The sequence below is a fragment of the Schistocerca nitens genome, chromosome 2 (assembly GCF_023898315.1).
Source record: "Schistocerca nitens isolate TAMUIC-IGC-003100 chromosome 2, iqSchNite1.1, whole genome shotgun sequence".
NCBI lineage: Eukaryota > Metazoa > Arthropoda > Insecta > Orthoptera > Acrididae > Schistocerca > Schistocerca nitens.
The window spans coordinates 937,060,138-937,348,495 of record NC_064615.1 but is presented as its reverse complement, the minus strand read 5'-3'; the positions used below and the strand labels follow the sequence as shown (position 1 = coordinate 937,348,495).

General features: G+C 44.6%; 2 non-coding genes across 2 annotated transcripts; one reads left to right on the top strand and one right to left on the bottom strand.

The window, feature by feature from the left end:
- The first annotated feature begins 33,005 nt into the window (after positions 1-33,005).
- Trnas-cga (transfer RNA serine (anticodon CGA)) lies at positions 33,006-33,080 on the top strand. Its single transcript has one exon. It is a non-coding gene; the product is annotated as a tRNA-Ser (tRNA).
- Positions 33,081-273,134: 240,054 nt separating this feature from the next.
- Trnas-cga (transfer RNA serine (anticodon CGA)) lies at positions 273,135-273,209 on the bottom strand. Its single transcript has one exon. It is a non-coding gene; the product is annotated as a tRNA-Ser (tRNA).
- Between the last annotated feature and the right edge of the window lie 15,149 nt (positions 273,210-288,358).

Sequence of the window (288,358 nt, the reverse complement as noted above, 5' to 3'; positions counted from 1 at the left end):
ACTATAGCTTGAATCATCAGATTTACAAGTTTGCAGTCAGGGTGTGTGGGATAGCCACGAGAGTGCTCCTGCTTTCATACGAAATCGCACCCAGTTCCAGGTGTAGATCCAGTGTCTATAGCACGCAGACAGGCTGGCTGCAGGTCCTCGACTGTCCTTCCTCTAACCAAAAAACGTCGTCACTCGCACCAAGGCAGAACCAGCTTTATCACAAAACACAGCAGACCTCCACCCTGCCCTCTTATGTGCTCTCGCATGACACAACTAAAGTCGCAGAAGGTGGTCGTTTGGGATCAGTGGAATGCACGCTACAGGGCGTCTGGTTCGGATCTGTCGTTGAAGTAACCGAATTGTAACGGTTTATTGTGTCACTGCAGTGCCAACCCCTGCTCAAACTGAGGCTGCAAATGCACTACGATGCAACAGAACCACACGCTATTACTATCTCGGTAATTCCACGTGGCCGTCCAGAGCCCGGCCTTTTTCTCATCGTACATTCTAGTGCAGCAGTCATATACAGTGGCCACACTCCTGTCAACGCTTCCTCGACTATCGCAGAATATTCAGCTTTGTCCGCAGCTCGTGGTCTGGTCGCTAGCATTGCTGCCTCTGGATCTCGGGATCCCGGGTTCGATTCCCGGCCGGGTTGGGGATTTTCTCTGCTCTGGGACTGGGTGTTTGTGTTGACCTCGTCATTTCATCATCATCATTCGTGACAGTGGCTAGATTGGATTGTGAAAAAATTGGCTGTGTAAAAATTGGGACTTTGTACCGCACAGTTGAGCGCCCTACAAACCAAACGTCATCATCATCATCATCATCATCATCATCATCATCATCATCACCACATCCAGCTTTTCGTAGCGCTGTTACAAGAACTCGTTCAAGCTTAGTGAAGTGTTGATGATGGGGTCTTTGTCGCATTAAAGGCATTCTTTATTATAATGAACTCACCATGTCCCTCCTCGAAAGTAACTAACGCTCAAGACCATTACAGCATATATTTAAGACAAACCTGATTTGCATCTTCATAGCGGCGCTACTAGGACCACTCTCAAGCGATTCGCGCGAAATTTGACTAGACTTCATCTTTCAGATATAGAAACACGCCTTCCAACTTTAGTGTATGTTGCACAATTCTTTTTTGGTGCTGCCATTGTTTTTTGGTCAGTATATTTTTAGGGTCAATAGTTATTTAGGGAGAAAAGTTTAAGCGCCCCACCCTACATATTAAAGCTTAAATACTGTGCTTGATAAGTCACATTAGTTACTATAATCATGATCTGACAAACTAATATATTCGTAAACGGGTTACATAAAAATACAATATTTCAGCTGAATTCAACTTTCAATTGTGTCGTATCTCATTTCTTGCTTCTCTTGCACGAAAGATATTGTGTGTGCCGGAAGGTTTGGTGTAATTTCGTATCTTACAGAAATTAGAAATGCTTTCTTGAACAATTCTGACATTCCACTTCAAGATTTGGCTTTAAATAATGCTTGTGACTCAAGAAGGCACTCAATTCCTGTGCAAAACGTTTAACCTAAACACGCACAATGTGTGGGTGCGGTTTGTGTTTTAGTGTCATATTATTACGATATGTCATAGAGCCACTAGTTAAACATTGCTTTGTTTACAACTGAAAGCATATTGACATCTTGTTACTGACCAGAGATACTGTATATTAAACTTTGGAAATTTTCGAGATGCCTAGTCGGGAGCATCTGCATCGATGAAAGTCTTAATCGCGCATTGTTTATTACGTTTTGACATTAAAAAATGTATTTTAGAATGAGGCGTAATTAAAAATCAGCTCGCCAAAAAATTTCAAATAAATTCTTAGGTACAATTGCTGTAACTTCCATACGGAGAACTGCGCGTGTTGGGGCTACGTTCCCTGACGTATGCTCATTTCAGCCGATGTCTGAGGTTTGGATTCGGAGCAGATTACGGAATAGGTCTGCCATATTACCATTAGATTTGGACACTGTTGTACAGTAGATAGATTTTTTTGTCATGTTGATTAATCGGGTTTCTGCCGATTTATTCACGTCTTTCCTGAGAAATATTTCAACTGCGTGACTAACAGTCGTCTTCAGGTGCTGTCCGATACTGATTCGAGTGTGGAACGAGTCCGGTATTTATGGCTACGTTGTGCTAGGCGTTCCCTCTGCGGTCTGCGTCGCGTCTGGCGCTCTGTCCGTGGTGTGCGCCGACCAATAGCAACGGCTTTTCCGAACGCTGTGCGCGTGCTCTGAGGCTTTTGTACGTTGTCAATACAGCTGAATTAAGTTCTGAATGGCGTCCAAGCTGTGCTGGACGTTTTATCTTCCGATTGTCATCATTTGAGTCCTTCTGTGAACTGAGACACTCTTCCGAGTCTCGAGCGACAATTTGAACCGAATCGGCCTGAAAATAAGACTACAGCCGCTCCTGGGGTGCAAGAACTTCGGACGGAATGCCTAATAAGGCACACCACGGTAACAGAACGTCTCAATTTACAGAAGGACTCAAATGATGACAATCGGCAGATAAAACGTCTAGCACAGTATGGACGGCACTCAGAACTTAATTCAGCTGTATTGACAACGTACAACAGCCACAAAGTACGCGCATAGAGTTCGGAACAGCCGTGGCTAGAAGAAAACGCTACAGCCGTTGCTATTGGTCGGCGCAAACCACGGACAGAGCGCCAGACGCGGCGCGGACCGCAGAGGGAACGCCTAGCACAACGTAGGCATGAATACCGGACTCCTTCCATACCGGAATCACCATGACGATCTTTGACGGCTAAGTCGAAGAGAAAATCCCAATATCCACTCCCAAATCCTGCTCCTACCCAAATTACCACAATTACCTCGCCAAACCTCAGGCAAGTACCAGACACACACAGAACAATCATCACATTTCACAGACACCAAAAAGTACAGAAATAATCACACACACAAGTACACAGGGGAGTAAAAGCCGAAAGCCTACAGACTCCCCCTCACACTTCCCCAAAGAGGGGAAAGTATTAGATGAGAGTGAGAGACACTGGAATCAGTATCGGACAGCATCTGAAGCAGACTGCGAGTCACGCAGTTGAAATATCGTGCAGGAAAGACGCGAATAACCGGCAGAAATCCGATTAATCAACATGGCAAAGCGTCACGGGGAAAACCTGAAGAATTACACTAGATTTTATTTTATTTTTGGAGCCTACTAATGAGGAAATTCTAGCTTTATTAGTTGAACACGAAGTGGAAGACCAATGGGTTTCCGATAGGTGATTGGAGAAGGGCTAACACTTTCATCTTATAATGTAGAACAAGTAAGTGGATCTTATGAAGAGTAACGAAACAAAATATATAACCCAAGAAATACACCATGTGATGGAAAGTAGCTGTACGGGTATCAGTTTTCGCCTATTTTTGATCATTTGCATACCTCCCACTGTTGCAGACAAAATAGCAGCTAGAAAAGATCTAGAACAACAGAGTGAAGTCCTTAAGAAATGATTTGAATACTGGATGGTTATAATTAATCTTTCGCTACTCGAGTCAGTGTTGACGGAAAACTGTTTACCGTATTGGTACCCAACTTTACAGGAATGATTTTCAGACTATGCGCTGCACGATGTCTGATGTTAGTAGTGATAATGTCATGACTTGGCGTCAGGGGCCGGTACTGGTACAGCGGCGAAGGACTGAAACACAAGCATCAGCGTGCATTGCAGTTGTCGGCAGTCAACATAGGTGTGGGCAAGGTGAGCAGGGCTATTCTCATAAAACTGTTTTATGAAAACAATTGCAGTAGTGCAGCTGCTCTTCGCGAATATCGACCCGTTAAAGGAATTCGGAGACGTCCTCTTTCCGCGCCGGGGTTGAAGAACATGATTCGGACGTTAGAGTTGACTGGCGATTTAGGACGTGCTCTTGAGAGGGGCTGACGGCTAATCACGCCACAAATTGTTGAAGAAGTTACGGCTGCCATTACTGAGAATGCTGTAAGCAATGTGCGATCTGCGAGGAGTGCACGAGTTGTGTCACGACAGCTGAACATTCCATGGGCCACCGTTGTTTCTGGCAGCAGGGGGGCAACATCCAGTGCGGATCCAGGCTGTCGCGTACGTACATGGTCACCACACTGAGCAATGTTTGTAACTTGCAATCCAAACAAGGTATGCAATCAACAAATATTACCCTCCCACGCGGAAATTAAAACGTGTTCTTTTTTTACTTTTTAATAGTTTATCGTTACTTCTCTTCTGCATGTCTTTCCAAATGTTTCCACACAGTTTCACTGTCCTAAGAACACTCATTTTTCAATGGGACCGTCTCAAGTATGGGGAGTTTAATTACAATCTCCCTGTATGTAAGATAATCTTCGTCAACACAGTCGCCTGGGTTCTAAATGTTTGTGAAAAATAAAACGTCTCACCCATTATTATACCATCCTGTGAATTTTTTTGTTATAAAAATACACTTATTTTGAAATTTCCGCTCTAGGTCTGAAAGGGATAAAGAAATAATGTGGTTACTGTTTGTCCCAACCAAGAAAAATAAATTTGCCCAACATCTGCGTCATTAACCACAATTCCAAGTATAAAACCTTGTCTATAGCATTCCCGCATGACTAACCTATCCGATAATGTAGATCCTTGCATTCTAATTTGTTTTAGGCACGTTTGATTCCACAAACGAATCACCAATACTCGTGTTTCCTGAAACATTAAGTTATGAAATGTCCTAAGCAATAACATCGTAAAATAGATGAACAACTGTTTCAAGTCGGACATTTATAACACTGACTACTGGAAAAGCGGGTCAGGTATTTAAAACATGGTTTAGTGAATAAGCATCTAGACAGAACAAAACTGCACTTAGTGCCTATTTGAACTCTGAGCACAAGTTAAGATCCATAGAATCTGGGATGTTTGCTACAGGTCGTTCGCTGAATATTTTTAGGGAAATGAAATTTTACACTAAACTAAAAAAGTCGACATAAAGTCCTCAACGAGCAGTATGATTTGTTTCGTGGTGCGTATTACTACTGTTACGGCATTTTATAGCAAATTTGTGTAATCATTTTTCTTAGGCTCCACTATCTTCGCGTACATGGCGCATACTGTCAGTAGGAAGATGTGACACGCTACACGAAAAAGTAGGTCTGTTTACAAACGCCCTTGTTACAAGGCATGCTCCAGTTTTTGCTAGTGTAGACCTTCACTACCACTTTTACAGTTTCTGTAAAGTCAAGCGATAATCTAGACACAATATTACAGGCGTCCATCTGGACGTCTTCTGTAAGCGAGAAAGCTGTTTTCCAATCCCGCCCGTGAGACTGGAGTCTTTACCTGACGAGAGCGACGAGATTGTGTCTAGCTGATTATATGATATGGCTGCAGACCCGGCAAGAACATTAAAAAAATGGCTCTGAGCACTATGGGACTTAACTTCTGAGGTCATCAGTCCCCTAGCACTTAGAACTAGTTAACCTAACTAACCTAAGGACATCACACACATCCATGCCCGGGGCAGGATACGAACCAGCGACCGTAGCAGCAGCGCGGTTCCAGACTGTAGGGCCTAGAACCGCTCGGCCACTACGGCCGCCGGCAAGAATATCGTCGTAAAACAGTAATACACTCTTATGTACAATTAACACATAAAAGTTATTTTTATTTTACTTGGTCCAGTCACTTTGCTGTCACCACCATCTGTGTTCGACGTCAACGTGCCATAATCACTCACAGACGGCAGGTGGCAGCACTACCTTGGCTGGGGGAGGGGGGGGGGGAGGGAAGGGGGGACGTGGGAAACAGTGCTGTCTTTGACATAGTGCAGAAACAGAGCGAAATATCTGACGTCCAGTAGGGCGTGATCATTGGCTTTCAGGCCAAGGGTAGAATCATTTCCGAAACGCCTATGTCTGTAAACTGTTCATGTGCCACCGTTGTTAAAGCATACCGTGAATGGAAAAATGGCGCTGTCAAAAACCGGCGCAGAAGCAAGTGTGGTGCACCAGAAGTCGTAGATGACGAGGGTGTACAACAGCTGTGGAGATATGTATGGGCGAATATACTTGCAACTATTGAAAAACAGACCGCTCAGAAGAACCGCTGGCCGCTGTGGCCGAGCGGTTATAGGTGCTTCACTCCGGACCCACGCTGCTGCTACGGTCGCAGGTTCGAATCCTGCCTCGGGCATTGATGAGTGTGAAGTCCGTAGGTTAGTTAGGTTTAAGTAGTTCTAAGTGCAGGGGACTAAGGACCTCATGTTAAGTCCCATAGTGCTCAGAGCCATTTTTTCAGAAGAACCTACGGAGTACTAACAGCTTCTCCTCAACAGCTATTCAGCGAGCGTTGCTGCGTGTAGTCCTCCAGGCACTTGATTCGTGCACCCATGCTGTCTGCCGTAATATCAGCGACGAAGGCTGGAATTTTCACACCAGTACCGCAACCGAACGTCCATTGAGTGACGAAAGGTGGTCTTTACAAGTTCATTACGTTTTTCGCTCCAGCCGACAGGAGGCCACTACCGTGGACGAAGTGAAGCACCTGAAAGCAAACACAGCGTTACCATCTACAGATTTCTTTCGTGACTTTCCCTCAGTGATCTCGCCACTCTGGAATACACAGTGGATTAACACAAGTATGCATCTATCTTTGGGGACTATGTCCAACCCTAAAAGCAGCTTGTTTTTGCTCGGCTCGATGGCATCGACCAGCAGGACAATGTAACATGTCACACAGTTCTCAGTTTGCGTGCGTGGTCCGAAGAGCGCCAGGATGCGCTTACTCTACTCCCTTGGCCACCGTACTCCCCTCATACAAACCAAATTGAGAATTTGTGGGAACACTTCGATTAAGCTGTTCGCGCAATGGATCCTTGCCGAGAAACATAGCGCAGCTGTGCACGGCACTGAAATCAGCGTACCTCCACATTCTTGTAGGTACTTGCTAGAACCTTCTTGACTATCTTCCTCCACGCCTCGCTGTGATCCGCGCTGCAGGAGGTGTTATTCAGGCTTCTGACAAATGATCGCATTAATGTGACTGGACTGTGTACAGAAGTATATATGTAGAGCACTTGACTGTGTGAACAGAACCGTTTTGGCTACTGCTGTTATCACATATCAAAAACTTAGAACTGGCAAAACAAGGTTCTATGTAATTATTAAAACCCCAGGTCTACTTGGGGCTGCAACTTACCGGTTACTATGTGTTCGTCCTACAGGAACAATGTTCACTCATCTTCCGGTGATTTCCTCTTCTGCAGTCCAGTCCACACACCTTCCTGTTAATGACGAATACTAGGTGCTATCCAAAATTTTTGGGACTGGTGCTGCTATCTGTTGAAAACCTTACCTTTGGATTAATGGTCACCATCACCCTCGAAGTAGTTTCCATCCGCACGCACTCCTGGTCCCAGCGCTTCTGCCACTGGTCAACTGTTTTCTGGAAGTCCTGTTCTTTGAGGGGTTTTATTACCGCCAGCGATGCTTGTTCAATCCTCTCTAGAGTGTCGAACCGACGGCCTTTCAACTTGAGTGACAGTTTTGGGAATAGCGCGAAGTCGCAAGGTGCCAGATCTGGCGAGTACGGTGGGTGGGGTACAACCGACATGTTGTTTTTTGCCAAAAAGGTCCTGGTGAGCAACGACGTGTGACAGGGTGCGTTGTCGTGATGCAGCAGGGATTGAAGTCAAACTTCCGGCCGTCGTCGCCTCACGTTTTCACGGAGCCGTCGCAAAACGTCACAGTAGTACGCGGAATTCACTGTTTGGTTGATTGGGACGAATTCTTTGTGCACGATTCCCTTGGTATCAAAGAAAACGATGATCATGCTCTTCACTTTGCTCTTCACCTGTCTCGCTTTTTTGGGCCATGGAGAGCCCGGGCTCTTCCACTAGAACGATTGTTGCTTTTTCTCTGGGTCATAACCGTAAATCCAGCTCTCGTCGTCCTTGATAAGCCGTAACAAGGAAGTTGGATCATCACATGTGGTCTCACGAACGTCCGTGCACACTTCTGATCGGCAGTCAAGATCCTTGGCACAAATTTTGCGGCGACACGATGCATGCCCAATTCATCAGTCAACATTCGTTGACATGTCCGTTAACCAATACTCACTTCATCCACAAGGTCTTGAATGGTTCTATGTCCATCCGCACTAACCAGTTGTTGAAGTTTGGCAACAATGTCTGGCGCTGTGCGGCTAAAGGGTCTTCCAGCGTGAGCATCATCTGTAAGGCCGGCCCTGAACCAAGCATGCCACTCAGACACGCCTGTACAGTTCATGCTCTGTCCCCTAAACACTTGTTGAATCATTGCAAGGGTTTCCGTAGCACTTTTCCCGAGATTCGTACAGAATTTGATACACAAGCGCTGTTCTGTTCGCGGATCTATCGTAAAATCGCCACACACCAAACACAGAGTATTAAGGAAATCACTGTGGACACGCAACACGTCCTCCCAGCTGAGTGCCACTCCGCACACTGACTCATCAGAGATGCAGCTCTCGCCACCTAGCGGTGCGAAGATGTACTACTCCTACTTTCCAGGTGACAGCACCAGTCCCAAAAATTTTGGATTCCACATCGTATTCCACTACTGAAAAAGATATAGCGAACCTGTAGCATTATATAAATCCAAGGGATGCAACAAATGATTTTCAGTATGTGGTTAACTGAGCGATTAATTGAAAGGTAGTCTGTGAGTGAAAACTTGGATATACTGGCACTTGTTTAATACAATTACAGTGCCAAGCCCATATTAATGTTAAATTATAGTCTCAACACTCACATACAATCATAGTCAGCCAGTTTTTGGTGATCAGCCAAATCCCTTACGAAGGAGATCACCAAACGGATTATCTGTGACTTACTGCTTGCTCAAATTGACAATTTGACCTCTACGAATGTTCAGTTTGCGATCACGCCTCGTACAACATGCCACACGAATTTTGGTTATTCAAAAGTCATAGTTTACATATTGGAAACAGAAATTCACTTGTTCGTTTTTCTCACGCGTCCGCATTCATTTTGCGGCACTCCACAGTAAAGTTTTAAATCGATTCTCTGCAAAATTATTCAATATAGTCAGAGCTCTTTATATGCGCATCGGAACATAATGATTACTGACTTCCGAACTGAACCTTTTTAGGCTTCACAAAGCAATTCTTTAACCCACAAAAGCCGACGGTTCTAGGCGCTTCAGTCTGGAACCGCGCTGCTGCTACGGTCGCAGGTTCGAATCCTGCCTCGGGCATTGATGTGTGTGATGTCCTTAGGTTAGTTAGGTTTAATTAGTTCTAAGTCAAGGGGACTGATGACCTCAGCTGTTAAGTCCCATATTGCTGAGAGCCGTAACCCACCAAATGTTATCCTCTGATTGACTGATACAAATCATAGACAATCCGTTATTAGGATTAAACAGCGCCATCCCGCGTCTTTCACATTCGACCAACTGTAACTGAATACCTTATATGAACAACTTACTAAATGAAAAAAATTTAGAAACTCCATGAAGATCAAAATAAATTCCTCTGTAAACAACAGAATTATCGTGAAATGTTACATGTTTTCCCAGTCATATAAACAGGCTAACTTTACATTACAAAATGACTCTGAGAGTATAATTCACTTTCTCTGTACAATCACAGTTCTCACACTGACGTGTACTCAGTCAATACACTTAACAATATCCATCTAATATGTTACATTCCACCATAATTCACCTTAATAAACAAACCAGCAATAATTAATGACAGTCATAATAATTACAATGACTAAAGTTTTGTTACCATAATATGTTTGAACTACTCTATAATTTCACCGTCCAGAAGAATCTGACACCATGCGGCCACAGTCGTATCTATTTGCAGCTAGCTTCCGGACCGTGCGATAGCGATGACTCTGTCTGAGCTGTCTGCCAGCTACAGTCTCTTACTTATCATAGACGCGATATGAAGCGCTGCGCCTCAGGGCGTTTTGGAAATTGGAAATTTGTGGTAAGTTTCTATGGGACCAAACTGCTGAGGTCATCCGTCCCTAGGCTTACAGACTACGTAACCTAACTTAAACTAACTTACGCTAAGAACAACACACACACACACACACACACACACACACCCATGCCCGAGGGAGGACTCAAACCTCCGACGGGGAGAGCCACGCGAACCGTGCCAAGCTGCCTGGGACCCTGCGGTTACCCCGCACTGCCCATTGTGTCTTGGTTAGTTGATGCCCCGGGTAGATACAGGTTTTTAGCATTAACACTGAATCTTGTTTTGTGAGTCCTAAGTGTTTGATATCTGATGACGGAAGCAATAAAATAATCGACTAAGCTATGTGGATGATAACGGCAGCAATAAAATAATAGATTAAGCTATGTGGGTGGTTATATTTCATTCACAGTGATCGCGGACTCATGCAGGAAATTTATTTCCTTCATTAATAAGGTGTTTTGTTGTTGTAAGACTGGTCTCGGAGGCCCTAATATAACTTGGGTATATAACAAAATACGAGGGTGAGTCAAATGAAAACTTTAAATATTTTTTTAAATGTTATTTATTGTGCAGAAGTGGTACAAAACTGTATTACATTTCAACATAATCTCCCCCACGCTCAATTAAAGTCCTCCAGCGCTTACAAAGTGCAAAAGGACACCTGCTGACAGTAATCCACGTGGCTTTGATTTGATTGCAGGTCGCAGATGATTTTTTAGGAGATCAGTGTATGATGCAGTCATGCAGTGGTCCCTCTAGGCATGCAATGCTCCAAAATGAAGCCTTTTTCGTCCCAAAACACAGTCAACATAGCCTTCTGTTCAAAACTTCTTTGGTTTTAGTGATGAGGAATGGTGCCATTCCTTGCTCGCTCTCTTCGTTTCCGCTGGCCGGTGTGGCCAAGCGGTTAAAGGCGCTACAGTCTGGAATTGCATGGCCGCTACGGTCGCAGGTTCGAATCCTGCCTCGGGCATGGATGTTTATGATGTCCTTAGGTTAGTTAGGTTTAAGTAGTTCTAAGTTCTAGGGGACTGATGACCTTAGAAGTTAAGTCCCATAGTGCTCAGAGCCATTTGAACCATTTTTTTTTTCTCTTCGTTTCCGGTTGGTGGACGTGAACCCAGGTTTCGTCCACAGTAACGATTCTTGCAAGGAAGCCATCACCTTCTCGTTCAAAGCACCGAAGAAGTTCTTCACAAGCATCAATACGTCGTTCTCTCATTTCAGGAGTCAGCTGCCGTGGCACCCATCTTGCGGACACTTTGTGAAACTGGATTCATCATGCACAATGTGGTGTGCTGACCCATGAATAATCTGTAAACATGTTGCAGTGTCATTCAGTGTCACTCGGCGGTTTTCCTTCACTTGCTGCAATGTTCTGTGGAGTCACAACTCGTTATGCCTGACCTGGACGAGGAGCATCTTCCACTGAAGTCACACCATTTGCGAAATTCCTACTGCTGTAGCAAACATGCATCACCGTACTGAACCTTCATTCGTCGATGAATTTCGATAGGTTTCACACCTTCACTGCGCAAAAACCGAATAACAGAGCGCTGTTCTTCCCTGGTGCAAGTCGCAAGTGGGGCAGCCACATTTATACTCTTATTCCGACGGTATGTGTGCATCTCCACTATGCTGCCACCAACAAGCCATTCGGCACGCTGTTTGTAGCACGCTTATCAACTTACAGGACAACGGCGCGAAATTTCGATTTGTTATTACAAATTTAAGGTTTTCATTTGACTCACCCTCGTAAATAAAATTTTCAGGTTGACAGGTATCGTACGTCAATACATTCTGCTACTTCTATTACAATTTCTCCTTTCCTCGGAACTCAGAAGAGTAGCACGCACACATCCGGAACTCCTGATACGGCCATCCAGGGCACTGTCGGCGCCAGTCGTTAGTTCCGGCCCCGGCGTCTCTCTCCTCCTGGCAGCGATTAAGCTGCGGCGAGCTGTCCTCAATCGCAGCCATCTGGCAAGTCATGCTTTTATTGGAAAATAATCGATTGTTGTTGGTGAGGATCTTGTTTGCCTATTCATTTTCGTCCCCCTCCCGGCCGCCGGCAGTTAGCGGCAGAACAAACGAGGGAAGACGCCCTCTCGCCTGCTCTGCCGGCTGATGGGGTCAGCGATCAGGCGGCAAGGTCACGCCGCGGCCTTCTGCGGCCTAACACCTCTGCCGGTCCCCACGGCCTTCCCACTGCTCTCACCCTCAATTTCGCAGTGGCGCTCTCGGTAGATATGGGCTTTCTGCTGCCGGCGTCTTAGCCGCCCCGCCGTGAAATCAGGCCTCTCGTTAGAAATTGCGCACAGTCACGGCCCGTAACGCGCCGAGGCGAAGACTTGCCGCAGATGGAGCGTACGTCTGAGCTGGTGCGTACCCGACCGTGACAGCGCCCATCGCTGGCGAGAATTTGGCGCCCGAGTTCGTGACATTCGTTACCGTACTCGCGTCCCTTCAACAATCGCTGTAAAATATAAGTGTGATTCAGTTGCCCCAACCGATGTCGCTTTATGCAGCCCGTCAGTCTATATCTGGTCTTCAAAACCCACTCGCAAAATGTTCACACTCTCTGGCTCGTTATGCTCAAACTATTAACCCTACAGAAAGAATGAACAGGACAATTTCTGCAAGGAATTTGTACACTATTGGCCATTAAAATTGCTACACCAAGAAGAAATGCACATGATAAACGGGTTTTCATTGGACAAATATATTATGCTAGAACTGACATGTGATAACATTTTCACGAAATTTGGATGCGTAGATCCTGAGAAATCAGTACCCAGAACAACCACCTCTGGCCGTAATAACGGCCTTGATACGCCTGGGCATTGAGTCAAACAGAGCTTGGATAGCATGTACAGGTAGAGCTGCCCATGCAGCTTCAACACGTTACCACAGTTCATCAAGAGTAGTGACTGGCGTATTGTGACGAGCCAGTTGCTCGGCCACCATTGACCAGACGTTTTCAGTTGGTGAGAGATCTGGAGAATGTGCTGGAAAGGGCAGCATTCAAACATTTTCTGTATCCAGAAAGGCCCGTACAGGACCTGCAACATGCGGTCGTCGCGATTATTCTGCTGAAATGTAGGGTTTCGCAGGGATCGAATGAAGGGTAGAGCCACGGGTCGTAACACATCTTAAATGTAACGTCCACTGTTCAAAGTGCCGTCAATGCGAACAGGAGGTGACCGAGACGTGTAACCAATGGCACCCCATACCATCACGCCGGGTGATACGCCAGTATGGCGATGACGAATACACGCTTCCAATGCGCGTTCGCCGCGATGTCGCTAAACACGGATACGACCATCATGATGCTATAAACAGAACCTGGATTCATCCGAAAAAATGACGTTTTGCCATTCGTGCATCCAGATTCGTCGTTGAGTACACCATCTCAGGCGCTCCTGTCTGTGATGCAGCGTCAAGGGTAACCGCAGCCATGGTCTCCGAGCTGATAGTCCATGCTGCTGCAAACGTCGTCGAACAGTTCTTGCAGATGGTTGTTGTCTTGCAAACGTCCCCATCTGTTGACTCAGAGATCGAGACGTGGCTGCACGATCAGTTACAGCCATGAGGATAAGATGCCTGTCATCTCGACTGCTAGTGATACGAGGCCGTTGGGATCCAGCACGGCGTTTCGTATTACCCTCCAGAACCCACTGACTCCATATTCTGTTAACAGTCATTGGATCTCGACCAACGCGTGCAGCAATGTCGCGATAGGCTACAATGTGACCTTTATCAAAGTCGGAAACGTGATGGTACGCATTTCTCCTCCTTACACGAGGCATCATAACAACTTTTCACCAGGCAACGCCGGTCAACTGCTGTTTGTGTATGAGAAATCGGTTGGAACCTTTCCTCATGTCAGCACGTTGTAGGTGTCGCCACTGGCGCCAACGTTGTGTGAATGCTCTGAAAAGCTAATCATTTGCATATCACAGCATCTTCTTCCTGTCGGTTAAATTTCGCGTCTGTAGCACGTTATCTTCGTGGTGTAGCAATTTTAATGACAAGTATTGTTGTTAAATTTTGTACGTTTTCACTAGAGGTCCTACTTTTGGAGTTATTCAAGAAAAACGAACAAACGTGACATTCAAACGCACCCCGACTCCCGCACTCAGCTCGTTAGCATGTTGTTCATCGCACTCCCTCGTACCACTACACCACTCCAAAGTTGTTTCCCACATTCTGCCTTCTTTGGTCTTCATTGACAGGCCTTTCTACGCCGCTGGCTGATATGAGCAGTTAGGTGTTGTAAAATTCTAGTTTGTGTATATTTTACCTAACAAGTTTGTGAATTTTAACAATATAAAATAACAATTACATCACGGTATTCGTCATACCTTCTTATTACAAAACTACTGTGCTTTTGAGGATTAAGTTTGGATAGAACAGTTAGCGTAGGTACTTTTAACGGAACTTTTACAACAACCATTTTCCTTTCATTACCCTCACGACCACGTTTAAATTAATAATGCTAACAAAACAGCCAATTATTAGGATCGCTTAGTAGTCCATATCGGGAGTAGTTCGTGTAGTCGGAAATTTTTGTACAGTAGTAAGAGGGAACGCCACGAACAACGTACTAGACATCCTGAACGGTGCGGCATGAGTGTGAGAGTGGAGGTGCGTTTGAAGGTAGCTTTTGTACGTGTTACTTGAATAACTCAAAAACCATGGTCCTTAGCTAAAACTTACCCCAGTACAATACTTGACTACTTAAATTTCGTACAAAAAGGACCTGTTCGTTTTTTCTGTAGGGCTTATAGTTTTCGCGTAGCGAGCGAGAGAATATGATAATCTCGGGCGTGGTTCTGAAGGCAAGGTATAGAACTGCGAGTTGCATAGAACGACATCGGTAGGGACGGCTGAACCGCCGTGTATTGTTGTCGTATCCTCTTCCGTTGCTGGACAGCAACATTGTCCATCCAAATAACCCACCAATGGTTTGTCACTACTGCTGTTACAAATGCTGACAGGTCAGATATAAAATACAGAAAATTTAGCTACCCTCATGAGTATGTCTCGGTGACAATATGTAAACCCACGTATCTGTCTACAGATATTCTAACATCCACAATCTGTACATAGATCCTTTCATAACTCGAGCTGCAAACGAGTGCCCCAAAACAGGTGTTACCTGCTTCCAACTAAATAACAAACACTATTATACCATTTAGTAAACTATTAACGAATGTCTCCGCTGTCTGTAGAAAACCGCTAGCTAGAACACTAGGCACAGCTGCAGAACAAAATTTCCAGTTAACCAGTGTGTTAGATATCATTTCTGTGGCGCAGGTGAGCTCATCTGAAAGGGTGTCCTGAGGCTTACCGACTGAAAGGGTTGAATATTAAATTTCTTGCTTCATGGAACCGATAGCCGTCTCGGGATTAGGAGGCAATTCGTGTGCCCTCTGGGCCGGAGTTAGTGTTTGAAAACTATAAACTCCCACCCATCTCACGTCTTATCTGAACACATGCAAATATGTCTACAGAAATAGTCTCTGGATGAAACCACTTTCCCGCTTAAAGTTTAAACTCATGAAGTGCTTTTAAACGCTACCTGCCTATGATTTGTAAAGGAAGGGAACATAGTGAACGTTTTCTACTTAGTAATCGTAAATCCACACATGAACACTGTGGTGTCACCGCCAGCCACCACACTTGCTAGGTGGTAGCATTTAAATCAGCCGCGGTCGGTTAGTATACGTCGGACCCGCGTGTCGCCACTATCAGTGATTGCAGACTGAGTGCCACCACACGGCAGGTCTAGTCTAGAGAGACTCCCTAGCACTCGCCTCAGTTGTACAGCCGACTTTGCTAGCGATGGTTCACTGTCTACATACGCTCTCATTTGCAGAGACGACAGTTTAGCATAGCCTTCAGCTACGTCATTTGCTACGACCTAGCAAGGCGCCATATTCAGTTACTATAAGTATTCTGAACAGATAATATTCTGATCATGTACCGTCAAGAGCAACGTTCATCATTAATGGATTAAAGTTAAGTATCAAACTAATTATGTCCGCTTTTTGAATTCTCATTCCTTGTCATGTTCCAGACCACACGTCAGTATAGTTCTTCTCTCTTCACGCCAGCCTGCGTGAGCTAAGACGCGTGCATTTCGGCCTACACTCGTAAAACGGTATTGGCTCTTCTGCTAACGCAAAATTGGCGACAAGCAGTAAAAACGATGTTGTTAACTATACTGACATATGTCGTTGCGACTGCCCTGATTTCATTGTGTAATGGCTTCGCCACATTCTCCAGATGTACTGACCGAATTTTATCGCTTACAGAATCAGCAGACGCAGGCATTAGTGGATGCCCTTGGACAGCTCGTCCAGGGTCCACGTGCAATGCAAAACGATGCGGCAGCCGCCGCTCCACCTCTAACGCAGCCACAACACGCAGTTGCACCGACCTTCAGACCATTTAATGTTGCACTGGAAAGCTGGACGGAGTGGTCACGCCAATTTGGATTCCATCTCGCCGCCTACAGAATTCAACATAACGAGCGCCAGCCTTTTCTTTTGTCGTCCATCGGTGTGTAAACCTACCGTGTGATAGTCAAATTATTTCCCTGATGCGACATAGCAACTGTGTCCTACGAAGAAATTTTGTCTGCATTAGATGCGTATTTCAAACAATCAGTCAATGTAGTTGCGTAACGGTATACCTTCTTTCGTACAAAACATACGGCAGGTCAGACTAATCGGGAGGGGGCTGCAACCTTGCAAGGCCTTACTAGGGATTGTGCTTTTCAGTGTCAATGTGGACTCCCATATTCAGATACTATGGTACGTGATGCAATAGCACAAAACGTTTCTGATGTTCGTATAAGGGAACATATTTTGAAACTAGGCAATCCCTCCCTTCAAAAAGTGATGGACATATTGGATCGGCAGGACACACTTGACTTTGCTCAGGAATCATTTGAAACTTCGCCAGCCGTGTGTCAGGTTAACCGGTCTGCCGGGCGAGCTGCATGGAGCAGTAAACAACCCTTGCGCCTGGCCGCGCTGCTGCCGCCAGGCTCTCAGCCACGTGTGCCGCGCAGGCAAGCAAATGCAGTGCTAAAATCATGCCCGCGGTGTGCTACTAGACATTCGCGTGAGAACTGCCCGTCATGCCAAGCTATTTGCTTTTACTGTAATAAAAAAGGACATGTTCAGAGTGTTTGCCAGAGAAATCTCAGATCGGAAACTCCAAACCATTCCAGGCCCTTTGCTTCGCGCTGGAATCAGAATCGAACCAAGAATACTCAGGCTCGCGAAACTTAGCCCATGGAAATTCATGTCGTTCATTCCACTCTGCCCAGAGCCACTCTCTCTAACAGTGACTGTGTTCGTCCCACAAATAGTGTGCGTCGACATCGCCGGAGCTCCCGTCAAGTTGCAAGTGACTTTGTACCAGTGTCAGTTCACATTGCATGAGACAGTCGCTCTTGTCGTCAACAGGACAATAAACTTTTTGTCGACTTGGACATTAACGGCAAAGTGATACCATTCCAGCTCGATACCGGAGCTGCAGTTCACTGATCAATCAAGACACTTACAAACTGCTGGGCACACCTGAGTTGCATGCCACAACTGTTAAGTTAACTAGCTATTCAGGTCACGAGATCCCTGTGTTAGGACGGTGCAGCCTTCTTTGCAACATACAAAGGACAAACAAAACTTGTGTCATTTTACATCCTTCGTTCTTCTTCTGCAGTGAACTTGTTAGATTTCGATTCATTTCAGTTGTTTAACTTGTCTATAGTAAATCAGGTCCTGTCAGTGAACCAGACTGTGCCTCCAGACAGTGTTTCTCGTCTGTGTGAAGAATTTGCAGACATTTTTGCACCGGGCCTCGGTTGCGCTAAGAACTATAAAGCACATTTGTAACTGAAAGTAAATGCGCAACCAAAATTTTTCAGAGCGCGCAATGTTCCCCAAGCATTGCGTGATGATGTCGCAAAAACATTACACGATTTGGAATCACAAGATGTAATTGAACGTTTGCAGGCTTCTCTCTGGGCATCACCCTTAGTAATTTTGCCAAAACCTTCTGGAAAATTGAGACTTTGTGTGGACTTCAAGGCAACAGTGAATCCACAACAAGTGATTGCAACTTTTCCTTTACCCCTCCCGGAAGATCTTTTTAACAAACTGTGCCCAGTCACATACTTTTCGAAGTTGGACCTAGCAGATGCGTACTTGCAAATACCGGTGGACGAAGAATCCCAGCGCATTTTGGTGTTTAACACGCATCTTGGTTTGTATCAATTCAAACGACTGGCATTCGGGTGTGCATATGCCCCTGCATTGTTTCAGCAATATCTACAAACTGTTTGTAAATCGGTCACTGCTGCAGCAAACTATCTGGACGATATTGTGATCTACGGAAAGACGGAAGAAGAACATTTAACCAATCTCAGAACATTATTTCAGGTCTTGCGACAAAATGGTCTTCGTTTACGAAAGGACAAATGTGTGTTTCTTGCTAGTGACTTGCCATACCTGGGACATGTACTCATTGACCAAGGCATACATCCCAGTCCCACACACCTCCGTGTCCTACAGGACTTGCCTTCGCCGCAGAATTTGAAGCAGCTACAGAGTGTGCTGGGAAAAATCAACTATTATCACAGATATGTGCCGCATGCCTCTACCATTTCAGCTCCGCTTCATCGCTTACGCCGTAAAGGTGTTTCGTTCGTCTGGACAACGGAATGCGAACGCGCCTTTCGCCGGTTGAAATCGGCGTTGCTTTCCAATACTTGCCTTACGCCATTCGATCCCCAGAAGCCCCTTTTGTTGATGGTGGATGCATCGGATTTCGGGATCCATGCTGTGCTTGCGCACAAAGATGGCTCGCACGATCGCTCTATTGCCTTTGCGTCCAAATTGCTCTCGTCTGCGCAAAGAAATTATTCACAGATCGAGAAAGAAGCATTGGCTCTCGTATTTGGTGTTACAAAGTTTCATGACTTGTATGGTCGTCACATTACCATAATCACAGACCACAAACCTTTGACATCGCTTTTTGATCCGAACAAGCCTGTACCTCCGCGTACAGTGAAGAAATTCATTCGATGGTCTATTTTCCTCTCGCGGTACCACTACGATATCTTGTATCGGTCCACTGCCAAGCACGGAAACGCCGATGCGTTGTCCCGTTTGCCTGCTGCTGAGGATAGGGAATTCGATTCCTCTGAACTTGCTTACATGTTCATTGATTTGGAAACCGATGACGTGGTCGAATAGTTTCCAATTGATTTTCGTTGTGTAGCTATAGCCACAACTGCCAACCCTGTACTTGCTACTGTTCTGCGTTTTGTTGCTACGCAATGGCCTTGTTAAAGTCACGGATCGGGGACCCGTTGGTTCGCCGATTTTTTCCTCACAAGAAGAGACTTTTTGTTCAACGTGGTGTTTTGTTGTTGCGTTCTGATAATGATCAGTCCAGAGTCGTGGTCCCACGTTCGTTAGAGTACTCTGTCTTAAGGCTTCTCCACCAAGGACATTGGGGTATAGTGAGAACGAAACAACTTGGTCGTCAGCACTGTACTTGGCTCGGAAACGATGCCGCGATTACGACTACGTGCTCTTCTTGCATGGTGTGTGCCAAACAACAATCAGCACCACCGTAGAAATTCTTTCAATGGCCAAAAGCCACTTTCCCTTGGCAACGCTTACACATCGATTTTGCTGGTCCATTCTGGAATGATCGATGGTTGGTTGTGATAGATTCATTCAGTAATTTTCCTTTTGTTGTCTGGATGTCTTCCACGACATCATCTGCCACCATCCAAGCGTTATCTGCTATCTTTTGCACTGATGGTCTTCCACAGACAATTGTTTCCGACAATGGCCCACAATTCATGTCCGCAGAATTTCAGTCATTCTGCAAGGCCAATGGTATTCAACATCTGACGTCCGCGCCGTTTTCGCCACAGTCAAACGGTGCCTCTGAACGATTGGTCAGGACTTTCAATTCACAGATGTTGAAGTTGAAAGAGTCGCATTCTCAGAAGGACGCATTATTTCTCTTTTTGTCCTCGTATCGCTCTCAGCCCCGAGATGGTCGCTCGCCGGCTGAGTTGCTCCACGGTCGCCATCATCGAACCTTGATGTCTCTGCTACATCCGCCGCATCAGGTTCCTCTCCAGCGGCAGACACCTGCTTTTGCCTCAGGCGACGTTGTCTACTACCGCCACTATCGAGGTTCACAGCGTTGGCTCGAAGGGCGCATTCTTCGCTGCCTCGGACGCGCTATGTATCTGGTTTTGGGGGGCTCTGGTGAGGTGCGCCGGCATCTCAATCAGCTGCGCCTCTGTCGTCGCACGGTATCTGCCGCTCCCCGTCTGCTTTAAGCGACGGTGCCGTCCGGTCAGCGCCCTGGGGACCCATCTACTGGCTCGCCTCAGCCCCAGGTGTTAGCGGCGCTGCCTTCCATTTTGCCCCATGGCGACGCGCCGCCGCCGCCGCCTGTTCTCCCGCCGGCGACGCCCGCAGTGGATGCGTCGCTGCAACCGCCGGGCGCCTCCCTGGGTCACGCGCCGCCGATCGCTCCCCGTGACCAGTTGTCCGACATGGAACTCTTGCCCGCTCCTGACCATATGTCGTCTTCGCCCGTCGGGTGCCCCGACCCGATGGAGGTCGACCCTTCGGCCCCTCCTGTCTCTCTACGAGCGCATACATCGCATATTAGCGTGCACCCTGGAGTAGGTTTTCCGGCGTTGTCTAGCTCCCCGCGGTCCGAATGGAAGGGTGCGGGTGGCACAGCCTCGCCTGTTGTTAGGCTCCCCACCTCGTCGCATACGTGAACATGGGGTCCTCCCCACGGCGGGCGAAGGCCTTATACCACAACCGTAAGCCGATTTGCGGGGGAGGAATGTGGTGTTACCGCCAGACACCACACTTGCTAGGTGGTAGCATTTAAATCGACCGCGGTCCGTTAGTATACGTCGGACCCACGTGTCGCCACTATCAGTGATTGCAGACCGAGCGCCGCCACACGGCAGGTCTAGTCTAGAGATACTCCCTAGCACTCGCCCCAGCTGAACAGCCGACTTTGCTAGCGATGGTTCACTGTCCAAATACGCACACATTTGCAGAGACGACAGTTTAGCATAGCCTTCAGCTACGTCATTTGCTACGACCTAGCAAGACTCCATATTCAGTTTACTATAAGTATTCTGAACAGATAATATTGTGACCCATGTACCGTCAAGAGCGACGTTCATCATTAATGGATTAAATTTAAGTATCAAACTAATTATGTCCGCTTTTTGAATTCTCATTCCTTGTCATGTTCCAGACCACACGTCAGTATAGTTCTTCTCTCTTCACGCCAGCCTGCGTGAGCTAAAACGAGTGCATTTCGGCCTCCAGCTGTAACACGGTGTTGGCTCTTCAGTCAACACAACAGTTCGTAGCACGCTTACTAACTTACAGGATAACGGCGCGAAATTTAGATTTGTTATTATAAGTTTAAGGTTTTCATTTGACTCAACCTCGAAACAACTGCGCTAGACACTTGTCTTATACAGGCGATGCCGAACGCAGCGCCGTCTACGGACTATTTATGTCTCGGTATTTGAATACGCATGCTAAGATCAGTTTCTTTGGCTCTTCAGTGTGTGTATAAAAGAATTCCACACGATTTTATTTTACCAGTTCATTGTTTGGCAAACTCCGTGCAGGCGTGTTGAAGGCGTTGTGGAGCGGTGCGGCCGACGTGACGGGCAGCGGGATGTTGGTGTTGGCTCTTCTGCTAACACAAAAAACACCAATATGCATTATATGACGTACATCTACAATTTTGAGAAATGTGCGTGCTGATTGTAATAGTGCCTTACGTTGAGTAGTATTCCTGCTGAAGGCAGAGAACATGTAAACATACGAGCCACACTCGACGCAGAATACAACATGCATATAATACCACGAACGTAATAGAATTCTGTAACGCGAATTTGTCAGTAGTCTGAATTAGCCATAAACCTCACAAGTTTTGATTCAACTGATATTTATTTCTTCTGAAAAAGTATCATTGCTCAATGGTGCATACGAACGATCGTACATGAAATTTATGGTATAGAAAATCACAGTAAAAAGAATAACTGAACAAAAACAATTTCATATGCGTTGGAAAATGCTGGAAATATTTTACTGAAGGAGAGAATCGTGAATTCTACAACGCTAATATTCATATGGATTAATGAAAATCCGCTTTTGTACTATGTCCCTTGAGAAGTAGCCACACCACAGAACATCCGCATTAAAGAGCGGGAAATGCTGCAGACGGTATTACACTCATCTGCGCTATGCGACCTCCTATTTGACTATTCATTTATAACACGTAATGTGAGAAAGATTAACAGAAGGCAACGTCGAAAGAAACTTAATACATTACTCGTCCATAATACAAACGTAGCATCTGCAACGTCGACAGGAAGACCCAGACCAGATAAACTCGACTAAAATGCCCCCGTGCCGTACAAACGGCCTGCACACAATGAAGTACGTACTCCCGCTCGCTTATCATTGCTTAGTCCTACAACTCGCCAAAGTATTGCATTTCAGATAGTCCAATGAAATAACCAAAACTCATGATACCGTCCATGATCGATGGCTTGGTGCAGAAGTATCTTTGCGATATGCTGCAGTTCATAATAAGTGGAAGAAAGATCTAACAGTTTGTAAGTAGGCTGTTTAGGTTTTTATGTTGGTAACACCATGTGGCGCTCTATATGAAAATCACTGACTGTACTGTGTGCAGTCTGTGGCTGGTATGCGTTGTTGGAATTTCCTATTGTAGTGTTGGGCAGTTGGCTGTTAACAGCGCGTAGCGTTGCGCAGTTGGAGCTGACCCGCCAGCAGTGGTGGATGTGGAGAGAGAGGGCGGAGTTTTGAGAGCGGATGATCTGGTCGTGTGTCCATCAGAGACAGTAAATTTGTAAGACTGCATGTCATGAACTGATATATATATATATATTATGACTTTTGAACACTATTAAGGTAAATACATTGTTTGTTCTCTATCAAAATCTTTCATTTGCTAACTATGCCTATCAGTAGTTAGTGCCTTCAGTAGTTAGAATCTTTTATTCAGCTGGCAGTATTGGCGCACGCTGTATTGCAGTAGTTTGAGTAAGGAAGATTTTTGTGAGGAAAGGTATAGGTTATTGTTAGTCAGGCCCATTCTTTTGTAGGGATTTTTGAAAGTCAGATTGCGTTGCGCTAAAAAATATTGTGTGTCAGTTTAAGCACAGTAATTTATAAATTTGCTAAGGGGACGTTTCAAGTTGTTGTTACAGCAAGCATCTTTCAAAGTGTTTAAAGTTTATAAATTTGGTAGTTGGTGATCATTACAGGTCAGCCATATTATGGAGCAGATAAGAAAAGCCAACAGATGGCTCTGAGCACTATCGGGCTTAACATCTATGGTCATCAGTTCCCTAGAACTTAGAACTACTTAAACCTAACTAACCTAAGGACATCACACAACACCCAGTCTTCACGAGGCAGAGAAAATACCTGACCCCCCCCCCCCCCCCCCGGGAATCGAACCCGGGAACGCGGGCGCGGGAAGCGAGAACGCTACCGCACGACCACGAGCTGCGGACAAGAAAAGCCAACAAGAATTTGTGAGTGCATTACCATGTTCAGTATTGAAGTTCTAATTAAGAATGTAACATATAATTATGCGATTTTGTTTTATTTCCTGCTACTAAATTATGGATAACATTTTGTGAGTATTGGATCTGCGAGCCCGGGAGAAAGGCTTGGTGTTCTTCGCAGTGGTTCAAATGGCTCTGAGCGCTATGGGACTCAACTGCTGTGGTCATCAGTCCCCTAGAACTTAGAACTACTTAAACCTAACTAACCTAAGGACATCACACACATCCATGCCCGAGGCAGGATTCGAACCTGCGACCGTAGCAGTCGCACGGTTCCTGACTGCGCGCCTAGAACCGCGAGACCACCGCGGCCGGCTCTTCGCAGTGGCACAGTACACTACCGGTGTGGCCTCAGTGTGCTGCTATCGGCAGAGGGTAGTCAGTGAGCCTCATTATGAGAGGCACACCTCCCCAGAAGGGTAGGAAATTTATTTGAAGGTGAAGTTGCTGCCCTCTTCATGCTATTATGGACAGAGCTGGCGCCCTGGAAAGGGGGATCTGTGCTGCCACAGCTGTCCATAGGGAATAATTTACTGAGCTCGGCATTTTTGCTTTTTCTGCACAAACATCAAATACCGAGTTGTCAAGGCACCATCAAGGCAGCGTGAGGACGATGGTTGCTTTCACTCCAACATTTTGGCTAGCCACTCAAACTGAGTTGCCCTGCCACCACACTTGATACAAAGCTCCGAGCAATCGAGGACACACTGTTCCAGGCCAGTACCAACCTCTTGTTTGTTAAGATCCATTTTCTATGCCAAGAGTTATAAATATTTTCTGAGCTTCTCTGTTTTTTTTTCATGAAATAAGCGATATTCGCGTCTTTCGCATTGACAGCATCATTGAGTCCTCTCCTCAATGTAGAGTTTCTAGAAAGTGGAGGGTGGGGGAGAGTGAACTTAGATTCTGGGTGTTTGTCTCTGGTCTACCATTGAGAATCAGTTTTCCTCGGCCACTGTCTTTTACTGATTGGTGCACGCTAGCTGATTTGGAGAAATGTAAGTGTCGCAAATTGTAGTAGAACAACCTACATCCTGAGCAACTCGTTACTCGCTTTCTTGGCCACGCTACTTCTGTTGCTTAACTTGGTTATAAGCTGTTGCACGTTGCTGTATTGTTAACTTTAATTTTGCAACCTGCCCAGGTAATCAGATCTTGTTGTGCTTTCTGCACACGATATTCTACAGTTTTTGGTACGTCCCCACAATGTTAGAGTCATTTTGTAATTTGATTCGAGTTGTAGAGATATTTGCTCTCTGTTAATTATACTACAATTAGTGTCAATCTTAGAGCACATAAATGACTATTAACACTTTGCCGTCCGCACGTCTCGTACAAATTTATTTGCTCGGCGCCGGCAGCGCTAATTCGGATTACTTGGCTTGTCGCCGGCGGTTCTTGACGTTATCAAAAAAATGGTTCAAATGGCTCTGAGCACTATGGGACTCAACTGCTGAGGTCATTAGTCCCCTAGAACTTAGAACTAGTTAAACCTAACTAACCTAAGGACACCACACACATCCATGCCCGAGGCAGGATTCGAACCTGCGACCGTAGCGGTCTCGCGGTTCCAGTCTGCAGCGCCAGAACCGCGCGGCCACTTCGGCCGGCTTTGACGTTATCGGGAGATTATAAATTGTTACGTTTTACTAATCACATACTTAGTTCTCATAAGTTCTCAACCCTGTTCCCCTACTTACATGAAATTTCGAAGCTACACGTACGTAAATAAATACAAAATTTGTTTGTTTCATGTCGGCCGCTGTGGAAGAGCGGTTCTAGGCGCTTCAGTCGGAACCACGCGGATGCTACGGTTGCGGGTTCTAATGCTACCTCGGGCATGGATGTGTGTGATGTTCTTAGGTTAGTTAGGTTTAAGTAGTTCTAAGTTCTAGGGGACTGATGGCCTCAGAAGTTAAGTTCCATAGTGCTCAGAGCCATTTGAACCATTTTTGTCTACATACTGCCAGAAGCAAGATGGTTTGATTGTTTGTTTCATATATTTGTTTATTTGCATTGTCTTTGGTACTTAGTATTTCTCTTTCATATGATATGCAGAAAAACAGTCTCCAAGATGTAAGGCAACTCCACAAGACTTGCACATTAAGTTCGTTGTCCTTTTCATTTGTTTTTGGAACATACATGGCAGTTTCTCCGTTTCCGTTTATTCGTTTCAGAAATATGTAGGCCTAGTAGTTGGTGTTGCTTTATGTGACCGGAAAGTCTGTCAACCGGACATGATAAAACCTACACAATGTGGTGGCAACCTCCAAGTTTTGCTCCTCGCATTCATCGTAAATAATCGTATCGTCTCTTACGTCTGCCACGATGAAACGCCACAAGTACTTATAAAAGCCAGCCGTGGTTGTTGAACGGTTCTAGGCGCTTCAGTCTGGAACTGTGCGACTACTACGCCATGCCTCGGGCATGGATGTGTATGATGTCCTTATGTTAGTTAGGTTTAAGTAGTTCTAAGTTCTAGGGGACTGATGACCTCAGAAGTTCCATAGTGCTCAGAGCCATTTGAACCATTTTTGAACTTATAAAAAGAAAAAAAAATCTTGTTGACGTGTGTAACTTATTGTTACCTAAACAAAACACCAAGAGAATGCAAAAGATACTAAAGTGCTGTCGCTGGCCACTGCGTGGTACTGTGCACACGACACCACTTTGGTGTCACCGGCCGTTGACCGCTATTTCGCGCACGACACCTGTGATGTCGCCGGACGGCAGAGTATTAATCTCACTCTTCACTTAGATTTCAATATCAATCACTATCGTACGACTTTTCCACGTTTAGGTGAGCCTCAAATAACAAATATAATCTGTTATATACCCAGGTTGTTCTTGTCTCTGTGGCAGCGTGCAGTGTCCAAACTCAGCGATCAGCTATTTTAAGAGCCCAAAGAAAAGAACGAGCATTGCACTCGCTTCTCTTCTATATCTAGGGTTGGTTTTATGACGAACATTGCACTCGCACTATAGTCAAATTTACGACACATCAGACACAACGTTCATGTCGACCGATATCTAAAATCTTACCTTTGGTTTCTTTCGATATCTTATACGGCACCGTGGAACACATCTTGGGAGCGTAAAATGTTTAGCAACTATTTTTGTCTCATTTTGTAGCTTGTACGGTGAGCTTTGTGGCGGATTCGATTTCTCGTATCCCGTGAATTTGAGCACCGTCGGTGGAGGAACGATATAGGTGACAGTCGGGCGGTGGCTGGTGTTGAGTCACGGAGAGAACGGGGCGCGAGGGAGAGTCAACTTGACATCTTGGGTTGTCGGGTGTTCTGCCGGATATCAGCGTCGTACTTGCACGATATTTCGGTCACGTAGCTCGTAACCTTCATCAGGTGCGACCTGAGACTGCTCCTCGAGTGGACCTGGAGCAACGGGGCCAGCTGCAACACTGCACAAACAGAAGAACCAGAGACGTGGAGATGGAAAACGAGCCCCTGACGGACTGCCAGGAGCACCAGACCGAAGATGGAACACCCAGAAGTGGGACTGGTGGGCGCGGACCGCAGAGGGAACATCCAGAGCCGCAGTGGACGAAAAACGGAGCGGCAACGCTCCAACAGGTCGTGGTGAGCGGGCGCGGACCGCAGGGGGGAACGCTTGGTATCCCAGACCGGAGTTGAAACCCCCAGGAGCGGGGTTGGTGGGCGCGGACCGCAGAGGGAACACCTAGAACCGCAGCGGACGGAAAACGGAGCAGCAACGCTCCAGCAGGTCGCAGGGAATGGGCGCAGACCACAGAGGAAGCGCCTGCAGCCGTTGGTGGAGGGGGAAGGCCATAGGCATAAGTAATGGACCAGGTCCACTCGAGGAGCAGTCTCAGGTCGCACCTGATGAAGGTTACGAGCTACGTGACCGAAATATCGTGCAAGTACGACGCTGATATCCGGCAGAACACCCGACAACCCAAGATGTCATTAGATCGCCGGGAAAGCCTGAAGAGTTACATCGAGAGTCAACTTGTTTTTGTGTGAGCGTAGACTAGCTTTCCCGGTGTGCCCATGTTCCAGCAGCGGGCACCGTGGGCCGGCGCTGTTGGTGTAGAGCTCTGCGGCAGTCACTGCGGCGAGCCAGCCGTTTGATGGTAGTCTGTGCGGACATTTGCCCGGCTTTGTTGCCATGCTTGGTCGAAGATAGAGCTTCGGATCTGCCGCTACGTGTTTTAATCGTGAGTGTTCGTTGACAAGTCTATGACATTCCTTTCGGCCTGCTTGTGTATGCTGCATCGGTTTAGTCGTTATTGGCTGCTTGGTGCTCAACTCCTCGCCGTACGTTTTCTGAACTTCGGACTTGTGAGCCCAATCTTCTCCCTCGTACGCCAACTATTCGACCTGTTATGGCTAAGTCTTCTTAAACTAAAAAGGCAAATATTACAAGGGGATCAGTTTAGGTTGTCTTTTACTGTTAGCGGCACGGAGTGGCCGCACGGTTTGAGGCACCATGTCACGGATTGCACGGAGAATCGAGTCCTCCCTTGGGCATGGGTGTATGTGTGTGTGTTTGCGTGTGTGTGTGTTGTCCTTAGTCACTTAGCTTAAGTTAATTTAAGCAGTGTGCCTCCCTTGGGTGTGTGTGTGTGTGTGTGTGTCTGTGTGTTGTCCTTAGTCACTTAGCTTAATTTAAGCAGTGTGTAACTCTAGGGACCAATGATCTAAGGCCGGCCGCGGTGGTCTAGCGGTTCTAGGCGCTGAGTCCGGAACCGCGCGACTGCTACGGTCGCAGGTTCGAATCCTGCCTCGGGCATGGATGTGTGTGATGTCCTTATGTTAGTTAGGTTTAAGTAGTTCTAAGTTCTAGGCGACTGATGACCTCAGAAGTTAAGTCGCATAGTGCTCAGAGCCATTTGAACCATCAATGGTCTAAGCAGTCTGGTCCCTTAGGAATTCACACACATCTGAAAATTTTTCCTTTAGTATTGTTCGTTTTTAATTTTTTTAAATGCTCTTGCGACCTGTATGGGTTGTTTTAATTTAGCTGTTCAGCTTTGTTTGTTAAGGAGGGAGTAACAACAATCGTTGTGAGGAAGCATCACTGATTTGTAATTCTTGTCAAGTTTTAGATAACAGTTGCCTGAGTAATTTTTCGGGCGTACTGACATGCTTGTTACTTGTTGGCGTGGCCAGCTCTAATTCTCTAGCCGAACATTTGTTTACGGTTGAAATAAGCGGTTACAGGTGTGACGCACCCTGAATAGAGACCTTGCGTTCTTTGGCACGCTTTATTAAATCTAATACGACATATTTGGAGATTAAAGTTCTTGTTCGGATGCTGCGAAATTTCTTGTGCCGGCTTCTGCTCTAGCCTTGATAACAGTGACTTTTTATTTTTTTTACTTGGGTCAATTGTAACATCACAGTAGGTGTCGTTACATGATTAAAAATGAGTTATGCAACTAATTAATCTCAGCCCCAACAACCACATGCCTGTTGATGCAATATGTGCCTACAAGTTTCTATTTTTCATTCTTATGTGCACGTTCTGTGTCGTGATTTCCATTTTTCACCCTTCCTGAAAGTGTGTGGTCAAGAGTGAACGATTTGAATACAGTAGCAGACGATCCAGAGAAGTTTTGTGTTTCTTAAGGTTCTACCAACCTAAACGGTGTCGGTGGAAGGCAGAGAGCAGGAACAGCTTGGACAAAGATGAGTAAAGCAAAACGTTTTCCTAGCAGAGGTTGGTCATGGGCCTCCCCCACCACCTTGGGCGGTTTGGAGACAGCTCTGTGCGACGGTTACAGGTGGAGTTCTTCCGAAGACAGGTAAGCGACCAGACGTTCCCTCAGAACGTCTGTGTCGAACAAGGGACAAAAATCAAATTTGTGTGAAATCTTAAGGGACTTAACTGCTAAAGTCATCAGTCCCTAAGCTTACACACTACTTAACCTAAATTATTCTAAGGGCAAACACACGCCCCCATGCCCGAGGGAGGACTTGAACCTCCGCCGGGACCAGCCGCACAGTCCATGACTGCAGCGCCTCAGACCGCTCGGCTAATCCCACTTGGCGAACAAGGACAAAAGACATTTGAATCTGTTAATAATAATTTGTTAATCTCAACAATTTCTTCTCCTGGCAATTTTTTGAATTACCATTTACGTTCTGGTTACAATTTTTGGTTCAGTTAATCAGTCTCATAACAGTGTGACTTTCGTTAGGCGCGACCACGCGGTCTACAGATTCAAAGCGCAGCCCAAGCGTTAAAAGTTACTGCTTGCCATATTATTTTATTTTTGCGGGACATTTTAAACTATCAATAAAACTGTACCGAGCGTATATTCGGCAAGATGAATCGATTTGATACCAAGCGCTTCACGCAGAAATATTCAGCCACCAAAATCCTGCTCGATTCCAGCCACGAGGTGAACACAATTCTTCTCGCTAATAAATGCTGTCGACATTTTGTTTGCTGTGTGAATTAGTGCATGTGAATGTATGTGTTATAAACTTGAGCAGTGACCACGTGCTCCCAAGATTTTCCTGCCCAACAGGGCTCTGCATATTAAGGCCAACGTGGCTTGTTATTCCCGTCTGGCTCTGGCCCTGAAACGCTATGGGACTTAACATCTGAGATCATCAGTCCCGTAGAACTTAGAACTACTTAAACCTAACTAACCTAAGGATATCACACATATCCATGCCCGCGGCAGGATTCGAACCTGCGACCGTTGCAGCAGCGCGATTCCGGACTAAAGCGCCTAGAACCGCTCGTCCACACCGGCCGGCATTCTCGTCTGAGAAAGCCATAGGATCGTATATAAATGTACCAGGAATGTTTTGTCCATCTATTAATCACAAAAAGATTACTGTCAACATGCGAAATAATAGTCAAGAAATAAATACTTTATTATTTGAAGCTATTCCCGTGATCGTTAATTTATTTTCATTACATCTGAAAACAGTGCCACATTTGTAGTATTGATGATTACGCTCCTAAAATCCAAAGCGCTTGGCTCAAGTTTAGCTAATGGTACGTAGCTTTCTCTGACTGCCCCATAGAATACCATAACGTTATCCGTTGCGACCTTAATAAATTCAATCAGTGAATTTAGATGGGCCTAAATCTATTTCAAATAACGGGCGAAAGTATTCAGAGAAGGTTACGTCGCCAAAGAAAAATAAGAGCGAACGTGGACAGGATATGCCATCATAGCAGGCTGGAACAAAGGAAATAATAATAATCAAAAGAAGATCCTTCTAGCGAAAGTAAGTAACCCTCCTTAGGCTGCCACTCAATGAACAGTAAGATGCCAGTGGTGAGTTACACAACGAACTATTGATTTATCCCAGCTTTATTTATTAGAGCTTCTATGTGTGTTGTAGATGATCCGGCGTTAACTTCACGCCTTGTCGCCACGGATCGGGTGCCAGAGGCCTACTTCGGAATGTAACGTGCCGTCCGCTGGCCTGCACCCTGATCTCACACCGGGCGGGTTCCTCATAATTTACTGCGGTCTAAGGACCGTCTTTGAGGATATTGTTCTGCATGAAAATTTGAAAGAAATTCAATTATTATACTGCTTTATAAGAAAAGATTTAAACTGCTTCTGCAATGCTTTGGAGCATAATGAAAATTTGGTTTCTTAATATAAATGAGCCTTGTGGTGAAAACGCGCAGTTTCAGTAACAAAAGATGTAACGCCTGAAATTGCTAAACTGCTTCTTATAATACTTATGGAACATAATGCAAAATCTGCATTCTCCCTGTGGGTGAACCTTCTCTAATGTTTCACTGTTTTAAAAGGGAAAAAAAATTATTTCTTGCAGCTAGTAAAAGTTTATTATCAAAAGAAAGGAACTTAAGAAAATTTAGTATATAGTAGTAATAAATTTATGAAGTCGTAATTTTAAAGAAACAAACGATGTTCAAGCTGTTACCCAGACTTTCCGTTAGTACGCCTTGACTGTGTCCTCTTATTAATCAGCATCCTTGTTAAGGCTAGCTAGAGCATGGGTGTGTTCTAGTCCATCTTGTTTTTACTGAACATCGTTTGTTGTTTGGTGAGATACTTTTCGTGTATGCTTTTCTTGCTACAAATTTTTTGTTGTGTTCGGGAACTGTTTGAGGCTGACTTTCGTTTCAGGTACCCATTGTAACATGGAAGCTCATAAAGTGACTGGAGTGGGGACTCTGAAGAAAAAGGAGCTATGATATGAGTTGTGAGTTCTAGCGACCGTAGCAGTCGCACGGTTCCTGACTGCGCGGCTAGAACCGCGAGACCACCGCGGCCGGCGGTTCAGTTCTTTGATTGTAATTGCATTTCTCTGTCATTAGTTATAATCTGAACAACCTGTTGTACTAAGCTGTTCGTTTCAGTTTCAGTTTTTGAAAGACCGAGTTTTATTGATGGATTTTAGCTGCGGCTTGTGGTTCCGTCGAGTGAGTTTTCTTCTAATAAGTGTTCACAAGTGATGTTTTAAAACGTTCCTTCAGAGCGGTGTTAATAACTGTCAATCAGTTTAACCTTGAAAATATTAACAGCGAACTGTCATCAGGGCTTTAGTCAGTTGTCAGAAAGGACGCGTTGGGATCCACTCGCACCTTGGTTGCCGACTGAAATTAAGAGGTTGGTTGCTTTGAAGTAGCCTTATCATTGTCATATTGTCTGCTAATCTGTTTAACTTTTAAGCACAGGAGCGCATCTTAACCCCGATTCTTTCGACAGACAGCTTTCACATTAAAAGTTAAGTCATTCGTTTGAGTAACTGAATCACTCTAGTCATCAATAGTTCTTATATAGTTTTCATGTGTTGCAGAAGAGCGTTTAATAAGACAGACTGGCCGGCCGGAGTGGCCGAGCGGTTCTAGGCGCTACAGTCTGGAACCGAGCGACCGCTACGGTCGCAGGTTCGAATCCTGCCTCGGGCATGGATGTGTGTGATGTCCTTAGGTTAGTTAGGTTTAATTAGTTCTAAGTTCTAGGCGACTGATGACCTCAGAAGTTAAGTCGCATAGTGCTCAGAGCCATTTGAACCAATAAGACAGACCGTGTCTAGTGCGGTAGTAAACACCGCTGTTCCATCCGATAACGGGCGGGCTGTCAGGTCCAGCCGTCTTGTAATCACTGTCATATTTTTTGCTGTTTTGCAATACAGCACTTCATATGAAACTTCCTGGCAGATTAAAACTGTGTGCCCGACCGAGACTCGAACTCGGGACCTTTGCCTTTCGCGGGCAAGTGCTCTACCAACTGAGCTACCGAAGCACGACTCACGCCCGGCAGGAGAGCTTCTGTAAGGTTTGGGAGGTAGGAGACGAGATACTGGCAGAAGTAAAGCTGTGAGACCGGGCGTGAGTCGTGCTTCGGTAGCTCAGTTGGTAGAGCACTTGCCCCCGAAAGGCAAAGGTCCCGAGTTCGAGTCTCGGTCGGGCACACAGTTTTAATCAGCCAGGAAGTTTCATATCAGCGCACACTCCGCTGCAGAGTGAAAATCTCATTCTGGAAACATCCCCCAGGCTGTGGCTAAGCCATGTCTCCGCAATATCCTTTCTTTCAGGAGTGCTAGTTCTGCAAGGTTCGCAGGAGAGCTTCTGTAAAGTTTGGAAGGTAGGAGACAAGATACTGGCAGAAGTAAAGCTGTGAGACCGGGCGTGAGTCGTGCTTCGGTAGCTCAGATGGTAGAGCACTTGCCCGCGAAAGGCAAAGGTCCCGCGTTCGAGTCTCGGTCGGGCACACAGTTCTAATCTGCCAGGAAGTTTCATATCAGCGCACACTCCGCTGCAGAGTGAAAATCTCATTCTGGCAGCACTTCATATTTCTTTTGCAAAGATTAAAAGCTTATTGAACTTAAGGTTTAAGGTCAAAAAAATTTTGTAAATTTGTTCATTTTTTAAAGAATATTTTATGGTTAAATGCTTCGATTATCTGTAAAATAAGTTGATTATTGTTAAATAAACAGGTTGTAAGGAAAGAAAGTTACTCTGGTGGGTCCTCCCTTCCACGTTTTCCTTAATTCCAGTAAGTTCCACGTATCATTTACATAGCTCTGTATCTGAATACGCATGCGTGTACCTGTTTCTTTGGCGCTTCAATGTAATTAAACTGAAGGTGTTCCGAGTACTGTAGTGTAACGTTGTTGCTTCAATTTGTTATGAAAGCGGTGCTGATAGACAATAAAAGCGGTTTACAAGCTGTGAGCTGTCTGGGGAAGTTAACCTTGCATTACTGCGCAACTGTTTCACCAGGTATCCAGTCTAGCTTACCAAATTCCCAACCAGACTAACATATATATATATATCACCGGTTGTCGTATGACTATTAAAAGATAATAATTAATGTTAGTCTGGTTGGGAATTTGGTAAGCTAGACTGGATACCTGGTGAAACAGTTGCGCAGTAATGCAAGGTTAACTTCCCCATATATATATATATATATATATATATATATATATATATATATATATATATATATATATATATATATATAAAAGAGAATCTAAATAAAAAGAAATAAATCAGTTTATATTTGGAAATTTATTTTAACATTGATCCTTGGAATTTCAGCATATTAAACTTGATTCATAACTAAACTGGTGCCTTATTTAGGATTGTGAAAATGTTTGTTTGTAATCTTACGGAACACATCAAATATGGAGCCAAGATTGGGAGACTGCATACAACACTGCATTCATAAAATAACACACAAAGAACGTTGAAACATATGCAAGAGGAAATTAACCACAACCAGCCGATTCAATTTCCACCCAAAGAAGTTACGTTCGTAGCGCAATCCTGTCCGTCATGAAATTACCACACACTGGTATACTAAATTCATACTAAGTCTCTGTGAAATCTTCCCGAAAAGAATAGCTGAGGGCTACTTTGATGCTTACACCACATGCTTCACGTGGTCAACTTGGTTTACACAAAGAGTGTAACTCCACAATAATTTTGATAACTAAAATAAATTACATCGAAACGCAATTTACTAAAGAAAAACCTCGAACTGGTTACTATCGTCTTATTATTAACCTGATGGGTCAAACAATTGTATAAGCACGTGGTGCTGGTCTCACAAAGTACACCCCACGTGGGTTGAACTAAAGAAAAGTTGCTATATTGAAAAATATTGTCAAGACGAGACGTTATAATCTCACGCACATTCGCATTTAAGATTGATGATCTTAGTTAGAGTTACTGATCAACACGTGGTTCCACTTTACTCACAAAGTAGTAACAAAGCAACTACCAGAAGATATTCTGAACTTCACACTCGAATTACACTGCGTTGCAATTTAAGATAACATTAGATATTTTAGAGCTAAACCTGGAATAAAGATGATTAAATTTTCAGTTAGGCTAAACTTAAGAAATCCATTGTCCTACGGACTTAGCAGACACGCGCTTAGCCGGAGATCTTAACACTTCAGACGCTCGCCGCGGACAGACTGCCGTGGGTGCCTCCTGAAGGGTGCCTCACAAATACAAACGGAAGTGACCAGAAAGGCAGCTTCCTATACCAACATGACAAGGGACGGACAGGACCATACTAAGAATAGAAACCTCTTTGCTTCTAGAAAGCGTAGCTGCCTGTTCCGACATTGGTCCTACTGTTCTCTAGCAGACAGGCTTGTCTGCTACCATCAAGCATGCAACTGAAAATACATTGACTCATTCATTCTTTCACACAGAAGGGAAGGGGGATGACAGTATCTTATCATATACAGTATATAAAAGAAAGCGGATATAGGTTCCGTATGAGACTGTGTGACATGAATTACATATAAACTGTGTTTTAAGTGTAGTAGTGTGACAGATCGTTCTAGTTTATGTGTAAAAGTAAGACGTTTCACTGCTCAGTCTCCTCCCAGATAGTCAGAAACACCACAGTAAATTTAGAAGAGGAATTTATGCCGTAAATGACAACAGATTTAAGAAATTAACATGAAAGGAATGCAACAGAGACCTTTCAGTAGTGCGGGCTGTATACATTGCAGGACGCTGAAACATCCCATTCACTAATCGGTGCACTCGTGGAGCGAACTGAAAAAATAATAGTTCCACTTCCTGCCGCCAGGTGAAAATATGACTCTTTAGGCACTGATAACGTGAAATGTTTTCTGTTTTTGAATATTGTATGCTATTTGTCGCTTGATGCTTGATTTCGTTTTTGATTTGGCTGTTGGTGTAAAGGCTTAAGACTATTGAAACTTTCCATACGAAATGGAATGATTAAGGGAAGGAATGCCGTGCATTGTTGGTACGGTTGTTTCATCAGAACGGCAGCAACAGCAGTGCTGCACTGTGGGAATATCGCTGACAGAAACATCTGAAAATGGGCCCCATGCCAATAACTGGTCTTAAGAATTTTGAAGAAACAGGTGAATTAGTTAGTGCATCAGAGAGAGGGAAGCGGCCCATTCCAATGGCAGTTGTTTAAGTTGCTGTAGCTATAGGCGACTGTACAGCACATGCCTCAAATTGTGTAGCCAGTGCTTGATCTCTGTTTCGGGAATTGTCTCTCCCTGGTCAACAGATCAAAAGATGATGTGTTACGGATGCAGCTTGTTGGTTAGTTGAGACTATATTGGACACTTGGTGTAACCTGCGACTATGTCCTAATAAACGTGCGAGAACCACCGTTATCATGTGTTTGATCGTTCCTCCCTTTCTGGTACACCCACAACACATTCTTGCTACTTACAGTGCGCTATTTTCAACTGGTATTAAGAAGGAACTACTACTTTTTTCAACATGATCCGTGAGCGCAGCGATTAATGAACATACTTATGATGTATACAGCGCACTGTGATGTATACAGTTCGCAATGGAGCACTCGGAACACCATTATTTTAACTATAACCACATGGTATTTGAAAGATGTGATTGTGAGTATGTGAAGGGCTTCCCACCATAAAAAATTCTTATTGTAAAAACTCGTTTCCGTTTGTGCACTTCTAATTATGATGTACGTAATTGAAAGTGTGAAGTTATTTACTGTTACACATGTTCATCTAACGCACTCTAAGATTTTCCAGGCATTCAGTGTTCCAGCTACTATTGGTAATGTGTTACTCTTAATGCTTTCCCGAGGCTACTGTTGCAGATACACTTCTCGTGTTTGTCACCGGATCTTATTGTGTGAATTGTACAATATTTTATCGATGTAACTGCTCTACATCTCCAGCTGACGGTAGTTGCTGCTATCACTGCCGCAAAGCGAGACATGATAATTGATACTGCTACTGATTAAAACGAGCCTACCCTGGCTCGTTTTGGTGAAGGTTAAAAGGTTAGCGCCATTTCTGCAGGTCCTGTGTGTCACGCGGCGACATCGAAATTTATCACGCCAGGAGCAGCCCATACACGTGCAGTCAGTTGGGGGAAAGCGGATCTCCTAGTGACACCTGCAGGGAGCCGCAGAAAGGCCTTCCTATCGTGCGCTGTGGCCAATGATTGTGCTGCCGGACGCTCTTGTGGTTAAAGGCTGAATTAAATCTCAGCAGTGCGTTGCATGGCGTGAAGAATCGAAAGTTCTTGTTTTCCCTGTTTTGAGTTAATGGAGCCAGTGCTGCATTCCTGGCGGCGCATACTTGAAAACCTGCATCCCCGTTGACAAGATCGTCCGCCATATGGATATGTATGGCCTTCTTAACAACACAGTCCCAGAAAGATGAAGGTGGGATAAAATTTCAGGCTTCTCGTCTCCGCCACACACCGTCAGGTGGCTTGCGAAGTATGGATGGCCCCTGTTTAAGCAATGTTCCGCTGCTGCTGATTTATCAGGTTGGCCCAGGCGTGTATTACGATGATATTCGACGCAACGTTCTTCCACGGTTCAGCATGTCCGCTCAGTTCAGATTTTTCACATTGGCATGGGGTCTTATATATGCCACATTTCCTAAGGCCAAGGTCGTCTTTGACCGAGCACAGTAAATTTCTGAAATTTGCTGACGGCCGAAAAATGCACTTGATGTCGTGCCTCCTGAGGGTTCTTCCTGTTCTTGAAGACATGCCGCCAAAACAGGGCAAGAAAGCCGTTGCAGTGGGTGCCTCCCCATCTCAGTTTACATCCCTGCTTCGAATTTTCGTAGAACGGAATTCATGGCATATCTATCTGTAGGAATAGCCCTTCTGTTGGACTACCGTTCTTAGGTGTTGCAGCTCACCATGTAGACAGTCGCCATCTGAGAGCTATGCATCAAAGAGCGTGAGACACTACCGCATTGCGCAGGGTGATGACAACTTGTGGCTTGCAAATATAGGTCCGTATGAGCTGATTGGGGACAAAAGCCATGTCCCAGCCGGCCGCTGTGGCCGAGCGGTTCTAGGCGCTTCAGTCCGAAACTGCGCTGCTGCTATGGTCGCAGGTTCGAATCCTGTCTTGGGACATGGTTGTGTGTGAAGTTCTTAGGTTAGTTAGGTTTAAGTAGTTCTAAGTCTAGGGGACCGATGACCTCAGATGTTAAGCCCCATAGTGCTTAGAACCATTTGAACCATTTTTTGCTATGTCCCAGTGTACCACCGCCTTTTCTTCTGACTATGACATCCGAGAATAATAAATGCCACCCTTTTCCGCTTTGATTGTCGACTGTATTCTGGGATGGAGCGAGTTTTCATACCAGAGAAACACAGGTAACGTCTCTGTTCCTTGGGGCCACACCACAAAAGTACTGTCTACATACCGCCAGCAGCAGGAAGGTTTGAGACTTATCGACGGCAGTGCATTTTTCCTCAAGGTCTTCCGTAAAATAGTTGACCAGTATGGGAGACAGAGGAATTCCCACGGCAACACCGCCCACTTGTTCAAAATAATGGTCACTGAATAAGAAATAAGTTAATGTAAACACATGTTTAAACAATACCACAAAGTCTTTCTCATACTGGCTGTTGATAAACTCTGAGTCCCGCAGAGGTGCTTTCGTAAATAAAGATACAACGCCAAAACTAATCAAAAGATCCAACGGTTGTAGCTTAAGTGTCTTCAGGTGTCCCATGAAGTCCTCTAAGTTCCGGATTGGGGTTGGGCTGTTTGTGGGAATAGACCATCGGTCTCGTCGGATCAGGGACGGACGGGGAAGGAAGTCAGCCGTGCCCTTTCAGAGGAACCATCCCGGCATTTGCCTGGAGTCTGAGTTCCGGTTATGATCAGATTTGCCCCCCCCCCCCCCCTGCGGGATCGGGGGTAAGAATAGGCCCGCGGTATTCCTGCCTGTCGTAAGAGGCGACTAAAAGGAGTCTCAAGCGTTTCGGACTTAATGTGATGGTCCCCTAAGGGGTTTGACCACTAGATTTCAAAATTTTCTGTTAGTGCGTACCATTTGGGGAAGGACGCCTTACGTGGTGCATTCTAGATCCATCTTGTCCTAAGATCTGGCACAACCGATAGTGTCATGGAGTTGGCCTTCCACCGAGCTTCCGGCCACATCAGCTGTTGTGTGTTCCAGGTAGCATACATGCCCTCCATTAAGAACTTCCATCTTTGCCCTCCTGACACATATGGATATTCGACACCCGACATCCAGCACGGTAGCCAGTCCGTTGTGATGGGGTCGTCATGTACCCTCTTGGTGGTAGCCCCCTGACCACACAGGGATCGCACTGCTGATGCCTGCGCTGCTACCTCCCCACGTATGCCGAGGAGTAGATGCCTATCCCTCTGGGGTATCGGGACTCCCGGCAAAGGCCATCCTGCCAGGTGGTCTTTGCTGCGGCTGGGTGGCGCCCATGGGGAGAGCCCCTGGTCGGAATGGGTGGCATCAGGGCGGATGACCCGCAATGAAGTGTGGTACATCATCTCTCGCTGGTGGGCCTCCACCAGCAGTCTCTAAGCGATCGAGGTCTAACCTCAACGGCAAGCAATACAATCAAAGATCATTTCCCTCCCTGGTCACTCAATGGGAGGAACACATGGCTAAAGACAGCGGTGGAAATTATTAACCCCGGTACCTTGTCTGTACGCAGGTCGATGGTGAATATTTTATGCCAAACAAGCCTCAGTTTATTGTGGAGCATTTAGAGGACAAGTTCGGGTAGGTGGAGGGCTTGTCCAGATTGCGCTCTGTGTCAGTTCTTATCAAAACAGCATCCTCTGCCCAGTCCCAGAGGTTGCTCACTTGTGACAAGTTGGGGGATGTTTCCGTCACCATCACTCCCCATAAGAGTTCAAACATGGTCCAGGCTATTATATTCCACAGGGATCTTCTTCTGCAATCCGATGATGAACTACGCGCCAATCTAGAACGACGAGGTGTTCACTTCGTCCGGCGCGTCCATCAGGGTCCGAGGGATAATCAGGTAGCCACCGGTGCCTTCATCTTGGCCTTCGAAGGTGATGTTTTACCCGAAAATGTCAAGGTGATGGTTTACCGCTGCGATGTGAAGCCATACATCCCTCTTCCGATGCGGTGTTTTAAATGCTGGAAGTTCGGGCACATGTCATCCCGCTGTACTTCCAGCACCACATGTTGAGATTGTGGACGTCCTTCGCATCCCAATAATCCATGTGCTCCGCCTCCCATCTGTGTTAACTGCGGAGAACACCATTCCCCCTGCTCGCCAGATTGTAGGATATTCCATAAAGAACGAAAGATAATGGAATATAAGACCCTGGACCGCTTGACCTACACTGAGGCTAAACGAAAGTATGAGAGGCTCCATCCTGTGGCAATGACGTCGACCTACGCAGCTGCTGCAACAACGGTTCTCCCATCGTCACATATCAGCTCTAAAATCGGTCAGAATCCACCGGCCCCCTTGGTTGTGGGGGGCACTTCACTCCCTGTTGCTCCTGTTCCATCTCCTTCAGGAGCAACACACCCCCAACCATCGGGGACATCAGTTCCCCCTTCCCAGCCGGAGAAGAGTAAGACTTCTTCGGCTACTCTCGCCAGGAAGGGGTCCCTTGGGGACCTCCCTTCGCAAGTTCCGACCAGCGGAAAAGCAGACACCCACAAGTGGCTGAGACAACCGCCAGTCCCTGGTCATAGGGCCTCACGGTCGTCGTCCTTCCCGGAGACTGACCTAGTGAAGTCCTCCAAGTCTGAACTACCGAAGGCACAGCAAGAAAAGCAGAAGAAGAAGAAAGTCCACAAGAGTAACGCCATTGCGGTGGCACCTGTCCCACCACTTCCTACAAGCTCTGCATCTGAGGACGAGGTGGAGATTCCGGCGTCCGCTGAGGACCTCGATCTCGCCGGTCCCTCAGACACCATGGATAGCACTAGCACAGGTGCTCAATCGGAGGCAGCAGGTGACCCAGCGGCGTAATCTGCTTTCCCAGTCCCGTCACGCCTTTCTCAGACATGGACAATACCATCCTCCAGTGGAACTGCAGCGGTTTCTTCCACCATCTAGCTGAGCTCCGCCAACTTATCGGCCTTCACCCTTTCTTCTGCATTGCTCTTCAGGAAACTTGAGTTTCCAGCAATGCGAACCCCCGCCCTCCGTGGCTATCGGGGTTATTATAAGAACTGGGCAGCTTATGAAAGGGTGTCTGGTGGCGTCTGCATCTATGTCCTTAACTCTCTTCACAGCGAGTCTGTCCCTCTACAAACAGCTTTAGAGGCTGTCGCTGTTCGGGTGTGGACGCCACAGGCTGTTACCGTCTGCAGCCTTTACCTGCCACCGGATGGTGATGTCGCGCAGCATGTCCTGGCTGCTCTGATAGCCCAATTGCCGCCACCTTTCTTGTTACTGGGCGACTTCAATGCCCATAACCCTCTGTGGGGTGGGTCAGTGGCAACAGGTCGAGGCGCCACCGTTGAGCATTTATTGGCGCAGCTCGACCTCTCGATTTTAAATGATGGTGGCTTCATACACTTCAGTGCGGCGCATGGCACATGATTGTGCTGCCGGACGCTCTTGTGGTTAAAGGCTGAATTAAATCTCAGCAGTGCGTTGCATGGCGTGAAGCCCTAGCCTCTTACCGTCTGTCCAATGGAGTGTGCATGACGACCTGTGTGGTAGTGACCACTTTCCGATCTTTCTGTCACTGCCACGGCGTCACTCTTCTGGGCGCCCCAGCAGATGGGCTATCAATAAGGCTGACTGGGACTTGTTCTCCTCCATTGCCGCTATTGAGCCTCTCTCTAATGACGACATTGATGCGGTGGTTCAGTCAGTCACCACCAGCATCGATACTGCCGCAGAATCTGCCATTCCCCGTTCTTCTGGGTCCCCTCGGCGGAGGACTGTGCCTTGGTGGTTGCCTGAGATCGCTGAAGCGATTAAAGATCGCCGGCGGGCGCTCCAGCGTCACAAGCGACTTCCCTCCATAGAACACCTCATCGCCTTCAAACGGCTGCGTGCGCGGGCCCGCCGCCGTATCCGCCAACGCAAGCATGAGTGCTGGGAGCGGTATGTGTCCACTATTGGCCTTCATGTCTCTCCATTGCAGGTCTGGACCTAGAATCGCCACCTCTACGGCTATCGAACGCCTGTCAGCGTCCCAGCGCTCTCACTGAATGGAGCAGATTGTGCTGACTCCGACGTCATTGCCAACAGCCTGGCAGAGCATTTTGCTCTGAGTTCCGCTTCTGCGAATTACCCCCTGGCCTTCCGCTCCATTAAAGAGCTGATGGAACGTCGGAGCCTTTCGTTTCGCACCCACCATCCAGAACCGTACAATGTTCCATTCAGTGAGTGGGAATTTTGCAGTGCCTTAGCCACTTGCCCTGATACCACTCCCGGGCCAGATCGCATCCACTGTCAGATGCTGAAACGCCTTTCAGTGGACTGCCAGCGACGGCTCCTCGACCTTTACAACCGTATTTGGGTCGAGGGTGAGTTTCCGTCGCAATGGCGGGAAAGTATTGTTATCCCCATTCTGGAACTGGGTAAGAACCCTTTGAAGGAGGACAGCTACCGTCCCATTAGCCTCACCAACTTTCTTTGCAAGTTGCTTGAATGGATGGTGAGCCGGCGGTTGAATTGGGTACTGGAGTCTTGGGGCCTTCTGGCTCCGTCTCAGGGTGGGTTCCGTAAAGGCCGCTCCGCCGCCGACAATCTGGTGAGCCTGGAGTCGGCCATTCGTACTGCCTTTGCCCGCCGTCAGCACCTGGTCGCTGTCTTTTTCGACATGCGGAAGGCGTACGATACGACATGGCGTCATCACATCCTTTCTACGCATCATGGATTGGGTTTTTGGGGCCCTCTGCCGATCTATATCCGAAATTTTCTGTCGTATCGTACCTTCCGCGTGCAAGTCGCGGTCTCCCATAGTTCCTCCCGAGTTCAGGAGAACGGTGTGCCACAGGGATCTGTTTTAAGTGTCTGGCTGTTTTTAATAGCCATTAACGGGCTCGCTGCGGCGGTGGAAACGTCTGTCTCAGCGTCCTTGTATGCTGACGACTTCTGCCTTTACTACAACTCTATTGGCATTGCAGCTGCTGAACGTCAGCTACAGGGCGCTATCCGTAAGGCGCAGTCTTGGGCTGTAGCTCGTGGGTTCCAGCTTTCGGCAGCCAAGACCTGCGTTATGCATTTCTGCCGGCGACACACAGCCCACCCGGAGCCGCGGCTTTATCTTGATGGCGAGCTCCTTGCAGCGGTAGAGTCACATAGGTTTTTGGGGGTGGTCTTCGATGCTCGGTTGACTTGGTTGCCTCATATTCGGCAGCTTAAACAGATGTGTTGGCGGCATCTAAATGCTCTGCGATGCTTGAGCCACACCCGCTGGGGCGCCGACCGATCTACCCTGTTGCGGCTCTACCAGGCGTTAATCCAGTCCCGTCTGGATTATGGGAGCCTGACTTATGGCTCAGCATCCCCATCAGCGTTGCGGGTGCTGAACCCAATCCTCCACAGCGGGATACACCTTGCCACTGGTGCTTTCTGTACCAGCCCTGTGGACAGTATACTAGTGGAGGCAGGTGTCCCTCCATTGCGGTTACAGCGGCAACGTTTGCTGGCCGCTTATGCTGCCCATGTTTTCAGCTTGCCTGGGCATCCTAACTATCGGCAACTATTCCCGCAGTCGCACGTCCGTCTTCCAGAACGTCGGCCCAGGGCTGGATGTACGATCGCGGTCCGCGTCCGAGAGCTTCTCTCCGGGCTTGGGGCTTTACCTCTTCCGCCTCCTTTCCGGGCACCTCTGCGTACACCTCCGTGGTGTGTGCCTCGCCCTCGCCTTCAGCTGGAATTGGCACAGGGCCCGAAGGACTCAGTCCCTCCGGAGGCCTTCCGCTGCCGCTTTCTTTCCATCCTCGCAACGTATCAGGGCTCTGGCATTGTTTACACTGACGGCTCGATGGTTGCTGGTCGTGTCGGTTATGCGCTCACTCTAGGGGACCATTTCGAACAACCTTCCTTGCCGGCTGGCTGCAGCGTTTTCACTGCTGAGTTGGTCGCCATCTTTCGTGCCCTAGAGTATATCCGCTCGTGCTCAGGTGAGTCCTTCGTGATCTGTAGCGATTCCCTGAGCAGTTTACGAGTTCTCGACCAGTGTTTTCCTGGTTCTCGTCTGGTTATGGCTATCCAGGAGTTCCTGCATACTCTTGCCCGTTGCGGCCGCTCTGTGGTCTTTGTGTGGACCCCAGGCCATGTTGGGATACCCGGCAATGAAAATGTTGACCGCCTGGCGAAAGAGGCCACTAGTGCACCATCTCTGGAGATTGGCCTCCCGGCGACTGATTTGCGGGCAATCTTACGCCGCAAAACTTTCGACCTATGGGACACTGAATGGCGCAACCTGCCCATGCCAAACAAGCTTCGCCCTATCAAGGCGACGACGACTGTGTGGCGGTCGTCCATGCGGGTCTCCCGCCAGGAGTCTGTTGTCCTCTGCCGGCTGCGCATTGGGCACACTCGGCTGACGCACGGCCGCTTACTGCGCCGTGAGGACCCACCTCTATGTCGCTGCGGCTCCGTTTTATCTGTGGTCCACATTTTGTTGGAGTGTCGCCTTTTAGCTGTGCTCAGGCAGACGTTAGCGCTGCCTGATACGCTCCCTGCCCTTTTAACAGTTGACTCTGCCATGGTGGACTTAGTTTTGCGTTTTATTCGGGCAGGGGGTTTTTATCATTTAATCTGTTTATTTTTTATTTTATTGTTTTGTGTTGATTCTGGCCTTTGGCCTACGGTTTTTAAACTGAGTTTTTAATGTGTTCTCGGTGGTTGGCTTTTCCTTTTTTATCTCTATGGTCGGCCAACAACCTTCACACTCTGTGTGATTTCAATTTGTTTCGTCTGATCTCTGTGTGAGTCTTTCTTGTCCCGTGTCGTCTGCCGTCTTTCCTGTTGTTCGTTTTTATTCTCTTTGGGTGGTTTTAGTTTTTTGGAAAAAGGGACCGATGACCGTCGCAGTCTGGTCCCTTTGATCTCCCAAACCAATCAACCAAATCAGATTTGCCAATGTGAGGTCCCAACAGTGCAGTAAAATGTTTGGCCAGGTAATATGTATTGGGAGGAAAGGAGTCCCATCCTTACGTATCTTGGGTAAGCCGCGCAGTCTTGGGGGACCGGCAGCCTTTTGGTTAGGGCCTTAACCACTTTAGACGAAATAGAAGTGTTCTTGAGAAGATCTAATGTCTTTCTGTGGATCTTGCCAGTCGGATCCTCTCTTAGTTTGCGACAGGCAGGGTAGTTGGGCAGCGCCTCCATCTTGCTGTCGTACTCAACTCGCGAGAGGAGGACGGTGGCGTTCTACTTGCCGGCAGGTAAAATGACGAGGTCTTTGCCCGCTCTCAAATCTGGCAGAGACTTCCTTTCTGCTGAGCTAATATTGAACTTTCTTGGTGGGGCTCGTGTTAAAATTCGGCAGGTGTACCCTTCTGCGACGACGCTGGGAAGCTTCAAAACTACCTGTTCTATGCCAGGTACCCGTGGTGCCTCCTCGAGCACTGCAACAGCGGCGCCGTCTAGGGTCTGTCCGTGAGATTAAACGGTGCATTCCCTTCTAGTGTTTGAGCCGCGAGACGAGTTTAGTTTGAGATATGGCGAGCCATGGCTTGTTGTTTTGACCCGTCGGCTAGCATCGAGGTGGCGCTATTTATCCAACCCCAGGATACAGCCTAGAGTTTCGAAAAGATCTTCAGATGCAGTGATACAATATGCAGTTCCCCTCTTGTATAACGTGCCTTCTCTCTCACTAAGGCTGGATTTACCCATCACTTAATTCTAACAGCGACCGCAGAGTCCATATTATGTTTAAAAATGATTCAAATGGCTCTGAGCACTATGGAACTTAACATCTATGGTCATAAGTCCCCTAGAACTTAGAACTACTTAAACCTAACTAACCTAAGGACATCACACAACACCCAGTCATTACGAGGCAGAGAAAATCCCTGACCCCGCTGGGAATCGAACCCGGGAACCCGGGCGCGGGAAGCGAGAACGCTACCGCACCTCCACGAGCTGCGGACTATTATGTTTAAATTTGGCAAACGTTTGGACAGTTATCTAGTCACGGCATCTCAATAAAAACGACATAGTGCGCAACAGTCTACCTCTGCTATTACGTAAATTGTTAGTCTCACGTAAGTAGTTGGCCACCTCATGCCCGTAGAGGTACCACATGTGACTTTTCACGCTTTCCCGACGTGTCCGTTGCAAATACACTTCTCTGGTTTGCTACCGCATCGTATTGTGTAAATCTCACTATATTTCATCGATGCAACTGCTGGACATCTTCAGGTGGTGATATGTGCTGCTGTCACTGCTGCAAAGCGTGCCTCATGATGCGCGAAATGCGCTCGCAGTCGAAGGAAAGCGAAAGTCCTTATGTCCCGTGCAGGGAGCACTAAAAGCCTTCCGTCGTCCGCTGTGGGCAATTTCTGTGCTCCAGGACGCTCCTGTGGTTGAAAACTGAATTACATATAAGCAGTGCGTTACGTCGCGTGATGAACTGGAAGATCTTGTTTTCCCTGTTTTGATTTAATGGAGCCTGTTGATAAGATCGTCGGCCGTACAGATATGTATGGCCTCCATATCAGAAAGATGACGCTAGGGATACAATTTCAGTCCTCTCGTAAAACATACGGTGCCCCCTGTTTAAGCATGGCTCCGCTACTGCTGATTTATCAGGCTGCCTCAGGCGCTTATGACTATGGATGGTGTTCGACGCAGCGTTCTTGAACGGTTCGGCATGTCTGCCCAATACAAAATTTTCCACATTGGCATGGGATCTTATACACGCCACGTTTGCTGGGGCCACTGTTGTCTTTGACTGAGAACAATAAATTCCTGAATTTTTCTGGTAGCCGTAAAACGCACTTGATGTCGTTCCTTCTGATGATTCTTGCTATTCTTGAAGACATGCCGCCAAAATATGGCAAGAACGCCGTTGCAGAGGGTGCCTCCGCATCTTCATTTACATCGCTGTTTCGAAATTTCGTTGAAGGGAATGCATGGCATATTTATCTACCGGAATAGACATTCCGTTGGAATACCGTTCTTAGGAGTTGCAGCTCACCAGGAAGACTGTTAGCATCTGAGATCACAGGTGCTCTATGTACCAAGGAGCGTTGCGCAGGGTGATGACAACTTGTGGCCTGCAAATATTGCTCTGTATGAGTTGATTGGGGACAAACGCTACGTCCCAGTGTACCATCGGCTTTTCTTCTGACTATGACATCCAGGAATGCTAAAATGCCATTGTGAATTGTATATTGGGATGGAGCGAGTTCAGATGCAAAAGGAAAACAGGTAATGTCTCTGTTCCGTGGGGCTACACCACAAAAGTATCGTCTACATACCGCCAGAAGCAAGAAGGTTTGAGACTTCTCGACGGCAGTGCATGTTTCCTCAAGGTCTTCCGTAAAATAGTTGGCCACCATGGGAGACAGAGGACTTCCCACAGCGACACAGTCCACTTGTTCAAAATACTGGTCACTGAATAAGAAATAAATTGAGGTAACCACATGTTTAAACAGTAACTATGTCTTTCTCAAATTGGATGCTGATAAGCTCTAACGAGTCCTCGTGAATAGGGGTACAACGTTAAAATAAGGAAAAGATTCAACGGTTGTAGCTGATGTGTTTTCAGGCGTCCTATGAAGTCCTCTGAATTGCAGATATGGTGATCACACTTGCCTATGAGAGGTCCCAACAGTGTAGTAAGACGTTTGACCAGAAAATAGGGAGGAGCTCCAACAGGGATGCAGGTTTTCAACTAAGCACCGCCCGGAATCCAGCACTGGCTGCCATTAAATCAAAACAGGGAAAATAAGAACTTCCGTTTGATTACGCGACGCAACGCACTGCTGAGATTTAATTCAGCTTGTAACCACAGGGGCGTCGGGCAGCACATTCATTGCGCGGAAGGCCTTTCTACGGCGCCCTGCAGGAGGCGCCAGGAGCAGCGCGTTCCTCTAAGTGCGAGTGTTTGCTGCGCACGCGTTTTGCTTGCTCCCAGCCCGATATATTTCGACGGCGACGCGCGATTATCAGTCACGCCTTGCAGCAGGACAGCAGCCTGCTACCACCTGAAGATGTCGAGCAGTTGCATCGATAAAATATTGTGTGATTTACACGATACGATCTGGCGGCAAACGCGAGAAGTGTATTAGCAATGGGAATGCGGCCAGGTAGAATATTCCAAATCAATAACTGAACAGTACAGGTAGACTCCCTATTATTCTCAGTACACAAAATACATCAAGACTTTTCCTTTGTTGTTGTTTTCCGAAGCGCCTCGACATAAACGGATTGACAGCGGAAAGCAACAGCTCTTCAGCCAAAAATATTTGCAATTTCACAGTCGTAAAGTACAAGCACTGTCCATAGACCACATTTTTTATTTAACATGAGACGATCTCAGGTATTTTTACAGCCTTCAGTAGATGAACTATTTGTACAAGCAGAGGTATGGAACCACACGGTTGCACACAGGTGTTTTTTTGGTGCAGATCTGGCACGCGATAGCATTTTAGACGTGTTGCCTGAGGTATAGACCCGGCGAATTTGGCAGCCAGGATACCGTTTCATTATAATGCTCCTCAACGACTCTAACCTTGTGAAACGGACATTTGTCCTGCTGGAAGATGCCATCGCTGATGGGGAAGGTATGAAGTACGAAGGGATATAGGTGGTTTGTAGCTATCTTGCTGCTTTTTATCTCTGTTACAAAGTACGGTGTTATTTTTGTATACCGTCCGGAGAAAATAGTTGCATTTTTTTTCTTTTTTTAAATATCTGACAGCGTTACAATTATGTTTACATACGACCGGTTTCTGCTGTCTGAAATTACCGCCTTCAGATTTTGCAGTGACAACGGATTGTTCCGCTGTGCAGCACCTGCTTCTGAAGTTGGTTATTGGAGATGGTCATTAAAGATAACTGTCACTGTGTCGGAAAATTAAAATTAACGTTTAGTACTACCCCTGGGGACCGCTTATACGACGCCAGTGTCACCTGTCCTTGTGTAGTGCTCGAGTGTTTGGGATCCGGATCCGCACCAGTGGGACTAAAGGAAGACTTCGAAGCAGTTCTGAGGTGGGCGGCTAGATCTGTTGCCGGTAGTTTCGAGCAACGATGCCGCGGCCTTGCCGCAGTGCTAACACCGGTTCCCGTCAGACCACCGAAGTTAAGCACTGTCGGGCTCAGCTAGCACTTGGACGGGTGACCATCCGGTCTGCCGAGCGCTGTTGGCAAGCGGGGTGCACTTAGCCCTTGTGAGGAAAACTGAGGAGCTACTTGATTGAGAAGTAGCGGCTCCGGTCTCGGAAACTTGCATACGGCCGGGAGAGCGGTGTGCTGACCACATGCCCCTCCATATCCGTATCCAGTGATGCCTGTGGGCTGAGGATGACACGGCGGCCGGTCGGTACCTTTGGGCCTATGAGAATCAATGGACAGAAGGCGACGTTCTTTTCGAGGAATACAATTGAGAAAATTTATAGAACCGGCATTTGAAGCTGACGGCATAACGATTCTAATGCCGTCAACCTACATTTCGTGTGGGAGCCACGAAGACAAGATACGATAAATAATGGCTCACTCAGAGACAAGTAGACTGTCGTTTCTTCCTTGCTCCGTTTGAGAGGAAAGAAAATGACTAGCGGTGTTAAAGGGAACTCTCCTTTGTACCATACGATGGACGATGGCTTGCGGAGTATGTATGTAGAGGTGGATGTAGATGCAGACAGAGTCAATGGAAGCATAATACAGCCCTCACCGACTTGCGACGATGGTGCGGTGTATGTTTCGAGCAGCCGTTCACCAGTATGATGGCTTGCCGGGACACAACCATTGACCAAGAGCAACAAGACATGCATAAAGAGTTCTCGGTTTACTTGCCGCGTCAAATTTGGATAAAATCCCAAGCTATCGATTACTACCTCCGCCATCTTCGTCAGGGGTAAAACTGAGTGTCGTGGACCGGTGAGGCTTCCGCTTTTATAAGCAGTGGACGGCTCCTCATTGGCTGGATGACGTCACGGTGAAAACGGCGCGTACTGAGGTGGCGGCCTCTATATCCGTAGATTTTGTTTGCGCGCTTTATCCAGCGTTGCTTGCAGCGCCATCCATGGCAACAGGCGGAGAACTGCGAGGAATGTAAGAAGTCTCCCTCTGCGCTCATTCTTTATCAGTTGCGCGCTTCCATGCATTGCTGAGTGCATCACCGGAGTCTCTGTTGAAATTATTTTCACAGAGTCTAATTTCAACTGCTTCCCTGATGACAGAGTCCCAATAGTTTGAAGCGTGAGCAAGTAGTCTTGTTTCATCGAATAAAATCTTATGTTTATTTAACAAACTGTGCTCAGCCACCGCTATTTTTTCTAGATATCAGTATTTCAGGTGACGCTGATGTTCCACACAGCGATCGGCGACAGTTCTTATAGACTGGCCCACATAACTTTTGCCACACTCTCAAGGAATACTGTAAATTCCCGGTACTCTCAGGCCAAGATTATCTTTCACGGGTCACAGCATTTCCTTAATCTTCCTGGGTGGCCGGAAGACTGGTCTGATTCCCTGCCGGCTCAGGAATCTGCCGATCTTGCTGGTCGTTGCACCGCGCGATGTGTTGGTCCTCTTGACATGATTCATCCTACCAGGGGACGCGTTCCCATGTGCCCGAGGTATGGTCACGATGATCCTGTTCCAACTCCAACCGCAGCTGATTATGTCAACTTGGGAATAAGCAGGGATCGTCCGCAGCGGTGTCCCATGCTAACAATGCACGTTGAACGATATGCACCAATATTGTTCCATATTGTCACATGTGCCACAGGTCAGTCATTTACAGAGCGGACAAGACACTGACCTCCAAGTCCTGTGATTAGGTGTTGACATTGAGCACTTTACCTTCTACTCGTCGTGTCACCCAACTTTCCCTCGATGCTCGGGACAGTAGCACGCGATCAGCCGGCCAGCTTCGCCGTTTCCGGGACGCTCGGAAGCAGTTGATGGAGCCGGGGTTCGGCGCTGACGGCTGCTGCTGGCATCGGCTGAGCGCAGGGCGGGCCGCGTCCGCCCACGACGCCACGCTAATCGACTTTTAATAGCAACTTGTCCAGACCCGGTGATTAATACCGGCGGCGCAGTCTGGGCGGTGGCAGCCCGGCCTGTGCGAAAGGAGAGAGCCTGGCGGCCAGAGCAAACAGTGCGGCGGCGCGCCTCATTACGGCCTTCATTAGGCTGCCTGCCGCCAGGCGCTCTGAAGGCTTAATTCACGGCCAAGCCTGGGCAGGGCCGGTCCCGTGGGTCGGCCCAACAGTGACGACAGCTGCCGGCGGGCCGTCATCCCGCCCTCACCACACTGCAGAGAACTCGCTTCCTGCGGCTCAGAAAAAATGGTCAAAACCAGACTAAGTCCTCCCTACTCAGCTAAACTTAAGATAAATTGGATGGCCTTGGTCCACTTGTAATGCCACTTCCTCGGACGAGAAATAAAAATCAAAAATTACCTCCCAATACCCCAAAGATTTCCCGCCAAGTCCCAAATTCCCAGAAAAGTGAATAAGCGAACGAAGTTCCATTTATCACTATTATTAGGGCAATAACAAGTAATCAAATCAGGAGTCTAAGACTTTACAATTTAGCAATCTACGAAAGAAAGATTAAATTTCAGTAAAATTAAAGTCATAATCATAATAAATCGCAAAATTAGCATAAATTAACATTCGCAAAGTAGAACCAACGATCCCAAAGTATACTCCGTGTGAGTACCATTTGGGAATCGTGAGTAATGACTAAGTATAATTTAGTGCATTGTCACTACGTCACGAGAGTTAGCCGAAGCAGGTCATATATTTGAATGCTCGTACATATAGGCGCGCTTAGATTGTTTTCGAGCTTGAATAATTGCGATCTGTTATGACGCACTAATACGATCTTCTAACTTCAAATATCACGGCATTAGAATTCGAATGGAGGACTTTTACCTACTAGAATAAAGTGAATTTTTAACTAGATAATTGAACTGAACATTACTTAGACAGTGATTTAGGCAACGAACACTGATAGACAATTTTCATTAATAATAGCCAGTGGTTTATGGAAGTTCAGTGATAGGTCCGAAGCATATAATTTAAATCCCCCCAACACCTGTGAAAGTTTTCTTCTCAAGGCTCGGTTAGGAAGTGACTGATATTGTGCAATAAAACACCCTCTCGTGCCACGTCGTGCATTTGTGATTTAAAATTCTATCAAATTATTGACATGAAACTCCCGAGTAATAATTACGCACAGCGATAATATTTGACTGTAGCGTTCAAATGGCTCTGAGCACTATGGGACTTAACAGCTATGGTCATCAGTCCCCTAGAACTTAGAACTACTTAAACCTAACTAACCTAAGGACAGCACACAACACCCAGCCATCACGAGGCAGAGAAAATCCCTGACCCCGCCGGGAATCGAACCCGGGAAGCGTGAACGCTACCGCACGACCACGAGATGCGGGCTGACTGTAGCGCTCGACGCGTCTGTAGAATCTTTGACTCAAATAACAAGTCCACTATTACGATTTCTTAGACACTTGAAATTACGACCAGCTTGTAGGGAATTTGTTGTGTATGTGACTGTATTGGTTTTATCATTAATCAGTTAAACATCGATTACGAACGATTAATTACGATTCTTGGTGAAGTAAATATCTCACGTACGTCGACATTTCGGTTCAGCACTGTTATTTTGTGTAACGCCGTCTTCGTAACTTTATAACGATCCCAACACTCTACCGACTGTCGCCGAGTTTTAGCCGAGGCCAAGTACAAATCAAACCAAATCATCAAGAAGAAGAGGCGTTATACACTGAAAGGAGCCATCCAATCATACGCTTAAAGCGATTAAGGGAAACAACGCAGATGGAGACTGGAACCCAGATCCCAGGAAAATAGGAACGCCAATCACTATGCCATCACTGTCATATGGGGATTTAATGGTGACAGCTATATTGAGGTACAAATGGGTAGGCTTCTGGATCCGGTGTTAGTGTCAGTCAATGCATTTTAGTTATACTGCCACGTTATCTTCTAAATTGCTTGAGTCGCTTGGCAGTGTACTATGAGGCTCATATTGACTGAGAGCATGTCACACCTCTCCTGTCTTTCCCCTCCAGGAAATCACAGTGTAGGTATTCAACGAAATAACAAATCAGAATCCAAGATGATAGATCTAGTCCAATTATGCTACGGTGAAAATGAAAACGGCACATCCCCTTACCCCCATTCCCCTCTTCCCAGTGTCACAGTGTAGTACTGAAATTATGCGTAAGAATGACAAGTTGATGTAAAATGGCGAAGATACTACATGTAATCTCTCTCCCTCTCTCATACACTGACCTTAAATGATTTACCACTTTCAAATCCAGATTTGCCAAAATATCGGGCCATTTCGACACTTACCGGCTGAATAACTGAGAATATTTCAAAATCGTCACACCCCGGGGATGGTTACAAATATATAATCCAGTGGAATTCTCTGTAACTCCCGGCTGTTCTTGATACTTCCTGTACGCTGGTCGAAATATATTCTTAATTTGCTTCTCGCAGTAGCTATTCTCGATAAACAGAACAGGATGGCTAAAGCCTGTTAACAAGTGGTTCAAATGGCTCTGAGCACTATGCGACTTAACTTCTGAGGTCATCAGTCGCCTAGAACTTAGAACTAATTAAACCTAACTAACATAAGGACATGACACACATCCATGCCCGAGGCAGGATTCGAACCTGCGACCGTAGTGGTCGCTCGGCTCCAGACTGTAGCGCCTAGAACCGCACGGCCACTACGGCCGGCAAAGCCTGTTAACAAGCTCTCAGGATCTGAGATACCTTCATCTATATGAACGAGTGTCAGTAATACGCCGCTGCATAGGTTTGAGTGATGACAGCTAGTAAGCTGTAAATACATGTTAGTATGTGCTGGTTCATTAATCACACTGTTACCCAAGGAGCCATCTCATTTAGGAGAAAACAGTAACACCCAGTAAAGTTTACTATTTTTCTCCTCTTTAAACACGAAAAAAATACTAGGATGAAGACAGTTTAAATGTACAAACTTGTTAAGAGCGACGGACAGAATCGACTGTATATTGCGCGAATACGACGTAAAGATTAAGGAGATAAATGAGTGTCTCAGATCGGCAAAGGAGAAAAGGAACCACTTGCAATGTCTAGAATATACCTCACAACATGCACATGAGGAAAAGTTTATGTCGGAATGACTGGACGATCGATCAATACCAGGATCACGGAACATAAGCGGCAGTGCAGATTGGGGCACATGGAGAAATCAGCCGTGGCAGAGTACCCAGTGTATGAGGCCGACCACACAGCAAAATTCGCCGACACGTAAGTTCTGAGTGCAAAGAAGAGCTATCACGTCAACTTGTTCAGAGAAGCTATAGAAATACACAGACATGAGAATAGCTTCAACAAGAGAGAAGAAAGTCTTAAGATGAACGGATTCTGGATTACCGTGTTGCAGCGACAGACCGTTGCAGTTAGCAAGAGGAGAACAGCACCAGAATTGACCAGAGAAAACCCCGGGACGTTGGCGCATCAGGTACATACAATCTGCAATCGACTGCAATCCACCACCAGCAATTGAGGGTGAAGATTTGACAATGCCAGTCACTCGTGCTAGCGATTCGTTAGAAAAATCATCAAACATACGTTGGCCGAAGAACCCGAGAAAGAAGCCAACAGGTAGTATGTGGCCATACGACAAAGGAATAGTCAACGTATCTCCTAAAACACTTGTATTTCAAAACTGCTGATAGAAGTGCTTTATCCTAGGAATTTTCCATAAAATGTTTAGTTGCTATGAGGAAAAGAGCGTCGCAACTCTTCCAGTTAGTGCAAAATATTACATGTTCAATAAAAACTAAATCGAGGCCGACAGTGATTGAGGAGGCGTGTAGTATACCATAACCTTTTCTAGTTTAGTTGCTATCAGTTGCAATGCTTCTCCCAGTCGAACACATACATAAACATACACACACACACACACACACACACACACACACACACACACACACACACACACACACACACGAAGTCACCACTAAAAGATGTATTGCCTTTCTTCATCCATTATAGTGACATCGGTAGACTTCACTTTTGCCGGTCGGTGTGGCCGAGCGGTTCTTGGCGCCTCAGTCTGGAACCGCGCGGCATGGTTGTGTGTGATGTCCTTAGGTTAGTTAGGTTTAAGTAGTTCTAAGTTCTAGGGGACTGATGACCTCAGAAGTTAAGTCCCATAGTGCTCAGAGCCATTTGAACCACTCTTTGTACTGTAAGCAACAGAATGGTTGGGTACTCAAGTCGGAAACAAACAGATGAAAACTGTCGTTAGGTAGCAGGTCTGTACCAAAACAAGTATCCTCACGGACACCAATCGCGTCACACAACGTTTCAAGCCTTTTTGAGTGATCATTGGTCCTTTCAGACATGCAAGGAGGCGACGGATTTTGCGTACACCAGATTTTGAGACCCGGGCTAGACAGGATATTGAGACGAACCCTAGTATAAGCGCCAGACAAGTGGTCCGCCGACACGGTGTAAGCCAAAGAACGACTATGTGTGTCCTGCATGACAACAGCTACTATACCTACCAGCCGTAACAAATGCAAGGATTATCAGCAGCGGATTTCCCTCTATGGAAAGGATTTTGTCGGCGGTTTTTGCACCAGACCATCAGAATTATGGGATTTCTGTCATCAGTCCTCTTTACCGACGAAGCAACCTTTACCAGAACTGGCATCATCAGTCTGCATGATAGCCATCTGTGGGATGCAGACAATCCTCAGGGAGTGGTTGAGGCGTCTCATCAGCATCGGTTCGGCGTCAATGTGTTGGTAGGGATTCTTGGCAACCACATATTTGGACCGATTATTTCCAGAACGCCTCGACGGAAGAACATGGCTGGACTTCCGGCGGGCCGGCCGCGGTGGTCTCGCGGTTCTAGGCGCGCAGTCCGGAACCGTGCGACTGCTACGGTCGCAGGTTCGAATCCTGCCTCGGGCATGGATGTGTGTGATGTCCTTAGGTTAGTTAGGTTTAAGTAGTTCTAAGTTCTAGGGGACTAATGACCACAGCAGTTGAGTCCCATAGTGCTCAGAGCCATTTGAACCATTTTGAACTTCGGGCGGAAGACTGCCTGGGCTGCTAGAGAGTGTGTATTTGGAAAGTTATGTGGTTCCTGCATGACGGAGCACCAACCCACTCCCGCATTACAGTCTGCCAACGCCTCAACATCTTCCACGGCATTGTATAGGATGTGGGAGCCCTGTAGCATGGCCTACTCGATCACCGGACACAAAACTTCTGGATTTTTACGCCTGGGGGAATCTGAAAAGCGTCGCGAATGCAGAACCAGTTCCTGATGTACGGACTCTTCAATAGCGTGTTCACGACGCCTTGGACGGTTTTCGGAGAGAGTCCGGAACGTACGAAAGTGCGGAAATCCATGATGAGACGTGTGAGCGATTGAATTCCATCCCATGGGGACCACTTTGAACATCTGCTGTGACGTGGATGCGATGCAGCTCTGTAATGTGTTGTGGAATGATTTGTTGTCGTTGGACGAACACCGTCCATTTCCGGACCCATTTTCGTGGGACTTTTTTCCTCCATTTCCAGTCAGGAATCCGTTCCTGCGGTTTCTCCGTTTCCTTAATGTTCAACCTGTATACATAATAGTGTTTAGAGTAATACAAGAATTGCTGTTATCCACATTTATAAGAAACGTACATACTAAAGTTTATGAAATTCGAAGTAATTATGTGAGTTTAACGCAATAAAGAGCATGTAAACAAATCGTCAAAAGATACTTTTGTGTAAAATATGAAATTACTGTAAATGTTAAATGAAATTCTGTTGAAACTTGAGTCGAGAACATGGTATGAGCATCATACTTAATTTTGTTACTGTATAATTAATGAAATTGTCAAAGTCATTGTTTGTTCTGGATCTCTGATGTAAATACAGATTTTATCATTGTTTTCGGGGTAATTTTTGTGTGTGAAACAAATAATATTGCTTATATTTTTCTGTATGGTGGTCGACTAGGCTACCTGAAATGCTGTAAAACCAGCAAGGTGTAAATGTTTGAAATTACATGTAAGATTGTGAGTTGGGGAGTTCGAAGTTCACTGTTGAACTCTTATACTTGACTGAATAACTATGTCGTACTGAAAAAATGTCTTAAAAACGTGTTAAGGTGTAGCTGTTATTTCAAGTCGCACTTATGGTAATTCTGCCAATCCTGTTCTAGACAAGAGCTCAAATGGTTCAAACGGCTCTGAGCACTGTGGGACTTAACATCTGAGGTCACAGTCCCCTTTAACTTAGAACTACTTAAACCTAACTAGCCTAAGGACATCGCACACATCCATGCCCTATGCAGGAGTCAACCCTGCGACCGTAGCAGTCGCGCGGTTCCGGACTGAGGCGCCTAGAACCGCTCGGCCACCGTGGCCGGCTTGACAAGAGCATCAGGACAGCGAATGACGAGTAGTTAAGTATAGTAGTTAAGTACTATGTTACACTGTACTGTTCACACAGTCCATCTCAAACGAATAATTTCGACGAGACTAATTTGCAGTAAATTCGTATTACCTCACACGTAATAATTTTTAAGAAGTTACGTCTCGCACCTGAGGATGGTTCAACAGTTAACTACTGCAACATTTCAGCTTTTGCTGCTCTCAGAGCCTTGAAAGTATTGTCCATCTAAAAATGAAATGGATGTATAAAAGAGAGAAATGACTCTGAAAGACTGTTAAATAGTGATTCACATCATTATTTTAATGTCGACAAAATAATGTAGAAATAAGCACTTCCTTTAAATTCCATTTATATCATTAAGTGTTAGTAATGTCAACAGTCGTCTGTAATACACGTGTCAAATCAATGGTGCAAGGAACTGTGGACACATTGCTGCAGCAGTACGATGTTGTAAATCCTTGTCGGTCTCCGAAACATGTGCACAGACTTCACCATTCAGTTAAACCCCAGAAAAAAACCATTCGTCCAATGGCATCAAATCACTCAAACGTGCAAGCCTGCTGGTACAAATGCCGTCACGTCCTCTCCAGTGACCAGGGAAAAAGAGTAATGGGTCGGACACCTGTCGTACTGCCACCGCATACATCGACGTTTTTCAAGTGGTGATTTCCCGAATAGAGCCGGTACCACTTTAGTAAGAAAATTGTACGTATCTTCTAGCATTTAAAATCTCTTCAGTGAAGTAAGGAGCAATCACGTAGCCTCCAATAATGTAGCACCAAACCTACACTGATGTTTAACCTGACACAGGCAGTGCGGATTGCGGATTTTCTCTCTCCCTGTGGTTTTATTTTATTTCAAAAAATGGTTCAAATGGCTCTGAGCACTATGGGACTCAACTGCTGAGGTCATGAGTCCCCTAGAACTTAGAACTAGTTAAACCTAACTAACCTAAGGACATCACAAACATCCATGCCCGAGGCAGGATTCGAACCTGCGACCGTAGCGGTCTTGCGGTTCCAGACTGCAGCGCCTTTAACCGCACGGCCACTTCGGCCGGCTTTTATTTTATTTATTTATTTTTTTTATTTTTTATTTTTATTTATTTATTTATTTATTTTTTTTTTGCAGTCTTGTGACTGGATTGATGCGGCCCGCCAGAAATTCCCCTCCTGCGCCAACCTCTTCATCTCAGATAGCGCCTGCAACCCACGTCCTCAATTATTTGCTGGATGTATTCCAATCTCTGTCTTCCTCTACAGTTTTCGCCCTTTACAGCTCCCTCTAGTACCATGGAAGTTATTCCCTGATATCTTAACAGATGTGCTGTCATCCTGTCCCTTCTCCTTGTCAGCGTTTTCCACATATTCCTTTCCTCTCCGATTCTGGGCAGTACCTCTTCATTCATTACCTTATCCGTCCAGCTGATTTTCAACATTCGTCTGTAGCACCACATCTCAAATGCTCCGGTTCTCTTCTGTTCTGGTTTTCCCGCAGTCCATGTTTCACTACCGTACAGTGCTGTGCTCCAAAGGTATATTCTCAGAAATTTCTTCCTCAGATTAAGGCCTATGTTTGATACTAGTGGACTTCACTTGGCCAGAAATGCTCTTTTTGCCAGTGCTAGTCTGTTTTTTATGTCCTCCCTGCTCCGTCCGTTATTGGTTATTTTGCTGCCTAGCAACCGGAATTCTTTAACTTCACCTACTTCGTGACTATCAATCCTGATGTTAAGTTTCTCACTGTTCTCATTTCTGCCACTTCTCATTACTTTCGCCTTTCTTCCATTTGCTCTGAATCCATATCATGTACTCATTATATTATTGATTCCATTTAGCAGATCATGTAATTCTCCTTCACTTTCACTCAGAATAGTAATGTCATCAGCGAATCGTATCGCTGATATTCTTTCACCTTGAATTTTATTTCCACTCCCGAAGATTCCTTTTATTTCCATCATTGCTTCTTTGATGTACAGATTAAGCAGTAGTGGGAAAAGACTTCTTCCATGACTTAGACCCATTTTAATCAGAGCACTTCGTTCTTTGTCGTCCATTTTTATTATTCCCTCTTGTCTATTGTACATATAGTATATTACTCGTCTGTCCCGATAGCTTACTCCTCCTTGTCTCAGAACTCGAACATCTTGCACCATTTTACATCGTCGAAAGCTTTTTCCAGGTTGATGAATCTTAAAAACGTGTCTTTATTTTTCTTTAGTCTTGCTTCAATTATCAACCGCAACATTAGAATTGCCTCTCTGGTGCCCTTACCTTTTCTGCAACCAAACTGATTGTCCTCTAACACACCCTCAATTTTCTTTTCCATTCTTCTCTACATTATTCTTGTCAGCAACTTGGGTGCATGAGCTGTTAAGCTGATTCTACGATAATTCTCGCACTTGTCAGCTCTTGTAATCTTCGGAATTGTGTGGATATTTTTCCGAAAGTCAGATGGTATGTCGCCAAACTCATACATTCTACACACCAACGTGAATGGTCGTTTTGTTACCACTTCCCTCCATGATTTTAGAATTTCTGATGGAATACTTATCCCTTCTGCCTTATTTGATCTTAAGTCCTCCAAAGCTCTGATAAATACTGTTTGTAATACTGGACCCCCTATCTCTTCTTTTTCTATCAGATCAGGCAACTCTTCCTTCTCATAGAGGCCTAAAATGTACTCTTTCGACCTATCCGCTCTCTCGTTTGCATTTAACAGTGGAATTCCCGTTGCCTTTTTAATGTTACCATCCTTGGTTTTAATTTCACCGAAGGCTTACTTTCCTGTATGCTGAGTCAGTTCTTCCGACAATCATTTCTTTTTCGATGTCTTCCTACTTCTCATGCAGCTACTTCTTCTTAGCCTCTCTGCACTTCCTATTCTATTTATTTCATTCCTCAGCTACTTGTATTTCGGTAAACCTGAATTCTCAGCGGCTCAAAAATGCACGATTCTTACATTCAGCTTTCCGGGATTTGTAATAGTAGCTTCATCAGTAAAGAGAATTCTTGAGAATGAATCTATTGTCCAGATCTCATATCAGAAATGAGCGTCAGAATTCCGCGCGTCCCCTGCAATCCAAGTGCTTAATATGCTGGTAAAGTGGAAAATGATAGGGATGGAAGTTGTTTACACGCAAAATGCGAACAACGCTGCGCTGACTTATTCCAGAGGCAATCGCAGTTTCTCTGCAGTTGACATGCGGATTACGAGCAATAGTTGTCAGAACCTGTATTTCTTTCAATCCACTCATTGCAGGCGTGTTCCATACCCTTTGCGCGGTACTCCAAAAATGTTCAAATCTGTGTGAAGTCTTATGGGACTTAACTGCTAAGGTCATCAGTCCCTAAGCTTACACACTACTTAACCTAAATTATCCTAAGGAAAAACACACACACCCATGCCCGAGGGAGGACTCGAACCTCTGCCGGAATCAGCCGCACAGTCCATGAGTGAACGCCTAAGACCGCTCGGCTAATCTTGCGCGGCTCCGCGGTACTCTAAAGCGCTTCCAATAACAACTTTTTACACGTGTGAGGATTTGTCATTCTTGGTGTACACCCTCTGTTGATATACCTCTATGCGTACTTGGTATACTTCGCATCCCTTCTACATTCTACGTAAAAATGCAGCTAAGTTTTTCAATCTAAACAGCGTTTGACACAAGTGAACGACAAGGACATAATGAAAGCTGGATTTCATTTGTGCCCCTTTTAAAATGTTATCACGAGGGTGCAACAGTCCGTTTCCTCCTTACGCGACGTGGCGTATATTGTTTCTTGCGTATGTAGTGAACTTGAGCGTAAGAGGGCAATCGGTTTGGATTTCAAAACAGATAAATTCTAAGTCCTAAATATTCTAATTGCTCTGAAAATAGTAATCGGATTTTGAAGAGCGCAACTGTAGTATTTATAACTGCAACACTTGCAGCAGAAATTATTACAGGTCCATGTAAATCAGCAAAATTGTTTACCATACCTCTGTAATTACTGTAACTATAAAAGGATTATATATTTCGTATAGTGAAGACTTATTTATAATTTATCTAGGTGAAAACAGAATTGTGATATCTTAAATGGTTCCGGAATTGTGAGGTGAACAGCTTAGGTGCATTACCACATATAATAATGTTTCCGATCGTTAGATTTTTTACTAAACTGTGGGTACCGAAATCACATTACTGAAAGATTAAATCGTATCCTTTGTTGGTGATATACCATCATTGGTCAACAATATGCCTAGGCTCTAGGTGGTAAATTATTGTTGCGCATCGAACACCGCCCCTTACTAGTAACGCAGGATGGCGTACTTCTGTTGAGACAGTCAGTTGCGGCTCGTGACCAAGACTAGTCGTACAGTGTTCTCGTATCGGCCGCGATATTAAAAATTCCGATTACCATCGCTAATTTTGCTGTAAAATATAGTGCGGTAGATGCGATACGTTTTTGTGATATCCTATAGTTGCACTACATTATCGCGAGTATGCAGTTACGTAATTAATGGATATTTATACGAGGCTTGGGACTTAAATAGTGGCAACTATTTATTTACAACCGATACAAAAGAGTTACATGTTTACACCTGTTACTGTCCTTCAAAGTAGACACCAGCGTTGTGTAAAATCCGTTACCAGCGATGTGGAAGGCATAGTATACCGTTAGCAGAGCCTGTTCTGTTGATAGTGCGAATGGAGCGGTCTACTGACTGTCGAGTCTCTGTAACAGTTCTGAAGCGAATGTCACAAAGTGATTCCTTCATCGTCGGAATCAAATCAAAGTCACAAGGACTTAAGTCCGGGGAGTATGGCGGATGGTAAGTGCTTCCCAGTCCCATCGAACGAACAGAGCAGCCACACCTTGCGCTGTATGCGCCTGCGTACTGTCGTGCAAAATGAAGGGTGGGTTGTGCAGGAAGTGCCGCCGCTTCTTTCACGAAGCTGGTCGCAGATGATGCTCCAAAAACGAACAGTAATACTGTGCATTGACGGTTTGCCGTGGAGGAATGTAATGCGTTAGGATAACACAATCACGGTAGTGCACGAGAATCACCATAACTTTCACCATACTAGGGCTCTGGCGCACTTTCGACTTTCGCGGCGATTCATAATGCTTTGCGAAAGAAGTGGCGACACTTTCTGCGCAACTCACCCATCACTTTGCACGACAATGCGCGGGCGCATACAGCGCAAGCTGTGGTTGCTTTCTTTGGTCGATGGGACTTGGAAGTACTATACCATCCACCATAGTCCCCGGATTTATGTCCTTGTGACTTTGATTTGATTCTGAAGATGAAGGAACTACTTCGTGGCATTCGCTTCGGAACTGTTACAGAGATTCGACAGGCAGTAGACCGCTCCATTCGCACCATCAACAGAACAGGCTCTGCTAACTGTATACTACGCCTTCCACATCGCTGGCAACGCGTTTTACACTATGCTGGTGACTACTTAGAAGGACAGTAACAGGTGCAAACATGTAACTCTTTTGTATCGGTTGTGAATAAATAGTTGCCACTACTTAAGTTCCAACCCTCGTATCAACTGAATGGTAGGCGACAGATGTAGACCATGCCAAGGCCTTTTGTTAAGTAAAGAAACGCGATTCGTAAAGTTATTATTGAAAGCTTTCAATAACATATAATTATGCAGTGGTGAATGCATTAAAAGTGTTCTGTATACAACGAACCTTAATGTCATTGCTAGTCAGGAAATTAAGCTTTCAGTAACAATATACAATGTAGAATAGACCGAGCTTAACACCGCCAAATCGAAGAGGCAGTTATTCACGGTGTTAGTGGTATAGCTACAGATATTTCTATTGTTGACTGAGGACAGTGTACTGAACATTTCATTAGTGTTTACTTCACTTCCAGACTAATAATTATAGCTATTAGAAGTTGTGTATTTCTGGGTTGGTTAGTGGTTCCTAGTACAAGCGGCTCAAGCGTACCATTAACGTTTGTTTCCCCTGAGCAACAGGCCAGGTATTGAAGTGTAGATGTGTGGCTGCAAAACATATAGTCTACACTGAAAGATGCAAAACATATAGTCAACACCGAAAGACGTAGTCCAATTCGCGGTGCAGTCACGACCGAGCAGATATCATCAGGAAGTAATTTATGTGATATGTTTGTGGGAAGACTGGTAGACGCAGAGAAAAAACAACTAATACTTTGAAGTGGGAACATATTAATGTACGACTACGACTCATCACAAAATCTGTACCTGAGCTGGTGCGCTGCTAGCGTCAGTCTGCATCTATTGTTGTGAGTCGATTTTCGATACCTGCTTGTCTTCTCCGCATCTTTGGCGGATGGCGGTTTGTTGCACGCTCGCTCTTCTGGGGCTTGAGTTCAGGTATCAGCAGTGTGAGCGACAGCGACGTGTGGCGCTGTGGATGTATGTACTGTGGCGAGTGACCGAGTCGGTCACGAGGAGCGTAGGCAGCTACTGCGGCGTGTTTAGCCGTTGCAATGCAGTTTCGCTGCCGACGGTGAATGGGATATCCTTGAGATTCGAAGGATATATTTCCTTCGCGCTTGTTACATGTTACTCAAAGTGAATTAACTGGGGTCGTCGACTGTTCCTTGGTGGCTTCTGTTCATGTTAATTGAATAGCCGAGTGCACTGAAAACTATTTTGATTGTTTCAGTTACTTGCCACTGTATTTGGTCTGGCCGCCTGATATGTTGACGGCATTTAAGGGAGTGCTCAAAAATTGGCTCTGAGCACAATGGGACTTAACTTCTGAAGTCATCAGTCCCCTAGAACTTAGAACTGCTTAAACCTAACTAACCTAAGGACATCACATACATCCATGCCCGAGGCAGGCTACGAAGGTGCGACCATAGTGGTCGCGAGGTTCCAGACTGTAGCGCCTAGAACCGCTCGGCCACCCCGACCGGCTAAGGGAGTGCTAACTATGCACAACAAGTAGACTCGAAGACGTGCTTATTGCGTAGCTAACGATCATATCAAGTAGTGTGTAAGTCTGTGCCTGGCCTTCGAGAGCGGTCCGAAATAATTTTCCCTATTTCCTTTTTCTATGTTATTATTTTATTTGTTTGTTCTAGAGAATTGCCTAATCAAATTTTAAGAGCCGTTACTGAGCAAGTGGTCACGTAGGTTAGTTCTGTTTGGGTTCGTTTTGTGCCGTGTATAATTAAAGGTTTATTTATAACCAGTTGGGCAGATATGTTTCGTGTATCTGATGCGCCAGAATGTCGTCTGACACTGATGTGTTTATGTTTCAGATAATTGGCAGTGTTCGACGCGAGCAAACTCCGATCAGGGTATCGCGGCGGAAGGGGGAAACTTAAGGCCCTGGATCGGTGTCTATGGTTACGTTGTTAGTGTCCTGTAATTCCATCTTTCCGGTGGAGCGTTGTGGTTTCCCGGACGCTTAATTGTAGCTCAAAGTTGAGTATAGTTCTGCTTCACGTTTTGGTCCATAAATCGCCTGTATATGTTAGAACCTTTCGGTCTGCTCGCGTCCATTACTAACTTTCAACGTAAAACTGAAACGCCCCCATCTTAAGACTATTTAATAAGCTATTACTATATTCTGGGTGTTAAATGTATGTGAAGGCTAGATGAGTGTATTAATCTGATAATACTTTTTAATTTGTTAGAATTGATTAAGATCAGTCCACGGAAGATGTCGTAGTTGTTGGATGTAGTTTTAGAATTTGATATGAGTTATGTAAAAGCCAATTTCTATGTAAGTCATGAAGCATGTTTAAATGGTCAGTTATGTCAGTTAAATCTGATTAACGGTGGTTTTATGAACATTGTTATAATTAGTGAAAACTTGTTGAGTAAATTTTGAAAGATCTGTGTCTATCGGACTTAAATGCGTCAGTGCTTTAATCTGAGTCCTGCTCGTGGTGCGGTAGGACAGGTGCCTTTAATTATAGCCCTTGTTACTGTTAATTTCATTAACAGCATGTGTTTGTAATAAAGAAGTGTATGGCAACTACAAACTGGTTATGTGTTTAATTTCGATGTGTCGAAAGGAATAACACATCAGTACCTATAGCCCTAACACCCTATATCTCAGACATACGAAGTCACTAATTACCACTGAAAAAACCTGATCCATTAGACGTAAGAACTTAGCAGAATTAGATACGTGATGTGCGTTGGCTTAAACCACACAGTCAGGTTTATTACTCACATGTTGCTAGTTACACATTCACCACCGATACAAAGGTTGCGATGGGAAGATAATGTGGAAATACCTACAACGAACTTCTGCCCCAGAATATCGTGTGGTACAGAACCACCCTTCAGCTATATCACTGTGAAACTAGATGCAACGGAAGAGTTGTACGTATATAATTGATTTGGGGCTCTAGCTGTCAAACTAACATTAACGAAATGTGTTAAACTCCAGAATTACTCCTATTATCTCTCACATAAATGAATAGAATTAATAAATGACCATGAAATGGTACGTTCTGGATGACATTCAAAATAATGACGCCTGTATTACACAAGGATCAAGAGTGAGAACATACACAAACAGAAAAAAAAAAACGTTACTTCAGTTCATGCGCCCATTTAACGTAATAAAGTATTTCCTGCTGCTGAATCGTTGACAAAATTGCGGAATGGATGTTCAAAATGGTTCAAATGCCTCTGAGCACTATGGGACTTAGCTTCTGAGGTCATCAGCCCCCTAGAACTTAGAATTACTTAAACTTAACTGACCTAAGGACATCACGCACATCCATGCGCGAGGCAGGTTTCGAACCTGCGGCCGTAGCGGTCACGCGGTTCCAGACTGAAGCACCTAGAACCACTCGGCCACTCCAGCCGGCGCTGAATGGATGGAATAATTTACTACACCTCACACTTTAAATATGGACAACACGATCTCAATGAATCTATTTAGTTTGACAGTGATTCTGAACGACAAAGCTTCACAGCGACTTCTGCCGTTGGAAAGAGCACGCCGTGGACAGTGAGAATTCGCCCTAAAGGTGGAAGATGCTGCATAGTGCTCACCATACACCTGCAGGAATCTGGAATGATGCGACCACATCTCTCCACGTCGACACTGAAGACATACATACGTACCTGAATAACTGAAACAGTAATTTTATTTGTAGTTATAGCAACTGCATTTGTAGGATATGTTCTGTTGAGGTCAAATGTCATTCTGAGGTGCAACCGTAATTGCAAACCTATCATCAGAAATTCCATATTTAGGAACAGACATCAGTGATCGCGTCTCCAGATCAAACCCGAAGCCACGATCTAACTCGAATCCAAGCTCTCAACGAAATGTACGATCAGACTCGCCTCGCGACCGAAGCCGGAATCCAGACAACTGAAAAGCGCTAGTACTTTTTTACACCAGTCGCATAATTCTCCAGAAGAAAGACAAGTTCCTCTCCTCCAATCCTATCGCTTACCACGACAGATAACAGATGCCCTCCAATACGTCTTCTGACGTCACATTCTGATTCCCACCCATGGCGTTGTTTCTCAGTTCGCAAGGGAAACCACTTTACGTGGGTGGCTATGTGACGTCAGCAAACGCAACTGCTATCCCGGCGACAGTATTTCATGCATTCTGCCACGCCGGGCGATTGCAGCCATTGGGGTGAAATGTGTTGTAGCGTAACAAGCTAGCTACGCCACACTGAGAAGTAGCCGGAAGGGCACGCGTCAACTCTCGCCGTCTTGCGTTAAGTATTGCTCTTGATAATACAAGTGAGACTCTCTCCAGATGTGGTTAATAGCGCCTTGCTAGGTCGTAGCCATGGACTTAGCTGAAGGCTTTTCTAACTGTCTCTCGGCAATTGAGAGAAAGGCTTCGTACGTGTAGTCGCTAGCAATGTCGTCCGTACAGCTGGGGCGAGTGCTCGTACGTCTCTCTAGACCTGCCGTGTGGTGGCGCTCGGTCTACGATCACACAGTGGCGACACGCGGGTCCGACATGTACTAATGGACCGCGGCCGATTTAAGGCTACCACCTAGCAAGTGTGGTGTCTAGCGGTGACACCACATAATGTTTGCATGATCCTTACAGAGAGGGTCTGTGGAAACATAAGGCGGATAATGAAGAATCTAAAAAATGGACTGTCCTCGGCAGGGATCATTTGCCAGCCCGGCGATCTGTCGCGACTCGACTAAAGATGTAAACTGTGTCCCGCTGAGAGCACTTCTCTGCACGTGGCTGGGGGAGTCACTGCTATTCAGGCCATGTCCGCCAGTTTGCGCAAAAACAGCGACCGAGTCTCCCTGGCCTGCATCACTTCTTTGTTCTCCGAACTTACAACAAGAAAGTGGCCTTTTCAGCATCTCTAGCGAGCGAGCTTCCCTTCACCCAGCTGCAGCCATTACTGTCTAACAACAAAACAATCTGACAAACGCAGACCCAGTCCCATAAATTCAGATTACTCCATGTAATCTCATAACAATGGACTCCGTACCCAACCAATGTCAGCTCTTTTTCATAAGTATCATTTCGGTCACAGTGCCTTCGTAACTAGATATAAGTGTCCTCAATGCATACGTTCACATGATATGAATAATTGAAGTAAAAGAAAGGTTAGCCCAGACTTGCCACCTTCTATCTACTCAATGACCGATTTCCAACTTACGACCTATTAAGAACTTTCAGAAGAGCAGCAGAGGAGTTTATAGTGAGGTTGGACCATTTAAGTGGACATTTCATGAGTTCATTAAATAAAACTCATTCTAACATTTAGTGTTACTTTTTATAAGCACAGTTTGGGAAGTATACAGGGTGATTCAAAAAGAATACCACAACTTTAAAAATGTGTATTTAATGAAAGAAACATAATATAACCTTCTGTTATACATCATTACAAAGAGTATTTAAAAAGGTTTTTTTTTCACTCAAAAACAAGTTCAGAGATGTTCAATATGGCCCCCTCCAGACACACGAGCAATATCAACCCGATACTCCAACTCGTTCCACACTCTCTGTAGCATATCAGGCGCAACATTTTGGATAGCTGCTGTTATTTCTCGTTTCAAATCATCAGTGGTGGCTGGGAGAGGTGGCCGAAACACCATATCCTTAACATACCCCCATAAGAAAAAATCGCAGGGGGTAAGATCAGGGCTTCTTGGAGGCCAGTGATTAAGTGCTCTGTCACGGGCTGCCTGGCGGCCGATCCATCGCCTCGGGTAGTTGACGTTCAGGTAGTTACGGACAGATAAGTGCCAACGTGGTGGCGCTCCATCCTGCTGAAATATGAATTGTTGTGCTTCTTGTTCGAGCTGAGGGAACAGCCAATTCTCTAACATCTCCAGATACTGTAGTCCAGTTACAGTAGCACCTTCGAAGAAAAAGGGACCAAAAACGTTATTGGCTGAAATGGCACAGAAAACGTTCACCTTAGGCGAGTCACGTTCATACTGAGTTGTTTCCCGCGGATTCTCAGTGCCCCATATACAGACATTGTGACGGTTGACTTTCCCGTTAGTGTGGAAAGTTGCTTCATCACTAAACACAATCTTTGAAACGAAAGATTCATCTGTTTCCATTTGAGCAAGGATAAAATCACATAAATCGATTCTTTTAATCTTATCAGCTGCATACAGTGCTTGAACCAATTTCAGACGATAAGGTTTCATAACTAACCTTTTTCGTAGGACTCTCCATACAGTTGATTGTGGAATTTGCAGCTCTCTGCTAGCTCTGCGAGTCGATTTTCCTGGGCTGCGAACAAATGCTTGCTGGATGCGTGCTGCATTTTCATCACTCGTTCTCGGCCGTCCACAACTTTTCCCTTTGCACAAACACCCATTCTCTGTAAACTGTTTATACCATCGTTTAATACACCACCAATCAGGAGGTTTAACACCATACTTCGTTCGAAATGCACGCTGAACAACTGTCGTCGATTCACTTCTGCCGTACTCAATAACACAAAAAGCTTTCTGTTGAGCGGTCGCCATCTTAGCATCAACTGACGCTGACGCCTAGTCAACAGCGCCTCAAGCGAACAAATGTACAACTAAATGAAACTTTATAGCTCCCTTAATTCGCCGACAGATAGTGCTTAGCTCTGCCTTTTGTCGTTGCAGAGTTTTAAATTCCTAAAGTTGTGGTATTCTTTTTGAATCACCCTGTATTTACGGAATTTGTTTTGCACTATTCACCTTGATAGCTAATGAATGTTAATTGAAATTAATAATTATATGGTTTAAATGGCTCTGAGCACTATAGGACTTAACTGCTGAGGTCATCAGACTCCTAGAACTTAGAACTACTTAAACCAAACTAAGGACACCACACACATCCATGCCCGAGGCAGGATTCGAACCTGCGACCGTAGCGGTCGCGCGGTTCCAGACTGTAGCGCCTATAACCGATCGCCCACTCCGGCCGGCCTAATAATTATAAACAGTGCACGTAAGTGTGTTATTTACAATCAATAACAATGAATGGAGTAGGTGCTCCAACTTCAGAAACGTAAGCAAAGTGCATTAAACTGTTGTTATTTATACAAAACTTACTTTCTTAAGGATCACTGCTAACTATGTGTTGTTATCGCTGCAGAGTTAATTGTTAACCCATATCGAAATATATAAACTTTTTCCATCACATACTAAAATTAAAACAAAAGTAATAACATATCGCACCCTGGCGAGATCAGTGACACAACTAAAAAATGAAATACTTGAGAAAACTCAAATTAAAGAATTAATTCCATAAAACCTATTCCGAAATAGTATAAACGTCCTTCCAGTTTCAAGTAAGTATTGTTGACAGTAGATTCCAGTAGATTGTTTATGCACGTTGGGGCACTTCACACGTATTTTTAGTGACAAATTAAAGATGTCATTCTTCGTCGTATGCCACTCTTCTTGGTGGGGTGCGATGTCTCTGGTGCTAATAAAACTAGCAGTCACTTTCCTGGGTGCTAGTTGTTACTCTGAAACAAACAGAACATTGACAGACAAAAATTTACTTTCAAGTTTCATTACCAATCGGTGAATGGCATCAAGTGATAATCGAGATGGCATCTCCGAGTGGTAGCTGTGTATGTGTTGGCATCCAGGTTTGAACTAGGCCGGACGTTTATCAGCAATGACTGACAGCCGTTGTTTACACTCGCAAGCAAACTGTAGACCGTGCTTCCAGCGGGAGTTGAAGAGCCCCACATCAAGTGCAGTAATAAAAATGATTGCCAATAGGAGTCATCACCTCTTAATGAGTTACAAAATGTCGCAGGTTCGAATCCTGCCTCGGTCATGGGTGTGTGTGATGTCCTTAGGTTAGTTAGGTTTAAGTAATTCTAAGTCTAGGGGACTGATGACCTCAGATGTTAAGTCCCATACTGCTCACAGCCATTTGAACCATTTGAGTTACAAAATTCGCCATCGACATGTCATCATGTTTATTCAGTGAGTTCACATACTTCGTCTCACCTATAGCATTATTTGTTAGCAACTTTCGTTCATCTTGTGTTACACACTCTTTTACCACAGTTAAGGCACACTTGTCAAAAATATTTGTGAGTAACGGTTAGTTAACGTACATGTTGATGATTTGTGGCGTAATAATTAATCACAAAAATTTCGGCATTGCAGCTGCATAAACTTTATTTAATCTTATACTTCAGCCGTATACCTAACGACCAACTTCGGAGTGAGCCAACAGTATTTTGGAGGTCTCTATTTAAGAGGTATCTACTCAAGAGATGGTCTACACTACGCTTGTCCATCTTTTGGACTGCTGCTGCGCAATGTGGAATCCTTATGAGACAGGATTAACAGAATACATTGAGGAAGTTCAAAGAACAGCGGCACATTTTTTACTATCGAGAAATAGGCGAGAAAGTGTCGTGGACATGATACAGGATTTGGGACGGACACCATTAAAACAAAGGCGTTTTTCATTGCAGCGGAAACTTCTCAGTCAGCATAAAGCGAAAATATTTTGTTCACGGTGACCTACATAGAGATAAGCGATCATAATAATAAAATAAGGGAAGTCAGAGCTCGCACGGAAAGATATTTGTGTTCTTTTTTTCCGCACGCTGTTAGAGACTGGAATAATAGAGAATTATTGGGAGGTTGTCCGCCCCGGTAGTTGAGTGGTCAGTGCGACAGAAAGTCAATCTTAAGGGCCCGGGTTCGATTCCTGGCAGGGTCGGAGATTTGCTCCCCTCAGGTACTCTTGTGTTGTCCTAATCATCATCATTTCATCCCCATCGACGAGCAAGTCGCCGGAATGGCGTCAAATCGAAAGACTTGCACCCGGCGAATGGTCTACCCGACGGGAGGCCCTAGTCACGCGACATTCACGTTGGGAAGATGGTTCGATGAACCCTTTGCAAGGGACTGAAGTGAGATATGCAGAGTATCCATGTAAATGTAGGCGTTGGCAGCGTTTTTGTGATGTAGTCCCACGCTTAGGACGGATTCTTAAATCTTTTAAATTCCATCAGCAACAGACTTCACTTTAAAACGTTAATGTAAAGGAAGTGACGCTTAGGTCTGTCTCAATGTATGAGGCACGGAGAGATGCGTACAACACGATAGATACACTCAGCACAGTAAATCGAGTGTGGGAGAGCACTGATTCGATAGCAGCCACTCTATGCGGCGTGAAAATGTCGAACCTTTAGTGTCGACTTCATCTTTTAGGCACTCGGTGGCGCCACAAGCGACTGAAACTCGTTTGGCGAAGAATTTGACTAACAAAGATACTCTACAATAATGAAACATCGACAACCCAACATGGATGGAACGCATAGCCACGGTTTGTTTATGAACACTCTTAGCTGCCATTCAGTGTTCAAGGCACTGTGTTTTTCGTCATTAGAAACGACGGAATAAATACTGTAGCATACTGTAACTTCGGTCTGCTTTCTGTACAGATAGTAGAAAGACATAGCCTATTGCCGAAATATTAGAAACTTCCGAAATTTTTGGGATGAAAACTTGGTTTGCCGATAACTCTACCAGAATGTGCCAACTTTTTGTCTTTTTGAATCGTACATTTTATTGATGTCAGGCTCTCGCATTATCCAGTATCGCCGACCCTCTAGGCCAACACAATCAGTACATTCTATGTGTAGAATGGGGATGCAGGTAACTGAAACATCACTGTTTATCGACTTTTATTGTCTCCAGGCACCACTTCGCATTGGTGGAGTTAGAGGGGCGCGCAGGGAGCGGCCCGCCACCGGCCTCTGACCTGAGAGCCTCCAAATCTTCAGTTTCTCTATATTTGGAGGCCCCCAGGACCAGAATATTTCTCATTAAATCCCAAAAAAGGCCAAGATATGTTCAGTAAGAAAGAGGAACTTTGGAGTAAGCAATTTTTTTATGATATGCAAGCATCAATATGAACACTAATTCTAGACATTAGAATCCAGGACTACCGATAGAAAAACGTATTGTAACTTTTCTTTTATGTTGTGGAAGACTGCAGAGCATATGTCCAAAGATATTCCACAGCTGCTGGAAAAAAAATAGGTTGCATACTGCGTTGTGCAGGGCTCTCGTTGACGTCAGTGCCACGTCAGTGTCAGTCGTACATGGAGGAGTACGACGTAACATTCGTTAAGACAGTCCGAAAGCTCCGTTTAGTCAATGTGCTAATCATTCCTTAAATCTCTGTGGAGTTCACGCCTTCTTATTAGTTCCCACTAGCGTCACCTGTTTTGGAAGTGTAGGGAAGTTATATTGTTATATTCACTCCTTTCGTTTTCTACGTACAGGCAGGAATTAATTTAAAAAAAAAGGTTGTCTGATACTCGCTATCGTGCCTATTACAATTCAGTTAAGGTCATGAAAGAAACCGGGGAAACAGTTGTGAGCACTGTGGAACATACGTAAAATTCATCTACGGCGAACCTCTAGCAAGCTTGTTCCTCCCAGCATTATGAGATTTTCCCCTTTTTGATCTACATCTGCTTTTGGTACAGGATACTGGAGGAAGTAAATTTGTTCCAATAATCTCTTCAGTCTGCAAACACCACTTTCGATGGGACGAATTTTTTACTTTTGGCACTAAAAAATGAATCGGTATGGACATTAACATAGACCGATACGGAAGGAGAAGGACAAATGAGGCAATGCCGGGTGAAGTAGCTCATGACGCTAGATCATCATTTCAAGGAAAATTGTTTCAATCAGTGTCTGAATACATGGACCGATTAATACAAGAAATGTCAATGATATATGACTATTAAAAAGACCAAACTTTTCCAAGTTGTTGAATCATAATTTATGCTAGATGGACAGGCCAACAAACACTTCAATTTGTAATTAAATAGAAATTCAGTGAATCATTACCCTGTACCTCATTTACAATGCAAACTACTTCAGCGTTTGTGTCTCAGTCGCATCGTACGATAGTACTCCTGAACTGAAACTAAATTATCTTCACTCTACAAGGAATCAAGGACGACTAGGCAATTGTCTATTTTATCAACTATAACAAATTAACAAGTGAAATAGACTTAAATGACGTTACTGAGAATGGCACTGAAAAAGGGTACGAAAGCATGTATTATAATAATATCGATATCTATCTCGTACAAAGACTACGAAAATAACTGATATTACAGATGTACAAGATTTGTTTCCAGGCAAACAAAATAAAACGTAATATTTTTATTCTATTCCTTATTATTTTCTTGTGCTGTACCAGATCGTGGCTGCGTTAAATGCTGATTTGTATTCTAAGAAGGAAACCCTTGAGCGCAAGGTCGCAAAAGCTCAGTGATGTTTATGGTATTCTACACCCCAAATACAGGGTGAGTTACCTAACGTTACCGCTGGATATATTTCGTAAACCACATCAAATACTGACGAACCGATTCCACAGACCGAACGTGAGGAGAGGGGCTAGTGTAATTGTTTAATACAAACCATACAAAAATGCACGGAAGTATGTTTTTTAACACAAACCTACGTTTTTTTAAATGGAACCACGTTAGTTTTGTTAGCACATCTGAACATATAAACAAATACGTAATCAGTGCCGTTTGTTGCATTGTAAAATGTTAATTACACCCGAAAATATTGTAACCTAAAGTTGACACTTGAAACCTCCGACGTTCAGTTGCGTGTTGTAACAAACACGGGCCACGGTCGGCGAGCAGCATCTGCAGGGACATGTTTACGATGACGACCGTGTTTACGAGTGTGGCTGTAGTGCACTGTTGTGGTTTGATCTAGCTGTCGCAGTGTCCGCATGTAGCTCTGAGCACTAGGGGACTTAACATCTGAGGTCATCAGTCCCTTAGAACTTAGAACTACTTAAACCTAAGTAACCTAAGGACATGGCACTTATCCATGCCCGAGGCAGGATTCGAACCTGCGACCGTAGTGGCCGCGTGGTTCGAGACTGTAGCGCCTAGAACCGCTCGGCCACTCCGGCTGGCTCCGCATGTAGCGCTTGCTGCTATTGTTATTCTGTATTCGTCTCCGCACGCAGACCAACTGTAGTACACCTATGTTACCAGACGTCTGTGATAGTGTAGTGTTGTAGGAACTGTGACCATGGTGTATTCGAAATCTGAAAAGGCGGAGATGATATTCATCTATGGCGAGTGTCGACGAAATGCAGCTGAAGCCTGCAGGGTGTAAGCAGAAAGGTACTCGGACAGAGAGCATCCAACGTGCTGCACATTGCAAAACATCTACCGCCAACTGTATGTAACAGGTATTGTCGTAGCACGCAAACAGGCCCGTCACAGGAGAAGCGGGTGAAGTTGGTGTGTTAGCTGCTGTTGCCATGAACCCACACATGAGTACACGGGACATTGAGTCAAAGTAGTGTCATGCGCATACTGCATCGTCACCGCTTTCACCCGTTTCATGTGTCGCTACGTCAGCAATTACATGGTGATGACTTTAATCATCGAGTGCAATTCTGTCAATGGGCATTAGCAGAGAATGCGTTGCAGTTCTACCTGTTTACCGATGAAGCGGGTTTCACAAACCACGGGGCAGTGAATCTACGGAACATGCGTTACTGGTCCGTGAACAATCCTCGCTGGCTCAGACAGGTAGAGCGACAGCGACCGTGGACTGTAAATGTATGGTGCGGAATCATTGGCGACCACCTCATTGGTCCTCACTTAATTGCAGGGGCCCAAACAGCTGCAACATACATCGTGTTTCTACAGAATGATCTGCCAACGTTGCTCGAAAAATTCCCACTGGAAACGCGTCGACGTATGTGGTATCAGCATGATGGTGCACCTGCACATTCCGCAATTAACACTAGGCTGACCCTTGACAGGATGTTCGACGGGCGTTTCATAAGACGTGGAGGACGCATAAATTGGCCAGCTCGTTCTCCTGATCTTACACTTCTGGACTTCTTTCTGAGGGGTACGTTAAAGGAGTATGTGTACCGTGATGGGCCTACAACCCCAGAGGATATGAAACAACGTATTGTGGCAGCCTGCGGCGACATTACACCAGATGTACTGCGGCATGTACGACATTTATTACGCCAGAGATTGCAATTGTGTGCAGCAAATGATGGCCACCACATTGAACAGCTATTGGCCTGACATGTCGGGACACACTCTATTGCACTCCGTAATTGAAAAGGGAAACCACGTGTGTACGTGTACCTCACCCCTCATGGTAATGTACATGTGCGTTAGTGAAAAAGACCAATAAAAAGGTGTTAGCATGTGGACATAATGTGCTGTTCCTGTCTCTTCTGTACCTAAGGTCCATCACCGTTCCCTTTGGATCCCTACGTAATTTGGTGCTCTCCGATACACACGATCGAACAGCGGAGGAGTGGTACTCAAGCGTCAACTTTAGGTTACAATATCTCCGGATGTAATTAACATTTTACAATGCAACAAACGGCACTGATTACGTATTTGTTTATATGTTCAGATGTGCTAACAAAACTAACGGGGTTCCATTTTAAAAAACGTAGGTTTGTGTTAAAAAACATACTTCCGTGCATTTTTTATGGTTTGTATTAACCAATTACACTAGCCCCTCTCCTCACGTTCGGTCTGTGGAATCGATTCGTCAGTATTTGATGTGGTTTACGAAATATATCCAGCGGTAATGCTAGGTGACTCACCCTGTATTGTCTGCCATATAACCACAATATTGACTGCTAATGAAAATAGGAGGTGGGTATCCAATTGTGAGCACAGCATGAGGTTACAGAACTTAGTTGAACTGCTTAGCCGACGAGTGCTACAGTGCTAGTATTGTTCATACAAAGCAGAGTAATGGCAACGATAAACAAAGGTATAAATGCATTACATCTACAACAACATTTGCCGAAGTTGACATTTCGTCATAAAGGGACCCAAGGAATTTTGCAGAGTGAGAAAGAAGGGGCAGATGAAACATTAGCTTTTCTGCAAGATGAGTCAGTAGAGTGTGTGGTGTCGTACATGCTCGAATGTGCGGACACTGTGCATGAGGAGAACAGTGATGATAGCGCTTAACAAATCAGTGTGATACTGAAACAGGTTTTGCGCCATGCAGTTCGTCATCCTTGTCGGTCAGGGAGCCACTAATTCCGTCTTCAGTGCCACGAAGTAAAGGACAACCGTTGTCCAAGGAGCGGGTACTAAACATGATTATATACATGGAAGATCATCCACAGGATACTGAAAAAACATTTATGAACAGGTTTCGAATAAGTCCGCAGCAGTATGTAGTGGATAAGAAAAACTACGGATGTTCAAGGGAGGACAAGGCGTTCCTGTTACAAAACTGGTGTTCGCACGTTTCAAGGATGCTCGATACAATTTACAAGATGTGCATGATAGAGACCTATGTAATGCACATCAAACTGCGCGCGACATAGATTACAGTGGTTTCGAGGGAAGCAGTGGATGGTCGCAGAGCTTCAAACAGAGCTACAGAATTGGAAGATGTAAGATAACGAAATTTCAAACAGAGCGTCAACTTCACGAGGCACAGAAAACTATGGAATCGTTCCGAAAATTGTAGATGAGGCATAAAAAATTATCGCGTGGTTTAGTTAGGAATTTTTTTTAAATCTGACGAATTGGGATTTGAAGAGAAAATGCATATGCAAGAACCCTGGAAATTAGAGGTACCAAGAGGATTGTATCAATAACAACTAAGATCAATGCCTTAAGGCATTCGTATACATTTATGACGACCGTTAATATGGATGGTAAATTGGCTGGAAAGTTATTTATTGTGCTGCGAGAAGTTGGAGGTGCTCTGCCCCCTGCGATTCTTTCTCGTGTGAGTGATCTTGCAAGGGTAGTAGAAAATGTTTACTTCCCAGGAAGTAAGAGAGGGAAAATAGGAGTAAGAGAACTGAAACTATGGTTTTAACACTGCTTTTTGGCAATAGCTGGTCAAAACAGCTTACTCTTTCTTAATTCCTGGTCTGCCTATAAAAACCACACGCCTTTAGAAGAAACTGTCCCAGCCTGAAAAGTGTGTGACATTGCAATTCTACCTTCTGGTACCAATGAATAAATTCAGTCTCTGGATGTTTGTTTTTTCTGCTCCTACAAAACTTATTATCCCATTCTCTACAGCTACGCCTTAAAGGACAGCCAGTGGCATGACAAGCTCCATGACTGTTTCGGATTCATTTGCATGTCATCACATTCCATAATTTCTTATTACCCTGTTGCCCCAATATGATTTTATATACACTCTTTAAGAGTGGATACCTAGCTGAATGTCCTGCACGGTTTGTAGCTCCGAAGCAGTTCGCCTTGGATCTTAGTGTGGGCAGCGGACCATTTTGAATACTGTGGGGCGCCATTTTTCAGTCAGTGTTTATGACGCAAGTGAATGGTTTGTTTTAAACATTTCTTGACCGTCGACGATATCCATTTTGAGAAGTGTTATACGTACATCCTGTGGAAGGTTGATTTCTACAACTCCCGGACAGTCAATTTTCTGTCACCCTCCTGATGCACATGGTGATTCATTAGCAGCTAAAAACAATTTCGAGCCTTACTGGCCTTGCGACCCTGCGCTCAAGGGGATCCTTGTAAGTTTCTCACCTTTATCTTTAAGTATGTATAATATGATTACTTAAGTGAAGAGCACACACGTTATTAATACTTGATTCTTTTATCAGCCATTAAAGTTGTATTATTCATTGTTTAATAAAATGTGCACTGCGAACACACAAATTTCTAAGCAGACTCTCTTTCTCTCTCTCTCTCACATCTCTCTTCTCAGCCATCAGAGGCCCTCTAGACCAGGTGCTGCATCAACGATCTGCTTCTACTGCCTTCTATCTCTCGCTGCTTCTCTCGACGCTGTGGAAATTCCCAATGCTGCGTTGTCCTTCTCTATGTCATCTGTCCACCTTGTACGGGGTCGGCTCAATTGTTGCTTGGAGAGTTCCTTCAAATGCTTTCTTGGTGATTCTGTTGTTTCCCATTCTAGACACATGTCCAGCCCACCGCAGTCTCCACCTTTTTAATTTCTGGATGATAGTGGGTTGCTTCATTAAGTGATAAATTTCATTGTTCTTTCGAATTCTCCACACTCCATTCTCCAACACAGGTGCCCAGATTTTTCTCATTACTTTTCTTCCGAAAACATTCAGCTTTTCTCTTTCATTCTTAGTAAGCGTCCAGCTTTCTGAACCTTACAGTACTATGGGGCACATGATAGTGTTGTATATCTTCATCTTTGTGGTGAATGACAAAGATTTACTTTTGAGTGGGTTGCTTAGTGAGTACAGACATCTTGACCCTGAGGCTGTTCTTTCATTTATATCCATTATTATGATATTTTTAATGTTGAAACGTGATCCAAGGCATTTAAACGGCAGAACTTTTCTGAATTCAGAATGCTGGTCAATTTCAAAGTAAGGATTTGGGTTTATGACTCGAACTATTTCCATATATTCGGTTTTCTCTTGGTTAATCAAAAGCCCCATTTTGCTGGAACTGTGCCTAAGAGATCTGTACATGTCTTTCAGTTCTTCTTCATTTTCACTCAGCAACACTATATCATCTGCATAAACCAGGAGTTGTACTTCACTGTATTCGAATCGGAGACCACTGCATAGATGTAAATTACACTCGCGAACCACTTTTCTATTATTATCATTACCTTAGTAATGACAATAATAAACGAACTGTACAGGATGATCCATTGATCGTGACCGGGCCAAATATCTCACGAAATAAGCGTCAAACAAAAAAACTGCAAAGTACGAAACTTGTCTAGATTGAAGGGAGACACCAGATGGTGCTATGGTTGGCCCGCTAGATGGCGCTGCCATAGGTCAAACGGATGTCAAATGCTTTTTTAAAAATAAGAACCCCCATTTTTTATTACATATTCTTGTAGTAAGTAAAGAAATATGAATGTTTTAGTTGGACCACTTTTTTCGCTTTGTGATAGATGGCGCTGTAATAGTAACAAACATATGGCTCACAATTTTAGACAAACAGTGGCTAACAGGTAGGTTTTTTAAATTAAAATACAGAACGTAGGTACTTTTGAACATTTTATTTCGGTTGCTCCCAATGTGATACATGTACCTTTGTGAACTTATCATTTCTGAGAACGCATGCTGTTACAGCGTGATTACCTGTAAATACCACATTAATGCAATAAATGCTCGAAATGATGTCCGTCAACCTCAATGCATAGGGCAATACGTGTAACGACAAAAAAATGGTTCAAGTGGCTCTGAGCACTATGGGACTCAACTGCTGTGGTCATTAGTCCCCTAGAACTTAGAACTACTTAAACCTAACTAACCTAAGGACATCACACACATCCATGCCCGAGGCAGGATTCGAACCTGCGACCGTAGCAGTCGCACGGTTCCGGACTGCGCGCCTAGAACCGCGAGACCACCGCGGCCGGCGTGTAACGACATTCCTCTCAACAGCGAGTAGTTCGCCTTCCGTAATGTTCGCACATGCATTGACAATGCGCTGATTCATGTTGTCAAGCGTTGTCGGTGGATCACGATATCAAATATCCTTCAACTTTCCCGACAGAAAGAAATCCGGGTACGTCAGATCCGGTGAACATGCGGGCCACGGTATGGTGCTTCGACGACCAATCCACCTGTCATGAAATAAGCTATTCAATACAGCTTCAACCGCAAGCGAGCTATGTGGCGGACATCCACCATGTTGGAAGTACATCACCATTCTGTCATGCAGTGAAACATCATTGTGCATACAATGCACCATTTAGATTGCCATCCATAAAATGGGGGCCAATTATCCTTCCTCCCATAATGCCGCACCATACATTAACCCGCCAAGGTCGCTGATGTTCCACTTGTCGCAGCCATCGTGTATTTTCCGTTGCCCAATAGTGCATATTATGCCGGTTTACGTTACCGCTTCGTCGCTAAATAGAACGCGTGCAAAAAATCTGTCATGCTCCCGAAATTTATCTTGTGCCCAGTGGCAGAACTTTACACGACTTTCAGAGCCGTCGCCATGAAATTCCTGGTGCCTAGAAATATGGTACAGGTGCAATCGATGTTGATGTAACATTGTCAACACCGACGTTTTTGAGATTCCCTATTCTCGCGCAATTTGTCTGCTACTGATGTGTGGATTAGCCGCGACAGCAGCTAAAACACCTACTTGGGCATCATCATTTGTTGCAGGTCGTGGTTGACGTTTCACATGTGGCTGAACACTTCCTGTTTCCTTAAATAACGTAACTATCTGGCGAACGGTCCGGACACTTGGATGATTTCAAAAATGGTTCAACTGGCTCTGAGCACTATGGGACTTAACATCTATGGTCATCAGTCCCCTAGAACTTAGAACTACTTCAACCTAACTAACCTAAGGACAGCACACAACACCCAGTCATCACGAGGCAGAGAAAATCCCTGACCCCGCCGGGAATCGAACCCGGGAACCCGGGGTTGATGTCGTCCAGGATACCGAGCAGCATACATAGCACACGTCCGTTGGGGATTTTGATCACAATAGCCATACATCAACACGATATCGACCTTTTCCGCAATTGGTAAACGGTCCATTTTAATACGGGTAGCGTATCACGAAGCAAATACCGTCCGCACTAGCGGAATGTTACGTGATACCACGTACTTCTGTGACTATTACAGCGCCATCTATCACAAAGTGAAAAAAGTAGTCCAACTAAAACATTCATATTTCTTTGCGTAATACAGGAATATGTAATAAAAAATGGGGGTTCTTATTTTTAAAAAAGCATTTGACATCAGTTTGACCTATGGCAGCGCCATCTAGCGGGCCAACCATAGCGCCATCTGATTCCCCCCTTCAAGTTAGACGAGTTTCGTTCTTTGTAGTTCTGCTCGTTTGATGCTTATTTCGTGAGATATTTGGCTAGCCACTGTCAATGAAGCACCCTGTATAACTAAGGCTAGCAAGTGCCACAGAAAGCGATACACTGTACCAGAATCAACCTCAAACGATTCGGAGGCATGATTTAGTTTTGAGTCCCCGAGCCTCTGACATACCGAGTTTTACGTACAGCGCCATCCAAGCAGGTACAACAGTCACGGTGACGTTGTGCGTTACGTAGTGCAGGAGAACTGAGTGTGACGTTTGTGTCGATCGCTAGACACGTGGTGGTGAGACGGGGCGGCACCTCCGCCAGCGGACGAGGGCCAGCTCTGCGGCGAAGGCAGCGGCGGCGGCCAGGTGCCCCGCGGCGAGCAGAGCCAGAGCGGGCCGCAGCAGCGGGGCGGTGACCAGCTTGGCTGGCTTGGCGGCGCGGCGGCGCGACCGCTGCACCAGCTTGCGGCGGTACGTCGTCCGCTGCTTCCAGCTGTGCACCACACCAGCAGCCACCAGTCGCGAAACCGCCAGCCCCAGACGCGGTCCCAGCCGCCAGCCGGGCCTCCACGCCAGAGACAGGTGGTACGACCTGCCCGGGTGTGGTGAACAGCTGTTACAGTTAGTGAGGTGCAGGGGCCGTCGAAAAAAAAAAATTACAAAAATAGGAATCACACAGCCAACACGTTGCAAATAACTGTCTGGTACCCCGACCTCGGTTTCGACTTCTCTAAGGAAGTCTTGATCATATTGAAATTTTGAGAAACCCTACGAAAATACATAGAAAATTAAGTATGACAAAAATATTAACCAAGATAACAATTGTCATGGCATACACTCACTCCGTCTTCAGGCCTACCGGAACCATCCGACCGCCGTAACATCCTCTGTGGAGGATGCGGATAGAAGGGGCGTGGGGTCAGCACACCTCTCTCCTGGTCGTTAAGATGTTATTCTTGACCGAAGCCGCTACTAATCGGTAGAGTAGCTCCTAAATTGGCATCACGAGGCTGAGTGCACCCCAAAAAATGACCCATCCAAGTGCCGACCACGCCCGACAGCGCTTAACGTCGGTGATCTCACGGGAAACGTTGTCTCCACTGCGGCAAGGCCGTTGCCCGTCATGGCATACAAAGGTTACTTAAATAACGTTGCATTCAGAGAAACCAACGACCGAAATTTCGAGCAGCTGTGCTCAAGTCAAAAATAAAAATGAAACACTTTCCAGTCTTGCCAACGGCCTTGCCGCAGTGGTAACACCGGTGTCCGTCAGATCACCGAAGTTAAGCGGGCTGCGGTGACCATCCGGTATGTCAAGCGCTGTTGGCAAACGGGGTGTACTGAACCCTTGTGAGGCAAACCGAGGAGCTACTCGATTGAGAAGTAGCGGCTCCGCTCTAGGAAATTGACATACGGCCGGGAGAGCGATGTGCTGACCACATGCCCCTCCATACCCGCATCCAGTGATGCCTTTGATCTCAGGGTGACTTGGCGGCCGGTCAGTACCGTTGAGCGGAGTTTACGTCGCAGTCTTTGGCAAAGATTCTTTTCTAGGAACATCAGACTGATCGGCCTAGTGGCTTACATTGCTCTCACGAAAACAATACAAGTATAGGCTGCCTATCGGGCGCGGGCAGTGAAATGTGCCCACTTGAGACATAATAGAAAGAAGTGAATTACACACACGTTAATTATACATAAAAATATAAAGGAAAGTAGCTTAATCTATTTTTGAACATACAAAAAAGTCAATAACAGAACCGTCTGTTAGGCTACACAGAAATTAGGGTCGTAAAGCACAGGGTATTATAGAATTTTTATGTAATCAGTTGCACAATAAAAAAAATATATTTGCTTGAAGGTAACATCAGTAGTACACATCTACAGCGTAGCGCACGAAATGTGTTACCAATTGTTTCTTTCACAGTTTACGACGCACATTAGATATTCCGCTGGGATCTCTAGAGCAGTACCGGCAGAGCTTGGAAAAGCAAATGAGTTACGAAATGACGTGTAATTCACGATACTGCCACTAGGAGATTAGTAAGCAGCAATGGCTGACAATGGAAGACTGACGACACACCAACGATCGGCAATTGTGTTACATTTTCATGAAACGAAAAGCCTTGTTGTGACTCAGAGGCGTTTTCGACAACAGTGTAACACACAATGGGTCCCTTGCAAGAAGACCATCCACAGGTTGTACGATAAATTTGTACAGGAAGGAACAGTATTGGAAGCGAAGCGACCTCGGCCTAAGCCTGTTTGTTCTCTGGAGAATACTGAAGCGGTACGAGTTTCTGTACAGAGAAGTCCCGGGAAATCGTGTAGAAAGGCAGCAGTGCGACTGGGAATATCCAAGATGGAGCAAGGCCACATACTGAAAACACTGTGTTGGAGGTTTTACACGAGCATTTCGACATGCGGATCATTTCACTCAGGTTTCCAGGTCGCTTCAATGACAGACAAAATTGGCACCCCAATAGCCCAGACCTCAATCCATGTGACTTTTTTCTTTGGGGGTACCTAAAAAAAATATTCCCGAAACGTCCACGTGATTTAATGGAGCTCCGATGGCTTATTCTTCAATCTTGCAGTGAAATTACGGAAGACAAGTGCCGTAGGGTAATCGCTAACTTCAGTATTCGTTTGAAGGAAGTTAGGAAAAGAAATAGTGGACATATTGAGCATGTGCTAAGTTAGGACAAATCTCCATGGACGACTCTTCATTGTAGCATATTTTCCCTTCAGATTGTATAGACAATAAAGTTTATATTAAAAAACAAAATGGTAACACATTTCGTTCGCCACCTTGTATAAGATTGGAAGGGAAAGATGTTTTAGAACTAGAGACAGAAAAAACTGGTAAAAATAAAGGAATCAAAATTCCGCAAGTAGTGGATTCAAGACAGTGGAAAAAGTTATTATGTAATTGTAACTGTTGAGGATGGGGTCATCGTTCCTAGAAATATCCTTGAAAATCTCCACCTCTTCGAATACGTCGATCCTATGACCTCCAATTTCCCTATGCAAATTGGAAATTTCTTCCACACTTTCCATTTGTAACCGAAATTAACATATGATCAGCAAAAGTGGAACTATGTACATTACTGCCTCTTCTTCCCAATAAAGGTTCCTTATACCTGACACTGAAAGATCTTCCAGTTTGTCCTGTATAATAAACGTATCACAAGAAATTTTATAAACTCGTGAACTGTGTATAGGAGCAACTAAGGACTTGAGATTGTGAATAAGATTTTTTGCAAGTTATTATTAGAGGAACAGGTAACTTTGCATCCATATTTTTTACTTTGAGACGATGAATTTTACAGGAAATAGGACCTAAAAATGAATTTGAAAAAAATTTTGTGACTCATTGCCAGAAACGTCACTAATGCGTAAAGAGATCACTTTATCGTCAGTTTTTCAACCAACGAGGCATCATACGCGTTATTAACAGCAATAGTTTTATCGAATGCATCTCTTCCCTACAGGTGTCAGGTGACAAAGATAAAGAAACTGCACGATGAATGGCTGAATGAAAAAATGCCTTTTTATGGGAATGAGAATGCACTGAACTGGAGGGCACAATCTGATCTATTTTAGTGGCTTTTCGAAAAATACCGAAGGAAAGTCTGTCGTTGTCAATAGAAGCCATAATTTCAGGCATATATTCCCCACATGCAGGCGACGTATTCCCCACATACAGACGATAAACAAATTTCATTACAATTACAGCTGAAAAATTGGGTGGAGTGGGGTTTCGGCTGAGGACTGTATGAGTAAGGCTTTATTTTAAATAACGTTTTAACACCGCATTTTATAACATGAAAACATATAACAACTTCAAGAGAAATCTCTTCCACAGTTGAGAAATAACCAATATTCTGCCCAGTACTACCTCTTACTAAACACGGCACAGCAAAGTAATGATAGTAATAAACGAACTGTGTAACTAAGGCTAGCAACTGCAACAGAAAGCGGTACACTATACCAGAATCAACCTCAAACGACTACTCAACTAACGCTAAAGGTAAACAACCACAAAGAACTATCTATCATACAAAGAAATGCAGTACTACACAAATGTCTCAGCGTTATTCAACTCATAGCATGAAAAGATTCCATAATCATCAAGTCTTCAACTCCTGACTTCCACGTCAGCCAGGCGCATAAACTCTCCTTTCTAACGATAAGCGAAGTTCACCATAAAGTTTTTTTTTGAGTCATCAGTTTTATGACTGCTGTGGTGCAGCCCACCACGAATTCCATTTCTGTGCCAACCTCTTCATTTCCGAGCAGCAGTTGCAACCTACTTCCTCAGTTATTTGCTGGCTGCATTCCAATCCCTCTTTCTCTCTGCAGTTTTTGCCCTCTACAGCTCTCTGTAGTACAATGGAAGTTATTCCGTGATGTCTTAACAGATGTCCCTTCTTCTCGTCAGTATTTCCCATATATTCATTTTCTCGAACACATCGGACAACCTCTTCATTCCCAGTGCTAGCCTGCTTTCGATGTCCGCCTTCCTCCGTCTGTGATTATTTTGCTGCATAGGTAGTAGAATTCCCTAACCTCATCCACTTGGTGATCCTCTACCCTTATGTTAACTTTCACGTTATTGTCATTTCTGCTACTTCTCATTACTTTCGTCTTCCTTCGATCTACTTTGTCCTATTTTGTAGTCATTAAACTACTCATTCCCTTCAGCAGATCTTGTAATTCTTCTTCAATTTCACTCAGGATAGCGATGTCGCCAGCGAATCCTATAATTGATATCCTTTCACCTTCAATTTTAATCCACTCCTGAACCTTTCTTTTATTTCTATTATTGCTTCTTCAGTATACAGATTATACAGTGGGCGTGAAAGACTGCATCCTTGTCTTACACCGTTTTTAATGTGAGCACTTCGTTTTTGGTCGCTCACTCTTATTATTCCCTCTTGGCTCTTGCACATGTTGTCTGTTATCCGTCTCTTCCTATAGTTTATCCCTATTTTTCTCAGAATTTCGAACATCATGCACCATTTTACGTTGTCGAATGCTTTTTCTACGTCGATAAATCCTATGGACGTGTCTTGATTTTTCTTTAGTCGTGCTTCCATTATCAACCGCAACATCACAATTGCTTCTCTGGTGCCTTTACCTTTCCTACAGCCAAACTGATCTTCATCTAACACATTGTCAATTTTCTTTTCCATTCTTCCTTGCGGATGATATTTTCCGCAAGTCAGATTGTATGCCGCCAAATTCATACATTCTACACACCAACGTGAACAGGCGTTTTTCTGCCACCTCCCCCAATGATTTTAGAGATTCTGACGGAATGTTATCTATTCCTTCTGCCTTATCTGATCTGAAGTCTTAAAAAGCACTTTTAAATTCTGATTCTAATATTGGATCCCTCGTAGAAGCCTTCAATATACACTTTTCAATTATCTACCTTCTCCTCTGAATTTAACAGTGGAATTCCCGTTGCACTCTTAATGATACCACCGTTGCTTTTTATTTCACCGGAGGGTGTTTTAACTTCCCTATATGCTGAGTCATCCTTCCGACAATCGTTTCTTTTTCGATTTCTTCTCTTGTTTCATGCAGCTATTTCGTCTTAGTTTCCCTGCACTTCTGCACTTCCTAATTGTTTCCTTCCTCAGCGACTTCTGTTTCTGTCTTTCTGAATTTCCCTGAACATTTTTGTACTTCATTCTCTCATCGATCAACTGCAGTATTTTATCTGTTACCCAGGGTTTCTTCGCAGTTACCTTCTTTGTACTTATGTTTTTCTTTCCAACTTCCGCGATTGCCGTTTTAGAGAAGTCCATTCCTGTTCAACTGTACTGCCTACTGAGCTGTTCCTTATTGCTATATCTATAGCCTTAGAGAACTTCAAGTGTACCTCGTCATCCCTTAGTACTTCTGTATCCCACTTCTTTGCGTATTGATTCTTCCTGACTAATCAATTAAACTTCAACATACTATTCATCTCTACTAGATTGTGATCTGAGTCTATATCTGCCTCTGGGTACTCCTTACAATCCAGTATTTGGTATTGGAATCTCTGTCGGACCATAATGTAATCTAACTGAAATCTTCCCGTATCACCCGCTCTTTTTCCAAGTATTACTCCTCTTGTGGTTCTTGAGCAGAGTATTCGCTATTAGAAGCTGAAATTTTTTTACAGAACTCAGTCTTTCACCGCTCTCATTCATTGTCCCATCTTCTCCTATATTCTTCTGCTTCTTTCCCTACTACTGCATTCCAGTCCTCCATGACTACTAGATTTCATCTCTTTTTACGTACTGTATTACCCTTTCAGTATCATCATATCTTCCTCTGTCTCTTTATCTTCAGAGTGCGACGTTGAAATGTATACCTGAACTATCGTTGTTGGCGTTGGTTTGCTGTCGATTCTGACAAGAACAGCGCTATCACTGAACTGTTCACTACAACACACTCTTTGCCCTACCTTTCTGTTCATAACGAATCCTACAAACGTTACACCATATTCTCCTGCTACTGATATTACCCTATATTCATCTGACCAGAAATCGTTGTCTTCTTTCCATTTCACTTCACTGACTCCTGTTGTGTCTAGACTGAACCTTTGCATTTCCGTTTTCAGCTCTTCTAGCTTCCGTACCACGTTCAAGCTTCTGACATTCCGCGCACAGACTCGCAGAACCTCGGCGATTCGTTGGTTATTCAGACTTTTTCTCATGGTCACCTCCCCCTTGACAGTCCCGCAGATCCGAACTGGGGACTAATCTGGAGTCTTTTGCCAATAACGTGATCGTCAAGACAATTTTTCAATTACCGACCGCATGTGCTGTGGATAGACATTACGTTCCTTAATGCAGTGTTTTCCATTGAAATTATAGCAGAGAAACTGGATGGGGTGTGATTGAATGCATATCTTCTCTCCCTCTTAGTCTTCCACATTCTAAAAGTAAACCTCAATTCACCTGCGGATCTTTTCAGCTGTTATCAAGTATGTAGGTGCGAAGATCACTGCCAATTATGTATCTCAGTATCTTAGTTTCAAACTTGAATTCATGAACAGAACAGCTCGTCACGTCAACAAAAGTAGTGGCCCCTGCATTACTTGTCCTTATATTTTCGGGATTCACATCAACTATTGATTAACACCCACCACCTGTAGCATTCTGATTTACCAACCATAGACAACACGTGGACGTTCAAGTATGCTATTGCCAAAAATGCTATGTTTAGAATGGCCTAGTCAAAGAACATAAAAACCCGCCCCATCTCCCTATTGCTTATGAAGTCGCCTCCTAAGACAATGTCCCAACCATTAATGCCCATCGCAATGTCACATTTATAATCTATTCTACCTAATATGCTCCTACATATATATGTGAGTACCTGTGGTCTAGGGGTAGCGTCTTTGATTCATAATCAAAAACGTCTTCGATCCCGCGTACGATCCTCGCCACTGCCTAAATTTTGATAAATAATCAGCAATGGCGGCTGAAGACTTCCGGCATAAAAGTCAGCCTCATTCTGCCAACGGCCTTGTCAAAGAGGGCGGAGGAGCGGATAGAGGTTCAGGGCACTCTCTTGTCCTAGGGGTGGGAAATTGCCCCTAAAGGCGGAAGAATCAGCAATTATCAACGACATGAGGATGTAGAAGGCAATGGAAACCACTGCATTAAAGACACGTAACGTGTATCCACAGGACATGTGGCCTGTAATTGAAGAAGTGTCATGATGATCTCTCCATTGGCAAAAGATTCCGGAATAATCCCCCATTCGGATCTACGGGAGGGGACTGCCAAGGAGGAGGTTACCATGAGAAAAAGATAGAATAATCAACGAAAGGATAACGTTCTACGAGTCGGGGCGCGGAATGTCAGAAGCTTGAACGTGGTAGGGAAACTAGAAAATCTGAAAAGGGAAATGCAAAGGCTCAATCTAGATATAGTAGGGGTCAGTGAAGTGAAGTGGAAGGAAGACAAGGATTTCTGGTCAGATGAGTATCGGGTAACAGCAACAGCAGCAGAAAATGGTATAACAGGTGTAGGATTCGTTCTGAATAGGAAGGTAGGGCAGAGGGTGTGTTACTGTGAACAGTTCAGTGACCGGGTTGTTCTAATCAGAATCGACAGCAGACCAACACCAACAACGATAGTTCAGGTATACATGCCGACGTCGCAAGCTGAAGATGAACAGATAGAGAAAGTGTATGAGGATATTGAAAGGGTAATGCAGTATGTAAAGGGGGACGAAAATCTAATAGTCATGGGCGACTGGAATGCAGTTGTAGGGGAAGGAGTAGAAGAAAAGGTTAGAGGAGAATATGGGCTTGGGACAAGGAATGAAAGAGGAGAAAGACTAAATGAGTTCTGTAACAAGTTTCAGCTAGTAATAGCGAATACCCTGTTCAAGAATCACAAGAGGAGAAGGTATACTTGGAAAAGGCCGGGAGATACGGGAAGATTTCAATTAGATTACATCATGGTCAGACAGAGATTCCGAAATCAGATACTGGATTGTAAGGCGTACCCAGGAGCAGATATAGACCCAGATCACAATATAGTAGTGATGAAGAGTAGGCTGAAGTTCAAGACATTAGTCAGGAAGAATCAATACGCAAAGAAGTGGGATACGGAAGTACTAAGGAATGACGAGATACGTTTGAAGTTCTCTAACGCTATAGATACAGCAATAAGGAATAGCGAAGTAGGCAGTACAGTTGAAGAGGAATGGACATCTCTAAAAAGGGCCATCACAGAAGTTGGGAAGGAAAACATAGGTACAAAGAAGGTAGCTGCGAAGAAACCATGGGTAACAGAAGAAATACTTCAGTTGATTGATGAAAGGAGGAAGTACAAACATGTTCCGGGAAAATCAGGAATACAGAAATACAAGTCGCTGAGGAATGAAATAAATAGGAAGTGCAGGGAAGCTAAGACGAAATGGCTGCAGGAAAAATTTGAAGACATCGAATAAGATATGATTGTCGGAAGGACAGACTCAGCAGACAGGAAAGTCAAAACAACCTTTGGTGACATTAAAAGCAACGGTGGTAACATTAAGAGTGCAACGGGAATTCCACTGTTAAATGCAGAGGAGAGAGCAGTTAGGTGGAAAGAATGCATTGAAAGCCTCTATGAGGGTGAAGATTTGTCTGATGTGATAGAAGAAGAAACAGGAGTCGATTTAGAAGAGATAGGGGACCCAGTATTAGAATCGGAATTTAAAAGAGCTTTGGAGGACTTACGGTCAAATAAGGCAGAAGGGATAGATAACATTCCACCAGAATTTCTAAAATCATTGGGGGAAGTGGCAACAAAACGACTATTCACGTCGGTGTGTAGAATATATGAGTCTGGCGACATACCATCTGACTTTCGGAAAAGCATCATCCACACAATTCCGAAGACGGCAAGAGCTGACAAGTGCGAGAATTATCGCACAATCAGCTTAACAGCTCATGCATCAAAGCTGCTTACAAGAATAATATACAGAAGAAAATTGAGAATGCGCTAGGTGACGATCAGTTTGGCTTTAGGAAAGTAAAGGGACGAGAGAGGCAATTCTGACGTTACGGCTAGTAATGGAAGCAAGGCTAAAGAAAAATCAAGACACTTTCATAGGATTTGTCGACCTGGAAAAAGCGTTCGACAATATAAAATGGTGCAAGCTGTTCGAGATTCTGAAAAAAGTAGGGGTAAGCTATAGGGAGAGACGGGTCATATACAATATGTACAACAACCAAAAGGGAATAATAAGAGTGGACGATCAGGAACGAAGTGCTCGTATTAAGAAAGGTGTAAGACATGGCTGTAGCCTTTCGCCCCTACTCTTCAATCTGTACATTGAGGAAGCAATGATGGAAATAAAAGAAAGGTTCAGGAGTGGAATTAAAATACAAGGCGAAAGGATATCAATGATACGACTCGCTGATGACATTGCTATCCTGAGTGATAGTGGAGAAGAATTAAATGATCTGCTGAACGGAATGAACAGTCTAATGAGTACACAGTATGGTTTGAGAGTAAATCGGAGAAAGACGAAGGTAATGACAAGTAGTAAAAATGAGAACAGCGAGAAACTTAACATCAGGATTGATGGTCACGAAGTCAATGAAGTTAAGGAATTCTGCTACCTAGGCAGTAAAATAACCAATGACGACGGGGCAAGGAGGACATCAAAAGCAGACTCGCTATGGCAAAAAAGGCATTTCTGGCCAAGAGAAGTCTACTAATATCAAATACCGGCCTTAATTTGAGGAAGAAATTTCTGAGGATGTACGTCTGGAGTACAGCATTGTATGGTAGTGAAACATGGACTGTGGGAAAACCGGAACAGAAGAGAATCGAAGCATTTGAGATGTGGTGGTATAGACGAATGTTGCAAATTAGGTGGACTGATAAAGTAAGGAATGAGGAGGTTCTACGCAGAATCGGAGAGGAAAGGAATATGTGGAAAACACTGATAAGGAGAAGGGACAGGATGATAGGACATCTGCTAAGACATGAAGGAATGACTTCCATGGTACTAGAGGGAGTTGTAGAGGGCAAAACCTGTAGAGGAAGACAGAGATTGGAATACGTCAAGCAAATAATTGAGGACGTAGGTTGCAAGTGCTACTCTGAGATGAAGAGGTTAGCACAGGAGAGGAATTCGTGGCGGGCCGCATCAAACCAGTCAGTAGACTGATGACAAAAAAAAAAAAAAAATGCTCCTACAAGTGTAAGACCCCTCTCACAAAGCAATGAAAATGTCTGGCCCCGTCTACAACGCCGACACACCGTTTTGTCCAAGCATCTCTATCACTGAACATAAAATCGGATTTGACCTGCTGTTCTGTGAGATATATGTCCGTACGAGCGGGCTCATATAGCCTACTTAAAAAAACACGCTCGCTGCTAGTTCTATATTTCGCCTGAATGCCAATGCGACTTACTTCCGGATCCTCATCCACTCCACATTTTTCCACCAAAATAGTTTCTTAGCTCCACTCTCTCTTCACCCTGTGCATCATATCCGTGCCTATCGCGTCCTATCCCTAAGGTAAGCACAGGCAGATCATTTTCTCATCTGCCAATCTTCCCATCTGCCAACCCTCACAATTCTAATCCTACAAATAACCTTCTCCGATTAGCAAGTTCTTATTGTCATCTCTCCACCTATGTCGGACGTCCACTTTTCTCCATATGATACCTGATCTAATGATAGCATTTATTCCTACCATTTCAATGGGGCTCTGAACATCTCTCCCTAATTAATCTAAGAAAGCGTAGTATGAACGCTATAATGGCCATCTTGTAAATGATCATTTCCTCATGAAAATAATCTGTAATAATAATATCATCGATAATTCGTGACCTTTCAGTTCTACAGCCAGATGAAACCTCTTCCATTTCGTCAGATAAAATGCTGAGCCAATCTGGGAAACGTCAACTTCAAGATACACACATTGTTTGTATGTTTTTCATCTTTTAAAATTATATCTTGGAAAAGATTTAATTTAAATTGACGCTGACTGTGAAAACCTACGAAACGCTAAGTACATAGTCTTTTGAAGCAACTGTGCAACAAAACAATCACACTCTTATGTCAGATGCACCTCCCTCTCCCTCCTTTGAGTATCACAGGAAAGTATGTAACGAAGAAAGAAGAAGACCCAGAGCAACAAGTGCATGAAAATTCCCACTAGCTGGAAAGTTATTTCTGCGATATGATGGTAACGTATCTGATCACTCTTTGAACATTGCGTTATTGTAGCTACGACGTAACAATATTGTGCCCTATCAGACTTACGTACAAGGCAAAACTTTTGCTGAAATACACTGAAGTGCCAAAGAAACTGGTATAGCCATGCGTATTCAAATGCAGAGATATCCAAACAGGCAGAATACGGCGCTGCGGTCTGAAACGCCTGTCTATACGACAAGTGTCTGGCGCAGTTGTTAGATTGGTTACTGCTACTACAACGGCAGGTTATCAAGATTCAAATGAGTTTGAACGTGGTGTTACACTCGGCACACGAGCGATGGGACAAAGCATCTCCGATGTAGCGATGAATTGGGGACTTTTCCGTACGACCATTTCACGAGTTAGCGCGAATAGCGGGAATGCGGTAAAACATCAAATCTCCGACGTCGCTGCGGCCGGAAAAACATTCTGCAAGTACGGGACCAACGACGACTGAAGAGAATCGTTCAGCGTGACGGAAGTGTAAACCTTGCACAAATTGCTGCAGATTTCAATGCTGGGCCATCAACAAGTGCGAAGAATTCAACGAAACATCATCGATTTCGGCTTACGGACCCGAAGGCCCACTCGTGTATCCTCGCCTAGGCTCGTCAACACGACATTGGACTTTTGCTGACTGGAAACATGTTGCCTGGTCGGACGAGTCTCGTTTCAAATTGTATGAACATGTGGAGTCACCCTCGTGAATCCATGGACCCTGCATGTCAGCAGAGGACTGCGCAAGCTGGTGGAGGGTCTGTAATAATGTGGCGCATATGCAGTTGGAGTGATGTGGGCCCCCTGATACGTGTGGATACGACTCTGGCAGGTTACACGTATGTAATAATCCTGTCTGATTACGTGCATTCACTCATGTCCATTGTTCATTCCGACGGACTTGGGCAATTCCAGCAGAACAATGCGACAATGCGACGCCCCACACGTCCAGAATTGCTACAGAGTGGCTACAGGGACACTCTTCTGAGTTTAAATACTTCCGCTGCCCAGTCGACTCCCCGGACTTGAACATTATCGAGCATATCTGGGATGCCTTGCAACGTGCTGTTTAGAAGAGATCTCCAAGCCCTAGCATTCTTACGGATTTATGGACAGTCCTGCAGGATTCATTGTGTCATTTCCCTTCAGCACTACTGCAGACATTAGTCGATCCCATGCCACGTCGTGTCGGCGTACTTCTGCGTGCTCGCGGGGGCCCTACACTATATTAGGCAGGTGTACCAGTTTATTTGGCTTTTCAGTGTATATTCCGCAATGCTTCTGGGGCGCTGATGACCACGCAGTTGAGCGCCCAACAAACCAAAAATCATCATCATCCACAATGCTTCTTAATTATTGCAACGCTAGTGTCATTGTGCAATAGACTTTTAGTCGTTGTACTTAGAAAAACTTCTCTGGTAGCAAATGTAAAAATGTTTGATACATTTCATCACTATTTTACTTCTGTTTATCTTTAACCAACTTCCCATTCTATTTAAAAGGACATGCAAAGTTACTATTACAGTGATACGAGGGGCGTTCGTAAGTAATCCAACACGTTTTTTTTTCTTTTTTTTTCTTTCTTTTTTTTTTCCTGAGAGCAAGTTGGTTTCACTTAGGATTCAAATACATAATAGTATTTCATACTCCTTTGGCTACAAAGCTCTTACGCTACTACGCTACTTACTGGGAGGGCCTATATGCCCGCACCGTACCACTCTATAGGTCGAAATCGCATCCAATCATCCCTTACTGCTTCTCGCGGAGTGCATCCATCATTGGGCCAGATGGAAGTCAGGCGGTGCGAGAGCCGTGCTGTAGGGTGGATGAGGAAGAACAGTGCAAAGAAGTTTATCGAGTTCGTCTTCGGTGAGCAGACTTGTGTGAGGCCGCGCGTTGTCATGGAGAAGTTCGTTTGCATTTTTGTGACGACGAATATTGCAGCTGCGTGCGGCCGGTGGGCACGCGGGAGATCGGAAAGGTTTGCGCCACCTTGTTGCGCTGATGACAGACACGGCAAGCGATAATATGTTAAACTACATTCATATGTTATCAGTGGCAAGGAACAATAGTACGAAAACTACATACTGAAGCGTCCATATTAGAACTGCTTGTTCACATGTAATTTTCTTGGTGACAATATTACTCTAATTCACACGGCTAGATCTGTTCAGACGTGGAATTGCGGTTGCTTGCTCTTGTAAAACCTGTAATGCACATTGGAGTAGTCATTTTTCTAGGAGCGTATCTGGTGGCTATTCACTACCCCAGCAGTTCTGGTCGATTTCTTTGTGGTACAAAGCTCTTCTGGAAATATTTCGAGAGGGCCATGCATTCGTTCAGGTACAATGATTCACATCAGTACGCTAGACTGCTGAAAAAATAATCACTTTGTTTGACGCCTTTCCGGCAGCAACCATCGTTAGTGTACGTTCTGTCGTTGTGACAACCCTTACTTATTATTTCGTTGATGGTGAAGATAAAATAAAGGGAGACATTTGAATCAAACGGTAGACCAGGGCTTAACAACTGGCCGGTTTTGAGCGCGAGTACTCGCGTCTGCTCAGGCACGTGCTCGCGAGCAGGTGCAAGGTCGCGGAGTAGGGAGGGAGGGGAGGGAGGGGAGGGAGGGGAAATGCGCGCGCACGTTTGAATGTGATCTCGCGTTCTTAGCAGATATAACTAGCCATCTGAATGCTTTGAACATTTTACTACAAGGTAAAGATCTGCTAATTACTCATTTCATAGATTGAATACGAGCTTTTAAAATGAAATTGACACTTTGGGTGAGTCAGCTGGAAACAGGAAACCTAGCTCATTTTCGTAAATTATCATCCATGCAAGATGTTCACAAAGACTGTGAACGTTATTCACATAGTTTAGTTGATAAGCGCTTTCACGATCTGACAGCGCTAGACAGTGATTTTGATCTGTTCTCTCCATATTCAGCGAATATTTAAGAGATTTGTCCTGAGCTGCAGCAAGAAATTATTGACCTGCAGTGTGACAGAGAATACAGAGACAAATTTCAGAACAAGAAAAACATTTTGGAATTCTACAGACACTTCCCTCAGGATAGATTTCCTCGTTTGCACAAACTGGCGGCAACAATAATATCAATGTTCGGTTCCACGTATGTTTGTGAACAACTGTTCTCTGCAGTGAAATGTAACAAGACGCGCCTGAGAAACGCATTATCTGATCGAAATTTAAACTGCACGCTGCGCCTAAAATGCACAAGAACAATTACTCCGAACATAGACGCAATTGTAAAAGGCAAAAAGTACAAGATAACCAAGAATCCCACACTTCAGTGACACCTTTTATTGTGTAACAGTTCTCAAATTAATGCGAATGTAGAGGCATACACTAAGCTAGTAAAATTATGTGGCATGTGTACATTCTCCTTTATTTGTTTCATCTGTCGCAGTAATAATTCGTGAGTGATATCCCTGCAGGTGGCCGCGGATTTACATTGACTGGCGGCAGCTGTTGTGTGCCCCACGTGACTCCCCACTCTCCGCTCTGGTCCGGTAGTGGGGTTAGCGTGCTCGCGCTGCTCCGTGCTCGCGCCTTGCTGCTCACAGCTTGCTACGCGAGCACGTATGTTGTGAAGCCCTGCGGTAGACAGTTGAATATTGGACGAGTGAGAAATGTTCATCACCAGTGATGCTTCAGAAAATAAGTTAAGTTCTTATATCAGACCCATGGGGTAACTCCCTTTTGGCTGACCGCTCTGTCAAAATAATGACATCGGTATGTCCTTATGGAAAGCCTTGGTAATTGGCATCATTTAGTACCAGTAAGATGGATGTAGACGAATTATGGGCAGAATTTAAGCAGACTGTTAATCGTGCCCTGGAGAGTTACGTGCCTAGTAAGTGGATAAAAGATGGAAAAGACCCACCTTGGTTTAATAAGGAAATTGATAAGATGCTGAGGAAGCAGAGGCTGCTGCACTCTTAAGTTCTAAAGGGAACGCACAAATGGCAAGAGAAGGTTAATAGAGACTCGTGCGTCTGTGAAAAGATCTATGCGCGAAGCATACAACTGCCACTGTCACTACTTAGCAAAAGATGTGGCAGAGAACCCGAGAAAATTCTGGTCGTACGTAAAATGGCTAAGCGGGTCTAAGGATTCCATTTAGTCCCGTGTTGTCCACCCTCGTGTGGCAGTTGAAGGTAGCAAAACGAAAGCCGAAGTTTTAAATTTCACGTTCAAGAAATCGTTCACGCAGAAGAGCCGAACAAACATACCGTCATTTGACCATCGGACAGACTCGCGTATGAACGACATAGAAATAAACGTCTCTGGCGAAGATAAGCAACTTAAAGATTTGAAAAAAAAAGTAAATCACCAGATCCCGGATGGAATCCCAGTTCGATTTTGCAAAGAGTACTTTACGGCACTAGCAGCTTACCTAGCTTACATTTATCGCGAATCTCTCGACCAGCATGAAGTCCAAAGCGACTGGATAAAAGCGCAGGTAGCTCCAATGTATTAGAAAGGTCTGCTGCACAATCCTTGAAAACATTCTCATTTAGAATCTAATAAACTATCTTGAGGCTAAGAATCTTATGTTCACGCATCAGCATGGTTTTAGAAAACTCAGCTTGCCCTTTTCTCACATGATGTACTAAGAGCCGTGGATGAAGGGCAGCAGACAGAATTCATATTTCTAGATTTCCGGAAAGAATTTGCCACCGTTTTCCAACGCAGGCTGTTAACGAATATACGAGCGTGTGGAATAAGTTCAAAGATGTGTGAGTGGCTGGAAAACTTCTTAAATAATAGTATGTTGTCCTGAACGGTGAGTGTTCATCAGAGACCAGGGTATCGTCAGGAGCGTCGCAGGGAAGTGTGACTGGATCACTGTTGTTCTCTATATACATAAACGATTTGGTGGACAGGGTGGGCAGCAGTGTGCGGTTGTTTTCTGATGATGCCGTGATGTACGATAAAGTGTCGAAGTTGAGTGACTAAGTAGATACAAGACGACTTAGACAAAATTTCCAATTGGTATGATGAATGGCAGCTAGTCCTAAATGTGGAGAAACGTAAGATAATGTGGATGAGTTGGAAGAACAAATCTGTAATTTTAGGAATAATATTACTAGTGTCCAGCCTGACACAGTGGAGTCGTTTAAATATATGGGCGTAACGTAGCAAAACGATACCAGGTGGAGCGAGCCTGTGAAAACTGTGGTAGCTGAGACAAATGGTCGATTTCGGTTTACTGGGAGAATTTTAGGAAAGATTGTTGCACCTATAAAGGAGACCGCTTATAGGACGCTGGTGCAAACTATCCTTGAGTGCTGCTAGTGTGTTTGGAATGCGTACTAGGTCGGATTGAAAGAAGACATCGAAGCGGTTCAGAGAAGGGCTGCTAGATTTGTTACCGGTAGGTTCGAAAAAAAACTTGTCACGGAGATGCTTCGCGGATTCAAGTGGGAGTCCCTGCTGGAGGGAAGGCGGCGTTCTTTTCCGGTAACACTATTCAGAAAATTTGGAGAACCGTCATCTGAAGATGACTGCCGAACGATTCTGCTCTTGCCAACGTTCTCCCTCTGAAAGTCAACTTTGCAACCAAAATCGGAGCTCAACTCCTCATTTCCTCTTACACTTCGTGTTCCCGTAATTCGTTTCTTCTCAACCAGAAAAAAATTCTTGGTAGCACTGGGAATCGAACCTGAAGTGTCCTCAAGGCTGACCTCTCGGTGATGGAAGTGGAAGCGAGGTAATGTGCAACTACCCCCTTTGTGCACCGATCGTCTATTAGAGTAATCACGTGATGTACTGACGGTGCAAAGCATAGATGGTCTGTCGGCAACAGGTACTACATTCTTCTTCATTTCATTTCCTGGAATCATCTGTATAACAACAGTACCGTTGCCTGCAGGAAGAGGGACTGCGGAAGATCGATGATTTGCCTTGGGATTGGCAGCAAACCCTAACACTAATTGATGTAACGTATTGTGCATAAATAGTGGACGACATCAGTTACTTTTCGATGACATTATTAATGATAAATCACTTGTAACAATTACAACCTTAAAATACTGAGGAGTAAGCATCAGGATAAAACGGAACGATTACGTGACACTAACTGTAGGGAGACCAATACCTCTTATCGGTCTCCAGTCTTATGACTGGTTTGATGGGCCCCCCGCGAAATCCTCTCCTGTAACAACCTCCTCATCTTGGATGTATCACTTGCACCGTACGTCCTCATTCATTTGTTGGATGTATTCCAATCTCCTCTATAAACTTCGTCTATAGTCCAGTATCATGGAAGTTATTCCCTGATGTTTAAACACATGCCATATTATCCTATCCCTTATTTTGTTATTGACTTCCACATGTTCCTCTCTTCAGCGATTCTGTTGAGAACCTCCTCATTCCTACTTCATCAGTCCACATAATTTTCAGCATTCTTCTGTAGCACTACAACTCAAATGATTCGATTCTCGTCTTCACGGACTTCCCACAGTCCACGACTCACACAACGCTGTGCTCCCTACATACATGCTCAATTCCTCCCTCAAATTAAGACCTGTGTTTGATATTACCAGACCTCTTGGCCGGGAACGCCCTCTTTGCTACTATAGTCTGCTATTTTACACCACCTTTGCCTCGTCCGTGGTGGATCATTTTGCTTCCAAGGTAGCAGAATTCCTCATATTCGTCTAATTCGTCGTCAGCCAGTTTTGATGTTGAGTTCCTCTCTATTCTCGTTTCTGCTACTTCTCATTAATTCTATCTTTTTTCGGTTACTGTCAGCCCAGGTTCTGTATTCACTGGACTGTTTTTCTCATTCAGAATATTCTGAAATTTTTCTTAATCTTCACAAATAATAGCAATATCATCAGCGAATACTATCATTTACGTCCTTTGATCATGAATAATAATCCCATTCTTGAACGTTTCGTTTATTTCTGCTATTACTTCTTAGATGGACAGAAGGGGCGGAGAACTGCATTCCTGGCTTCCACCCATTTTAATTCAAACACTTCGTCCTGCGACTTACTTCTGTTTCCCTGATGTAATTCCGTTTTCCTGGAGACACATTGACTCTCAACTTTATCTTTGATAAGGATAGAAACTGACTCACTGATCCAAAATTTTCAGCCAAGATCTGGATTTTAACACAGGTCTCCTGTTTACTTGGCAGGCGTGCTAGCCACTACAACACTGTGGCATTATGGCTGAACCGATTTTGATGAAATTTGGCATGGAGATGTGTTGAACGATGAGGAAGAATATAAGATGCTTTAGAAAGGAATAAAATATCGATTCCTAAGAGCGTGGAAGAAGGAATCGAACTTTATTTTATCAGTGAACATAAACAATGTTAAACACTTATTTAATTTGTTGCCTAATGTACACATTGAATAATGTACAACTACTTCAATAGCACGGTGCGTAAATGCGCGTGCAACATTGTCTTGCTGTCTTGCGTTGGAACAGTTTGGAGAGGGGGGGAGGGGGGGATAGATCGGCGCACACTATGAGCAGTGCTTACTGGACAGGCAGGTAGACACACGTGTGCAGCTGACGTTTCGTTTACAATAGCCTACATCCTCATCACCACTCATCGTACACAGAGGTGACAATAGTAATGGGATTTTTAATATCGTGTCAGACCTCCTCCTTCCCGGTATAGTGCATAAATTCGACATAGCAAGGACTAAACAAGCCGTTAGAAGTCCTTTGCAGAAATACTGAGCCATACTGCCTCTATAGCCGTCCATAATTGCGAAATTGTTTCTGGTGCAGGATTTTGTTTACGAAGTGACCTCCCGATTATGTCTCATAACTATACGAAGGGATTCATGTCGGGCGATTTGGGTGGCCAAATCATTGGCTTTAATGGTCCAGAATGTTCTTCAAACCAGTCGCCAGCGATTGTGGCAGTGACATGGCTCTATGTCATCCTTGAAAATTCCACTTTGAATGGCTGCAAGTGGTCTTCGAGAAGTCGACCATAACAGATTGCAGTCAGTGATCGGTTCGGTTGAATCAGAGAGCTCAGTCCATTCCATGTAGACAGAGCCGACGCCATTATGGAGCCACCACCAGCTTGTGTAGTGTCTTCTTGACAAATTGGGTCCATGGCTTCGTGAGGTCTGGGCCACACTCGAACCCCTACCACAAGCTCTTAACCAACTGATATCAGGACTCATCTGACCAGGCAACGATTTTCCCGTCCTCTTTGGCCCAAAAGGGCATCGCCATGAGCCAGGAGAGACGGTCAAGGCTATGACGTGCTGCTATCAAAGACACTAACGTCGGTCCTCTGCTGCCACATGCCGTTAATGCCAAACGTTCATCTACGTTGTCGCACATTTATTTCTACGGTTATATCACGGAGTGTTACTTGTCTGTTAACATTGACAACTCCACGCAACGCCACTGCTCTCGGTCGTTAAGTGAAGGGCGTTGGGCACTGCGTTGTCCTGGGTGAGAGGTAATGCCTCTCGGCACACTCTCTGACTACTGAATTCACTCACGATCTCCGAAATGGGATATCCCATGCGTCTAGTTCAAACTACCATTCTGCGTTCAGCGTCTGGAATTTCCGTCTTGCGACCATAATCACGTCTGAAACATTTCCACGTGAATCACCTGAATACAAATGATAGCTCCGCCACTATACTGTGTCAGATGTAATTCTAAAGACTTGCTTGGAAGAGCTAGTCCTGACAAAACTCTACCATTAGGTGAGCAAGATGTATGAGTCAGGCGAAATACCCTCAGACTTAAAGAAGAATATAATAATTCTAATTCCAAACAAAGCAGGTGTTGACAGATGTGAATATTACCGAACTATCATTTTAATAAGTCACGGCTGCAAAATACTAACGCGAATTCTTTGCAGACGAATGGAAAAACTGGTAGAAGCCGACCTCGGGGAAGATGAGTTTGGATTCCGTAGAAATGTTGGAACACGTGAGGCAATACTGACCCTACGACTAATCTTAGAAAATAGATTAAGGAAAGGCAAAGCTACATTTCTAGCATTTGTAGACTTAGAAAAAGCTCTTGAAAATATTAACTGGAATACTCTGTTTCAAATTCTGAAGGTGGCAGGGGTAAAATAAAGAGAGTGAAAAGCTATTTACAATTTGTACAGAAACCAGATGGCAGTTATAAGAGTCGAGGGACATGACAGGGAAGCAGTGGTGGGGAAGGGAGTGAGACAGGGTTGTAGCCTCTCCCCGATGTTGTTCAATCTGTATATTGAGCAAGCAGTGAAGGAAACAAAAGAAAAATTCGGAATAGGTATTAAAATCCATGGAGAAGAAATAAAAACTTTGAGGTTCGCCGATGACACTGTAATTCTGTCAGAGACAGCAAAGGACCTGGAAGAGCAGCTGAACGGAATGTACAGTGTCTTGAAAGGAGGATATAAGATGAACATCAACAGAAGCAAAACGAGGATAATGGAATGTAGTCGAATTAAATCGGGTGATGTTGGGGGTATTAGATTAGGAAATGAGACGCTGAAAGTAGCAAATGAGTTTTGCTATTTGGGGAGCAAAATAACTAATGATGGCCGAAGTAGAGAGGATATAAAATGTAGACTGGCAATGGCAAGGAAAGCGTTTTTGAAGAAGAGAAATCTGTTAACTTCGAGTATAGATTTAAGTGCCAGGAAATCGTTTCTGAAAGTATTTGTATGGAGTGTAGCCATGTATGGAAGTGAGACGTGGACGATAAATATGGATGGTTCGAATGGCTCTGAGCACTATGGGACTTGACTTCTGAGGTCATCAGTCCCCTAGAACTTAGAACTACTTAAACCTAACGAACCTAAGCACATCACACACATCCATGCCCGAGGCAGGATTCGAATCCGCGACCGTAGCGGTCGCGCGGTTCCAGACTGTAGCGCCTAGAACCGCTCGGCCATCACGGCCGCCGGACGATAAATAGTTTAGAAAAAAAGAGAATAGAAGATTTCGAAATGTGGTGCTACAGAAGGCCGGCCAAAGTGGTCGAGCGGTTCTGGGCGCTTCAGTCTGGAACCGCGCGACCGCTACGGTTGCAGGTTCGAATCCTGCCTCGGGCATGGATGTGTGTGATGTCCTTAGGTTAGTTAGGTGTAAGTAGTTCTAAGTTCTAGAGGACTGATGACCTCAAATGTTAAGTCCCGTAGTGCTCAGATCCATTTGAACCATTTTTTGCTACAGCAGGATGCTGAAGATGGGTAGATCGCATAACTAATCGGGAGGTACTGAATAGAATTGGGGAGAAGAGAAATTTGTGGCACAACTTGACAAGAAGAAGGGATCTATTAGTAGGAGATATTCTGAGGCATCAAGGGATCACCAATTTAGTATTGGAGGGCAGCGCGGAGGGTAAAAATCGTAGAGGGAGATCAAGACACGAATACACTAAACAGATTCAGAAGGATGTAGGTTGTAGTAGGTACTGGGAGATGAAGAAGCTTGCACAGGACAGAGTAGCATGGAGAGCTGCATCAAAGCAGTATCTGGACCGAAGACCACAATGACAACAACAACACTTCTGAAATTAACTTAACATCTATTTTGTTCCCTTAGAAATAAATGTTACTGTGGCGGATGATAAGTCAGTTTCCTAGTTAGGTATTTCGCTGTCTCAGATACCCTTAAGCAGTGAGTACAGTGTCAGGTGTAATTCTAAAGACTTGACCTATGAGGGTATTTATAGTAAGTGCATCATAGAAAGTTTCTGTAGCAGTGTTTCGAAGGTGGTGGAGAGAGAGAGAGAGAGAGAGAGAGAGAGAGAAACCTGGGACAGTCGACGACCAGATGCAGGCGGTCGCCGCCCAGCCGTGTGACGAGCTCCTTGGCCACCTTCTTGAAGGCGAGCAGCGCGGTGTCTCTGCGCTCGGCGGCCCTCGCGGCTGCCCGTCGGGTACCCTCTGGGGCCAGCGAGAGTCGCGACCGCAGCGGCCCCGGCGGAAGTGCCTCCCTCATGATGGCCGCGTGCTCCGCGGGCAGCGCCACGGGCAGCCCCAGCCGCTCCACCTGCTCCAGCGTCGACACCGCTGCCGCCTTCTGTGGCGCCGTCAGTGACGTCTCCAGCGACGCCTGCTAACACGGGCGAGTGCTCACCTTAAGAGGGGTAGGACGTCAAACAGTATGACCAGGAAGGTTTCAGGATTCACACTCATTTCAGTGAAAGTGCAAAAACATAAAAAAATATTTTTTTTACATATGAAATTTCATCATTTTTTCACTTACTGTTGGCTGCATTTGTTGCTATAGGTACATTTTTCTTCACAAGCAAGAGAGAATATTTGATGAATTTTGCACTGCATACAAACCTTACTTAAAGGTGTATGAAACTAGAATTTTCCAAATCTACTAAAAACTGCGGTAAAAATTGAAATAATTAACTACAAACTTTGATTTTTTTCTAAACATAAAGTTTAAAACGTAACAGCTCATTCATTTTTTCATAAATTAAATAGATTCTAGAGTTTCAGACACCTGTAAGTATGGTTTGTATGCTGTGCAAAATTCATCGAACAGTCTCTCTTACTTATGAAGAAAAGTGCACCTATAGCAACAAATGCAGCCAACAGTAAGTGAAGAAATGATGAAATTTCACATGTAAAAAAAAATTGTTATGTTTTTGAACTTCCGCTGCTACGAGTGTGAATCCTGAATCCGTCCTGGTCATTCTGACGAAGTTTTATGAATTTACTTGTAAAAGTACAGACCGTGGAAATTAAAATGTCCTGTAGTGCCCCTCCTGCTAAAAGTCGGCCCTTTTGACGTCCTACCCCCCTTAACGTGGGTTTACTTCTGTGCTCAAGGTGGGCTTATGCCCGTGCACCTTGTGGCTAGTTGCCGTGCAGTGTGCTAGTCGAACACGCAAGTAGACGAACGTTCTCCCCGTTTGGCACGGGGTGATTCCTGCACCCCCTTAGGCACAGTTCAGAATCACGGGCTACTTTGCACCGGGGCATGCACCACCTTGCCTCTTCGTGAAATGGCTGCGTGCGCATAGCGCGCACGGGAAGTCGCACAGGTGTGAAGGCAACTGTACGCTGTGATCGTTGCTCTAATCAGCCCTAGCCTGTACGAACTCATATTAAAGATGATGAATTCCGCCTCTAAACTGAAGACAAGCAGCAGTTGTGCTGGCGCAAGTGGCCTTTTCCGGAAGAACGCTGCAGTACGAGGTGTTTGAGAAAAGCAATCAGACTGACAAATTGCGAGCGAGTTGCCAAAGCTGTGTTGTTCTACTTGTGTAGACCGGTGGGGGTCATCCCTTCCAGATGTTCAGTCCGAGTATCAGCCCCATTTTGCCATCACGTAATTTTTGAGAGCGCCATCAGTGAAGTTGAGTTTTTGTTGCTTGTTATGAAACTTGTTCAAATGGCTCTAAGCACTATGGGACTTAACATCTGAGGTCATCAGTCCCCTAGACCTAGAACTACTTAAACCTAACTAACCTAAGGACATCACACACATCCGTGCCCGAGGCTGGATTCGAATCTGCGACCGTAGCAGCCGCGTGGTTCCTGACTGAAACGCCTAGAACCGCTCGACTACAGCGGCCAGCCTATGAAACTGGGACAGTGGAATTTAGAACAACGTTATGCAACTAAGTATTGCGTTTAACTAAGGGAACCCGCGAGTGTGACCTTTGAAAAGTTGAAACAGGTCTATGGGGAGCATTCCCTATTAAGAGCACAAGTTTTTCGCCGGCACAATTCACGTTTGGGAGACCGAGAACACGTTGAAGATCAACCTCAATCAAGGAGACGTTAAGCTTCAAAAATCGACGAAAACGTCGAAGGTGTGCGTGCTCTTACGACGTTTAACAACAAGCATGATGGGTTACCTGTTAAATACTTTTCACTGTACATAAAATTTTGACTGAAAATTTGCAAATGATAAAGCTTTATGTCAAAATGGAGCCGAAAAATCTCACCTATTAGTCTGGCCAGGTCGGACGTAAAATTAAAAAAACAATCATGCATTACATTTCAAAGCATATGTGCTGATTTGCTTTTTTACAGTAGGTGTATCATGCATAAAGAATTTGTTCCTCCAAGAGAAACTCTCAACCAAGAGTTCGACAAAGATTTTCCTGAAATAATCAGGAAAAGGGCCATCGAGTGAGAACGGACGTTACAAATAAATGTATGCTGCATCATGACAACGCCCTATGTCAGACGACCACTTCCATCACGGAATTTTGTACCTCAAAAGGCATCCTGTTACTACACAGCACCTCTATTCACCTGACAAGAGACCTTGTGACGTTTTTCCTTTCCGCAATTGAAAAATGTCTTAAAAGGACACTATACTGTGACTCTGGAGAACATTCACAAGAATATGACCGGAACAACGACTCCGCAGATATGTAGCTGCCGAAAGGGGAAATATTGTTGTTTGACAAAAATAAACAATCAATCTCATTACTTTTGTCACACACCCAGGAGTCCTACAGACGCACAAAGAATCGCGTCTAACAACGTAGTATGACGTGCCGTGATTTACGTAGTTTCTGTTCCTGTGTGTTTTAGGCGTTTCATTAGTTACTAGAATTTGGAGTGTTGATTCTGGGTTGAGAAGCAGACACAAATTTCAAAAAACATCGAGAAGGAGTGTGCTCGCAGTTACCATTTACAAGTACAGCCATCAGTTAAAACATTACAAGCATAAAAACCAAGGTAAAATATCAACAGTACCTCACCAATCCAGTCTCCAATAGCAACAGCTCAAGAACAGTAAGTTAATTCCTTAAATAAAATTATTTTCAAGGAAATAAAATGCTCACTCGGAGCTTGGATACTTAGCTTAGGAATAGGGGATTAGCTCCTTGAATGAATTTTATTAGATCTTAGTTTCGTCAAAATGAATCCAACGATGCCTTGCCTTGGGTACAGATAACAAAAGTGTCATTCTCACATCGCCAAAAGTACGTAGGTTACAACTCCGCTGACTGGAGTGCTGTCTCCTCCAATTCTTCGATAGAAAACGTAAACCCGTTGCAACACCTAAACTCCCTTCATTCAGACAGGGATTATACCAGGGAGATGGAGAAAAGCGGTGAACTACCATTCCTGGGCTTACTGGTGCGAGGAAAAACAAGGGCGGCACCGTGGGTCACTTTGTGCACCATAAACCTACACACATGGACTTACATTTGCAGACCACCACCTGTCACCATCCTGCAGAACGAAAAGGCATGCTTAGGACATTGGTCCCCAGAGCGAGCACAAGCCATATTAGTTTGGACAGGTTATCTGAAGAGCTACGCCGCCTTCGTTCAGTTTTTTTATTTATTTTTTTATTTTTTTTTTGGGGGGGGAGGGGGCTTCAGTCTTGTAACTTGTTTTATGGGACCCACCAATAATTCCTCTCCTGCGGCAGCCTCTTCATCTCAAAATAGCACTTGCAACTTACATCCTCAATTATTTTCTGTGTTTATTCCAATCTCCGTCTTCCTCCACTTCCTCCACAGTTTTTGCCCTATACAGCTCTCTCTAATACCATTCAAGTCATAACCTCATGTCTTAACAGATGTCCTATTATCCTGTCCTTCTCCTTAGCAGTGTTTTCCACATATTCGTTTCCTCTCCGATTCTGTTCAGAACCTCCTCATTCCTCACCTTATCAGACCACCTAATTTTCAATATTCGTCTGTAGCACATTTCAAGTGCTTCGATTCTCTTCCGTTCCGGTTTTCCCACAGTCCATGTTTCACTACCACACAATGCTGTACCCCAGACGTACATTCTCAGAAATTTCAGGTGGCCGAGAGGTTCTAGGCGCTTCAGTCCGGAACCGCGCGACTGCTACGGTCGCAGGTTCGAATCCTGCCTCGGGTATGGATGTGTGTGATGTCCTTAGGTTAGTTATGTTTAAGTAGTTCTAAGTTCTAGGGGACTGATGACCTCCGATGTTAAGTCCCATAGTGCTCAGAGCCATTTGAACCATTTTTAGAAATTTCTTCCTCAAATCAAGGCCGATATTTGATAGCAGTGGACTTCTCTCAGGGAAGCCGTTTTTGCCATTGCTAGTCTGCTTTTGATGCCCTCCTTGCTCCTCCCGTCATTGGTTATTTCACTGCCTAGGTAGCAGAATCCCTTAACTTCAACTACTTCGTGACCATGAATCATGATGTTAAGTTTCTCGGTGTTGTCATTTCTGCTACTTCTCATTACCGTCGTCTTTCTTCGATTTCCTCTCAATCCATATTCTGTACTCATCAGATTATTCAGGCCATTCAGCATATAATGTATTTCTTTTCACTTTCACTCAGGATGCCTATGCCATCAGCAAATGGTATCACTGATATCTTTCACCTTGAATTTCAGTTCAACTCCTGAACCTTTCTTTTACTTCCATCACTGCTTCTTCGATGAACAAATTGAACAGTAGGGGGAAAGACTACATCCTCAACTTACACCGTTTTTAATCCGAGCGCTTCGTTCTTGGTCGTCCATTCTTATTATTCCTTCCTGGCTATTGTACACATTCTATATTACCCGTCTCTCCCTACATCTTATCCCTACTTTACTCAGAATTTAGAACATCTTACACAATTTTCCAGGTCTAGAAATCCTATGAAAGTGCCTGATTTTTCTGTAGTTTACCTCCGTTGTCAACCGCAACTTCAGAATTGCCTCTCTTGTGCCTTTACCTTTTCTAAAGCCAAACTGATCGTCATCCAGCACACCGTCAGTTTTCTTTACCATGCTTCTGTTTAGTATTCTTGTCAGTAACTTAGATTAATAAGCTGTTAATCTGATTGTGTGATAATTCTCGCACTTGTCAACTCTTGCAGGCTAAGGAATAGTGTGGATGATACTTTTCCGAAGAAGTCGTATGGTACGTGGCCAGACATACATTATGTGGTGTCACTGCCACACACCACACTTGCTAGGTGGTAGCTTAAATCGGCCGCGGTCCATTAGTACATGTCGGACCCGCGTGTCGCCACTGTGTGATCGCAGACCGAGCGCCACCACACGGCAGGTCTCGAGAGACGTACGAGAACTCGCCCCAGTTGTACGACGACGTTGCTAGCGACTATACGGACGAAGCCATTTCTCTCATTTGCCGAGAGCCAGTTAGAATAGCCTTCAGCTAAGTAATGGCTACGACTTAGCAAGGCGCCATTAGCCTTAAATAGCTTGTATATAAAGAGTCACTTGTATCGCCACTATCTCCAGATGTCTCATCAAGAACGATGTATACAAGGATGTATTAAAAGTTAAGTATATTCCAAAGATACGTATTTTCTTTATCACATGCATTAAGTCTCCTGTTTCAGACCTCACTCCATCCTTCGTGAGTTAGCGCGTGCATCTTGGCCGCCTCTTTCAATTAGTGTGCGTAGTGTTGGCAAGTCTGCCGACACAACACATTATACACACCAACGAGAATAGTCGTATTGTTGCTACTTCTCCCAGAGATTTTAGAAATTCTGATGGAATATTATCGATCCCTTCTGCCTTACTTGATCTTGAGTCCTCCAAAGCTCTCTTAAATTATGATTCTAATACTGAATCCCCTATTTCATTTATATCCCGTTTCTTCTTGCATAACATCACACCTATCTTCTCCTTCATAGAGGTCTTCCATGTACTCTTTCCACCTATCCGCTCTCTCGTCTGCATTTAACAGTGGAATTCCGGTTGCAGTCTTAATGTTAGCACCTTTGCTTTTTATGCCACCGAAGGTTGCTTTGACGTTCCTGTATGCCGAGTCAGACCTTCAGACAATAATTTTTTTTTCGAGTTCTTCACATTTTTCACGCAGCCATTTCGTCTTAGCTTCCCTACACTGCCTATTTATTTCATTCCTCAGCGACATGTATTTCTGTATTCCTGAATTTCCCTGAACATTTTTGTACTTCCTTCTTTCATACATTAACTGAAGTATTTCTTCTGTTACCCATAGTTTCTTTGTAGTTATCTTCCTTGTACTTTGTTTTTCGTCCCACCTTCTGTGATTCCCCTTTTTAGAGATGTTCATTCCTCTTCAAATGCACTGCCTTCTGAGCTATTCCGTATTGCTGTATCTATAGCCTTAGAGAACCTCAAGCGTGTCTCGTGATCCCTTAGTACTTCTGTATCCCACTTCTTTGCATACTGAATCTTCCTGACTGATCTCATAAACTTCTGCCTACTCTTCATCACTACTATGTTGTGATCTGAGTCTATATCTGCTCCTGCGTACAATACAATATCTGATTATGAATCTCTGTCTGACCATCATGTAATCTAGTTGAAATATTCCCGTATCACCCGATCTTTTCCAAGTCTATATCCTCCTCTTGTGTTTCTTGAACAGAGCATTCGCTGTTACTAGCTGAAATGTATTACATAATTCAATTAGTCTTTCTCCTCTATCATTCCTTGTCCCAAGCCCACATTCTCCAGTAAGCTTTTCTTCTACTCCTTCCCCTACAACTGCATTCCAGTCCCCCATGAATATTAGATTTTCATCTCCGTTTATGTACTATATTACTCTTTCAATATCCTCATACACTTTCTCTATCTCTTAATCTTTAGCCTACGACGTCGACATATATACCTGAACTATCGTTGTTGGCGTTGGTTTGCTGTCGATTCTGACAAGAACAGCGCTATCACTGAACTATTCACTACAACACACTCTTTGCCCTACCTTTCTATTCATAAGAAATCCAACACGTGTTACACCATATTCTCCTGCTGTTTATATTACCCTAAACTCATCTGACCAGGAATTATTGTCCTCTTTCCATTTCACTTCAATTCCTCCTACTAGATTGAGCATTTGCTTTTCCCTTTTCAGATTTTTCAGCTTCCCTGGCACATTCAAGCTTCTAATATTCCACACCCCGACACGTAAAACGTTATCCTTTCGTTGCTTATTCCGTATTTTTCTCATGATCACCTCTCCATTGGCAGTCCTCTCCCGGAGATCCGATCCTGGGACTATTCCGGAATCTTTTGTCAATGGAGAGATCGCCATGACGCTTTTTCAGTTACTTGAGAATACACGTTATGTGTCTTTGATACAATGGTTTCCATTGCGTTCTGCATTCTCATGCCGTTGATAATTGCTGATTCTGCTACCTTTAGGGTCAGTGTACCACTCAATGGGCAAGGAAGTACCCTGAACCTCTGTCCGGTCCTCCACCCTCTTCGACAAGGTGAGGGTGACTTCTTATGCCGTGTGTCTTTGGCCACCAATGCTGCTTATTAATCGAAATTTAAGCGGTGGCGTGACCGAGGACGTTTTTATTACTAATCAAAGAGTACATATCACAGTGGATTGTCTGAGAGGGAGATTCTCCCGTGTTAGTCAGCCCTGCCTCAAAATCACTTTGAATGGCCCAAACCTCAAGCATCCTGCCAACGTTTCCTCATGGATTTGGCTCGTCGTCATTGATGCTTTCAGCAAATTTCCCTTCGTGGTTCCTACGCACTCTACTGCGACTCATTCTACAATCCAGACTTTGTGGTCGATCTTTCGCCTCGAGGGATTGTCTGAAATGATTGTTACGGACAACGGATCACAATTTGTTGCTGCTGAGTCTGAACAGTTTGCACAGCCTCAAGCGTGACCCACATCACATTCCACCGGCAATCCAACGACGAAGCTGAACGGTGTGTACGAACATTTTAGCAACATGGACAAACCTCATGCTTCTCTCACATGGTACCAAGCTTTGTTGTTGTTATTGTCTTCTTACTGCTCCCAGCCACACGACGGACCATCGTCTGAGCCGGCCGCGGTGGTCTAGCGGTTCTGGCGCTGCAGTCCGGAACCGCGAGACTGCTACGGTCGCAGGTTCGAATCCTACCTCGGGAATGGGTGTGTGTGATGTCCTTAGGTTAGTTCTAAGTTCTAGGGGACTTATGACCTAAGATGTTGAGTCCCATAGTGCTCAGAGCCATTTGAACCATTTGAACCATCGTCTGCCAGAGATGTTCCATGGACGGCGCCACCAAAAAGTGCTTCAGTTGCTGCACACGCCGTTGTGGGCGGAGACTACTCCGCACAGACAGGCAGAGTATCACACTACTGATTCGGTTTTTTACTTGCTTGGCGGTCGAAGGCGCTTGGACGAGACACCATTGTATGACGTACTGGACAGTCTTGGTTTCTCCTGCAGGGATCGAGTGGCTTGCTGAGACGTCACCTGTATAAAATTCCTCCCAGTGAATTGCGCGATCCTGCTGCAGGTCTTGTGCTTTCAGTTTCCGTGCCTACCTGGACGCAACAGGCCCAGCTGCATCTGGATCCCGCGCGCGCAGCGAAGTCAGAGTCGGTCCCAGAGCTAATAGAAGTCCATCCTTTCCACGGTCGTCGCTGGCTCGACAGCTATCGTCGTCCGTGGATGGCTTCGTCTTCCCGGCGGCTGTCCCAGGAGCCGCCTTGGGTCCTTCTGCAGCCGTTGAGATGCCTCCGTCTTTGTTTGCTGCTCCGCCTCTGGATATAGGTGCGCACCCTCTGTCCAGTTTTTCGGCTGGTGTTCCTAGACAGGCTCAAGGTGTATGCCAGGATGCGGGTGACAGATCGGCACCAGCCTCAGCTTCGGATCCAGTCTCCTCATTTCCACCTGCGTCCAGCCCTCCCCCTATTGTCGTTCTCTCATCTACACTACACGATGACTGTGAGGAAATTTTTCTTTTTTTTGGCGGGGGGGGGGAGGGGGGGAAGAAGGATGGATGTGGTATCACGTATCGATACCACCCCCCAAAAAAATGGCTCTGAGCACTATGGGACTTAACATCTGTGGTCATCAGTCACTTAGAACTACTTAAACCTAACTAACCTAAGGACAGCACACACATCCATGCCCGAGGCAGGATTCGAACCTGCGACCGTAGCAGTCGCGCGGTTCCGGACTGCGCGCCTAGAACCGCTAGACCACCGCGGCCGATACCACCCCACTGGCGTATCATAGCTGGCAACAGAATTGCAAGATTCCGTCCAACGGCGATAGCGGTCGTGCGCCATCCGGCGGGCCCAATTGAGCACGCCCATTGAGCACGCTCCAGCGGCTCTGTACTGCGAAGGTCCTCTGCCATTTTAGTACAGGACGGCCAGCGGCAGGTGCTCAGCCTACACACGATCGGAGCTGCATCTTCACGTGATGCTATAAAGATGCCGTCTAGGTGCGGCTCCAACACCATTGTTCGTGCTTTAGTGCAGGAAGACTCTTGCTTTTTGACTTTGTGAGGTGGACTCTATTTCTTTGTAAGGAACCCTCGTTCGTTTGGAGACATACAAGTTAAGGAAATATTCTGCTCCTTTGCAGCGTTACTACGACGATAGCTGCTACATCACTCTGTAGCCTACCTCTCCTTACCGCAGTTTATGAAGACATACACAAAAATCTTCAGTTGAAAATTTGGTTAAATAGAATAAAGACCGTGCTGCTCATCCATGGAGGACGTAAGGACGCATTTCCTTGTGTGTTCGTTTTTTTCGGTCAAATCAACCATGTGGAGGAGTTACATTAACCCAAGTACCTGCACTGTTTGCTGGTACAGAAAGGTAGCATTAGGTTTTAATCACGTGTAGTTTGCATGTGTAGTACATTTTGATACATATTTGAAGAGGCCCTGAGCAGAGGTGATGCATTACCGAATAAAAAATATTAAGATGCTACTTAAAAAAAGATGTACTGCTATTCATATCTTCGTAAGAACAAAGTATCAAAGAAGACAGTTATGCTGGGTAATGCCACTCTCGTAGCTAAACAACAAACACGACATGGCCTGTTTATTAAGAAATGCAATGCAATGTACCTTCCAACATGCACGCACGTCCAAAGCAACAGGCACTGTGAAGACTACAAACATACATGAAATTTATTAACAGTGACGAACACGAAAAACTATCAGCTGTAGAATGGAATAACGACAGTGAACATTTGTGTCGAACCGGTACTCGAACCCAGAATTCCCGCTTTACTCGAGTACTCCTTAACAGTTCTGGCTATCCGTGCATGGCCGGCCAGAGTGGCCGAGCGGTTCTAGGCGCTACAGTCTGGAACCGCGCGACCGCTACGGTCGCAGGTTCGAATCCTGCCCCGGGCATGGATGTGTGTGATGTGCTTAGGTTAGTTAGGTTTAAGTAGTTCCACGTTCTAGGGGACTGATGACCTCGGCAGTTAAGTCCCATAGTGCTCAGAGCCATTTGAACCATTTTTATCCATGCATGACCCACGACCAGACCTAAACCTCCATATATCATCGATCATGCTTCGTTGCATCGTATTTCCTAGCAACACGGGCACTGCAATATCGAATATGTCGTCCGACACCAAGCAGTACTTTCAATTACAATTCCACCACCTTTACGGGAATTACGTAATGTATACAAGTTCAGGTTGGGACGTATGAACGAAGTCATGGGAATGTTTGAGTCTGGTCGTGGATCGTGCACAGATAACCAAGCCAGGACGGTAGCTCAGCGTGTTTGGTCGCAGGCGCACTTGCCCTGCGTAATAAAAAGGACATGAGTGATGTGTTCAACGGTCAACTTGAAAAGGTGTTATGTGACGTTCGACCAGGCAAAAAGCCGAGATCATTAACGACCAAAATGAAAGAAAAAGGTGGTTAAAGCGAGAGTTCGCGTAAGGCGAGAAATCTGAGTTCGAGACCATGTCCGGCACGTACTTCAATTATCGTCATTCCATTATACAGCTGATGGTTGCCCGTATTCGCAACTGCGAATGCATTTCGTGCTCAAACAAGAAATAACTGTATGAATGCAGAGTCTCGCGGCGATAACATTGAATAAAATGTTCTCGGGTTTCCAACCGCGTCAATTGCTTAAAACTACCCGAGCTTTCGGCCAAGCACTGCTTGGCGATTGTCAAGTGATATGACTGCCAGTGGGCTGTTGGTGCGCCATTATATACGCTAGCTGCCGGCTGTGACGTCACTGGTGCCCGTGACATTGCCATATATGGGCCTGTATTGAGTCGGCGTTCGATGTGCCCTCTTCATCCGCGAGATCGCTAGATACCAAGCATCGCTGAGCTGCAAGCCACCGTCTCTATTCAGGGTGTTTGCGATAATTTTTTATTTCAATAGCTTCCTTTATTAAACTGTCCCAGAAGCCGTTAGTGGGAGCCAGGACAGAGGTATCGTCAAATTTTATGTGTTGACCGTGAGGTCTCCAACGAAAATCCGTCAATTACTGAGACCAGTTAAAGACGCAGTAAGTTCAAATGGTTCAAATGGCTCTTAGCACAATGGGACTTAACGTCTGAGGTCATCAGTCCCCTAGAACTTAGAACTAGTTAAACCTACCTAACCTAAGGACATCACACACATCCATGCCCGAGGCAGGATTCGAACCTGCGACAGTAGCGGTCGCGCGGTTCCAGACTGTAGCGCCTAGAACCGCTCGGCCACCCCGGCCGGCGACGCAGAAAGTCTCAGAACATCTGGAGTCTACGAAATACCTTGTGAGTGTGGCCAGAAGCACATCGTACAAACAGTACGCACTGTCGAACTACGCAGGAAAGAACATAAGAGGTATTATTGCTTACGCTATCCAGAGAAATCTGCGTTAGTTGAGCTTGCGTTAGAAAACGGTCAACACATAAAATTTGACGATTCTTCTGTGGTGGCTCGCACTAACGGCTTCTGGGACAGTTTAATAAAGGAAGCTATTGAAATGAAAATTACAGCAAACACCCTGAATAGAGACGGTGGCTTGCAGCTCAGCGATGCGTGGGATCCAGCGATCGCGCGGTTGAAGAGGGCACATCGAACGCCGACTCAAAACATGCCCATATATGGCAATGTCACGGGCACCAGTGACGTCACAGCCGGCAGATAGCCTATATAAGGGCGCACCACTGGCAGTCATCACTTGACAAAGGCCAAGGAGTGCTTGGCCGAAAGCTCGTGTAGTTTTAAGCAATTGACGCGGTTGGAAACCTGAGAACATTTTATTCAACAAATAGCTGGTTGGTACTTTTCTTGTTTACGGATAAAACTACGAGGGGCGTTCAGAAAGTAAGCTCCGATCGGTCGCGAAATGGAAACGACTATGAAAATCCGATAAAGCTTTGCACAGATGTGTTGGGTAGTGTCTCTAGTATAACCCCAGTTAGCATCACGTCGCTCTTCTCATTTCTGAGCTCGCAGTGAGTGCGTAAAGATGTCTAGAAAATAGTGTCTGCCGCCAAGTACGAGGGCCTGGTGAGAAATTTCGCCTGAAGCTATTCTCAGCCGCATTCTGCAGGGGCAATGAAGATGCTCCTGCATCGTTTTCAAATGGAAATGTTAGATTACCCACAATACAGTCCGCAATTGTCTCCCCTTAGTTTCATCTCTGGTCACATGAACCGCTGTCTTTGAAGACAACATTTTGACACAGACAACGAGGTGTAGGCCAGCGTGGAGAATTGGCGGAAAGCACTGGCGGCTGCCTTCTATGATGAGGCTATTGAAAAGTTGGTACAATGCTATGACAAACGTCTAAGTCAGAACGGCGACTACGTGGAGAAGTAGCTGAAAGGTGTAGCTAATTGTTACAAGTAAAACATTTCTGATGTTCACTGTGGTTTCAATTTGGCAATCAATCGGAGCTTACTTTCTGAACAGGCCTCGTATTTGCGGTGGTCAGTGTAAGTGGGACACCTTATGTAAAACGGGGTGAGAGATGAGACTGTGTCGAGTGGTGACCTGTATGGCGGTAGCGAGTGCAACACCCGCTACGGCGAGCACGGCGACGGCGGCGGCGGCTCTCCGGCTCGGCACATTCTGCAGGGAGAGGTGGGCAGAGGGCGCGCCCAGGAGCAGCGACGTCGCCGCGTCGCACCACCAGCCCACCCACGCCGCGGGGGACGCTCCGCCTGCCGGCACACAGCGATCTCTGTCTAAGCCCCGTGTCCAAGTGCTGCGTCGAGCGAGGCGGCCAAACATGGGAGGCCTTACCCTTCTCTATACAGCGGCTCGAATAAACTATTCTTGCTGCCTGACATTATCAGTCACACAATAATATCAGCTGAGAAACCCGGCGATGCCCTCGTATTTATTTTAGTTTTCTATTAGTCAATTTCCTCCTCTCTCTCCACTTCGTCCTTCCCCTCTCCCTGTCCATCTCCTTTTTCCCCCTCCCTCTCTGCATCTCCTCTTTCTCCCCCCTCCCTATCCTCCTACTCCTACCCTCTCCCACTACCCATTATGCCTCTCTTTATCCATCTCTCCTCTCTGAGGGTCAGGTCAGAGGTGTGTTCTGAACACAATTTCGACACTAGCAGCTCAATAGGCTGTGGAGTGGAAGGGGTAGGCTAGCAATAGAACAGTGCATCACCATTGACTAGACACTCATTTATTGGACACATAAGTCAGGTATTACCAGAAAGGAACAATCAGTACAAATTAAAAATAATATTCTTTTCCTTTAAGTCACTCAAACCTTTAAACAGACAAATAGCAATCATTTAATTGAAAGCCTTTTAAGGAATCAGGACTAGAAATTTTGAATGATAAGTTAAAATTATTATTAAATAGGCTCTGGCCGAGCACATATTTTAAAACGAAATACTTCCTTTAAGGAACCAGCGATCAAAATTAATTACATAATCCTCAACAACCATATTACATCCAAGACATTTAAGATTAAACAGTAATATATAACATCAGAGAGCTGCAGTCCCAAGTTTTAAGCAGCACATTTCGGACGGACTGCACTGCAACAGTACAATACAAGTCCCTCAGAGGATCTCCCCACACAGGAAGTTACTGCCGAAATCGACAAAATATCAACATCATTCCATGTACAGACCTAAAACAAACTAAGTTTGGTACAGTCAATTCCCTTTCAACATAACATACACCACAAGTCTAGCCCTAGGACGGCACCGACACCCCGCAATTTAGCACGCGAAAAACTACAGCGATACACTCATCACGTATCCTTACAAAATCCAAGAACAGAGAGCCGGCTCCCCAATAGCGGAACATTTAACCACGCGCAGCGTGCGGGTTTGCGGGATGCTGATCTCGCCCTTAACCCCAACACCAGTTCAAATACTAGTCAGCCTACAATCTTGAACCACCATACACATTCCTTCAGTTACTGCACAGAAAGCCAATGTGGTAGGCAAACAGACCAGCATATGATAAAAGCTTAAGCAATTTCCTTACTAGACAACCCTTATGAATAGTAGCTGTAATTTTTTTTTAAACGTGAGCACCCCCACAATCAAAGACAAACAACGCCAATCATAAGGACAGTAGCACATAAGCAAGTAGCAATGGTAACTTCTGCTTAGATTGGCTACAAATCAGCGCGTGATTGAACACACCAGATAACAGTCTTTACAACATATCCACCAATACAATAGCAAATTACTCACACGTGTACTCCCCCACGATTTCGATTCGCAAAGCCATAGACAAAACGTGGAGAACGTATCACTTAGACCAACATAATGGTGCTCCCTCAGTTACCCAAATAACTGACTCCCTTAGTTGCACAGCAAAGAACCAGACCTAATGAAACCACCACATTTTTCGCCTCTAAATTGTCACAGTACAAGTGAGACTCAATCACAAATGTAATTTTACATCACCAGTTCCCGTATAGTCAATACAAGCGCCTGATTTTCACCCGTTTATAACGGCAGGCAGCAACATCGTACGGAAAAGAGCGTAGACACAAGCTCTTACCAATTCTCTTCTCCGAAAGCAGTCACCGCAACTCTCGGGAACCACTGCGACATCCAATGCAAAACCGTTACTCCTTCACACAAATTACAGGACGCCCGCTTCCCGTTGCTTGCTGGCCGCGGTGGTCTAGCGGTTCTGGCGCTGCAGTCCGGAACCGAGGGACTGCTGCGGTCGCAGGTTCGAATCCTGCCTCGGGCATGGGTGTGTGTGATGTCCTTAGGTTAGTTAGGTTTAAGTAGTTCTAAGTTCTAGGGGACTTATGACCTAAGATGTTGAGTCCCATAGTGCTCAGAGCCAGCCCGTTGCTTGCTACAGCGCCTTCCGTTCAGAGCCAACTTGTATATCTCCATGCGATAGGTCCGATGCCACACTCGCTGCGTCAACCCGACAACCGTCTTCCACCACGTCCCGGAGCACACCCTCCACAGGACCTCGCCTCGTTACTCCTCGCGTAGGCCCCAGAGGGCGCTGCTTACCGCCCTGACCGTGGCAGGAAAGATAAACCACCAGAGTGTCACTATCGATATGAGCCGCCACGGCTCACTCTCTCTATCAATCATTCCTGACTCTGTTCATCAGCCCCACTCCTCCCTCTCTCTGTCCATTTCGTTGACAGTCTCTCTCTCTGTCCACCTCCTCCACATCCACCTCCACTCTTTACCTGTCTCCTCATGACCCTCTATGTGTCTATCCCCTCCTCTCTCTTTTGTCAATCTGCTACGCCCCCCTCCATCTCCCGCCTTCTAATTCCATACTGTCCTCCCCTTCTCTCTATCATCTCCTCATTCCCTCTATCCATCTCCTCCTGCCCCCTCTCCCTTTTCCATTCGGTGTCCATCTCCACCTCTTCTCTATTTCTGGCCATCTCTGCTTTCTCTCTCCATTTCCTCTTCCCCTTCTGTCTATTCATTTCCTGCTCCCCCATCATTATGCCTGTCTCTCCCTCCACCTCTCTCAGTCCTTCTTCTCCTATTTCCTTTCTCTGTTCATCTCCTCCTCTCGCCTCTGTTTCCTCCTCCCCTATCACTGTCCACGACACTATGTTCAAGCCACAAGATGTTAAAATGAAGTAAGTATACTACGTAGAAAAGGACTGTATCGTGTGAAAATGACGATAATTATTTCATTATTACTGTAATAATTTAATTTCTGTGTGAATTGAAACTATTATCGGAGAATTACACTCAAGGACAACGACAATTATGATCTTTTTTTTTATCTGTGATAATTTTGGTTCAGTTGTTCTTCCTGTGCTAACGGATGAACTCTTCGGACGTGAGACGTGTGAGGTCTGTAAAGAGAAAACCAGTAACTGTATATTGTTAATTATTATTTGAAAAATAGAGTAGCTATTGTCTAGACGTGGATTTGTATTTATTTCAATTGTAATCCAATCTAATTAATGTTTTAAAGTGTTAATTTTCAGCTCCGCAATTAGGAGCGCAGCCATTAACGTTAGTAACTTACAGTGGAGTTTACTAGTAGCTGGTATAAAAAATATGTCGGTATTTATCATTGAAAATGATTTTAAATGCTAAAGAATAGAGACAAAAAGCTTAAAGAGCTTTATCTAAATATAGTACCTTGATATAATAAGAATGGAAAATAACAATAGCCAAACTGACTAATGTCCGTCTGCCGCCATCTTAGCAAAAATATCTCCACGGCAATTTTGAATCGAGAATTTTAACAAACATAAATGTTGTTAGGTATAAATGAATGGAAATAAATGTTCACCGGTGGTCCCGAATCTACTTTAAAAGACAGAATTCAACTCAGATTGAGTCCTTAAAAATAGTGCTCACAGCACGTTCGTAATATCAATTTCTTATTTACTGATGTATGAAGCCTAATTACATGAAACACTTAAATAGGAGACATACGTCAGTGTTGTGCGCGGGTAGTATTTTGTGACTAAATGTTCCTTCTGCTAGAGAAAGGTGCTTCCATCTTAAGTAACAGTTGTGTAAAATCTGATAAATGATATGCAATTTAGTGCCACTCACACGGCTTTACAGACAACATTTCTACACAACGTCAAGTGAAGATTTCTTTAGCGGAGTGACAAATATTAGCCGGGATAATCATTTTTGAGATCAAACGAATTGTTACACTGCCAATAGGTAACTGGTTTTATATACATACATATATTTTTTTGATCAACCTGAAATATCGTTTATAAGTAATTAAAGTCACGAAATACTATAAACCGATTCCGCCACACCATCTCCGCTTTCTCTCTCCATTTCCTCATCCCATTCTGTCTATTCATTTCCTTCTCCCCCACCGCTATGCCCGTCTCTCCCTCCACCTCTCTCAGTCCTTCTTCTCCTATTTCCTTACTCTGTTCATCTCCTCCTCTCGCCTCTGTTTCCCCCTCCCCTATCGCTGTCCATTTACTAGTCCTCCTATCTGTGACTATGTTCTTCTTTCCCTCTCTGTCTGTCCATCTCCTCATCCTCCCTTCAGTCTCTACGTTATCATACTCACTCCAACGGGAGTATAGCATTTCTTACCCTTACAGTATATCTTTCCGCATTGTAACTAATATGTGCACCAAATTAGACAGAAATCGTTCCATGGGTTTAGGACGGGTTATTTATCCGAGGCTTTGTTCACCTACAGACATGTCAAATATATTTAATGTATTTAGGCGTATTTGTACATACATCTCACCTGTAGGCCTAGGGAATTTCCGCCTGCACTTTCATTTCCACCCAGCTTAATATTTATGACGTCGCATCTCCTGAACCATTTGCTGTAAAATGATGCAGTTTTGCAGGCACATCCAGTGGTACATTTGTCTACCGTCTGCGAACTGTGATGTGAATAGAGGTAGTAGTAAACAACTAATAAACTAAAACTTGGTGAATTATGCGGCAGTTTCTCACGCATCACGGTGTTTATGATGTCACATCTCCTGAACTATGTGTCGTGCAATGATATATTTTCTACGTACATTCAGCTGCGTATGTAAATACTATCCGCGAAATGTGTTATGAATACAGTCAGTAGTAAGGAAGTAATAAATTAAAACGTCATGCGGCAGTTCTTCGCGCTTCTCCCTTTTTATCACGCCATATCTTTCAACTAAGAGTCGTACAATGATGTAATTTTCTGTTACATTAAATGGTATAAGTGAATACTGTCTAAAAATTTTGTCAGGAATATAATTGGTTGTAAAGAAGTAATAAATTAAAACATCATGCTTCATGTGGCAGTTTAACTGCATGAACAGTGAAAATGAAGTAAGCGACGAACTTCTTACCCTTTGTCATTTAATGGGGATCCTCAGACAGAAAATGTCTCCTAAAGGTTGAAAAATCACATGTAAGGTTTGTGCAAGTCTTCTTATTCTCAAATACTGTATAACTAAAGTATGGGTACTCTCACGTCGTGGTCTACATTGCTTTTTACCCCCACCGTTTTGATAGGTGGGTGGTTCTTACCCCTACAGTGATTTTTTCCAGACAGTAAATAATATGTGTACGAAGTTTGGTTGAAACCCGTCCAGTGGTTTAGGAGGGGATGTGAAACATACATACATTGTGTTAAATTGTATGTTAACCGGGGGCCTAGAAACGACGGAGAGGCTCCGTCCCCGCCGCAGCCGCAGTGGTCCACAACCCCACGACGACTACCGCAGTACACCCCCCCGCCGCCCCACACCGAACCACTCTTTCAGGGTTAATGTGCGGTTCGGCCCCCTTTGGAAGGCCCCCCCCCCCCTCCTCCAAACGTTGTAGCTTACAAATTATTTCGTGAGGTATTAGTTTATGACATGAAACACCGTACTACGTTTGTACTCTTGCTACAAATCTCGTGCTGTGGATTGAAATGCAGTATCCTCAGAAAACTACAAGTCTAATGTTCCAGTGTCTTAGCTTTCATATTATGACCTCAGATTATTGTTTATGATGAGGAACAGTCTGATATATGCAGGCTTGAAGTTCACAGTCCGTGCTACACATCGAAAACAGTCGATATAGCTGCGGGTAGACACACGCTGTTCACTCCCTTACTAGGTAACTTCGTCTGTTTACTTCCGCACTCAACTTGTAACATATTTTTTGATGAACACTGCTACCTATCGATACTATCCTTGGATCTCTCATGCAGAATACTAACAAAAGTACAAATTATTGAACTTTTTCATATATAAATCAATGATCTTTAACAAAAAGCGAAATGTTTATTGCAGACTAATACAAGTAGAAAGTTTTCGGTACAAAAATCATGTTTATAGTGTTATCTTCACACATTCAATCGTCCTTTTCCCATACCCATTACTGAATGGCAGCGTGGATGGTACGTACTCACAAGACGCTTTCCCGGCATTTAACGTGGGCTTTCAGAATCAGAGCCGTTGTTATTCTATCAAAGCTCCTCAGCCTTGCTCACTAGCGTCCAATAGTCCACTGAACAAACATTCAATGCAGTGCCATGAACAGGATTCGGATCGAAAGGGCAACAGCCAGGCACCGTGTCCGGTCAGTTGCACTAGAGAACCAGTGATTGCGCAATAGAAACATAATTCAACGTTCAAAAAACTATTCTGCTCGTTTATATTGTCACATGACGTCGAAAATGTTATCACCAGCGGTCGTAACGTTCTTCATCTCATTATTGTCATGAAACGAGTCTGCACTCTAAATTTTCTGTCAACGAACCGTCGTCACGCTATATTATACTGTTGGGTCGAAGGACGTGCATTATAATCCTGGAACCACTCTTCTTATCCATTACGATGATTTACTCGTAGAGAGATAAAAATCTATGTGTCGCACAGAGTGGGCCACAAATAACATTTCAGACAGAGTCTTCTACTATCGAGGATTTATGTTCATCAGATGCTTTCAACGTAGCACCCAATAACCAAACGCTATATTCATCGTGATTCAGCTCCTTCTCGCGTACACAGGAACATCGCGGATGGGTCATCAGGCGCCATCGCAGAATTTGGAGTGGGACCGAGAAACTCCAGCAGCCAGGACGAGATTACTTCATGCTGGGCAACCGGCAACCCACCGGGACGTGCAACCGCTGAGCTGAATGGACAAATATCAGCCAGAAACCAACAAGAAGCTGAATGAGCAGCATCTGAGGATGGCGTGGAAGAACAACGATTTTTAAATATTGTGAATTAATCATTGAACTATAATAACTTTTTACTTGTGCTGAAAAGGCTTCATACGTTCCCGACAGCTATCATGACTTCACACAGAGATGTCTCTGTTTCGCCTCTCTGTAGAACGGATAGTAAACAGAATAAAATCTACCTGGGCCTTGGTTTCATTTTCAAAACACATTGACATTGTGGACCTCTACAAAAATAAAATTTTAAAAAGTGTTACGATTTATCTAGTAGAGAAGACACCTTCAGCTGTGTTTATAGGTCCTTTGCGGGTATGTGTCGACACCGGCTGAGAATTTCTTGATGGAAGTTATATCCCTACGAAGCCTTTTTTTTTTTTTAGATTTGAAGTGAGCATTTTACTTTATTGTTTAGCTGTTTGCTAATTTTGTCCTCTTTGGCATTATTAACCTGCATTTCACACTTGCATGACATTAAAAATTGTAAGCATAGACATATAGCATCATTGACTCATCATATCCGTTTCGAGGGAGCAACAGACCTTGGTGTCCTTGATAACAGTTTCCCACAACCATGGTATTTACGGACAAAATACCTCCGATGTGAAATCTACCGGGTGGTCGGAAATTCCCGGTACAAACTTCTAGGACTTGTAGAAGGGAGTGAGTACGTAATATTTTGAATAGGAACATATTTCCGGAACCGTACCGTTTCTGTGCTACAGCCGTTTGAAAACATGTTTGCTAGGTAGGTTTGCAACAAATGGCTCTGAGCACTATGGGACTTAACATCTGAGGTCATCATTCCCCTAGAACTTAGAACTACTTAGACCTAAATAACCTAAGGACATCACACAAATCCATGCTCGAGGCACGATTCGAACCTGCGACCGAAGAGGTCGCGCGGTCCCAGACTGAAGCGCCTAGAACCGCTCGGCCACACCGTCCGGAGGTTTGCAACAGGATAGTCATAGTGATGGGTGCCTACGTCAGATCGGCTGATGTCATTTAACATCCTATCCTACATTACTGACCTGGGTGAGCCTCATTCACGCGTCTGTTAGTGTTGGAGTAACATGGCTCAGTACACGTTTGCGGAAAACACCGACATGACCTTCCTGAATGGCGAAGCTTAGGAAGCCATAAATGAACCAAAAATATTGGTATCTTAACTAAAAAAGCCAAAATTATAAACACATAAAATATAAAATAATAAGAACCAATAGAAGAGCTGCTCGTCGCCATTAATCAAGAAAGTTCTCCACAACTTCAGACTACATCGCGTACCCTTTTCTCCACAATCACGCAGCGGTTTCGAGAAAGGGTATCTTCACCAGCAGCAGACGTGACTGTGGCGCTCCAGGGAGGCCCCACACGCCCGAACTGGAAGAGACGTTAGTGCATAACGTTGATGAGAACCCGTCAACAAGTACACGAGGAGTCTCATTGTCTGTTAATGAGTGGAACTGTAAAACAAGTGATTTAATGGATTACGCCCAGTCAACTACGTGTAAAAGTGGTCGCATTAGCAACTCTTTTTCAAATGGTTGTAGCACGGAAATGGTAAGTTTCTGAACATGGGTTAATATTCAAAATACACTACTGCCCATTAAAAGTGCCACACCAAGAAGAAATTCAGATGATAAACGAGTACTCATTGGACAAATATATTATACTAGAACTGACATGTGATTACATTTTCACGCAATTTGGGTGCATAGATCATGAGAAATCAGTACCCAGAACAACCACCTCTGGTCGTAATAACGGCCTTGATACGCCTGGGCATTGAGTCAAACATAGCTTGGATGGCGTGTACAGTTACAGCTGCCGATGCAGCTACAACACGATGCCACAGTTCATCAAGAGTAGTGACTGTCGTATTGTGACGAGCCAGTTGCTCGGCCACCATTGACCAGACGTTTTCAGTTGGTGAGAGATCTGGAGAATGTGCTGGCCAGGGCAGCAGTCGAACATTTTCTGTATCCAGAAAGGACCGCACAGGACCTGCATGCGGTCGTGCATTATCCTGCTGAAATGCAGGGTTTCACAGGGATCGAATGAAGGGTAGAGCCACGGTTCGTAACACATCTGAAATGTAACGTCCACTGTTCAAAGTGCCGTCAATGCGAACAAGAGGTGACCGAGACGTGTAACCAATGGCACCCCATACCATCACGCCGGGTGATACGCCAGTATGGCGATGACGAAAACGCGCTTCCAATGTGCGTTCACCGCGATGTCACCAAACACGGACGCGACCATCATGATGCTGTAAACAGAACCTGGATTCATCCGAAAAAATAATGTTTTGCCATTCGTGCACCCAGTTTCGTCGTTGAGTACACAATCGCAGGCGCTCCTGTCAGTGATGCAGCGTCAAGGGTAATCGCAGCCGTAGTCTCCGAGCTGATAGTCCATGCTGCTGCAAACGTTGTCGAACTGTTCGTGCAGATGGTTTTTGTCTTGCAAACGTCCCCATCTGTTGACTCATGGATCGAGACGTGGCTGCACGATCCGTTACAGCCATGCGGATAAGATGCCTGTCATCTCGACTGCTAGTGATACGAGGCCGTTGGGATCCAGAACGGCGTTCCGTATTACCCTCCTGAACCCACCGATTCCATATTCTGCTAAAAGTCATTGGATCTCGACCAACGCGACCAGCAATGTCGCGATACGATAAACCGCAATCGCGGTAGGCTACAATCCGACCTTTATCAAAGTCGGAAACGTGATGGTACGCATTTCTCCTCCTTACAGGAGGCATCACAACAACGTTTCACCAGGCAATGACGGTCAACTGCTGTTTGTGTATGAGAAATCGGTTGGAAAGTTCCCTCATGTCAGCACGTTGTAGGTGTCGCCACCGTCGCCAACCTTGTGTGAATGCTCTGGAAAGCTAATGATTTGCATATCACAGCATCTTCTTCCCGTCGGTTAAATTTCGCGTCTGTAGCACGTCATCTTCGTGGTGTAGCAATTTTAATGGCCAGTAGTGTATTATGTACTCGCTCCCCACTACAAGTCCTAGAAGTTTGTAACGGGAATTTCCGACCATCCTGTCTATAAAAACGGAAAAATGCCAGCATTATGCGAGTCCTTGTCGCTGTGCCAGTGCACACAGGCTAACGTATGTAAAGTACCGACGTAAACAGCAGCAAGAGGTAGTATTACAGGTAGAAGCGTAGGTCATGTGCGGTCTCCTAGTGACCAATATCAGGCAGAGTCCTTACCAGCGGCCCGTACCAGCACCCAGGCGACGAGTAGCGCGGCTACGGGGGTGGCGACGGCCAGCCGTGGAGGGGGCTGCGGCGTGGGTACCAGCAAGCACACGCTGTCATGGTACGCGGACGGCGAGAAGCAGACTGGGCGTGAGTACTGCTGCACCAACATCCCGCTGCCCGTCACGTCGGCCGCACCGCTCCACAACGCCTCCAACACGCCTGCACGGAGTTTGCCAAACAATGAACTGGTAAAATAAAATCGTGTGGAATTCTTTTATACACACACTGAAGAGCCAAAGAAACTGATCTTAGCATGCGTATTCAAATACCGAGACATAAATAGTCAGTATACGGCGCTGCGTTCGGCATCGCCTGTATAAGACAACAAGTGTCTAGCGCAGTTGTTTCGAGGTTGAGTCAAATGAAAACCTTAAACTTGTAATAACAAATCTAAATTTCGCGCCGTTATCCTGTAAGTTAGTAACCGTGCTACGAACTGTTGTGTTGGCTGAAGAGCCAACACCGTGTTACAACTGGAGGCCGAAATGCACGCGTTTTAGCTCACGCAGGCTGGCGTGAGGAGGGAAGGACTATACTGACGTGAGGTCTGGAACATGACAAGGAATTAGAATTCAGAAAGCGGACGTAGCTAGTTTGATAGTTAACTTTAATCCATTAATGATGAACGTCGCTCTTGACGGTACATGAGTCACAATATTTTCTGTTCAGAAGACGTAGTAACTGAATATAGGTCGTAGCAAATGACATAGCTGAAGGCTATGCTAAACTGTCGTCTCTGCAAATGAGAGCGTCTGTAGTCAGTGAACCATCGCTAGCAAAGTCGGCTGTAGAACTGGGGCGAGTGCTAGGGAGTCTCGCTAGATTAGACCTGCCGTGTGGTGGCGCTCGGTTTGCAATCACTGATAGTGGCGACACGCGGGTCCGACGTATACTAACGGACCGCGGCCGATTTAAAGGCTACCACCTAGCAAGTGTGGTGTCTGGCGGTGATACCACACAAACAGCGTGCAGAATGGCCTGTTGGTGGCAATATAGTGCAGATGCAGACACACCGTCGCAGTATCAGTTTAAGGATGGCCACCCCACTTGCGACTTGCACCAGGGAAGAACAGCGTACTGTTATTCGGTTTTTGCATAGTGAAGGTGTGAAACCTATTGAAATTCATCGACGAATGAATGTTCAGTACGGTCATGCATGTTTGTCACAGCAGCAAGTCTACCAATGGAGGAGGAAGTTCGCAAATGATACGTTTTGTGACGGTTCCCAAACCCAAGGTCCTCGGCAGTACTTTTGGGCAGCCACCACAAATTGTATAAAGCGTGGGTAGTGGCCCGGATGTAGCTATGTCTGTTGGCCGAAAAATAATTAATGACAAGAATTGCGCCAGCTAGAATGAAGAGATGACTTATCTTTATTTCTGACGAAACTTGCACCAGCAATACAAGTCCAAGTAATATCCAAGAGTAGTCCGTGTACTGAGCCTAGTCGAATACAATAGCAAATATCACACTGCAATGGCTCCGCTGTAAACTCCACGAAAGGCTAGCAATAGACAATCGACAACAGACTGTCCGTCTCGGGGCCAGCGCTCCTCCTTATATGCAAAAGGCAGAGGGCGCTGCGGACCCGAGCTCCGCCATGGCGCGACCTCTTCCGTCGGCCGCAACGCCCTGAGATGCCGACGGCCGCGACAGGAACTGTGGCCAGCGATGTCACGGTGAGGGCACGCGTGCGCGAGTTGGTTGTTTGGTAGGGTCCTTGGATACAACAATGTGACTTCAGTGGAAGATGCTCCTCGTCCAGGTCAGGCACAACGAGTTGTGACTCCACAGAACATTGCAGCAGTTTAAGCCATAGTGAAGGAAAACCGTCGAGTGACACTGAGTGACACTGCAGCATGTTTACAGATTAGTCATGGGTCAGCACACCACATTGTGCATGATGTTCTCCAGTTTCACAAAGTGTCTGCAAGATGGATGCCACGGCAGCTGACTCCTGAAATGAGAGAACGACGTGTTGATGCTTGTGAAGAACTTCTTCGGCGCTTTGAACGAGAAGGTGATGGCTCCCTTGCAACAATCTTTACTGGGGACGAAACCTGGGTTCACGTCCACCAACCGGAAACGAAGAGAGCGAGCAAAGAATGGCACCATTCCTCATCACCAAAACCAAAGAAGTATCGAACAGAACCATCAGCAGGGAAGGCTATGCTGACTCTCTTTTGGGACGAAAAATGCGTCATTTTGGAGCATTACATGCCTAGAGGGACCACTGCCACCATTGCATCATACACAGATCTCCTAAAAAAAAATCATCTGCGGCCTGCAATCAAATCAAAGTGGCGTGGATTGCTGTCAGCAGCTGCCCTTTTGCAACATGACAATGCAAGGCCCCATACTGCCCGTATAACCGTTACAACAATCACAAACTTGCATTTTGAGTGTCTTCCTCATCTACCATAGTCACCAGACCTTGCCCTAAGTGATATCCATAGGTTTGGACCACACAAAGACGCAATGGGAGGAAAGAAGTTCCGTTCTAATGAAGAGGTACGCCACGCGGTGCATGAGTGGTTGCCCGGACAACCAAAGGAATTTTTTTTAAAAGAACTTATGCACTTCGTAAGCGCTGGAGAACTTGCATTGAGCGTGGGGGAGATTATGTTGAAAAGTGATACAGCTTTGTACCACTTCTGCACAATACATAATATTTAAAAAAAATATTTAAGATTTTCAATTGACTCACCCTCGTAGATCGGTTGCTGCTGCTACAATGGCAGATTATAAGATTTAACCCTTTCGCGGCTACGGGTGTACATGTAAGCCCGGCAGGTAGAAAGGACAGACGGCTACCGGCCCAGATGTACGTCCAACGGGCGAGAAGTCCAGACCGCCAATGGCACTGATACACTTCCGATCTCGGGAGCAGGTCAACGTACACAATAGAACGGCTACTCGCTGTTGTCCGCATTTCTGACCACAGTGTCACCTCCCCTGGGCCCTTTCTGCTTACGAGTCTAAGATTCGGCCTGTCCTCTTTTCGCTTCTGGTGAGACGACAGCGTTCGGGATTTACCATCAGACATCACGAGCGGCGGACACGCCACTATAAAAGGAGGCGGGCAGTATTGTCAGAAGAGTAGCAGAATAGCAGAAGCATCCGAATGCGTAGGCCTTAGAAGTGAACTACTCATTGGATGCCACCAGAGTGACGATGTGTTTCTAATGCCCCATCTCGAACATCCTGGAAAATATTCTTGTTATCCTTATTCGTTTCCGAGCCCAGAGATTCCAAGTTATCGAACTCGTACAGGTAAAATACACACGTAAAATCCGGCGTGAGGCGAAAACGTAGTGTGTAAACTGACGTACCACGGAGAAATATGCTGTAGAGTGTCACCGTGATCATCAGAAGGATTCTGGGAGCCCTATATTGTATTTTCACGTAAGTAAACTATCTCAGTTTTACTGATCCTGAAAGTTCTTTCCACATGAGTGACATGTCCTGCTGTGGCAGTGGAAAGAAGGGAACCTGCGACAAATGCCACTGTCGGAGAAAAAAACAGATGAAAATGCTACTGTTTAAAAGACTGATGGAAAACTGGGTTATCAGCTGACTCATTCTACCTTCCTCTGCACATTTAAAAATTTTCCAGAAAGTTTGGCATGCGAATATACTCGTTCTTTTTCATGCTGAGAGAGCAGAAGGCAGTGGCAGTGGCCGGCAGTGGTGGCCGAGCGGTTCTAGGTGCTTCATTCTGGAACCGCCCTACCGCTACGGTTGTAGGTTCGAATCCTGCCTCGCGCATGGATGTGCGTGATGTCCTTAGGTTAGTTAGGTTTAAGTAGTTCTAAGTTCTAGGGGACTTGTGACCTCAGCTGTTAAGCCCAATAGTGCTCACAGCCATTTGAACTGTTGTATCCTAGCCAGTACTGACACCCGAGCCCGCTGCCAAAAGGTTGGCAGCATCAAAGTCCGGACGCCGTCCGCATAAGCAGCGCCAGCGAGACAGGAAATCGCCGCAAGTCTGCGCGCGCCACCGCTGGCTTCTGGTTTCTTAAGCGCTGGAGTCGCGAGCGCTAGGACAGTTCTGTATTCGCCGCTCAGTTGTATACTCGCCACCGAATTGTGTACTTGCTAGTCAGTTGTGTGTTCATCGCAGCAGAGTTGTCGTTTGTCGTCAGCCGACGCTGACCTAGCCGCTCCGACTCGAACTAGACAGATCTCTGCAGACACGGAGTTCACTACTGTGTTTCTGTATCTTCGTTAATAAAGATAAGTACCGACTTTTATTTAATCAGAGTGTTTGGGTTTTCATCTTTCTGTTCACTGTTCCAGCGGACCGGTCGGCCCGCTATTAAAAGTGTGGCGGTGACTTCGTAAGCCGTTTCTACAGCGAATTGTTTGTCGCTACGAACGCCGCCACAAAACTGGCGACGAGGGCTTCCGAACTCATGTGCAGTGCTGGTTCAACTTGTTACTGGTTATAATAATTATAGCGATAAAATTTTGGGGGCTGGTTTAATTTGTGTTCACTATGTCTGCCGAATTACAACAGTTGATCTTGTTACAGGGTCAGCAAATACAAAGTCTGGTGGATGCAATCGCCACACAAGCGGCTAATCCTCCAACACAAAAGGAACAAGCACAGGCAGCACCACCTTTCCGTGCTTTTGATGCATCAAGCGAAGAATGGCGAGAATATTTCGCGCAGTTGCAGGCGCACATGACAGTCTACAAAATCACGGGTACTGAGCGGCAGCTTTATTTAATTTCCACTGCAGGCGTGGAAGTCTATCGACTACTTTGTAAGTTGTTCCCGGAATCCAAGCCAGAAGCTTTAGACTATGACGTTGTTGTTAACAAGCTTGCTGAGTATTTCGAGTCGCGAGTTCATGTGGCAGCGGCCAGATTCAAGTTCTTCAGATTAAGGAAACTGCCACATCAATCTAATAAACAGTGGTTAACAGATTTACGGGGCCTCACCCGTCAGTGCCGATTTAATTGTGTGTGTGGAGCTTCCTACAGTGATGTCATGTTACGCGACGCTATTACTCAAAACATTGCAGATTCTCGTATTCGTGCTGCTATCTTAAAGTTGCCTGACCCGTCATTAGAGACTGTGATGAACATTATTGAAGCCCAAGATACCTTTGACTATGCTGAGTGTGAGTTAGATCAGCCATGTATTTCTCAAATTGCCTGTGCTAAGCAAGTTGTGTCACACCCGCGGCCCCACCGGCAGAGTCAGACTGTACACACTAGCCGGCCGCGTCATGTTAAACACATTCGTCAGCCGCGTGTGCAAAATGATAGAGTTAAGTCTTGCCCTAAGTGTGTTCTTGCTCATCCTCGTGAACGTTGCCCGTTAAGAAACGCGGTTTGTCACTTTTGTCAAAGGAAAGGACACATCCAGACTGTTTGTTTGCGTAAACGCAAGAACGATTCTAGTGCTGCCCAGCCCATGGATATTCATGTTCTTCAAAGCCAGCCCGTCCAGAAGGTCGCGTTTAAAGACTCTTCCACGGTTCGTGTGGGTAATAAACTTGTTCGCAATCAGCCACCCACCCAGCCCTCTGCTCTGCGACCCAAGCGTACTTCAAACGCTGTAAAAAGTACTGTACAGACTGCAAGTGAAGCGGGAGTTGTTGTTCCACCCGCCCAACCCACGAGTTGTCGTAAGCAGCGAACACGCGCTAAACGCGCTGATTTTGTGTCTTCCGCCTCCGCTGCACCGATCCGGAGACAGTGTAATAAACTATTTGTGAAGCTACGCATCCAGGATAAGACCTTCAATTTTCAATTAGACACTGGTGCGTCGGTGACTCTCATAAATAGTGCTACGTATGCGGCTATCGGCCGCCCTAAACTTTCAGCGGCAAAACATTCTTTGGCTACTTATAGTGGAGAACAAATTCCTGTGTTAGGTGTATGTAGCGTGCCAGCCACATTCCATGGCAATACAAAAACAGTTTCCTTCACAGTGCTCCGCGCTACAGACAGTATAAACATTTTCGGATTAGACTGTTTTGACTTGTTTGGCCTGTCTATCCAAGACAATGTGTTGCAAATTAATTCTGTTGTTGTTCCTCAAGACAGCATAACCGATTTGTGTAAACAATACAGTGACATATTTAAAGACGAACTAGGTTGTGCTGCGAACTTTGCCGCTCATATTACGTTAAAAGATAATGCTCAGCCTCGATTTTTTCGTGCTCGTCCAGTGCCTCACGCCCTCCGGGCACCTGTAGCAGATGAACTTCGTCGTTGGCAAAACAACGGTGTTATTCAACCCGTTTCAGCGAGCCAGTGGGCTTCTCCCTTAGTTATTATAAAGAAACCGTCTGGCAAGTTACGTTTGTGTGCTGATTTTAAGTCGACAGTTAATCCTCAGACTGTCATTGATTCTTTTCCTTTGCCTAGACCGGACGAGCTGATGGATAAGTTAGGGGACGCTCGTTTCTTTTCCAAAATTGATCTCCGTGTAGCATATTTGCAATTGCCGCTCGACGAGCAATCACAACAGTATTTTGTCATAAACACGTCGTTGGGGTTGTTCCGTTTTCTGCGTTTGCCTTTTGGTTGTGCGTCAGCTCCAGCTGTTTTTCAGCGTTTTTTGTCACAACTTCTGGCTAATGTGCCCTCGTGTTGCAACTATTTAGACGATATTGTTGTGTCCGGTCGGACGCCTGCTGAACATTTCCGTAATTTGGAGTGTTTGTTTACAGTGTTGTCTCAGGCAGGCCTACGTTGCAACATCGATAAACGTTCATTTTTCCTTGCGGAGATGGAGTATCTGGGACATGTTATTAATGCTCAAGGCATTCATCCCTCCCAGTCACATTTAGCAGCTATTCGTGATTTGCCCGCCCCTCGCAATCTGCATGAATTGCAGGCAGTTCTTGGCAAATTGACATATTATATTAGGTTTATACCTAATGCATCACAGATTGCTGCACGGTTGCATCGTCTCCGCCGTAAGAATGTTCCGTTTATGTGGTCAGCTGATTGCCAATCAGCCTTTCAGCAGCTTAAAGAGGCTTTATTGAATGATCGTTGTCTGGTCCATTACGACCCTAACAAGCCTCTGGTGTTAGCTTGTGATGCCTCTTCTTTCGGCCTCGGTGCTGTGTTGTCTCACCGAGTCGGTAACACCGAACGTCCTATTGCGTTCGCCTCTAAATTGCTCAACAAAGCTCAGTGTAATTATAGCCAATTGGACAAGGAAGCGTTGGCTATTGTGTTCGGTGTCACAAAATTCCATCACTACCTCTATGGTAGACCATTCTATTTAGTAACAGATCACAAGCCCCTGACGTCACTGTTTCATCCGTCTAAACCAGTTCCTCAGCGGACAGCTCAGAGACTGCAACGTTGGGCTCTTTTGTTATCACAATACCAGTATGAGATACTGTATCGCCCTACAGCTCAGCATGCAAACGCTGACGCGCTTTCTAGATTGCCGATTGCTGCGGATGATGTCTTCGATTCCTCTGACGACTCTTGCCATCAGATTGACGCCGATGAGCATCAATCCCTCCGGGATTTTCCGATTGATTATCGTCAGGTGGCACGTGAGACAGCTACGGATCCTCATCTGAGTTTACTATTACGTTTTGTTCAACGTGGTTGGCCGTCCAAGGCAAAGGACATATCGGATCCTGTGGTTCGTCGCTATTATCCGCAACGTCATCTGTTGTCTGTTTCGCACGGAGTTTTGCTGTTACGCACCGAGAATGACCAGCTTCGTGTAGTGGTTCCCCAAGTGCTCCAATCCAAGGTCCTCGACTTGTTGCATCAAGGTCATTGGGGAGTGGTCCGCACCAAGCAGCTTGCCCGCCGTCATCGTACATGGATCGGTATTGATAAGCAGATTACGCAGATGTCTACAGATTGTTCGACGTGTGCCGAACACCAAGCTGCTCCGCCTCACCGCTATTTTGAGTGGGCACGCCCTGCCGGTCCCTGGCAGCGAGTACATATTGATTTCGCTGGTCCATATTGGAATTCTCGTTGGCTCATCGTGATAGATGCATTTAGTAATTTTCCGTTTGTTGTGCCCATGCAGTCTACAACGTCTGCACAAACTATACAGGCGTTGACTTCAATTTTTTGTATTGAGGGTCTTCCAGAAGTTTTAGTGTCTGGCAATGGTCCACAATTTACCTCTGCTGAATTTGAAAGATTTTGTTCTGCCAATGGCATTCGCCATGTTCTTACTCCGCCGTTCCACCCTCAATCGAATGGTGCAGCGGAACGTTTTGTACGCACATTCAAGGATCATATGGACCGCCTTCGTGCTACGCACTCTCGTCAGCAGGCCCTCATCACGTTCCTGTCGTCGTACCGGACCACGCCACGCGACGGCCCTTCGCCTGCGGAGCTTCTCCACGGCCGTCGTCATCGCACCCTACTACGGTTGTTGCACCCCCAGGATCGACCCGCCGCTTCTGAGCATCGCACTCGTTTTCAGCGCAACGACGCCGTTTTTTTCAGAGTTTATCACGGTCGCCGTCGTTGGGAACGTGGTACCGTGATTAGTGTCCAGGGTCGCGGTTTTTATACTGTTCAAGGTGCTACTGGGGTGCACAGGAGGCATCAGAACCAGTTGCGCCGCGCTGGCCGCCCGGATTCTGCCGCTCGTTCTTTGTCCACAGATTTGGTCCGCGGCGGGTTCCAGCCGCGCCTTCCGACTTCGCTGCCGCCCCCAGGGCGGCAGCAGCAGCCGTCGCCGCTACCACGCCGACAGCCCGTCCCGTTGATGCCTCCCGCGCAGCTTCATCCGGGAGCGCCCCAGGTGGTTGCTCCGGCGCCTACGGTCTCTCTTCAGTCGCCACCGCCTTCGGAGCTGATGGACGTCGACCCCTCAGCCGGGCCGCCTTCCCAAGCGGTGGCTGTGCAGCCTGTCCTGCAGCCGCTTTCCTTGGGCACCCCCAAGGAGTCTGACACCGCAGCGCCTTGTCCGGCGCCCACTCGGCAGCCGTCGACGCAGCAGCAGGAGACGCTGCCTCTCTTCGTGGGTCCCGACGCCCCGTCGCGTCCAGTACCACAAGCTGCGCCCGTGGTCGCAGGCGTGCACCCTGACCTCGGTTTTCAGTCGGTGTTTCCCGAGGCCCCGCGCAGCCAATGCTGGGGTGCGGACCGGGGACTGCCACCGACAACAGTCTCCGCCCCGGTCTCTTCTGCTACGCCTGCGGCCAGACCCCTCCCCCGCCGTCGACGCTCGCCACGTCATTATTCAACGACGGTGCGGCGTTTTGGGGGGGGGAGGAGTGTTGTATCCTAGCCAGTACTGCCACCCAAGCCCGCTGCCAAAAGGTTGGCAGCATCAAAGTCCGGACGCCGTCCGCATAAGCAGCGCCAGCGAGACAGGAAATCGCCGCAAGTCTGCGCGCGCCACCGCTGGCTTCTGGTTTCTTAAGCGCTGGAGTCGCGAGCGCTAGGACAGTTCTGTATTCGCCGCTCAGTTGTATACTCGCCACCGAATTGTGTACTTGCTAGTCAGTTGTGTGTTCATCGCAGCAGAGTTGTCGTTTGTCGTCAGCCGACGCTGACCTAGCCGCTCCGACTCGAACTAGACAGATCTCTGTAGACACGGAGTTCACTACTGTGTTTCTGTATCTTCGTTAATAAAGATAAGTACCGACTTTTATTTAATCAGAGTGTTTGGGTTTTCATCTTTCTGTTCACTGTTCCACGGACCGGTCGGCCCGCTATTAAAAGTGTGGCGGTGACTTCGTAAGCCGTTTCTACAGCGAATTGTTTGTCGCTACGAACGCCGCCACAAAATGAACCATTTGAACAGTGGCAGTGGAAGAGAGACATAAAAGTAATAAATGCTGGAAGATAATAGACAATGGTTGTGGTACAAAAAAGTGAGAGACACAATGGAATTGTGAGAGAAAGAAACTGTGCCAGTTGGACATAGTTGACAGTGACAGAACGGTGCCAGGAAAAGAGTGAAGGAGACAATGCCAGTTGGACACGATTACACTGAAGGAGAATGTGGAATTAGGTGAGAGCCAGTAACGATGAATCACTGAGACTATGACAGTGATAACGAAGGAGAGAGAAGAGGACGGGAGCGTGGGAATGAATGAATGAGATAGTAGCAGTAAGAGAGAGTAAGAGGGTGACAGCGACAGGAGACAGTAACAGACTAGTAGCACAGAGTGAAGGATACTGTGGCTGCGAAACATGAGACAGTGACAGAGAGACCCGAAGAGATGAAGATAATGAGTTGGGCTGAATGAGTGAGTAGGAATGGGTGTGCGGGAGCGAATGGGTACGAGCCACTTACGGCGATGGACTAGTGGGTGTGTGAGTGAGTCACAGTCAGGGGAGTTCGTGGGAGTGAGAGGTGATCTGCGTGTTAAAAAGAGCGCGAATACGTCGCATCCGAAAATTATTGAGAAAAATTTTAAAGGTGCTGAGAAAGATATAATGTGACAGCTGATACCTCACTTTTAAACAGGAGCTGTGATAGAGACAATCTTCGGCTGGTGCATTACACTCCATTTGTCGTTAATCCATACTCGACGTCCTGTTTTAAAATGAAACTCCTGCTTTCAGAATATGCTCCGAGGTACGTACGATGAAGGAAAAAAATACATGTTCTTCGTCGTTTACGGATGATAAAGACAACAAAATGTAAGGCCTTTTGGTGGCAGGACTGGCTTCGGAGAGATTGTAGGCATTGTTGTTAGGGAAGATTTCACCGATTACTTTAGTAGTATCGCTGCTTCAATAGCGTGGTGAGTGAAACAAGTGAGAACAGATCGTCATAACCGAAAACAAGATGTCTACAGGGAGGCAAACGAGAAAGACAAACCATGGAGCGTACCTCACAGCACGCGACACTGGAGGTCTTGGGAGTGCGATCAGCTGTCTCCGGTGGGGACCGTAAAGCTATTTCAGAGGAGTTTAATAATTCTTGACCTTGCATTTAAATGTATGCAAGCTCTGGACAACACACGATACAGCTGAGACCTGTAGAGACCTGTAGTGGGTACCCTTTCAGTTACATATGGATTTCCGGTGGGTCCTCGTTCGCGGAATGTGGCGGACGAGCCGACTCGAGGCCCACGGGAGAGACAGGCCGCGGCGCGTACGTTTTGACGGTAGGCCTTGGCGCTAGCTCACTCTCTCAGCTTGCCAGACGAATTGCAATTCTAAACTTGTCAACTCGTAGCAGCGTGTTTACGTACTAACGAAAATTGCGCATTGTGCTGGAATCTGCTTTTATGAACTCTTACTGATTACTAGTACTACAACAAAATACACAACTGCGCAGTATGCTGTATTTTAATATCTATGCTCGAGATAAATGGTATAACAGCACGTTATAGCATTTAGTTTTTTCTGCTTAATATTCCTCATTTCATACAAGATGTCGTGCCTCATGCCACTGATAATCATTTTAACACGATTTTCATTTTGTTGTACCCAGTACAGCCACAACAAATTGTTAGTAGGCCTATGGACTTCCAATCGTGTCAGGACTAATAAGCAATAATGCTCCATAAAAGAAGACTCCAGAAGATGAAGCAATCCTCGTTTGTACGTAAACACCCAATTATACAATACAGGCCATTAAAATTGCTACACCAAGAAGAAATGCAAATGATAAACGGGGATTCATTGGAGAAATATACTAGAACTGACATGTGATTACATTTTCATGCAATTTGGGTGCATAGATCTCGAGAAATCAATACCCAGAACAACCATCTCTGGCCATCATAACGGCCTTGATACGCCTGGGCATTGAGTCAAACAGAGCTTGGATGGCGTGTACAGGTACAGCTGCCCATGCAGCTTCAACACGATACCACATTCATCAAGAGTAGTGACTGGCGTATTGTGACGAGTCACTTGCTCGGCCACCATTGACCGGAAGTTTTCATTTGGTGAGACATCTGGAGGATGTGCTGGCCAGGGCAGCAGTCGAACATTTTCTGTATCCAGAAAGGCCCGTACAGGACCTGCAACATGCGGTCGTGCATCATGCTGCTGAAATGTAGGGTTTCACAGGGTTCGAATAAAGGGTACAGCCACTGGTCGTAACACATCTGAAATGTAACGTCCACTGTTCAAATTGCCATCAATGCGAATATGAGGCCGGCCGGAGTGGCCAAGCGGTTCTAGGCGCTACAGTCTGGAACCGCGCGACCGCTACGGTCGCAGGTTCGAATCCTGCCTCGGGCATGGATGTGTGTGGCGTCCTTAGGTTAGTTAGGTTTAAGTAGTTCTAAGTTCTAGGGGACTAATGACCACAACAGTTAAGTCCCATAGTGCTCAGAGCCATTTTTTGCGAATAATAGGTGACCGAGATGTGTAACCAATGGCACCCCATACCATCATGCCAGGTGATACGCCAGTATGGCGATGACGAATACACGCTTAGAATGTGCGTTCACCGCGATGTTGCCAAACACAGATGCGACCATCATGATGCTGTAAACAGAACCTGGATTCATCCGAAAAAAATGACTTTTTGCCATTCGTGCACCCAGGTTCGTCGTTGAGTACACCGTCGCAGGCGCTCCTGTCTGTGATGCAGCGTGAAGGGTAACCACAGCCATGATCTCCGAGCTGGTAGTCCATGCTGCTGCAAACGTCGTCAAACTGTTAGCGCAGATGGTTGTTGTCTTGCAAACGTCACCATCTGTTGAGTCAGGGATCGAGACGTGGCTGCACGATCCGTTACAACCATGCGGATTAGATGCCTGGCAACTCGGCTGCTAAAGTGCGCGTCATTTATGACGGCGGCCGAGTTTAGGTTCGTTCTGCGCACCTGACGGTACAAAATAGTCAGCCAATGAGCAGAGAACGACGTCGCCAGAGTTCAGACTCCAGTGAAGAACACGGACAAGTGTCTTCAGTTTTACAAACGTTCAATCATAAATAAAGTAATTGAACAAAAGCAATGTCTTGATAACAGACTTTCTTTTATAGAAAGTTTGGAAAAAGCATGCTTTATACCAATTGCTTCATATTCTATTAATTAATTAAGCCAAACAAGCAATAAGCCTCCTAATTCAGGCGATAGCAAGCAAAGGTGTTTGTATCATTCTCACTAACCGGTTTTTTGCAATAAAGAACAGCGGTAATTGTTTATTTCCTATTGTACTTCGACGAACGTGAGTAATTCATAGTCATACCAAGTGTTTGTCGGTATTTTGCGTGATATTTTAAAGTCCTGCGGGAGGTACCTCGAATGATGAGCTGCAGTAGCGTAATGGTTAAAGTATTTCACTGCTCAGTGTAAGGTTCTGAGTTCAAACCTGGTTTGGTGCTTAATATTTTCTGTACTTAAAAACAATATTGAAGTGTCTTACTTCATGAATTTTATTCGTTTGAATGTAAGTTTTTGAAATTTCTAGTGGCAACTAAAATGACCATACGGAAAGTATACGCTATGGACTTTTACCTCTGTAAACTCTTCAAAATTTCGTGCAATGGTTTACTACATCTAATGCTGCGCAATAACTGCGTTGAAAATCGAAACAAAATTAAGTAATTTATGGGGGGAAGGTATCAGTCATGAAGATGTGTAAAAATCAAATTTTTGGTCCAAATAGTTTTTGTGAAATCGAATGATAAAGTGTGTCAAAGCAGTCGAAACACCATGTGTCTGCACAGGCGAGCAGTGCGATGATGATAAAATCGCGCAAATCGCGGAATGCGGGGAGCACGTCTCTGTACCAGCGAAAGGGTTAATGCGGCTGTGGTGGTTTTACTTCATAAACTGCGCGCTCCCCCCTTAACGTAAGTTTGCGAACTATACTATGGCGCTTCTTGTCTTGGCGCGTACAACTGGCAACGCAGCAATCTCCCGCGTCTGGGCGGGCATGCGCGAACCGCCAAGATAAAAGAATTGAACTATAGTGATACGAGGCAGTTGGGATCCAGCACGGCGTTCTGTATTACCCTCCAGGACCAACCGATTCCATATTCTGCTAACAGTCATTGGATCTCGACCAACGCGAGCAGCAATTTCGCGATACGATAAACCGCAATCGCGGTGGGCTACAATCCGACCTTCATCAAGTCGGAAACGTGATGGTACGCATTTCTCCTCCTTACACGAGGCACCACAACAACGTTTCACCAGGCAACGCCGGTCAACTGCTGTTTGCGTATGAGAAATCGGTTGGAAACTTTCCTCATGTCAGCACGTTGAAGGTGTCGCCACCGGCGACAACCTTGTGTGAATGCTCTGAAAAGCTAATCATTTGCATATCGCAGCATCTTCTTTCTGTCGGTTAAATTTCGCGTCTGTAGCACGTCATCTTCGTGGTGTAGCAATTTTAATGGCCAGTAGTGTAAGTTAACAGAAGAAGAAAAGCAGTTCGTCTGCCGAAGTGAGTTAGCGGGCGAGTGAGCAAGTGAGCGAGCACCGGCCTACCTTCGTGACGTACGCACCACGGCCTGTCTTTCTCGTCGGCCTGGAGCCGGCTAACGTGACGTCACAAGTTCGTTGCGGGGCCCGTATTTCTCGCGCGCCCCGGTTTGCTGAGGATGAGGCATGCAGAGGCGCCAATGCTTGCTGTCGGAGCAATGCTGCCGATGCTGGCAGCGCAGTAAAGCCGCGACGTTACTGCGGCGCGCCTATCTGGCGCTGTCCGTTCCAACTACGCCAACACTACTCTAACGGTCGGTCGGGCATATCGCTCCGTGGCTCATGTCAGCACTCTTCTGCTGAGGCGGAGAAAGTGGCGACCCGCTCTTTTCGATTAACCTGCAACATTCCAGAGTCGCTTGCGTCATTCGAGGCGCGCGAGGGCGACAGAATTCAGCCAAACTGAATGTGCGATCTTTTCAGAAGAACTTGCCTCGTATCTCTGCTGAATTAAAACAGAAGTGTTACGAATGGCGCAAGATATTGGAGACCCTGTTGCAGAACACATAGGGTGTTTCAGAAAGGCGTTTTAAAAATTTGAGAACTGGTTCCTAAAAACAAGAACAAGAAAAAAAGACCAGTAAACATGAACTCTAAACCGCATACCTGTAAATTGCGTACGTTAAGAGCTATGAGTACTTGTTTATCCTCGATACTGTACGCTACATCTCTTCGGCTGTAAGCTCTGTGCTTTTGCATATATTGGAAGGAGGTAGTAGAGACCGAAACAAGAAAAAATGTCCATCAAAGATTGGCTATAGTATGTGTACCAGCACTTGATCATCATCGCTACAGTAAAACAAATCTCTTTTAGGGAAAAAACTGCTCATAGCTCTTGAGGTGTGCATTTTACAGCCCACGTTTACTGGACTTTTTTTTCTTGTTCTGTTCCATACTACCCACTCCTAATGTATCGAAAGCAAAGATCTTTCAGTAGAAGAAACGTGCTTCATAGTATAGAACACGAATAAGTGCTCATAGCTCTTACAGTATGCGGTTGAGAGGCCATGTTTACTGGGATTTTTTTCTTGCTTTGGTCTAAGGATTCTGTCCATAAATTTTGAAAACTACATTTTGAAAACGTCGTTTTTATAAACGTTTTCTCTATCTTGAGAAGCAGTAGTATGTGCAAAAACAAAACAAAGCTGTCCAGTAACGTGGTTTCTTAAACGCATACCTGGAGAGCTATGAGTACTTGTTTATCTTCGCTACTGTGAAAAACATGTCTTTTGACGCATGATCTTCGCTATTACGAACAACCCGCAGAATGTGTGTTCAAATGTATGTGAAATCTTGTGGGACTTAACTGCTAAGGTCATCAGTCCCTAGTCCCTAAGCTTACACACTACTTAACCTAAATTATCCTAAGGACAAACACACACACCCATGCCTAAGGGAGGACTCGAACCTCCGCCGGGACCAGCCGCACAGTTCATGCATGACTGCAGCGCCTGCAGAATGCAGGACGCAGATGAGGAAACATTCCTGTCCGTGTATGTAGCGTGCACTCAACTCATGTTAAGTGTTGTTCATGTAAATCGTATCCACAATTCTCAGCAAATGCAGCGCATATGTATACTAGTTCTAGTAGCATACGTTTGTGTTTTGATACGTTTGAAAAGCTTTTACCAGGGGCGTTCAATAAGTAATGCAAAACTTTTTTCCTCGGCCAATTTCGAGTTGAGAAAGATGCGGGAATATTTCCGCTTCAGCACTATAGTTTCATGAAGATCCAAATGGTGGCGACGCTATATGTAGCCTAAAAAAGGCGTTTCTAAATGACGTGCAACCAGGCAGGGAACTTTCATTGAGTTTCTATTGGCAGAAAACCAGAGCATCGGAGATTTTCATAGGCACTTGCAGAATGTCAACGGAGACCTGGCACTGAACAAAAGCACGGTGAATAGTTCGGCAAGGCGTCCGTCATAATCGCAAGAAGGACGCGCAGCCCTGTCTGATCTCCAGCGTGCCGACCGGCCGACTCAGATGTGACTTTTGCAATGTTGGAATGTGCGGAGACTCTTATTCGAGGTGACCGACGGATCACAATCAAACTCTTCGATGCTCAACTGGACTTCTCCGTTGTTAGTGCTGACACACTCGTCCACCAGTTTGGACATTCAAAAGCGTGTGCCCGCTGGGGTTGTCACCGCCTAAGACAAGACCGTAAGGAGCAAGGACCATCTGTGCGGAATCGTTTGTGCGATATGAGGCTGATCGCCACAAATTTTTGTCGAACATCGTCACCTCCCTCTAAGAACCTGTGCGCCTAGTATTGAGTTTCGACACCAGGTACTTTTGCGAGTTGAGACTCATGAGATGTTACTTGAGTAACAAACCCATCGGTGATATTTCAACCCTTCTAAAGCTGCGCAGGTCGACTGTTAGTGATGTAATTGTGAATCGTGAAGGGACTACTAATGTCGAGCATTGTGGAAGGTGGTCGCAATTTATCACGAGAAATCAGCAGAACGAATCACTTGTGAGTTCCAAAGTACTACCGGCAGCCGATCTAGAGCAATGACTTGGCGTACAAAAATAAAAAGAATTGGATTCAATGGTTCTGCAGCTTCTAATGTGAACACATTTTATAGCGTTGTGTACTGCGTTCAGTAGAGCAGTATTTCAGAGACTAATGATACTCTTCTCAGGTATGCAACCGGATAAAGTGGGCGACACAATATTTGAATAAACCAACTGGCCGCTATCTTCAGTTGAGTATGCTGATGCACAGTCTCGCCGTAACATTTTCCAACAGAATGAGCCGCTACTTTACTCCTTTATACTCCACGGCCTGCACACGCGCTGCTACCATAAAACACAAGCAAACAGGCAGTGCACCTATGGAAGAAATAGGCAAAATGATGTACCGCTAGCAGAACACTAATTAAAAGAATCCACTGGCAGAAGTGAAGACCACTGTTCATAAATATCACATGAAATCGGATTCCACGTCTTATTGCCGGCCGGAGTGGCCGAGCGGTTCTAGGCGCTACAGTCTGGAACCGCGCGACCGCTACGGTCGCTGGTTCGAGTCCTGCCTCGGGCATGGATGTGTGTGATGTCCTTAGGTTTAATTAGTTCTAAGTTCTAGGGGACTGATGACCTGAGCAGTTAAGTCCCATAGTGCTCAGAGCCATTTGACCATTTTTTTCCACATCTTATCCATATTAATGATGTTATCAGATAGTTGAATTTCAACAGATTCCTTTTGAATACATTCACAGAAACGACAAGCAGGATCAATTGCTTCCTTCTGATTATACAATACAGGGTTATTACAAATGATTGAAGCGATTTCACAGCTCTACAATAACTTTATTATTTGAGATATTTTCACAGTGCTTTGCACACACATACAAAAACTCAAAAAGTTTTTTTAGGCATTCACAAATGTTCGATATGTGCCCCTTTAGTGATTCGGCAGACATCAAGCCGATAATCAAGTTCCTCCCACACTCGGCGCAGCATGTCCCCATCAATGAGTTCGAAAGCATCGTTGATGCGAGCTCGCAGTTCTGGCATGTTTCTTGGTAGAGGAGGTTTAAACACTGAATCTTTCACATAACCCCACAGAAAGAAATGGCACGGGGTTAAGTCGGGAGAGCGTAGAGGCTATGACATGAATTGCTGATCATGATCTCCACCACGACCGATCCATCGGTTTTCCAATCTCCTGTTTAAGAAATGCCGAACATCATGATGGAAGTGCGGTGGAGCACCATCGTGTTGAAAGATGAAGTCGGCGCTGTCGGTCTCCAGTTGTGGCATGAGCCAATTTTCCAGCATGTCCAGATACACGTGTCCTGTAACGTTTTTTTCGCAGAAGAAAAAGGGGCCGTAAACTTTAAACCGTGAGATTGCACAAAACACGTCACCTTTCGGTGAATTGCGAATTTGCTGCACGAATGCGTGAGGATTCTCTACCGCCCAGATTCGCACATTGTGTCTGTTCACTTTACCATTAAGAAAAAATGTTGCTTCATCACTGAAAACAAGTTTCGCACTGAACGCATCGTCTTCCATGAGCTGTGGCAACCGCGCCGAAAATTCAAAGCGTTTGACTTTGTCATCGGGTGTCAGGGCTTGTAGCAATTGTAAACGGTAAAGCTTCTGCTTTAGCCTTTTCCGTAAGATTTTCCAAACCGTCGGCTGTGGTACGTTTAGCTCCCTGCTTGCTTTATTCGTCGACTTCCGCGGGCTACGCGTGAAACTTGCCCACACGCGTTCAACCGTTTCTTCGCTCACTGCAGGCCGACCCGTTGATTTCCCCTTACAGATGCATCCAGAAGCTTTAAACTGCGCATACCATCGCCGAATGGAGTTAGCAGTTGGTGGATCTTTGTTGAACTTCGTCCTGAAGTGTCGTTGCACTGTTATGACTGACTGATGTGAGTGCATTTCAAGCACGACATACGCTTTCTCGGCTCCTGTCGCTATTTCATCTCACTGCGCTCTCGAGCGCTCTGGCGGCAGAAACCTGAAGTGCGGCTTCAGCCGAACAAAACTTTATGAGTTTTTCTACGTATCTGTAGTGTGTCGCGACCATATGTCAATGAATGGAGGTACAGTGAATTTATGAAATCGCTTCAATCATTTGTAATAGCCCTGTATATTATGCCTCGCATAAAGACACTCTTCTGCCGATGTCGATTTCTTTGGCTGTGTGACGATGGCGTTCTACACATCGATTGTAAACGATACCATTAGTTCGATCAATAAAGATGATTGGTTGTATGACAGTGCATCCTGTCACAAAGCAGCGTCTGTGACGCAATTCCTGAAATGAACTGGTCCGCCCAGAGTCCCCACCTGAAGCCAGTGGAGTAGGTTCGTGGTGTATTAGAATCTCGATTTCGATCCAGGCCACAGCGGCTAACATCATTATTTAGTCCTGTTTCGGCTCTGGAAATAGACTGGGCTGTCGTTCTTCTACTGATAATCAGACAGCTCATTAGAAGTGTCGCCGACAGTGTCAGGCCAGTCATAATGTTGAAGGATGTATACAGCCCATAGTAAAGTTCACTAACGTGTCCGCGTTGTTGCTTTGTGCCAGGGGGGGGGGGGCTCTTGGCAGGGGGGGGGGGGTGTCCGGGCGTCTCGGGGTGGGCCGGGGCGGTGTTGTTCGGCCGTGGAGGGGGTGCACGGGGATAGGAGCTGCCGATGACGTGCCTCGCTCGGGCCGCCCAGGGACTGCTCCTCCTGTGGGTGGCCGCTGCCTGGGGATTTTGGCTCGGACCCTCCGCCACACACCGTTAGGTGGCTTGCGGAGTATGGATGTAGGTGTAGAACAGGTACCCGCTCTGACCAGAGGACCCGTGCGAAACGTTCGCATTTTTACAGTTTTAAATAAAGACAAAGTTTGGAATAAATGTGGTCTTTGGGATAAGCGTAATTGTGGGAAGGAAGAGAAAACGTATTTAAAAATGAACCGAACGACGTGAAATAATAATTATGATACATTCTTGTATATACAGTTCCACTCACATAGTCGTGAAAAAAATTCTCTAGGTGTAAACGATATTTGGCGTAAGAATGTAATCTACGCGTACTTTCTGTTTTTCTTTTCTTTAAGGGATGCAAAAATCTTAGTCGATGTAGTTGTTTGGCAAGACGGGATTTGGTAAATTAGTCTTTGAAGTATTTGTCCCGATGACTTGTTTATAGTGATTGCAAATTCAATTTTAATAGGCATCTCTCTTCGTGTCGATTGAAAAGGCGTGCTTGGATCAGGTGGAGTTTTCACCCGTGGTATTACAACAGTTTTCCAGGGGTTAAGCAGCTTAGAGTTAATTGTAAATTCTTTGAGTTTTGTGATAACCATGCGTACTCCATTGATTAAGCCCTGTTGAACGTTCAGGTTTCTTAGCAACCTGACGATAGGTTAAAACGCTTCTTACCTGGTGTATCACTAAGGCATCAATAACCTTTAGCTTAATTTTTGACATTTTAACTATACTCCGTAGTATATGTAAGCACGTTAGACAGTAGCAGCCATAAGTAAATGGCAATTCAAGGTGACAACGACAAATATGTTTGTCGTTCGAGTAAGTACCTTCGTTTAGAAGTCAACTAGTACTCACGCTTATTATCTATGTCAATGCTGTATACGTATCATCCAATTAATGATTATTTTAGAACAAATAAAATGGTGTTTGTAATGAGATAATATGAAATGGAATCTCTTATTCGTGATTAATAAGTTAGCTTCGTAAAATGAAGCTGAGCATCCATGATACCCTCTGCCCTATGGTAGTTAAGTCTTTTTTATGTTAAAATTTTTTACAAATAGTAAATTTTAGCTCAAAATCGGTACGAAATGTCAGAATTCGGTTAAAAAACGTTTGTAACGATACCCCGTCCTTCCCAGCACCATTAGCATATGTTGAGGAAAAAGAGTGTTGAGTTGAGAAATTATATATATGATGATCAGATAGTGTACTTCTTTAGCAAGTGTATTACATTATAATGTTTCCAGTTAATCTTATACTGCCATCTGGTTTTACTACAATTAATTTCATGTGGTCTTTTCATCTGAGATCACTCCGGACGGTTATTTTCAGATATTTTACAGCTGCAATTTTTCCGTTGTTTGGTGACCAATAATGGAATCAAGGAATGGCCCTCAGTACCAGTTACAGTTTCAGATCACATCGCTCTCGATATTCTGTTTTTGTTATTGACGTAATTCTATCTTTTTGTACCTGCAGCAAGGCGTTTTTCTTCTACTACGGGTTAATGGTTAAATTACATTTTCAGAGCATCCACGAAAAGTTACCTTCCGCTCCGATTTCGATAACACAGCAGACATATAGTAAGTGAACTGTTTAGTGCGGTGTATGAGACTAATAGTACATGATTATGTACGTACAGGTGTGGATCGACAGTTGTTCACTCAAGTGAGAATCGATGGGAGTTCGTGGCTTTTCTGTCGAACGTACTGTTGGCCGTTAAAACTGTAAAACCATGAATAAGACGTGCCAAAATTCAAACTGAAGACATGTTACGGATCATCCTTTCACCACAACATCACTAACTAGGTAGTAATTTATGAGGAAAAATTACGCAGCGGGTTTCTCTTTTACAAACAGCATTTGAATGTTAGTTGTTGGTAAAAGGATCGTGGTGTGCCTTGTGTAAGAAGGAGGAACGTCTACCACCACCTGTACTAATTCGACAGCGGCAGGATAGTACCCGCAGGGGCTGCGATATATCATTCCGTGCCAGACATACTCTGATAATCCAACACATTATGACCACTACCCATCGTTACGTTGGATGCCGCCTGGTGACGTTGTGGGCACGTGACGCGATAATAAAAATATGTAAGTGGAGGAGAAACCGTGAAGATATGGGCTGCAAATGGGGAAACCCATTGAGTTAAGCGACTTTGACAAAGAGCAGATTATTATCACGCAGAGCCTGTGAACGAGTATCGCAAAAACAGCGAAGCTGGTCGAATGTTCACGTGTTACTGTCGTGAGCATCTACGGAAGGAGGTAGAAGGACAGTGAAACGACCACTTGGCGCTGAGTGGTTGGGCGTCCACGACTCATCACAGAACGTGGGGTTCGGAGCTTTGTCTGCTATGTAAAGTAGGATAGATGGTGATCTGTGGCTTCTCTACGGTAAGACCATAATGCTGGTGCACTCACAAGTGTTTCGGAGCACACTGTTCATCGTACTTGTTGAACATGGAGCTTTGCGGCAGACCACCTCTGTGTGTTCATAGGTTAACCCAACGACATTTTCAGCTGCCATTGCAGGGGGCATGAGACAATCGGGATTCGACCGTCGATCGACAAAAGATGACCGCTCTTAGGATGAATATTTTTGCTGCACTAGGTCTACGGTCGACTGCACAAACGCCGTCATCGAGGCAAACGTCGACTAGAAACATGAAGCGCACCACGGGACTAAGCCTGGTAGGAGCACTATTATTCTGTGGGAGACATTTTCCTGCGCTTGTATGGGACTGTGGTAGTAATCGTAGACACACTGGCAGCTGCGAACCACCTGCATCTCTTCGTGCTTGACGTCTTCCTCGACAGCAATGTCATCTTTCAGCAACATAATTGTCCGTGTCTCGGAGCCAGAACCGTGCTACAGTGGTTTGTGGAGCATTATAGTTAGCTTCCATTGTGTCTTGGCAACCAAATTCGCCTAATGTAAATCCTATGGAACTCATCTGGGTCGCTATTGGGAGCCGTCACCGCGAGCGCAGATCAGCGACCCGTTGTTTACCCGAGCTACATGACCCGTGCGTAGACATCAAATGCCACATACCTCCAGAAATCTAGCAACAAACTGTCGGATCCCTGATACGCAGAATCAGTGATGTATTCCGTTTCGAAAACGGACAAAGAAGCTATTAATCAGGTGGTCACAATGTTTTGGCTCGTCAGTGTAATTCGGCAGCGGCAGGATAGTGGCCTCTCCAGGCTGCGGTTTATCGTTCAGTGACAGACATATTGTTCATTCAGCCTTGCAGGATCCAACAGCCACATCGTGTACCTTGAGTCAGGAAGTGGCCTTGTTCGTGTCAAGACAAATATCCGCAAGGACAGTGTGACGACGTGTGCAACACCACTGACTGTCGCCATAACAGTAGGAACAGGAAATACCGATCGGTTAAGTTTCCTTAGCTCTGAATAACCTTCGCACAACTTAAGAGTGATAGCAAGGGATGTCGTTACAGCCATCAAGACGATGCGTACACATTGTCAACTAATTTTCACCATGATTTCATTTTGCAGATCATAATTTTCACCGCAGTCTACTGTCGTCCATCCTGCACTTAGGCAAGTGTTTTTTTTATTCGCTCCTGCTTTACCAGGAATCTTTCGTTAAATTACTAACCCTTTCCACAGTCGTTGTCTGTATTCATGAAATCGTTTTATGTCATTGTTTTATGTATCCACCCACCTGTTTGGTCTCGGTCATAACATGTGTTTTTTATTTTTTACTAATGACCAAGTAAAAGAAACAAACTATCTATTAGCCATAGCACCAGTGTTAAAGTTTTTCGTTTTTAAATAAATCTTTTTTTAAAGGAGTTATTTTATTCATAAATATATAAATATTGGTTTGAAATATTGTTTTATTATATAAAATGGGAAATGCAGTCAATGCTATTTTAGTAACAGCACCTGTAGAAACGAGAGGACAACGGATGTCATAAAAATTGGTACACCTGTGCTAAGATAATAGTGTCCCTGTTGCCATATGTCGTAGTTTAAGGTACATGTGTACGTACAGTGTGCTAGACTTGACCCCCACTTGGTCTATACGCTAATCTCTCCCTGTAGATATCCTCGGAGTAGTGAAGCAACTTAAATCAATTAATAAAAGCAAGTCTTCTGGTCCAATAGCTTCATACTTCACAGACATATACAATCGCTCACTCGACGACAGATACGTACCCATAGTCTGGAAAGTTGGATGATTAACCCGATCGAACTTTCTCCGTTATGTTTGTAAGTGAATTACCACCCGTAATCACAAGTAATCCTGCCAGAAGAACATACGCAACTGAGAGTTATAGCAGAAACCAAAATACCGCTTCAACTGTTAGGTTATTTATTTTCCAATGCTTAGACCACGACCTGTTTCGTGTTACTACACGCCCTCATCAGGCGTGTTATTGAAAATAAACAAGAGACAGAAACTAACAAATTTTTACCTTCAGCTGTCTTGCTAGGTTTGGTAAAATGTAAGTCAATGCCAAAGCAACACCAGAAAATACAACGGACCACTGCCTGGGTAAACAAGTATGGAATGAACACCAGTACACAATTACTGCGACTCAGCGCCGGGATGGAAAGTACAGGACGTGGGGTGTCACAGGCTAGAGCAGAATACGGATAGTGTATACGAAGGAGGAAGCAAACTGGTACACCAGACTGGCAAAAGTACTCCCCTCTGCTGACGGAAGACCAACTAGCCCGACCTGTCACAATTTGAATCAGTAATTTATATGCAGAAGGAAAAAGCATTTCAAAAAAGTTGCACGAAAGACGTTAAGAGCACTTATTAGTGGTAAAGGAACATACTGAAACAGAAGAACTACAGAATAGAAGTGAAACTCCTAACTGGAAGCCGATGAATTGAAGTTTACGCATACACCGTAAGAAAAAAAACAACGAAACTATTCCGTGAATAACTAAATCTTAGTCGTCGTTGTCAAAAACTGCTGTGCTATTTAACAGCTAGCACCAATAGCAGTAAGGGGACACATTGAAAATAGGAGCAAGGTCCAGCCAATTTTTATCTTGCACAGCTGTAAAATGTCCTCTTTTAATAGAAATTTGCATATTTTTAGTTAGCAGTTTTTTAGCTTGTGGTATTTCACCCATTTTCAATGTGTCCCCGGATTGCTGTTGCTTCTGCGTGCTGAATAGTTTAGCGGTGTTTGACAGTGAAGACTTTAAGATTCAGCTACCTTCCATTGCGCTTAGTAGCGAAATACTTTCTTAATAGGAAAAGCACATTTGAAAATTCTTTTATCTCATGGCGTTATTACAAATCACCATATGCGTCCTCACTAAATTTAAATTTGTAGCCCGACCGCTGTTTTCTAAAAATGTTATAATATGGTACTTCCATTTTTGTTTTATCATGTATACCACACCGGCTAAAAGTTATTATTAGCCTCAGTCTCTCGTTTATTTTTGGTATTACACCTGATGATGGGCATGTAACAGTCCGAAACAGGTCGTGGTCTAAGCAGTGAAAAGCAAAAAGTCCTACTTTCATTCTCTACCATCTGTAGTTGCTTTTTTACAATTACACGTGTACTACATGGACATACACTATATTTCCTTCCTTGTTTCAGTGGATATGTACACCTCAAGATGGGAATGTAATTTTCCCGAAGCCGGTCGTGTTTATAACAAAACAAAGTCATAACTGACGCGTTTATTTTGAGTCTCACCATGCAGCTCAGTTTCGGATGTTCTGTAGACAAAACCCTAAGACGTGTTAATCCTGGTGGTTGTAGCCTATCCGTTTGGGTTCCACGACTTTATCTTTGAAGAAGATAACACAAGACCGTACGTTGCCTATGCAGTCCTGACACACTTCGATACAGAGGGTGCACGACTGCTGGCCCGGCTGGCACGTTCCACAGACCAGTCAAATCAATGAAAATTTCTGGTTACGGGTTCTAAAGAGCCTGGAACTCCGTGACTCACCATCCGCTACAAATGATGAACTCTGGTCATCGTGGAATGACGTACCGTATCAATATTCCAATTTGACTCGATGACCAGCCATAGTTGCTACCAGAGGTACTACGTGCTAGATTTCGCACTCTGTATAACCCCCCTCCCCAAGAAGACAACAGCCTTGCTGCACAGGTTACATCGGTTGCCGTCAGAGCACCAAAGTTAAGCGCTGTCGGGCTTGGCTGGTATTGTTGGAAAGCGGGGTGCACTTAGATCTTTTGAGGTCAGTTGGAAAGCTGTTTGACTGAGAAGTAGCGGCAACGAAAACTGACAACGGCCGGGAAAGCGATGTGCTGACAACGTGCCGCTCCGTATCCGCATCCACTGTCGCCTAAGGGCTGAGGGTAAAATGGCGGCCGGTCGGTACCGTTGGGCCTTCAGGCCCTTTTCGGAAGGTGTTTGTTTGTTTTTATATACCCCCAAATCACGAAAATATACAATCATGTATTCTTCCTGCTGTTGTATATACACACAGTAAGTAAATTTCATTACTTGGTATCTTCCCTAATGTTGCAGTTTTAACGTCCGGCATTATTTTATGGATCGATAAGATGTGGAATACTATACTGACCGATACTTCGCTGATGTACTCTCATGACCCAAAAACGACCACTGCCCGACGTGAGACTTAACGCCGCCTTTGTGGGCCCCTGGCGCTTTAGGCAAAGTACGTCAGCGGAACAGAAACGAATGAGAAATCATTGTCGTGACGGCACGGGCCTCAAATGAAGAAATTCGCTGACATAAAAGACTCTGTCTGACAAAGAGGAGATCGTTGTGGTCCGGTGCTTGGGAAATTACATCTCGAAATTAGTGAAGCTAGTCAGTTTCTCGAGTGTTACTCTGTGGATCATCTAAAGAGAAGGCGACAGTGTGTTTGGCGTCGGCGTCTCATCACAAAACTTGAAAGTCGGTAGCTTGCCCACTTTGCAAAGCAGGTTAAGGTGCGATATGTGCCAGATCTGATCGGGAGAGTATTATCCTGGTTCACAGACAAGTGTTATAAATGGTTCAAATGGCTCTGAGCACTATGGGACTTAACATCTGTGGTCATCAGTCCCTTAGAATTTAGAACTACTTAAACCTAACTAACCTAAGGACATCACACCCATCCATGCCCGAGGCAGGATTCGAACCTGCGACCGTAGCAGTCGCGCGGTTCCGCACTGAGCGCCTAGAACCGCTAGACCACCGTGGCCGGCAAGTGTTATAGAGCATAAGGTTCAGTGTACATTGTTAAACACGGGGCTCCTAATAGATAATCCCTAAGTCATCCCATGTTGGCCCAACGATATTGCCAGTTACGTTTCCAATGGACACAGGATCATAGAGATGACAGTGGATCAACGGAAAGGTGACACGTGGCTAAGTGAGTCACAACAGGTCATGGGACCTGTGGTAGTAATAGTGGGTACTATGACAGCTGTAATCTAATGTGCGTAAGCATTATCGAGTTCTATTTACATCCCTTCATGCTTGATGTATTCCCTAATGCCGATCGCATCTTCCAGAAGGATAACTGCCTCGTCACAAGGCTAGAATCGTACATACGTGATAGTAAACTCACGTTGAAGTCTAATCTATCAAATGCGACTGATACGAACCCGATGGTCGCTATCGGGCGCCAGCTCGACGTCTGTTATTTACGGAAACTGGGTGACGTGTTCATTGACATTCAGTGATATGTACCTCTGGCACCCTAACAAGGACTTGTCGACACAGACTCTCAACTGCATTGGGTTCCGAAGATGGAACAACTCGCTGTTTATAAGGAGGTCATAATGTTATGATTCATCAATGGGTAATTACACTACTGGCCATTAAAATTGGTACACCACGAAGGTGACGTGCTACAGACGCGAAATTTAACAGACAGGAAGAAGATGCTCTGATATGCAAATAATTAGCTTTTCAGAGCATTCACACAAGGTTGGCGCCGGTGGCGACACCTACAATGTGCTGACATAAGGAATGTTTCCAGCCGATTTCTGATACACAAACAGCAGTTGACCATCGTTGCCTGGTGAAACGTTGTTGTGATGCTTCGTGTAAGGAGGAGAAATGCGTACCATCACGTTTCCGAATTTGATAAAGGTCAGATTGTAGACTATCGCGATTGCGGTTTATCGTATCGCGCTATTGCTGCTCGCGTTGGTCGAGATCCAATTACTGTTAGCAGAATATGGTATCGGTGGGTTCAGGAGGGTAATACGGAATGCCGTGCTGGTTCCCAACGGCCTCGTGTCACTAGCAGTCGAGATAACAGGCATCTTATCCGCATGGCTGTAACGGATCGTGCAGCCACGTCTCGATCCCTGAGTCAACAGATGGGGACGTTTCCAAGACAACAACCATCTGCACTAACGGTTCGACGACGTTTGCAGGAGCATGGACTATCAGCTCGGAGACCATGGTTGCGGTTACTCTTGACGCTGCATCACAGACACGAGCGCCTGCGATGGTGTACTCAACGATGAACCTGGGTGCACGAATGGCAAAACATCATGTTTTCGGTTGAATCCGGGTTCTGTTTACAGCATCATGATGGTCGCATCCGTGTTTGGCGACATCCAAGTGAACGCACATTGGAAGCGTGTATTCGTCATCGCTATACTGGCGTATCACCCGGCGTGACGGTATGGGGTGCCATTGGTTACACGTCTCGGTCAACTCTTGTTCGCATTGACGGCACTTTCAACAGTGGACGTTACATTTCAGATGTGTTACGACCCGTGGCTCTACCCTTCATTCGATCCCTGCGAAACTCTACATTTCAGCAGGATAATGCACGACCGCATGCTGCAGGTCATGTACGGGCCTTTGTGGATACAGAAAATGTTCGACTGCTGACCTGGCAAGTACATTCTCCAGATCTCTCACCAACTGAAAACGTCTGGTCAATGGTGGCCGAGCAACTGGCTCGTCACAATACGCCAGTCACTACTCTTGATGAACTGTGGTATCGTGAAGCTGTATGGGCAGCTGTACCTGGACACGCCATCCAAGCTCTGTTTGACTCAATGCCCAGGCGTATCAAGGCCGTTATTATGGCCAGAGGTTGTTGTTCTGGGTACTGATTTCTCAGGATCTACGCACCCAAATTGCGTGAAAATGTAATCAAAAAATGGTTCAAATGGCTCTGAGCACTATGTGACTCAACATCTGAGGTCATCAGTCCCCTAGAACTTAGAACTACTTAAACCTAACTATCCTAAGGACATCACACACATCCATGCCCGAGGCAGGATTCGAACCTGCGACCGTATCGGTCACGCGGTTCCAAACTGTAGCGCCTAGAACCGCTCGGCCACTCCGGCCGGCGAAAATGTAATCACATGTCAGTTCTAGTATGATATATTTGTCCAATGAATACCCGTTTGTCATCTGCATTTCTTCTTGGTGTAGCAGTTTCATGACTAAGAAATTGTAGGTGTGCGTCTGCCCTTACTTGGGTGGTCCTGGTAGTAGCGGGAGCGTAGCGTGAAGTTGGCCGTGGCAGCGAGCAGCCGCAGCAGCAACGTGTCCACGTGGGTGAACGTGTGTCCCTCGACGACCGCCGCCACCACCACCGCGCCGCCCGCGTCGGCCAGCGGCGACTCCGCGCCCCACCAGTCGGGGCACTCCGAGCCGCCGCCTTCCACCACGGCCGCGCCGTCGCCGCCACGCCTGTCCTTTACAGTCGTCAGCCAACCTCTCCAAGACCAGAAGTTAAAGAGCTTAATCCAGAAAAGGGAACATTAAATGTGAGTAGAGAACTTCCCCCTAATTCCTCACAGAGGCGCAATGTGGGTTCTAATTATCGTATGACAGTGAAACCTGGTATTCTAATGCTATAAAGAGGAACCTTTTAATATTGGAAAAAAATAGTTACAATTTTAGCCACCATGTACTAATCCGGCGCTGTGAATGCAACAAAGACGTACAGAACTGTTTACGTATGGAAAGGATAAGGAATAGGTCGTGGGCAGGTCAAACAAGCGAGAAAGGCAGAATGTTGATTTCAGTATTAACTGCCGCTTACACAGTTCGTTCAGTATGATAACCGGACATGTCGACGAGATACTGCAGCCGCGCGGAGTGGCCAAGGGGTTTGCGGCGCCATGTCACGGATTGCGCAGTCCCTCCCGCCGGACGTTGGGATCCTCCCTCGGACATGGGTGTGTGTGTTGTTGTTCAAAATGGTTGAAATGGCTCTGAGCACTATGGGACTTAACATCTGTGGTCATCAGTCCCCTAGAACTTAGAACTACTTAATCCTAACTAACCTAAGGATGAAACTTCCTGGCAGATTAAAACTGTGTGCCCGACCGAGACTCGAACTCGGGACCTTTGCCTTTCGCGGGCAAGTGCTCTACCAACTGAGCTACCGAAGCACGACTCACGCCCGGTACTCACAGCTTTACTTCTGCCAGTATCTCGTCTCCAAAGCTGTGAGTACCGGGCGTGAGTCGTGCTTCGGTAGCTCAGTTGGTAGAGCACTTGCCCGCGAAGGGCAAAGGTCCCGAGTTCGAGTCTCGGTCGGGCACACAGGTTTAATCTGCCAGGAAGTTTCATATCAGCGCACACTCCGCTGCAGAGTAAAAATCTCATTCTGGTAACCTAAGGATATCACGCACAGCCATGCCTGGGGCAGGATTCGAACCTGCGACCGTAGCGGTGGCGCGGTTCCAGACTGAAGCGCCTAGAACCGCTCGGCCACACCGGCCGGCTGTTGTTGTTCTTAGCATAAGTTTAATTAGTGTGTATGTCTAGGGACCAATGACCTCAGCAGTTTGGTCCCTTAGGAATTCACACACATATGAACATTTGAGATACTGCAATCGTAAAACGGCGTAATGAACACTTGCTCGCAGCAGTTTCGGTGGAAACTGAGCAGCATGTTCCTCTGTACTGCCTTCACAACAGGTACAGCCCAAACGTGTCCCTCGTAAACTCGATCTTTCATATATCCCATAGTCATATGGATTCACATCAGGTGACCTTGCAGGCTATGCATGTGGAAAATCTCTGGAGGTACCACATTCGTGGAAGGTTGCATTAAGCAGATCTTCCACTGGACGAACGACGTGAGGTGTTGCCCCATCTTGCATAAGAACAATTGTTTCGACACTGAAGAATTAGTAATTTATATGGAGAAGAAGAAAAAATTACAAAAAAAGTTGCATTAGAAGAACGGACAGAGACTGAAGGTGCTTGTGAATGCAGACTACACAGTCACATACAGCGAGCGCGATGGTCCTTCGTGCCCAACACGCGATTTAACAGTACCCCATTATTCGCCAGTTCTGTGTATTCACTGCATCGTGTAGTGTAAAATGTGCTTCGCCACTCCATAGAATATTTCCTGGCAACGTGTCATCAGCTTTGATCCATGATGTAAACCGAAGAGCAAATTCAGAACGTTACTGAGGCTTCAGTTGCTGCACGTCTGGATCTTATATGGCTACCAGTGTAAAATAGACCGCAAAACTTTCTATACTGTTCACCATGGGATGGACAACACATCTGTCGCTGCACGAGCACCTGCACTACTTGGACATGTGCTGCATGGTCAGTTACAGCAACAGCAGTCTCGTCGTAAGTTCCACCGGGATAGAATGCAGTGCTCTTCCAGGTGCTACGTAAAGATCACCCATGTTTTCTAATTTTATTTTCATCTTCTTTAAACCATTTAATGATATCGAGCCTCTCAAGTACCGCCGTTCACGCAAAACAGTTTCACTAACAGCGCACGGTCTCCCGCTTCAATAGGCATACTGTTCACCCACTTTGTGGCTTGTCATATGGATGGATATCATACCGTCATACAAGCAGTGTATAGTGCCAGGTTTGCACCTAGTGGCCAAAAATTGAACTATTTTTTTTCACTGTAAGTCTGTTCCATTTGAAAGAGTTAGCATATCTACCAAGTTTCACTGCCATACGATAATTCCAGACCTCGCTGGACCTCCGTGACTAGCTACACTTTAATCCTAATCGCCCAGTGTCCTAGTAGTTGGCTTAACGAAATAGTGTGCGAAAAATAAATCTGGCGCGGTAATGATTTATTTGGTACCTTAAGATAGAAAACCCAACTTGCCCCATCCTTATCTTGGGGCCGGCCACTGTGGCCGAGCGGTTCTAGGCGCTTCAGTCCGGAACCTCGCTACTGCTACGGTCGCAGGTTCGAATCCTGCCTCGGGCATGGATGTGTGTGATGTCCTTGGGTTAGTTAGGTTTAAGTAGTTCTAAGTCTAGGGAACTGATGACCTCCGATGTTAAGTCGCATAATGCTCAGAGCCATTTGAACCATTTGAACCTTATCTTGGATTGATGGTATAAATTGGGTTGCCTATCTTAAGGCGCATGAAATATTTTCTGGGCCAGCTTTATCTTGCTAATCCTGTACATGTACAGTAAGAACCGAACACAATAACACCGTGGAATGTATCTTCATTCTTTTTCTAAACAGTCCTGCAAAAACCGTAGAATTCAACGTCACAGATTTTAAAACATGGGCTGATGTGCGTCAGATATGAGGCCGATTTGGATGTCATTAAGATACTTTCATAACTGGATGACCTCCTTGGATAACTCAACTAAGGAAGCAATAAATTTCGAAATAGAGAAGAATTTCACACTTAAAGAAGGTTGTATACCTGGAAGAATCCTGGAGATACTAATAGGTATCAGATAGATTATATAATGGTAAGACAGAGATTTAGGAACCAGGTTTTAAATTGTAAGACATTTCCAGGGGCAGATGTGGATTCTGACCACAATCTATTGGTTATGAGCTGCAGATTGAAACTGAAGAAACTGCAAAAAGGTGGGAATTTAAGGAGATGCGACCTGGATAAACTGAAAGAACCAGAGGTTGTAGAGAGTTTCAGGGAGAGCATAAGGGAACAATTGACAGGAATGGGGGAAAGAAATACAGTAGAAGAAGAATGGGTAGCTCTGAGGGATGAAGTAGTGAAGGCAGCAGAGGATCAAGTAGGTAAAAAGACGAGGGCTAATAGAAATCCTTGGGTAACAGAAGAAATATTGAATTTAATTGATGAAAGGAGAAAATATAAAAATGCAGTAAATGAAGCAGGCAAAAGGGAATACAAACGTCTCAAAAATGAGATCGACAGGAAGGGCAAAATGGCTAAGCAGGGATGGCTAGAGGACAAATGTAAGGATGTAGAGGCTTGTCTCACTAGGGGTAAGATAGATACTGCCTACAGGAAAATTAAAGAGACCTTTGGAGAGAAGAGAACCACTTGTACGAATATCAAGAGCTCAGATGGGAACCCAGTTCTAAGCAAAGAAGGGAAGGCAGAAAGGTGGAAGGAGTATATAGAGGGTTTATACAAGGGCGATGTACTTGAGGACAGTATTATGGAAATGGAAGGGGATGTAGATGAAGATGAAATGGGAGATAAGATACTGCGTGAAGAGTTTGACAGAGCACTGAAAGACCTGAGTCGAAACAAGGCCCCGGGAGTAGACAACATTCCATTAGAATTACTGATGGCCTTGGGAGAGCCAGTCCTGACAAAACTCTACCATCTGGTGAGCAAGATGTATGAGACAGGCGAAATACCGACAGACTTCAAGAAGAATATAATAATTCCAATCCCAAAGAAAGCAGGTGTTGACAGATGTGAAAATTACCGAACTATCAGTTTAATAAGTCACAGCTGCAAAATACTAACGCGAATTCTTTACAGACGAATGGAAAAACTGGTAGAAGCGGACCTCGGGGAAGATCAGTTTGGATTCCGTAGAAATGTTGGAACACGTGAGGCAATACTAACCTTACGACTTATCTTAGAAGAAAGATTAAGAAAAGGCAGACCTACGTTTCTAGCATTTGTAGACTTAGAGAAAGCTTTTGACAACGTTAATTGGAATACTCTCTTTCAAATTCTGAAGGTGGCAGGGGTAAAATACAGAGAGCGAAAGGCTATTTACAATTTGTACAGAAACCAGATGGCAGTTATAAGAGTCGAGGGGCATGAAAGGGAAGCAGTGGTTGGGAAAGGAGTGAGACAGGGTTGTAGCCTCTCCCCGATGTTATTCAATCTGTATATTGAGCAAGCAGTAAAGGAAACAAAAGATAAATTCGGAGTAGGTATTAAAATTCATGGAGAAGAAGTAAAAACTTTGAGGTTTGCCGATGACATTGTAATTCTGTCAGAGACAGCAAAGGACTTGGAAGAGCAGTTGAACGGAATGGACAGTGTTTTGAAAGGAGGATATAAGATGAACATCAACAAAAGCAAAACTACGATAATGGAATGTAGTCAAATTAAATCGGGTGATGCTGAGGGCATTAGATTAGGAAATGAGACACTTAAAGTAGTAAAGGAGTTTTGCTATTTAGGGAGTAAAATAACTGATGATGGTCGAAGTAGAGAGGATATAAAATGTAGACTGGCAATGGCAAGGAAATCGTTTCTGAAGAAGAGAAATTTGTTAACATCGAGTATAGATTTAAGTGTCAGGAAGTCGTTTCTGAAAGTATTTGTATGTAGTGTAGCCATGTATGGAAGTGAAACATGGACGATAACCAGTTTGGACAAGAAGAGAATAGAAGCTTTCGAAATGTGGTGCTACAGAAGAATGCTGAAGATAAGGTGGGTAGATCACGTAACTAATGAGGAGGTATTGAATAGGATTGGGGAGAAGAGAAGTTTGTGGCACAACTTGACTAGAAGAAGGGATCGGTTGGTAGGACATGTTTTGAGGCATCAAGGGATCACAAATTTAGCATTGGAGGGCAGCGTGGAGGGTAAAAATCGTAGAGGGAGACCAAGAGATCAATACACTAAGCAGATTCAGAAGGATGTAGGTTGCAGTAGGTACTGGGAGATGAAGAAGCTTGCACAGGATAGACTAGCATGGAGAGCTGCATCAAACCAGTCTCAGGACTGAAGACCACAACAACAACAATATATATATATGTGTGGAGGGGGGGGGGGGGCGTGTGTGTGTGTGTGTGTGTGTGTGTGTGTGTGTGTGTGTGTGTGTGTGAGTTCGTGTATGTGAACACATCTGCTATCACCAACGTCATACAAAATAATGAATTTTAATGAAGCCAAGGAACAAGTTGGCTTTACAAATGAGTACAAATTTTGGCAAAGTACGTGACTGTGTTACAAGCAGGTCTGTAACAACAGTGCTTGCGAAATAAGGGTTTTATACTCGACGTGTGCTCCCAACATATTGCTTGAGACTCATATGAAATTCATAAGTTCAAATGGTTCAAATGGCTCTGAGCACTATGGGACTCAACATCTTAGGTCATAAGTCCCCTAGAACTTAGAACTACTTAAACCTAACTAACCTAAGGACATCACACACACCCATGCCCGAGGCAGGATTCGAACCTGCGACCGTAGCAGTCCCGCGGTTCCGGACTGCAGCGCCAGAACCGCTAGACCACCGCGGCCGGCCAAATTCATAAGTGAGGGAAGAATCAGGCAAAGGGATTTCAAATGACCAAAACTGTTTACAGCAGCCCTGTAAGAGGTCTTTATATCCACAAATCGGCAAAAGGTGCATGTCTAAACCACCTTCCTTTTACTGTCATTTTTGTATTGTCTCCTTCTAGTACAAATCAACTTGAGAAGCTAATGGAGGAGTTCAAAAGATGAAGCTTGGTGGTGTTTCTCAGAATGAGTTGTAATAATATTAAAATAAGGTACGGTCAACATATCGCAGAAATATTACAAGTTAACAGTTTGGCCATAGAAACCGTTCATGAGTTTTTCTGCTTGGTGCAATTGAAGACAACGATTGGATGAACAGCAGCAAAGGTAGCCAAAAGAGAAATAGAAGACCCTCAGTGATTTTATTAGCGTAAGCCTTACATGTCTCTGGAATAGGGAATAAAACCAGTTTTAAACTATGAGCTTCAGACATGGAATTTTAATGCAACAACCATTCACATACAGGTATTTTTACATGTATTTACGAGGGACGAATGTTGGGAATCACCGAGAGCGATATGATAAAATCAAATACAAAGGATAAGTGAGTAGTGCGGAAAGCGTGCGTCTATCACCGTAACGAAAATGTAATTAGTGGCGAGGAGACAGGAGACATATGAGTTGGCAGATAGTCTAAGGTTTATTTTATTTTACTTTTTTATGAATTTCAGGAAATACAACATACCGAAACTACGATATAATGGGAGATGGGTAGCCGACATTGATGCTTTGTAATATGGCTCCACCTCGGAACTTGCTATACATTGAATATATGTTCTTTCGCTATAAAACATAGAAAAGAAACTGCTCCTCGTGGCCGTAAAAGTACAGGTGTTACCTGCACAACAGGAAACCTGTTCTGCCCTGCAGTAGTACACTGGTGTGGAAAACTTACCCATTAAAGCAACTTTCCCACTATGAGCCACCTCCAAGTAACGTAGATTGATGAGGTTTGGACAATGTGTGGAAAGAACTGCTGCAGTTTAGTACAGTAGCTAACTGAAAGAAATACGTAATAAAACTAACAAAAATGACACTTTTATTCAAACACAATAATTACAGTGGAGTCACCGAGATTAATAGTGCTCCTATGGTCATTTCGGAAGACGGGACATGGATTTTAATAGGGTGTGTGATCAACGCGGACGACAGTATATGCTCTGTGACGTGCTCCTATGCTGACCACAGCGTAGATAAGGAGTTCTTGAAGTAAGGCGTTCCATTCCTCCACAAGTACGATTGACAAGTGCTGGAGGGTCGCTGGTGTATGCGGACGTGATGCAATACCTCTCACAAACACGATCACACATGCTCGATGTGATTTAAGTCGTGGGAACGGACAATCCGATCCATTCACCGAATGTTCTCGCGTTCCAAAAGCTCTTCCACCTGCGTTGTTCTAAGAGGTCGCGGACTGTCATCCATAAAAATGAAGTCAGGGCGAAATGCGCCAGCTTAAAGAACGCGTGGGGAAGGCGTACAGTGTCATAGTAACATTGACGGGAGAGTGTACCATGCACAAAGATTTGGAAGCCAGTACGTTCGTGCTCTGATCCGAGAAGAGAAAGCAAGCCTAGTCCTTGCTGGTCCAGTCGATATGCTCTAGGCAGTATCACAAACGGGGCCGCCGATGCGCAGGTTCCAAAGAAAAACAGTGTACTAATCGTCGGCAAAGAGAACACCCCCAAGCAGTTGCCGTGTCACTGTGGAGCCTGAGATTGCGTGCTTTGCAGTCCTGTTAAACTTGGCCACAAATGTACTCGCTATTTGACATGTGTTTCTTCTAGAATGTTGCACAGAAGTGCCACTGTAGCTAAGCGTGTCCGAGCACCTCTGCTGCTTCGGAAAGCAGTGCCTGCGGTTTGGATTGGTCACCATGCACGGGTATCGGTACTGTGAGCAACACCAATCTCCTGGGATACACTTGTCTCGCTTCGTCCTTGCAGTTTCCAGGCTATTCTTCCACGGATGAAGACATCCGAATGTTGCCTACGGGACGTGTTGTAAACAAGGACAGCACTGTGCACAGCAGCTACTCGCTGACTGACACACATGGTCTTTTCCTGATACACTACTGGCCATTAAAATTGCTACACCAAGGAGAAATGCAGATGATAAACGGGTATTCATTGGACAAATACATTATACTAGAACTGACTTGCGATTACATTTTCACACAATTTGGGTGCACAGATTCTAAGAAATCAGTACCCAGAACAATCACCTCTGCTCGTAATAACGGCCTTGATACGCCTGGGCATTGAGTCAAACAGAGCTTGGATGGCGTGTACAGGTACAGCTGCCCATGCAGCTTCAACACGATACCACAGTTCATCAAGAGTAGTGACTGGCGTATTGTGACGAGCCAGTTGCTCGGCCACTATTGACCAGATGTTTTCAGTTGGTGAGAGATCTGGAGAATGTGCTCGCCAGGGCAGCAGTGGAACATTTTCTGTATCCAGAAAGGCCCGAACAGGAACTGCAACATGCGGTCGTGAATTATGTAGGGTTTCGCAGGGATCGAATGAAAGGTAGAGCCATGGATCGTAACTCATCTGAAATGTATCGCCCACTGTTCAAAGTGCCGTCAATGCGAACAAGAGGTGACCGAGGAGTGTAACCTATCGCACCCCATACCATCACGCCGGGTGATAACGCCAGTACGGCGGTGACGAATACACGCTTCCAATGTGCGTTCACCGCGATGTCGCCAAACACGGATGCAACCATCATGATGCTGTAAACAGAACCTGGATTCATCCGAAAAAATGACGTTTTGCCATTCGTGCACCCAGGTTCGTTGTTGAGTACACCATCGCAGGCGCTCCTGTCTCTGGTGCAGCGCCAAGGGTAGCCGCAGCCATGGTCTCCGAGCTGATAGTCCACGCTGCTGCAAACGTCATCGAACTGTTCTTGTAGATGCTTGTTATCTTGCAAACGTCCCAATCTGTTGACTCAGGGATCGAGACGTGGCTGCACTATCCGTTACAGCCATGCGGATAAGATGCCTGTCATCTCGACTGCTAGTGATACGAGGCCGCTGGGATCCAGCACGGCGTTCCATATTACGCTCTTGAACCCACCGATTTCATATTCTCCTAACAGTCATTGGATCTCGACCAATGCGAGCAGCAATAGCGCGATACGATAAACCGCTATCGCGATAGGCTATAATTAGACCTTTATCAAAGTCGGAAATGTGATGGTACGCATTTCTCCTCCTTACACGAGGCATCACAACAACGTCTCACCAGGCAACGCTGGTCAACTGCTGTTTGTGTATGAGAAATCGGTTGGGAACTTTCCTCTTGCCAGCACGTTGTAGGTGTCGCCACCGGCGCTAACCTTGTGTGAATGCTCTGAAAAGATAATCCTTTGTATATCACAGCATCGTCTTCCTGTCGGTTAAATTTCGCGTCTGTAGCACGTCATCTTAATGGCCAGTAGTGTACTTCAGCTGCCTTCTGTTGTGGGGCCAGCAACATTTGGCAGTCGAGTCCACCAGTTGAATATTATCGCTTGCGTGGTTTCTATATTCCATGCTTGGCAGCATCTGTTTGTGACCTATCAAGTTTGACTAAGGGTCTTGTAACTTAAAATGAAAATGGAGCGCTTTAACCACGTATTTGTTTTATTTAGTTTCAACATGAAAGCTGTTCTGAAATAAATTTATGATTCATTTCTCTTACGGCTCCACACTTCGCGTGTAGTACTGGAAAAAAGTGAAATCGCATTCCATAGCAGCGTGGTTTATTTCAGGTCTAGCTGCAGGTTAGTTTTCTGGGCCCAGCTGGGAGACCTCTAGCAACATTTTCTCGCGCTTTCATTATTTTCCACCATATTGCTTTGCATATCTAGTCCTTAACTTTTGCATAGTATTGTGTAATCGTCGGCAACTGCACCTGAAATAAGCTACGCTCCCATACAATGCGATTGCACTTATTTCCTGCAGTACACGCGAAGTGTGGAGTCGTAAGAGGAATTAATCATAAATTTACTTCAGCTTTCATGCTGAAACTAGATAAAACAAATACATGGTTAAAGAGCTCCATTTTCATTATAAGTTACATCTCCCTTAGTCAAACTCGTTCGGCTACAACCAGATGGAGGCAAGCATGGAATACAGAAACCATACTAATACAACATCAGACATATCTGTCGAAAGACTTCTTCATGATATATGTTTACACCCTCAGAAGAAAGGGGATGAGACAAATCCTGAACACATGCATGGTGAAGATTCAGTGGCCGACTGTTAACTTACATTACCAGTCCACTACACATGATCACCGTTTGAACAAACCAAATAAGATCAGCGGGCGATTACAACGAAGGTCTGTCTCCACGAAATACTTTTCATGATAAGCTCTCGTATGGGAGTGAGCTACAGGCCCAAGAGACTTACTCAGTTTACCGCTTAGGTCTATGTGGCTACCATGAACCGAGTACCAAGCCATTCTTGAACAGTTTGCCCTTTCCACATTTTACCACAGCGACAAGGAAATTCATATACAGCGTGGAATATTTTAATCCGTAATGGGGAGTAGCTCGAGACAGAGACGAGATAGAAAAATGTTTTAGGTGAAAGTTGTCGATGAAAAAGAGGGTCACGAATTGCTACTAACGGCCTGACCCTGAACGCGAATTTCAACGTAATTTGGAGGTTGGAATCATTTTTCAAACAGGAACTCTAATACTTGATTTAAGGGTTGAAAAGAGCGGCAGATTTTACGTATAAAATTACGTATCAATTAACTCGGAACAGAGGAATGACACATCAAAATACAATGGAAAGGGTTTAAGTGGTCACGTGTCATTATCAATAACCACGCTCTTAAAGTTAATTATCGACGGTCATTCGAAGGCTGAGTTTTGTTTTATTAAATCCTCTGCTTGTGACATCGGGTTTGGAAAGAGCGAAGAGAGATTTGAACTTTATATTTTGATTATCATGTTTATAGACAAAAATAAATAAATCACGGTGTACAGATAATATTTTCAAATTTTCAAGACCGAAAAAACATAAATAAGTTGATTTATGAGTCGTTCAGTAAATCCCCTCGTCCGTCAATCCTCGATATGCCCCTTCCGGTTTGTATTTAACATTGCATTTTACTGTATTCTTCCTCTGTTCCGAGTTAATCAAATGGTCCGAATGGCTCTGAGCACTATGGGACTAAACATCTGCGGTCATCAGTCCCCTAGAACTTAGAACTACTTCAACCTAGCTAAGCTAAGGACATCACACACATCCATGCCCGAGGCAGGATTCGAACCTGCTACCGTAGCGATCGCACGGTTCCAGACTGAAGCGCTTAGAACCGCTCGTCCACAGCGGGCGTCCCGAGTTAATCCCTACTAGAACAAAAAATGTATTTTCTTATTCGACCTTGATTTAACACTGGCATGACTTTGAATACTGTACATTTTATAGATAAAATATGCCGCGCATTTAAATCTTAAATCAAATATTAGGTTTCACATTAAAGAATCACTTTAATCTCCAGATCACCTTGAAAATCACATTCACGGTCAGAGCCATTTGTAACAATGCATGACCCTCATTGCCACCTACAACTCTCATCTAACAAAAATTTGGTGTATCTCATCTCTATTCCGAATTGTTCCCCATTATGGATTAAAATGGTCCACCCTGTGTATCCGCAGTTCGTAAAATAAAACTTCGGCAGAGCGCAGAAAAGCAACTGTCTTGGCCGTTAGGAGGAAGATCGCATCCACCTTCATCGTTATGCAGCCAATTTTTGAAGTAATTTTTCGAACATGCGGTAGAAAGGCTGTAGTCTTTACAACTTTCTTGTTCTTTGTTTGGTTGGTCTGGTGTTTCTGCCAACAGGGCTCCTTTAGTTTGATGTCTTACATATATATTATTACTTAATACCTTTCCCAAGTGTACCACTTCATCCTGTAGGCTGTCGGCGTTGGAAACTACAGGAATGGAATCTGGATGACTGGAGTCGAGTTGTGTTCAATGACGCGTGCAGGATTTGTCTAGCTCCTGCTGATCGTTGTACAACAGTGTGTAGGCGGTCAGGTGCCAGTATGTGTGTCACTTACCGATGCTCGACTCTTTTAACCCTTAACAATGGCTTTTTAACAGACAGAAGCCTCCAACCTTATGCTTGGCTCTGCTGTCAACATTTCAATGGTGGGTTCTCTTTGCCAGGACCATAATAAACGCGAACACCGCCCCTTCTGCGTGAAGAACTTACTCCAAGATGGGGAACAAACGAATGGAATGGCCAGAGCCCCGTGCCTCTGCTTGCGACCAGCTGATAGTTGCAGTGCTTCGTCACAGGAAACATTCTCACACAATGGACTAACACAAATTCTGGGACAAGCTTGAGAAACAACGTCTTCGCTCTCTCGTAGACAGCAGGCCAGGGAAATCGAGATAGGTTACAATAAACTGGGTGAAGCGACACGGTATTGAATCCAATCCAGCAGCAGATTTTGATCTTACAGATGTGCATTTTGAGGCAACCATTGTTTAATTTCTCAACCCCTATGCAACCGTGGTCTAGGGGTATACCGTTTACGACTTGTAAACAGAACGACCTGGTTCCTTGGTTAGGTCCCATTCATAGCATAAATTTCGAATGAGAGTCAACAAAAGTGTCACACGATGATTTCCGGTATCAGGAGTCACCCTCATTCTGTCAAGAAGAGCAGAGGATCAAACAGAATTTCAGGGCAACCTCTTGCCCTTGTGGCAGAAAACTGCTCCTAAAAGACGGAAGAATCGAAAAGTATTAACGTCATGGAGCTATAAGGACACAGAAGGCAACAGAAACCACAGTGGTAAAAACATGTAATGTTTACCCACAGAACATGTAGTGACAGTGCTTAAGTGATTTAGTGATATTTCCGCCAACAACTGACTTCTGACGAGTCTCCCATTCGGCTCTGGAATAAACAATGGAAATGATAGTTGACGGTGTTAGGACAGCAACCAGCCACAAATTTACTTTCAGTTCCTTTATTCAAAGGGTACCGTTACCGGTCGAATCGTTGTGATTCATCCTCAGACGGTTTACACGCTTTCTTTATGACATGTGGTGTGTTTTTCACTGATTAATTGTCGTGAAACGTCGGTTTGGAGTGTCTGTTTTCATAACATTCGTCCAACAGATGTGAATACTTTACCACTGCATTCTTATTGTTGCACATGTAAATTTTTCTCACTGAACACTTTGGATTTGTCACTGAGAAGATTTCTACCACGCACCACATGTTTCGATACATGCAGTGAAAAGGATAGTATTCTACGAGTCGGATGGTGGAATGTCAGAAATCTGAATTTGGTAAGGATGCTATAAAATTGAAAAGTGAAATGCAAAAGCTCAGCCTTGATATACTGGGGGTTCAGCGAAGCGAAATCAAAAGAAAATACACTTTTTAGTCAGACAAATAAAGTGTAATATCAACAGAAGCAGAAAATAGTTGAAAGTAAATGTGATTCGTCGTGAATAAAAGAGTAGCGCAGTGAGTGAATTACTGTAAACGGTTCAGTGAAGGATTATTCTCATCGGAATCGACAACAAACCTACGAAAAGAACAACAGTCCGGTATATCTGCCCACTTCACCAAAGAAGATGAAGCTATAGAGAAAGTATATGAGGATACTGAACATATAATTCAACACGTAAAGTGAGCGTAAATCTAACAGTCATTAATAATTTGAATCTATTAAAGGATAAGGTACAGGAGAATATGCGCTCAGTAGGAGGAACGAGGGAAGATAAAGACTGGGCTTTTTTAAGAAATTTGAACAAGTGATAGCAAATATAGTGTTGAAAACTTTCAAGACAAGGAGTTGTAGTTAGAATAGGTTTGGAGACACGGTAAGATTCTACCTGGGTTCAGTCACTGTCAGACAGAGATCCTGAAATCAGACAATGGGCCGCAAGGTGTAGCCAGGAGCAGATGTAAACTCAGATCAAAACTTAATAAAGATGGAGAGTAAACTGAAGATTAAGAGAATCGTTCAGAAAGATCAATGTGGAAAGAAGTCGGTTACTGAAGTAGTGAGGAATGATGAGCTTCGTTTCAAGTTAAGGCAGTTCAGTTGAGGAGGACTGGACGTCTCTCAAAAGGGCAGTCACAGAAGTTGGACAGCCAAACATACGTACAACGAAAGGTACCTACTGAGAAACCTTGGGTAACTGAACAAAGACTTGAACTGATCGATGAAAGAAAAAAGTACAAAAATGCTGGAGGAAAAACAAAAATGCAGAAGCATAAGTCGCTAGGGAATGAAATAAATAGGATGCAGAGGCGAGCCAAGGCGAAATGGCTGCAGTAAAAAGAGAAGAAAGAAATGGTCGCTGGTTCAGCGTATAGATAAGTCAAAACAACCTGCGATGAAATTAAAAGCAAAGATGTCCGCATTAAGAGTGAAGAGGAAATGCAAACTCAGAGGAGAGCGAATATGTAGGAAGAAGGAAGAATATACTAAATGTCTTTACTAAGTTCAAATGGTTCAAATGGCTCTGAGCACTATGGGACTTAACATCTGAGGTCATCAGTCCCCTAGAACTTAGAACTACTTAAACCTAACTAACCTAAGGACATCACACACATACATGCCCGAGGCAGGATTCGAACCTGCGACCGTAGCGGTCGCGCGGTTCCAGACTGAAGCGCCTAGAACCGCACGGCCACCGCGGCCGGCTGTCTTTACTAAGTGAGAAACTGTCTGATAACGTGATAAAACAAGAAATGGGTGTCGATGTCGAAGATATACGGAATCAGGTACTAAAGGCGGAATTTAAAAGAACTTTGGAAGACATGCACTCGAATAAGTTGGAAAGCACATGTAATATTCCTTCGAAAATTCTAAAATCATTGAGGGAAGTGGCAACCAAAGGAATATTCAAATTGGTTCGTACAATTAACGCACCTGGAGACATACCATCAGACTTTCGGAAAAATATTATCTATGCAGTCTCGAAGACAGCAAGGACAGATAATTGCGGAAACTATCGCACAATCAGCTTAACATCCTTGCATTCAAATTTCTGACGATAATAATATATAGATGAATGAATCCAAAAATGACGATCCGACAGTTGATAATAAGTGTTAGGGAATGTAACGGCATCAGAGATGCAGTCCAGACGTTTCGCTTAATAATGGAAGGAAGACTTAAGAAAAATCAAGACACTTTCATAGGATATGTCCAGCTAAAAAAAGCGTACGACGTTTTAAAATGGTGTAAGATGTTCAAATTGGGAAAATAGGTGTAAGCTATACGGAAAGAAAGGTAATAGACAAAACGTACAAGGAACAAGAAGGTACAGTACAAATAGAAGACCCCAGACTAGAAATGGTATAAGACTGGGATGCAGTTTTTCAGCCCTTGCATCTATAATCCTTTAATCTATTCATCGAAGAAGTTATGACAGAAACAAAAGAAAGATTCAAGAGTAGGACTAAAATTAAACTCGAAAGCATTTAAATAATATTACTCGCTTAGAGTAAAAGTGATGGAGAACGGCAAAATCTATAAAATCGATTGATTAGTTTAATGAGTACATTCTATGAATTACGAGCAAACCAAAGAAAGACTACTGAAATGATAAATAGCAGAGATGAAATTAGCGATGTGTTTACCGCCAAAATTGGGAACAACGAAGAAGACACACAGCGATGTATTACAATGTGAAATGAAGCTGAAAGCTTAAGGAATCTGTATCAAAACGAACTACGTTTGAAACTGGCCAAGCGCACGCGTAATAGTAAGAACAGAGCCTATTGGACCATGTATTCATTCTCAAGATACACAGAAGGCATTCTGCTACCATGGAAGCATAATACTAGATGACGGGCGAAGCAAGGAGGATATAAAAAGCAGACTAGCACATGCAAAACGGGCATTCATGACCAAACAAATGTATTGTATTGTATTGTATGTTAACCGGGGACCTAGAAACGACGGAGAGACTCCGTCCCCGCCGCAGCCGCGGTGGTCCATAACCCCACGACGACTACCGCAGTCCACTTCACCCCTCCGCCGCCCCACACCGAACCCAGGGTTATTATGCGGTTATCGGTTATGCGGTTCGGCCCCTGGTGGACCCCCCCCCCCCCCCCCCAGGGAACGTCTCACACAAGACGAGTGTAACCCCTACGTTTGCGTGGTAGAGTAATGGTGGTGTACGCGTACGTGGAGAACTTGTTTGCGCAGCAATCGCCGACATAGGTAACTGAGGCGGAATAAGGGGAACCAGCCCGCATTCGCCGAGGCAGATGGGAAACCGCCTAAAAACCATCCACAGACTGGCCGGTTCACCGGACCTCGACAAAAATCCGCCGGGCGGATTCGTGCCGGGTACCATGCTCTCCTTCCCGCCCGGAAAGCCGTGAAACAAATGTACTAGTATCAAACCTTAATTCAATGAAGAAATGTATAAGAAAGCTCTTTTGGAACACATTCTTGTACTGAAGTGAACCGTGGACTGTGGGAATACCGGAAATAATGAGAAATCGAAGCGTTTGAGACATGGTGCTACCTATGAATGTTGAAAATTGTGTAGGGTGGTAAAAAATGAGCACGTTCTCTTCACAGTCAGCGAAGAAAGAAAATATTGACAAGAAGATGGACAGGATGATAAGACATTTGTTAAGATATCAGAGAAAAGCTTCCACGGTAAATGAGGGAGTTGTAGTGGATAGTGCGCTGTGTCGGCGGTGTCCTGTCGTTGGATCCTTCCACTGACGTCCCAATAGGAGGTGCGAGTGCTGCACTGATTCATGTTGGAGTGCAAGGAGAGGCCCGTACCGCGGTTGGCGAGCTGGTGTCGCCACGAGGCGGCAGCTGGTGCGGACTGAGGGGCCAGTCTGTTGACATGGTAACCTTTGGGGCCTCTTGCTATATTCGGAGCCGTATGCACCATAGCTCCAATATGGCTGATACTTGTATTGTGCAGAGAGAGTGCACCAGCAATTTTCTTTCTGAAATATTCTCGCCGTGTGCAGTTTGCATGTTGACCGCCGGAATAGTGCTTTGAATGATGGCGTATGGAGTACTGAAGAAGTTATTGGAAAAGAAAATTGAGGATGTGTTAGATGACGATTAGCTCGGCTTCAGGAAAGGTAAAGGTACCAGAGAGGCAAATCTGACGTTGTTGTTGATAATGGAAGCAAGACTAGAGAAAAACCAAGAGACGTTCATAGGATTTTTCGATCTGGAAAAAGCGATCGAGAATGTAAAGTGATGCAAGATGTTTGAAATTCTGAGAAAAATAGGGGTAAGCTACAGGAACAAGAGCCAAGAGGGAATAACAAGAGTTAAAGAAGGGTTAAAGGTTAAAGAAGTTGTAAGACAGGGATATAGTCTTTCGCTCCTACTGTTTAATCTAAACATCGAAGAAGTAATGATGGAAATAAAAGAAAGGTTCAAGAACGGAATTAAAATTCAAGGTGGAAGAATATCAATGATACGATTCGCTGAGAACATTGTTATCCTGCATGAAATTGAAGAAGAATTACATAATCTGCCGAATGGGTTGAACAGTCTAATGAGTACAGAATATGGACTGAAAGAAAATCGAAAAAGACGAACGTAATGAGAATTAGCAGAAATTAGAATAGCGAGAAGCTTAACATCAGGATTGATGGTCACAAAGTTGATGAAGTTAAGGAATTCTACTACCTACGCAGCAAATAATCAATGACGGACGGAGCAAGGAGGACATAAAAAGCAGTCTAGCACTGGCAAAATGCGCATTCCTGGCCGAGAGAAGTCTACTAGTTTCAAACATAGGTCTTAATTTCATGAATAAATTTCTGAGACTGTACATTTGGAGCACAGCATATTACGAGGGTCACTCCAAAAGAAATGCACACTGTTTTTGTGAAAATACGGTTTTCAATCTGCATGTGTGAAAGTTTTACAGTGTGTAGATACATCCTTCCCGCTTGTTTTCAAACTTAGTTCAACCTCTTCCCGTGAGTGGCGCCGTCACAGCAAGTCTTCATGATGGTTGCTACACTTGACGTTCGTCAGAAACAATGTGCTGTCATAGAATTCCTGTTCTGTGAAAACGAGACAGTGGGAAACATCCACAAGAGTTTGAAAAAGGTTTATGAAGATGCTGCTGTCGATCGCAGTAAAGTTAGTCGGTGGGCAAGCAGGTTACGTGATGAAAGCGGGCACGGCAATATTGAGGACTGTCCTCGCAACGGCAGGCCTCGTACTGCACACACTCCAGACAATGTGCAGAGAGTTACGTCAAAGTTATTGTTTAAATTGACATTTGTCTTGTCTTAAAGACTGCCTACGTAAGAGAAACTTGCTGTTCATTGTTACGTGGCAGGTGCAAGTGAAAGTTGTCGTTTTAGTTGACATTCTGATTGTTGGCAAATGGCGAAATAAATTCAAATTTCTTTAGTAAAAATGATGTACTCAGTCTGGGTTCGCCCTTCCACGTCTCCTATCCTTTGCCCATCGTGTGTCTGGACACAGGAAGACGGAGGTTTAATATATATAACAAATTATTGAAGACATAGGGTGCAGGTGCTATTCTGAGATGATGTTGGCACATCAGGGGCTGCAAGTAACCAGTCGGAAGACTGGCGGCATGAAAAAGATTTACTTTTCAACTGCCTGCTTCCAGTTAATCTGATCCCATATGCACTTCCAGAATGCAAATGGTGCAAAACTTATTTTCCGCAATTTGCATACCCCAGGAAAGTGCAGCACATACCTCAGGACAACTTATAGATAATCTCCAGTATGTGTGACCTCGGACACTCGAGAGCCGTACAGTTTGCATGCAGGTTTCTAATAGCGTTTCTGGGGTTGCGACTTTACTCTTTTGCAGCAACCTATTGAAAGTATGGTACTTAACTTTTCTTTCTGTTGGTATTTCACATCGATATTGCATACTCAGTTAGTACTTCCAGCTCTTTCTCATTTATGTTGCCACCTTCCAAGTGACTGCAGCGGCTTATTTGCTTACAACGGAAATGTCAGCGTTCTCGGTACTAGTATATTGCTCTCTGAATTTGCTGCAAAGACGCACAGTGTCTACTAGATGTGCCACAGACTCGAAGTTTTGCTGTTGCAAGAAGACATCATGAACTTTCGTGTCCTAAATACTTCGCAACGATGTCCTTCACATTTACGTTTTTCGCTCACCGGACGAAGAAGGAGCACCTACGATACGTTAATATCCCATCCACATGTGATGCATTTTATGTTGTACCTTCTCGACACGTTTGCACTTGTTCGGTTCAGGTTGAGGCTATAAGCTACGCAAACGAACAACCTCGTCTCAGGATGCTTCATATAGATCACCTCATCGACTGCTGCAATTTAAAGTGTTCTTTATTCCTCAGAGACGTTCAGACCAATACGAGTGGTAGGTAGAGGCTACTATTGCGAGCTTGTGTACAAATGTTCAGTGTTAGTCGCTAACAGCATATCATTATAACGGCACCTGTTGCATGTAGTATCACTGCAAAAAACACAGCTCGATGAAACTTAGGCTATGTGGATAGAAAGAAATGTCAGACTACACTAAAGAAGGCAACTGAAAGAATAACGGAATGAGATGAACAGAAATGGCATTTTTATTCAAAGACAATAATTAACTGAATTCATCCCGATCGATGATGGCTCCGCCGCATCTCGTGGTCGTGCGGTAGCGTTCTCTCTTCCCACGCCCGGGTTCCCGGGTTCGATTCCCGGCGGGGTCAGGGATTTTCTCTGCCTCGTGATGGCTGGGTGTTGTGTGATGTCCTTAGGTTAGTTAGGTTTAAGTAGTTCTAAGTTCTAGGGGACTGATGACCATAGATGTTAAGTCCCATAGTGCTCAGAGCCATTTTTTTGATGATGGCTCCCTGGACATTATATAAGGCGGGACAAGATTCTTAATGGTATGTGATTATCACGAATGGCAGTCCATGTTCTGCTGCCCAGAAGACTGGTGAGATGTTCTTGTCGCAGGGTCAGTACGCCCAGGCAGTATTATCGCCTCACATTATGCCCCTGCACACCTTAACACCTGCACCACCAAAAGCCAAAGGTTCCGACTTCGAGTCCCGGTCCGCCACACAGTTTTAATCTGCCAAGAAGTTTCATATCAGCGAGCACTCCGCTGCAGAGTGAAAACCTCATTCTGGAAACATCCCACAGGCTGTGGCTAAGCCATGTCTCCGCAATATCCTTTCTCTCAGGAGTGCTAGTTCTGCAAGGTTCGCAGGAGAGCTTCTGTAAAGTTTGGAATGCAGAAGACGAGGTACTCGCAGACGTAAAGCTGTGAGAACGGGGCGTGAGTCGTGCTTGGGTAGCTCAGTTGGTAGAGCACTCGCCCGCGAAAGGCAAAGGTCCCGAGTTCGAGTCTCGGTCCGGCACACAGTTTTAATCTGCCAGGAAGTTTCAAAACTGTCATGTTCGGCAATGTTCCTGGGTGGATTACTTGCTGCCGCCTCTCTCCACACGAGGATACGTCCAGCATTGTCGAACGTTATCATCTCGGCGGTCCAGGCGTTATAGTGTGGAAGGGAACTGTGTACCAAAATCTTAGAACACGGCACACTCACGGGCTAGCATTATTGTGACGCTGCACTTCTTCACGATGTGCGACTTTTCACGGATGCATTCCGTCCGTATTTGTTTTTATGGATAATAATATGCGACCGCATCGAACGGAGTAGGTGTAGGGGCTGTTGGAACTACATGATATTTGGCGAAAGGACTGGTTTGCTCGTTCCCCGACTTATATCCCATTGAACATGTACGTATGGTTTCATTGGAATGGCGTATTGCATCATGTCCACAAACCAAAGACCACCCGTCACTTGAAACTTCCTGGCAGATTAAAACTGTGTGGCAGACCGAGAATCGAACTCGGGACCTTTGCCTTTCGCCGGAAAGTGCTCTACCATCTGAGCTATCCAAGCACGACTCACGACCCGCTCCTCACTCGCTTTACTTCCGCCAGTACCTCGTCTCCTGTACCTCGTCTCCTACCTTCCAAACTCCACAGAAGCTCTCCTGCGAAACTTGCAGAACTAGCACTCCTGGAAGAAAGAATATTGCGGAGACATGGCTTTGCTACAGCCTGGTCGATGTTTCCAGTTTTAATCTTCCATGATGTTTCATATCAGCGCACACTCCGCTGCAGAGTGAAAACCTCATTCTGGCATCCATCAGTTGTCAGTAGTGCTAATGGAGGAATGGTACGCCCTACCTCGAGAACTCCTTACTAGAGCTCTGCATTTCGATGAAAACAACCGCTCGAACATTTCCCATTTCGTGCCACTGCTCGACGGCTGGGAAAGGCGCACGCTGCGATACGGCTTTGGCCGTCAAATGCACCATGTGGCCGGTTGTCCTCAACCTCTCGGTTATCGGTTGGACTGTCGAGCACTGCCGGACGCTCGAGCGTACTCACAATCTCGGCCGGTGACAGTACAACCACCGCGCGCTCTACAGTGCCGAATCGCATTAGAAACCGTGTGTAAACGCAGTTGACGACCTGGCTTTGAGCAGCGCAGACAGCGTTATGGATAAACCAAGTATAGGTCGTAAACATTCCATTCATGAAACGAAGTATTATGGAGAGAATTAGGAGCGGCTCATTAGTCCTGAAGGAGAAAGACATGTCGGAAGAGGAGGCGAAAAGTGAAGCTTGGAAATCGATTGCACTTGTAGTGGATCCTGTCACGCAGGCTTCTGCTGGTTTCGTGCAATGTACCACATGCGATACCATACATTCGTACCAGTCAAGCACAACAGGTATGATTCGGTACTGCAAAGTAAATGCGGAGAAGAAGTCCACGGGCCATTTGCAGTACCAAGTAGCATAAAGAAAGTTGTTGTTGATAGGTTGGTCGATATGAGTGGAATCGATTTGCTACCGTTGAATACTTGTAGTAAGATTGGCTTCAAGAATTATTCGCAGGAGCTCATCAATGTTGGCGCCACTTGCGGCAAAGTCAGTATAGAAGATGCTCTTCCGCACCCTACCACTGTATCACGGCATATTAAAGAAAAGTCAGACAAAATACGGGTGACAAGGGTGCCCAAGCTAATATGTGCCTTAAAGAACAAAATGTGCGCTTTAGCCGCTGATCTGTGGTCTGATAACTACAAGAAGAGAATTTTTTTGACTGTGACGTCGCCTTATGTGAATGATGAGTGGCAGCTAGAAACGCTTGTTTTGATAACAACCGAGTTTCCGGACGTACCTAAGACAGCAGAGAACATACGGCACGAAATCGAAGAGCGGATGCTTGTGTTAGGAATTAACAGGAATGATCTTACGAAGTGTTACTTTGTCACCGACCAAGGAGCTAATATGAAGAAGGCACTTGAATCTTACGACCGTTGATCACTGCTTGATGACTGCGCTTCGTCACACATTTCAAGAGACGTTTTTAGAAGACGAAGCCCCTGAAATCTTGTCGTGTCTACTATCAGCAAGAGCTATAGTAGGCTATTTGAAGGGATCGGGTCACTCGGGGCGTCTGCGGCACTCTGTGAAGCAAGAAGCTGTAACTCGGTGGAACAGTGTACTGTTAATGCTCAATTCCGTCATAAGTCAAATCGACGATATTCGAGATCTACTAGAATCCCGGAGGCAATCGACAGTCTTAGAAACCTTCCAAGAAGGGTGCGTACCACACAACGTCGCTTTTCTAACCCCCTTTAAAGAAGCGAGTTTGGATTTGGAAACTGCAAAGATAACAACGCTGGAACGTGTGCTGCCGTGGTACAAGAGTCTGTTACATCATTGTGAACCAATAGACAGTGACAACGAGGTCAGAACACTTTCTATAGGTTACGATCCTTTATAAAACTGTTGAATTATCAGAGTGCAGTTATGTATATTGGGTTTCCTTTTCAGCTCATGGCGAAAATAAAAAGGAGAGCAGCATACTTCATCACAGAGAAGTGCAAAATTGAGGATATCCATTACGTTGCCAAGGTTCTATGGCCATCACGGCGTCATTTGAAGAACCTCACAGCAGACGAAAAGCAAGGCGCGTCTGCTGAAGTTCCACGATTGTACTCGGAACTGCCCGTAAATGGTAAGGTTCATTCACTGAAACCAATTAGTAAACGAATATTTGTCTGTATAATCTGCCATCTTTCGTTAGATCAACATTTATTACGTCTACAATGTGATATTTGGGAAAGGTTTCGCAGCTTAAACATTCCACAATGCGTTTTGATGTAATTTGTGCGATATATATATATATATATATATATATATATATATATATATATATATATATATATATAATGTCACCGTGAATATAGTCGTTTATTAACCAGTAATTCTAACTACGGTATATACATATTTGAAGGTGACAGGAATATCTTAGATGTTTTCATTCACGTTTAGAGTCCATTCAAGCAAACAGTGACCAAGTTCTTCCCATGAAAAAGTCCAAGATGGACTGGAGTTCGGATGAGGACGACGAAGATGGACACACAGTTACTACCAATGAACTCGACAGGTACCTTTCGCTCTCCAAATCCCACTGTACAAATTTTGCAGTGGTGGAAAAGGCACGCGGGGTTATTTCCAAGGCTGTCGGTAGTAGCCAGAAGAGTTCTCTGTATTCCTGTCACTAGTGCTGCCAGCGAGAGAAATTTTAACCAGGCCGGTTATCTACTGTCCAGCAAAAGATCGTGCCTGGAATCAGACAAGATGAATGATCTCTTATTGATCCATCAGAATTACTTAATTATTCACAACATACCACGTACTCACAAGGAAGGAAACATTCCTCAGACTCTATAAATGTATGATTCCACTTTCATTGACTTCACAGGAAGAAGTTAAAACCGCCAGCCGTAGTAACAGCTCCAGGAACACAAATGAAGCCTGTGTATCAGGGAGCACTAATGACGAAAAACGAATTTTATAGTCATGATTCACTTCTAACATTATTTACAGGTCATAATTTGTTCAGAAATCAATGTTTGTGCAACAAAATTTCGTGAGTATTACTTTTAACTCCGTCATTCCTTCCTGATCCTGCATTCAATATTAGTACAACGTATACATGGCCGAGTTTGGAGATAGGCCACAAATAGTCCATGATTAGACTACTGCGTTCCCGTTTGTCTATCGAACGGAACAAAAGACTAAATACAGACATTACAGTTTTTAACGTTACAATTACTGGAATACATGGTAACCTCAAACCCGGTAGAAAAAGGTGTCTCAGCTGGGGGAGAACTGAAAAACAAATCGATGACGGTCTCTGTGTATGAATCATTCTCGCATTTATGGCATTTGCATAGAGTGACACAGAACAACTACATAAAAGTTAAATCAAGATGTCGGGAATGAGATTTGAACTCTGCCTTTCACAGTCGGGTCCTTTCTCTAACCGTGTGGTGCACATGCCCACTGCACTGGATAGCTGTTAATGGTTGCTTATTTGGGTTTTCAATCAGTCGTGAGGCTGCAAATGTACGCAGGGCACAGCACCAGTTAGGCGTCTCCACTGGAGTGAGCTGCATTCATTTGTAACCTCAAGAGTGACTGAGAACATAAAAGAAACAATATTATAGATGTCCACAGCAGTGGAAAAATATACCAAATGGTCCATCACTGTGCCACTTTGCGCATCTCGATGTTTATATTTGGCACCTCGATGAACGATGGTATGTAATAAGGAATGTAAATAGTCTGTCATCTGAAGCATCATTGCGTTTTTGATCCTTATTAAAGGGAGAAAAAAATCGCTCTCTGATATGATTAATACTTCTGCCAATAAAAGTAAGACTCCGAAATTTACCAATGAAAACACCAGCAGTTACCACTATTTCTCTGCTGCTTTCGGGTTATTTGCACGTAAAGTCTGTGAAACCTTACAACACTAATGTGTATTAAGAAATTTTGTGCTTCAGTACAAAAGTTTGTGTTCTAGTGCACAAGACAGCTAGCGAAGGTACGTCACCTTAAGGCTGTGACCATGATATTCTCTGCCAATGAGACTGTATTTCTGGACCATCTCCCTTCTTTTGAGATATAGTTTTTGTTTCCTCATGAATTCACCTTCGTCTTGTGAGACAGCATAAATTATATCCACAAAAATACGCACTGCTTTGATTTCAAAATTCAATTCTTTATTAATGCATCTGGCTTCCTGCTTATTTCATTTTTAATAATCATTCCACTGCTTCATTTCACGCACAACAAAAACCTGGTGATTTATTTCGAACACATGCTTTTATTTACTTCTAATACTACTGAAAAAAATTCAAATGCACTACCGTTATTAAGAATAAAACCAACAAAAATCAACACATCAAGTACCTAAAGATTCATCAGTCTCTATGGATGAATCTACTCACATGAAATTTTAGCCACTCAGAGGAGAAATGGAGTTAATTAGGTGTAACACTTTCTCTAGCATTGATAACGGAACTCAGTTCGGTGAGACATAGTGTCTACAAGTTTATCCTTATTTGCAATATTCAGCGCGAGCTGTTCATTGATGATTCGATCCCACTGGTTACTACATTTCACCCTCTGTTGCAAATAGCCACAGATATTTTTTTTTTTTTTTTAAATTAAGATCGCTGATTTGGTGGACCAGTCGAGATGAGACAGGGTGGCTGAGAATTTGTCGAAGCAGAAACATATACGAACAACCCTCTGAATACCGCTGTGGCATCTGGAAGACGGGAGTTTCCACAGCATGCCCTAGAAAGGGCAACACTTTGTCACAGAGAATGTTGAAATCAACATTCCGATTCATATCGAAGCTAATCTGACAGAGTTGGCCAAAATCATGGTACGAAAAATACCCCTAAAATATCACTGATCTACCTCTGTACGGAACTCTGCCCTCCATACAAACGCCCCACTGAACCCTCGTTGCACCCCACGCTTTGGACCATCTGAAAAGAGACAAAGTCGTTGAAACCTAGTAGTCAAGGAAGGCAGAATTCGGCTACGATTGTGAACGGGGCCTAATCAATTTTTATTGGTTCTCTTTTGCAATTACACACATTTATTTTAAAACGGTTATTCCAGACTCAGCAATAAATGAAGGTATCACACGTTATTAATGAAGGAATAAACAACTGTGTTATTAATAGTGGTTTCAGTGTGTTACAATTTAGCAAACGATCATAAAATACATACACAGCAAATAATGTGATCCCAATTAGACTTTTAAGGCAAGTAACCACAGTCACAGCTGAAGGCCTTTAACGCCAAGAACGGCAGTTATAAAAAAATTAACAAACATACTGTAAAACAGCAATGCAATAGCAAAGGTTAATTTAAAAAGACAGGTAACTGATGACCACATGAGTGAGACAAAATAATGGTAAACTTGGTAGCACAACCATTTAAATCTTCTGTAACGCCAAGAATGGCAATTATATAAAAAAATTAAGAAACATACAATAAAAGAGCACATACAACAGCAAAAGTTAATTTAAAAGGACTAGCCACTGATCACCAAAGAGGTGAGACAAAATGATGATAATCGTGGTAGCACAATCATTTAAACCTGCTGTAACGCCAAGAATGGCAACTATATAAAAAAAATTTAGAAGCATTGAAACAGCAAATACAATAATAAAACACAAGGGCCAGTCACACAGGGTGCTCCAGGAATCGACCTCTGAGTAGGTCAGGCAAAAAACACTTTTGTGAGAGATGAAATAGGCAGCCAAGAGTTGCATTCGCTTCGCAAGATGGTAACTCAGACTAGTGGCAGTCTAACGAATGGCTAATAATAATCTTGCTGAGGCTACCTGACGTCCAATAAACCAAATGCAAAGATGTAGAAATACGACAAAGCCAGAACCGGTGGTCTGGACTCCTCCTGCAGATACTGTGCTTAGAGCGCCCAGAACGAGAAAGGAATCACTACCAGCAGAGTAGAAGAATCGCCAACCAACCTACAATCAAGAAAGCTGTCAAAACTACACACCTCACCGGACAGCAGCGGCAAGGCGAGGAAACGTACACTGCCGTTACAAGCACCAACCCCAGGGCAGGTAACTGGGGCATTAGTGGCCACCAGGCAAGAAACAATACCGCTGGTTGAACTTAACAAATAGTAAGAAGTTGAAAGCAGTAAACAGTAATAAGAAGTCGAGGAAAGCAAATCAAATCCGCCTTCCCCAATCACTCCACTCGCTGCTCTTTGCCTAAGCAACCCTACGAGCAGCAACATGAACCCAAGTCACTAGAGAATTGCAAGATCTCACAATGGTGGAGGTTTCTCTACTTGAATCCAAATGCACTCAAGGCGTGCAAGATCCACTTTACGACGAGCTCGTGCACCCTCGTGACCACAGGCCTTCGATCCGGCAGTCCATGCGCGCCGCCAGCGGACCTGGCTCCTCCCTCTTCCCCCTACCGAAGAGCACACTGACACCACCCGGAAAAACAACAACGTCGCCCCAAAGATAGGGCCATAGTTACTACATATCGATAACCGCCTCTGCTGCCACTAGTGGAGAGGCAACGCTTGTGAAACTAAGTGGCGCTAGTCAACATGAGAAGAAGACAAACAACTGCAACCATGTCAACTAAGCGATACGGTCTGGCCTCGAACAGAGGACGGAAACCTACAAACAGCGCCAACACGAGCCGCAGCATGGCTCAGTCGTAACCGTATACCACGCTATACGCACTCAGCTGCTGCCAGATTTCTGTTTTGTTCAGGTCATTCAAAGCATTCTGTTTTCTGTACTGATGTGAATAATGGCCCTTGTTTTGCAATGGTTGTACACAAACTGGTGGAGATGGACCTCCACTGACTGGCAGAAACAATTCTTGTCACTGACAAGCCGGCCTTGGTGGCCGTGCGGTTCTGGGCGCTTCAGTCCAGAACCGCGCGACTGCTACGGTCGCAGGTTCGAATCTTGCCTCGGGCATGGATGTGTGTGATGTCCTTAGGTTAGTTAGGTTTAACTAGTTCTAAGTTCTAGGGGACTGATGACCTAAGATGTTAAGTCCCATAGTGCTCAGAGCCATTTGAACCATTTTTTGTCACTGACAAAGCGTTACACTCGTCTCCAGTCTCTGTCAGGTAGGACTACAGTTCTTACACCATAGTACGTGACTTCAAGCCGTAAACCATACCACATTGCTACACCAATATATCGTGCAACTTTATATGCGGAGTAATCATAGCCTTGTCCACACGCGATAGTTCGTTTCTGCCGTTCTGTCACACTCCTCGTCGACCTACAATTAAACCCCATAATTACTTCCCATTGCGATATATAAATTTGACATTTGGCTCAAAGGTATGTACGAACTTCCTCTGCAGTGGTGCAGGAGGAGGAGTCTTACAAATTTGACAAAAATGCCAAAAGTTCATATAGTAAGGTGTAAGGTTAGGTAATCATGTCACATTGGCACCAAATTTCATCAGAATTCAGCCGAACGCCACCGTGGACGCGCCACACGATAAGGTCGTCGCACCCACTTCTACTCACATTTTACCCCTTTTTTTTTGACGCCTCTGTGAAGGAAGTCAGAAACGCGACGCCCGGAGTTGAAATCACGAGGTTTACTTATGCGCTACCGAGGAAAATATTTCAAACAATTCGCCGCTCAGAATCTTCACGAAAAGGACCCAGGCCCCAGGGCGTCAATGAAACCACCCCTTACCTTGAGGTGTTGATTTGTATAAATTTTATGGTCGAAAACTACAGTTCGCAGTGCGATGAGCAACAGGACAATCTTCTGGACCATCTTTGACACTGCTGACACCCCGTAGACGCTTCAACTCTTCTCTAAGTACATCGAAGGTCAGCAACCCCCACTGAACGTGATCGTACCCTTTGGAGTGTAGAGTGTGGAACCACAAGGGACCATTCGAAACCATTCAAAGAAAATTGAACGCAATCCGAACCACCAAAGGGTGCTTTTGCTTTTTCAGTTCTTCTGTTTTGCACCCTCCCTTGACGTCATCACGGAAGAGTGTAACATTGACACATGCGTGAATAAAACGGCCCCAACCTCAACCCCAACCCCACCAGTTCTGCAGTACTGTCAGTGTCGCCCACCTACATTTGTAGAACACTTTAAAAATGTAACTGCACAGCGAAAACCCGCGAGAGAGTCCTGTGTAAAACTGTGGCGAAATTTGGTGCTAATACGGCAGCCTTAATCCACCTTTCACTTAACGTGAACTTCTGAGCTCTGGGCTTCTTTACGGTTCCGTGCCTGAAACGGTGAGAACAGAAGCCATATAGGATGGCTTTGTTGTCTGTCCGTCTGCCCGAAAGTTAGAAACCCATTTGCCGAGGAAAACTCACTTACTGAAGGGTCTATCGTCCGTTGGCTCTTTCAAACATTCAAACTTCTAAGTCAATACAATCAAAAGATACAGCGATTTACGTCTCACATTTTCATATTCGCAAACTCACTCATCAAAACCTGTACGGTACCTCCAGTTGGCCTAGAAACATAAAATGTGTCAAGAAGGAAGAGTTCATGGCAAGACCAAAGGAAAAAATCCAAAAACTGTACAGTTGTAATTGTATCACTCGAAAAACTGTATTTTTACAAACGAAATGGCACAATTTCAGAGCCTTTACTGGTCTCGTATAGATATGGTTTAATGTATATAGACTGAAGCGGGTAGTGAAAATTTGAACCAAGGCCGGGAATCGAACCAGAATCCCCTTCTTACTAGGCAGGTGCATTAGCCACTAAGCCAGCTCGGCACAGCTGTTCACCTAGCGTTACAGATTTCCCTGGCATGCGTCCCTCATCGCTCCACGCTCTCTCCCCCCCCCCCCCCCCCTACTTAAAATTCGCCCTAACACACGAACGGTGTGCCGCGGCTCTCCGTGTTCTGGAACAGCACGTCAGCATCCAACGTAAATGGGGGACAAAGCCGATACATATACAGATGCACATGGAGAGTATCGACGATTCTGTTTGTGTATTAGGGGGAATTTAAAGTAGAGTGGGGCGGCAGTGAGAATCTGGATCGAGGAAGGAGGCGTGCCAGGGTAATCCCAGCAGTTGTTCGAACCGCTGTGTCAAGATGGCTTCCTGGCGAGAGCACCTGCCTAATAACCAGGAGACCTGTGTTTGATTCCCGGCCTTGGTAATAATTTGCACTCGCCACTTCAGTCTATATACATAAAAACTTTTTTTTGGCATTTATTATCTGACTATATCTGTGTTTATCCGTTAGTTATTACCCCTTTTTCTCAGGAACGTGTTGATGTATCAAGTCGAAATTTATGTGACGTACTAAGGTCTATAGGTTCTTGGATGTGTAATAAATATAATGTTCTAAGTCAATGCAGCCAAAAGCTGCTGCCATTTAGATGACATTTCAGTTTTCAAGCAGGGTCGTCGAGCAGATGCGCAAAACTATAGGCCTATTTTTCTGACATCGATCTGTTGTAGAATTTTAGAACATGTTTTTTGCTCGCGTATCACGTTATTTCTGGAAACCCAGAATCTACTCTGTAGGAATCAACATGGATTCCGGAAACAGCGATCGTGTTAGACCCGACTCGCTTTATTTGTTCATGAGACCCAGAAAATATTAGATACAGGCTTCCAGGTAGATGCCATTTTCCTTGACTTCAAGAAGGCGTTCGATACACTTTCGCACTGTCGCCTGATAAACAAAGTAAGAGCCTACGGAATATCAGACCAGCTGTGTGGCTGGTGGAGAGACGTTTACAGACGTTAAAGTAACCTCTGGCATGCCACAGGGGAGTGTTATGGGACCATTGCTTTTCACAATATATATAAATGACCTAGTAGATAGTGTCGGAAGATCCATGCGGCTTTTCGCGGATGATGCTGTAGTATACAGAGAAGTTGCAGCATTAGAAAATTACAGCGAAATGCAGGAAGATCTGCAGCGGATAGGCACTTGGTGCAGGGAGTGACAACTGACCCTTAACATCGACAAATGTAATGTATTGCGAATACATAGAAAGAAGAATGCTTTATTGTATGATTATATGATAGCGGAACAAACACTGGTAGCAGTTACTCCTGTAAAATATGTGGGAGTATGCGTATGGAACGATTTGAAGTGGAATGATCATATAAAATTAATTGTTGGTGAGGCGGGTGCCAGGTTGAGATTAATTGGAAGAGTCCTCAGAAAATGTACTCCATCAACAAAGGAAGTGGCTTACAAAACACTCGTTCGACTTATACTTGAGTGTTGCTCATCAGTGTGGGATCCGTACCACGTCGGGTTGACTGAGGAGATAGAGAAGATCCAAAGAAGAGCGACGTGTTTCGTCACAGGGTTATATGGTAAGCGCGATAGCGTTACGGAGATGTTTAGCAAACTCAAGTACAGACTCTGCAAGAGAGACGCGCTGCATCGCAGTGTAGCTTGCTGTCCAGGTTTCGAGAGGGTGCGTTTTTGGATGAGGTATCGAATATATTGCTTCCCCCTACTTATACCTCCCGAGGAGGTCACGAATGTAAAATCAGAGAGATTCGAGGGCGCACGGAGGCTTTCAGGCAGTCGTTCTTCCCGGGAACCATACGCGGCTGGGACAGGAAAGAGAGGTAATGACAGTAGCACGTAGAGTGCCCTCTGCCACACACCGTTGGGTGGCTTGCGGAGTATAAATGTAGATGTAGATGTAGATTTTTTTATACCCGTGGTTAGGGTTTTTCCCGTTAACCTATAATCATGAAATTTGGCAACAAGCAATGTTTCCCAGTATAACCAAAGGAATAAAACCAATAAAGTGTAAATTTTTAAACTATAGAACACGAAAAAGTATTTCTTTGGCCATTTGTTGATCCAACTTCATAACTGAAACTAAAACATTATGGAAAACATTGGCATCTCTGGAACCGATATCTTGCCAGCATGAATTTCAAAAACAAGAAAAAATAGGCGAAATTCTCTACTCCCAGAACGGATGAACTGTATATACACTACTGGCCATTAAAATTGCTACACCACGAAGATGACGTGCTACAGACGCGAAATTTAACCTACTGGTAGAAAATGCTGTGATATGCAAATCATTAGCATTTCAGAGCATTCACAAAAGCTTGGCGCCGGTGGCGACACCTATAACTTGCTGACATGAGGAAAGTTTCCAGCCGATTTCTCATACACAAACAGCAGTAGACGGGCGTCCCCTGGTGAAACGTTGTTCTGATGCCTCGTGTAAGGAGGAGAAATGTGAATCATCACGACTTCGATAAAGGTCGGATTGTAGCCTATCGCGATTGCGGTTTATCGTATCTCGTCATTGCTGCTCGTGTTGGACGAGATCCAATGACTGTTAGCAGAATATGCAATCAGTGGGTTCAGGAGGGTAATACGGAATGCCGTGCTGGATCCCAACGGTCTCGTACCACTAGCAGTCGAGATGACAGGCATCTTATCTATCCCTGAGTCAACAGATGGGGACGTTTGCAAGACAACAACCATCTGCACGAACAGTTCGACGACGTTTGCAGTAGCATGGACTATCAGCTGGGAGACCATGGCTGCGGTTACCCTTGACGCTGCATCACAGCGCCTGCGATGGTGTACTCAACGACGAACCTGGATGCACGAATGGCAAAACGTAATTTTTTCGGATGAATCCAGGTTCTGTTTACAGCATCATGACGATCGCATCCGTGTTTGGCGACATAGCGGTGAACGCACATTGGAAGCGTGTATTCGTCATCGCCATACTGGCGTATCACCCGGCGTGATGGTAGGGGGTACCATTGATTACACGTCTCGGTCAGCTGTTGTTCGCATAGATGCACTTTGAACAGTGGACGTAACATTTCAGATGTGTTACGACCCGTGGCTCTACCCTTCATTCGATCCCTGCGAAACCCTACATTTCAGCAGGATAATGCACGACCGCATTTTGCAGGTCCTGTACGGTCCTTTCTGGATACAGAAAATGTTCGACTGCTGCCCTGGACAGCACATTCTCCAGATGTCTCACCAATTGAAAACTTCTGGTCAACGCTGGCCGAGCAACTGGCTCATCACAATACGCCAGTCACTACTCTTCATGAACTGTGGTATCGTGTTGAAGCTGCATGGGCAGCTGTACCTGTACACGCCAAGCAAGCTCTGTTTGACTCAATGCCCAGGCGTATCAAGGACGTTATTACGGCCATAGGTGGTTGTTCTGGGTACTGATTTCTCAGGATCTATGCACCCAAATTGCGTGAAAATGTAATCATATGTCAATTGTGGTATAATACATTTGTCCAATGAATACCCGTTTTCACCTGCATTTCTTCTTGGAGTGGCAATTTTAATGGTCAGTAGTGTGTGTAGTAAAGTTCTTACGGAATCCTCAGTGCGAGAGTTCTGCTCACACCTGGCCAATGTTTCTCACATGTCGACATCTTGTTGCTCGAAGCGTCGCCGAGCCGGAGGGTTACGCTGCAGTGCGCCGCGCTTTGGAATCATTACCGAGGAAGATTGTAGGCACGTTTGAGCCAAATTTCAAACTTAAATATCGCAATGGGAAATAACTACGGGGTTTCGAAAAGGTGTTGCGCAGCGTATCTTACTAACTACACCACTATGTCTAACGTCAGCGGCGGCGCTTACAGCAGTCGAGTAAAAGTCGTACACGCTCGAAAGTCACCAGTGTGGTGCCTCAAGGGGGTAACTAATACTTTGTTTGGTGAGATCAGCAGTTCCAGTGGATAGTTGTAACAGGTGTCAGACGCTGCTATGGTGCCAGTAATGTGTACGGATCTGTCAGACATGGCCGCGGGACTAATGTGCACATCGGTATGAAAGACAGATGTATCCACACGGTGAATGTTAAGTTTCTAAGTGTCAGAAATTCTAGCAAGCTTTACGAAACATACACGTCAGACCTACGACTTCCGGCGATGCCACGAAACTGAAGGCGGCCGTCCACCGAAGAGACGAGGATCGCTGGAAGGATGAACGCCAGCCGCCGCCACATGAGTGCTCTCCCCAAACACTGTGGACACCGGAGCTGCTATATAGCTGCTGCCCCCACTGGCCGCCTCCTCATGAATAGCTGATGGCTCGGTAATTACTTTCCACCGCCACCTGTCTTTTGCTTTCTTTGCTTTGCTGGCGACAACTTCATCCTTTGGCACCGGCTGGGACAGGTTCCCCTAAGGCACTGATTTAGATTTTGTTGATTTTTTCACGGAGCATATTTTCCGTTCCCTCGTTTGCTCCACAGCATGTCAACACTAGACGTGATTTGTTGGCAGCGCTGAATTTTTCATGCTTGTTTTCGACGTCACATTGATCACCTAACTTATTATTATAAGAAGCTACCACCAGGCACGAAACCTTTCCGGCAGCGTCGCAACGGTTGCGACCGCGTAAAAATTTTATGGCTGTTGTTCAGAGAGAGACAATAACGAGGAGGAGATAGTGGTAGCACGTCAGAGAAATTATAAATCACTAGGAATTTGCATTATAATTTTTAAGCTATCCGGCTACAAATTAAGAAGAAAGTCAACACATCAATGCAGAAAAAACATAACGACTTTTGGCTCACAAGCATCATCTGAGATTAGATGAATCTTTTAATATTATATGCTCTTGAATTACGGCTTCTTTCTTTCCATTTATTTCCCTACTACTATAAAACTGACACAGAGCTTCTGAGTCAGGTGTGACGTCGTTCTCTCTGTTAGATGGCCAATAGCACGACGTTACTAAAATAACCTGTTCTATTTAATGTATTCATTTATTCTAACGACGATGCTAACTAGTATAGATTAAAAGAATAAACATCTTAATTTTTACCTGAACGTCGATCGGCTATCGAAATTTAGCTTCCCTGTGGTTTTCTTAACTCAATTAAGGTAGTTGTCGGAATAGTTCCTTTGAAGAGGGCACGGTCGATGACTTCCGCCATCATTTTCCTATCCGACGTTATACTCGTGTAACTAATGACCTCCTATTAGACAGCTATGATGTTGTAAGGGGCGAGAGGAGTGAGGGGAGAGGGGGGGATGATAAGATTCCTCACAACGAAAAAGACCATAACGTAATGGCTGCAGTCCATCAAGGAACACAAAACTTTTGTAAGCAGTTTCGGTTTAGATGTGTTTCTAGTAAGCAATCGCTTGCTTAATACTACGAGACTGATCTTTAGTTGGTTGCTGTTTAGTTTAATGGTGGATCATAACAAAATGAAAACAAGTAACCAGAGAAGTCACGTTATAGTGCCGCAACTGTCTGAAGATTAAGTATATCTTTCGGCCCCACTGTGATGACATTTTATCCTGATGTGCTATTAATTCCCTTTGAAATAATTCGTCTCGGTGCTGCGCTGGTGATTAAATTGTTGATCATAAAACTGAAACGCAGTTGGAGAATTTTAAGTACTTGTCTTTCTTACAAAATATTTACAAGTTATTACTGCCTGAATCAGGCATATTATTTCGTATAAGTTTTAAGAATTAATTATACATAATTTAAACTCACTTGCACTGAGCTGCACTACACTTATTACAATATCGGAGTAAATATCATTAAAATTCAGAAATTTATATTGCTGGCACATAATGAGCATGAAAAGGAAATAATCTGTCCAAATACTGTGTATAAAACTGTAATTCTTATACAGACTAGATATCGGCGTACACCAACGCTGTCAAAATCTCGAAAGTCAGATTACCCTTACACTTTGTTCTCTAATTTTTCTAGTATTCTTCATTTTTTTGCTGCATCTTTCCACACAGATTTATAAATACTTTTAGTATCATAATTGAAATATCACCCCTTTCCTTATATTCCAATGTTTATATTCTCTACGTTTACTTTCACACAGTGAAGTGCTCCGGACATGGCTGTTTTCCCAAAGCTTCATCCAAATGTTTGACACCAGTAGATTTCTTTTACTGGGAGTATTTATTTCAGCTACAGCAGACTCATCTATTTCTTATTTGATTCACCCCATTTTTATGATTTTTGCCTCTTAGGTACCTCAGAGTCTACAGTTACTCTACTCTGCCTTTCGAAATACGATGCTGAAGAGATAACTTAGTTCACTTCCATTGCACGTCATTACTTCTGTCTCTGTCTTCAGCCCAACCGTTTATGTTCACGTGCATCCAGAGATTTTTTTGACAGTAAAATGTTACTTACGTTAGAAACAGTGAGCGAAATTTCTTAGAGGTATCAGAGATTAAGAGCAGCTTCAAAAATGCAGTGAAGGAAAATCTTATCACTGTTACGGGAACTGTGGAACATGAGATAGTTAGGATTGTTCTAAACTAAGATTTACGCAAACTCTCCTGGGAGTTACAAAGTAACCCTTGCATTAACTACGACCAATTTACTTTTCAAAAGTATCAGAGTATATTCTGACAATTTATTTGAATTAAATTTATTTTATGTCTGATTGTGTCTGTGAAACTGTACTTCCTCTTTTCGGAGTGTCTGCGTTTTACCCACTTCTTGTTCTTACTCTTAAATTTATCTGCATGTTTTCTATTTTATGGAGCGAAGTAGTTTGTATAAACTCGATGAGTGAAATGAGTCAGAGTTTTAGTGTAAGTAAATGTTGATGTTCGGGGAATGGACTTTCGTTAATAAAGAAAATTAAGATTCGGAAAGTGACGAGATCATTAGCTTCTGTTAGGGAGGTATGAAGGGGAGAAATCGACCGCGTCCTTTCTAAAGGAAGCGATTTCGGGGAAATGACTGAAAATATAAATCTGGATTTCCCGGACGGGAATGCCAAATCGCCCCCTTCCGAATGTGAGCCTAAGTTCTTAGCACCGTCCACCTAAAAAAATGGCTCTGAGCACTATGGGACTTACCATCTGAGGTCATTACTCCCCTAGAACTTAGAACTACTTGAACCTAACTAACCTAAGGACATCACACACATCCATGCCCGAGGCAGGATTCGAACCTGCGACCGTTCACCTCGCTCAGGGCATCAACCTTCTTTCATCATATCATTAATACTCCAATTCCTTTTATATTAGATTTGATTTTTTTTTAAGAAACGCTAATTATATTTCGTTCTTTGCGTAAACATTTGTCTTTTGTGGACGTATCAAAAGTTTGGTTTGCTGAGCACGTCATTCTGTTAAGTTATTAATACTGATGGTCCATTATGTGGTGCCAAATTTTGCGCAACTATTTGACTTTGACTTTTTCGAAGTTTTGTGTGGTTTTACTATTGTTAGCTAAATTTTTACCTACAATTTCGTGTGGTGTGTTAAAACTTATTGAATCCGATAACACGTTTTATAGATTCCCCATGTTATTAAGCTCTATATTTCAGAAACGATTATGTAACTGTTCGGTCTGTTAGGTATTCGAATACACAGTTTGTCGCGTTGCCGAATGGAATGGAAGTATCAAACTCCGTTCACAGTGCTTCTTCTTCTTCCATTCATCAGCTGATCCTGTGTTTTGTTAGTTTACTAACAAACCTGTAGTCGTGAATTAGCGTTCTGAAGGTTGGTCTATCTCGAATTATTTCCTCAAATCTGTCAGATTTCTTTTGTTCTCGTTAATTTTTGCTAACCTAATGTTCTATTTCTCTTACATAAGGAAAAATTTACCATACGGTGAGCTTATTTTCATTCATCGCATACCTGTGTTCAAATGGATCTGAGTACTACGCGACTTAACTTCTGAGGTCATCGGTCGCCTAGAACTTAGAACTAATTAAACCTAAGGACGTCACACACATCCATGTCCGAAGCAGGATTCGTACCTGCGACCGTAGCGGTCGCTCGGCTCCAGACTGTAGCGTCTAGAACCGCACGGCCACTTCGGCCGGCGCATACCTGTCTCCATAAAGTTTTAATCAACATTTTTTGATGATACCCGTGGTTTTTCGGCACAATTTGACAAATTTCGTATGATTTCTTACTTAACCAAGTCCCATACCAGCGTTTTCTTCCCACAATTTTCCGCTCCTGTTTACGTACGTGTCTCTTTCTTGTTTTTAATGGTGTTCCTGAATCACTTATTACATAATGTGTGTGTTGTGCTTTGGTCTTCAGTCCAAAGACTGGCTTGATGCAGCTCTCCATGCTACTCTATCCTGTACAAGCCTCTTCATCTCCAAGTAACTACTGCAACCTACGTCTGTTTACTCTATTCATCTCTCTCTACGATTTTAACCCCCTCCCCCCCCCCCCTCGCATTCGGGAGGACGACGGTTCAATCCCGCGTCCGGCCATCCTGATTTAGGTTTTCCGTGATTTCCCTAAATCGCTCCAGGCAAATGCCGGGATGGTTCCTTTCAAAGGGCACGGCCGACTTCCTTCCCCGTCCTTCCCTAATCCGATGAGACCGATGACCTCGCTGTCTGGTCTCCTTCCCCAAAACAACCAACCAACCAACCCTCCCCCCCCCCCGCCCCCACGTTTACCTCCAGTACTAAATTGGTGACCACCTGAGACCTCAGAACGTGATCTATCCATCTAAGCTTTAGCATTCTTCTATAACACCACATTTCAAAAGATTCTGCACTCTTCTTGTCTAAACTGTTTATCGTCTCTGTTCCACTTCCATACACGGCGGCACTCCATACAAATACTTTCACAAACGACTTCCTGACACTTAAATGTATCCTCGATGTTAACATATTTCTCTTCTTCAAAAATGTTTTTCTTGTCATTGCCAATCTACATTTTATATCCTCCCTACTTCGCCCATCATCAGTCAATTTGGTTCCCAAACAGCAAAACTCAAACTATTTAAGTGTCTCATTTCCTAATCTAATTCCCTCAGCAGTCAGTACCTGATTTAATTCGACTACACTCCATTACGCTCGTTTTGCTTTTGTTGATGTTCATCTTATATCCTCTTTTCGAGATGCTGTCATTCCGCTGAATTTCTCTTCTATCTCTGACAAAATTACAATGTCATCGACAAGCCTCCAAGTTTTCATTTCTTCTCCCTAGACCTTAATTCTTACTACAAATTTCTCTTTTGTTTCCTTTACTGCTTGCTCAGTATACAGATTGAATAACATCGGGTTAGGCTACAAACCACTGCCTCACTTTCGTGCACCTCGACTCTTATAACTGCCTGCCTTCTGGTTTCTGTACAAATTGTAATAGCCTTTCGCTCCCTATATTTTACTCTTGCCACCTTTAGAACTTGAAAGAGAGTATTCCAGTCAACATTGTCAAAAGCTTTCTCTAAGTTTACAAATGCTACAAACGTAGGTTTTCCTTTCCTTAACCTATCTTCTAAGATAAGTCGTTGGGTCGGAATTGCTTCGCTTGTTCCTACATTTAACCGGAATTCAAACTGATCCTCCCCGAGGTCGGCCCCTACCGGTTTCTCCATTCTTCTGTGAAAGATTTGTGTTAGTATTTTGCAGTCGTGTCTTATTAAACTGATAGTTGGGTAATCTTCACACCTGTCAGCACTTACTTTCTTTGGAATTGGAATTATTACATTCTTTTTAAAGTCTGCGTGTATTTGGCCTGTCTTATACATCTTGCTCACCAGATGGAAGAGTTTTGTCATTGCTGGCTATCCCAAGGCTATCAGTAGCCCTAATTGTACGTTGTCTACTCCCGGGGCCTTGTTTGGACTTAAGTCTTTCAGTGCTTTTGTCAAATTCTTCACGCATTATCATATCTCCGTTCTCACCTTCCTCTAGGTCCTCTTCCCTTTCCATAAGTGCATCTCCCTTGTACAGACCCTCTGTATACTCCTTCCACCTTTTGGCTTTCCCTTCTTTTTAGGACTGGTTTTCCATCTGTGCTCTAGATATTCATACAGGTTCTCCAAAAGTCTCTTTAATTTTCCTGTAAGCAGTATCAATCTTATCCATAGTAATATATTCTTCTACATCCTTATATTTGTCCTCTAGCCATTCCTGCTTAGCCATTTTGCGCTTTCTGTCCATCTCATTTTATAGACGCTTGTATTCCCTCTTGCCTGCTTCATTTATTGCATTTTTATATTCTCTCCTTTATCGGTTAAACTCAATATCTCTTATGTTACTCGAGTATTTCTAATAGCCCTCGCGTGTTTGCCTACTTTATTCTCTGCTGCCTTTAGTATTTTATTTCTCAAAGCTACATATTCTTTTTCTACTATATTCCTTTCTCCTGTTCTCGTCAATCGTTTCCTAACGCTACCTCTAAAACCTTCTGCAACCTCTGGTTCTTTCAGTTTATTCAGGTCCCAACTCCTTAAATTCCTGCCCTTTCTCAGTTTCTTCAGCTTTTATCTCCAGTTCATAACCAATAAATTGTATTCAGAGTTCACATCTGCCCCTGGAAAAGTCTTAATATTTAAAATCTGGTTCTTAAATCTCTGTCCAAGCATTATAAAATCAGTCTGAAAGCTTCCGTGTCTCCAGGCCTATTAAGATGCATTATTTCGTTCTGCATTGAAATAGGTGATGATTGTAATGCTTTGTTTTTCCAGCGCTGGATAAGCCATTTGCGGTTTTTTCTTTGTATTTCTTGTCGATTCAACCTCAAATGTGTCAATAATTTCTCCTAGGTTCTTCATGCCGTACAAATGGAAGAATTTAACGATTAAAATCTGTTTGTTGAAAACCGATCAGAAGTAAACGACCTATCTGTCTGATATACTGCAGTATATTGTAACTCCACATATTAAATGTGCAATCTGGCTATTGCAACTATTTTAAACAGTTTATGTATAGACAGACATATTTCAGGTTACTGTGTGATACTGTGGGAGAGGACTGCAGTGTTATTAACAAATACAGTCACCTTTAGTATAGTTTAGCAGATATCTGCATATGTTCACACCTCTACCTTTACCTTACGGTTTCCTGTTCATATTATCGACAAAAGTATTGTGCCGCGGGGCAGCTGAGGAACTATAATTATGGACAATCTGTACATAGCTGAGACCACTGCTTGAGAAAAACTATGTGGCGTCTTTATTGTTTGTAATGAAGAGAGAATGCTAACCGGTGCCGGCATCATAATAGGATTACAGTGACCGTTGAACGTTCCCATCTTACAGTGCCACATGTCCTCACTAAACTGGTAGCTGTAGAGAGGCTTGGGTTTTATCCACGTCATCAGTGCACAGCCTTATAATAGAGAAGTACGCGCCACAGTATCTTTTACCCTTTCCGGCTAAATTACAGTGGTTGTTTACTGAGTTGAGATTTGACTGCCGGCCGAAGTGGCCGTGCGGTTAAAGGCGCTGCAGTCTGGAACCGCAAGACCGCTACGGTCGCAGGTTCGAATCCTGCCTCGGGCATGGATGTTTGTGATGTCCTTAGGTTTAACTAGTTCTAAGTTCTAGGGGACTAATAACCTCAGCAGTTGAGTCCCATAGTGCTCAGAGCCATTTGAACCATTTGAGATTTGACTGCACTAGCAGAGTCGGCTGCCTGGGCGGGTTATCCTTGAATGAAACGTACGCTCGCGATGTTCACGCACCGCTTGGTAATGGCGTAATAATCAGAGAACCTGCTCGTAATCATATAACAACACCGAGTGTTTCTAATTTACAATTAAGAACAGCCTTCAGAAAGAGTTGAAAGAAAAAAAAAATGCCTTCACTGCAACGGAAATTTTGACAGTTGGTGGCAAGGACGCCTGAGTAAACGACGGCAGTGTGTAATGAGAGCGTGACTTTCGAAAGAAAAATGTATGACATACATTCGAAGCTCCTCTGATGCTGAGCAATATGTAAAGGCTCACGTTCACTTGCTTGGAAATTCGAAGTTAAAAATTATGCTTCTTATCATTGGCGTCAGTAGCGCATTGCTATGACCCTCTGTACGAAAATTCATCCTGAAGTATCTGATTACCGTTGGACGGTAATTGAATGGTTGATAGGTTTACTTCAGAGATGTACTACTAACAAACGAAGACCCATATGTCAGAATCTTCGGTGTACACTTGTACAATAATGTCGGAAACTGTACTTTTACATCATTTTCTCGTCAAAATTTATTGTTACAAATCCATGAACCAAATACGTGTATCAAATAATTTACTGTAAAATGCAAAACTTAATAAAACATATTTTTGCTGGATATGACATTCATCCATAAAGCTCATAGAACGTTCATACGCTCTCCCTGATGGCATATCAGAGTTCACGACGCAGGCATTAACAATAATGCAAGCTCTGCAGTTATTCCGAGCGCTTGGAATGAACACGGTCTTATTCAGATCTGACTTGTTAAGTGTGTGGTCGGCTGTCAACAAACATCAATATTAAGGATTAAAAACATTCGTTTTATGAGGATAGTGAAGAAAGAGGTTTTTCCACAGCAGCCTGAAACCACATAGAGCTTCTTTGGAGATAAACGTACGTAGGCATCCTACAAAATGAGTGCCTGGAACTCTTGCAAGGGACATATGCCTGATTTCAGTGCACCCGATCAAAACGCTGTACTGATATAAACAATAGAAACAAGAATAAGAAGAAACACGATATCACTCAGGCCGCCACAGCAATATTCGGAAACCTGCCCCCCCCCCTCCCTCCGTCACCCCTTCCGGATTATCGTGGTTTACAAAATTGACATATGGTAGGAGACATCATAATAAGTCTGCATCTCCATTGTGATAACTTCTTCAGTTGCATATTCGTACACAAGATTACGTCAGAGGCTCTCCAACTTGTTGTGCAATACAAGTGCGTAATTGTTCGTGCAACTCAGAACAGAAAGTTATTTAAGTCCTACATTCTTTTCACATGAACGATATCCTGGTTTTCAAGTCACTTTGTGTAACGGCCTTTTTTCTTAGGTTGAGGCTTCAGTCTTCTGGGTGATTTGATGCGGCCCGCCAAGAATTCCCATATAGTGCCATTCTCTTCATTTCACAGTACCACTTGTACGATACGTCCTCAGTTGGACGTATTCCAGTATTTGTCTTCCTCTTCATTTTCTACCTTCTACAGCTCCCTTAGCACTTTGGAATTCTGTCTTCCATGTGTTCCTTTCTTCGCCGATTCTGCGAAGTACCTCTTCATTCCCTGTCTTATCACTCTACGTAAGTTCCAACGTCTTCCTATAGCACCACATCAGGAGGTCTTCGATTCTCTTCTATTCCGGTTTTTCCACAGTCTACAAGGTTGTACTAAAAGTGTACATTCTCAGAAATTTATTCCTGAAATTAAGGCCTTCGTTTGACACTAGTAAAATCCTGCCGGCCAGCATTGCCCTCTTTAACTGCGCTAGGAAGCTTCTAATGTTCATGTTTCATTCCTTTGTATTATTTCGCTTCCAGCGTGGTAGAATTCTTTAACTTGGTCTACTTCCTGGTCACCAAAATGTTCAAATGTATGTGAAATCTTATAGGACTTAACTGCTAAGGTCATCAGTCGCTAAGCTTACACACTACTTAACCTAAATTATCCTAAGGACAAACACACACACCCTTGCCCGAGAGAGGACTCGAACCTCCGCAAGGATCAGCCGCACAATCCATGACTGCAGCGCCTCAGACATCTCGGCTAATCCAGCGCGGCCCTTGTCACCAGTTTTAATGTTAAGCTTGTAGACAATCTCATTCCTCGTAGTCTTCATTACTTTCGTCTTTCTTTGGTTTGCTCTCAGTCCAAATTTTATACTAATTAGACTTCTTTGAAGAGGTGGAACCGTGTATTTCACATGCAGCGTTCTTCGCTGATTCTTCTCGTCAGCGAGGATAGCAAAACCATTAGTGAATCTTATAGGTAATTTCCTTCACTCCTGAATTATAGTCCCGCTATTGAAATTTTCTTTTATTTCCGTCTTTGCTTCTTCGATGTACTGGTTGAAGAGAAAGGGTGAAAAATTGTACCCTGTCTTTTTCTTTTTGAGTCATGTCTTCTGTCTTGTTTGATGCGGCCCGCCACGAATTCCTTTCCTTTGCCAACCTCTTCATCTCAGAGTAGCACTTGCAACATACCTCCTCAATTATGTGCTGGCTGTCTGCCAGCACCACTTCATCTGTAGCACCACATCTCAAATGCTTCGATTCTTTTCTGTTCTGGTTTCCCCACAGTCCATGTTTCACTACAATACAATATTGTGTTCCAAACGTACATTTTCAGAAACTTGTTCCTTAAATGAAAGCCTATATTTGATACTAGTGGGCTTCTCTTATCCAGTAATGTCCTATTTTCAAGTGCGAGTCTGCTTTTGATGTCCTCGCTGCTCCATCCACTATTGGTTATTTTGCAGCCTAGATAGTAGACTTTCTTAATTTCATCTACTTCGTGATCATCAATCCTGATGTTAAGTTTCTCGCTGTTCCCATTTCTACTACTTCTCATTACGTTTGTCTTTCTTCGATTTACTCTCAATCCATAATCTGTACTCATTAGACTGTTCATTCCATTCAGCAAATCATGTAATTCTTCTTCACTTTCACTCAGGATTGAATTTTAATCTCACTCCTGAACCTTTCTTTTATTTCCATCATTGCTTCTTCGATGTGCAGATTGAACAGTAGGGGAAAAAGGCTATGTCCGTCTTACACCCATTTTAATCCGAGCACTTCGTTCTTGTTCGTCCACACTTATTATTCCCTCTTAGCTCCTCTACATATTGTATATTATCCGTCCCTCCCTGTAGCTTACTCCTATTTTTCTCAGAACTTCGAACATTTTGCACAATTTTACATTGTCAAACGCTTTTTCCAAGTCGACAAATCCTATGAACGTGTCTTGATTTTTCTGTAGTCTCGCTTCCATTATCAACCGCAACGTCAGAATTGCCTCTCTGGTGCCTTTACATTTCCTAAAGCCAAGCTAATCGTCATCTAACACATCCTCAATGTTCTCTTCCATTCTTCTGTATATTATTCTTGTTAGCAACTTGGATGCATGAGCTGTTTAGCTAATTGTGCCATAATTCTCGCACTTACCAGCTCTTACGGTCTTCGGTACTGTATGGATGATATTTTTCCGAATGTCTGATGGTATATCGCCAGACTCACGTTTTCGGCATATTGCAATGAATAGTCATTATGTAGCCACTTCTCACAATGATTTTAGAAGTTCTGATGGAATGTTTGATATCCCTTCTGCCTTATTCGTCCGTAAGTCCTCCAAAGCTCTTTTAAATTCTGATTCTAATACTGGATTCCCTATCTCTTATAAATCCAGGTTTGTTTCTTCTTCTACTACATCAGGCAATTCTTCCCATTCTGAAACTTTTATCAATTTCAAAACATAGGTCAAGGCCTAAATAAACGTTTGGTTTGCAGTCTTCTCCTTCTGAAGAAGATATTTGTATAAATATCGAAAACTAGGTTAAGGGCTAAATAAACCTTGGGTTTGAAACTGGTTTCTTCTTCTTGGTGCCATACACTTGTAGTGCGTCTGCTGCTCACAGGCGGCGTTCCCTTGCTTGTTGAACCAACTCTTTAAAGTTGTTGATACCAGTCCATGTCTTGATATTCTGTGACCATGACTGCTTCCTTATACCTGGTGGGCGTTTCCCTTCTATTCTGCCTTCTAGAAATAATTACCGAAGTTCATATTTCTTTCCTCTCACAATGTGCCCCAGGTTCGATGTCTTTCTTCTTTTAATGGTAGCCTGATTTTATCAACCTCTTAATCTTACAATACAATATCTGATTTAGGAATCTCTGACTGGCCATGATGTAATCCAGCTGTAATCTTGCAGTGTCCCTGTGCTCATCCAACTGCCCTCCTCTAAGCAGGTTGATACACCACTAGTATCGCCACTGATGTCATGTCATAAAATTAAGTAACTTACGTCGTCATGAAATTTTTATGAAAAAACTGAAACACACACAGCGCTGTATATTATAGAATGCATCAAATAACCGGAAGACTGAATCAGTTCAGAGGAAACTATTGTATTTATGCTTCTATTCACATTTTTTACTCAGTGGTCTAAAATAATTGTATTTGTTGCCAGTCACCTTGATATGTTATTGTAGTGTATATACATATATTTTTAATCATTATATGTACCATTCTGAAATAAGGTTCTTGTTGTAAGGTATTACAACTAATCGTCAATTAAAGTAAATAGGAAGATTAAAATATTCATAATTTGATAGTGTGGATTTTTGTAAGAAGATACGGATCGGTAATAGTTATTTATACTCACCTGGAAATATGTCATTTTGGGTAACGGGAAAATCTGGGCCTGTATGTGCAAAACTGCGGTCAATTCATCAAATTCTCAATGAAGTGGTACCTCCGACAGTAGTGACATTCAACAGCACCTTTAGTAAAACTGGTTAATGACTGAGATCTCTTCCTGAAAAACAATACTATTTGTTGGTCTACTATCTTATATTGTTTCTAAGATACTGCGACTTCCATTCCGGTAATGTAGCTTACTACTAACGAACCTGAGGTAGGTATAGTGATGATTTATTTTTGAAAGGAAACAGATCAGCCAGTATCTGTTATTTACCCGTTTTTGTAACAGTACAGCCGTTGCGGGTTTAGAGGTGACGTACATATACACAGTCCAGTCACATTTATGTAACCATCTGTCAAAAGCCTGAATAAGCCTCCATTTCCGCGCGGAACACTGCGACAAGTGCAGGAAGAGTGTCAATGACACGAAAAGTATTCGTAGTTTCAAATGTGGATAGCCATCAGCTGTATAATCGAATGAGTCCAACGAAAATTTATGCCGGACCGGGATTCGAACCAGAATATCTCGCTTATCGCCAGCGGTCACATTACCATTAAGTTATCCGAACACAACTCAGGAACGGAACCAAACTTCCATAGGTCGTCAACCATGTGTCTACAACCTGCGCGCACACATTCATTATGTACACACATCAAAAAAAAGTTTTGCATCACCTCAGTTACGAGAGTTCCGGAACCTGTACAGAAAACTGGAACTTTTTATTGCTCATGAAAACTACACATTGCATGTTTTACCAACATACAGCGAGACCATCAGAGGTGGTGGTTCAGATTGCTGTACACACTGGTACCCTTAATACCCAGTAGCACGTCCTCTTGCATTGTGTATGCCTGTATTCGTCGAGGCATACTGCCCACAAGTTCATCTAGGCACTATTGGTACAGATTGTCCCACTCCTCAGCGGCGATTTGGCGTAGATCCCTCAGAGTGATTGGTTGGTCACGTCGTCCATAAACAGCCCTTTTCCATCTATCCCAGGCATGTTCGATAGGGTTCATGTGCTGGCCACTCTAGTCGAGCGATATCATGATCCTGTCATTCACAAGATGTGCATGATAGGGGCGCGAATTGTCGTCCATGAAGACGAATGCCTCGCCAATATTCTACCGATACGGTTGCGCTATCGGTCGCAGGACGCCATTTACGTATAGTACAGCCGTTACGGCGCCTTCCATGACCACCAGCGGCATATTGCGGCCCCACATTATGCCAACCCAAAACAGCAGGGAACCTCCACCTTACTGCACTCGCTGGACAGTGTGTCTTAGGCGCTCAGCCTGACCGGGCTGCCTACAAACACGTCTCCGACTACTGTCTGGTTGAAGGCATGTGCGACACTCATCGGTGAAGAGAACGTGATGCCACTCCTGAGTGGTCCATTCGGCACGTTGCTGGGGCCATCTGTACCGCGCTGCGTGGTGTCGTGGTTGAAAAAACGGACCTCACCATGGACTTCGGGTGTGTAGTTGCGCATCATTCAACCTTTTGTGCATAGTTTGAGTCGTAACACGACGTCCTGTGGCTGCACGAAAAGCATTATTCAACTTGGTGGCGTTGCTGTCAGGGTATCTCCGAGCCATAATCCGTAGGTAGCGGTCATCCAATGCAGTAGTAGCCCTTGGGCGGCCTGAGCGAGACATGTCATCGACAGTTCCTGTCTCGCTGTATCTCCTCCATGTCTGAACAAAATCGCTTATGTTCTCTCCGAGAAGCCTGGACACTTCCTTTGTTGAGAGACCTTCCTGGCACTAAGTACCAATGCGGACGCGATCGAACCGCGCTACTGACCGTCTAGGCATGGTTGAACTACAGACAACACGAGCCGTGTTCCTCCTGCCTGATGGTGTGACTGGAACTGATCGGCTGTCGGACTCTTTCCGTCTAACAGGCGCTGCGCCATGCATGGTTGTTCACATCTTTGGGCGGGTTTAGTGACATCTCTGAACAGACAAAGGGGCTGTGTCTGTATACAATATCTTCAGGAGTTCTGGGAACCGGGGTGATGCAAAACTTTTTTTGATGTGTGTATATTCCCGTACAAGGGAGACTAATTGAAAGTCGATTGCCGCGTGACGGCTGATACATACGATATCGCGGTGCCTGCGTTGTTCAGAAGTACGAAGCAATATCGCTTTGAGAGCCAGTGAGGTTCGGAAAGGTACCGACGGGGATATGGGGCCGTGCCGACTCCAGTGATGCGGCCAACTACGTTAGGTTTCTCGGCTGAGGATCCGTGGTGCGAACAGCCCGATGGATGTGGTCTAACAGATTCTCGATCGGGCCTAAATCCGGCGAGTTTGGTGGCTAGCGGAATACGGTCATCTCATAATGGTACTCTTCTAACTACATGTACACTGCGACCTGTGTGACATGTTGCGTTGTCATACTGGTAGCTGCCATCGTGACGAGAAAAAACAAAGGGGGGCGGAATGGTCATCAAGGATAGATGCACACTTGTGTTGATCCATTGTGCCTTCCAGAATGACCAGATCACCCAGGGAATGCCACGGAAAAATTCCCCAGACCATAACTTGCTCTCGTCTGGCATGGATTCTTGCAGTGATTGTTGTGTGGTAGAGCATATCACAGGATGCATCTGAGTAAGCAACCTTATGCCACTCAGTGGACGTCCAGCTGCAATATTGGCGTACAAATTCCAGTCTTCTTCCTCGATGAACAGCAGTCAGCATGCGTTTATCATACGAATGCCTGCTGCGGAGGGGGATACGCAGCAACGTTCAACGGACTTTGACGAGACAGTGTTGGTAGGCCCTGGTTTATCTGGTCGGTCGGTTGCTCAACACTTGCGCGTCTCTTTACCAGCACACATCACCACAGCCCTCGTTCACCCCTGGCATCTATGGCCTGTAGTGCCTCATAGATACCTCGGTGCCGGATTTGGATAGAGCCATTTTGCCAAGCACCATATACTTGAACCACGGTGGTGCACGAACGGTTTACCAACTCAATGCTTGCACCAATCGCCCAAAATCCAACGATCATTGCCTTTTTGGACTTCAGCTAAATAACTCCATTTCCGCATAATGACAACGAGTAACACTGTTTCTTGCGCCCCCCCCCCCCCCCCACACACACATACGCTTTAAATACCTTCCACTGACCGTGCTGCCATCTACCGTCTATGAGTGGTTATTGCACGTTGACGTCGAACACAGGCGGTGGTCACATTAACGTGACTGGACCGTGTATCTGAACATCGTGCAAAATACTGTGGGTGTTATGTCGTATGTGACGCTTTATTTGTTTTCATATTAAAATGGTTTTGTGTGAACTGCCACGGGCTTGCATACAGTATTTAACATATCAAACTAACTGTCGATTCGGCCCTATTGCAAAAACCTCAATTAAGGCGTAGACTTTAACTGTTCTTACTACAACATGACTCCACGATACTGTCAGATTATCCCAATCACTGACCGCTGTAGCTTAAGAGCAGGTGACTTTGATATTACTGCCAGAAATAACTTCTGCATTATTTTCTCAGGTTGGAGACTTGTAATGACGCACTTCTCACGCAAATGCGGTTCAACAAGTACGTACTTCGTCATGATGGAAGTTTAGCGATAAATGGAAGTTTAATGAGACAAGAGAACGAGCGATCTCTATTCACTTTAACGAACTATTCTTTTAGCCAATATCGCCTCCAAAACTATTTTTATTGAGCGGTTTTGATAGGTACTATTGTCCTCTTCAGATTCTCAAAAAGTCTTTTGGTTGTACATCACGTTCCATTGTGCATTCAGTACTCATGCCGTGTTAAAATTTTACTGGAAAGTATATTTTACATTCCGCACAGATTTGTCAAAAATAAAATTACAAACAGGTTTGTCACAAGTAAAAATCTGCACAGTTAAAATCCACCTTCTGGAACTTGGTGTTCTACATAAGTATCACTTATTTGATACTTCGTAGTCGTTCAATTCCATAACGTATAATAAAACTGCATTTAGATTTACGTGACGAGTGAAGTACATCTTTGAACCTTCTCACTTAAAATACGTAGCGCAACTGTTTGACCACGCCATTTAACCTGGTTCTGAGCAGTCAACTTAGGTCTACTTCAGCGGCTCTTCAGTGTGCCTACACAACAATACCTTGCGCAGAGCTCAAGTACCTGACATTTCATCATAATCGCAACACAAGGGCTCTCTGACTAGTATACTAGCTTCACCTTTCCATAACGCAAAGGCATTCACAAACACCTTGTTTGCTGCTACTGTCCGCCTCTGATACACCCTCCCCTGGACTCTGCTCACCAGTCAACTCCATTTGCATTTTAAGGCACAAACTGGCACACTTGCTTTTGTTACCCACGTAACCATTAAATTTAAAATTAACTCACATGGCGAGTTTAGGCAAATTATAAACGAAATGTTTCCATCTTCTCTGAGTTATGCCTTTCTGTACCCTTCCTGAATCATACACGCCACTTTCTGTGGTCCTTTCCTGATTACTTCAGTTCTGTCACTTTTCTCTTTCCGCCCTCTCCCAGGGTCCATTGTTACCACTGCCTCCAGTTTAAATCTACCTGTCTGTAATTTCGTTTTGTTGTTCTGCTTTTCATTAGCGAATATAAACATTTTTTATGATATAGCTACTACCGTTTACGCTGTTTGTGTCATAATAATTTCAAAGTGCTGGATTCATTACTAGAGTAAGACCTCTCATAATAGGTGTGTCTTAATCAGTGAGTGATGGGACTCTCCTGGTGTTGTCTACGCTTGCATAAACGAGCACTTGTTTTACAGCTCTTTCTTCTGATCCAAGGATCAGCTTCCTCTCGTAATTACAGACGTAATTAACCTTGGCCTCTTGCTTCATCACTGTGATTGTAATCGAGGCACTAATAGAAATTAAGCTGAGGTGGAGAGATTCCGAAGCTACGTAATTAAGAGTCGTAGAAGGACTAGAATAAACAAGTATGTGAAATAAAGCCCTCAGTTACAGGTGAGGCTCAAACACTTAATGTAATAGCATTGAAGTGAGTGGCAAGGCGTGCTTCAGCTGTTCAATCTTTGTAAGACTTTGGTCCAGTAGTTAATGCCCTGTGAAGAAATGAAAATCACACAACATAATTATTGTAATAGAGGAGAAAATGAGACGAGAAAGAAACTGTAAAATAACGCTACGACCGCAGCATAACGGCTTGCTTTACTTCACTGGTTGCATTGATGACTCTGAGGTTCGACTGCGGTCGTCGATTTCGAGCTATCTGCGTGTTATTTACTAATCGACTTGTCGCGACGATAAAGTAATAAGATGCTTAAATGGTTTGCCTGTCGAAAGCCTAAACTTCTTAGGATTCCGTACACAAGACCAGTCCTGCAACATGTCGTCGAAACTGTTCGTCGCTGTGGCCCAGAGAATAATTGTGCCAGTCAGTGCTTGTTGACTTCTTTTTCGCGGGCCAAAAAATGAGGAACACTGCTCGCTTTGAACGTCATTTAAAACCTCGGTTCCCAAAGGGAACAGTCGACATACAAAGTGATAACAAGTTTTACGGCCAACTTAACAGTGTCTTTTGAATTGGCCGTTGAAGAGCTACACACTCGTGTCTCTTTACAGTAGCCACCTTGCAGGTGTATCCCTACACGTGAAAGTGTTCAAGTTTTTACAAGATAAAGTTCACCGTTTTCGGGGTGGTTAGTAACTTTTTAATTCAAGCAGTTAATGACTTGCAAAAGTCACGGGAAACACCTGTACAATTTTTGTGGTATCGATAGCAACGATACCATGGCATAGTTTCGCAAGTTGGCACTATGAGACACCGACGACAGCGCACTCTAGCCGGAGCGGGAGAGCTCTACGAGCTCCGCTGGAGATTCTCCCCATTTGATCAAGAGCAGACGGCCGGGACACTTCGCTTCACCTTTGTTCTACATACGATAGGTCTCAGCATCGCACCTTATTGCAAGTTATGTAACCCATGTATTAACTTGTTTTTTGCACCAGTAAACCACACGTGCAGTACCGACGTATTTTTCCTGCTCCTGCTCAAGCGCCGCCTTCCAGGAGGGATACAAAAAAATTTTTTTACCATTATGATCTACTTATTGTCTCTCGGCTGTCCTCACAAAGCACACATCATGAATTAGAACACACATAAATTAATAAAGTTTCTGCATTCATTTTTAGTCTCGAAAGCTGCATTTTTTAATCTAAGTAATGATGAAGTTTTCTTGCAATCCGCTGAGTGTTTTAATGGGATGGAGCACATATACAGGGGGATTCAACAGCCTTCCAAATGAGTTTTATGCTACCCGCAACGCCTTCAAATACAACGCGGAAGATTTTCACATTCTCTCGCTCGCTTCTGGCAAACCGTTAGTTCTACAGAAAACATGAACAGGACATTTCTGTAGGAAGTTTAATGTAGTTAAATTTTGTACTGGAATACGTTTTCGCTAAAGGCCATATTTTTCGAATTTTTCAAGAAAAACGTACCAAAGTGATGTTCAAATGCGTTTTTTTAAAAGAAACTCGTAAATCGTGGCCTCCAGTGAAAACCTGTCCTTGTACAAAATGTACCGAACACATCTAGGATACAATGAAAAGGGCTGTTTATGGACGACGTGACGTGACCCACCAACCACTCTGAGGGATCTACGCTGAAGCGCCGTTGAGGAGTGGGACAATCTGAACCTACTGTGCCTTGATGAACTTTTGGATAGTATGACACGATGAATACACACATGTATCAATGCCTTTCCTACAGAAAGGTCTCTTCCCTTTTCCTTTAGGACTAATAGTTTGTCCATAGCGAGCAAGAGAATATGAACATCTTGCTCATGGTTTTTGAAGGCGTTGTGGGTTCCATAAAACTTATTTCTAGGGTAGCTGAATCATCCTGTATAAGGAGACACCAAGTTTAATGTTACATACTGTGGCTGTGCCCAAGAAAGAAGTGAGGACCGGTGCAGGAGTGAAACCAGGTCAGCCAGGGTGGCCAAGTGTTCAAAGGGACACAATAGCCCTTTGTGAATAGGCAAGCAGAATGATGCCCAAAGGATTTCGTCAACGGGATTGCACCATGTGTAACCTTTGACCGCCCACGTTAGGAGTCAACGGTCCAGCCGGCCTTGCATGCAAAAAACATACTGGAGACAGCCAAAAGGGGACTCAGAGACTCACAGTCCCGTATTTAAGTTGTGTGTGTCTTGTTTATTACAAAAACTAATTCATAAATTCTAAGCGTATTGGCAAACAGGGTCAGTCTCACACCAAGTTATCTGGATAGAATACTTACTTTCTGAAAGTCGTAGTTACTACAAGGTGACATTACTTTGAAGAGGCGATGATTTACACGTTGTAAAAACTGTTATGAAACCATGGTTGGACGTATAGAGGAAGGACAAAAATGGGTAAACACAAAAAACGCAACATATCGTGATGGTACAGTTGAGGTTTCAACGTACGCTTGTCGATGTCACAATGATCTGCATCAGTTGGACTGACTGACACTGATATCGCTCCCCATGGGCTCATGCGCATTTAATAAAAGCTGTCACATAACTGGTAACTGATATGGCAGGTTTGGCTCTAGCAGCTGTGATACATGGATGTTGCACCTCACAAAAGACCAAAGAAAGTGTGATCATCTGACTACAAAATGAAGCAATGGTTCACAATCTTCCCTGTTTATTACGAAGTTCCCTGCTAACATACATGAGTACGAGATAATTACTCAATCTATTCAACCACAAGAAATACAGAGAATAAGAAAATTAACCATTACTGATATGTTCCATTGCTAATCAAACACTTGAAATCCCAGTGAAGATTTGATACTTTAGGTGAATGGTACAGAACCACAATCTATGAACAAATGATGCATACATACACATATACCTACATCTCCAGCTGTCATTGGCCCTTCAGATCACGTGGGGCTTCGACAAACTTAGTCGAACTTTTATTAACAGTGTTCTGTCACTGTTAACCATAATCCGTTGCTACTGTGTCCCTGTCATTGTCTCACTCTGCCATTGTCTCCTTCGCTCTTTCTATACCAAAGCCAATGTCTGCTATTGTACAGTATTTTACACTTTTCCGTCACTTTTCAACAATCACTGCTTCCTTGGCCATAAAAAGCGCAAATACACACATGAAAAGAGGTTTTGCATCATCTAGGATCTCAGAACTCCAGAAGACAGGCGTTGACTGTGGATATTGTATCACAGACACAGACCCTAAACCCGTCCAAAGATGTAAACAACCATGCATGAGCAGCGTCTATTAGACGGAGGGGGTCCGACAGCCGCTCAGTTCCAGTCATTCCTCCAGGGAGGAGGTAGAAGGCTCGTCTTGCCTGTAGTTCAGCCCTGCATAGACGGTTAATGACGCGGTTCGATCGCGTCCGCATTGTTACTTAGTGCCAAGAAGGGTTCTCAACAAAGGAAGTGTCCAGGCGTCTCGGAGTGAACCAAAGCGATGTTGAGGAGATACAGAGAGAGAGGAACTGTTCATGACATGCTTCGATCCTGCCTCCCACGGGCTACTACTGCACAGGATGACCTTTGCCTATGGATTATGGCTCGGAGGAGCCCTGACAGCCGGCCGAGGTGGCCGTGCGGTTAAAGGCGCTGCAGTCTGGAACCGCAAGACCGCTACGGTCGCAGGTTCGAATCCTGCCTCGGGCATGGATGTTTGTGATGTCCTTAGGTTAGTTAGGTTTAACTAGTTCTAAGTTCTAGGGGACTAATGACCTCAGCAGTTGAGTCCCATAGTGCTCAGAGCCATTTGAACCATTTTTTTGAGCCCTGACAGCAACGCCACCATGTTGAATAATGCTTTTCGTGCAGCCACATGACGTCGTGTTTTGACTCATACTGTGTGCAATAGGCTGCATGACGCGCAACTTCACTCCCGACGTCCACGGCGAGGCCCATCTTTGCAACCACGACACCATGCAGCGCGGTACAGATGGGCGCAACAACATGCCGAATGAACCACTCAGAATTGGCATCACGTTCTCTTCACCGATGAGTGTCGCATATGCCTTCAACCAGACAATCGTCGGAGACTGTTTGGAGGCAACCTGGTCAGGCTGGATGCCACAGACACACTGTCGAGCGAGTGCAGCAAAGAAGAGGTTCCCTGCTGCTTTGGGCGGCATTATGTGGGACCTTCTTACGCCCCTGGTGGTCATGGAAGGCGCCGTAACGCCTTTGCGATACGTGAACGCCATCCTCTGACCGATAGTGCAACCATATCGGCAGGATATTGGCGGGGCATTCGTCTTCGTGGATGACAATTCACGCCACCATCGTACACAGCTCGTGAATGACATACTTCAGGATAACGACATCCCTCGACTAGAGTGGCCATCATGTTCTCCAGACATGAACTCTATCGAACATGCCTGGGATAGATTGAAAATGGATGTTTATGGACGACATGACCCACCAACCACTCTGAGGGATCCACGCCGAATCGCCTTTGAGGAGTGGGAAAATCTGGACCAACAGTGCCTTGATGAACTTGTGGATAGTATGCCATGACGAAAACAGGCATGCGTCAGTGCAAGAGGACGTGCTACTGGCTATTAGAGGTACTGGTGTGTACAGCAGTCTGGACCACCCCTCTGAAGGTCTCGTTGTATGGTGGTGCAACATGCAATGTGTAATTTTCGTGAGCAATAAAAAGGGCGGAAACGATGTTTATGTTGATCCCAATTCCAATTTTATGTACAGGTTCCGGAAATCTCGAAACCGAAGTGATGCAAAACCTTTTTTGATGTGTTTATTATCAAGTAGGTGTACTCAACAAAATTATTCATGAATGATCTTTAAGCTGGTTCCCTATGCTGTTTTATCAAGGAGTAGCCTTATTCAGAATAATAATGGTTCAAATGGCTGAGCACTATGCGACTTAACATCTGTGGTCATCAGACCCCTAGAACTTTCAACTACTTAAACCTAACTAACCTAAGGACATCACACACATCCATGCCCGAGGCAGGATTCGAACCTGCGACCGTAGCGCTCACGCGGTTCCAGACGGAAGCGCCTAGAACCGCACGGCCACACCGGCCGGCTCAGAATAATAAACAGTTAAAATTAATTGTTAGTAATACTGATTTTTTAAATAAAATTTTAATGGGAAGATGCGCAGTTCAACACTCGTTTATGTTTGCCTTCCGTGAACCTCATTAGTTTTGAGCATACTTAACGCTTAACTTCTTACGATACATTATAATATGTAATGGCACAGATTCTCCTTAGATTGTGAATTAATTCCGACCATTTAAACCAAAGGGATAATTGAACACCATGCCAGCGATGCAAATTTTACCAACACCGTTTACCTTTGTTTTGTTTCGGTGTAATATTAATGTTTTGTTTTATTTAGTACCTTTTGTCAAATATTTTGCTATGAAATATTTCTTTAGATGCTTATCATCTGTAAGGATAATGTTTCCTCCTTTATTTATTTTTATTTTGTACGAAAGTATACTCGAATAACATCATCAAGTTAGACGTAATGCATAATTACTGCATCTCTGAACTTTGTTTCTTTCGTTCCAGTAACTAATTAATAAAAGAGCTAAATTGTCGAAGTTTCGATCGACTTACTGCGGTCGTCTTCAGGGCGGTTCATTGCTATATCTTGGTGAATGTATTTCCTTAAGTACTGTCACTTCAGGTTATCTGGTGGCTGCCGACATCACATATCTGAGAGGTCACTGTCCAATAGGAAGTGGGATCCTTGAAACATTGTTTTCCTCAAAAAATTTTAAAGTTTTAGAAGCATATTCGTCTTTCTTGGCAATAATTACAGCATTACATTTATAAGATTTTGTTATAAAAGCTTCATTTTGTTTCAGTCTAACATTAATATTTTTAATTACGTGTAAACCTTTATTTTGGGGAAACTGATCATTAAATTCATTTTACTAAAATTTATTTATTTATTTCTTCTCCCTGAACTTTCAGTCTTTTTTCAAGTTTCATCCTTGATTTCCTTTACTGGCTACTCAGTGTACCGATTGAATAACTTCGAGGAGAGGCTGAAACACAGTCTCACTCCCTTCTCAAGCGCTTCAGCCCTTTAATGCCTTTCGACTCCTATGACAGCAATCTCCCCCCCCCCCCCCCCCGAACCATGGACGTTGCCGTTGGTGGGGAGGCATGCGTGCCTCAGCGATACAGATTGTTGGAGGGGCCAAAGTCTGGATCAATGACTGATCTGGCCTTGCAACACTAACCAAAACGGCCTTGCTGTGCTGGTACTGCGAACGGCTGAAAGCAAGGGGAAACGGCAGCAGCAATTTTTACCGAGGGCATGAAGCTTTACTGTATGGTTAAATGATGATGGCGCCCTCTTTGGTGAAATATTCCGGAGGTAAAATAGTCCCCCATTCGGATCTCCGGGCGGGGACTACTCAAGAGGACGTCGTTATCAGGAGAAAGGAAACTGCCGTTCTACAGATCGGAGCGTGGAATGTCAGCTCCCTTGATCGGGCAGGTAGGTTAGAAAATTTAAAAAGGGAAACGGATAGGTTACATTTAGATATAGTGGGAATTAGTGAAGTTCGGTGGCAGGAGGAACAAGACTTCTGGTTCAAGTGAATACTGGGTTATAAATGCAAAAAAAAAATAGGGGTAATGCAGTAGTAGGTTTAATAATGAATAGGAAAATATGAATGCGGGTAAGCTACTACAAACAGCATTGTGAACGCATTATTGTGACCAAGATAGATACGAAGCCCACGCCTACCACAGTAGTACAAGTTTATATGCCAACTAGCTCCGCATATGACGAACAGATTGATGAAATGTATGATGAGATAAAAGAAATTATTCAGATAGTGAAGGGAGACGAAAATTTAATAGTCATGGTTGACTGGAACTTGATAGTAGGAAAAGGAAGAGAAGGAAACGTAGTAGGTGAAATGGAATAGGAGTAAGGGATGAAAGAGGAAACCGCCGGGTAGAATTCTGCACAGAGTATAACTTAATAATACCTAACACTTGGCTCAAGAATAATAAAAGGAGGTTGTAAACATGGAAGAAGCCTGGAGATGCTGGAAGGTTTCAGATAGATTATGTAATGGTATGACAGAGAGTCAGGAACCAGGTTTTAAATTGTAAGACATTACCAGGTGCAGATGTGGACTCTGACCACAATGTATTGGTTATGAACTGTAGATTAAAACTGAGGAAACTGCAAAATGGTGGGAATTTGAGGAGATGGGACCTGGATAAACAGAAAGAACCAGAGGTTGTAGAGAGCTTCAGGGAGAGCATTAGGGAACGATTGACAAGAATGGGGGAAAGAAATACAATAGAAGAAGAATGGGTAGCTTTGAGAAACAAAATAGTGAAGGTAGCAGAGGATCAAGTAGGTAAAAAGTCGAGGGCTCATAGAAATCCTTGGGAACAGAAGAGATACTGAATTTAATGGTTGAAAGGATAAAATATAAAAATGCAGTAAATGAAGCAGGCAAAAAGGAATACAAGCGTCTCAAAAATGAGATCGACAGGAAGTGCAAAATGGCTAAACAGGTATGGCTAGAGGACAAATGTAAGGATGTAGAGGCTTATCTCACGAGGGATAAGATAGATACTGCCTACAGGAAAATTAAAGAGACCTTTGGAGAAAAGAGAACCACTTGTATGAATATAGATGGAAACCCAGTTCTAAGCAAAGAAGGGAAAGCAGAAAGGTGGAAGGAGTATATAGAGGGTCTATACAGGGGCGATGTTCTTGAGGACAATATTATGGAAATGGAAGAGGATGTAGATGAAGATGAAATGGGAGATACGATACTGCGTGAAGAGTTCGACAGAGCACTGAAAGACCTGAGTCGAAACAAGGCCCCAGGAGTAGACAACATTAGATCTACTGACGGCCTTGGGAGAGCCAGTACTAACAAAACTCTACCATCTAGTGAGCAAGATGTATGACACAGGCGATATATCCTCAGACCTTAAGAAGAATAAAATAATTCCAACCCAATGAAAGCAGGTGTTGACAGATGTGAAAATTACCGAAATATCAGTTTAATAAGCCACGGCTGCAAAATACTAAAACGAATTATTTACAGACGAATGGAAAAACTAGTAGAAGCCGACCTGGGGGAAGATCAGTTTGGATTCCGTAGAAATGTTGGAACACGTGAGGCAATACTGTCTCTACGGCTTATCTTAGAAAATGGATTAAAGAAAGGCAAACTACGTTTCTAGCAATTGTAGACTTAGAGAAAGCTTTTGACAATGTTGACTGGAATACTCTCTTTCAAATTCTGAAGGTGGCAAGGGTAACGTACAGGGAGCGAAAGGCTATTTACAATTTTTACAGAAACCAGATGGCAGTTATAAGAGTCGAGGGGCACGAAAGGGAAGCAGTGGTTGGGAAGGGAGTGAGACAGGGTTGTAGCCTATTCCCGATGTCATTAAATCTGTATATTGAGCAAGCAGTAAAGGAAACAAGAAAAATTCGGAGTAGGAATTAAAATCCATGGAGAAGAAATAAAATCTTTGAGGTTCGCCGATGAAATTGTAATTCTGTCAGAGACGGCAATGGACTTGGAAGAGCAGTTGAACGGAATGGACAGTGTCTTGAAAGGAGGAGATGAGATGAACGTCAACAAAAGCAAAACGAGGATAATGGAATGCAGACGAATTAAACCGGGTGATGCTGCGGGAATTAGATTAGGAAATGAGACGCTTAAAGTAGTAAATGAGTTTTGCTATTTGGGGAGCAAAATAAGTGATGATGGTTGAAGTAGAGGGGATATAAAATGTAGACTGGCAATAGCAAGGAAAGCGTTTCTGAAGAAGAGAAATTTGTTAACATCGAGTATAGATTGAAGTGTCAGGAAGTCGTTTATGAGAGTATTTGTATGGAGTGTAGCCATGTATGGGGGAGAAACGTGAACGATAAATAGTTTAGACAAGAAGAGACTGTGGTGCTACAGAAGAATGCTGAAAATTAGATGGGTAGATCACATAACTAATGAGGAGGTATTGAATAGAATTTGGGAGAAGAGGAGTTTGTGGCACAACTTTACTAGAAGAAGGGATCGGTTGATAGGACATATTCTGAGGCATCAAGGGCTCACCAGTTTAATATTGGAGGGCAGCGTGGAGGGTAAACATCGTAGAGGGAAACCAAGAGATGAATACACTAAGCACACTCAGAAGGATATAGGCTGCAGTACGTACTGGTTGATGAAGCAGCTTGCACAGGATAGAGTAGCATGGAGAGCTGCATCAAACCAGTCTGAAGACCACAACAACATCAACAACAGCAATCTGGTTTCTGACAAGGTGAAATTAACCTCTCACTTCCTATGTTTGATCTTTGTCCCTTTCAGAATTTCGGAGTTTATTCCAGTCAAATAGCACATAGGAAAAGATGCAAAGCAAGAATATATAAAACAATTGTGATACTAGTTATGACATGCACAGTTGAGACAAGACTGGAAATATCAAAAACAAAAAGGCTTTGCAAACAACAGTAATGAAAATTCTGCGAAGGATTATAGGGAAGACAGTGAGAGATAGAGAGAGGATTGAAGACCTGGAAAAAGGATGTAAAAGTCGACTCTGTTAATGAGTGGGTACATAAGAGAAAGCATGGATGGAACGAACACATAGATTGGATGAACGAATGGAAGATTGTGAAAATCGTAAGAAATAAATCACCTGCTGGTAGAGATATTGGCCCTACAAGGAAAAGATGTGCTGGCAACCTCAGGGTAGACTGAAGGGTGCTGAAGGAAACGAACTTTAGTCTAAGAAAAAGAAAAGGGTTCCGGTCAACACTATCAAAAGCTTAGATAATCCATGAGAAATAAATACACTGCAGAAAATAGGATCGAGGAACTGGACACCACAGGTAGTAGAAGTTAAGAGTTCAGGGGAAACAAGGAAGGTAAACGGTCCAACGGCGCAGTCACATAAATGTGACCACCATCCATGTTCGGCATCAACGTGCAATAACCACTCACAGACGGTAGGTGGCAGACAAGCGGTGAAGGGTATATGAAACGTGTCGAAGAGACGCAAAAAATAGTGCTGTCGTTGTAAAGCGTAGACGGAGCGATTTATCAGACGTCCAAAGGGTGTGATCGTTCGCTTTCGAGCTAAGGGTGGAAACATTTGAGGAAGAGCAATGTTTCTAAAATGTTCGCATGCCACTGTGGTTAAAGTATATCGTGCATGGCAAAATGGTTCTGTCCAAAATCGACGCCGAATGATATCACGTTTGATCTGACAAGTATTTAAAACAGTCGAGTTTTCTTTTCACTACCTGTAAACTCTTCACTATACTTTGAAATTTGGGAGACGATCGACCCACTTCTTTAAATTTTAAAGAGAAGTCTTCCTCTGCTTCAGAGTAATATGATGTGACTGTTGTGGTGACGCATGTTGCAATGTAAGCTTCAAGGAACAATATTTTTTTGGCACCAGTAGTATTCTAGCAAGATACATATCCGAACGAGTTACTGAACGAGTTATCAAAACTAGATGTCTATGCGAGAAGGGACACCCACCTTCTTGCAGTTGGATTACCCCAATCCTTTTAAGTCCTTCCAACAGATTATTATATTAATGTTTTTGTCCCCTGCAATATTGCAGTTGGGAAAGAGCTCCTTTACCTGTGACTTTCGTGTCGAAGGGATATTAACACGAATGTAGTAAAAAAAATAATAAAAAACAACCATTAATTGTATTCGCAATTGCGAACATTGATAACTATCAGCTTTAGAATGGCATGACGTCACTGAAAATGTGTAACTCACCAGGACTCGAACCCGAATTTCCTTTCTGTCACGTGCGGTCGCTTTATAATTTGGCAATCAGTGCACGACTCAGCGTCAGACCCAAACTTCGATATATCGAACTCTTCCTCGTACATCCTTTATGTATATACCCGTACAGATGAGACATTTGACTTGAAAGTCGTTTGCCCGCTGCCGGCGGATAAATGCGACATTGCAGTGTCCGTGTTATTCTGAATTACAGTACAATGTTCCTTCGGACATGCATGCATGTACCGCTACTAGTCACTTGCTTTCCTGTTCCAGTCGCAGACATTACAAGGAAAAAATCACTGTCCACTTGTCTCCAAGCGAACTTATCTTTGTGATCCTTACGCGAAATGTACGTTGCCGACAGTAGAATCGTTCTGCAGGAAGCTTCCAGGCAAGAGTCCCGAGTTCAAGTCTCGGGCTGGCATACAGTTTTAATCTGTCAGCAAGTTTCATTCCGCAGGAAGTTTCAAATGCCGGTTTTTCAATAGTGTTCCTCGGAAAGCATGTCACCTTCCCTCCAGAGATTCCCTTGTAAGTTCTCGAACCACCTCCGCAATACTTGCCTGTTGTTCGATTCTACCATTAACTAATGTAGCAGCCTGCAGCAACAGTAAAACAGAAGTAATATCCAGCGTTCCCCAACGAACTGTTATAGACACTCTATTGTTCTTGAGCCATATTAACGACATAGGAGACAATCTGAGTAGCCGTCTTCGATTGTTTGCAGATGATGCTGTCATTTACTGTCCTGTAAAGTCATCAGATGATGAGAACGACTTACAAAATGATTTAGAAAAGATATCTGTATGGTGCGACAAGTGGCAATTGAAGCTGAATAAAGAAAAGTGTGAAGTTATTCACAAGAGTACTAAAAGAAATCAGCTAAATTTCGATTACGCGATAAGTCAAACAAATCTTATGGCTGTAAATTCAGCTAAATCCGAGGGTCACTCCAAAAGAAATACACACTGTTTTTTAAGTCTTTTATTCTACGTGTTTGAAAGTTTACAGTGTGTGGATACATCCTTTAGGAACAATATTTTTATTTCTCCACATAATTTCCATCCCTCTCAAATGCCTTACGCCAACTTGGAACCAGAGCCTGTATACCCACACGGTAAAATTCTGGACCAACCTGTTGGAGCCACTGTTTGGCAGCGTGCACAAGGGAGTCATCATCTTCAAACCTTGTTCCACGAAGACGGTCTTTCAGTTTCCCAAACAGATGATAGTTACATGGAGCCAGATCAGGACTGTAAGGCGGGTGTTTCAGTGTTGTCCATCCGAGTTTTGTGATCGCTTCCATGGTTTATTGACTGACATGAGGCCGTGCCCTCTTGCAACAGCAAAACATCCTGCTTTTGCCGATGTGCTCGAACATGACAGCCGAGCTTGAAGTTTCTTCAGTGTCGTCACATATGAATCAGAATTTATGGTGGTCCCACTTGGCATGATGTCCACAAGCAAGAGTCCTTCGGAATCGAAAAACACCGTAGCCATAACTTTTCCAGCAGAAGGTATGGTTTTGAATTATTTTTTCTTGGGTGAATTTGCATGATTCCACTCCATTGATTGCCTCTTCGTCTCTGGTGAAAAATTATGGAGCCATGTTTCATCACCTGTCACAATTCTTCCAAGAAATTCATCTCCACCATTCCCGTACAGTTCCAAAAGTTCGCTGCATACCATTTTTCTTGTTTCTTTGTGAGCCACTGTCAACATACTGGGAACCCACCTGGCACAAACCTTTTTTAAAGCCAACACTTCCAGTATTCTGTAAACACTTCCTTCCCCTATCCCAACGTAGCGTGATAATTCGTTCAGTGTGATGCGTCTGTCAGCAGTCACCAATTCGTTAACTCTCTGCACATTGCCTGGAGTGTGTGCAGTACGAGGCCTGCCGCTGCGAGGACAGTCCTCAATATTGCTGTGCTCGCTTTCATCACGTAACCTGCTTGCCCACCGACTAACTGTACTGCGATCGACAGCAGCATCTCCATATACCTACAGTCGGCTCTCAGTCGTGGCAGCGTGCGGACGGCCCCGCGCGCCGGTCAGTGCTCCGCTGCAGGCGTTGTTTACTTCCGCGTCGTACCTTTAAGGCTTGTGTCCGTCCACCGTGAACAACATGTCGAGCGCTTACCGTCGTGCGACCCTTAAAGTTTCCTTCCCGGCTGAACATGCGCGACCTCGTGCACATGAAGTTGAAACGTTCATACGTGAAGAAGTTCGTTTAGATCCTAACCACGTTATCGGAATCCATTTTTCGATCACGAGTAGTGTCGTTCATATTAAAATGACAAACACCGAGGTGTATGAAGATGTTATTCGCCGCCATGCCAATGGACTTAAGTTCAAAAACTATGATGGTCACATCGGAGCTGTAACACTTGAACTCGCAGAGTACGGTCAACGCACGATTAGGGTGTTTGAACTATCTTTTGAAGTGCCGAAGGACGAAGTTGTCTCTGCGTTACAACCGTACGGTAACGTCATCGGTTACGTAGAGGAAAAATGGCAAACCTTCACGACCTACCATGTCCTAAATGGTGTGCGTCAGGTCAAAATTGAACTGAAAAAACATATACCATCATACCTGACAATTGGCGGGGTGCGAGCCATTGTCATGTACGACGGCCAACCCCGAACATGTGCGGGATGTGGACAAGAAGGCCACGTCAGATCCACCTGCATGCGACGCCGCCTGATCCAGACGCCGGTCGGCGAGGAAGCGTCCCCAGCGGTGATCACTCAGATCCCTGTCACATATGCCAAGGTTGCCCAGGAAGGTAGCACCTCTACACAGGGACTTCCTGCTTCGTTGACGTCGTCTGATCAGGTAGATGCAACCGCTCCTGAAATTCCTTCTGAGGTGCCACCGACACCAGATCCTGGCCTGCCGAATCATCGCAGCACTGTGAATGAAAATGCTACTGAAATGGACGTTGATCCGGGAGTGGTACCTACTTCTGTTTTCCTTCAGACTGGTCCGGAGTCAGACGAAAGCCACCCGCAATCGGACACTGAACGACCTGTTCGAAAACAAGGGTCGACACGAAAGAGAAAGAAACGTAGCCGTACACCCCCTGATGAATCCTTTCTACAGATGGATACCAGGGATGCAGACCCGAAGATGGACGACACACCGCTCTTTGGTGACCAAATGTCTGATGCGAAAGACCCGCCACAGGCGACCACTGGCAACGAACACCCCTCCTTACTGGCGCCGTCGCCCCCACAGGTCGACGTTGAAGAGAGCCTATCCGATGAGACGAAAACTACGTCTCCTCTCCACGTGGATGATGTGCACAGACGATGCCATACCGCAGTATCAGTCTCCTGGGCAGACGACGTGGAGATCGAAGGGAAGGGGTAGACGGTGCTGATGATGGGGCACCCCCATCGGTTGCTCCCGCGCCCGCGCCCGCAAACTCTCCACAACAGCAGCCTCTTCGGCGGACCGGCAAGATCGACGACCTGTGCCTGTGGGACTCCAACACCAGCATTATCGTGTCGCAACGATTAACCTTGCGACCATTCGTGCACCCCACAAACTAGCGCTGCTCCGCGATATGATCTATGATGCGGACATAGATATTGCGCTTTTTCAGGAAGTGCATGTCGCCGATTTTTCACCACCACATGGCTTCACGGCGCATCTTTCTCCCGCTTCGGACACCGGTAGTGGTGTTGCCATCATCTTACGCGAAGGTCTTCCTGCCGAAGATGTCCTATACCTCCCCAACGGCAGAGGTATGGCCCTTACTCTCTTTGGTGTACGCATCGTCAACATTTATGCGCCGTCGGGCTCCAGCTACCGTCGTGAACGCAATGCCTTCTTCGCGAATGAAGTTACACCCCTTTTTATGGGACCACACGATGACTGGGTCATGGGTGGAGACTTCAACTGCACCCAGCGACCTCAGGATCAATTGCCATGTCACTCACCATGCGCAGCTCTCGAAACAGTAGTCACGCGGCTACAATTTGTTGACACGTGGAGACATGTTCACGGTGATCTTTTGGGCTTTACGTACTACACTGCGCACTCCTCTAGCCGACTGGATCGCATCTACATCTCGCGATCCCTAATTCAACACACTCGACAGGCTGAAATCTGGCCTGTTGCTTTCTCAGATCATGAGGCTTACTTCTGTGATGTTGTTCTCACAAGACAGGCAGTATGGCACGGACGTGGTTTATGGAAACTGAACACGGCACTTCTTAATTCACCTGACTGTCGACTTCTAATAGAAGACACTTGGATCACATGTCATAGACGCCGACCCACGTATCCGTCTACCATATCCTGGTGGATCCAGTGTGCAAAACCTGCACTTCGAAAAACTTTAATCCGGTATGGCAAAGATGTTGTCGCCTGGAGGAAGAGCAATATGGACTTCTACTACAGGATCCTACGAGAATGCTCCACGATGCCAGCCTCACCGGAGCGCCATACAAGGATGAACCATGCTAAGGCCCAACTCTCCAATCTCATGCGAAGGCATTTGGAAGGAGCGATAGTACGATCTCGTACTGCTTATCGCATGCCTCATGAACATCCGTCGATGTACCATATCATCCAAGAACGCCAAAATCGACGCCGAAAATTGATTCACGTCCTAACAGATCAAGAAGGGCGTCGCTACGTAACCCAATCTGCAATAGGGAATGTGCTTCACGCCCACTACCAGCAGCTATACGCCGCAATTCCACATTCCCCAGAGTTGATCGAGGAAGTCACACAGCTCAACTTCGGTGGTATACCAGGAGATGCGGCGATTGACTTGATGTCAGAGGTGACTGATGAGGAAGTCCGCGATGCGATCCGGGCAGGAACCATCAATCGCTCCCCAGGACCCGACGGTCTTCCCCTCGAATTTTATCGCACCTTCCGTGATTTGTTAGAGTCCATCTTCACCTCCATATGTCGGGAAATTATGTCTCCGGAAGTACCTGTGCCGGACGCTTTCATGGAAGGAATTATTATTCCTGTACATAAACCGCACGGTGGCAACAATATCAGTGATTATCGGCCCCTCACCCTCCTTAACAGTGATATGAAACTCTTCACTCGCCTTTTGGCAGCACGACTTAAAAATGTTGCCCGATATGTTGTGTCACCAGACCAAGCATCTTTGGGAGGGGATAATAATATCCGCACGGCTTTATGCCGCTACAGGGATATGATCGCCGTTACCCAGGCACAACGCCTCTCTGGGGCACTTGCGTCTTTGGACTTTAGTCAAGCTTTCGATAGGGTTGACCATTCGTTCCTTACGGCCGTTCTCCACCATATGGGTTTCCCAGTCGCCGTTATAACAGTAGTGATGCGCCTTCTGCGGGGTGCCTCATCCAGGATTATGTACAATGGCAGACTCACTCCACCAATAAAAATAGGTCGATCCGTACGTCAATCTTCACTATGTGGGGTCTAACAAGTCCTTCACTGTGATCTATTGCAGCAGAACATGTTTCGTCTGCAAAGAAGGTTTTTTACTCTAAAACCCTTTGTAATATATTCTGTAACAGATTTCCCTTTTTCTCAGGAATCGAATAGTACATGGCTGCGTTATTAAATATCGTGTAGAAAAATACCTAAAAGCGCCTAAAAAAAGTCTTGTCTCATTAACACGTAATCGTAACTGCCCGCGCTCGGTATTATCATGTCCAAGAACTGCTAACACATACGCTGCAAATCGGAAATATTGTCGAACAATATTTACTGCTTACAGACACGTAGTAGGTGTGTTACTGCAAATTACAAATTCTATTTCCATATAAAATTATGTCAGTGTAGCAGTGTGTGTGTGTTAACATGGTCGTTAGGTTATCGTGCTGTGTAGTAATTGCCAGCCTTGGTATAAAACTTGTTACTTCCCACGTAATTGTGATTCTAAATGGTTGGCAACGTTCCAGCTACTCAACTGCTAGTGATTATCAAATAACATTTCATTGTGTAAATAGTGTTCTTGATTTATATGATCTGCACGTAACCGATGATACTTTTCTAATTGGGGAAAAGATCGTGAACGAGTCACAAAGTAGCCATTTTTTCCTTAGGAAAGATTATCGTTTACTGAACAGCTTACGCGAAGCTGATATTCTGATGGTCAATCACTCAACGTGATGCGAAGAATTTTTCGCCTTGTAGTTCCCCGTGAATGAGAAAGATCATCTGTATGTATGTTATTGGTGCTGCACGCAAATTTCAGCTGTTAAAAAATCATTACGTGTCAGGTAGTACAGTATATGTAGTGCAAGCGTGCGTTGGCGATTCGACAGGCTCTTGTCAAGTGTCACGGCAATAGTGATATATGTGTATTCGAATGTCGCACGGATCGCCGAGTTGATTTATGAGCTTTTTAATGGGGAATAAAATTACTTTTTTTCAGGAGAATCATTCATGTGGCGAGCCGAACAAAAACGTTTTTCCATTCTCACGGATGCTGAGTGTTTTTTAATGCGTAATCTTCGTGTCATTTACGGAAATATTCACACTTGGAAATAACAGCCGCTTTATTGCAGTCAACTTTAAAAACGTTCTCTGGTTTCCATTAGCACAATGGGTGCTTTCGACGACTTTATAGGGGACAGGTGGCCATTAAGCGTACTGAGAATTACGTTTATGACGCACTTGTAGCTAGGATTCTCTTGTTGTTCTGTAATCGCTACTTCTTGAGTCTTTGTGGAGTTTCTCTTTCTGTACGCATCACAATTGACACGGACTTCGGAACGGGACTCATTGGTAACGGGGTCAGTAATACACCAAGCTGTCGCCAGTAGATGAATATACCGGGTGATCAAAAAGTCAGTATAAATTTGAAAACTTAATAAACCACGGAATAATGTAGATAGAGAGGAAAAAATTGACACACATGCTTAGAATGACATTGGGTTTTATTGGAACAAAGAAAAAAGTATTGCTAGACGCGTGAAAGATCTCTTGCGCACGTCGTTTGGTGATGATCGTGTGCTCAGCCGCCACTTTCGTCATGCTTGGCCTCCCAGGTCCCAAGACCTCAGTCCGTGCGATTATTGGCTTTGGGGTTACCTGAAGTCGCAAGTGTATCGTGATCGACCGACATCTCTAGGGATGCTGAAAGACAACATCCGACACCAATGCCTCAACATAATAACTCCGGACATGCTTTACAGTGCTGTTCACAACATTATTCCTCGACTACAGATATTGTTGAGAAATGATGGTGGACATATTGAGCATTTCCTGTAAAGAACATCATCTTTGCTTTGTCTTACTTTGTTATGATAATTATTGCTATTCTGATCAGATGAAGCGCCAACTGTCGGCCATTTCTTGAACGTTTGTATTTTTTTGGTTCTAATAAAACTCAACGTCATTCCAAGCATGTTTGTCAATTTGTACCTCTCTATCTACATTATTCCGTGATTTATTCAGTTTTCAAATTTATACTGGCTTTTTCATCACTCTGTGTGTTATCGCATAAAGAATCGACGTACGACTAAAAACTGAAGCGTTTATAAATTACTGGAGAGGAAGGAGAAAAACACGATGTAACGAGCATGGTGTATGGACGCTACGTTATTGTTTTTTGGCACTAACAATCGGAACACAACATATAACACTGTATGTTAATAGACACGACGCAAAGCACTGATGTTCATAGAGGTCTGTTTTGCATGGAGAACGCAGTGTTTCTCTCAAAGTAAGCAGCATGGTGTAGGAAATTCTATATGTCAGCGTTAACATGTAGGCGTGGAGGCAGTGCAATTAGCATTGAAGTTCAGTTTCAGCTTTCCTTAGCATTGTTTCAAAACTTTGCACATACATCGATTGACGCTTTTCTCTGGTTTCTCATTGCAAATGAGTATGAAATTTAAAAGCAGATCACTGACTACCGACGACTAGCATTACCTGAAGTAAGGCTAACGTTTACACTCTGCGAATTATGAATGAAGGGCATCATACAGATTCCCAGCCGGCCGGAGTGGCCTTGCGGTTCTAGGCGCTACAGTCTGCAACCGAGCGACCGCTACGTTCGCAGGTTCGAATCCTGCCTCGGGCATGGATGTGTGTGATGTCCTTAGGTTAGTTAGGTTTAATTAGTTCTAAGTTCTAGGTGACTGATGACCTCTGAAGTTAAGTCGCATAGTGCTCAGAGCCCCTCCCCCCCCCCCCCACCCCTTTGATTTCCTAAAAACATTTGACACTGGGCACAACTGTTATGACGTCACGTATCGATACCACCACATGGGACTCAATGTTGTTGTGTACGGCTACGTTCACATAAGTAAGGAGACGTGGGCAACATGGTGGTGTGGCAGATGATGTATTAGGAATGCTAGACAGAAACAGAAATGACTAGCGAACAAGTTAACACGACAAGCAGAAAATTTACTTAGCATGGATATCTCCAAGCATTCAGATACTCATTACAAGTAATGTAGCAAGAATTAGAGTCATACAATAGCATCCACGACGTGGCTCGGTGTACTAAGCACGAACGATGGTATCGTAGTGACGAGGCTCCAAGTGGAATTAGGGCTGAGTCACTGTCTCCGGGCGTCGTATACCGCGTCAGCACAGACCGCTCCAAGTCCAGAACGGCTGGAGTGGTGGCTCAATGGGACGCTCACCATTGGGTCCACCAGATCCTGCCAATCCCTCATTGGCGTCAGACGAAAACTTGCTATTCCATTGCCAACATTTGTGTTGTCACTGATCGGTATCATCCGATTTGCGTCAATGTTGGCAACTGAATTGCTAGTTTGGGCCTGATGCTGATAGCAGTTGCATGGAATCTGGTAGACCCAGTGGTGCATGTCTGCCTCACCACAGCTCAAGCGGTTCTGGGCTAGGAGCGCGCTCTGCCGCCGCGATATAGGATGGCCGGCGGCGGTGACTAACACACACTTGCAGCTGGGGGCTCTTCGATACGATACCATTATTTGTGATTAGCACAGCGATCCTCATCCTAGTTATTTTATGAGGTGGACCCTAATTCTGCCCAGACCAACCGCAACGAACTAAAAAAAAAAAAACTGTTCTGGGCGCTTCAGTCCGGAACCGCGCTGCTGCTACGGTTGCTGGTTCGAATCCTGCCGCGGGAACGGATGTGTGTGATGTCCTTGGGATAGTTAGGTTTAAGTAGTTCTATGTCTAGGGTACTGACGACCTCAGATGTTGTGTCTCATAGTGCTTAGAGCCATTTGAACCACTTTTTTATAGGACCACTGTTATTTTCTGTATACATAAATGGCCTGGCGGACAGGTTGAGTAACAATCTACGGCTGTTTGTTGATGTTGCTGTGCTGTAGGGAAAGGTGTCGCTGTTGAGTGACTGTAGGAGGATTCAGGATGACTTACACAGAATTTTTAGTTGGTGCGATGAGTGGCAGCTAGCTCTAAATGTAGAAAAATGTAAATTAATGCAGATAGCAAGGAAAAGCAGGCTTACGATGTTCGAATACAGCGTTAGTAGTCAGCTGCTTGACAGAGTCACGTTGACTGAATATCTGACATAACGTTGCTGAGTGATGTGCAATGGAATGAGCACGTTAAGGTTTCTAGTAGGGAAGGCGAAAGCTCTAGTCCTATTTATTGGCGAAATTTTGGGAAAATGTGATTCACCCATTACGGATACCGCATACAGAAGACTAGTACGACCCAGTGTCGAGTACTGTTCGAGTGTTTGAGATCCGAACCAGATCAGATTAAGGGAAAACATCGAAGAAATTCAGAGGCATCTACATCTACCAGATTATTCTGATATTGAAAATAAAGTGCCTAGCGGAGGGTTCAATGAACCACCTTCAAGCTGTCTCTCTACCGTTCCACTCTAGAACGGTACGCAGGAAAAACAAGCACTTAAATTTTTCTGTGCGAGCCCTGATTTCTCTCATGTTATCGTGATGATCATTTTTCCCTATGTAGGTGGGTGCCAACAGAATGTTTTCGCAATCGGAGAAGAAAACTGGTGATTGAAATTTCATGAGAAGATCCCTCCGCAACGGAAAACGCCTTTGTTTTAATGATTGCCACTACAGTTCACGTATCATGTCTGTGACACTACCTCCCCTCCCGCGTCCGGCCATCCTGATTTAGGTTTTCCGTGATTTCCCTAAATCGCTCCAGGCAAATGCCGGGATGGTTCCTTTCAAAGGGCACGGTCGACTTCCTTCCCCGTCCTCCTCCAACCCGATGAGACCGATGACCTCGCTGTCTGGTCTCCTTCCCCAAAACAACCAACCAACTACCTCCCCTATTTCGCGATAATACAAAACGAGCTGCCCTTCTTTGTACTATTTCGATGTCATCCGTCAGTCCCACCTGATGCAGATCCCCCATCGCACAGCAATACTCCAGAATAGGGCGGACAAGCGTGGTGTAAGCGGTCTCTTTGGTAGACCTGTTGCACCTTGTAAGTATTCTGCCAATGAATCACAGTCTTTGGTTTGCTCTACCCACAATATCATCGTTATGATCGTTCCAATTTAGATTATTTGTAATTGTAATCTCTAAGTACGAGGGTCACTCCAAAAGAAATGCGCACTATTTTTGTAAAAATACAGTTTTTATTCAGCATGTGTGAGAGTTTTATAGTGTGTAGATACATCCTTCCCGCTTGTTTTCAAACTTATTTCAACCTGTTCCCGTGAGTGGCGCCGTCACAGCATGTTTTCAAGATCGCTGCTACAAAAAAATGGTTCAAATGGCTCTGAGCACTATGGGACTTAACTGCTGTGGTCATCTGTCCCCTAGAACATAGAGCTACTTAGAATCCATGCCCGAAGCAGGTTACGAACCTGCGACCGTAGCGGTCGCGCGGGACCAGACTGTAGTGCCTAGAAACGTTTTTTTTTTTTTTTTTTTTTTTTTTCAGTAGCGGTCTTGCGGTTCCAGACTGTAGCGCCTTTAACCGCACGGCCACTTTTTCTTTTTGTTATTTAGTTATTTTTTTATTTTTTTAATTTTTTTATTTTTTCGGTTTTTTCCTGTTTTTATCTTTTTTTGTTTTTTGAAAACCCTTTAAGAAAATGGAACTAAAAAACCAAGTGCCACCGCCACTTTTCATCCTGTAACAAAAAAAAAAATCTGGTCCACTTCAGGCGTTGGCTCCTGACTAAACCTACCCCAGAGTGCTGCCTATAGACCAGGGGAAATATGGAAAATCAAGGTTAGGGCTATCCTTACAAACAAAACAAAATCTTCCTTTTTCTGAATATTATTTTTATTGTTTTTATGTTATTTTATTTTATTTTATTTATTTATTTTTTTGTTTAGTTTTGTTGTGTAATTGATCAGAGGCCTTCTGCGCCCCTCTGGTAATATGTTGAGTCACGTCTTCTCGAAATTGATGTGTTCCATTCAATTGTTCACAAATGATCATTGGTTCAAAGAGGAAACCTTCTTCTCTCTCTCTGCCGGCCGGTGTGGCCGTGCGGTTAAAGGCGCTTCAGTCTGGAACCGCGTGACCGCTACGGTCGCAGGTTCGAATCCTGCCTCGGGCATGGATGTGTGTGATGTCCTTAGGTTAGTTAGGTTTAATTAGTTCTAAGTTCTAGGCGACTAATGACCTCAGAAGTTAAGTCGCATAGTGCTCAGAGCCATTTGAACCAGCCTTCTTCTCTCTTGGCTTAACACATTCCAGCTGCGAGGCGGCTCGTGGAAAGCACTCCCAAGGAAGTTCGAGAAAAATTGTCTGTATTTTGGGTGACGGACAACGACATAATGACGGTCATTGAGGTATGTCCAAAAGTCGAGTACAGAGTTTACAGTTTGTCCAAATAAGTAGTGAATGGCATGTCCGCGAATCCAATTCACAGCATTGGTCTTCGTCCGAGGAAAATAGTCACGTTCCGGAAATAAGAATGAAAGGGGAGTAATCCGATCCCGAATGTCCCGCGTTAGAAAAGCCACAATACGTCGAACCAAGTGCCAAACCTCCGCCGCTGGTCCGCAAACAAACCGATGTTCATCGTTGTCTGGCACTCCACACGTGGAACATAGAGGTGATTGGGCGAGGTGGATACGATGAAGGCGAAATTGGTTGATTTGCTTACCATTGACAGTTAGGTACCAGACAGATTGAACATTCGTGTCAAGGTAACAGGCGAACACCGCGCGCCATACATGACGCCAATCAACCTGGGGGAACTTTTGTTCAATCGGGTTAGGTGGACGACCTAATTGGAGGACATTGTATACTGCCTTTGTCTTGAGTAAAAGCTGTCTTGGTAAGGTGAGGCGTAGATAACTGAGTTCCAGAAAGAAGTATCGTATATAATGGTACTGGGCCGGAACATCCGAGATCATCACTGGGGCTGACAGTGAGACCGGCGAATATGCCGACAGGAGGAGACCAGTGAGGCTCGTTGGGCAACGTGTCCATACCGTCATCTGGGAGCTGACAAACAGGGCGCGAGCTCTATCCGGCACGTGAAACAGACCTATCCCACCTCGTTCACGGGGAAGAGTAAGGGTTGCATAGTTAACTTTGAACAACAGCCCAGAGCTGACGAAAGATGCCATCGCTGCCAACATGCGACGTGCAATAGTAAGCGGGAAAGGTAGAACTTGTGCTACATGGGGAACTCGGGATGCGATATATGTATTGACATATCGAGCTCGTTGGAGAATATCTAGGGATCGAAGGCGATGGTCCATAAGACCTGCTCTGATCATTAAAAGGAGTCGTCGGCAGTTGATGGTGGCTGAACGCCGGAGATCAGATGAAAAATCGATCCCTAAACAACGAATGGTATGAACGGTGGTGAGAGGTGTAACGCACTACACAGCACGATAACCTAACGACCATGTTAACACACACACACTGCTACACTGACATAATTTTATATGGAAATAGAATATGTAATTTGCAGTAACACACCTACTACGTGTCTGTAAGCAGTAAATATTGTTCGACAATATTTCCGATTTGCAGCGTATGTGTTAGCAGTTCTTGGACATGATAATACCGAGCGCGGGCAGTTACGATTACGTGTTAATGAGACAAGACTTTTTTTAGGCGCTTTTAGGTATTTTTCTACACGATATTTAATAACGCAGCCATGTACTATTCGATTCCTGAGAAAAAGGGAAATCTGTTACAGAATATATTACAAAGGGTTTTAGAGTAAAAAACCTTCTTTGCAGACGAAACATGTTCTGCTGCAATAGATCACAGTGAAGGACTTGTTAGACCCCACATAGTGAAGATTTTGTTAAGCTCACATAGGTGAAATGGTTAATTGATGTGGATTTATTACCCTGTACGTCTTGAATATCTAATTTCTATTAACAACACCGCCCGACAAAATGTCATGCACGCAGCAAAGTTGGTCGAATGTCAATGTAACTCCATACACGTAAACAACGACAATTCTCAGTGACATATAAAACGGCCACCGCACCGCAGTGCATTAGCGTTGTTTGTGTTTAGTGTTGTTACCAGGCCTGGTAATGGATGTAAGGGGCGTGAATAGCGTCAGATGATAAACCTTCACATCAGTACCGGAGATGCCGAGTACTCGTGTGAGACTTTATCACCTGCTAACAGAGTTTGCAAACGGCCTCATTGTGAGTCTCCGTTTGACCGGCTGGTCGAGTCGCGTATGCCAAACATCCAGATGTTTGACGTATTCAGTTGTGACAGTGGTCCGATGTTAGACTGCATGGAGTCGTATGGGCAGGTTTACCCGACTTACAATTCCCATGGCTTTTGTCACCGCAGTGCGTATCTGTTTTCGACCATGACTGGACTGACTGTAGTTTTGTACAGAGATACTCATTCTGAAGCCATTAACACATTTTCATGTGACACTAAGATTAAAAGGGGAACAAAATATGTCCTCATCATACTAGTAATTACGTCATGGTCACTTTTCTAGTTGCTAACAGTAGTATTCTGAGGCAAACAGAACATTGGCAGGAGCACTTGCATGTGAGTGCTATGGGTCATTTCACTTCAGAGCATAGGCACTGAGTGGCGTTGTGATTATCATAACGATATCCAGCACCGATAAATTTTTTTGAAAATATCTTAAAGCAACTATTTGTAATAAGAGAGCTATTATCGGCTGGGCCTGTACTTCTTACGTTACATAATATGTAAGTATGAAATACGGAAGGAAACCTGGTTTGATACAGTGTCATTCAAATTGTTTGTCATTAAATGAGACTCTGAATTGTGTGATACAAATTTAAAAACATTGTCGCACGAGCTTGTTAAAATCAAATGGGTAAATAGGCATTACCACGGTAAAAGTTCACCATTGAGTCATCAAAGCGAGGACTGCATGAGACACTCCACAGTAGAATCACCGTTCACAAAGCAAACCCAGAAGATATGTTACTGCATGTTGCATAGCGATTAGTGACGAGTATCTAATTTTTTGTGTAGATGATAAATGTTAGTAAATTCGAAGCAAGTTGCAGATTATATGAGCGTGGCTTTGCTCATGAAAGAGAACAAGGGACACCGACCCCAGCAGCAGCATCACGTGTGTTAATACACTGAGGGTGTAGAAAAATTTCCGCTACCAGTCATAATAAAAGGCTATTTGTTTGTCACACGACCGGCTTCGCGCTTGCGCCCATCTTCAGGTGTTTATACATTCATGTACATGTTTACATGCTGGAGATCACTGTATAAATACAAAAAATCATTTGCTGGTGACTAAACACATACAAGTGGGACAATTGTAAGCGGCAAGGCAGCATTTGTCGAAAATACACTCCTGGAAATGGAAAAAAGAACACATTGACACCGGTGTGTCAGACCCACCATACTTGCTCCGGACACTGCGAGAGGGCTGTACAAGCAATGATCACACGCACGGCGCAGCGGACACACCAGGAACCGCGGTGTTGGCTGTCGAATGGCGCTAGCTGCGCAGCATTTGTGCACCGCCGCCGTCAGTGTCAGCCAGTTTGCCGTGGCATACGGAGCTCCATCGCAGTCTTTAACACTGGTAGCATGCCGCGACAGCGTGGACGTGAACCGTATGTGCAGTTGACGGACTTTGAGCGAGGGCGTATAGTGGGCATGCGGGAGGCCGGGTGGACGTACCGCCGAATTGCTCAACACGTGGGGCGTGAGGTCTCCACAGTACATCGATGTTGTCGCCAGTGGTCGGCGGAAGGTGCACGTGCCCGTCGACCTGGGACCGGACCGCAGCGACGCACGGATGCACGCCAAGACCGTAGGATCCTACGCAGTGCCGTAGGGGACCGCACCGCCACTTCCCAGCAAATTAGGGACACTGTTGCTCCTGGGGTATCGGCGAGGACCATTCGCAACCGTCTCCATGAAGCTGGGCTACGGTCCCGCACACCGTTAGGCCGTCTTCCGCTCACGCCCCAACATCGTGCAGCCCGCCTCCAGTGGTGTCGCGACAGGCGTGAATGGAGGGACGAATGGAGACGTGTCGTCTTCAGCGATGAGAGTCGCGTCTGCCTTGTTGCCAATGATGGTCGTATGCGTGTTTGGCGCCGTGCAGGTGAGCGCCACAATCAGGACTGCATACGACCGAGGCACACAGGGCCAACACCCGGCATCATGGTGTGGGGAGCGATCTCCTACACTGGCCGTACACCACTGGTGATCGTCGAGGGGACACTGAATAGTGCACGGTACATCCAAACCGTCATCGAACCCATCGTTCTACCATTCCTAGACCGGCAAGGGAACTTGCTGTTCCAACAGGACAATGCACGTCCGCATGTATCCCGTGCCACCCAACGTGCTCTAGAAGGTGTAAGTCAACTACCCTGGCCAGCAAGATCTCCGGATCTGTCCCCCATTGAGCATGTTTGGGACTGGATGAAGCGTCGTCTCACGCGGTCTGCACGTCCAGCACGAACGCTGGTCCAACTGAGGCTCCAGGTGGAAATGGCATGGCAAGCCGTTCCACAGGACTACATCCAGCATCTCTACGATCGTCTCCATGGGAGAATAGCAGCCTGCATTGCTGCGAAAGGTGGATATACACTGTACTAGTGCCGACATTGTGCATGCTCTGTTGCCTGTGTCTATGTGCCTGTGGTTCTGTCAGTGTGATCATGTGATGTATCTGACCCCAGGAATGTGTCAATAAAGTTTCCCCTTCCTGGGACAATGAATTCACGGTGTTCTTATTTCAATTTCCAGGAGTGTATATCTGTACTTACATAAGGATGATGCATCATTATTATAGTTACGCTGTGGTGACAGTTTTTCCACTTAGTTATACACTTATTATCATTTTCACGTCCATATTTCAGTTTTATAAAGTTTAGCTGCATATTTCACTATTACGATGAGCACTCGTGAAATTCACTGTGTTTACATACAAACATGTGGGCTGTGGTCAAAGAACTTAGACGTAGCAGGTGTAAAGATGTTACTCATACAGAAACATGTGCCGGCCTTTGTGGCCGAGCGGTTCTAGGCTCTACAGTCTGGAACCGCGCGACCGCTACGGTCGCAGGTTCGAATCCTGCCTCGGGCATGGTTGTCTGTAATGTCCTTAGGTTAGTTAAGTTTAAGTAGTTCTAAGTTCTAGGGGGCTGATGACTTAAAAAGTTAAGTCCCATAGTTCTCAGAGCCATTTGAACCATTTGAACCAGAAACATGTAAGTTATGGGCAAAGAACATAGCCACAGGAAGTGCAAGGGCGTTTCACATATAGAAACTGCGAAGTTTTTTGATAGACATTATGAAAATTTTTGATCCACATTTTTGTCGGAGAACTTAGATCTAGGAAGTAGAATGGTGTTATATATGTGAAATTACTAAAAGCTATTACAAATTAAAAAATGACAGCTACAACTGTTTTGAGCCACACTGTTGTCAGAGAACTTAGATCTAGGAAGTACAATGATGTTACACACATGACATTCTGAAAGCTGTTACAAATTATACAATGGCAGTTGCAGCTTGTGTTTACAATACGACTATTACAAATTACGATAATGACTCTTGAACTGTTGTATGACTGGTACATCGAATCTTATCTGCACATATTTCATGAAATATTCAAAAACAAAAACTACGTATCCTCTGATATAATAACAACGTAATATTCTATGGATATTCAATGTAGCAGTCATACAAATTATTGTTTTTTGACTTGCATCGCTTTTGTTGCCCCGGCGTGTCATAGTTGATGTTTTAGTGTTGGTTTTGTCGCTTTTGTATTGCCTCTGTAGTGTTAAATGAGAAGATAGCTTTGATTGTGTGTATTTTTGGATATGATTCTGCAGTAAGTATTCTGATACTCTCGTTATGCTGCGCGTCGTTATTTGTGCCCATCAATTAATGCCTCTTTCCCTGTAGGAATAAATAAATTCAGAGGTGCTGACGTATTGATACTCTGTTCTATTGTAGTAGGTATTAGTACGTTATTATTTCGATAAATTAATCTGTGCGCCCTCTATTATAAAGTTAATTTGCAGCGGAACTAGTTATTTGAAGCTGTATTATCTGGCGTTAACTCTTATGTGGATTTTGTTACTCTGAGCGTTCAGATCTTTTTGTATGCGCTCTGGATTGTTTAAATTTATTAATAAATTGAATTAAATTTGATTAACAGCTTACGTCCACACAACCCTGAGCCACTTTCCACTCCCACCGTTTCCTGTGCCTCAAATCAAAACCCACAAATTACTTTGCGCTATATTGGACAGAACTGGTACAATAATAAGCATACTTATGAAATAACGAAAAATAAATGCTAAGTTAAAGGACTAAGATGGGATCTCTACCCCGCTTGCTTAACATGGTCGTAGTTCTGGTTGTTTGCCTGCGTCCTCTGCTGACCTGTAAATGAGCTATTGGGTGTTAATGTCTATCTTCTCAGTGACTCTGAGGAGTGCTCTTGCAGCGTTGTGTTGTTGGAGCTGTTACAGGTAAGTAGGGGTAAAAACGAAGGTGGTCACTACCACTTGACGCCGTCGGAGAGGGTACGTCTCTCGAATAGCGTTAACAGAGCACGCACCGTCAGATACTCGGAAGAGTTCTGAGATAAGGGGAGCCATCGCGCCCTACGTCGCAGAGTTCATGCGCTGAAACGTACGACGTGTTAGTGTAGTTTTCGGAAGCAACTCGCTATTAAAATCATATCTTTTACTCTCCCATAAGATCTGCAAATTTATTGTAACCAGTGTAGAGGAGGTTACTATTTTAACCTTTACAGAAACAATTTTCACTCTGCACTGAAGACTGTGCTGACTTGAAAATCCCAGACACAGTAAGTAATGTGCCGGAGCGGTACTCCAACTCGGAATCTTTTCCTTTCGCTGGTAAGTGCTCTACCGACCAGGCTACCCAAACAAAACTCACGAACCGCAATCGTTGCTCCACTTCCGACAGTATCTCTGGCCTACCTTCCAAACTTCACAGAAATTCTCCTGGATATGTTGCGGGACTAACACTTCGGCAAAAAAGGATGTCGCAGTGAAATGGATTAGCCACAACCTTAAAGTATGGTTTGCAGAATGAATTTTCACTTTGCAGCGGAGTATTTACTGCGAGATTAAAACTGTGTGCTAGACACGAGCTTGAACGAGGAAGCTTTGCCTTTCGCGGACGAATTTTCTACCGAAGTTTCAAATCAGCACACGCTACGATGGAAAGTGTAAATTCCTTTTGGAAACAATCCCCTAGGTTGTGGTTAAGCCATTTCTTCGTAATACACTTTCATCCAGAGGTATTTGGGGGTGTTATAACTCAGTTGGTAGAGCATTTGTCCGCGAATTGCCAAGGCTGCGGTCTCCAACCGCAGTACAGCATACAGTTCTAATACAGTACTGGCAGTTTAAATTGCTACACCACGAAGATGACATGCTACAGACGCGAAATTTAACCGACAGGAAGAAGATGCTGTGATATACAAATGATTAGCTTTTCAGAGTATTCACACAAGATTGGCGCCGGTGGCGACACCTACAACGTGCTGACATGAGGAAAGTTTCCAACAGATTTCTCATACACAAACAGCAGTTGACCGGCGTTGCCTGGTGAAACGTTGTTGTGATGCCTCGTGTAAGGAGGAGAAATGCGTACCATCACGTTTCCGACTTTGATAAAGGTCGGATTGTATCCTAGCGCGATTGCGGTTTATCGTATCGCGAGATTGCTGCTCGCGTTGGTCAAGATTCAATGACTGTTAGTAGAATATGGAATCTCTGGGTTCAGGATGGCAATACGGAACGCCGTGCTGGGTCACAACTGCCTCGTATCACTAGCAGTCGAGATGCCAGGCATCTAATACGCATGGTTCTAACGGATCGTGCAGCCACGTCTCGATCCCTGACTCAACAGATGGTGACGTTTGCAAGACAACAACCATCTGCGCTAACAGTTTGACGACGTTTGCAGCAGCATGGACTATCAGCTCGGAGACCATGGCTGCTGTTACCCTTGGAGACCATAGCTGCATCACTGACAGGAGCGCCTGCGATGGTGTACTCAACGACGAACCTGGGTGCACGAATGGCAAAACGTCATTTTTTCGGATGAATCCAGGTTCTGTTTAAGCATCATGATGGTCGCATCCGTGTTTGGCTACATCGCGGTAAACGCACATTGGAAGCGTCTATTCGTCATCGCCATACTGGCGTATCACCCGGCGTGATGGTATGGGTGCCGTTGGTTACACGTCTCGGTCCCTTCTTGTTCGCATTGACGGCACTTTGAACAGTGGACGTTACATTTCAGATGTGTTACGACCCGTGGCTCTACTCTTCATTGGATCCCTGCGAAACCCTACATTTTAGCAGGATAACGCACGACCGCATGTTGCAGGTCGTGTACGGGCCTTTCTGGATACAGAAAATGTTCGACTGCTGCCCTGGCCAGCACATTCTCCAGATCTCTCCGCAACTGAAAACGATTGGTCAATGGTGGCCGAGCAACTGGCTCGTCACAATACGCCAGTCACTACTCATGATGAACTGTGGTATCGTGTTGAAGCTGCATGCCATCCATGCTCTGTTTGACTCAATGACCAGGCGTATCAAGGACGTTATTACGGCCAGAGGTGGTTGTTCTGGGTACTAATTTCTCAGGAACCATGCACCCAAATTGCGTGAAAATGTAATCACATGTCAATTCTAGTATAATATATTTGTCCAATAAATACCCGATTATCATCTGCATTTCTTCTCTGTATAGAAATTTTAATGGCCAGTAGTGTATTTTAATCATCTTGTGAGCGTCAAAGCGATACTGGCATGCCTTGTAAATACCGTGTTGTAGAGACATAATAGTGCTGACGATCGATCTGGCCCACCGTTGAAGGTGCACCATTTTGGATAATTTCTGTCTTGTCTCACGCAATACCAGCTGCGGTTGGATTCCTATTGCGGAGAGGCCTGTAACTTCGAAGAACACCGCGACAAGTAGGAAGAGAGAAGGAACGTGTCAACAGGTCTGATAACCATTACTGTAAGCAAATCGGTATTTGACGCACATGCCGAGCTGTAAATATAGTGCCAGATATACTTGGGAGTAGCACTGCCTCCGGGAATTGAGCACTTCGGTAGGAGACAGCTCCATCCCATTTTTTGGTATCACGCGTTCCTTTTCTGCAGCGGTATAATATTTCTATAGCTGACACTTAGGGCCATAAAATACGTCGGAGGTATCATCACCGGCGCTGCGCTCGCCCGCCGCTGCCTTTACTTAATGGCACAGTGCAGGCCTCCCTCCGTCCCAATTACGTCCGGCCGCTAAGGGCTTTATTGCGCCAAAGTTATTACCGTTCCGTACCGCTGCCTCTGTTACTCCTGGGAAATAATAGATCACGCCGGCGAGGTGCGACGGGAGGCTACAGCAACTGGCGTCGTCTTATTTTCATTCCATTTCGGTACAAAAATAATCTTTATCTCGGCGAGCAAAACGGAGCGATAAAGGGAGGGGAGAGAGAAGGAGGAGAAAAAAAAATTGGCGCAAAGTACGTCCGATAAGGGATCGGTAAATGGCCGACGTGGCTTACGAAATCATAGCTCATTACAGGCGGCGCGGGTGCCGCCGGTGTGTGTAAACTAATAACGGGCCGTAGCGGCGGCGGGGTGGGTCGCGCGTAACGACGTGCTGCGGAGCGCCATTACGGGAGATGGCTATCTGCCGCCAGCGGCCACCGGCCTCTGGGGTGCCGGGTCGAGTTCCGGGCGGCTCCAGTCTTGTTCCTGCCAAAGGACTCGGGACCAAGGTGAGCGGCACAGCTGCAGTCTTCCTCTGTAGGACACACTCACAAGTCCTTTCCGGCGTTGTTATTTCATTCCGGTCATCCCAGTCGAGCTGTTGGTGGGCTGCGGCGGGTACCGCTTACCAGAGATAGTCACGCACTGAGGTGGCAAAGGTCATGGGATGGCTCCCAGTGTCGTGTCAGACCCTCTTTTGCCCGGAGTAGTACGGCAGTAATAATCAGCATTGGCGACCGAAGATTTCCAGCATAAGGTGTCATTCTCATTCAGCCGGGGGCCTTGTCAAAGAGGTCGGAGGGGCTATCAGAGTTCAGGGCACTCTCTTGCCCATAAAGGCGGAACAATCATTAATGATAAATGGCATGAGGATGCAGAAGGCAACGGCAACTGCTGCATTAAGGACACACAATGTGTATCCACAGGACATGTGAAAATAAAAAAAATGTCATAATACTCTCTCCATTGGCAAAATATTTCGAAGTAGTGCCCCTTTCGGATCTCCGAGAAGAGACTGCCGAGGTAGAAGTGACTGAATAAACAACGAAAGGGTAACGTTCTACGAGTCGGGGCGTGGAATTTCAGATGTCTGAACGTGATAGGAAAGCTAGAAAATCTGAAAAGATAAATGCTAAACTTCGCTGTAGATATAGTGGGGTCAGTGAAGTGAAATGGAAAGAAGACAAGGATTTCTGGTGAGGTGAGTATTGGGTAATATCAACAGCAGCAGAAAATGGTATAACGTGAGTAGGATTCATTATCAATAGGAAGATAAAGGCGGAACAATCAGTAATCATAAATGGCATGAGGATGCAGAAGGCAACGGAAACTTCTGCATTAAGGACACACAATGTGTATCCACAGGACATGTGGAAATAAAAAAATGGCATAATAATCTCTCCATTGTCAAAAGATTTCGAAATAGTGCCCCTTTCGGATCTCCGAGAAGAGACTGCCGAGGTAGAAGTGACTGAATAAACAACGAAAGGATAACGTTCTGCGAGTCGGGGCCTGGAATTTCAGATGTCTGAACGTGATAGGAAAGCTAGAAAATCTGAAAAGATAAATGCTAAACTTCGCTGTAGATATAATGGGGGTCAGTGAAGTGAAGTGGAAAGAATCTAGGATTTCTTGTCAGATGAGTATAGGGTAATATCAATAGCAGCAGAAACTGCTATAAGGGGAGTAGCATTCATTATCAGTAGGAAGATAGGGCAGAGAGTGACTTTCTGTGAACAGTTCAGTGATAGGATTGTTCTCGTCAGAACCGACGGCAAACCGACACTGACAACGATACTTAAGGTATACATGCCGACGTTGCAAGGTGAAGATGAAGACATAGAGAAAGTGTATGAGGAATTTGAACGGGTAATACAGTATGTAAAGGTAGATGAAAATCTTATAGAAAGTTCTGTAATAAATTTCAGCTGGTGATAGCGAATACGCTGTTCAAGAATCGCACGAGGAGGAGATACAGGAAGATTCAAGTTAGATTAAGTCATTGTCAGACAGAGATTCTGAAATCAGCTATTGGATTGTGAGGCGTTCCCCGGAGCAGATACAGACTCAAACTGCGAGGTGCCGGGGTGGACAAGAGATTGTACCTCTTTAATTCAGCGAATTTTGCATGAGAACTGGACATGCACTCGACCTCCTCCTTAACTAACACCTAATTAATTATGTGAGCAACGGTAACGAAAGGAATTGATGGTGGAACCTGCTAGTTGGTAAAATAAGGAGTGCACACTCACAATAATTTAATAAAAATCATTTTCTACTCAGTAAAGAAAAAGTGAAATTTTATCATAATAAACAACAGGAAAAGGGATTCTGCATGTATCTATGAAATGATACGCGGATTAAATATTACAATGTGATTTATTCTAAATCAGAACAGAAAGTTACTTGGCTGTCAATACAAACAGTAGACTGTAGGATAGGTTATACAGAACTATTATGAGAATAAGAGTTGGTTCGAGAACAAGGGGCTGCTACTCTCTGTGATGCAATAGATTGACGATAATGACTGGAAGCCCTAATGAATCAAATATTACTCACCCGACTATAAAGCAGTATTGAGATTAGTAGTGAGAGCTCAAATGGGGTCACATGGAGAAACAAGCAATATGGACTTGTAGCAAAGCGAGCGCTCGTGCTGCTGAGGGATTCAGTATAAAAATGATGGGTCCTACAATGCCGAAGCCGCAAACTATTGTACCAGTCCTGAAATCTGCAGCACGTCGTCGGTAGGCAGCGTCCTGATGATGTAGGCGCCGACTTCTGCCGTGCAGCAACTCTGTGTCAACCCTTGGCCCCGAAGGCTCTCCTAGAATTCTAAGTTCTGCCGAAAAAGTGCGACTAAGTCGTAAGACCGTCCGACTACAACGGAGATCAGATCCCGAATGCTCTGCGCCAGCACAACGCAAGAGCGAAGCCAACATTACTCAACTCCCTACTATCCTCGAAAACCGCGAATCAGCATTCAGTGCTGATTCCAAAATTCCCCCACACTGTCTCAGAACATCATTCGCGCCAACAGCGACCATTCCCTCCAATTTCCAGCAGGGCTTTATGACGTCAACTAGCCTCAATTTAAGTTGACCAATCATGCCTCTGCTATTCAGCTGAGGGTACTGAAATGGCCATTTGACTGGCTACGAAAACAACATGCCTAGACCACCGGCCATCTGGTGCCAGACAGTCGCGCCCAGCAGGGCACAGTCGACAAGTGTTCTCAGAATCATGAGGACAATGCAGTCCACCGGCGCCAGCAGTCTGCGTTTCAAACGTGCCGGAATGGTAAACATATAAACTGCTGCGACACTCAGATGTCTCGCAGGTCGTTTTGCCCTACATATAATAGGCGAAACTCGACCGTCGTCAGTTGTCCCGCCAGGTGCTTAAGCCCATTGATGTGCAACTCTCTCAGTATTCAGGGAAGGGCAGCCCCCAACTGGAAACGCAGTGTGCTGCGTCCTCCGGTGCTCACCTAGCACAGACCACCCAGGGAAGTAACCCAACATGCATAGGAGTCAAGTGAAAAGTATTTGGAGCTCTTACTACAAATACTCTCATTACAATAACCCTATTCGGCCTGTTACCACCGTGCAATGACATAAAACATTAATAAAATTGACGGAATTGAGAGGCGACATGCAAAAGAGCGCATGGAACCTCTCAAGACCATAATGCAGTCGTAATGAAGACTAGGCTGAAGTTTAGGAGACTAATCAGGAACAATCAATACGCAAAGAGTGGGATACTGAAGTGCTAAGGTATGCAGAGATATGCTTGAAGTTCTTTAAGACTATAGATACTGCAATAAGGAATAGCTCAATAGACAGTACGGATGAAGAGGAATGGACCCAATGCGCTCAGCGAATCGCTGGAAGTGCTCTGAAGGAACTGTGAGCCATGGTGCCCGCTATAACCGTCCATAACTGAAAAAGTGTTGCCAGTTCTCCAACCTGCGCAAGGACTGATCTCCTGATTATGTCCCATGAAAGTTCGATGGGATTAATGGCTGGTGATTTGGGTGGCCAAATTATTCACTCGAACAGTGAAGAGCGTTCTTCGAACGAATGACGAACAGTCGTTGCCCAATGACATGGTGCATTGACATTCTTAAAAATTCCATCATTTTGTGGGAACATGAAGTCCATGAATGGTCTCCAACTAGCTGAAGATAACCATTTCCAGTCAACGATAGGTTCAGTTGGACGAGAGGACCCAGTCCATTCTATGTAAATACTGCCAACAACAGTATGGAGTCACCTCCAGGTTGCACAGTGCCTTGTTGACAACTTGTGTCCATGGCTTCGTGGTGTCTGCCTCTCACTTGAACCCTACCATCACCCATTAACAAGTGGAACCGGAACTTAACTGACTAGGCCACGGATTTCCAGTCGTCTAGGATATAACCAATATGGCGACGAATCCAGGAGAGGCGCTGCAGGCGATGTCACGCTCTTAGTAAAGCCACTCGCATCGTTTGGCTGCTGCCACAGCCAGGTTTCACCGCACTGTCCTAACGGATACGTTCACCGTACATAGCACACATATTCCTGATGTTATTTCACGCTGTGTTGCTTGCCTGTTAGCACGGACAACTCTACGCCGATGTCGCTGCTCTCAGTCGTTAAGTGAAGGCCATCGGCCCCTGTGTTGTCCGTGGTGAGAGGTAACGCCTAAAATTTGGTTTTCTCGGCACACTCTTTACACTGTGGACCTCGGAAAATTGCAGTCCCGAACGATATCCGAAATAAAGTGTTGTATGCTTCTATCTCCAACACCAGTCTCCATTCAAGGTCTGTTAACTCCCGTCGTGCAGCCATAATCACCTGTTCTCATGAATAACATGAGTACAAATGACTGACCTGCCAATTCTCTGCCCTTTCATACCTTGTGTACTAGCAGCATCTGTATATGACTTATCATCTCACTGTAAATTATATTTCTTTCTGTGGAAATCTGAGTAAGTTGGAAAACATGGAAATTTGTGGTAAGTTCCTATGGGACCAAACTGCTGAGGTCATCAGTCCCTAGGTTTACACACTACTTAATCTAAACTAACTTACGCTAAGGACAACACGCACACCCATGCCCAAGGGAGAACTCGAACCGCCGATGGGGGAGCCGCGTGAACCGTGCAAGGTGCCTGAGACCGCTGGGCTAACCCGCTCGGCTGAGTGTCTTGTTTTTCTATGACTGTTTCCTTATTGATTTTGAACTGTATTTCTGCTTTGATGTTGTGCATATTATAGTCAGAAGGAGCAGGCAGACAGAGGTGGTGTGCTGATCTTATAGAAGTGAACATATTACGGACCAGTGATCAGATCGCGGAATCTTCACTGAAAGTACAGCACTCTGTAATATTTAAGGACCAACATAACATATTAACTATTAGCTGGATTTGAATGTAAGTGCGAGAGAGTGATCCCAGAAGTCACCCAGTCGTGCACAGAAAGTTGGACGTCACATAATGTGAGGTAAGCGTAACTAAAGAGAAAATTCGGCTGGCCCTGTAACACGAGGCACTTAAAGGAATGGAAAAAGTTGTGTGTCAATTATCGACCAGTTATGGTGCATTGTCATGGTTTTCTTCATTACAACATGGGCCGGAGACAACATCTGGATGTCTTGACACTGGGAGAAATTGTCGGGAAACTGGAAGAGGTGCGAAGTGTGGTGAGTGCATTCCAGATGTTCGGTGTTACTCATAGCACTGTTTCACATGTACAGTAGCAGATGGCAGCTACATTTTGCAGCAGGAAATTTCAACCACATTGAACAGCATTGCAAGGGACGTAATCCCACGCTCAACACTGACATGGCGACTACGTGGGGCTGTTCTCTTTCCCTAATGACCACTACTTTGTGTTCCAGTGACAACTGCGATGGTGCCAAGAGCGTAGAGACTGGACCAGCGAGGACTTGGGTTGCGTGCTCATTTGAGAGCAGCTTCAGTCTGAGTGGTGAGTCTGGACATCACCTCATATAGCGAGAGGTAAGAACACGTACTGTACCCAAGAACATTGTCGAACATGATAGTTTTGGCGGTCCAAGTGTTATTGTGGAGAGGTAGAGTCATCGGTCAATGTTATTCTGATACTGTACTCCTTCTGCATGTGCGTCTTTTCAAGGATGCATTCTGATCTGACTTAGTTTTTTATGTGTGAAAATGCGCGGCCGCATTGAACAGCCCGCGTGGAGGAGTTCTTGGAACTAGAGGACATTCGGTGAATGAACTGTCCGGTCCGTTAACCCAACTCAAATCCCACTGAGTACCTGTGGGATGCGTTATGAAGACGTATTTCAGCACGTCCAGATGCACCAGCGAACATCTTGCTGTTGTCAACCATGATGGTGGATGAATAGAACGCCCTAGCGCAAGAACTCCTTACGAACCTTCTGACCAACATCGCAGCGCATTGCAAAGCATGCTTTGCAGTCTGTGGTGATTACATATCCTGCTATTAACCATGTACCTCCATTTTTGATGTACAGGGTTGTTGTTGTTGTTGTTGTGGTCTTCAGTCCTGAGACTGGTTTGATGCAGCTCTCCATGCTACTCTATCCTGTGCAAGCTTCTTCATCTCCCAGTACCTACTGCAACCTACATCCTTCTGAATCTGCTTAGTGTATTTATCTCTTGCTCTCCCTCTACGATTTTTACCCTCCACGCTGCCCTCCAATGCTAAATTTGTGATCCCTTGATGTCTCCCCAATCCTCTTCAATACCTCCTCATTAGTTACGATATCTACCCACCTTATCTTCATCATTCTTCTGTAGCACCACATTTCGAAAGCTTCTATTCTCTTCTTGTCCAAACTGGTTATCGTCCATGTTTCACTTCCATACATGGCTACACTCCATACAAATACTTTCAGAAACGACTTCCTGATACTTAAATCTATACTCGATGTTAACAAATTTCTCTTCTTCAGAAACGATTTCCTTGCCATTGCCAGTCTACATTTTATATCCTCTCTACTTCGAACATCATCACTTATTTTACTCCCTAAATAGCAAAACTCCTTTACTACTTTAAGTGTCTCATTTCCTAATCTAATCCCCTCAGCATCACCCGATTTAATTTGACTACATTCCATTATCCTCGTTTTGCTTTTGTTGATGATGATGTACAGGGGACCATCACAAATAGCGGTGACTAAGGTGTAATTATAGTCTTTGAATAAAATTGCCATTTCTGTTCTCATCGTTGCATATTTCTTTCAGTTACCTTCTGTAACAGTTCTTTCTATGTCTCGCCCATGTTTCATCGAAGTATGTTACTTGGAAGTGAGACATCATGTGCAAGTTACTTTAGTCTTTAAGCTTTGCACACCAGTGTAGTTACATACACATGGGGCTTATCTCAGTATGTGTCTCGTGGGTAAAAGCGAGGCTGGCGATCCTTTTTTAGACTAACTTTACATGTGCTGCAGTGCAGACAATTAATCCGTGCCTGCCCATAAATATTTCAGATTAAATCTGTGCAGTGCGTCGCGTTACTGGTATCACGCACCGAACATACGCAAAGTGCGTGCACTGTGGCAGCTCTCGCAATCTGGTGGCGCCGCGGATTACCTGGGGTAGGAGCTAAAGCAGCGGTTCAGTTTTGATGTTGTTAACTGTACATTTATAACGCAACTAAAGACAAGTAATTGAAAAATATAGAACGAAGTGTTTCGCAGTGGTCATTTCTAAAATTAAACTTGCGGTGCATGTATAAAATCCTTACTCCGCACCACCGTTTTTTTTTGTTTTTTTGTTTTTTTTTTTTTGGGGGGGGGGGGGAGAGGGACAAGCAGAAACTAAAACAGAGAAACGGAAGATGAGCAGCACGAAAGAGGCGAGGGACGCTGTAAGGGCCAGATCAGATCTTCTTTCTTCTCCGTGTTTCTGAAATTTTATGTTGCTGAGTGTACCTGCGGCTACCGAGCAGAAATTATTTTCTATACGAATCTCTTACGAGGGTAGCTTCTAAAACGTCTACAATGACCACTATATGGTGCTACTGAGATGTGACATTGTTATTGTTTTAAAATTTGTCGTTTCGTTTTACTACAAGTACAGCGTTTCCAAAACAGGCCGTTTCCTTTATTGGAGGATCAATGTTGTGAAAGGAAGAATGTAAATTCCTTGAGGTTTTTGCTGGATGGATTATTTACCATTGTCATAAGGCAAAATCCATCTCGAGCTTTCTCATATGACGCCCTTTAAGCCACGAATCAAAGCATCCGAATAGACGCAGTATTTCTTGACCTTTAAGAAGCATTTGATCCAGTTCCACACTAAAATTTACTAACGAAAATACAATTTGGATGATGGTTCCTCGTTAGGGGGAAGTATAATGTGGCCTTGGGCGTAAACATAACTTCAGGCATGCCCTGGGGATGTGTGTTGGTATACTTGTTACGATGTGTAGTAATGATCTGAGAGACAAGTTTAATACTAATCTTAAAGCTTTTCTAAATGATACAGTTGTATCTATTGCAGTTCTGTCTGAAGAAAAGCTGCATCAATAGTTAGTCAAAACCCGATAAGACATCACAGAGGTGAAAAAGTTCGCAACTTGCTTCAGATGTTTACAAAATGTAAAGTTTTTCGCCTCACTAAACGCAGAAACGTACTATTTTATGACTGCAATATGAATGAGTAACAATCACAATAAGTCAACTCATACAAATATCTGGGTGCAAGAATTTGAGGAGATATTTAATGGATTAATACTTAGTCGCAGTCACAGGTAGAGCAAACGGAATATTCAATTGATTGGGAGGACACTGGGAAAAAGCAATCTGCAAAGGAGGCTCATATGTCCCATCCTAGAACACTGCTCAAGTGTGTGAAACCCATACGAGATACGAGTGACAGAGGATACTGAGCGTGTACGAAGAAGGGCGGCACGAATAGTGAGATATTTGTCTCACCTCCGGTAGGGCATCATGGAAATGCTGAGAAGCCTAAACTGGCAGACACTTGAAGACTGACGTCAACTGTCCCAAGAAAGCCTATTTAAAACGTTTCAAGAGACTGTACTAGGAGTAGCGATATACTATAACTGCTTCGTATCTCTTCCTTAGGGACCGAGAAGAACTGACTTAACGCTAATTACTGCGTGAATTGAGGCAGTTTAGCAGCTATTCTTCCGGCGCCTCACACACCAGTTTAAATAAATAAATAAATAAATAAAAACTTTAATGTATGGTACAATGGGAATTACCCTCCGCCACACACTTCACCGTGACTGCAATGTATGAGTGTAAATGTAAATTTAGAACAGGCTGACATTGGATTTAATGGATCGCAGTTGATCACAAGCAAGTAGTAATAGAAATTATAGAGAAGTATGTTTGTCCTGGATTCGTGGATTATAGGACAACTTTTCAATTATCAACGCAATCTGCACTAACAGACGCCGAGAAACAAGGTAGCCTATCGATTCAACCTATGCGACCACACTGAAAAGTATTTTCGTAATTGCTCAGGTTTGCATAACACTTCACAAGAGGATTGAGTAATTTAGAACTGAAAGAGAAGCTAGGGAAGCTGGTTTAATAATGTCAAAACTATTCTCTTCAGTTCCAAAAATACATTACTGATCCTTGAACTGTTACATCGGTGAAGGAATCGAACATATCTGAACCACTTTCGTTTTGCTAATGACTGTGAATTATTCGTCTCAATTCAGAACAAATTTCAACAACAACTGGAGAAGCTTAACAGACCAAGTTTGAAAATTGGCGTGAAAATGTATTAAAATTAGTCTAAAACAATACATAATACTCGGCCGTCACAGACTCGTCAGCTAGGTAGCGTACACCACTGGCAGGTCAGCTTAACAGTTGCATGAGAATGGCTGTATATTCATCGTCCCAATAGAATCCCTTAGTCAGAACATAATCAACGCCCCGCGGCTCCCCCCGTCGGAGGTTCGAGTCCTCCCTCGGACATGGGTGTGTGTGTCGCCCTTAGCGTAAGTTAGTTTACGTTGGATCAGGTAGTGTGTAAATCTAGGGACCAATGACCTCAGCAGTTTGGTCCCCTAGGAACTTACCACAACTTTCCAATTTTCAATAATCAACGTATCGAAAACAAAATTGCAGAAATTAACATCTGTAAGCTGCAACTCCATTCAAAACTATACTCGAGTGTTCATATAAAGTGATGTAGACGGTTAGTGCGCTGAAGTATATCTCCACACAGTGACTATCACCCATCCGTCTCTTCAATAGCAATAGGAAATGTCGAAGCTTACTCAAAGAGCAGCGTGAAGGGTGGGTGGCGAGGGGGGGAGGGGAAGTTATTCGGAAGTAAGACAGTTGAATATAAACCTTGAATAGGAACTACAAGTCTCATACTACTCTGACTCAAAATAAAATAAATGACGCCTTATTGACCTGATATGTGTAAGGACAAATATTTTTGTCGTTTGTTACCTACACTGACGAATAACCTGAAAATATATAGCTTATGTTTTGAAAGGAATACCTAACGGTGACGTCATCTCCACCTTAGTTTATCTCGAAGAAATGCATCAGCGGCACTTCATCTGGATTTCTGACATTTCTTACCTGAAATAAATCCAAGTGAGGAACGGATGTGAAATGAGGCCCATAAGAAAAATGCAAGGTGAATTAATGAAACACGTGTCGTGTGAGACTATTGTTAAGTATTCAAATATGGAGGGAAAGTACATGTGGTAGAATTGGTAGATCAAGGTAAATGGTGTAAAATAATGATGTCGCGAAGTCCAAATATATTAGGAACCCAATGTAATGCACGGGCAGATAAGGGGCACAGGTGTGCTTCAGGGGCTATGAGCAAACATCGAGTCAGAACGTTTAACATCCCGTTCAAATATCAAACCGCATAATTAAAAAACTAGAAACATAGTCGCGACAATCGAAAACGAGAACAAAGTCCTAGTACTCTGCGGTTGAAGTTGGCATGTTTTAAAGGCCTAATTTTATCTGATTTCAATGCAATTACAGTTTACAATCAAATCAATGCGGTTGCAATGTTCGCTGCTTGCTGCAATCCCACCATTATTCTGAAGACTGCTGTTCAGTTGCGTACATATCAAGCACACAGGACAAATGATGGAATAACAGCGCTACAGCGTGTTGGCAAAAGGGAACGCAGAACACCAAAACATCAGACATGCAAGGTCCATGTTGCGATACGGAAACAGAGACCGACAGTGAAGCTCCGAGCGGTCTGGCAGTGAATTTTGAATTCGGGAAAATATTGCGCGACTATCTGTATTCTTGTTTTGCGATATATCAGCAGTAGATGGTAATATCTTTTATTTATACTTTATGTGTGGTTCTATACTTATTTGTAAAACCCGAAGCTCCAGTTTCGACGGTGTGGCTGTTATCAAGTGCAAATTATGTTCCTGATTACGACCTTCTCATGTGTATTGCACTCTTTGAATTGCACTGTAAATTTGTTGCTCGTATTTTATGTTATTTTTGTTCCCATCCGTTCGTGCTCTCGCATTTAGTCGACGCCATAGAAATTTTCATCGATTTCTGCTAGAATGTGCCATTTGTAATATCAATCGTGTGCGAAAACATTTGCTAATAACCTTTGTACTTTCAGCATTTGCAAGGAAGAATGCTCTTGTAGTCAAGATTGAAAAGCCGTCTCATCTACTCTCATCTACATTTACACCCATACTGTAGAGCCCGGCGTGAAATGCCTGGCACTCAGCGGTGAGAAGCAACATCATTAAAAGTAGAATTACGTACTCATTCCCTGACAAAAGGAAATAAATCTGAATACTGATACTGTCAAAACCTGCTAGCATGTAGTTCTCCATTAAAATGTGAGAAAGTATGAATAACAGATCTAAACAAAAATAAACCAGAATAAAATAAAGCAGTATAAATACATACTTAAAATGCATTTATATCGAGCAATTGATACGCAAATTCGTAAGCAGTAACAAATACACAGAAGCCCATAGAACACGAGACAGAAGTAGCTCCTGTTTCACAAGGAGAAAAAAAAAACAAATATGGAATCATTTACCCTACCCAATATTACGGAAGCGAGCAGAATTCAATCAGAATACGGCCAACATACACTCCTGGAAATGGAAAAAAGAACACATTGACACCGGGGTGTCAGACCCAGCATACTTGCTCCGGACACTGCGAGAGGGCTGTACAAGCAATGATCACACGCACGGCACAGCGGACACACCAGGACCCGCGGTGTTGGCCGTCGAATGGCGCTAGCTGCGCAGCATTTGTGCACCGCCGCCGTCAGTGTCAGCCAGTTTGCCGTGGCATACGGAGCTCCATCGCAGTCTTTAACACTGGTAGCATGCCGCGACAGCGTGGACGTGAACCGTATGTGCAGTTGACGGACTTTGAGCGAGGGTGTACAGTGGGCATGCGGGAGGCCGGGTGGACGTACCGCCGAATTGCTCAACACGTGGGGCGTGAGGTCTCCACAGTACATCGATGTTGTCGCCAGTGGTCGGCGGAAGGTGCACGTGCCCGTCGACCTGGGACCGGACCGCAGCGACGCACGGATGCACGCCAAGACCGTAGGATCCTACGCAGTGCCGTAGGGGACCGCACCGCCGCTTCCCAGCAAATTAGGGACACTGTTGCTCCTGGGGTATCGGCGAGGACCATTCGCAACCGTCTCCATGAAGCTGGGCTACGGTCCCGCACACCGTTAGGCCGTCTTCCGCTCACGCCCCAACATCGTGCAGCCCGCCTCCAGTGGTGTCGCGACAGGCGTGAATGGAGGGACGAATGGAGACGTGTCGTCTTCAGCGATGAGAGTCGCTTCTGTCTTGGTGCCAATGATGGTCGTATGCGTGTTTGGCGCCGTGCAGGTGAGCGCCACAATCAGGACTGCATACGACCGAGGCACACAGGGCCAACACCCGGCATCATGGTGTGGGGAGCGATCTCCTACACTGGCCGTACACCACTGGTGATCGTCGAGGGGACACTGAATAGTGCACGGTACATCCAAACCGTCATCGAACCCATCGTTCTACCATTCCTAGACCGGCAAGGGAACTTGCTGTTCCAACAGGACAATGCACGTCCGCATGTATCCCGTGCCACCCAACGTGCTCTAGAAGGTGTAAGTCAACTACCCTGGCCAGCAAGATCTCCGGATCTGTCCCCCATTGAGCATGTTTGGGACTGGATGAAGCGTCGTCTCACGCGGTCTGCACGTCCAGCACGAACGCTGGTCCAACTGAGGCGCCAGGTGGAAATGGCATGGCAAGCCGTTCCACAGGACTACATCCAGCATCTCTACGATCGTCTCCATGGGAGAATAGCAGCCTGCATTGCTGCGAAAGGTGGATATACACTGTACTAGTGCCGACATTGTGCATGCTCTGTTGCCTGTGTCTATGTGCCTGTGGTTCTGTCAGTGTGATCATGTGATGTATCTGACCCCAGGAATGTGTCAATAAAGTTTCCCCTTCCTGGGACAATGAATTCACGGTGTTCTTATTTCAATTTCCAGGAGTGTATTTACAATGCAAATAAAAGAATGTAGTGCACACAGGAAGGCGTAATCAGAAGGACAACGTAGTAATACCAGCTTCTGTTTACTACAAGACTAAAAACAAGCATGGAAGCCAATAAGAAAGAGAGACGAAGGACTGATAAACTAAAACCAAACATGGAAGCCAGTAAGAAAGAGAGATGAAGGACTGAAAACTTGCAGCGCTCCAAGTGGACTGGCAGCGAACCTGGGCCGTGCTACTGAAAGACCACACATGTGTTTCACCCCGTAATGGCAAAGGATGAGACGAAAGTGCCTTTGTAATTCAAACAGAGTGATGGGACTAACAGAACGATGTACTTGTATGCCAAACGTTCTGATTCGCCAGTTGCAGTCAAAGATTTGGCCTTGCAGTAAGAGTTTCCTGCACTTCCCTATTTTGACTGACTTACACAGAGCGCGGTTCCGCGATGTACACTACTGGCCATTAAAATTGCTACACCACGAAGATGACGTGCTATAGACGCGAAATTTAACCGACAGGAAGAAGATGCTGCGATATGCAAATGATTAGCTTATCAGAGCATTCACTCGAGGTTGGCGCCAGTGGCGACACCTACAACGTGCTGACATGAGGAAAGTTTCCAACCGATTTCTCATACACAAACAGCAGTTGACCGGCGTTGCCTGGTGAAACGTTGTCGTGATACCTCGTGTAAGGAAGAGAAATGCGTACCATCACGTTTCCGACTTTGATAAAGGTCGGATTGTAGCCTATCGAGATTGTGGTTTATCGTATCGCGACATTGCTGCTCGCGTTGGTCGAGATCCAATGACTGTTAGCAGAATATGGAATCGGTGGGTTCAGGAGGGTAATACGGAACGCCATACTGGATCCCAACGGCCTCGTATCACTAGCAGTCGAGATGACAAGCATCTTATCCGCATGACTGTAACGGATCGTACAGCCACGTCTCGATCCCCGAGTCAACAGATGGGGCGTTTGCAGGACAACAACCATCTGCACGAACAGTTCGACGACGTTTGCAACAGCATGGACTATCAGCTCGGAGACCATGGCTGCGGTTACCCTTGACGCCGCATCACAGACAGGAGCGCCTGCGATGGTGTACTCAACGACGAACCTGGGTGCACGAATGGCAAAATGTCATTTTTTCGGATGAATCCATGTTCTGTTTACAGCATCATGATGGTCGCGTCCGTGTTTGGCTACATCGCGGTGAACGCACATTGGAACGTGTATTCGTCATCGCCGAACTGGCTTATCACCCGGCGTGATGATATGGGGTGCCATTGGTTACACGTCTCGGTCACCTCTTGTTCGTAATGACGGAACTTTGAACAGTGTACGTTACATTTCAGATGTGTTACGACCCGTGGCTCTACCCTTCATTCGTTCTCTGTGAAACCCTACATTTCAGCAGGATAATGTACGACCGCATGTTGCAGGTCCTCTACGGGCCTTTCTGGATACAGAAAATGTTCGACTGCTGCCCTGGCGAGCACCTTCTCCAGATCTCTCACCAATTGAAAACTTCTGGTCAATGGTGGCCGAGCAACTGTCTCGTCACAATACGCCAGTCATTACTCTTGATGAACTGTGGTATCGTGTTGAAGCTGCATGGGCAGCTGTACCTGTACACGCCATCCAAGCTTTGTTTGACGCAATGCCCAGGCGTATCAAGGCCGTTATTACGGCCAGAGGTGGTTGTTCTGGGTACTGATTTCGCAGGATCTATGCACCAAATTGCGTGAAAATGTAATCACATGTCAGTTCTGGTATAATATATTTGTCCAATGAATACCCGTTTATCATCTGCATTTCTTCTTTGTGTAGCAACTTTAATTGCCAATAGTGCATGATAGGCATTCGCTATGAAACGACTGTCTTTCATAACGAAGTAGCCTTCTAAACCAAAATGAAGAGTTTTTGTGTTTGGAGCTCTTGAAGACAACTGCTGGATGGACATCAAAAGAAATAAATGGGAGGGAAAAGTGACCTGAATGTTTTTAGAAAACTAAAGAGTCTTTTCAAGGTTAATCTACTGACATGTCTAAAGAACAGTTTACAGTGAATGTGTATTACGAATATTCACTTACGGCAGGGAGACATTGACATTAATATACAAGCAAATTAGTTACACGACAAACTAAAGTAGAAGAAGTAAATATGGTTGTAATGACAATGAAATTGAGGTACACGGACTTAGTGGCATGGATATGAATGATAAAATGGACCGAGTAAATTCTCAAGGAGATAAAGAATGAGCGAGACGACGACGTAATGGACTGTGTGTGAATGACTTTAGAAAACATGCTGGAGAAACATGGATGCGTATAGCCGAAGATCACGATGTATAAAGAAGTCCAGATATAGAAGAAGATCGCGAGGTAGGAAAAGAATAGATGAGGCCTTCATCCAGCAATGGAAGTCGCCTGGCTTAGGTTTAAGAAGATCATTAGATCCACTAAAAATTATAAACGTTTTGTTAAATGTGTATTTAGATCTGAAAAATATTACTTTTATTTCATTGGAACACTGAAGTCAGGAGAGTGATTCATTATAGGAGTATTAGTAATACACGATGTAACGTCTTCAGAAGTTATCTGAAGTGAAACATTTTATACACTCCTGGAAATGGAAAAAAGAACACATTGACACCGGTGTGTCAGACCCACGATACTTGCTCCGGACACTGCGAGAGGGCTGTACAAGCAATGATCACACGCACGGCACAGCGGACACACCAGGAACCGCGGTGTTGGCCGTCGAATGGCGCTAGCTGCGCAGCATTTGTGCATCGCCTCCGTCAGTGTCAGCCAGTTTGCCGTGGCATACGGAGCTCCATCGCAGTCTTTAACACTGGTAGCATGCCGCGACAGCGTGGACGTGAACCGTATGTGCAGTTGACGGACTTTGAGCGAGGGCGTACAGTGGGCATGCGGGAGGCCGGGTGGACGTACCGCCGAATTGCTCAACACGTGGGGCGTGAGGTCTCCACAGTACATCGATGTTGTCGCCAGTGGTCGGCGGAAGGTGCACGTGCCCGTCGACCTGGGACCGGACCGCAGCGACGCACGGATGCACGCCAAGACCGTAGGATCCTACGCAGTGCCGTAGGGGACCGCACCGCCACTTCCCAGCAAATTAGGGACACTGTTGCTCCTGGGGTATCGGCGAGGACCACTCGCAACCGTCTCCATGAAGCTGGGCTACGGTCCCGCACACCGTTAGGCCGTCTTCCGCTCACGCCCCAACATCGTGCAGCCCGCCTCCAGTGGGGTCGCGACAGGCGTGAATGGAGGGACGAATGGAGACGTGTCGTCTTCAGCGATGAGAGTCGCTTCTGCCTTGGTGCCAATGATGGTCGTATGCGTGTTTGGTGCCGTGCAGGTGAGCGCCACAATCAGGACTGCATACGACCGAGGCACACAGGGCCAACACCCGGCATCATGGTGTGGGGAGCGATCTCCTACACTGGCCGTACACCACTGGTGATCGTCGAGGGGACACTGAATAGTGCACGGTACATCCAAACCGTCATCGAACCCATCGTTCTACCATTCCTAGACCGGCAAGGGAACTTGCTGTTCCAACAGGACAATGCACGTCCGCATGTATCCCGTGCCACCCAACGTGCTCTAGAAGGTGTAAGTCAACTACCCTGGCCAGCAAGATCTCCGGATCTGTCCCCCATTGAGCATGTTTGGGACTGGATGAAGCGTCGTCTCACGCGGTCTGCACGTCCAGCACGAACGCTGGTCCAACTGAGGCGCCAGGTGGAAATGGCATGGCAAGCCGTTCCACAGGACTACATCCAGCATCTCTACGATCGTCTCCATGGGAGAATAGCAGCCTGCATTGCTGCGAAAGGTGGATATACACTGTACTAGTGCCGACATTGTGCATGCTCTGTTGCCTGTGTCTATGTGCCTGTGGTTCTGTCAGTGTGATCATGTGATGTATCTGACCCCAGGAATGTGTCAATAAAGTTTCCCCTTCCTGGGACAATGAATTCACGGTGTTCTTATTTCAATTTCGAGGAGTGTATTTAATTTAGAGGCACTCGACGATTTAGAACTTATTTCGTATTCTCATATTTCTATCCATTATCATGAGTTTTATCTGGAAACGATGCATCCGAATAATTTGTTCACCTTTATAGCGATGATGAATTTTACCTGTAACTATGGAGAAAGCCACGATTGTAATCTTTGCTTCGTTCGACTTTTTTAATGGAAGCGGTTTTATATAATTGTTCTCAATCAATCTGTTATGCAACACGGTGTCGTGTCTCAGTTGAGTAACGCCAGGAGGTACGAATACACAGTATTACATCGCTTCATGTTAGCACTGAAGATCGAGGCTAATCAGGTTTTCTTCAATTTTATCGTAAAGTTTCATATGCTGTGCGCTAATCCACTTTCAGGAATAACAGTTTCCTTCTTTTAAATGTAGCTTACTAACTGTTAGAGATCACCCGCAAACGATTTTAACAGCTCAACGTCAATTTCTATGGATTCGAGCTAGCTGTTGTTACATTCAATTGCTGAAGTTAAGTAGTATTCAACATGCGATGATCATATTGCACAGAAATACATTTCGAGATTCAAGTCTCTCACCGTCGGCGGTGAAGACAGACAGTCCAGTATTGAGATATCTGCTGTGTAATGTAAATATTGCTTTAAAGTGCATTGAATTACTATTCAGTGCTTTCTGTAGTTACTACGTAGGTCTGAGGGGAATTCAGACAGGTGTGCTCCGTGTTTTCTGGTGGACGTCATGGCGTAAATCGATCCGCGAGTGTGACATGTACGTTGACAATTATGTACGTGCATTAAAGTAGGATGAAAATTCACCGGACATTTTAGTAGTCAGATACTGTCGAGGAACAGTGCGATAAGGCACGTCGCTTCCTAATTACACTTAACACACGAGTGTTTTCTGTTGCTGTAGTCTAATACTCATGACGTGTATCGAGAATTCAATTTTGCATAGCAGAAAGGCATGAATATTGCAGTTACTTACAGCCACTTTTTCTTGGTGCAACGTCGCTTCTTACTTTTCAAACGCAATAATTAATGTAATTATGCGTCGTCGGTTGTTGCTGTTTCAGTGAGAAATGAACGTGATTGTGTTTTGTTTAGTAATATGATCACTGCCCTCTTAGTGCTGCTACTTACAAAGAGATAGAGATGGGGAGTCTGTAAAACTCTTCCTCTGTATTGTCACAGGAACCATCACCAGCACGTCACTTTACGACATTAGCGTAAATTTTGTTTACTTATTGAGACAAAATTGTGACTTGAAGTAGGATAAGCTGGACGCAAAAGAATTTGGAACGTCATTATATTTAGTACAATAATATGCTTTAGAAGCACTAAAAGTTCAAATAAGGTCTGCCTTTTACAAAAAAAATAAACAGCTGATGAATAGAAAAGAACTATGCAAGCTGTTATCTTTAAAATTACCTGCAAAGACCTCAGTATTGAGGTTATTTATGTAAAAGTAAATACACTAATGCTAGTACAACGCCATTACAACGTCACACATTCTGGGAAACATATTAATATACATGTTCACAGAAAATATTTGTCTACGTCAGACTAAGTATTTCTTTTATTTTATGTATTGGAATTGGTAGGTGAGAGCCAGAGGCCATAAAAAAAGTTAATATGTTTGTAAAATAACTTTTCTTTGCTGACAGTATCGAGTTTCTTTTGTTTGTTTCTTGGACAACGCGTTTTGATAAATGATTGCCATTTTCAAGTGCGTTTATGTGTAACGTTTTCAATGGATGAGGTGTTGCATTACTCAGTTGTTTTTAATACAATGACAAACAAGACCAATTTTCTAATTAATGGCGAATCTCTGTATGTAGTTGATGTCAAATTTGGAAAAAAATCATTGACTGATGGTTTTCATGTATGCCGCTTATGGAGAAAATGAACATCCCTTATACAAATTGCAATACACAGTATACTTTGAAAGCAGTAAACACAGATAACTCTATGGATCTTTCCCTGGCTATGTATCCCATTCCTTCGTGCACAGGGTATTTTTCGAATGTATTCAGAATAATTATTTTATTTACAAAGGTATTGGTTTCCATGTATCGATGAAACTAAGTTCTTCAAAAATTGTTGATGAATTATTGTGTGCAAACCGTGAATTAACTTCGGACTGAAACGTAGCATGTTAGTTCATTTAACAACGCAAGACGAGTGAACTTTAGTACAACGTGCAGGTTCCAAAGAAGTTTGTAGTAATTTCACATAAATGAGACGCTATAAAATCCAATTTTATTGAATATTGTGACACATAGCATTTTCACTTGGCCATTTCGTAATACAGCTCTACTAGAGCCGTATACATTGTCTTGATATGATGAAGAAGCGCCGTAGGCAATCGTGACGTATCGCTGGTCCTCACACAAATCTAATGCCGTGCAACCTCTTACATGATTCATGTGGCTCAGTACTGCAGGTAGGCTAATATTGCTGTTACATCCAGCAGTGATAGACGTTACCAGTTTTTCGGTTTACGTTGCAGCTACCTACATAGCTCTGCGGTATCTGAGGCCATTCCTTTCACGTCAGCTCGGTGAGACAGATGACAATTCGGACAAAAGGTCAGTCACTCCAGTAGAAAACCGTGTAACACCGCCTGTCGTCTTGATAACGGCGTCAAATTGGCAAGTAAGAAAAGTCTAAAAGCTTCTTCACGTTTGTGATATCCAACTGAAGCCAATATGATGGTTAAATCACTCAGATCACTGTGTGCTTCACCCACTCGTGGTAGGACAGCTCAATACACAGTGATCCACACGTCTGTCCCATGGAAGTCTAGTTCGCTAGCTGGCTAGCTGGCTGGAGGGAAAGAGATGAGGGGGCCATGGAAGTCTAGTTCGCTAGCTGGCTGGAGGGAAAGAGATGAGGGGAAGCCAAGGCTGGTCTACAACGGATGGAGAAAGTTCGTCAGCCGTGGTGAAAACAGGTGCTCTAAGGTAACATCTGAAAAAAAAAAATAGTGCTCTGCCCTCCAGGAACACGAATAAAAAGGCTAATCACTTACATCTACATCTACATCTACATCTACATTTATACTCCGCAAGCCACCCAACGGTGTGTGGCGGAGGGCACCCTACGTGCCACTGTCATTAACTCCCGTTTCTGTTCCAGTTGAGTATGGTTCGCGGAAAGAACGACTGTCTGGAAGCCTCCGTGTGCGCTCGAATCTCTCTAATTTTACACTCGTGATCTCCTCGGGAGGTATAAGTAGGGGGAAGCAATATATTCGATACCTCATCCAGAAACGCACCCTCTCGAAACCTGGAGAGCAAGCTACACCGCGATGCAGAGCGCCTCTCTTGCAGAGTCTGCCACTTGAGTTTGCTAAACATCTCCGTAACGCTGTCACGGTTACCAAATAACCCTGTGACGAAACGCGCCGCTCTTCTTTGGATCTTCTCTACCTCCTCCGTCAACCCTATCTGGTACGGATCCCACACTGATGAGCAATACTCAAGTATAGGTCGAACGAGTGTTTTGTAAGCCACCTCCTTTGTTGATGGACTACATTTTCTAAGGACTCTCCCAATGAATCTCAGCGTGGTACCCGCCTTCCCAACAATTAATGTTATATGATCATTCCACTTCAAATCGTTCCGCACTCATACTCCCAGATATTTTACAGAAGTAACTGCTACCAGTGTTTGTTCCGCTATCATATAATCATACAATAAAGGAACCTTCTTTCTATGTATTCGCAATACATTACATTTGTCTATGTTAAGGGTCAGTTGCCACTCCCTGCACCAAGTGCCTATCCGCTGCAGATCTTCCTGCATTTCGCTACAATTTTCTAATGCTGCAACTTCTCTGTATAATACAGCATCATCCGCGAAAAGCCGCATGGAACTTCCGACACTATCTACTAGGTCATTTATATATATTGTGAAAAGCAATGGTCCTATAACACTTCCCTGTGGCACGCCAGAGGTTACTTTAACGTCTGTAGACTTCTCTCCATTGATAACAACATTCTGTGTTCTGTTTGCTAAAAACTCTTCAATCCAGCCACACAGTAGGTCTGATATTCCGTAGGCTCTTACTTTGTTTATCAGGTGACAGTGCGGAACTGTATCGAACACCTTCCGGAAGTCAAGGAAAATAGCATCTACCTGAGAGCCTGTATCTAATATTTTCTGGGTCTCATGAACAAATAAAGCGAGTTGGGTCTCACACGATCGCTGTTTCCGGAATCCATGTTGATTCCTACAGAGTAGATTCTGGGTTTCCAAAAACGACACGATACTCGAGCAAAAAACATGATCTAAAATTCTACAACAGATCGACGTCAGAGATATAGGTCTATAGTTTTGCCATCTGCTCGACGACCCTTCTTGAAGACTGGGACTACCTGTGCTCTTTTCCAACAATTTGGAACCTTCCGTTTCTCTAGAGACTTGCGGTACAAGGCTGTTAGAAGGGGGGCAAGTTCTTTCGCGTACTCTGTGTAGAATCGAATTGGTATCCCGTCAGGTCCAGTGGACTTTCCTCTGTTGAGTGATTCCAGTTGCTTTTCTATTCCTTGGACACTTATTTCGATGTCAGCCATTTTTTCGTTTGGGCGAGAATTTAGAGAAGGAACTGCAGTGCGGTCTTCCTCTGTGAAACAGCTTTGGAAAAAGGTGTTTAGTATTTCAGCTTTACGCGTGTCATCCTCTGTTTCAATGCCACCATCATCCCGGAGTGTCTGGATATGCTGTTTCGAGCCACTTACTGATTTAACGTAAGACCAGAACTTCCTAGGATTTTGTGTCAAGTCGGTACATAGAATTTTACTTTCGAATTCACTGAACGCTTCATGCATAGCTAACTTTGACATCGTTTAGCTTCTGTTTGTCTGAGAGGTTTTGGCTGCGTTTAAACTTGGAGTGAAGCTCTCTTTGCTTTCGCAGTAGTTTCTTAACTTTGTTGTTGAACCACAATGGGTTTTTCCCGTCCCTCACAGTTTTACTCGGCACGTACCTGTCTAAAACGCATTTTACGATTGCCTTGAACTTTTTCGATAAACACTCAACATTGTCAGTGTCGGAACAGAAATTTTGGTTTTGATCTGTTAGGTAGTCTGAAATCTGCCTTCTATTACTCTTGCTAAGCAGATAAACCTTCCTCCTTTTTCCTTTTTTTTCCTATTAACTTCCATATTCAGGGATGCTGCAACGGCCTTATGATCACTTATTCCCTGTTCTGCACTTACAGAGTCGAAAAGTTCGGGTCTGTTTGTTACCAGTAGGTCCAAGATGTTATCTCCACGAGTCGGTTCTCTGTTTAATTGCTCGAGGTAATTTTCGGATAGTGCACTCAGTATAATGTCACTCAATGCTCTGTCCCTACCACCCGTCCTAAACATCTGAGTGTCCCAGTCTATATCCGGTAAATTGAAATCTCCTCCTAAGACTATAACATGCTGAGAAAATTTATGTGAAATGTATTCCAAATTTTCTCTCAGTTGTTCTGCACTAATGCTGCTGAGTCGGGAGGTTGGTAAAGGGAGACAATTATTAACCTAGCTCGGTTGTTGAGTGTAACCTCCACCCATAATAATTCACAGGAACTATCCACTTCTACTTCACTACAGGATAAACTACTACTAACAGCGACAAACACGCCACCACCGGTTGCATGCAATCTATCATTTCTAAACACCGTTTGTGCCTTTGTAAAAATTTCGGCAGAATTTATCTCTGGCTTCAGCCAGCTTTCTGCACCTATAACGATTTCAGCTTCGGTGCTTTCTATCAGCGCTTGAAATTCCGGTACTTTACCAATCCAGTTTCGACAGTTTACAATTACAATACGGATTGCTGCTTGGTCCGCGCATATCCTGACTTTGCCCCGCACCCTTTGAGGCTGTTGCCCTTTCTGTACTTGCCCGAGGCCATCTAACCTAAAAAAAACCGCCCAGTCCACGCCACACAACCCCTGCTACCCGTGTAGCCGCTTGCTGCGTGTAGTGGACTCCTGACCTATCCAGCGGAACCCGAAACCCCACCACCCTATGGGGCAAGTCGAGGAATCTGCAGCCCACACGCTCGCAGAACCGTCTCAGCCTCTGATTCAGACCCTCCACTCGGCTCTGTACCAAAGGTCCGCAGTCAGTCCTGTCGACGATGCTGCAGATGGTGAGCTCTGCTTTTATCCCGCTAGCGACACTGGCAGTCTTCACCAAATCAGATAGCCGCCGAAAGCCAGAGAGGATTTCCTCCGATCCATAGCGACACACATCATTGGTGCCGACATGAGCGACCACCTGCAGATGGGTGCACCCTGTACCCTTCATGGCATCCGGAAGGACCCTTTCCACATCTGGAATGACTCCCCCCGGTATGCACACGGAGTGCACATTGGTTTTCTTCCCCTCTCTTGCTGCCATATCCCTAAGGGGCCCCATTACGCGCCTGACGTTGGAGCTCCCAACTACCAGTAAGCCCACCCTCTGCGACCGCCCGGATCTTGCATTCTGAGGGGCAACCTCTGGAACAGGACAAGCAGCCATGTCCGGCCAAAGATCAGTATCAGCCTGAGACAGAGGCTGAAACCGGTTCGTCGGACAAACTGGCCTTCCGTTCAGCCCTCCGGAATGTCTTTCGCCCCCTGCCACACCTTGAGACGACCTCCCACTCTACCACAGGTGAGGGATCAGCCTCAATGTGGGCAGTATCCCGGGCAGCCACAGTCGTAGTCCGATCGGGGGATGCGTGGGACGAGCTGGCCGTCCCCGACAAACCCCTATCCGGACCCCCACAGTGATGCCCATTGGCAACAGCCGCAAGCTGTGTGACCGAAGCCAACACTGCCTGAAGCTGGGAGCGAAGGGATGCCAACTCAGCCTGCATCCGAACACAGCAGTTGCAGTCCCTATCCATGCTAAAAACTGTTGTGCAAAGAACGTCTGAACTAATCTACAGGGAGCACAAAGAAATCTACACAAAATTTAAACGGTTATTAAAATACAAGGTTGCCTAGTAAATGCAGTAATGCCGCTACTTGCGCACTGCTGACACACTGCTCGGCGGCGGAAGGAGACTACGCGATTTTACACTATTCAGGTACTAAAACGCGATGCTACAACTCTCAAATACTATAATACGCCCGAAATATATGAACTAAACAATGCAAGTACCAAAAACACGCAAAGAAATTAAGAATTAAACTATGTAACAAATAAGTGAGCTAGGAGTATACGACTTTCAGCTGGCAGCTGCTTATCCAACAGTGGCAGGGAGCACACCACTTCACTAAGTAAATAGTCAGAAGGATAAACGTTATGTCGATCATATCATACGTAAAAAAGCACAGTAAAAAAGGATATGGAATATTTAACAGCTTAAAGATAGAAACTAGGAACGTAAGTGGACTCGGCAACAGAGAAACTGAATTTGTTAAAAAATTAAAGACAAGGGAATACGTACACTAGCTGCAGCAGAAAAGAAGAAAAAGTTAAGAGGATCACAGATGATTAATAATGTGATTATGTTTTACAGTGGAAAACCGCAAGACAGCAGAGGTCAAACAAGAGTGGTCATACTTGGAGACAAAATATTAGCATCGAGAATAGACGTATGCTTTTATTAATGAATGCATAATGACTATAGGATTAAAGTATAGCGTAGCCTACTTGACAGTAGCAGCAACAATATGATTCTAGTTTGCAAATTGAAATAGACGCTTCGTGTCAGTTTTTTCGTGGAATGTACTACAATTTATGAATGAAGAACTGCGGTTGTCACCACTAAGGTTGTCCTTCGTTTTTAGCTAAATGAGGGACAGGTGCTGTTTAATTTTACGTAATCCCATGGATGATCATATACGGTCGGCTTTTTATCATTTTTTCGATGTGTGGGGATAGTTTAACTCACCAGGTGCTGGCACTCATGGTGAGTGGAGTTAACTACCAGATAGTTTGTTATTAGGGAGTTCTTACTTTTAGCTTTAGTCCTTTTTAGCTATCACAGAAGCGTACCACTGGATCGTTCCTTGTTGTTTTATGCTATTTTATAATTGACGTCCGCTATTTAGCGAAAAATTGCTGACTACGAACGCTAAGTCATTCCATTCTCTTTTCTGATCAGAACATGGCTTGATTTTGTATGTTCATCCCGTATGTCTTTTCACCTCAGTTACGTTTTCTTGCCTTACATGAGTTTATGACTATTCCTTTGTGAAGATTGCACGTGATGATGCAGCTGAAATGCTGCGAAAACCGGTCGCGCTTAAAAATAAAGTACTTACAGCTGAAGTGGATTTATTTTCAAAATGATACATTCAGGCTATGGCTGCCCTGACTACAAAGTTTTGTGCTTACTTTTCTCATTTCATACAGCTGACTGGTACCGGTTCTACACCATCTACACCAGTGCTACCTTTGCTTGAGGAATGTCTTTGGGTTTCGTTTCCTGGCAACGGTTCCTATGGCGTCGTTGATAGGTGGCACCCTTGCGGCATCTCGAGCGGGATATAAACTCGGGTGCAGCTCACACTAGTGACCTGTCTACCAGGTGCTAACTGTCTGGTAAGGAGTCCCTCCGGATCGCGGCTTGATCTTGTTAGCCGTGGACGTCCCTCGCCGCGTTTGGATGGCGGATGTTTACTCTGAGGAAGTTGCCTACACCTGCTGGGCCGGCCGGTGTGGCGGAGCGGTTCTAGGCGCTACAGGCTAGAACCGCGCGACCGCTACGGTCGCAGGTTCGAATCCTGCCTCGGGCATTGATGTGTATGGTGTCCTTAGGTTAGTTAGGTTTAAGTAGTTCTAAGTTCTAGGGGACTGATGACCTCAGAAGTTAAGTCCCATAGTGCTCAGAGCCACTACGCCTGCTGGAAAGTCACCGATTCCCTCTGTCTGTGCTTTAGCGGGCCTTACTCCGAAGCTCTACTACGCCTGTTTCCTGCTGCCTTGATTGGTGGACGTGGCAGTATATACCATCCTTAATTGTCCTAGGCCTGATGCAGAGATAACGGGGAGCTTCATGCCTTCGGTGTGCTAAAGTATCTGCCGTGTGTTGAGTACTGTTCAACAGTCTTGGACTTTTGCCAAGTAGGGTTACCAGAAGCGATAAAGAATATCCAACGATGAGCGGTGTGTTTTGTCACGGTATTGTTTACGCAGAAGCAGAGTGTTACAGAGCTGCCCAACAAATTCCATTAGCACACACTATAAAAGAGGCATTGTTTCTCACGGATAGGCCTACATTTAAAATTTCGAGTGTTTATGTTCCAAGAAGTCGGGAAACATGCGCATCGCAAAATGATCACGACGAGAAAATCAGAAAAAATAGATGTTATACGGAGCTTTACAGACAATCATTTCTCTGACGCATCATTCGTGAATAGAACAGGGGAAGTGGAGACAAGATAGTCATACACCAGAACTACCAACGCAACACACCTTAATGTGCCTTGGAGAGTATATATGAAGGCGTACGTGTAGAAAGACAGTCCTTCTAAGGGACCGATGTATTCTTTTAAGAGCTGACTAATACTTTGTCTGGCGAAATTGTTTCTGGACATGCTACTGGAACACGAAACTGCGTTGAATTATGTGACGTTATATTGACAGGCAGTTGCTCTAAGCCATTGGTTCTCTAGTTTAGATGACGGTAAGGTGTCGCAATCCATAAACCTCATTTCCAAGACAGTGCGTTGGCACAGCCTCTGATAGTAACTCTGCATTCATAAGAACTTATCCTCAATCTTTGTGAGAGACGGAATCTCACTGTGGTCGCTGAACGCCAGCACGCCTTCACCAGCTCTGTAAGTTGCTGCTAAAATGGTAGCCTGCCCGACAGCTTTCCTGACACGTGTTTTCATTTCCTACAGCCTACCGTAGTTAACCGCAGGTTTTTTCTTGTTCACAGTGACTACAACGAAAACTGCTATTAGAACATAAGGACAAGTGAGGAGCTTACAACACTAGTCAAATAAAAGCCAAATTCATACAAGGTGAAGAAAAATTTGAGCACTCGCACTTCACAGTGCGATTCCTCACATACTAGCAATACAAAAATGTCTGTCACAAAATTTCGTCCCGCGCATATTTCCTGCAGTAAATGGACGTTGAAGATACGCAATCTGACAACATTATAATCGCGGTAACTTTCTCCGTCAGCAGGCACAGTTTATGTGGTGCAGGTGGTGCAGTGGATAGCGTTTTGGGTTAGCCAGCAGGAAGTCGGAAGTTCGATTCTGCGTCGAAGCGTATTTGTTTTAATTTGCCAGATCCGTTATGCCATATAATACTGTCGTATACAACTTTTATTAAACAATACGTATCCGACATTTACATAGAACTTTCAAAATGAAATGTAATGGACCTGATCGGTTCAGGAATAATAGTTCGTACTAATCGATAGAACCATTGGGGGAAGGGTAATCAGAAAACAGGTTTGGAATTTAGTAGAGGCAGTGGTGCGAAATAATTCGAGTCCACGACGTACAAAAGGCTTCTTTAAAACTGATCAACGTACTTCCCTTTCTGTGTTCATACTACGTAAGTGTAAATGTTTTGTAGAATACGCGGTGTAAGCGCTGTTTGACGATTAAGACGCTAGATACCTTACCACGCAGACTACATTTAGCTCTTGAAAGCAAATTCACCTCGCTCCAGAATCGAACTCTCGACCTTCCGCATGCTAACTCAAAATGATATCCGCTGCACCACTGTTCAGAACTGTACCGATCTGCCGACAGAGGTAATTACTGTACATTTGGATTACAATGTTGCCAGATTGCCAATCTTTGGTGTTCTTTACTACCGGAAATATGCGTAGGACAAAGTTAATTGTGAGAAACATTTTTGTATTGTTAGTATGTGAGGAATGCGTTGCGAAGTCCGAGTTCGCGAATGTTTTTTTTTTTATTCTGTAGAAAATAAATACTGAAGCTTTCAGTTACAAAAATAAAGAAGCTCACTGTTCTATAAGTGTAATCACACTGAAATAGATAGCAAAGACAGTCTATGTTTTTGTTTTGCAAGCTGAAGTTCCATACATGTTCTTGGTATTTATTTTATTTATTTACATGTCACTTTTATCTGTGACTAGATTCAAAGCTGCAGCCTCAAGAGCTCCTGTACAAAATACATAAACAGTGCGTCGGCTAATAAAGATATATATTTTGGTAAAATACATTGTAATAACGTTACACTATCATTAATTTACATATACACGATGGGAGATTAATCCCTACAAAGCATAAAATATAGTTTAGGCTACAAATACACTCCTGGAAATGGAAAAAAGAACACATTGACACCGGTGTGTTAGACCCACCATACTTGCTCCGGACACTGCGAGAGGGCTGTACAAGCAATGATCACACGCACGGCACAGCGGACACACCAGGAACCGCGGTGTTGGCCGTCGAATGGCGCTAGCTGCGCAGCATTTGTGCACCGCCGCCGTCAGTGTCAGCCAGTTTGCCGTGGCATACGGAGCTCCATCGCAGTCTTTAACACTGGTAGCATGCTGCGACAGCGTGGACGTGAACCGTATGTGCAGTTGACGGACTTTGAGCGAGGGCGTATAGTGGGCATGCGGGAGGCTGGGTGGACGTACCGCCGAATTGCTCAACACGTGGGGCGTGAGGTCTCCACAGTACATCGATGTTGTCGCCAGTGGTCGGCGGAAGGTGCACGTGCCCGTCGACCTGGGACCGGACCGCAGCGACGCACGGATGCACGCCAAGACCATAGGATCCTACGCAGTACCGTAGGGGACCGCACCGCCACTTCCCAGCAAATTAGGGACACTGTTGCTCCTGGGGTATCGGCGAGGACCATTCGCAACCGTCTCCATGAAGCTGGGCTACGGTCTCGCACACCGTCAGGCCGTCTTCCGCTCACGCCCCAACATCGTGCAGCCCGCCTCCTGTGGTGTCGCGACAGGCGTGAATGGAGGGACGAATGGAGACGTGTCGTCTTCAGCGATGAGAGTCGCTTCTGCCTTGGTGCCAATGATGGTCGTATGCGTGTTTGGCGCCGTGCAGGTGAGCGCCACAATCAGGACTGCATACGACCGAGGCACACAGGGCCAACACCCGGCATCATGGTGTGGGGAGCGATCTCCTACACTGGCCGTACACCACTGGTGATCGTCGAGGGGACACTGAATAGTGCACGGTACATCCAAACCGTCATCGAACCCATCGTTCTACCATTCCTAGACCGGCAAGGGAACTTGCTGTTCCAACAGGACAATGCACGTCCGCATGTATCCCGTGCCACCCAACGTGCTCCAGAAGGTGTAAGTCAACTACCCCGGCCAGCAAGATCTCCGGATCTGTCCCCCATTGAGCATGTTTGGGACTGGATGAAGCGTCGTCTCACGCGGTCTGCACGTCCAGCACGAACGCTGGTCCAACTGAGGCGCCAGGTGGAAATGGCATGGCAAGCCGTTCCACAGGACTACATCCAGCATCTCTACGATCGTCTCCATGGGAGAATAGCAGCCTGCATTGCTGCGAAAGGTGGATATACACTGTACTAGTGCCGACATTGTGCATGCTCTGTTGCCTGTGTCTATGTGCCTGTGGTTCTGTCAGTGTGATCATGTGATGTATCTGACCCCAGGAATGTGTCAATAAAGTTTCCCCTTCCTGGGACAATGAATTCACGGTGTTCTTATTTCAATTTCCAGGAGTGTAGTTATGTAACCAGCAATGAGACAGGTATGATGTTCTTTAAGACAGTGAAACTGCCAAGAAGGAATTATAACTATATATCAAATAACATTTATTGTTCAGAGCAGAACTAGCCTCATGGCTATCTCTCTGAAGCAACCGTACAAATCAAGAATGCTCGTTATGCGGGCGCTAAACATGGAGGGCGATACATGACCGTGCGGAAAGCGGCACGGCAATACACTACAAGGTGTAGCACTATGGTGTTCAATGCCAAACATGGAAGTAAGTGCAAAAATCATGAGACCTTAGTAGGCTATTATATCATGTTGTATGAAAGATTTTCACACTTCAAATCCGTGTACACATTAATATTACTGAGGTGCATGTTCACTGACGTGAATAAACGAGCAACAACTTCTCGGCGGAAACAAATAGTCGTTCGTGCTGCCTGTGTCAGAATGGCAGTAAAATAACTATTACATCTTGTTTAAGTAATTCAGCATGAAGTAAATCTTGCATTTGGTTAAGTGGAGAACACAAATTACAAGAAATGAAAAAAGACAGTAGATGACGAGGCCAGCGACAGAGGTGATACTGAATAATGGTTCAGTGGTAGTAGAACATGAAGCGCTAGCTGAGCGACGGCGTGGATGATGTCTTGGCTCCGTGATGACCATTGTTATTTTAGCTAAATGACTTACCGTAACTAGCGCACAATCAGGTGTTTAAAATGATTGTTCGTGGAGTAGCCGGTAGCCTTCGTTAAGATTATGAGGCTACAACACTCAATAAGTGGGCAAAGTGAAACTGGCCGGAAAAATATTTCATACGCCTTAAGATGGGGAATCCAAATTGAAGACCAGCTAAACACTGCTCTTCTCACGTCCTACTAGAGACATCTGACCCTGCGGAAAGAGGTCAATTGATCAAAGCAACTCTATTTTTTATGATAGACCCAATGAGGATTTTGCAGCCTGTTGCGAACAGAAGATCCTGTGACGTTAGGTTGCTAGCTTCTAGTGAATTATGTATCAGCGTACTAAAAACAGAGAGAAGTGCTCTTATGCTCTTAGAACAGTATTGTATTACTGTCATTTCTCTGCCACCCTCGAAAGACTCATAAAATTAATATTCAAATTTTCGCACCCAATAATTAAAAGCGATTTTTCATTTATATTTAGTCTCCTTTTTTTCTCTTAACTGATTTTAGGGTGTCATGAAGTGTACATTGATATGACCACCCCTTGATGGCATAGCATCACACAGTGAAACATGGATCCAGTCCCGTTAATATCAACACTAGTGAACTAGTCTGCTACATTGCAATTAGCATACTTTTATAATTAATGCATTTGTGATGTCGATTACCGTGATAGCGTCGTATGTCATCATGTTTGGTCTTGATAGTTAGTACAAATAGGGTAAGCTTCAGCCCCTAATTTCTTTTATTGCAGATACTAATAATCAAAAAGGCGCCTGACACCATAATCGGAAATGTACTGATGTTTTCTGAAACACACTACTGGAAGCCAGTGTATTGTACAACTACATTTGTACTCCGCAAGCTACTTTACAGTGTGTGGTGGTGGGTACTTCTGGCACCACATTCACTTTCACTCTTGGCTGTTTCATTCGCTAATAATGTGTGGGAAGAACTATTGTCCGTAAACTTTCCGTATGAGCCCTAATTCTCTGATTTTCTTTTCGTGGTCTCTTTTCGAGACATATTAAGGAGGAATTAATGTGTTGTCCCACTCTTCTTCGAACAAACACTATTAGAACTTCAACAGCCTGTCTTGTAGCGTCTGTCACTCGAGTTTGTTGAGTATCTCCGTACTGCTCTCGCGCCTACCTAGTGAGGAAACATGCCGCTGTTCATTGGATCTTCTCTACATCTTCTGTTAATCCTACCTGATAAGGGTACTATCCTTACAAACAGTACTAAATGAATGATCGAACAAGTAAGCCGCGTCTTTCTTGGATGTAATACATTTCCTTAAGATTCTTCCGGTGAATCTCAGCCTGGCATCCGCTTTTGCTACATTTGATTCTTTGTGATTCAGTTCAAAGCGCTCCGAACTGTTGAAGGTAGGTACTTTGTGGTTGTTATTTCAAACCTAGGTATTTTGTTGTTTTTGTTTCCAGCGATTTGTAACCAGTCGCTCAACTGAACAGTAAAGGATCTCATCGCCTTTTTACGCACAATATGCTACGTTTACTTATGTTCAGGTCCAGCTTTGAAAATCTGATAACCCGAAGAAGCAGCTAGGGCGTTGTATTGTAAGATAAATAACCCCTTTACGGCTTCCCGCAACGCTTTGTCTTGCCAGCCTCGTCAGGAGATTTCGACAGTGTGCTCCTGTGACGATTGGTCCTTTACGAGCGTAATTTTCACTCACCGTACCACAACAACCCCTAAAAACATAGAGCATTGCCTTGCCCCTTGACGGCTGGATCAGAGGTGTTGAATCCACGTGTTTCCGTTGCTTACTTCGCTCTTTTGTCTCCGGGTCGTACTGACACTCATTACTCCAGCAATTTTGTTAGGGGGCTAGGTACATCCAGACTAGCGACACACAGGTAAGAAACTTCGCTGCTTCCTCACTTCCTTGGTCTTTATGAGTAAGTGTGATTAGTCACTGAACCCAGAGGCAAACAAAAGTCATGCGATATGCTGGAAACCGATCTATGACTGTTTTTTCTGTTGTTCCACTATTGCATCGAACGTTGTACACCGATATTCGAGAATAAGGATCTTCTCCTTGGGTTTCAGTTTCATCAAAGAGATACGGTCTGCGTTTTCGATTTTCATCTTTCACACGCATTTGATCAACGCTGAATGTTGCAGCGTCGTTCCCCTACAAATGCAACAAACTAATTACCGACCGATATTCTACCTTTTCAGTGGGCTATGCCAATTTATTTTTGTTTCTTCTCTGGAAGTACTATGGAAGTGTGGTGTGAAGTTCTCAGTGTGTACCAGGATTCCAGACATGTACGAGGGAAGATCGGTAAGTAACGCTCAATAATTTTATTATCAAGAAGTTTAACAGGTAATGTAACAAAAGAAATCACAAATGAATTTACATTTTGTTTACCTACATTTCAATATAGTAGCCAGCGGAGTTGCCACAGCGGTAATACCGGTTCCCGTCAGATGATCGAAGTTAACCACTGATGGGCTTGGCTAACAAGTGAATGGGTGAGCGACCGGTCTGTCGAGCAGTGTTCGCAAGCGAGGTGCATTCAGCCCTTATGAGGCAAATTGAGGAGCTACTTGATCGAGAAGTAACGACTCCGGTCACGAAAACTGACAACGGCCAGGAGAGTGGTGTACTGACCATATGTCCCTCCATGTCCACGTCTCGTGGCAGACGATGACACGGCGGTCGGTCAGTACCGTTGGGCCTTTAGAGACTTGTCCGGACGGAGCTTTAGTTTATAAATAGTCACCAACGTTCTGAACACACTTCTTCCATAGTGCTTCCAATTTCAGTATGCCCTGTTCGTAGAAGTCCGTTTGGTTGTAGTATAGTCATCTGCGGACTGTTGATTTCACTTCCGCATTTGTCGCAAAGCGTTAGCCAGCAAGAAATTTCCTCACGTTACCAAACGGATGAAAGTCCGAAGGTACAAAGTTCGGACTGTATGGCGGATACTGGAACACCTCCCACCTAAATTTGGAGGCTTTCTCATCAACAGGAGCAGCAACATGGGAGCGAGTATTGTCAAGTTTGACATCGTCAGCATTCCAGAATGAGATTTTCACTCTGCAGCGGAGTGTGTGCTGATATGAAACTTCCTGGCAGATTAAAACTGTGTACCGGACCGAGACTCGAACTCGGGACCTTTGCCTTTCGCGGGCAAGTGCTCTACCAACTGAGCTACCCAGGCACGACTCACGCCCCGTCCTCACAGCTTCACTTCGGCCAGTACCTCGTCTCCTACCTTCCAAACTTAACAGAAGCTCTCTTGCGAACCTTGCAGAACTGGAAGGTAGGAGACAAGGTACTGGCAGAAGTGAAGCTGTGAGGACGGGGCGTGAGTCGTGCTTGGGTAGCTCAGTTGGTAGAGCACTTGCCCGCGAAAGGAAAAGGTCCCGAGTTCGAGTCTCGGTCCGGCACACAGTTTTAATCTGCCAGGAAGTTTCATCGTCAGCATTAATGTTGTGGCGTTTGTCACGAAGGGCACGACATAACTTAACCAAAGTTTTAATGTAGGCTGCAGCATTTACAATGGAGCAAAGTTCAGCAAAGTCCAGCAATAACACACCAGACATATTGCAGAACACTGCCACATGCACTTTCCTAGCTGACTTTATGTTTCCATTCTATACAGGCCGGCTTTATTTATGCCGTATAGCAGTACGCCCACGACTCACACAGTGACGATTCCTTCGAGAAAGTCATGCCTTCCTACGGCGTAACGAGTTCTGTGATCCAAGATTGTCATCATTCGCTGGCCCTTGTAGTTATCAGTCAGGTTCTTAGGCACTCAGCGAGCACAAACTTTTCGAAATTTCATCGTGTCATGAACAGTACCGTACACCGCACCATAGGAAATGATGAACTGTTGCGATAAGGTTAACAGTTACACATGGCGGTGGTTCAGAATTGCTGCCTCGGTGGCACCGACATTCTGTGGGGTTCCAGCTGTTATCGGAGTGTGACGAATCACTAAGGTTCACACGCCCGTCTTGAAAGAGTGAACACCACCTGCAAACATTGCTGCGATCCGTCCAGTCGTCCCTTTTGTGTTGGCAGAAGAGCCAGCACCGTGTTAGGAATGGAGGCCGAAATGCACGCGTTTTAGTTCACGCAGGCTGGCGTGAGGAGGGAAGAACTATACTGACGTGAGGTCTGGAACATGACAAGGAATTAGAATTCAGAAAGCGGAAGTAATTAGTTTCATACTTAACTTTAATCCATTAATGATGAACGTCGCTCTTGACGGTACATGATTCACAATATTATCTGTTCAGAATAGTAACTGAATATGGCGCCTTGCTAGGTCGTAGCAAATGACGTAGCTGAAGGCTATGCTAAACTGTCGTCTCGGCAAATGAGAGCGTATGTAGACAGTGAACCATCGCTAGCAAAGTCGGCTGTACAACTGGGGCGAGTGCTAGGGAGTCTCTCTAGACTAGACCTGCCGTGTGGCGGCGCTCGGTCTGCAATCACTGATAGTGGCGACACGCGGGTCCGACGTATACTACGGACCGCGGCCGATTTAAAGGCTACCACCTAGCAAGTGTGGTGTCTGGCGGTGACACCACAGTCCCCATACACGCCAAGCATGCAACTGTGAATTTCACTCGGTTGATGCCCTTTGGCCCACAAATATCGAACTGCACTTCACAGCTCTTCACAATTTGACGCCAGTAACATGCTTGCCATGTTTGATTCGTAGTTCAGACTTCTCTCGCTAGCGCTGCACATGAAAACAATATACTCTCTGTAGCGCAAAGTTCAAACTACACCGTCGTGAAATTTCAACATTCTAGCAACAATATCAGGCGAGGGGAGGGCGGGGGAGGGGGGGGGCAATTATTGTGCTTTCTTTTCCAATTCTCCGTTGTACCAGTAAACATGAACCATCACATCAGGTGGTTTGAGTGATAACGAGTCTATTCCGATTCATTTAATACAGGATTAAATAATATTGAAATAATTCGAGGTTGAAGTCAGTAGAGGTGGTGAACTACCGCCGAATTTACCATGCAGTAACCCCCGAGACAAAGTTTATTGGTAGGACACCGAGCCGCGGATCATAAAATTCGAGTTTGAAGCGGAGACCCACTTATGTTGGTACTTCCCCGACTTTTAAGCTCCGCTCTACTTAACAAGGTGAAGCCGGTGCCAAACATTACACACGATGCCTACCGCTGTAAGCCCTCGTCGACGTTACTCAGCTTGATATTGAAAACGATGCGATCATTACGCCTTTACTGGCGTTGTAAACGCGGAGTCTATCGCAGTTCGCCGCTGCCGGAATCGTTAAACACCGCACGCTGACATGGCCCAACAACGCCAAGTCGGAACGCAGCTCCTGTAATTAATGTTTGCTCCGGCCGCAGAGTAATGAACTTATATCGGGTAACGATGAAGACACGACTTCGTGTAAACACGAAGAGTGCAGCCCGCGCGCACGCCGCCTGATGGATAACTCTCGGAAATGGCCGAGCGTTGTTTGGCGGTCGCAGATGCGGATCTCGCGCATAACTCACGCCTCCGCGTTCGGCGGCTGTCGCGCACGCATCACCGTCACCTCGGGACGTCAGTTCGCGCCGAGACACGCTACTTGCACCACTGTGTCAGCGGGAGCTCTTGTCGTGTGCTGTATTTGTAACGTGCGACCGGCCGCAGTCTTGTTGGCCATGCACAGCAGACGGAGCCTGGCAAATTGCGTTGCAGCTGTGGATAATCAAGAATGTTGTACCGACTTGGCTGCAGCAAGACGACTAAGATGTAATCTTGCGTGTGTGTGATAGCATCCGCTTCTTACGTGTTGCGTGTGGTCTTCAGTGAAACGTGAGTTGATTCTCTTCTCATGAACCGGTAAGTAGCTACTGCACCAAAAGAGAAGAGGCGCTTCAAATGTGATCTTTTCGGCGTTTTTAGAATTATTTCTGTTTTTCTACATCTACATACATACTCCGCAATCCACCATACGGTGCGTGGCTAAGGGTACCTCGTACCACAACTAGCATCTTCTCTCCCTGTTCCACTCCCAAACAGAACGAGGGAAAAATGACTGCCTATAGTCCTCTTTACGAGCCCTAATCTCTCTTACCTTATCTTTGTGGTCTTTCCGCGAAATGTAAGTTGGCGGCAGTAAAATTGTACTGCAGTCAGCCTCAAATGCTGGTTCTCTAAATTTCCTTAGTAGCGATTCACGAAAAGAACGCCTCCTTTCCTCTAGAGACTCCCACCGGAGTTCCTGAAGCATTTCCGTAACACTCGCGTGATGATCAAACCTACTAGTAACAGATCCAGCAGCCCGCCTCTGAATTGCTTCTATGTCCTCCCTCAATCCAATCTGATAGGGATCCCAAACGCTCGAGCAGTACTCAAGAATAGGTCGTATTAGTGTTTTATAAGCGGTCTCCTTTACAGATGAACCACATCTTCCCAAAATTCTACCAATGAACCGAAGATGACTATCCGCCTTCCCACAACTGCCATTCCATGCTTGTCCCACTTCATATCGCTCTGCAATGTTACGCCCAAATATTTAATCGACGTGACTGTGTCAAGCGCTGCACTACTAATGGAGTATTCAAACATTACGGGATTCTTTTTCCTATTCATCTGCGTTAATTTACATTTATCTATATTTAGAGTTAGCTGCAATTTTTTACACCTAACACAAATCCTGTCCAAGTCATCTTGTATCCTCCTACAGTCACTCAACGACGACACCTTCCCGTACACCACAGCATCATCAGCAAACAGCCGCACATTGCTATCCACCCTATATAATAGGTCATTTATGTAGATAGAAAACAACAGCGGACCTACCACACTTCCCTGGGGCACTCCAGATGATACCCTCACCTCCGATGAACACTCACCATCGAGGACAACGTACTAGGTTCTATTACTTAAGAAGTCTTCGAGCCACTCACATATTTGGGAACCAATCCCATATGCTCGTACCTTAGTTAGAAGTCTGCAGTGGGGCACCGAGTCAAACGCTTTCCGGAAGTCAAGGAATATGGCATCCGTCTGATACCCTTCATCCATGGTTCGCAAAATATCACGTGAAAAAAGGGCGAGTTGCGTTTCGCACGAGCGATGCTTTCTAAAGCCGTGCTGATGCATGGACAGCAACTTCTCTGTCTCAAGGAAATACATTATATTCGAACTGAGAATATGTTCGAGAATCCTGCAACAAACCGATGTTAAGGATATTGGTCTGTAATTTTGAGGATCCGTCCTTCTACCATTCTTATATACAGGCGTCACCTGCGCTTTTTTCCAGTCGCTCGAGACTTTACGTTGGGCAAGAGATTCGCGATAAATGCAAGCTAAGTAAGGAGCCAGTGCAGTAGAGTACTCTCTGTAAAACCGAATCGGAATCCCATCAGGACCTGGCGATTTATTTATTTTCAACCCACTCAGCTGCTTCACAACCCCAGGGATGTCTATCACTATGTCCTCCATACGGGAATCTGTACGAGACTAAAACGGCGGTATTTTTGTACGATCCTCCTGCGTGAAATATTTCTCAAATGCTAAATTTAAAATTTCAGCTTTCGTTTTGCTGTCTTCCGTTGCCAGGCCAGACTGATCAGTGAGTGACTGGATGGAAGCCTTCGACCCGCTTACCGATTTTACGTAAGGCCAGAATTTCCTTGGGTTTTCAGCAAGATCTTTTGCTAAGGTATGACGGTGGTAGTGGTTGAATGCTTCGCGCACCGCTCTTTTTACAGCAGCACGAACCTCTACTAACTTCTGCCTGTCCTCATTCTCCCGGTCTTTCTTGTACCGCGAGTGCAACTGTCTTTGTTCCCTGAGCATTCTCCGAATTGCGCTGTTAAACCACGGTGGGCCTTTTCCGTCCTTAACCCACTTTTTCGGCACATACTTGTCCAATGCGTGATTTACAATGTGTTTAAAATTTGCCCATAATTCTTCCACGTCCATCGCACCGGAAGTAAATGAAGTCGATTCATTTACTAAGTGGGATGCTAACAACTGCTTATCTGCTCTTTCTAGTAAGAATACTCTCCTAGCCTTCTTGACCGACTTTTTAACTTTCGTAACCATAGTCGTAATGACAACATCATGATCACTAATCCCTGTCTGAACACTGACACCGTCTATGAGGTATAGTCTGTTCATGGCTATCAGATCTAAAATATTTCTAAAGCATACGTATCAACTTTCACCGCCTGTCCACAGAATCATGACTCAGAAGCATGAAGGGCAGTTTTCGTTACGACCGTTGACACCAAATATTCAGGTAAGTATCGTTGTATCGAAGTGCGAGAGCTCTTCGGGCAACTTGCGTCAGAACGCAGAAATACTAGTGGGTCAGACATTCGTTGTGGGAATCAAATGCAAGCCGACTATGAGGTTTTTGAGAAAAGTAATGAGACTGACAATACTTCGAGCAATCTGACAATGCTGTGTTCAGCTTTTGTAGAAGACCATCAGTCTGAGTTTCATCTCCGTACAGTCTTCACGTGATTTTTTAGAGTGCCATGAGTGAACTTGAGTCTTTGTTGTGTGTTACGAAAATGGGACAAAGGAGTTTAGAGCAACATTATGCAATCATGATTAGTGCTAAATTTGAAGAATACATGAAGGCCGCATCAAACTAGTCAGAAGACTGATGACTCAAAAAAGTAAATAAATTAAAATCAAAATAAAAAATAAAAACCTTCATAATTTCAAAAAGTGTATTCCAGCTAGCCGGCCGGGGTGGCCGAGCGGTTGTAGGCGCTACAGTCTGGAACCGCGCGACCGCTACGATCGCAGGTTCGAATCCTGCCTTGGGCATGGATGTGTGTGATGTTCTTAGGTTAGTTACTTTTAAGTAGTTCTAGGTTCTAGGGGACTGATGACCTGAGAAGTTAAGTCCCATAGTGCTCAGAGCCATTTTTTTGTATTCCAGTCAACAGTATCAGAAGCTTTTTCTAAGACTAGAAATACTATACGTTCATTTAGGTTTGCCTTTCTTCAAATGGTTCGAATGGCTCTGAGCACTATGGGACTTAACTTCTGAGGTCATCAATCCCCTAGAACGTAGAACTACTTAAACCTAACTAACCTAAGGAGATCACACACATCCATGCCCGATGCGGGATTCGAACCTGCGACCGTAGCGGTCGTGCGGGTCCAGACTGTAGCTCCTAGAACCGCTCGGCCACTCCGGCCGGCTGCCTTTCTTCAACCTATCTTATAAGATAAGCCGTAGGGTCAGTATTGCCTCATGTGTTCCTACATTTCTCTATTATCCAAACTGATCTTCTTCAAGGTTCACTTCTTTCAGCTTTTCCATTCTTCGGTGAATAATTTGCGTCATTATTTTGGTTCCTGAACTTATCAGTTTGGTGAATTGGTAATTTTCACGCTTGTCAGCACCTGCTTTCTTCGAAACTAGAATAATTACATTTTTCTTGAAATCTACGTGTATTTCTCCTCTTTCATACACTTTGCACACCAGGTGGAATAATTTTATCATGTCTGGGTCTTCCAAGGGTATCAGCAGTTGAGAGTGGATGTCTTCTGCTCCAATGGGCTTTTTCGACTTGGGTCTTCCAACGTTGTGTTAAATTCTTCTCGCAGTATCACATCTCACTGCTCATCATTATATACCTCCTCTTCCCTTTCTATAATACTGTCTTCATCGTCACTGCCTTTCTAAAGCGCTCTACATGCTTGTACCGCATAGTACTGGTTTGCCATCTGAATACTTAATATTCATGCAGTTACTTCTCTTTTCCCAAAAGGCCTAGTCACTTTTACTATAGGCAGTGTCTATGTTTCCCCAAATTATACGTGCTTCTACAGACTTGCCTTTGCCCTCCATCCATTCCTAATTGTCCACTTTGCACCTTCTGTCAACTTTAGACGTCTTTATCCCATTATGTCGCTGGAGTTGTAACATTTTTACATTTTCTGCTTTTCGGTCAAATTCAGCATCTCCTCTGACATCCAAGGATTTCTAATAGCCCTTATGTTTTTACGAGTTTCATTTCCTACCTTTTTACAATTTCTTCGGTTTCAATCTAATGTTCATTTACAAGAAATTACGGCCAGAGAGCATATATGCCTCTGTAAATGACTTACTATACTTCTCACCGTAATGTAATCAAATTAAAATCTTCCAGTGTCTCGAGCTGTCTTCCACGTATACAACTTCTTTTATGTTTATTAAACCAAGTTTTAAGTATAGTTATATTATGCTCTTTCTAAAAGTCTTCCACGCGGCTTCCTCTTTCATTCCTTTCACCTAGTCCACATTCTCGTACTATTTTTCCTAATTTCCCTTTACCTAATATCGAATTTCAGTCCCCCACCAGAATTACACTTTCCTCTCCCTTAAGTATATGAATAATTTATTTTATTTCATCATATTTTCTTCCAGTCTCTTCATTATCTGCGAAGCTAGTTGACATATGAACTTGTACTCGGTGGGTGTCGACATCCTGTCTGTCTTCGCCTCGATAATGCGTCAACTATGCTGTTCATTGTAACTTACCCATATTCTTATTTTTGTATTCATTATTAGACCTGCTCCTGCATTACCCATGTTTCATTTTTTATTTATACTCCTGTACTAATTTGACCACAAGTTCTGCTCATTCTTCCACCAAACTTCACTACTTCCCATTGTAACTGAGCTCAAAATATCTATTGCGCTTTCTATATTTTCTGATGTCTATACCTGATTAAAGGATCTAACATTCAACGTTCCGACCCATAGAACGCTAGGTCTGGTTTTCCAATTTTCCGGAGATAGGCTCCTATTCAAAATATTATGTTTTCACTTCCCTCTAGAAATCTTAGAAGTTTGTGATGGGAATGTCCGAACATCTTGTGTGTCCTGCCAGGCCTGGTTACAACACGAACAACATTAATGCATTCTTGTAGCCATTCTACCTGTCACAGAAAACCGAAACTCTAATTATTTATACATTCGCTGGTGGTGTGTACGTGTCCGAAGCTACATTAACAGCCATTGATTGTTTTGTATGTTTCGATTTTTTTATACGGCAGTGTATATAATTTAATGTCTTCTGAGAAAGACGACATTAGTGGTGTATGAAGAGGAAGAAAGCAAATGACTTGGCCTTATTACTTATTGGAAACATGAACTAGTTTTTTAAACAAATGACTTCATCGCATCCGCAGTCGTGGTGATTTCCAGAATCCACACATCATTTGCTTTGCTGTTATGAATTATAACTACTTTCTCATGAAAAAAATACGTTCATGCATAGGTTACCATTCTTAAAAGATGTAAATCTTTGGAATTTTTAATTTGTTTGCTATGTCATTTTATTAATGACTTCAGTTGAATATATGTAGTAACCTAGAGTGGTACTTCCTGATATCGTTATTCAGTGGGTGTATCTCTTTGATGCGTAGTACATTCTTCGAGAAAACAGTGAGTTTTGTTTGGACTCTAAAGTTTGCAGATCTTAGATTGGCGCTGTACATGAGGAAAAAGCGGATCCGTTGCTAGCCACTCGATGTCTTATTTCTATATAGCAAAGATGTCGCCTTTTCTTTGCATGTTTCTTTAATTTTTTTGAGAAAAACCGCTGTCGAATTTCAGAAGTGTACTTAGAAAACAGTCTAGATCACCCAAATCACAATTATTGATGATTGGTTTCAGTTCAAAAGCGGACCATCTTCAGACCATGCTCCAAAATTGTTGTGTGCAGACAGATTCACGGACCAAGAACTGGAGAATCCTCCAGTTGATAGCATCTGGAGGCTTCTGAAATTCCTATTCCGTCGATCCGTCTCAACAGAGCAGCACTGGAGTACGGTCTGAAGAGGGTCCGTTTGTGGACTGCAACAGTTCACCAATAAATGTAATTTGTGCGATATATTCTTTTCGTAAGTACAAAATACAGTGAAGTAAAGAAATTAAGGTGATGCACCAGAGATCACGACCTTGAATAAAAGTATGAGGAGCCCGAGGTGCAGACATGTTGACAAGGTTTGTTTTTAATTGTTTTTATTTGCACAGGATTTTTTACGTGTATTAGCTGACGCTAACTGCCCTTATCAGTGTATACTAGTACATTATATTACACTGTTTAAAGTAAAGAACAAACATATTTCCACAAGTTAACGATTTGTAAATAATCACACGCCTCTTAACAGATTCTTCCATCGGTTCTTGGGAGGACAACATTATATTGAGTGGAAAGCATTAAATTCCTTATTTTCAACGACTAATATATTGCGCCAACCATTTTTTGCTTATAAGGCCGTTATCACATTTTAACTGGCTATTATCGCCAAAAATTTACAATTTTTGTAAAGAACTTTAGAAAAGATGTTACACGTCTAAACTGAGGCACTAACACAGAGTAAATGTCATCTTTGACACCGTGATGATAATTCAGTTTAAAAGGTAAAAATCTGAACTATGAATAAATATAAAGCGAGCAAACCGGGAAAAAGCTTTAACACCAATCTGGAAAATTGCGCCTACATAAAAGCTTATATTAATAATAAATATGAAATAAAATTAGTTGATAAGTGACACAGAAACCTACTAAAAGAAAGAATTAACAATTCTAACAATTCTATATATTATGGAAAGCGATTTGAACCAGTTAAAAGGAGGAACTAACAATTGTTACAACTCCACATGTTATGTTGTTACTATTGTTAATTCTTTCTTTTAGTAGGTTTCTGTATCACTGTCCATGTTTAATACCTCTTGAAGCAGGCTTGTTAAGTGCTAATTTTGTTTCATTTTATTGGTTTTGTTTATTCATGTAAACTGTTATGTAGGCACCGTTTTCCATTCAGGTGTTTGCTCCCATTATATTTATTTATTGTTCCACTTTTTACCTTTTAAGTTGCACTACCACTACACCGACGAAGATGTCATTTACTGTGTGTTTGTGTCTCAATCTACATGTGTAACATCTTTTCCAATGTTGTATAGAAACACTGTAAAATTTCTTGGTGACTATAGTCAAGATCTGATGATGGCCTCCTACGCCGAAAACCAATCAGCCAACAAATTAATCCTGTAGAACATAAGTAATATAGTGCTTTTCATTCTTGATCATATGAATACTTTACTTTATTGGTAAATCTCAGTGCCACTGCCCTAGCCGTCAGATATTTACATATAGCTGGCTGACAAGTAGAACGCAGATAAGCTTCTGGTACATGCTGAGGTTCGTTATTGCATCTCATTACCATGGGACGATCGTTATGGGAAGGAGTTAGTGTGTGTAGGCTGCAGCTGTTGTGTGCGTGGCTACTGCAGATGGCCAGAACTAGACGAGGTGTGTACCCCCAGCGATTCTTACTGATAGTAGGTACACTTACAGTCCAAATGCATTACTGCATTTCATTACGAAGTGACTAAAGTTCGTGGAAAAGGGGGGGGGGGGGTAGACAGTTGCATATATGTTATATATGTTTGCTGCAGCTCGGCTGGAATGGACGAGTCTTCTTCCTGGAAGGATTTTTATTGGCAGTCATCTCTCTCGAGTGAAAGCTCCAGTAACATTTTACCGCAACTCTAGAGTCGAAAATCTCTCAGCAGAAATCTAATTGCCTGGCGTCAGGGATAGGAGCAAGGTGTATCTTTTTCTCCCTTCCTATTCTTCGAAACTGCGCTCAGCGTGGTTTCTTACTATTCATGCCATCTCTGGTTCTGAGTCACGCCAGCCAAATTATTGGTAATGAACATTTGTTGTTCTTTTGTACTTTCATCCGTTCCCTTAGTAGGCATATTTTCGAAAGCTATCGCCTACAAAAGAATCTACACTATAATTTCGCTGATGTACGAAGTCTGTCTCTTAATTTATATTTACTCAGTGCAGGACAATTCGATTTATGGATAGCGCAATAATTCTTTTAAAGCAACATAGCTTCACCGTTTGAAAAGGCACAATCACTGTGAGAGTAGTGTGAATATTGAGATCTTCAGTGCTAACCATCTTTCAATAGTTTTAAAATAATTATAAATAATTCCCGCCTTAAAATTATTGTATAGCATGTTGCTTTCTAAAATTGTTAGGCTGAAGAAGAGAATATGGAACGTGGCAGATAAGCTTGGTGAGTAAGATATGTTTGAAAGAACAATACAGAAAAAATAGACCATGTCATATTGTATTGAAATGGTTGTTTTGCTTTACAAAATAACACAGTATATAACGCATAAAAATGTCGTTGACGAAAATATAGGGGAGAGAGTTGCACCTTGGAACATTTTTCAGCTTTCGCCTTCTGGCAGGCCAGTTATAGAAGTTTCATACATCTTATTCCATTTTTAAAAGATGGCATTCATTTTTTTCGAAATTATAAAAACTACCGGAAATTAAGGTACTCAGACGGAAAAAAACGCAGCAACAAAAATAATTAATGTACGACAATGAAATTCCGGGAGTAAATTTGTCTAGGTAACATATTTAAGTTATTAACAAAGCAAGTTCACAGGATAATGTGAGAGCGAAGTAAGTCATTGCAAATGTGGAATGCTGGTTCATTAATAGCTGGTGTAATCGCCAAAACGTTAAATGCAAGCATGCACAACAGACGTTCAAAGTGGCCTCCATAAGATTTCAGGTGGCAGGGACAGCAGTGTCTGTCATGCGATACACATATAATCTTTACAAAGAAACCATTCAACAGCCAGGAACGCATAAAACATTTTTTTATTAAAGACGCCCGGTTTCAACAGACTATGTTGTGATTTTCAGGTCTTAAAATCTTTTGTTGTGAAACTGTGGTATACACCACTTCTAACAAACACCGAACAACGCGCTCCAGTACGCGGCCGCCAAGTACATCGCTGGCCGCACTTCTCTGGGCGGCCCGCTGCTTCCATCGCTGGCCGTCTTCACACGCACGCTCCCTTACGTGGCCGAGAAATACATCGCTGGCCGCACTTCTCCGGGCGGCTCGCGGCTACCATCGCTGGCCGCCTTCGCGCGCGCGCGTTTGTCAGCGCACAGCAATTGGCTACGCCAGGAAACATTGCGATTGGTTTTCCCTGGAAAACAGCGACCCCAGCCGACGGCTCCATTAACTAGCAAGCCTTATATAAACCCGGCCGCCGCCGCAAACGACAGTTCTCATCGGGAAGTGCAGTACGCCGTGTTCCAGCTGCTGGTGGATGACTCGCCGCACCACTCGAGGCTACCTGGCTGCTCGGCGGAAAATCTTGCGACTTCACTTGGAGAGACTGGACTTGGGAATAATTACGGGATGTGCACCCCACCATGCACATTCGGACATTGGTATAACCAAACTTTAATTCTGCATTACTTCTGAGTGTGAGCCTGGGTAGACGCTTGGCTAACATAATTGTTAAAAAGTGATTTGTGATTTAATAAACCAGACTGAAGAGGTTATTGTGTTATTCCTGGTTATAACAGAAACATATTCATTTTACGCTGACATCACACATAAGATGTCAAATGGATCAAAATAGCATATTATAAAAGGTTTGTCATCGATAAAATATTTGAACAAGATGACACGTCATCTAAACTTAACATGCCTTGGATGATGGATCAGCAGATTGACAATTGAGGTCACCGGATCTTACCCCTTGTATTTTTGCCTGTGAGGATGATTGACAGGCCTAGTGTACAAAGAAATATTAAGCACAAGAGACGAGTTGATCGTTCTATGAAAGATCTGCTCTCATAAAAGAAGACCAGGAAACCCTCAGAAGAATTGCACGTGGTATTAGTGAAGAGAATCTGAAAGCGTATTGAAGTTGGAAGTGGAATTTATGAAGATCATTTCTGAACTTAATAATTTCTGTTTGCAATTTCTGTGAGTATTTTTTGGGTCACATTCTATCAGCTGTAGCTCTAGAACCAATAAAAATTGCATGTTACGTTCAGTGTTCTATTCGAATTATTCCATGCTACCTGTCCATAAAATATGTGCTGCTCCTCCTGTAACGCCATGTGTATGTGCTCAGGATCTGATGCCAAACATTTTGTCTTTTTTAACCAGACGGAAACACGAATTTTCGTACTTTGATTACTATTATTTTTTTTAAAAAAAATTGACATGTTGAGGCCTTTATAAGTGTTGTGTTATAATTTATTGTGTCACAGTCACTTACATATAAAATATTCACATTACATGTTTCAGCAAGCAGTTCTCATTCTTTTTACACTGTGTGGTCATGTGACGTAGTGCCTATCACTAAAATTTGTTGAATGGGTTCATGATGTTCAAAGTGACTGACTGTATTTGTTTAAATATTTGTACGAACTTTTCATGGATTAAGTACATCTGAATAAGGCAGTTACGTACTTGAAAGCAGTAAAGTGAACATTTTACATACAAGGTGTTACAGAAGTATTGCGACAAACTTAGAAGGAAGTAAGGAAGACTGAGTTTAACATCCCGTCGACATCGAGGTCGTTTGAGACAGAACACAAGCTCGGATTGTGTCAAAGATGGGAAAGGAAATCGACCGTGCCCCTTCAAAGGAACCACACCAGAATTTGCATGGAGCAATTTGGAGAAGAAAACCTAAATCTGGATGGCGAGACCCGGGATTGAATTGTCGTCCTCCAGTGTGCTAACCATTCTGCCATCCCGCTGGGGAGAAGACGCACCTAGCTGCTGCATAGACAGGCCTTGCCTCCTATGAATGCGATGCTCTGCGGCCATAGTGGATGACTGGTTTGGACATAGGTTTCCATCCACAGTTTATTTTTCTCCTCGAACCGTCTTAAAAGTCCTATGTTTTTCTGTGTACGGGAGAAAAATAAACTGCGTCAGAGTACAAAGTCACATTTGCTGACGGAAGGTTGCCCTAGCAGCAAGGACTGGTGCCTATAACTTGTTTTGTAATGTCGTCTGATGACGTTTCTGGAAATGGGATAGTATCCTCAATTTGTTCCTCAATACACCCTCTACAACCTGTCAAAGTTTGTCGCAACATTTCTTAGACATTATATCTAAGCGCCCGGGAGACAAGAAATTATTACACAAGAATTTTTCTTCTGTTTTTATTTATTTATTTATTTTTTTTTGTTGGACCCAGAGTTTTATAATGAGGTTTCCTAAGTCAGAGCGTATTCCCTAAAGGCTACCTAATATAGTCTTGCTTGTCGTTAGTGGTCTGACTGTCCGTGGTCGTCCACCAATTTCCTGTGAACAGGCTGATTTAGTTCATCTTTCAACCGTTCGCTCACCGAATAAATCGAGGATAAGAGTGGGCATCCGGACAAAGAAACAAATGCTACAGCCGCGACGAGAAATCAGTAATCATTTGTGGACTAAAAGAAGAAAGTAAAAGAAAACTGTAAGAAATTAAAGAGTGAATAGAATGTTACCAGCCACTAGAATTCTGTTCAGATATAGCTGAAAAAATTGCCTTATTTAACATCAATAATTGGCAGCCATCAACTGCTTCCTGTCCTACAAAATAGATAATGCTCTCACTATCAGGTTGTCAAAGTTAACTCATTAGGTTGAAATACTAAAAAGTCTAAAACACGTTCGCGTCAACTTGACCCACTTGGAGACCACAGATCAGGAGGACCCGGGCCAGAGGGGTGTGCAGTTTGAGATTGAGCGACTTCTGACAGAAGTCAACAATTTTAATATAAGACGAACAACCACAGTCCAATGTGTTTTTACTCCACAGGGTGTCAAGCCTAGAGGTATACAAAAGCATTGTTTATATTTCAGAAGCTATTAATGTTTATAACTTTTTTCGTCTGACTTCGTATACAGGAGCTCAAAGATGCATACATATTTGTACAGTTCAATGTGGACACTGTTTATATCTCAGAAGATATCAAAACGGCACTCTATCTGTCGCCAGATGTTTATAAGCATGACAGGCGTTACGGCCTCTGCTGCGGCGTACGTCCACTGTCCCACATCTACCAGATCTAGAACACTTGTTCTGTAAACGATGTCCTTGATAAATCCTCATGCACTGAAATCGAGCGGAGACGGATCGGGAGACCGAGGAGGTCAGCCAATGGACACTCCCCCCTCCCCCTCCCCCTCCCGCCCCCTTCAATTCCAACGCTCAGGAGAGTGGAAGAGGTGGTGGCTACCATCCTGCTGGAAAAAGACGTCAGGCGTATTAGTGGAACTGCATAGTTCGCCAACATGTCGAGACTGGTGTGATCTGTCACTTGTGCACAAGCGGCATGGGATTTTGTTTCATGAAATGGTGAGGATCAGATCACTTCTTGGAGAACATACAATGTAGGCTTTCACGGCCGGTGTTGTCTTCAGTTGAAACTTCCGGGCTGAGAGGCCGTGGTCGATGTATAAAATTTCTACCTGACGTTTTGTCTCCATCTGCGGGAGACATCTTCTGAGGTCATCCGCAGTAAA